Consider the following 286,295-nt stretch of genomic DNA (forward strand, 5'->3'; position numbering starts at 1 on the left):
AATATCCTGAGTTGCTGGGATTACAGGTGTCAGCCACCACACCTAGCTCTAAATTGTTGTATGCCACAGTAATAACAAAATTTGCTTGCTCAAAAGTAGATAGCTACAGTCTAAAATTTGCTTCTTCTTCAAGAAAAGTCATGGAAAAGATTCTGATAAGTACTCTTCAATACAGGTTTCTCATAACTTTAGAGATCATACCATTAGACTAGGCTTAAAAAAAAAAAAAAACAGCTGGACATAGTGGCTCACGCTAAGTTTTGTATTTTTTGTAGAGATGGGGTTTCATCATATTGGTCAGGCTAGTCTCGAACTCCTGACCTCAGGCGATCCGCCCGCCTCAGCCTCCCAAAGTGCTGGGATTACAGGCGTGAGCCACAGCATCTGGCCCAACCATCAATTTTTAAAATGTCACAAAAGGACAAGCCAGGTGCAGTTATGCCTGCCTGTTAATTCCAACTATTTGGGAGGCTGAGCCAGAATGCTTGCTTGAGCCCAGGAGTTCAGACCAACCTGGGTAACATAACAAAACTCAGTCTCTAAAGTGAAAACAATTTTTTTAAAAATTTAAATTATGAAAGGAAAAGTGTAAATATAAAATCCATCATTTTCTTTTCCTGTCTATCTTTTTTTTATCTTTATCAAGCTAGATATGCAGTTTCATACATCATTGTAATTATGGTATGCAATTGTGTATCTCTACTTTTTATTATTATTTTGTAAAACATCTCCATATTTCTGCATTCTGTCATTTTAATTGTATTCATAATGTTTCATCGATATACCTAGTTTTTCCTACGGTTTCATATTATTGATTATTTAGGTGATTTCTAGTTTTTAACTCTTAAACTTTTTGCTATCAGCATTTTTTTTTTTTTTTTTGAGACGGAGTCTCTCTCTGTCGCCAGGCTGGAGTGCAGTGGCGCGATCTCGGCTCACCGCAACCTCCACCTCCTGGGTTCAATCGATTTTCCTGCCTCAGCCTCCCGAGTAGCTGGGTCTACAGGCATGCACCAGCACGCCCAGCTATTTTTCTGTATTTTCAGTAGAGATGGGGGTTTCACCACGTTGGCCAGGATGGTCTTGATCTCTTGACCTTGTGATCCACCTGCCTTGGCCTCCCAAAGTGCTGGGATTTCAGGCATGAGCCACCGCATCCGGCCGCATCAGTGTGCATTTTTAACCATTCATCTGTCTCTTGGTTTGTGGCAGTCCCACTATGGCTTACCAAACAGCAGCTGCCTCGTGATCTTACTATCATTCATTTCCCACACATATCTCACCCTGCTGAGTTAATCTGCAGTAGGCATCCTTTCAGTACTTGTTATCTAACTATAATCTGCAACCTTAGTCTAGTCACCCTCTCTTACCAGCTGGGGTTTTACCAGGCACGCATGGAATTTAAACTATTTACAGAAGTTGAAGATTTCAGTAGCAAACCAATTCGCATAGTCTTATAAAAATTGTACATTCCACTGCTTTACAAAACAGAATGTACTAAATGCCATTGAATTGTACACTTTAAAATGGTTAATTTTATATTATGCAAATTTCACCTCGTGTAAAAAAACAATATACGAGATGTCTGGACATAAGGATTGTAATACGATGGTAAAAATGAGGGTAGCTGCAGGAGTCTAATCTCAATCTTTTATCTTTTCAACCTTTGTCGTTTGCCTAAAGAATTTATCTTGCAATTTTCTTTCTGCTGTCAAACATTTCCTAACTTATTCATGATCTCAGCTCACTGCAGCCTCCACCTCCCAGGTTCAAGTGGTTCTTGTGCCTCTCAGCCTCCTGAGTAGCTGGGATTACAGGAACGTGCCACCTTGTCCAGCTAGTATCAAAATATGTGTACATAAAAATAAAAATTGTCCAGACATCTTCTATATTGCTTTTTTACACTTGAGGTGAAATTTGCCTAATATAAAATTAACGATTTTAAAGTGTACAATTCAATGGCATTTAGTACATTCACAGAGTTGAACAACTATCACCTCTATCTAGTTTCAAAATACGTGCCTGTTCACCTCATTTTCATTCAATTCATTTTATACTCCCAAAAACCTTTATATCCATTAGATAGTCACTCTCTATTTGTCTTTTCCCTCAGTCATTGATAATCACCAATCTGCTTTCTGTCTCTATGGATTTATCTATTCTGGATATTTCATAGGAATGGAATTATATGTTATCTATTTTTTTTTAAGAGATGGGGTCTTGCCATGTTGCCCAGATTGGAATGCAGCAGCTATTCACAGGCATAATCATAGTTCACTATGATCTTGAACTTCTCGGATCAAGAGATCCTCCCACCTCAGCCTCCCGAGTAGCTGGGACTATCCAGGTACACACCACCACAGTGCTTTTCACATTCATCCACCTTGTAGCATGAATCAGTATTTCTTTTCTTTTTCACGTCTGAGTAATATTTGGTTGCATGGATATACCATATTTTGTTTATCAGTTCCCCTGATGATGGACATTTGGGTTGTTTCCACCTTTTGGTTATTATTGGTAATGCTGCTGTGAACATTCATGTAAAACATTTTTTTTTTTTTTGAGACGCAGTCTTGCTCTGTCGCCCAGGCTGGCGTGCAGTGGTGTGATCTCAGCTCACTGCAAGCTCCACCTCCCAGGTTCAAGCGATTCTCCCTGCCTCAGCCTCCCAAGTAGCTGGGATTAAAGGCACGGGCACCACTGAGCCAGGCTATTTTTTTTTTTTCCTCGAGACGGAGTCTTGCTCTGTCACCCAGGCTGGAGTGCAGTAGTGCGATCTCGGCTCACTGCAAGCTCTGCCTCCCCAGTTCACGCCATTCTCCTGCCTCAGCCTCCTGAGTAGCTGGGACTACAGGTGCCCGCCACGACACCCGGCTAATTTTTTGTATTTTTAGTAGAGATGGGGTTTCACCGTGTTAGCCAGGATGGTCTCGATCTCCTGACCTCGTGATCCACCCTCCTCGGCCTCCCAAAGTGCTGGGATTACAGGCGTGAGACACTACGCCCGGCCTTTGTATTTTTTTAGTAGAGATCGGGTTTCACCATGTTGGCCACGATGGTGTTGAACTCCTGATCTCAGGTGATCCACCTGCCTCGGCCTTCCAAAGTGCTGGGATTACAGGCATGAGCCACTGTGCCCAACCCACGTAAAACATTTTTGTTTGAACACCTGTTTTCAATTCTTTTGGGTATACACCTAGGAGTAAAATTGCTGGCTTATAAGTAATTCCATGTTTAACTTATTGAGGAACTACCAAACTGTTTTTCATGGAAGCTGCACCATTTTACATTTCTACCAGAAATGTATGAAGGTTCTAGTTTTTCCACATTCTTTTCAACATTTGTTTTCTATTTTTTTGATTATAGACATCCTGGTGAGTGTGAAGTGCTATCTCATTGTAGTTTTGATTTGCATTTCCTTAATGACTAATGATGTTGAGCATCACTTCATATGCTTATTAATATTCCATTAACATATGTTTCTTAGGAGAAATGTATATTCAAGTCCCTTGCCCATTTTTTTAGTTGGGTTGTTTTTCAGTTGTTGATTTATACAAGTTCTTTATTTATTCTGGATACTGCACTCTTACCAGATATACAATTTGCAAATATTTTCTCTCTTTTTATATTTTTTCCACTCGTGTCCTGAAAGTCATTTTTTCCTTCTGAAATACCTTGATAATAAATGCATTGCTGACTATGCCTTTGCCACTTAGTCCTTTCCTAGGGCCTTCAATAACGCTTATTTTCGAAGACACTTGATGTTTTTATTTTGTTGAGACAGAGTCTCCCTCTGTCGCCCAGGCTGGAGTGCAGTGGTGCGATCCTGGCTCACTGCAAACTTCGCCTCCTGGGTTCAAGCGATTCTCCTGCCTCAGCCTCCTGAGTAGCTGGGATTACAGGCGCCCACCACCACGCCCGGCTAATTTTATTTTATTTTATGCTTTTATTTTTAGTAGAGATGGGATTTCACTATATTGGCCAGGCTGGTCTTGAACTCCTGACCTCAAGTGATCTGCCTGCCTCTGGCTCCCAAAGTGCTGGGATTACAGATGTGAGCCACCACGCCTGGCCTCTTGATGTTTTTTTAAATTGAGTGTTAGGTACATGCATGCCCATTTTATTGACATTTTATTATATAAAGGTTATATTCCCTCTTATATCTGTATGTATAGGTATTTTTATATGAAATAAATTTTAAATGCTTGACAATAATGTCTCCTCTACGACTTCTATTTTCTGTTCTTGCATTCACTAACATACTTTTAGAATGAATGAGTGGTCTATATTCTATATACTTTTATAGAATGAGTGGTCTATATTTTCTGCTTCGTTTTATCCACAACTGATGCCTCTTCAATTTCTTGCAATACAACTTTTTTGTCCTGAAATAATGAAACATTTGGGTCTGTGCCCGACCCTTATCATTATTCTTTCTTCCTAGGTAATGTTACTCATGATTCATCCACCTACTTGCATTATACAGATGACGCCTAATCTGTGTCTCTGAACCTAAACCCTAACCCAAGTTTTATTATTTATTTATTTGAAACAGTTTCCCTCTTGTTGCCCAGGCTGGAGTGCAGTGGTACGATCTGGGCTCATTGCAACTTCAGCCTCTCGGGTTCAAGCGATTCTCCTGCCTCAGCCTCCCAAGTAGCTGGGATTACAGGTGCCCACCACCATGCCCAGCTAATTTTTCGTATTTTTAGTAGGGACTGGGTTTCACCATGTTGGCCAGGCTGGTCTCGAACTCCTGACCTCAGGTGATCCACCTGCCTCGGCCTCCCAACGTGTTGGGATTATAGGCGTGAGCCACTGCGCCCAGCCAACTCAAGTTTTAGAACTCTATATGCTGGATATTTTCAGTCGTTTACTTTACCAGATGTATTTCCCCTATTAATCGTTTTTTTCCTATCCACTTTTCTATTTCTTCAAACCATATCAGTTTCAGTCTCATATCTTTGTAGTAATCATTGGTTACTCTCTCTTCTGTCACTTCTGATCAGTTATCAAGTCTTTCGTCTTTTACTTTAAATATACTTCATTTCCACTCAATGGTCAATCATCCCATTTTAATCCACTATCGCAGAGTGCTGGAATTATTTCAATAGCTCCTCTCTGCCTGACCACTTCCTCTCCCTCCTTAGGTGATAATCTTTTTTTCTTGTTTGAGACGGAGTCTCGCTCTGTCGCCCAGGCTGGAGTGCAGTGGCGCGATCTCGGTTCACTGCAAGCTCCGCCTCCCGGGTTCACGCCATTCTCCTGCCTCAGCCTCCCGAGTAGCTGGGACTACAAGCGCCCGCCACCATGCCCAGCTAATTTTTTTGTATTTTTAGTAGAGACAGGGTTTCACCGTGTTAGCCAGGATGGTCTCCATCTCCTGACCTTGTGATCCACCCGCCTCGGCCTCCCAAAGTGCTGGGATTACAGGCGTGAGCCACCGCGCCCGGCCGGTGATAATCTTTTAAACAGAGGACTGTGATGAAACATGGTGCTAGGTGAGCAAGATAACTTAGGATATCTTTCTTTTGTGTTAGATGAAGTGAAGAAGGGAGGGTGTTGACCCTCCTGGATGAAGTGATGAAGCCCTGAACTGTGGCAATGATGCCGGAGAAGGATGTAAAAATCGTAAAGTCGACTGGTGACCAATTAGAGCTGGAAGGACTTACCCACGCTAACACCTCCCAAATATGGGAGTATTTTACTACCATAAATGAAATACATCAAGTGAATTTTTGCTAAGCGAGCAATACCCGCGCTTCGGTAAGAACTGTCACGCTTAGAGCGGGCCAACCAGCTTCCACCATCCAGATGGCGGATCCTAGATTGGCAGCCTGCGTCTCTCTAGCTACCGTCTCTATGGTTCGGGGAATCTCCAGGTCGGGGCTTGACCGGTCCGACTTTTGCGCGTGCGCGAGTCCTGGCGCGTGCCCGCCCTCAAGCAACTGTCCGACCCAGCGGGTGGGAGGGGTGGGTCTGGGAACGTTGCGGCGGCTGTCGCCGCGGCCCCAGCACCCAGAGCTGTTCTCTGGCCAAGCCTGCGCCTGTAGTCCTTCTTTGCCTCCTGGGGCGGCCGCCACCCACCCCCAGATGGTGGGTCCGGAGGATGCCGGAGCCTGCTCGGGAAGAAACCCCAAGTTGCTCCCGGTGCCTGCGCCGGACCCCGTGGGCCAGGACAGGAAGGTAATCCGGGCCACGGGCGGCTTTGGCGGAGGCGTCGGCGCTGTGGAGCCGCCGGAGGAGGCTGACGAGGAGGAGGAGGCTGACGAGGAGGAGGAGACGCCGCCTCGGCAGCTCCTTCAGCGTTACCTCGCGGCGGCCGGGGAGCAGCTGGAGCCGGGGCTCTGCTACTGTCCGCTCCCCGCTGGCCAGGCCGGCGCCCCGCCGCCCTCGGCAGCCCCACGATCGGACGCCTGCCTGCTGGGCTCGGGCTCCAAACACCGCGGCGCGGAGGTGGCTGATGGCCGCGCGCCGCGGCACGAAGGCATGACCAACGGCGACTCGGGTTTTCTGCCGGGCCGGGACTGTCGCGATCTGGAAGAGGCTCGCGGGCTGGCGCGCGCCGGCGGCCGGGAGTCGCGCCGCCGCCGCCCCTACGGCCGCCTTCGCCTGGAGGGGCCTGGCGACGAGGACGCGGACGGCGCGGGAAGCCCGTCCGATTGGGCCTCTCCGCTTGAGGACCCGCTGCGGAGCTGCTGCCTGGTGGCCGCGGACGCCCAGGAGCCCGAGGGCGCGGGCAGCGACTCGGGGGACAGCCCCGCCAGCAGCTGCAGCAGTAGCGAGGACTCAGAGCAGCGGGGAGTCGGCGCCGGGGGTCCCGAGGAGGGCGCGCCCCCTGCCACCTCGGCCGAGAGGACTAATGGGGGTGCGGAGCCGCGCCTGGGCTTTTCTGACATTCACTTCAACTCTCGCAACACGTTCCAGGTGAGCCGCGGTCAGAGCGCCCGCGATCACCTGCCCCCGGCGGGGCCGCCGGTGCCCTTGCCCGCCGCGGAGCAGGGTCCTGCGGGGGCTTCGGCCCGGGCTCGACGGAGTGGCGGCTTCGCGGACTTCTTCACCAGGTACAGCGCAGGCTGCATGGGACTCGGGGCGGGTCCGGGGCCGGGGCCGGAGCCGGGGTCTTGGTGGGAGTCGGAGCCGGAGCCGGAGCCGGAGCGGAGAGCTTGGTCGGCCGCTTCCGTGCCAGCCCCACACGCGTCAGGACTTAGCTTTGATTTGTCACTGGAGGAAGAGGAACTGGGTCGGCTTTGTGTTTCTATAGGAGAAGTTGTGAGCTCTGTGGACAGCGAGTCTTTCTGTTGCCTTGTCCGCGGGAGGCTGTACCTGCCATTCATACCTGGCTTCTGAGCAGTCAGGTTGGGCCAGCTGTCTAGTGCCACATATGCAGTTGCCTTTTCTGGAAAAGCAGATAACCATCTCCGTCTCCAATTTTTAAAAATTTTACTACAAACATTTAGGTTGTTGGGGGGGTGGTGAGGGGAGGCGGTATGTGTGTACGGGTGTGGTTGTGAAAGAGAGAAGGAAGTCATTTTGTAGAGCTGTTTATTTGCTGTGCTTGCATAGCGTCTAAATCCATTCAAGTGGTTTGGGAATTCTTGAAATTAGAAGTGGTTGTGCTTCATAGTGTTTAATCGTTTGTTTCAGTGGTCTTTATTAAAATGCAGTTTGGTGTTTAGAATTTTATCCCAACTTTTTAAGCCAAAGTAGGGCTTTTACTAAGGAAAGCCTTTTTTCTAATCTCCCAGATAAGCCTCTCCTTTTTTTCCCCAATAACTTTAGTTTTTTTAAAAAATGGTATTGTATTTGTGATTTGACAGGATATTCTTGAAATTAAATTATGGGCCGGGCGCGGTGGCTCACGCCTGTAATTCCAGCACTTTGGGAGGCTGAGGCGGGCGGACTATTTGAGGTCAGGGGTTCGAGACCAGCCTGGCCAATGTGGTGAAACCCGGTTTCTACTAAAAATACAAAAATTAGCCAGGCGTGGTGGCAGGTGCTTGTAATCCCAGCTACTCGGGATGCTGAGGCAGGAGAATCACTTGAACCTGGGAGGTAGAGGTTGCAGTGAACCTAGATCGTGCCATTGCACTCCAGCCTGGGGGACAAGAGCGAAACTCCGTCTTTCAAAAAAAAAAAAAAAGAAAAGAAAGAAATTAAATTATGGTGCTGGACTTCGCAGATTTCAGGATGGAGGTTTGTTGATTTAATAGGGATAAATAAGAGTAGTCAGAAAATACTTAATACACCTTACTGTAAGAGCAGTCCTGTAATCCCAGCACTTTGGGAGGCCGAGGTGGGTGGATCACCTGAGGTCAGAGTTCGAGACCAGCCTGGCCAACATGGTGAAACCCCGTCTCTACTAAAATATACAAAAATTAGCCGGGCATGTTGGCAGGCGACTTAATCCCAGCTACTTGGGAGGCAGAGGCAAGAGAATCGTTTGAACCCAGAAGGCGGAGGTTGCTGTGAGCTGAGATCGAGCCATTGCACTGAAACCTGGGGAATAAGAGCTAGACTTCTCTCAAAAAAAAAAAAAAAAAGGCAGTTTTCCTTGAGTTAGATTTTGACACGCCTTTTTCTTCTTCTTCTTCTTCTTTTTTCTTAAGTCCCCAGGCAAATAGGAAAATATTCCCAACTTGTAAAACTTTCCTTTACAGAGTTCTCCCTACTTTGTTTTTCTACCTTTTCGGGGATCTTGACTATAACCAGAAGTGAAAGAAGCAAATTCTTAGCTCAAGTTTTAGCAGGTTATACAATTAGCGTACATATTGTAGACATAAAGGCACAATTTTCTGATTATAATTGATATTTCTTATTCCTCTTTCTAGTTTATCCTTATTTTTTTGCTTGTATAAATTTACAAATATAAAGTTTCTTAAATCAAAAGTGGAAAATCCTAATTTTTTGTTACTCAGGACAATATATGTAGTAATGACATCTGTATTTGTAATATAGTTGCAAAAATATATTTAAAGCTTGTACTGGCAGTATTCTAAAAGATCTCAAGGTGAGTTAGGTTTATAAATTTGTGACACTGTGTGGCCTTTGGGTGTTTGTTGGTCATATCTATCTTGGTCATGTTTTGAGGTCAGATGTCAGGCAATTTTAGATCTGGGAGGGGCTTTGGAGATAACAAATTCAACTAGTATACTCTTGAGTTCTTGCTCTCTGCCATGCATTGTGAATAGAGATGATTTAGAAAACTGTCCCTTACCTGCAGGTGGGGTGCAGGCTAATGGGGATTAAGTTTGAAGACAGATGCATATATATACATTGCAATTTCTGAACATTTTTTTTTTTTTTTGAGATGGAGTTTCCCTCTTTTGCCCAGGCTGGAGTGAAGTGGTGCCATCTTGGCTCACTGCAACCTCTGCCCCCCTGGGTTCAAGTGATTCTCCTGCCTCAGCCTCCCAAGTAGCTGGGATTACAGGCACCCGCCACCACGCCTGGCTAATTTTTGTATTTTTGGTAGAGACCAGGTTTCACCATGTTGGCCAGGCTGGTCTTGAACTCCTGACCTCAGGTGATCCACCCGCCTCAGCCTCTCAAAGTGCTGGGATTACAGGTGTGAACCACTGCCCCAGCCAACAATGTTATTTATAGGAGGCTTTCATATTATTAACAGTAGGCAGGAATTTTATTTTTTCTTTCATTTCCCATGTGTTTTAAGTAGGCAGGAATTTTGATTTAATTTGTAAATTTTTTTTACTTATAGACTAATAGAACTTAATATAGCTAGATGACATTCATATGGCCACATTATTCATATGTGTCAGAGCACTGGATTTGAAGTCAGAAAACAGGTGCCCTAAAGTTAATTTCTCTAAGCCTCATTTTTCCTGATAGAGGTCTGAATGTCAAGACTCTAGGAGTCAGTGCTTCCTTTATATGACATTCTTGGGAAAGAAAGGGCAGAGTCAGAGAGGCACAGTTTTTCTTAAATGAATTCTGAACACCTTAAAGGCAGGAACTGTGACATTCATCTCTGAATCTATAATACCTAGCCACTGGTATGAAGAACACCATTCAGATTGGGTTGAATAGGTAGCTTTCATGGATTCCCTTTTACTGTGCTCTAGCTAGGTAGTGTAATTTTGAGCAGAATCTCCATCCTCAGTGAAAATAATCAGAAATTACCCCTGTCTCACAACACAACCCAAGAGATCCAACCCTACCCCTAAATGCATAGTTGCTATTCTCAACTCTGAAGCTCCAGGTGAGGGCTCTCTTTGGAAGTGGCTTGTTTGGGATGGAATCTTGTTCTTGGGTGCAACCCTTACTCCCACTTCATTTTTTTAGATGAGGAATCTCATTGTCTAAAGAAGGTAATTTAGTTAGCTAGTGGCATGCTGGGATTTGAAACCAGGATTCCTGATTTCCCAATCCATGTTTATGTTCAGTCTACAACCTTTGTTCACTTTATGGCTCTTTTCTCTCCCACCTATTTATCCTCCATGCTTTCCTTCTTCTTCCCTTCCCACTTCGTTCTTCTCTTTCCCTTAATTAGGCAAAAATCTATACGAGAAACCTTAAAAAAAAAACAGTTTTATGTTTACTTAAGTAAAGAGGGGGGAGCATTTTACACAATGTATCTATTACTACATAGTATTATGTTAAGACACATCATTTTGGTAGATATATAGGAAAAACAGGAATTCATTTAGAATATGACTGCTTTCATTTGGAGGGCCTTAGTGGTCATCTCCCACTTTCCTTCCCTTCCACATGAGGTGAGTTCTATTTCAGTCCCTACTGGGGGCTTGCTTCAGCTTCACATGGACACCTTTCTGTGTTTATGGTGACTTGGCTGTCAGAGCCCTAAAAGTAACATTCCCTCAGATCCTTGACCCTTTCCTGTCTATAAAAATTGAAATGCAGCTGGGCGCAGTGGCTCACGCCTGTAATCCCAACACTTTGGGAGGCTGAGGCGGGTGGATCACCTGAGGTCAAGAGTTCGAGACCAGCCTGGCCAATGTGGCGAAACCCTGTCTCTACTACAAATACAAAAAAATTAGCTGGGCGTGGTGGTGGGTGCCTGTAATCCCAGCTACTAAGGAGGCTGAGGTAGGAGAATTGCTAGAACCCTGGGGGGAGGTTGCAGTGAGCTGAGATCGTGGCACTGCACTCCAGCCTGGGTGACAGATTCCGTCTCAAAAAAAAAAAAAAGTTGAAATGCTAGATGGGTACCACTCAGCAGTAAGGAGGAGTGAAAGCTTTTTTGAAGTCTTTTGTGTTTCCAAGCTTGCCTTAATTCCCCAAAGATCCATTTGTTACTCTTTTTAAAAAATAGTTCTAAGCTGGGCATGGTAGCGTATGCCTGTAGTCCCAGCTACTCTGGAGGCTGAAACAGGAGGATTGCCTGAGTCCAAGAGTTCAAGGCTGCAGTGAGCCATGATTGAGTCACTGCACTCTAGCCTGGGTGACAGAGTGAGACCATGTCTCTTAAAAAAAGTTCTAAACCGTTTTTGTGGGTTCTTCAAGTAAATTCATGTCTTGTTTTCTAAGTAGAATGGTTTATTTTTTACATAGATAGACTCTTTCATAGTTTTCTGTTTGTTTGTTTTTAGGCCATTTAATAGTTTTGAAGCTTGTTAGGATTGCATTGGCATAGTTACTGTTTTTAAAAACATAGACACTTATCTGTGTTTCCTGGTAGTGCTGATTTTTTTTCCCAAGTCTTTATATGAATTTGGTGAATAAAGGGCATTGCTAAGGTAGGGAAGGAATAATTGGAGATTTTTTTCCCTTTATCTGAAAAGAAAATTGACTTTATAGATTTTGAAACATACAGATCCATGTGGCTTTCTCTGTAGTTGTTGACTTCTGAAACTTCCTAAATATTGTGGCAAAAGCTATTTTCACAGAGCTCTTTTTACAATGGTTGGGTTGAGTAGGAAAAACTAAAGGCTCTTTTAGTGATTTCTTTTTACATCTAGATAGTCTCCATTCTCCCTAATATGAAAACCAATGAAGTTTTTTTGTTTTTATTAAATATGACATGGAAAAATCTAAATTCCTATAGGTATAGTTTTTTCTTAATTTAAGGTTCTCAGAAACAACAAAGTCAGCCACGTCCTTTTTTCCACCTAGAATTTGTGCTAGTTGACAAAATCATAATTCATCCATCTGACTGAGCCATCATAAACATCTCTGTCCTATAAGTCTCCCTTACTTGTTCCATAGTGCCTCCACCAGTCAACTAAAATAAAAAACGACAGTTTCAAAGTGAGTTTCTCAAAAAAAATTCCTTTCTCAAATCACTAAAGAAAAGGCAAAATATGAAACTTCTGATGTTTTAAAAGATTTTAAAAGCTCCCCAAAGTGGGCAGCTTTTTAATACTCTGATATAATTATTTACAAGGAGAATGAAGGAAGAATCTATTGAATTCAAACCTGTTTTGTTCAGGATCAACTGTGCTACTATAATTAATGTTTAAAATTTTAGGAAAACTGAAAATAATACGTAATTAATTGCTCTAGAATAAACACAAAAGTCTATTAGGATTTTAGAATGTTGTGAAGCTACCATTATGTTAAATTGGGGAGCTAGCTCAAGAGCCTTTTATATCTTTTCCCTGTGTGTCACTCCTTCCCCTACCTCAGATCCCGTATTTTCTTTTAAAAACCCCCCAAAAAACAACACTCTAGGGACCTACACTAAAGCACCGGAAATCCAGCATTGGTTCAGGACTTCAACTTAGGAATTTGTGGCTTTCATTCAGCTGGCAGATTAGAGATGTGATAACCTGAATACAAATTAGGTAGAACGTATTCAGAAACTCTGATTTTTGTGGAAGTAAGATAATTTAAGCACTCAAACATATTACTTTGAAGTGCTAAATTAAATTAACTTTTTTTTTTTTTTTTTTTTGAGACAGGATCTCATTCTGTCATCCAGGCTTGGAATGCGGTGGCACGGCTCACTGCAGCCTCAGACTCCTGGGCTCAATTGATCCTTTCAGCTCAGCCTCCCAAGTAGCTGAGACTACAGGCATGCACCACTACGACCTGCTAATTTTGTTTTGTATTTTTTATAGAGACAGGGTTTTGCCATGTTTCTCAGATTGGTCTCAAACTCCTGGGCTCAAGTGATCTGCCCGCTTTGGCCTTTTAAAGTGCTAGGATTATAGGCATGAGCTACGCATCTGGCCAAATTAACATTTTTTACTACACACTTGTAAGCAAAGCAGACTATTATTATAATACTAACTTGGAGTTACTTGTTTGATAGAAATCTCTACATTATCCAAAATGGCCATAGAGATTAATTTTTAATTTTTAAAATCTTTTATTTTTAAATAGTTTTAGATTTGTAGAAAAGTTGCAAAGGTAATACCAAGAGTTTCCACACCCCTCCCCCAGTTCCCCTTTGGTTAACATCACCTTATATTTATGGTACATTTGTCACAACTAAGGAACTAACATTTGTACAATGTTATTAATTAAACTTCACATTTTATTCATTATAGAGATTTTGACTAAAAGGTTTTTATTTGGGGAGTGGTTGTGTTACTTTTAAGTGAAAGTTTTTACTTTTAAGTTTTTAGATCTTTTAAGTGGAAGGAACTTCTATGATCACCTTATTCATGCCTTAATACTCCATGGAAAGCCAATGATGCTGTTGACAGATAAATAATCTTTTATTTGCTAGATATGATCTAACAAGATGGTATTAATTTAATATTGGAAATGAGTTATGCATGGTAACTCATTGTTTAACCTAGAACAATGATATTCAAAGCTTTTCACTGCACACTATTTAGGGGCAGTATTTACAAGATTTAAAAACCAGTACCTGTTTGCCTCTGGGAAAAAATATGAAAGTGTATCTTAGTTCTACATAATTTCACAGTTTTCTAAAATTATTTTCATATGTGTTTTTTTTCTTTTCTTTTGTTTCAGAGATGAGGTCTCACCATGTTGCCCAGGCTGGTGTCGAACTCCTGAGCTCAGGTGATCTGCTCACCTCTGCCTCCCAAAGTGCTGGGATTGCAGGTGTGAGCCATCGTGCCCAGCCACAGTTTTTTTTTGGTTGTTGTTCTTGACATATTACTGTGACCTAGGAAGGGTAGGGTTTATTTTTATTTTACAGTTATTTGTCCAAAGTCAGATAGCTAATTAATGTAAGAATTACAACTAGACTGTAGATCTGTTCCTAGGGCTTGAAGCTAATACACTGATTTCTATGAATTATAAATTTAAGAGCAAAAACTTAGCTTTTGGTGTAGTGAAAATACAATGCCTGAGAGATAAGTAACTTGGTTTTTGTCCTAGGTAACAACTTCTGCCATTAAATAATTCTGTTACCTTGGACAAATCACTAAATTTCTGGACTTCGGTTTCCTTATCTATGAAATTGGGAGATTCAGAGTCCCTTCAGTTCTAATATCATGGTATTATAATACACAATTCTGTTGCACACACAGTAGTGGACCACAAATATTTACTGGTTAAATACTACAAATGTGAACTGAGTTAAAGAGAAAGCTGAAAAAAAACAGAATTTTTTTTTCCCTCTGTAAAATGAGAGGCATGCCAGAGATAGGACTATTCCTTTCAACTCTAAATTCCACCTTTAATGTTTCTTTTAGCAAAGGTCTAACTCTGCCTTAGGGTAATCATGATAGAAATATCAGTGATCTTTGTTTAGTTTTTCATGTGAAGATGGCACAGTGCATCAGCTCTTCTTTCTTTTCTGTAGCAAATTCTAGATCTATTTTTTCTTATTTCTTTGAGGTGGGGAGGAGTAGTGAGAGAGAGAATGGGGTAATAAGTACATTTTAGTTAATCAATTAACTGGAATTTAAGCCTTTAACTTCCAGACCATGAGTTATTTCATGAAGGTTGCCACTGTAGCACTTTGATGAACTAGTGCAGTTGTTTGTAGCTTTTGGTATATTCAAAATCACCTGAAAGCACCCAGATATAGTGGCTCATGCCTGCAATCCCAGCACGTTGGGAAGCTGAGGCAGGAGATTTGCTTGAGGCCAGGAGTTCCAGCCTGGGCAGCATAGCAAGACCCCATCTCATTTTATTTAAAAAAATTTAAAAATCACCTAAAAACACATTTAAAAAATTAGATTCTCTAATTCACAGCCTCCGCCTAGTCAGATTCAGGAGACCTATTATTTGGCTGGTGAATTTGCATTTTTAGAAAGTTGCGTGGTTGGGCCCAGTGGCTCATGCCTGCATTCGGAGCCCAAGGTGGGGGGACTGCTTCAGCCAAGGAGTTCAAGGCTGCCTAGGCAACATAGTGAGAGGCTGTCTCTTCAAAAAATAAAAAAACTAGCTGGGCATGGTTGTGTGCACCTGTAGCCACAGTTACTCGGGAGGCTGAAGTGGGAGGATCACTTGAGCCAGCGAGGTCGGGGCTGCAGTGAGCTATGGTCACACCACTGCCTTCCTGCCTGGATGGCAGAGTGAGACTGTCTCCAAAAAAAAAGAGAAAATTGCTCACAGTTGATTCAGATTGTCAACTAGGTTTTAGTGAATTGCTTAATCCTAGGTGGCATCTTCAAATTACAGGATGGTATGGTGCTTAAAAATGCTGGTTCTAAAGTTAGGCTGCTTGGGTTTGAATTAGCTTACTAGCTCTTTAATTCTGGACTTCTCTGGATCTTAGGCAACTCATCCATAAAATGGGGATAATAATAATGCCTAATTCATGGGATTGCCATGAGGGTTAAATAATATTTTACATTCTTTGTTTTAACTATGTGGCATATAGTGAAGATTCAAATGTTATTATTCAGACAGTAGCAAGACTACTATAACACCTTCCTCAGCTTCACCACTGAAATCCACTGATTTGAAGAAAGGAAGATACTGGATGAATTTTTGTGTCCTGTCTGGGGAAACGTTACACAATTTGTGCAGAAGAAGATTTTTAAACATAATTTATACATGGGATTGGATGGATGTTAAAATAGATTCTGATGTAGTGATATGACATTTCCCGAAGTCTTGAAGCTTTGACTAAAAAGCAAATCTGAGAAGGAACCGAAAGGAATGCTGAGAAAGATTAAAATATTTGTATCTTTTATTGTCTTAAGGAACTTTTATAGACAGGCAAAGCCAATTTTTTAGTTTAAGTCCATGAAATGTTTAACTTGGCTTACTCATGCATTTCATACTTAGTATGTTGTGGTAGGAAGGTTTTGGGAAAGAGTGGAAACATTTGGAGATTTTGAGACGATACATCTGTTATCCATCTCTAAATGTATGCAGAAAGGCAAAGTGTGTCCTTTTTGAGACAGCTTTTTTCTCCCTAGGAACTCTGTTAGCTACACTATGAGTTATCTTCAGATAGTTATGGCTGATAGTTGCTTGGACCCTACTACAGTGATTCTTAAATTTAGTGTTTAAAATTACTTGGAAGGGGGAGGGTTGTTAAGAATGCAGATTCCTTGAGACCCAAGTAGATCCTGGGTGGGGTCCACCAGGAATCCAACTTTTTAAAAAGACCCCCAGGTGATTCTGATGCAGGCGATTCCCCGACTATAACCACTGAAATACTGGGCTGGTTAATAGGCAGGTCTCCTCAGGTAGTGACTGAAAGTACAACACACCTTTATAGCTCACATTGCTTTACTGATTTAAAATTGGGTCATATTCAGGTACTATGTAATTGATGAGTATAAACAGAGGTGTATAATAGAGAACAGATTCAAAATACAAATCTTTAAGTACTTTGCTAGCCTTTACTTGGATGAGAAATTATTTCGGACAAATTCATTCTTGGCTTCCTTTTTATTAATGGGAAAAATCTTTTATTTTCATTTTATGCTGTTTAGATAGCCATGCTTGCCTGTCTTGTGAAAAGCTTTAACTTGTAAGATTTTCCTCAGGTCTACTCAGTTTGTTGGCATACCTTTACCTTTCTTATAGCCTATGAAAAAAGTGTTATTTTTCCTTCCTTCTGCTGCTATTTGTAATTCTTTTCCGTGCCTTTAAGAAGAAATCCTGCACACTGCACATGGTTTTCTCCCCTCCAACATTTGCTGCTTCAGCCTTTCTTATGCTTCTTATTTCTGTGGCCAAAATAAGAAAGAGAGGGAAACCCATGTGACTGTCTGGGTTTTCAGCATGCTCTTTCCTGCAATTAAGAGAAGTTTACCTTAGGAAATCAAGCTACAAGTCATGCTTCTTACTTAGAGCTAGTTTGAGAGTGAACTTGATAAGGTGTTTAACTCATCTTTGAATTTGGCTTTTCAGGTTTTTTTTTTTTAATTTGAATTTTATGTTAGATACTTTTTTTGTTAAAAAATATTTCCATCTGCTTGTCTCTAACCCCACATAGATTAAAACATTTTAAATTTGGAACTGAACATAATAATTTTGAAATCAAATTATGTGCTGTTTTCTCATATTTTCCCAAGTACTGTAATGTACAACTACCCATCATACGTTAGGCATTATTTAGAATTTCCAAATCTGGTTTTCATCTAGACTGTTCGTAGCCATCTTTTAGTCAAGTAGGGCAAATACTTCTTTTGTTGTTGTCTCAGGAAAAATTCATTCAAATACTATAATAGTTTACTTTTTTTTTAGAAAAACATAAAATGTTCACATTATTTGCTTTTGAAAAGCAGGAGAAGGAATATAAAATAAAGCTAAAGATAATACATTGTTTCCACGTTATTCTTGTTAAGGTGGTAAGAAGATGATAAAGAAGATTTGAGGGTTTGGAAGAAAGTATGGTAAAGATAATACATTGTTTCCACGTTATTCTTGTTAAGGTGGTAAGAAGATGATAAAGAAAATTTGAGAGTTTGGAAGGAAGTATAGTACGAGAAACTATTAGAGAATGAGTTTGAAGATATTCGTAGAGAGAGAAATTGCTGGAGAGAATAAATGTTAGGTAGAAGTTAGCCATGTAGTTAGTTCTTAGGCCTGTTGGTTTCAGAGTATTACCACAGATTATTTCCATATTTTTCTAATTTTTCTACTTGGCATACCTCAGTGCCTTTGTGGATGTTTCTAGCCACTTGTGTCTTTAAAGTATCTTGTATATCTCTCCTTAACTTCCCTAACGTCCCTGTCTCCCAGTGGCTTCTCAATAGGCCATACTGTGAAACTTTTTTTTTTTTTTTTTGAGACGGAGTCTCGCTCTGTCTCTCGGTCTGGAGTACAGTGGTGCGATCTCGGCTCTCTGCCACCTCCGCTTCCCAGGTTCCAGCGATTCTCCCATCTCAGCCTCTGGAGTAGCTGGGATTACAGGCGTGCACCTCACGCCCAGCTAATTTTTTGTATTTTTAGTAGAGATGGGGCTTCACCATGTTGGCCAGGGCGGTCTCGAACTCCTGACCTGAAGTGATCCGCCCACTGCGGCCTCCCAAAGTGCTGGGATTACAGGCAAACTGAACTATTTTTTAATAACAGGTTGTACATATAAAGTTTAATTTAGGCTCTAAAAGTTTAGGTTGTTAGTATGATAGTTTCAGGTACTAAAATGTACATTTATCAAAAGGTAAAATAAATGCAATATACAGTTGTACACACTGTATTCTTATTTGAGTTCCAGTGCTAAAAGGAAAGGAAAATTTTTCCTACAAGTACCAGGGTAAATCTAGCAAATGGAATTAAAGTCCCTCTTACCCACATGGAAAAAATTCATGGTTCATTACCAGGAAGATATAGTACATAGAAATTTAAGTTCTAAAGTAAGTTATTGAAGTTTTAAATAAGGAAAACATCCCAACTGAATAAGTAGTTTCTGTATTTTTGAAGAGTGATAACATTTAAGTTGCTTTTTTGTACTTACATAAGCCTTAACTCCCCCAACCCCTCATTGACTTTTTAACGTTATTGGTACTACCCAGAGTTATAGAGATTGGTAATCCTTGAATGTTATTTAGAAAACAAAGGACTTGTGGTTCAGAATTCTGTTTTGGTCACCAAAATTTTTGAGTTAAAGACTAATAAAACTAGCCAGGCCCGGTGGCTCATGCCTGCAATCCCAGCACTTTGGGAGGCCGAGGCAGGCGGATCACGAGGTCAGGAGATCGAGACCATCCTGGCTAACACGGTGAAACCCCGTCTCTAGTAAAAATACAAAAAAACTAGCTGGGCATGGTGGCGGGTGCCTGTAGTCCCAGCTACTCGGGAGGCTGAGGCAGGAGAATGGTGTGAACCCAGGAGGTGGAGCTTGCAGTGAGCTGAGATGGCACCACTGCACTCCAGCCTGGGCACTCCAGCCTGGGCGACAGAGCGAGACTGTCTCAAAAAAAAGACTAATAAAACTTTTGATAGGTAATTATCATATAAGGTAACTAGCACACTAATTGAACAAATAACTGGAGGATAATGCCCATCTTTGTAATATACTCCCAGAAGCACAGTAATACTGTCAAAAATACTAGAATAAGGATTTACTTTCAAAACTGGGTGTACAAATAACACAGCTGAGAACTATACTGCATGAAGGGAAAATTTTAGGAGATAACCACTATAAAATTTTCTTGAGTAAAATAATAACTAGCCACTTATTTTAATGAGTAGATAAGATTGTATTGCTCTTCCACAACACCACTGGAACATAAACTTTTGATTTAGTTGTCCATTTAATAGAAACATAACACTATGTAGGGAAAAAAAATACAATTACCTTGGTCAGGATCTGGGTTTCACCTGTGCTACTGGAAGAAAGGTTCTATCATGCATATCATCAGTTCAGGATGTACTTCTACGTCAGACATGAGCAAAATGTCAACAAAGCAAAGCACCAGCAACTACCATACAGCTAAGTGTGTGCTTTTTATTCTCAGAAGGTTTAGACATCTGATAGATGTTATTTAGTCTTGCTTGAATTCTTTTACTAATTTGGAGCTTGGTTTTCTCAACAGAGCCTATTGAGGGTATTAGTTGTTAGAAGGTTCTATGTTGAAGTACAGTGTAGTTCATTGTAATGTTCATAGTCCCAATTTCCCCCCTAGAGCCACAAAATACAATTCAATTCATTTACATGATTACCCTTCAGACATTTAAGATTGCTACAGAACCCTTTTTAGTTCTTATTAATTAGTTTGGAATTTTCTTACTATTTATTCATTCAGCAAATTATTGTGAGTCCTCTATGTATACTAGGCACATAGGATATTAGGTAAACAGAACATTTTATTTAAAAAGTTTCAGATAAGGGAGTCCTATAATATCAATGTTTACAATATTACCTGATAAGTGTTATAAAAGAGGATATGAGGATGCATCAGTACTGAGGAAGGGGTGATTAACTTTGAGACAGGAAGTTAGGAACTTTACAGTAGATGAAACATGAAAGCTTAGTATTTTACTAAAGAAGAGGGTTTGGGTTAGAATGAGTGTGATGACAGGACAAGTAAAAATAACATATATATAGAATTATATATAAAATAGCTCAGCACTTTTTGGGACTGCAGATTCTCATCTGGATGATTGCCTCTAGGGTGCATGAGGTATGTGTCAAAAACTGAGGCAAAAAGGTTGGGTCTAAATTATGGGGGAGCTAAATTTGTCTGACAGAACTAAGTAATTTGAACTGATTCAGTGAGAGGTGGCAGTACAGGGAACATTTGTGGGTTTTTTAAACAATGGAGACATACTTAGAACTACATTTCGGAACGGTGACTTGCATAGCGGTGTGGCAGATGATTTGCAACTTGAGAAACTGGAGCATGGAGATAGTTATGGTAGTTTATGGGTGTTTGTCAGTCTCCTTTTCACAATGTGATATACAGATAGTTGATGTAAATAACATTTTTTAAACCAGTAATATTGGATTAGAGAAAAAAAGTAAATAACTAGATAAATCTTTCAATCTCTGCAAGAAGGGGTGGTTAATAAGTTGAGTGAGACATACCAGTAGCCTTTTTGTGAAGCTTTAAGGAAAATAAACTTTGAACTGGATTTTTGTTTTTGAAGGAATTGAGATGATATGAAAATAGAGTCATGTGAAAAATTATGCTTACCATATTTTGTAAGGAATTTAATGAGGATGGGAAAAGAGCCAGAATAGCTATTTGGCTACATGTTTTGATGTTGCGGATCAGAAAGGAAACAACCTCAGGAAAAACCCTGGAGGTGTAAAATTGTTGCAAAATCAAGGTTTCACATCTAGTGTAAAAGTTCTGTACATTGCTTTATAAAAGTGGACTGGGACAGTATACTTATCAGCCATTTTTGAGGATTGAAAGAGATTAAAAAAAATTGAGACTTCCATAATTACCTCTATGTATATGTGTCTCTTCTTCTTTTTTTTTTTTTTTTGCTACGGAGTCTCGCTCTGTCGCCCAGGCTGGAGTGCAGTGGCGCAGTCTTGGCTCACTGCAAGCTCCACCTCCCGGGTTCACGCCATTCTCCTGCCTCACGCCTCCCGAGTAGCTGGACTACAGGCGCCCGCCACCACGGCTGCCTAATTATTTTTTTTTGAGTTTTTAGTAGAGGTGGGGTTTCACCGTGTTAGCCAGGATGGTCTTGATCTCCTGACCTCGTGATCCGCCCACCTCGGTCTCCCAAAGTGCGGAGATTACAGACGTGAGCCACCGCGCCCGGCCCATGTATGTCTCTTCTACTAAATGGCAAAGCCTCCAGAGACAGAGACCATGTTCTTGTTCATTTTTTTACCTCTGTGTAGAGATATAGATTAAATTGAAGGATAATAAAACCAGAAACTTGGGCCCTGCCACGCTTGAATTTGGTTATCTCCAAGTAAATCTAGCTCTATTAATTCTCACAAAGCCCAACAATCTTTAGTTACCCATGTGCTGGCAAAACAGTCCATGTTTAAAGGAGTAACTACCTAAACATATAGATTTTGGTAAAATACTTGTGGCAGCTGCGCAGCTTTTAAGAAAATCCAGATTACAGCATCTGTAACTGAAATGTTGTAATATAAAGAAAGTGCTGAATTTTGTTTTATAACTATTGCCTTAATGCTATTGCTAGTTTTGAAGAAAATACCTTCTTTAGGTTTTCTTATCAGCCTAACAGATTATTCTCAATTTCTGTAGAACTAGATATGTCTGTTTTTCGCCTTCAATCTTTTATACTTTGGTCTATTATTATTATTATTATTATTATTATATTATTTTTGAGACAGTCTCACTCTGTCACCCAGACTGGAATGCACTGGTGCAGTCTCGGCTCACTGCAACCTCTGCCTCCCGGGTTCAAGTGATTCTCCTGCCTCAGCCTCCCGAGTAGCTGGGATTACAGTCACATGCCACTGTGCCAGGCTAACTTTTGGTATTTCTAGTAGAGGTGAGGTTTCGCCATGTTGGTCAGGCTGGTCTTGAACGCCTGACCTCAAGTGATCCACCCGCATCAGCCTCCCAAAGTGCTGGGATTAGAGGCTGAGCCACTGTGCCCAGCCTTTTTTTTTTCTTTTTTTTTCGAGGCAGAGTCTCGCTCTGTTGCCCAGACTGGAGTGCAGTGGCGCGATCTCGGCTCACTGCAACATCCACCTCCTTGGTTCAAGTGATTCTCCTGCCTCAGCCTCCCGAGTAGCTGGGACTACAGGTGCACGCCACCACGCCCAGCTATTTTTTGTATTTTTAGTAGAGATGGGGTTTCACCATGTTGGCGAGAATAGTCTTGATCTCCTGACCTCGTGATCCACCGGCCTCGGCCTCCCGAAGTGCTGGGATTACAGGCGTGAGTCACCGCGCCTGGCCTCCCAGCCATTTTTTTGATAGCAAACACATACATCTTTTATTTATTCTTAAGGATTTGTACATTTACTATTAAATGTGTTACATATACGGGTTATTTAATGTATATTAAAGTATATTAAGTATATAGGTTATTTAGTATGATTCCATACTAAATAACATTTGTTTATCATCGTGAAGTTTTTAACATTAACCTGCATTTTAGATTCAATAAAACTTAAAAGGCCGGGTGCGGTGGCTTACGCCTGTAATCTTACCACTTTGGGAAGCCCAGGTGGGTGGATCATGAGGTCAGGAGTTCCAGACCAGCCTGGCCAACATGGTGAAACCCCGTCTCTACTAAAAATAGAAAAATTAGCTGGACGTGGTGGCGCCTGTAATCCCAGCTTCTCGGGAGACTGAGGCAGGAGAATTCCATGAATCCGGGAGGCAGAAGTTGCAGTGAGCCGAGATTGCGCCACTGCACTCTAGCCTGGGCGACAGAGCAAGACTCTGTCTCAGGGAAAAAAAAGACAAACTTAGAAGCAGCTCATATAGAATAAACAGCTTTTGATAGGAACAGTCATTTTTGTATTTTGTTTAAAAAGCCTTAACCAGTGTAATTTAGTTTTCTATTTAATACATTTAATACCAAACAGAGCCACAAAGAAAAAAGTGAATCTCCTCTAAGTAGTTTTTATTTTACCAAAATGTGTGGTTTAGATATGGCTTTTGGTTTGGGATACTTACTCCTACTGAAAGAAGCAAGCAGTTAATCTGTTGATGAATGCTGGCAACCATATTTTAAGAACTGATAACTAGAAGTTCAGTTTTATAAATCTGTTAAATTTTTTTATCGCAGTGGAATATATTGCTGTGGACCGAATGTTTGTGTCCCTCCAAAATTCATGTGCTGAAGGCCTAATCCCCAGTAATGATATTTGGAGGTGGTATCTTTGAGGTAATTAGGTTTAAATGAGTTCATCAGGGTGGGACTCTAATGATGGGATTAACACCCTTATAAGAAGAGGCCCTGGAGAGCTTGCTTCCCTTTTTCTGCCCTGCTGCTATATGAGCACACAGCAGAAAGGTAGCTGTCTGAAAACAGAAGAGACTCCTCACCAGACACCAAATTTGCTGGGACCTTGATCTTAGACTTCTCCATCTCCAGAACGTTGAGATACAAATGTCTGTTGTTCAAGCTACCAAGTCGATGATATTTTGTTATAGCAACGTGAGCTAAGACATGCATATGACATAAAATTTACCATTAGTGACATTCAGTACATTCACCATGTTGTACAGCTAGCACCACTATCTAATTCTAGAACATTTCATTACCCCAAAAAGAAGCTCTGTACTCACTAAGCAGTCACTTCCATCCTGCCTTGTCTCCAACCCAGCAATCTGTTTTTGGTCTCTGTGCATTTGCTCAGTCTGGATATTTCATATAAAGGGAGTCATATAGTTTGTCACCGTTTATGTCTGGCTTCTTTCACTTTGCATGTTTTTAAGGTTCATTTATATTGTAGCATGCCTCAGTACAGCATTACTTTTTATGGTTGCGTAATAGTCCATTGCTTGGATATACCGTTTTGTTCATCCATTTATCCACTGGTGGACATTTGGGTGGTTTCCGTCTTTTGGTTGTTATGGATAGTGCTGCTAGTATCATTTGTGTACAAGTTTTTGTTTGAACACTTTTTTCTTTCAAGTTTTATTTTTAATTGACGAATGTATATTTATGGGGCACAATGTGAAGTTTTGATACATGTATGCATTGTGGAATAATCAAATCAGTCTAATTAGCATATCATAAACTCAAACATGTATCATTGATTTGTCCTGAGAACATTAGAAAACCCTCTTTTAGCTGTTTTGAAATATATATTATTATTAACTATAGTCACTGTGCTATGCAGTAGAACACCAAAACTTATTCCTCCTATCTAACTGAAACCCATTTTGTACCCATTGACCAATATTTCCCCTTTTCCCTTTCACTCTCCTCCACCCACCTCCACCTGGTTCCCCCTGTGACCACCCCCTGGCCTCTGGTAACCACTATTCTACTCTCTACTGCTATTAGTCTGACTTTTTTAGATTCCAAATATAAGTGAGATCATGTGGTATTTGTCTGTCTGTGCATGGCTAATTTCACTTAACATAATGTTCTCTCTGTTCATCCATGTTGTCACAAATGACAGAATTTCCTAATTTAAAAATGCTGAATATATTCCATCGTGTACATATGCATTTTAAAATGCATTCATCCATTGATGGACACTTGGGTTGTTTCCATATCTTGACCATTGTGAATAATGCTGCATTTGAACATGAGAGTGTAGTTCCTTTTGGCATATTCCCTGAGCACTGGTTTTTAATTCTTTTGGATATTATGCCCATTAGTGAAATTGTTGGGTTATAGGATAATTCTGTGTTTAACTCATTGAGGAACTGCCAAACTGTTTTCTAAAAGCTGCAGCATTTTACATTCCCACTAGCAATGAATGAGGGTTCCAGTTTCTCTATGTTCTTGTTATTTTCTTTCAGAAAAAAAAATTACAGCCATCCTAATGGGTTTGTAATAGTATTTCTTTGTGATTTTGGTTTGCATTTTCTAACAACTAATGATGCTGAGCATTTATTCATGTTGTTGTTGCCCATTTGTATACCATCTTTGCAAAAATGTTTATTCAAATCCTTTGCCTAATATTAATTGGGCTGTGTGTGTTTTTGTTGTTAAATTATTTGAGTTCTTTACCTATTTTGGATTCTAGACCCTTATCAGATAAATGATTTGCAATTATTTTCTCCTATGGGTGTCATTAAACCTTCTTGGTAGTACCATTTGATGCACAAAAGTAGACAACGTTTTAAATTTTATGTATATACAGTTCTAAGTTTGTGTAACCAGTTTAGTTTGTATTTTAATAGGGGAAATAAGATGTGTATTTAGCTATCTGTAGCACAGGCAGGAAAGTATAGAATGTATTGAAGAGTACAGAGTTTAGCTGATATCTTAGGGTTCATGTAGTTTTTTTTTTTTTTTTTTTTTTTGAGTCAGAGTCTCGCTGTGTCACCAGGCTGGAATGCAGTGTCGCGATCTCAGCTAACTGCAACCTCCGCCTCCCGGGTTCAAGCAATTCTCGTGCCTCAGCCTCCCAAGTAGCTGAGACTACAGGTGTGTGCCACCACACCCAGCCAATTTTTGTATTTTTAGTAGAGACAGGGTTTCACCATGTTGGCCAGGATGGTCTCAATCTCCTGACCTCGTGATCTGCCTGCCTCAGCCTCCTAAAGTGCTGGAATTACAGGCGTGAGCCACCACGCCCGGCTGGGTTCATGTAGTTTTAAGGAACAGAAGCCTACTTAAGCTACCTTATTTATTTTTTCTTCTTTTTCTGGACTCCTATCAGGAAACAGTTTGTTTATTAATTTTTAAGAGATAGAGTCTTGCTCCATAGCCAGGCTGGAGTGCAGTGGCGTGACCATAGCTCACTGCAACCTCAAACTCCTGCGCTCAAGCAGTCTTCTTGCCTTAGCCTTTTGAGTAGTGGGGACTACAGGTACCGTGCTTGGCTATTTTCTTTGCTGTTTTTTTTAGAGATGGGTGTTTCAGTATGTTGTCCTGGCTGGTTTTGAACTCCTGGCCTCAAGCAATCCTCCTGTCTCAGCCTCCCAAGTTGTTGGGATTACAGGTGTGAGCCACCACACCTGGCTAAGCTACCTTAAATAAAGTAGAATTTATTGTTAGCATATAATAGGCATCTTGTGGGCATTTTGAAGATAAAAAATAAACTAGGCTGGGCACTGTGGCTCAAGCCTGTAGCCCCAGCTACACAGGAGTCTGAGGCAGGAGGATCATTTGAGCTCAGCAGTTTGATGCTGCAGTGAGCCATGATCACGCCAGTGCACTCTAGCCTGGGTGACAGAATGAGGCCCTGTCTTGAAAGAAAGAAAGAGAAGCAGAGAGAAAAAGATAAAGCAAAAAAAGAAAATAAGTAAAATAAGAAAATAAACTATACCTGGATCACAGAGTGCCAGGAACAGTGGTTTTTCTGCCTTCCAAGAGATGCTTGGTTTTTCAGCTCTTTTCTGCCTCCTGATTGTTCAATGCATGCTTTCTACCTACAAAGGCTCTGTGAAGCTGTACCAGCTCTACACGAATTATCAGTTCAAGCATTCACCATCTTTTTTTTTTTTTTTTTTTTTTGAGATGGAGTCTCACTCTTGTTGCCCAGGCTGGAGTGCAGTGGCACGATCTTGGCTCACTGCAACCTCCGCCTCCCAGGTTCAAGTGATTCTCCTGCCTCAGCCTCCTGAGTAGCTGGGATTACAGGTGCCCGCTACCACGCCCGGCTAATTTTTTTACTTTTAGTAGAGATGGGGTTTCGCCATGTTGGCCAGGCTGGTCTCGAACTCCTGACCTCAGGTGGTCTGCCTGCCTCAGCCTCCCAAAGTGCTGGGATTACAGGTGTGAGCCACTGTGCCTGGCCTCATTCACCATTTTTTAACTTTCTCAATCTCTAAGGCTTCTATTAAAAAACTTGGGGGGTCTGCTTGTCTTAGCCTGTGTATGAATTTTTCTCTGTTTTATCAGTGGTACAGTTAAATCAGCTCTGACTGAGGGCCCGGATCATAAACTACAAAAATAGCCACTCTGGGCTACTGTTTCAGAGAAGGAATGGCAGAGTGGGAGTAGGTTGTAGGCATGCCAAAACCACATACAGTCAGATGACCCTTTCTGTCTGTGGGTTCCACATCTATGGATTCAACCAACCTAGGATCATAAATGTCCAGAAAAAATATTTAGTCTGTACTGAACATGAACAGACTTTTTTCTTGTTATTCCCTAAAAAATATAACTATTTACATAGCATTTACATTGCATTAGGTATTATAATTAATCTAAGATGATTTAAAGTATACAAGAAGATGTGTATAGGTTATATGCAAATAGTGCACCAGTTTATATAAGGGACTTGAACATCTGAGAACTTTGGTATCTGAGGGAAGTCCTGGAATCAGTCCCCCACAGATACCAAAGGACAACTGTATATTTTTCCTAGTTGTAGAAAGAGAGTAGTAGGAAATAATATTGTAAAGATAATTTGTGTCCCCATTGTGGAGAGCTTTTAATGCTAGGGTAAATAATTAAAACTCTTCCATAAATAGTAGGGAGTTACTGAGGATTTGGGGACAAGGAAGTGAAATATTCTGTTATTTTCTGCTTATACTTGGTAGTGTTTTCTAGTTGTAATGGCTTATCTGTCATTTTCTTCCTCTCTCCTGTGTTTGTCTAAATTCTCCCCTCGTTCATTCAGTAAGCATATTTGAGCACCACCTATATTCCAACGAAAGAAGGAGCTAGAATAAGGCCTTTCTGTTGAAACCAGTGATGGAAACATAAATTGAAACACTGTGCTGTGATACTAGCTCAGGGAGCATGAGATGGAGTGTTTTAAATTCTTTGAAAATAAAGAATAGCCCTTCAGCAACAGAAAGAGACACAAAATGGAATAAGGATTTCATTACAGGCCCTGGGAGTACCTGGCATGTCTGAAGGCCACATGGAGATGGGTCAGTGCTGGGAAGGATAGAGGGGACCCATGGGCCAAAGCTTTTATTGGCATCCAGGGCATATCGAAGCAGATTTCCTGTGGGGGAATTCTAATTAATGGGTTTAAAGTAAACTGGTAAGAGTTCTAGAAGGTCACTGTGGCATGTCTGCACAATTCACGCAGGGTTTGGCAGTCAATGGGGCCAGGTAAGTAGGTTGTATTCAGCTGTCCCATAGGGAGGTGATCAACAGGAGGTCCACCTTGAGGAAATGGGAAAAGGTGTAGAACTGGAAACTGTCAAGGATGACTGAGCCCTGCTTCTAGTATGAGAAAGTTAAACTTATATTTAAAAACTGATGCCAAGGCAACATAAAATTATAGGGAATCACTGCATGGGGCAAGCAAGAATTACTCCTCTGGCACTACCTCTGGTTTGCAAGTCCATCTTCAAGTTCATTTCCGGGGTTAGTAGAGGGTGTGACTGTAAAGAGATAGCATGGGGAGTTTTTTGTTTGCTTTCTCTGTACTTCAGTGGATGCAAAATGAGGGAGTTTTTTTGGCGTGATGGAAGTGTTCTATACCTGAATTGGGAGTGTTCTATACTTCAATTGTGATAGTAGTTACACAAATCTATACATGTGATAAAACTTGTAGAACTATACACCAAAAGAAAAATGGTCAATTTTGTTCTATGTCAGTTTAAAAAAGAAAATATTCAGTGAGTGCAGGGCATTGTGAAGGTTACATGTATCATGTTCAATTAATTTCTCTGAAATTAGCTGACTTTCATTTGTTGTGTGAAGTCGCAGCACTGAAGTTACAATAATAAATTTGGAGCTCACACTGTAATGCAGTGGAGACATCATAGAACTCACGTTTTTTTTTGTTCTACAACTCAACCAACTAGTAAGAGCTCACATTTTAATGCAGAAGACAGCTAATTAAATTTGCAAAATTGCTTTGGCTATTTTATTTCCTTTGGCTTTCCATATTGATTTTAGAATCAACTTGTTTTTATTTACAGATAATTCTTGTTAATTAACTTAGGGAGCATTGACATCTTTATGATGTTGAATCTTTCAGTTCTTCAGCACAGTATATCTAGCCATTTATTTGGGTCATTTTTTATTTCCTTCATCAATGTTTTGACATTTTCAGCATACACATCCTGTAATATTTTGTTAAATTTATAATTAAATATTTAGTTTTTTGTGTTATTATAAATGATACTTCTTAAAAATTTCACTTTCTAACTATTCATTACTAATTCAGAGAAATATGATTGATTTTTGTGTGCTTGCCTTTTATCTTGTAATCCTGCTTAACTTACTAGGAACTTTTTTGTAGATTCTATGAGGTGACTGTAGACAGTCATGCTGTCTGCAAATAAGAGAACATTTTATTTTTTCCTTTCTACTCTTTGAGACTTTTAACTTAATTTTTCTTGTCTTATTGCATTGGCTAGGGCTTTCAGTATGATTTTGAAAGGGAATGGCAAAAGTGGACATCATTATCTGGTTTCCATTCTCAGGGGAAACATTTAATGTTTCACCATCATTAAGTATGATGTTAGCTGTAGGGTTTTTAAAATTATTTTTTATCTTTATGTTTTGGTAGATGCCTTTAATTAAGCTAATGAACTTCCCTTTTATTCATAGTTTTCTTTGGATTTTTTATTTTATTAGTATTGCCAAATGACTTTTCTGTGTCCATTGATGTAATTGTGTGGGTTTTTCTCATTTAGACTGTGAATAAAATTGGATTCATCAATGACTTTCAAGTGTTGAATGAGCCTTGTATTCCCAGGATAAACCCCACTTGGTCTTGTTGTTTTTCCTTTTACATATTGTCAGATTTTATTTTTATTTTTGTATATTTTTTTGAGACACAGTCTCACTTTGTCACCCAGGCTGGAGTGCAGTGGTAACGATCTCGGCTCACTGCAACCTCTGCCTCCCAGGTTCAAGCAATTCTCTGCCTCAGCCTCCCGAGTAGCTGGGATTACAGGCGCTCGCCACCACACCCGGCTAATTTTTTGTATTTTTAGTAGAGACAGAGTTTCACCATCTTGGCCAGGCTGACCTTGAACTCCTGACCTCTTGATCCACCCACTTCGGCCTTGCAAAGTGCTGGGATTACAGGTGTGAGCCACCACAGGTGGCCTGATTTTTTTTATTTAAATATTTTAACAGTGTTATTGAGACATAATTAAAATACCACACAACTTGCCCCTTTAAAGTGTACAATTTGATAGTTTTCAGCACATTCACAGAGTTGTGCAACTATCACCCTAATCAATTTTAGAACATTTCTGTCATCCCCAAAAGAAACCCTGTACCTATTATAAAGATGAAATACATATGAAGGTATTTTACTCTTACTGTAAACAAAAACACTGTTAGTTTCTGTTGTATTTATACAATAGGCATAAATGGAAAGGTATTTACACATATGGTTAGTTTCATTTATCATTCCTCATCAGTCATCTTGCCTGTCTTTCCCACCTTTCTCCTATGTTAAAAGGTATCTTACCTTCTGGTGACAAATATTTTGCCCATGTTCTGCTGATGTTTTTCCTTATTACCGCTTGTGTGCTTATCCTAAAAGTTCTTTTCTATATCCTTCCTCTTTTCTTCTGGTGGTTTCTAACTTCCCTTTGAATATCTTAGATACTACCATTGGTCCTAAAGCAACAGAGACTTTATTTATAAAACATGTCATGCATGATGTAATAAGTATGCAGCTCAAAAGCAAGACTTTTTATAATTACTTTTTTCTTTTATCATTAAATGTATTCTATTTTGTTCTCTCCTGCTGCAAAAGAAGAAAAAGATCTCAGCTGGGCATGGTGTCTCACATCTGTAATCCCAGCACTTTGGGAGGCCGAGGCAGGTGGATCACTTAAGGCCAGGAGTTTGAGACTAGCCTGGCCAACATGGCGAAACCCTGTCTCCAATAAAAATACAAAAATTAGCCGGGTGTGGTGGTGCATGCCTGTAATTCCAGCTACTTAGGAGGCTGAGGCAGGAGAATTGCTTGTACCTGGGAGGCGGAGGTTGCAGTGAGTCAAGATTGTGCCATTGCACTCCAGCCTGGGTGACAAAGTGAGACCCTGTCTCACAAAAAAAAAAAAAAAAAAAAAAAAGGAAAGAAAAGAAAGAAGACCTCTATCAGTAAGGCATTGCCTGTAATTTATTTACCATAAGAAATAAGACATAAGGTGACTTGCTAACATGAGTACACTTGGACTGTATTCTGGAAGGATAAGAAAATAAATTTGTATATTTGAATTGTTTAAAATGAAGGCATTTTGGCAATGTGTAGGATGGAAAAGATTAGGGATTAGTTGTGAAGCTCTTACATCTTGATTGTTGTATGGAGGACATGAACAATATGAATGTGATTAAAAAGAAAAGCAACTATGCAAGAGAGACCTGTTTCAAACACTTAGTAGTGTGACCTTGGCAAAGACTCTGTGGGGTCATCAGTCTGTCTTGGAAGTGGTAGGTTGGTGTATTGAATCCTAGGAGAATTTGATGAAAGCTGGCCAAGAGAAATGTTTGGAACTTCTTTTTTTTTTTTTTTTTTTTTTTAAGACAGGGTCTCACTGTGTTTCCCAGGCTGGAGTGCAGTGGCACAATCACAGCTTGCTGCATCCTCAACCTCCTGGGCTCAAGTGAGCCTCCCACCTCAACCTCTCGAGTAACTGGGACTATAGACGCATGCCACCATGCCTGGCTAATTTTTATACTTTTTGTGGAAATGGGGTTTTGCCATGTTAGACAGGGTAATCTCCAGTTCCTGAGGTCAAGTGATCCACCTGCTTCATTCAGCCTCCCAAAGTGCTGGAATTACAGGTGTAAGCCACCATGCCTGGCCTGTAAGTACATCATTTACTTAAAATTGTGCAGACAATATTTTTTTCTTACCTGACCTCATTACTGGATTGTGCACACAATTTGAGAATGCTTGTAGACAACCTGTGGCCCATTTGTGTAGGTTCATTGACTTTTTTTTGAGACAAAAATCTCACTGTTGCCCAGGCTGGAGTGCAGTGGTGCCATCAGGCTCACTACAGCCTTGACTTCGCAGGCTTACGTGATCCTCCCGCTTCAGCCTTCTGAGTAGCTGGGACTACAGATGCATGCCACCATGCCTGGCTGATTTTTTTTTGTAGAGACGGGGTTTCGCTATGTTGCCCAGACTGGTCTTGAACTCCTAGATGCAAGTGATCCTCCCGCCTTGGACTCTCAAAGTGCTGGCATTACAGACGTGAGTCATCATGCTCAGCAGGTTGATTGACTCTTAATAAAGAACTCTGACCTGGATAGTCTTTTTTTTTTTTAATTTAATTTTTAATTTTCTTTTTCTCTGAACACTCTCCAATGTTACGGATATTTTCTAAGGTCCCTAGAAGCTCTAAAATATTATTTATTACTTGAAAAATTGTAGCCTTTCAGCCTTGTAATTTCTCTTGTTTTGACAGAGTGGGTGATGTTGAATTTCCCTTTTTGATAGCTCTGATCTCAGAAAATATCTGGTTAGTTAAGTAATGTTTATTGAATAAAAATTCTCTACTTTTTTTTTAATTTTTAGGATTTGTAATAACAAAGACAAGATCCAAAAACAGCTTGAAAAAGAAAATTCTTGGAATTAAAAAAGCCTAAGTTATCTGGCAAAAAACCCTACTTTTTTTGCATATAGTCAGCTGAAAGTTTTTTCCAAGTGAAAAATGATTGAGGCTTGTAAAGAATGTTAGTAATCTTTGTGCCAGATCTTTAATCCAGAATACTCAAGGGTAACCAAAGTACTGAGTTTAGAGACAGTAGTTATACTTCTTTGAATTAATTATGTAGTCAGCTGTGGCATTCCATGGTCACTAGATAATGTTTTCTTTATGGCTTTTTATTCTTTGGGGAAATTAAAGTCCAGGAAGTTTTTATGTTTTCAGCCATCCAACTTCCCCTCTGTTATGATTTCTAATTTTTAAAACTGATTTTACTCTTTCAATTGATTCTATCCCCTCCACTTTTTTTTTTGAGACAGGTTCTTGCTCTGTCACTCAGGCTAGAGTGCAGTGGTACGATCTTGTGTTACTGCAGCCTTGACCTCCTGGGCTCAAGTGATCCTCCCGCTTCAGCCTGCCAAGTAGCTGGGGCTTCAGGTGCGTGCCACCACGCCTGCCTAATTTTTGCATTTTGTTTGTAGAGATGGGGTTTTGCCATGTTGCCCAGGCCGGTCTCGAACTCTTGGACGCAAGATACCCACCTGCCTTGGCCTCTCAAAGTGCTGGTATTACAGGTGTGAGTCACCGCACCCAGCCGAAAAGTATTCTATCCCCCCACCCCAATTTCTAAAAAAATAGATGGTGTCTTGCTATGTTGTCCAGTCTGGCCTCGAACTCCAGGGCTCAAGCAGTCCTCCTTCAGCCGCCTGAGTAGCCAAGACTACATGTGTGTGCCCAGTGTTGAATCCCCTTTTAATATACAAGTCTATTGAAATGATTATTAGAATTTATCCAATGAGTCTAAAAGGTTAAAATAGTCAAATTGATGTAAATGTTAAGCAAAATTAATTACTTTTTGGAGGGCTGGAGCTCACATTACTGTTGGCAGTAAGAAGATTCAGGATTAGGTAGTCACAATTTTCTATAGTGTCAAATTCCACAGTTTGAGAAACTATGGGATTTACATTCCTTTATCTCAGATACGTAAGTGGGTTTGCCAATTCTTAAAGATCCAAGCACTCTACATTCTGTTATTTAAAAAAGCATTAGTGGAGAATTTGCATGATATCAATAAATTTTGCCCCTTTTTAGTGAGCTTTAGCCTTTGATAAGGTATGGTAGGCAAATGGTCTGACTCTTAGGTCCTATGTAGCTTTTTTTGTGTGTGATAAAAGAAATGAAGAAATTTTAGGAGAATACAAGCACACAGATATGTGAAGCAAATGTTAACATGTATTAATAAGCTAGAGTCATTTACCCAACCTGTATTATAAAAGCCACTAAGGGAGAAGGCAGGGAAATGGTTGTATTAGTAGGCCTTTTCCCCTCTTTTCTCTTCTAATCCCCACATTAGCCTTTTCTTAGTGTGCCTCTTTTCTTTTTCAACTATATGTTTTCAACAATGAAGAAACCATTAGACTGCTATTTCTCAGTTGATGCTATTTCCTAACTGGGGCAACTTATTGCTCAACTCCTTTTTGCTAAAAAGATTGGACACAAATTAGTAGAGAGAATGGAAGATGGTGTGTTTGTGTCTGTGTGTGTATAGATGGGCGTGTACATGAACATGGTATTTATATAGTGTTGATTGGGGTGGAGGATGAATTTAAAGGGGGAAAGATGGATTAACACTACCATTCCCTGTTATGTGCTAACAAGATGTATCACAGAATGAAGAAAGAAAACAATTTGAAGGCTGGGTGTGGCGGCTCACTCCTGTAATCCCAGCACTTTGGGATGCCGAGGTGGTTGGATCTCTTGAGGTCAGGAGTTCGAGACCAGCCTGGCCAACATGGAGAAACCGTGTCTCTACTAAAAATACAAAAATTAGCTGAGTGTGGTGGCACGCACCTGTAATCCCAGCTACTTGGGAGACTAAGGCACGAGAATCGCTTGAACCCAGGAGGTGGAGTTTGCAGTGAGCCAAGATTGCACCATTGCACTCCAGCCTGGGTGATAGAGCAAGACTCTTAAAAAAAAAAAAAAAGAAAAGAAAGAAAATAATTTGAAAACACATAGTTGTTCTTAATATTTCTACCATACCTGAAGCAATAAGGTACTTTTCAATTTATAAATACTTGGGGTTTGGGAAGGCCTAATAGGTAACACCTTTAGCAACCCATTCAAGTTTGGGCTCAATAGAGAAAAGATAGGAAAACAAATGGTACTTCAAAATATGTCTTAATACAGATACATTGTGGATCAAAAGATGTGGGTTTGTTGTGTGACTACAGTTGGCCTCCTTAATATTTCACTTGTGTTAAATTTACTCAGCAAAACATTAACACAGCAGGTCTTTCCTGTGGGGATGGGGAGCAGAGAGGTACAGAGGTAACTTGGCCTCCTAACAGGAGAGCAGAACAGACTATCTTCAGCAGCAGTGTCTGCTGCCAAAATTTGGTCCCTCAGGTGGGGATGAATAAGGGGGCAGAGAGAAGCTAGGAATGTTCCTTTCTGCTTCCCCTCCCTTCAACACGAACAACATAGCACAAGAGTGACCCCTTCCCCAAAAGTGCCCTACAGATGTCATTCATATAGTCAGACACTACCTCTGGAATCCTGAAAGAATTGTTCTATCTTTTGTGTGGGTGTGCTTGAACACATCTGGTTTGTTTTGCTAAGAAGCCTTTAGTGTTGATTTATATTTAAGAAATTTTAATATTTTGGGGGGTGGGAGAAAGGGAAGAGAGAGAGAGTGAGTGTGTGTGTCTGTCTGTCGGTCTGTCTTTCATTTGAAAAGGTGATACGGAGGAATGTGGTCTCACATTTATCTCCATTGAGACATCAGCTTTTCAGGCTTACTAACAGTAGATCGCGAGACAAGGGATGGGGCGTCAAAAGATGACACATTTTTGGCCTATTTATGTACCTTTTCACTGGGTTTTCCCCCTTAAGATTTAATAAAGTAGTGATTATTTTCCTAGGCTGACCAGTGAAGCCTGTTAAATCTGTAATGTTTTAACACAATTCCATATACAATATTTGTAATGATATTTTAAAATTACTTTTCATTGCAGGTATATGCCATTTTGCTGTATTATGTTATAAATAGTGTTTGTGGCAGGGAATAACCTGAAAACCCAATCCAAAATTTCCTAGTGGCATAAGAAATTAATGTGGAACAATATCTGATGGCCTTTCTTAGCAACTGGATACCTGTGGGCTCATATTTCTTTTATGGAAATTTCTTGTAGTAACCAATGTTTCCTGGATGCATAAATTTAAGTTATTTGGCTTTGGCTTGTTTTTTTATGATTTAACAAGAATTTAAACTTCATTCTGAACTTATTGTATTGTCAGGACTATAATATATAATTAGAACCAGGCTTTTTTATTTTGGAGGTTTTTTTTTTTCCTTTTCATCTGTGCTGATCATAGCAAGATTCTACAAAAACCACATCCACTGAAAGACTTACTGTTATTTGATTTAAGAAGTTAGTATTTCTTGGAGTTAATTTTGGAAGTCCAAAATATCCTTATAAGTAGCTGGGTGTGGTAGCTCATGCCTGTAATCCCAGCACTTTGGGAGGCTGAGACGGGTGGATCACCTGAGGTCAGGAGTTCAAGACCAGCCTGGCCGACATGGTAAAACCCTGTCTTTACTAAAAATACAAAAACTAGCCATGGATGGTGGTGTGCACCCATAGTCCCAGCTACTTGGGAGGCTGAGGCAGGAGAACCGCTTGAACCCGGGAGGTGGAGGTTGCAGTGAGCCAATATTGTGCCACTCCAGCCTGGGCAAGAGAGCAAGACTTCGTCTCGGAAACCCTCCTGGGTTCAAGCGATTCTCCTGCCCCAGCCTCCCGAGGAGCTGGGATTACAGGTGCGTGCCACCACACCAGGCTAATTTTTGTATTTTTAGTAGAGACAGGATTTCGCCATGTTGGCCAGGCTGTTCTCGAACTCCTGACTGCAGGTGATCCACCCACCTCAGCCTTCCAAAGTGCTGGGATTACAGGCATGAGTCACTGCACCTGGCTAATGCAAGATAATTTTTAACAGTCCCTAATCAAAGATTTATGTATATTTAGCATTTTAGGTGTGATTTTAAAAAATTCTGTAACTTATAGAGATCTGATAGACAATATTAATATGTGTAGCCTCTAGTTTTTCATGTGAGAATATGTTTGGTAAGGATTACAATATCTAATTGTAGGTAAAGCTATAGAGACATAAATACCCCCAAGGCCCTTTATAGAATTCTGCACATGAAGAATTTTCTGATCTGTAGTTATTACTTTCCTTTGGTATAACTTCATCTTATATTTGTGGTTTTCTCCGTCTGCTGCTATGTCTGTTTTCTCAGCCAGGTCACATTATTTGAAGCTATGCTTCACTAAGTTAAAAAATATGCTTAAGCCCTTCTATTTTATGGTGTCTCTGCTTTAATAATTTATACATGTAACTCTGCATTTCTAATATAAAGAATGGAATGCTTTTTTTTTTCTCCTCATGAGAACTGCCTACCTGTTCTTGCAGTCTGGTCAGTGATTAGAGTTGATAATAGCTGTAAAAAAAACAATAAAATTTGTTCATTGTAAATTTTTTTCCCCAAGGGCTTATTGTTAGTATGGTTTCTGACCCAGTAACTACCTCAGTATGATTGAGACAGATTTGTATATAAATGTGAATTGACCCTAAGAAGGGTACTTGAAGTCTGAAATGTTTATCCATTTTGGTTCAAGTAAGTGTACCTAAGCTTTGTGGCAGAAGATGATGCCCAATGCAGTGTAGGCAGAGGATAAATTGATAGCTCCTCAGCTATGGATTAAAAATATGAAAATTGGCCAGGTACAGTGGCTCACGCCTGTAATCCCAGCACTTTGGGAGGCCGAGGCAGGTGGATCACTTGAGGTCAGGAGTTCGAGACCAGCCTGACCAACATGGTGAAACCCTGTCTCTACTAAAAATACAAAAATTAGCCAGGCGTGGTGGTGTGCGCCTGTAATCCCAGCTACTCAGGGGGCTGAGGCAGGAGAATTGCTTGAACCCGGGAGATGGAGGTTGCAGTGAGCCAAGACTGTGCTGCTGCACTCCAGCCTGGACGACACAGCAAGACTCCATTTAAAAAAAAAAAAAAAAGAAAAAGAAAATCTTTTAACCATTTTAGTTAGGGCTCTCCAGTTACTAGGGAGTCCTGACTGGGACATTAGGATTACATGATGTAATAAAAACTAGTATTTTGGGGCTGGATGCAATGGTTCACACCTGTAATCCCAGCCTTTGGGAGGCCGAGGCGGGAAGATTACTTGAGCTCAGGAGTTCGAGACCAGCCTGGGAAACATAGTGAGACCTCGTCTCTACAAAACATTTAAAATATTAGCTGGGTGTTGTGGTGTGTGCCTGTGGTCCCAGCTACTCAGGAGGCTGAGGCAAGAGGACTGTTTGAGCCTGAGAGGTCGAGCTCTTTTTATTTTGTCATTGATCCATTCTGAGAGTGGAACCCTTATGACCTAAATACCTCCCATTAGGCCCCACCTCCAAATACTGTTGCATTGAGGATTAAGTTTCCAACAGATGAATTTTGGGGAACACATTCAGATCATAGGACTGAACATTGTTTTTTCAAGTTTCATTCATGGTGATGAATTAGCTTTTGTTGCTTTTCACGGAGGAATAATATTACATTTGCAAATATACCACAATTAGAATTTTCTATTCTTCTGTCAGTGGATTTTTGGATTTTGAGTAGGTTTTTGCTCTTTTGAACAGTGTTGTCCTGAATGTTGTTATATATGTATTCCAAATGTACATGTCCAGGACTTTGCTTAGGATTCGTGGCTAGAAGTCTAATTGCTAGATGGTAGGGTATGCAGCTGTTCAACTTTATGAGCTAGAAACAACTGTATTTATATCATGTAAATATCAAAACAAATTTATATCATGTAAATTTCTAACAGTGTTCTTCCCCTTCTAAACTTGGTATTATCAGGTTTCTTAGGTTTTGCTAAGATTTTATATACAGTGGTCAATACATTACAAATGTTACTCTGTTTTTAGTTTGTGAGCTCCCTTATTACTAATGAGGCTAAATATTGTGTGATAGATCTCATTTGCCATTTGTTTTCCCTCTTTCTGCAATACCTTTTATCTATTTTTTATTAGATTATCTTTTATGAAAGTGGTTAGTGGAGTTCTTTGTATTTTCTGTGTGCTAATTTTTTGTCATTTATGTGTGTTGGAATTTATCCTCTAAATTTATGTCTTTTTACTTTGTTTATAGTGCTCTTTGAACAGAACTCATTACTTTTTATGCTGGTGATTTTATCAAGTTTTAAAAATTAATGCTTTTGGGACTGATTTTTAGATTTTTCCCTGTGAGATTAGAAGAAAAATTCTCCTGTGTTTCTTTCTAAAGCTTTCAAAAGTTTGCCTTTCGTGTATAACTGTTTGATACATTGGGAACTGACTGTGGTATGTGGTAGGAATCCAATTTATTTTCTTTCACATTGCTAGCCGGAGGTCCCGATACTATTTATTACACAATCTTTCCTCGTTGATCTGCAGTGCCACCTGTGTTTCCATTTATGCTTGGGTATGTTTCTGAGTTGTTTATTCTTTCTCCATTGATTAATTTCTTTATCCCTGGGTCAATACCATATGTTGTTAAAAACTGTAATGTTATGGTAAATTTGGATATCTGTTAGGGCAACTCAGCCTTGCCTTTTTTCTTCTTGAAAATATCTTATTTTGGGTCCTTTATTCCTTTTTTTTTTTTGAGATGGAGTCTCACTTTTTTGCTAGCTGGAGTGCAGTGATGCAATCTCAGCTCACTGCACCTCCGCCTCCTGGGTTCAGTTGATTCTCCTGCCTCAGCCTCCCAAGTAGCTGTGACTACAGGCGCGCGCCACCACGCCCAGCTAATTTTTGTATTTTTAGTAGAGATGGGGTTTCACCATGTTGGCCATGATGGTCTCGATCTCTTGACCTCATGATCCACCTGCCTCAGCCTCCCAAAGTGCTGGGATTACAGGTGTGAACCACTGTGCCCGCCCAGGTCCTTTATTCTTTAACATAAATTTTTGAGTTTCCTTCAAGTTCCTAAAAAATCTTGTTGGGTTTCTGATGGGAATTGGATGAAATTGATAGATAAGTTTGGGGAGAATTGATATTTTTATGATAGTGTTTTCCTTTCTATAAATGTGAACTATCTTTCTATTTAATGAGGTTTTCTTTAATGTGGTTCAATAATGTATCATTTCATTCTCTCTATAAATTTTTATAAAACTTTGGCTAGATTTCTTCTCACATACCTTGTATTTTCTTGCTATTATATCTCTTTAGATTTTAAAAAATTTCCAGCTGTCATTGATGATACAAAGTCAAAATTGCTTTTTTTAAAAAAAGAAAAAAATCTTTTTTTTTTTTAATGCTTTAATGCTTTTTAGCCTCCCGAGTAGCTGGGACTACAGGCGCGCACCACCACGCACAGCTAATTTTTGTATTTTTAGTAGAGACGGGATTTCACCATGTTGGCCAGGATGGTCTCTATCTCTTGACCTCGTGATCTACCTGCCTTGGCCTCCCAAAGTGCTGGGATTACAGGCATGAGCCATCATGCCCGGCCTCTCCTTCATTCTTGAAGGATAGTTTTGTTGGATATGGAATTTTTGGTGGACAATTTTTTTTTTTCCTTTCTGACCTTTAAATATGTAATCTTACTTCTGGCCTCCATGGTTTCTGAAGAGAAATAAGCTGTTAATCTTATTGAGGATCTCTGGTTTTGATGGTACCTCTCACTTATTGTTTTCAAAATTGTCTTTGAGTTTCAGCAGTTTGACTATAATGTATCTCAGTGTGAACCTCCTTGAGTTTATTCTGCTTAAAGTTGTTGAGTTTCTTGGATGTGTAGATTATGTCTTTCCTCAGATTTGGGAAGTTTTTGGTTATTTTCTTTTTTTTTTTGAGACAGAGTCTCGCTGTGTCACCCAGGCTGGAGTGCAGTGGTACAATCTTGGCTCACTGCGAGCTCCGCCTCCTGGGTTCACACCATTCTTCTGCCTCAGCCCTCCGGAGTAGCTGAGACTACAGGCGCCCGCCACCATGCCTGGCTAATTTTTTGTATTTTTAGTAGAGATGGGGTTTCACCATGTTAGCCAGGAAGGTCTCGATTTCCTGACTTTGTGATCCACTTGCCTTGGCCTCCCAAAGTGAGTTATTTCTTCACGTATTTTTTCTGCCTCTTTGTCTTTCCCTTCTCCTTGGTCTTTTATGGTACGTAGTTGGTACACTTAGTAATGTCTCACAGGCCCCTCAGGCTCTGTTCCTTTTTCTTCATTCTTTTTTCTTTCTACTACTGAGAGTGGACAGTTTCAATTTTCTTATCATCATATTTGCCAGCTCTTTCTTCTGCCTGCTCAAATTTGCTGTTGAGTACATCTGGTGAATTTTTTATTTTAGTTGTTTTTCAGCTCCAGAATTTGTTGTGTTGCTTATTATAATTTCTGCCTTTACTGGTATTCTCATTTTGTTCATACATTTTCCCCCTTTATCCTCCTTTATTACCTTTCGTTCTTTGTCCATGGGTTTTTTTCTTTTTCAATCTCCTGGAGCTTTTTTTTTTTTTTTTTTTTTTTTTTTATGAAATTGACTTAATGTCTTTGACTAGTAATTACTTTGGGCTTCCTCAGGGAAGATTTTTGTCAAATTCCTTTTTCTAGGGAATGGGCCATACTTTCCCGTTTCTTGGTATGTTTTGTAATTTTTTGTTGTTGACAACTGGATACTCTGAGTATTATAGTATGGTAACTATAAATCTGTTTCTCCCACTCCTCAGTGATTGCTGTTTTTTGCTTGTTGAGGGCTGAAGCCACCTGTTTGTGACTTTACAAGCTATTTTCACAAAGTATGTATTCCATATTGTGTATGGTCACAAGTTTTTGTTCTGTTGTCTCTGTGGCTAGCTGGTGACCTGACAAAGATTTTCTTAGATATCTGGCTCCAAAAAAGGAGATCAAAAAGGTTTTACCTTTTTTATTGTTCTAATAATACTTACAGTGAAAGCCACTGCTGTGGAGAGTAGTGAAACTGATGCATGTGCCTGCATCACTCCCTTAGGGCCAGACCAACCAAAATGTACAACCCTAAATTTTGAAGGACATGATCCCTACTGTCCCTCCTGGCACCGGTTAGCAACTCCAGGAACATGGGCTGCTATCCCCACTGCCACAAGAGGTGGTGGGTGTGGTGGTGGTGGTTGTGAGGAATAGGGGAAGGTAATTGGTTTATGCATGCTGCTTATTCATACTTATGAAAGATCGGTAGCCTCTTCCTTCATCAAGCACTCCCCTGGTTGTTAAAAGGGTTTGGTCAGTTCCTAGAGTTCTACTAAAGTACTTGATTCCAGTTACTCTTAGTTTTTTTTTTTAACTCTTACTTTTTTTGAGACAGAGTCTTGCTCTGTCTCCCAGGCTGGAGTACAGTGGTGCGATCTCAGCTCACTGCAACCTCCGCCTCCTGGGTTCAAGCAATTCACCTGTCTCAGCCTCCTGAGTAGCTGGGATTACAGGTTTGCGCCACCATGCCTGGCTAATTTTTGTATTTTTAGTGGAGACAGGGTTTCGCCATGTTGCCCAGGCTGGTCTCGAACTCCTGACCTCAGGTGATCCACCCGCCTCAGCCTCCCAAAGTGCTAGGATTACAGATGTGAGCCACCATGCCCCGCTCCAGTTACTCTTTCTAGCTCAACTTTTACTTTGGTGGGGAGACTGACCCCTAGATCTTTCTATTCTGTCATTTTGCATCCATGATGTCTTTTGAAGTTCAAATGTTTTAAATTTAGTTAAGCCCAGTTCATCAACTTTTTCTTTTGTAGATCATGTTTTTGTGTCATATCCAATAATTATTTTCTTAAACCATGGTGACAAAGATTTTTTCTTGTGTTTATTTGTGTGGGTAGATAGGAAACCTTTAGGGTGCAGGCAGGTCACGTAGGAATTGTAGAGGGAATATGACTTGATGAGAACTGTCTGGCCTGTGTGGGGCTTGCAGAGGAAATTGGCACACTGTTGCTGGCAGGAAGCCTTTGGTGGAGTCAATTTTTTTGTTGAGCAGGCTGCAGGAACGCCATCTCCAGGTTGAGGCTGCAGGTTCAGCAAGGCTGCAGGTTTGCTGAGGGGCTGCAGTCTGGGCATCGAGCTAAGCAGAATTTTACTGGATGTCCTCACACTTCTACCCGATCCACTCTGCAGCAGCTGGAAACCACAGGAGAGCCCCTTTCTCCTTCAGTGTCCCTTTGGTGCCCTCTACCCAGAAAGCTTAATAATTTCATGTTTGTTTTAAAGGAGAAATGATTAAAGGAATTTTTTCTGTTATCTTAGAGCATAAAGGTGAATTTGGAGTTAAGAGGTATTAGAAGAATCATCAACAGAAATAATAAAAAGATAAACAAATTGGAAGGAAAATGATAGCCATAAATAAGATGTAGACATTTGTTTAAATCAGCTACAAAGTGTTTTCTTGATAAGTGGTACACAACGTATCAAACATTGTTTAAATTAATAGACCATCCTTTGAGGCTTCAAATTTTTTTCTTAGAAGTATTCCTAGTCCTCAGCATATTCATTATTGAAAACGTTCACCTATTTAGTGATCTTATGAAGTAGAGAATTAAGTCACTGTACATGGTCTCTGAGGTGAAACCTCCAGAGTATCTTAAAGTAGAAATTACTCTAGTGTCATATGTTTATTTCTGTTATACACCTGAGGAAATAAGAGTGTTTATTTCCTTTTCCTTTCTTTTTTTTTTTGGAGGCAGGGTCTTGCTCTGTTGCCCAGGCTGCAGTATAGTGGCAGTATCATAGCTCACTGCATCCTTAACTCCTGGGCCCAAGTGATTGTCCCACCCTAGCCTCCCAAGTAGCAGGGACTACAAGGTGTGCACCACCATGCCTGGCTATTTTTTTTAATTTTTATTTTTTGTAGAAACAGGGTCTCACTACATTGCCCAGGCTGTTCTCAAACTCCTGGGCTCAAGTGATCCTTTTGCTTTGGCCTCCCAGTGTTGGGATTACAGGCATGAGCCACTATGCCTGGCCATTTCTTTTCTTTATTATTGATTAGCCTGCATTCTTTTGTAGGAGTCCCTTAACATTTTTCATTAAAAACTTATTTTCTATTATCACTAATCTGCACTTTTAAGATATATTGATACGGCATTTTGAGTATAGATAAATCTAATTATTTGGGACTTCAATTTGGAACTGTTTGTAATTAATCATATGTGTGAATTAAGAATTTTCTTACTGTTCACTTATAGCTTATGCAAAGGGTTTATATTGAGTTGAATTCATCAGTACCTTCCTAATTGGTTCATTGGGCCCTGGTCATGTTGTTTTGATGGGTACATATGTTGAGTATCATCCCTGCTTACATAAAAAAATAGGTACTTAATTTGGTTGGTTAGGGCATGGAGATAATAGGTAAAATCCTTAATACTTGTGCAGGGTGCACAATGACGCGGAGTGCAATGAGGCGGTCTCGGCTCACTGCAACCTCCGCCTCTAGGGTTCAAGCGATTCTCCTGCCTCAGCTTCCCGAGTAGCTGGAATTACAGGTGCCCACCACCACGCTTGGCTAATTTTTGTATTTTTAGTAGAGACAGGGTTTCACCATGTTGGTCGGGCTAGTCTTGAGCTGCTGACCTCGTGATCCGCCCGCCTCAACCTCCCAAAGTGCTGGGATTACAGGTGTGAGCCATCGCACCTGTCCTGGGTTTTGTTTTTTTTTTTCTAGATTTTTCAGTGAGAGATACTTTCTTCCTTGGTTATATATTGACTCTTTTGTAGTAAGCTTTCTTGTACATAGCTGGCCTAGGAAAGACAGGTTATGTATATATATTATAGCAATAGGGGATTAGTAGATATAATTTTATTATAAATAACAAATTATTACTGTAAATAATATTTATCCAAATATTGTATTACTTAATCCTTTAACTGTTATATAGATTCTTTTAAATGTTTTTGTTTTCAGAATTTTGGCTCTTATTGTTAAGTACATGTACAGTCAATTCTAGTATACTTTGTAGCTGATTTAGACAAATGTTTGCATCTTATTTATGGCTATCATTTTCCTTCCAATTTGTTTATCTTTTTATTATTTCTGTTGATGATTCTTCTAATACCTCTATATAAGCCAGATAGTCTGTATTTTACTTTAAGTTCTGGGACACAGGTGCAGAATGTGCAGGTTTGTTACACAGGTATACGTGTGCCATGGTGGTTTGCTGCCCCTATCAACCTGTTATCTAGGTTTTAATCCCTGCATGCATTAGGTATTAAGCTACATATTCTTAATTGAGCCTTATTATTCTAAGTAATAGTGGTATAAGTAGTAGAAATAGTTTTATTTAAAAGTATTTTTGTTTTTGCCTTGGGAACAAACTTATTATAAAATTACTGTTAAATAGCTCTCTGGTTACAAAAAACACAATTCATGTAACTTTTCTGTGTTTCAGAAACCTTTTTCCAAAAAGGACAAAGGAACTCAAATCAGTTGTCCATAGTGCTCCTGGTTGGAAATTATTTGGTAAAGTCCCTCCTAGAGAGAATCTTCAGAAAACATCCAAAATCATTCAGCAGGTAAGTACTGACATAGCCATGTAGTTTACCCTAGCTTTTCAAGCATTCTTCTTCTTCTTCTTCTTTTTTTTTTTTTTTTTAAACTAACCATATTCTATTTTTATTCTTATTTTTCTAGATACAGACTTTTGGGATTATAAGTATTTATAGGGACCTGCTAAATTTTCTAGAAAAACAGGTCATATATTTTCTGTTATCTTTTATAATTGTGAAAATTCTTCAAATAGAACGTAGACTTTTTTTTTTAACCAGTTATTCCTTGAATAGATTTTTTAAAAACTTAGCTAATCACTCTCACCACATACTGTTTGACTTCCAGTTGAAGTTGGTAGCATTTGTCAGTGGCACAGATGTTCTGAATATTGGTAGTTGTGAACTGATGAAATATTAAAAAGCAAAAACTGAGTAGATTATGAGGTTGAACTCCTTCCTTTGTCACTTTTCTGGTGTCCTCTCTAAACCAAGGACTTTGTAAATGAGAAGAGTTGGTACACAATCTGTTTCTAGTAATTTAGAAGCTATTTCTTCTGATATCTCTGTTAACATCTGTATTCTTGAGTTCTTAAGACTTTCTGATCTTATTTGACTTCTGAACTTTGGCTCTTCAGTACTAGATAAGTGAGAATGGAAAGCAGTGAGACTGGATCAATCTGCAGTGTTTTAAAGTTCAGAGAAGTTATTGCTCAGAAGAAGACATATAGTACATTTCCTATTTTTATCCTTCCCAATTGTAGTTTACCAAATTTAACACAGCTAGCATTTATAAAAACAATCACATGAAGGCAATAATCATCATTCAAATTGGAAAAGATATCTTCCTTTAAAGATTTAATAGTGTTCCTTTTATTGCTCAGAAGAAAAACTGGTTTTCCAAGTAATATGAGAAAATAATTTTAGATCTTTAAAAACATTATTGTAGTTAATTCTTTTTTTCTTCTTTTTGCATTTGAATAAAAGGTTTATTTTTTTCCTCAGGAAAAACAAAGTTAGGGACACACACTATGCTTTTAGAACCCATATTCTTTTGTAGTTGGTCCTAACCCTTCCTGGCACAGCTGTCAAAAGCACTAGCTGTTTAACCAGAACCAAGATGTTCACCCCCATAGAATGTACATGCACGGCACTAGAGGACTGCATGTTTGTCCCTGAGAGAAGCATAAGACAAACAGAAGTTGCTGAGATTGCCGTCTTTCTAAGCAGCCCCTCCCTTTCCCTTTTGAAGGATTTGCCTGAACTATGTAGCTAGTCAGTAGTTAGACCATGTGCCTCCTCCTCTCCCTGTAAACTAACTTAATTTCTTTTTTCAAGAGACTTGGTATTGCTATGTTGCCCAGGCTGTCTTCAAACTCCTGGGCTTAAATGATGATGCTCCTGCCTCAGCTTCCTGAGAAGCTGGGACTACAGGTATGTGCCACCACACCTGGCTTGTAGTTAATTTTCTTTACAAGTGATGAAAATAGTGAATAGTTTATCTATTGGTACTTAAAACTGTGTGCTGTGATCCCCAAGCCATGTGCTCAGACACTCTGGTGTGCTGCACTTAACACACTGGGGTACTGTGGGATATTTAAATTTTTTGAGGCAAACAGTGATATTCCACATCAGTTGGATATGGTGGAGACTGGTAATTAGAAGCAGTACACAGTTCCAACATTAAGTGCTACTACATACTTTTCTGTGGCATCATATCTTTGTGAATCTGTTTTTTCTGAGGTTGCTGTGATAAAAACCAGATACTGTAAAAAAGTCAGCGTGGGACTGGAAATGAGGGTTATGTCTAATCTGATTTTAAGGTTTGAGAAATTGTATACAATGCACAAAGCCACACATGCCCAAATTGGTAATTAATTGCGGTTATTTAAGAATGAGGCCGAGTATAGTGGCTCACGCCTGTAATCCCAGAACTTTGGAAGGCAGAAGCAGGCAAATCACTTGAGGTCAGGAGTTCAAGAGCAGCTTGGCCAACATGGTGAAACCCTGTCTCTACCAAAAATACAAAAAATTAGCCAGGCATGGTGGTGCATGCTTATAGTCCCAGCTACTTGGGGGATGAGACAGGAGAATCGCTTGAACCTGGAAGGTGGAGGTTGCAGTGAGCCAAGATCATGCCACTGCACTTCAGCCTGGGTGACAGAGCAAGACTCCATCTCAAGAAAAAAAAAAAAAAAGAATGAAAGAAAACATATTTCTTTTTTCAATTTATGTGTATTTTTTTTTTTTAGCAGTTACTAAGTGTTAGGAAATATATCCTTATTAAATTGTTTGGACATAGCTACTTATTAAACAGAATCATTAGGTATTTCTTTTGGCTTAAGAGTTACTGTGAAAAAAATCAGAGACACTAAAGGCATTGACCAAGAAAGGTTGGGAACCTCTGCTATTGTGACATCTTAAGTTTTAGCTCCTTTTTTTTTCTTTTGGTAAAGTCTGAAAGTAACGTCTCTCGTCTAGAATGTTTCAGAAGACCAAGTTCGCCCTCTAGAGGCAAAACGGTGGTCTTGCTACTGAAGGTTTATACAGGTATTTTTGATTTTTATGGTAGTTTAAATATGCATGCACATACATTTTTATATCTTTATATAAACTAATGTTCTATGATATTTTCTTACCATAAGTCTCTGAATAAATTACTGGTTGGATAATTATCTTTGCTGATACGCTGTATACCTTTAATCTGCTATTTTCATTTCGGAAAGCCAAGACCTCACATTCTCTTTTTTTTTTTTTTTTGAGACGGAGTCTTGCTCTGTCGCCCAGGCTGCAGTGCAGTGGCACGATCTCGGCTCACTGCAATCTCCGCCACCCGAGTTCACGCCGTTCTCCTGCCTCAGCCTCCCAAGTAGCTGGGACTACAGGCGCCCGCCGCCACGCCTGGCTAATTTTTTTGTATTTTTAGTAGAGACGGGGTTTCACCGTGTTAGCCAGGATGGTCTCAATCTCCTGACCTCGTGATCCGCCCGCCTCAGCCTCCCAAAGTGCTGGGATTACAGGCGTGAGCCACCGCGCCCGGCCCCTCACATTCCCTTTTTTATATATGTGGTATAAAAACTTGATGAGTGGGCCGGGAGCGGTGGCTCAAGCCTGTAATCCCAGCACTTTGGGAGGCTGTGGCGGGCAGATCACGAGGTCAGGAGATTGAGACCATCCTGACCAACATGGTGAAACCCCGTCTCTACTAAAAATATAAAAATTAGCTGGGCGTGGTAGCACGTGCCTGTAGTCCCAGCTACTTGGGAGGCTGAGGCAGGAGAGTCACTTGAACCCGGGAGGCGGAGGTTGCAGTGAGCCGACGTTGTGCCACTGCACTCCAGCCTGGCAAAAGAGCGAGAATACGTCTCAAAAAACAGCAACAACAGCAATAGAACTTCATGAGTGGTCAGGAAAAGAACAGCTCTTTTTCATTTGAGAAGAAGGGGTAGAGTTGAAATGTAGTTGCTGCCTCTGCCTCTGCGGCCCCTTCTCTGATCCTTTAACTGACGATTATTTCTCTGCGCCACTTATTTTAGTTTTCGAACTTTCCAGCTATGTCACAGCTATTAGTATATGTTTTAGTGCCCTTTTTGTGGTTATGTTTGTTCTCTGGGAGGCATTATGTATAGTCAAGTCATTTTTCTTCTGACCTTTTTCCATCTTCAAAATATGTATCAGCTGGGTGCGGTGGCTCACACCTTTAATTCTAGCACTTTGGGAGGCTGAGGCTGGTGTGTCACCTGAGGTCAGGAGTTCGAGACCCGTCTGGCCAACATGGTGAAACCTGGTCTCTACTAAAAATACAAAAATTAGCTAGGTGTGGTGGCAGGTGCCTATAATTCCAGCTGCTCGGAAGGCTGAGGCAGGAGAATCACTTGAGCCTGGGAGGCAGAGGTCGTAGTGAGCCAAGGTCGTGCCCTTGCACTCCAGCCTGGGTGACAAGATTAAAACTGTCTCAAAAAAAAAAAAAAGTATTACTTTTACCATGTGATGGAACATGTTTCTACCTCTTGCTTTCTACTATCTCTGCTTCAATGTGTGTCCTCTACTCCCTATTTGTCTAATTTTGCTGTCCTCTTCCCTGCAATTCTCATTTTTCAAAGTGGGCATGATTTTCTTTTTATAGTAATGGTAAATTTACAATTTTATGTCTCTGTTTTAACTTAGAAACATTTTTTCATAGCACTGATTTTTGAATTCTCTAGAAGATTATGAATATAAAACTGTATCTGAGTTCCTTTACCATGTATGCTTTCAGATAGATGTTATTACGTTTGGAATCAGAAACCGAAAGTGAATATAGTATCAGTAAAGCCATGAAGAATGTTAGGACACTTCTGTCATGTTTTGGGATAGGTTCTTAAGCTGTTAAGGCTTTAGGAAATGAAGAGGTAGCTGGTAATTTAGGTGTGAAAAACTGCTTGGAGAAATGATGCCTCACTTGCTTTTTGAATGGTAAAGCAGTAAGATTTATTAGGAGATTAGAGTAGTAGTATTTCATTGGCTAATAACTTTTTAAAGCAGGTCTTCAGAAAGAAGTTGTTGATTCTTTTAAAACATTTTTTGAAAAAAAATTTTTTTTTGGAATGTGGGGCTCACTATGTTGCCCAGGCTGGCCTCAAACTCCTGGGCTCAAGCAATCTTCCCGTCTTAGCCTCCTGAGTACAGGGCACTACAGGCGCACACCACTGTGTCCTGCAGAGTTGCCATATTTTTAAATATGTTATTAAACCAAACATTTCTTTAATGGAAAGACATCTGTAAGATTACACACTAAGTAAAGAAGAAAAGATTTAATTTACAAAGTTTTTGCTGGGTGCGGTGGCTCACATCTACAATCCCAGCACTTTGGGAGGCTGAGGCAGGTGGATCACTTGAGGTCAGGAGTTCCAGACTAGCCTGGCCAACCACATTTCTACTAAAAACACAAAAGAATTAATGGCCATAGTGGTGCTTACCTGTAATCTCATCTACTTGGGAGGCTGAGGCAGAAGAATCACTTGAACCTGGGAGGTAGAGGTTGCAGTGAGCCGAGGTCGTGCCACTGCACTCTAGCCTGAGCTGTTTCAAAAAAAAAAAAAAAAAAACCTTTTTTATGTATTATTAGTGACACAAATAACACATGATTATATTCTCTTTATAAAATATAAAACATAGAATGATATATCTCAGTTCACTTTCCTTTCACATTTTTAGGCCTTTTAAAATTCATTTTTTTGTGTGGAAAAAACACGTAATTATTTTTACATGTATATATTTTGCATATGTGGAATTATATGTTTTTTTCTATTTCAAGAATGAAATGTCACCATATTTAATTATATAGATGTGTATATATATACACACACACACATCTATATACAATTTAACTTTACATGTTTTGTACCTGTATCTTTTCAGAGATATTTGGGTTCATAAGTGAAAGAATCTGTTAAATATTTTAAAACTTTTTATTCCTGCAGTAACTTTTATTACAAGTCTAATCAATTTTAGTGCTTTCCATGTTAACAGTAAAGAAACATAAAAAACGTTTTAGGATTATAGCAAAATCAAACTGACTGAAGTTAACTTGATAATCAATTCCAAAATCACAAGAACATTCCTAGTATTACTTTTTGAGGATTATCACATGTGTTCTCTTGCAGATGTGAAATTCCGCTTGTGGCCTTTTGAACCAGTTGGTGAGCCGTGTTAAAAATTGAATCTGTTAATTATAAATAGTATTTCAGTTATATCGTAGTTCAGTTGACCTGAGTTTTTTGTTTTTTTTTCTAAATTAGTAGGTAAAGTTGGAATAGCTACATGGTTTGTCTTAGGAACTCGAAACTGCAAGTGAGAATGATTTCAAATGAACCATGTTATATGTAATTATGATACAATTGCATACTAGATTGAATATGCACTATTTATGCATATTTATGTCAAACTGATAATCTCTCAGTGAAACTTACCTTTTTTTGCTAGGCACTGCTTTTATATTGGCATCTTTAATGTGAAAACGAAATTGTAGTGCTTAGATGATCAAGTTTTTCATCAATACACATGCCATTTTCTGGTAAAGTTTAAGTTGAGTGGTTGAATCAGTTTCACATAAATTTTGACAGGCAAGGAAAAAAGTTGTAAGATACTGATTTCTTAATCAGAGAGTTTCAAATTGTCTAAAAGTAGAATAGATCACTTTCCTCAGTTAAGGCTTTGCTTTTGAAATTTTTTACTGCAGGAACAACATTATGGAAAGGACTAGCATACATGTGTTTTGTGAGCAGTAGTTAAATGTTAAATACATAACACTTAGAACATGTTGGGGCTTAATTTTCTGGTTTCTGATTTTATTGGTATGTGTAATAGAGTATTTGAAAAGTTTATTGGTTTTAATTATGCTTAAATATAGATATTCTTGCTGTAAAATTTGATTACTGCAAAAACAAAACAATTATTTCACTGATGTTAAATTGTAGGGGGACTGGACTGTGTTCAGAAGTTATTCTTTAAAAATTTTGTTTTTGAGACAGGATCTCACTCTGTTGCCCAGGCTAGAATGCAGTGGCACAATCATGGCTCACTGCAACCTTGACCTCCTGGGTTCAAACGATCCTCCCACCTTAGCCTCCCTGGTAGCTGAGACTACAGGTGCATGCCACCATGCCTGGCTAATTTTTTTATATTTTTAGTAGAGACAGGGTCTCACTGTGTTTCCCAGGCTGGTCTTGAACTCCTGGGCTTAAGTTATCCTCCTGCCTAGGCCTCCCAAAGTGTTGGGATTACAGGCATGTGCCACCATGCCTGGCCCGAAAAGTTTAAAAAATTGTTACACTCTTGCATGTTTTGTTTTCACCTTTATTTACCTCATCTGTTATCACCTTGAAAAGGTAGTGAATAACTACACTTCTAGTTGCGTGTGTGTTCTTTATTGATGGTTGATAAATTATTATGCATTTCTGTGTATAAATGGATTTCATAAAAAATAATTTGTGTGGTCTAAAGATTGGAGAGGTACTAGTAATATTTCTGGGCCTATGCTTCTGGGAGAAGGGAGAAGTATGATCCTCAAGAGAGAAGCCTAAATTATTAAAGAAAATTAAAAGAATAAAGATAAGTTTTCACAAATTAAACGGTAGAATTTGAGGGGACGTTTTTTCATTTTATCAGAAACAGAGACTTGGAAAGGGTTATGTTTGAAAATACTCTGAATATCTATATTTGATTACAGGAATACTGTTTTGCTTATCAACATTATATTAAAAGTTGTATTCATCCTGTCTTTATCTCAGACTTGTATATTATAGCAGGCTTCAGACTAAACAAACAAGATTGTGCTGGTAACTTTGCAAAAATGAAGTTTACTACGGTACTCTTATATGCCAGAAAGTGATGAAATGCTTTGCCCCGAGACTGCAATTGAGCTTGAAATATAGGATGGGTTTTTTGTCTCCTAATTCATAGATCTGGAATAAAATTTATAATCTATAAAGACATCATAATCAGCTAAACCCTGTCTATCCCAAGCATAATGGTTTCCTCAGCTCTTAGATCAAGTTGTGTAAGAGACTCTATCTTGGGCAGACATGGTCTTGAGATAGTAGAGGTGGGGAGTTTTTCTGCTTCTGAAACATTATTCTGGCTCTCTATAAATTGTTCACAGCATATAGAAATAGAAGGATTTACTCACTAATGTGGTTTAACACTAACCCCTTTAAGGGGAGTGTTCCTACTGTCCATTGAAACTCAAAGTCAAGTCAGTTAATGGATATATCAGGGTATATATCAGGCAATTTTGGCTCTCTCCTTGTCTTTGAAGGAGAAGCTTCTATGCTACTGTTCTTTCTTCTTGTCAGTCCCCATATTTTATTTATTTAGGCAGCTATTCAAAGATTCTTGCCACCCTCCCTTTGAATCCAGTCTGATCTTTTCACATATTTCCATCCTGGTACACTTCTTTGGTAAATCGCTTTCGCTACAAAACGCAAGGCATCAAAGTGTGGTAGAATACCATTCTGCTGCCAATTCAATGTGTGACCTGATATTAGCAAACTCTAGGCTTTTTCTATAGCAGAACTTGAAGGACAGAATTCTTGAATTGATCTTAGATTTCTTAAGATTTTCTGGCTTATTTCCATGAATTCTTTATTCAAAAAATACTATGTATAATGCAATAGGTATAATTTAGGTTCTTGGTGCATATATCTATATCTATATCTACATCCTAGCCTTTGAGTTATTTCAGTATAACTGCAGGGGACAAGGGGTAGAAGAGAATTTCATATGTAACTATAATATTGTGTTTTAAGTGCTTTAGTGGAGTTGTGACAGGGTATGAGAGTACAGTTGAAAGAGTGATTTATTTTTCTCAGAGATGACATGCAAATTGTGTTCCTAAGTGTATTAGTAGGAATTAAGCAGGCAGACAAGATGGGGAAAGCCATTCTAGATAGAGGAAATTGAAAAAGCAAACAGGAATGAATAGGATCTGTTTAGCTAATAGGACAGTATATCAAAGATACAGGGTAGATGGTGAAGGCTCATTAGCCACGAGGCTAGAGAATTGGGTTTTATCTAAAATACTTTTAAATGAGGTACTGAGATATCAAATTTATGTATTAGAAAAATAATTCTGGAGGGATTATAGGAGCTGAATTAGAAAACAGTAACGATCGAGCAATCCCGCTACTGGACATTTATCCATACAAAAGGAAATCAGTATATCAAGGAGACATATGCAACCCCATGTTTATTGCAGAACTATTCACAATAGCCAAGATATGGAATCAGCCTAGGTATCCCAACAACAGATGAATGGGTAAAGAAAATATGGTATATATACACAAGCATATACTATTCAGCCATAAAAAAGAATGAAATCTTGTCATTTGTGGCAACATGAGTGGAACTGGAGGACATTATGTTAAGTGAAATAAGCCAGAAATGGAAAGTTAAACACCACAAGTTCTCACTTACATGTAGGACCCAAAAAAGAAAGTTGATCTCATAGGAGTAAAAAATAGAACAGAGGATACTAAAGGCTGGAAAGGGTAGGAGGAAGGTGGTGGTGGGGAGTGCATGTTAGGGAGAGATTTGTTAAAGGATAAAAAATTATAGCTAGATAGAAGGAATAAGTTCTAGTGTTTCATACCACTGTTGAATGACCATAGTTACCAATAATATACAGTTTTAAATAGCAAGAAGGAGGATATTGAATATTCCCAACACAAAGAAATGATACATGTTTGAGATGATGGCTATGGTAATTACCCTGGTCTGATCACAATACATTATATGTATCAAAACATCACTATGTATCCCATAAGTATGTAAAATTATTATATGTAAATTAAACAAAAAATCTTAAAAAGGTTATAAAAAACAGTGGGTTTGAGGACAAGTTTATTAAGATTTTTTAAATAATAATCTATTCTGATTTGCAAACACATTGGATGATTAGAACTACCTAGAGAATGTGTTAAGAATACATTGGCTCCATACATTGAGTTCTTAATGTCAATTTTGTGTGTTTTTAATTCTTGTGTTCCTAGCTGGTTCTTTTTCAAATCTGCTGTATCACTTTTTACAGTTTACTGTTCCCTGCTGAAATTTCAAGCTTGGCCTTTATCTCCTTGAATATAGTAAGTAAAGCTGTTTCATATGTCTGGAAATTCCAGCATCTGGAACTCCTATAGGTCTGCTTATATCAAATATTATTTCTGCTAGTTTTTGCTAACAGGTGATATCTTATCTCTTTGTGTGCCCAGTTACCTTTGCTTGAGTACTGGATGTGAAAACATATAATATTTGAGACATCATGTATGGAAGACAGTTTGAAGGCTAACATGATGTCATCCTTCAGAGATTTGATGAATGTTTCTTGGGCATTATATGTGTAGCTTTTGGTCCATTCATGTGAGGCAAAACTCAAGTGCCAACTCTTTTGATCATTTTTTTAAATTATTAAGTTGTATAAGTTAGTTTGTGGTTGTTAAACCAACTTTGCATTCCAGGAATAAACTATGATCAGTCACAGTTATTATTCACCTTGCATATTTCTGGATTAGATCTGCATATATATATTTAAATATATGTATTTAAATGCATATATATTTAAATATATGTATTTAAATTCATATATATTTAAATATATGTATTTAAATGTAAAAACTATGGCAGTTGTAGGTTCATAGCAGATTTGAGGAGAAAGTACAGAGAGTTCCATATAACTCCTGTCCCCACATACACACAACCTCCTTCACTGTCAGCATCCTGCACCACAGTGGATCATTTTTTACAACCAATGAACTTACATTGACACACAGTCACTCAAAGTCCATAGTTTACAGTATCATTCATTCCCAGTGTTGTACATTTTATGGCTTTGGACAAATGTATAATGACGTGTATCTACCATTGTAGTATTACACAGCATAGTTTCACTACACTAAAAATTGTGCTGTGTGTATTCATTCTTCCCTCCTCCAATCCCCTGGAAACCACAGATCTTTTTCTTGTCTCCATAGTTTTGCCTTTTCCAGACTATTATGTAATTGGAACCAGACAGTACTTAGCTGTTTCAGGTTGGTTTCTTTCACTTAGTAATATACATTTATATTTCTTCCATGCCTTTCCATGGCTTGATAGCTCATTTCTTTTTAGTGCTGAATAATATTCTATTGTCTGGGAACACCACAGTTTATTTACCCATTCACCTACTGAAGGACGTCTTAGTTGCTTCCAAGTTTTGGCTGTTGTTAATAAGGCTTCTCTAGACTTCTGCGTGCAATTTTTTGTGTGGTTTTATGTTTTCAGTTCATTTTGGTAAATACCAAAGGAAGTGATTACTGGATCATAAGAATATGTTTAGTTTTGCAGGAAGGTAGCAAGATATCTTCCAAAGTGGTTGTACCATTGTGCATTTCCAGCAGCATTGAATGAGAGTTCCTCTTGTGCCACATTTTCTCCAGTATTTGGTGCTGTCAGTGTTTTGAATTTTGGCCATTCTCATAGCTGTGTGGTGGTGTCTCATTGTCTTAATTTGCAGTTCCCTAATGACATATGATGTTGAACATCTCTTCACATGCTTACTTGCCATCTGTATATCTTCTCTGATGATATACAGGTCTTTTGCTCATGTTAAAATCAGATTGTTCAATTTCTTATTGTTGAGTTTTAAGACTTCTTTGTATATTTTGGATAACAGTCCTTTGTCAGGCATGCCTTTGGCAAATACCTTCTTTCTATGGCTTGTCTTTTCACAGAGCAGAAGTTTTAAATTTCAGTGAACTCCAGCTGATCAATTATAGTAGTCTCCCCTTATCACAGTTTCACTTTCCACAGTTTTGGTTATCCATGGTCAGCTGCAGTCTGAAAATATTAAAATAAAAATAAAAAATAAAAATATTTTGTGTGCATGTATGTCTGTGTGTGTGCATATGTGAGTGTGTGAGAGAACACATTCATATAACTTTTATTATAGAATTTTGTTATAATTGCTCTATTTTATTATTGTTAATGTCTTACTGTGTCTAATTTATAAATTTATAAAGTTTATAAAACATTATCATATGTGTAGGAAAAAAGCACATAGAGGGTTCAGTATCAGGCATCCACTGGGGATCTTAGAACATATTTCCCAAGGATAAGGGGGGACTACTGTATTTTACTTTTTATTTTTTTGTAGATCATGCCTTTAGTGTTGATCTAAAAAGTCATCACCATACTCAAGGCCATCTAAATTTTCTGTGTTATCTTCTAGGAGTTATATAGTTTTGTACTTTACATTTAGGTCTGTAAACCATTTTGAGTTAATTTTTGTGATGGATGTAAGGTCTGTATGTAGATTGATTTTTTTTTCATGTCGATGTCCAGTTGTTCCAGTACCATTTGTTGAAAAGCCTATCTTTGCTCCATTGTATTGCCTTTGCTCCTTTGTCAAAGATCAGTTGACTATATTTATGTGGGCTTATTTCTGGGATCTCTGTTCTGTTCCATTGATCTATTTGTCTGTTCTTTCACCAATGCCACACTGTCTTGATTATTGTAGCCTTCTGGTAAGTCTTGAATTCGAGTAGTGTCAACCCTCTGACTTTGTCTTTCTTCAATATTGAATTGGCTATTCTGGGTCTTTTGTCTCTCCATGTAACTTTAGACTCAGTTTATCATTCCCAAAATAATTTGCTGAGATTTTGATTGGGATTGTGTTGAATCTATAGATCAAGTTGAGAAAAGCTGACATCTAAATGACATTGAGTCTTCTTTTCTTTTGAGACAGAGTTTTGCTCTTGTTGCCCAGGCTGGAGTGCAGTGGCGCCACCACAACCTCCACCTCCCAGGTTCGAGCGATTCTCCTGCCTCAGCCTCCTGAGTAGCTGGGATTATAGGCATGTGCCACCATGCCGGGCTAATTTTCTATTTTTAGTAGAGACAGGGTTTCTCCATGTTTGTCAGGCTGGTCTTGAACTCCTGACCTCAGGTTATCCACCCGCCTCGGCCTCCCAAAGTGCTGAGATTACAGGCGTGAGCCACTGCGCCCGGCGAGTCTTCTTAATCATAAACATGGAATATCTCTTCATTTGTTTTGTTCTTCTTTGTTATCTTTCATTAGAGTTTTGTACTTTTCCTCATACGGATCTTGCATATGTTTTGTTACACTTATACCTAAGTATTTCATTTTTATGGTAATGTGTTTTACATTTTAAATTTTACTTGTTCATTGCTGTTATATTGTAAGAAAGTGATTGACTTTTGTACATTAGCCTTCTGTCTTGTAAACTTGCTGTTATTGCTTATTAGTTCCAGAAGTTTTTCTGTTGATTTTTTTGGACTTTCTCCATAGACAATCATGTCATCTGTAAACAAAGACAATTTTATTTCTTCTTTCCCAATTAGTGTAACTTTTATTTCCTTTTTCTATTGCATTAACTAGGACTTCCAGAACAATGTTGAGAAGCAGTGGTGAGCGGGGATATCCTCGCCTTGTTCCTGACCTTAGAGAGACAGCTTCTAGTTTCTCACCATTAAGTATGATGTTAGCTATGGGTTTTTTGTAGATGTTCTTTATCAAGTTGAGGAAGTTCCCCTCTATTCCTAGTTTACTGAGAGGTTTTCTCATGAATGGTGTTGGATGTTGTCAAATGCTTTTCCAACATCTATTGATGTTTTATCATATGATTTTTGTTCTTTAGCCTCTTGATGCAATTGATTAAATTAATTGATTTTTTTTTTTTAAACATTGAGCCAGTTGTGCATACCTAGGATAAATCCCACTTGGTCATGGTATAGAATTCTTTTTATACATTGTTGGATTAGATTTGCTAATATTTTCTTGAGGAATTTTTGCATTTATGTTTATAAGAGATATTGGTCTGTACGTTTCTTTTTTAGTAATGCCTTTGTCTAGTTTTGGTATTAGAGTAATGCTGGCTTCAGATAATGAGTGAGGAAGTATTTCCTCTCCATCTGTCTTGTGGAAGAGATTATAGATAATTGATACAATTTCTTCCTTAAATGTTTGGTAGAATTCATCAGTGAACCCATCTGGGTCTGTGCTTTCTGTTTTGGAAGATTATTAATTATTGATTCAGTTTCTTCTTATGTTAGTTTGGGTATATTTCAAGGAATTGGTTCATTTCATTCAGGTTATCAAAATTATGGGCATAGAATTGTTCGTAATAAGCCAGGTGTGGTGGCTCAGGCCTGTAATCCCAGCACTTTGGGAGGCCAAGGCAGGTGGATCACTTGAGGTTGGGAGTTCGAGACCAGCCTGGCCGACGTGGTGAAATCCTGTCTGCACTAAAAATATTAGCTGTACTAAAAATATTAATTTTCAAAAAAATTAGCTGGACATGGTGGCATGCGCCTGTAGTCCCAACTCCTTGGGAGACTGAGGCAGGAGACTCGCTTGAACTCGGGAAGCAGAGGTTCCAGTGAGCCAGGATGGCACCTGGACAACAGAGCTTAAGACTCCATCTCAAAAAAGAAAAAAAAAAAGAATTGTTCATAATACTTATTCATTATCCTTTTTAATGTCCTTGGGCTCTGTAGTGATGTCTCTACTTTCATTTCTGATATTAGTAATTTGTGTCTTTTTTGTTTTCTCTTAGTTATCATGGCAAGAGGATTATAAATTTTATTGATCTTTTTAAAGAACTGTTAGCTTTTGGTTTTGTTGATTTTTCTCTACTGACTTCCTGTTTTCAATTTTATTGATTCCTGCTCTTTATTTTTTTCTGCTTACTTTGTAATTAATTTGCTTGAATTTTTCTTGTTTCTTAAGGTGGAAGCTTAGATGATTGATTTTAGATCTTTCTTCTTTTCTCATGTATTCATTCAAAGCAATACTTTTGCCTCTAATACTGTATTTGCTGCATCTCACAAATTTTCATAAGTTGTATTTTCATTTTCATATAGTTAAAAATATTTTAAAATTACCCTTAAGATTTCTTCTTTGACACATGTGTTATTTAGAAGTGTGTTGTTTAATCTCCAAGTATTTGGGGATTTTTCAGCTATCTATCTCTGTCAATTTCTAGTTTAATTTAATTGAGATCTGAGAGCAGACATTTTATGATTTCTGTTATTTTAAACTTGTTAAGGTGTAGTTTATGACCTAGAATGTAGTCTGTATTGGTGAATGTTCCATGTTAGCTTGAGAAGAATGTTTCCTCTGCTGTTGTTGGATGCGGTAGTCTACAGATGTCAATTACATCCAGTTGACTGATGGTACTGTTGTTAAGCTATGTCCTTACTGATTTTCTGACTGCTGGATCTGTCCATTTCTGATAGAGGCATTAAAGTTTTCCAGTGTAATAGTAGATTCATCTATTACTCCTTGTAGTTCTATCCGTTTTTGCCTCATGTATCTTGACCACTCTGTTTTTAGTTGCATATATGATAAGGATTTTTGTGTCTTCTTGGATTACTAACCCCTTTATTATGTAATGCCCCTCTTTATTCCTGATAACTTTCCTTGCTCCGAAGTCTGCTCTGTCTGAGATTACTATAGCTACTCTTGTTATCTTTGATTAGCATTGGCATGGTATATCTTTCTCCATCCCTTTTTAAAAAATCTATATGTGCCTTTATACTTAAAGTGGGGTTTTTAAAATTTTAACCTAATTTAATTTAATTTTACTTTAAGTTCCAGGATACATGTGCTGACCTTGCAGGTTTGTTACGTAGGTATGCATGTGCCATGGTTGTTTGCTGCACCTATCAACCTGTCATTTATGTTTTAAGCCCCACATGCATTAGGTATTTGTCCTAATGCTCTCCCTCCCCTTGTCTCCCCACCCCCTGACAGGCCCCTGTGTGTGTTGTTCTTCTCCCTGTATCCATGTGTTCTCATTGTTCAACTTAAAGTGGGTTTTTTTGTAGGCAACACATGGCTGGGTCTTCTTTTGTAATACACTTTGGCAGTCTCTGTTTCTTCATTTGTTTGTTTGTTTTGTTTTATTTTTGAGACAGAATCTTGCTCTGTTGCCTAGGCTGGAATGCAGTGGTGTAATCATAGCTCACTGCATCCTCAAACTCTTGGCCTCAAATGGTCCTCCTGCTATGGCCTCCAAAAGTGCTGGGATTACAGGCATGAGCCACCATGCTTGGCCTCTCTGTGTTTTAATTGGTGCATTTAGACCATTGATATTTAAAGTGATTATTGATACAGTTGGATTATTATCTCTCATTTCTGTTACTGTTTGTTAGTTGTTGCCTTTATAATTTGTTTCCAGTTTTGTCTTCCACATCTTTTCAGTCTTTAGTTTTAATTGAACATCTTATATGATTCCATTTTCTCCCATTTCTTAGCATATCAGTTATACTTCTTTTTTTAAAACTTTTTTTAGTGGTTGTCCTGGAGTTTGCAGTATGTATTTATAGCTAAGCCAACTCCACTTTCAGGCAACACTATACCTGAAAGTGGAGTTTCATGTGTAATGCAAATACCTTATAACAACAAAACATTCCTAATTCCTTCTGCCCATCCCTTTTATTACTGCCATTCGTTTTACTCACATATGAGCATATGCACACATGAGCATACATAATTGAACACATTATTGATGTTATTATTTTGAGTAAACTGTTGCTATGGTTTGATTGTTTATCCCCTCTAAAATTTATGGTGAAAGGCAATCCCCACTGTGGCAATATTGAGAGAGGGGGCCTTTAAGAGGTGATTAATTCTTTAAGAGGATTAATCTATTTTATAGGATTAATCCATTAATGGATTAATGGATTATTGGATTATCATAGGAATGGGCCTAGTGACTTTATAAGAAGAGGAAAGCAAGATCTGAGCTAGCATGCTTAGCCCCTCACCGCATGATGCTCTGCACCACCTCAGGATTCTATAGAGCGTCCCCATCAGCAAGAGGGCTCTCATTAGATGTAGCCCCTTGACCTTGTTCCTCTCATCCTCTGTAACTGTAAGAAATAAATTCTTTTGAATTTTAGGTATTCTGTTATAAGCAACAGAAAATAGACTAAGAAAACTTTTTTTCTGTTAGATCAATTAAGAATAAGAAAAATTCTTGACCAGCCTGACCAACATGGTGAAACTGTGTCTGGAATTGGTGGGTTCTTGGTCTCGCTGAGTTCAAGAATGAAGCCACGGACCCACGTGGTGAGTGTTACAGTTCTTAAAGATGGTGTGTCCGGAATTTGCTCCTTCTGATGTTTGGATGTGTCTGAGTTTCTTCCTTTTGGTGGGTTCGCGGTCTCGCTGGCTTCAGGGGTGAAGCTGTAGACCTTCATGGTGAGTGTTATAGCTCTTAAAGGTGGTGCGTCTGGAGTTGTTCGTTCCTTCCATCTGGAGTTGTTCGTACCTTCCATCTGGAGTTGTTCGTCCCTCCCCATGGGTTCATGGTCTTGCTGCCTTCAGGAGTGAAGCTGCAGACCTTTGCAGTGAGTGTTACAGCTCATAAAGGCAGCGCAGACCCAAAGAATGAGCAGCAGCAAGATTTATTGCGAAGAGTGAAAAAACAAAGCTTCCACAGCGTGGAAGGGGACCCAAGCGGGTTGGCGTTGTTGGCTCAGGTGGCCTGCTTTTATTTCTTTATCTGGCCCCACCCGCAGCCTACTGATTGGTCCATTTTACAGAGAGCTGATTGGTCCATTTTACAGAGAGCTGATTGGTCCATTTTACAGAGAGCTGATTGGTCCATTTTGACAGGGTGCTGATTGGTGCATTTACAAACCTTGAGCTAGACACAGAGTGCTGATTGGTGCATTTACAATCCTTTAGCTAGACACAAAAGTTCGCCAAGTCCCCACTAGATTAACTAGACACAGAGCAGTGATTGGTGCATTTACAAACCTTGAACTAGACACAAGGTGCTGATTGGTGCATTTACAAACCCTGAGCTAGACACAGGGTGCTGATTGGTGCATTTACAAACCTTTAGCTAGACATAAAAGTTCTCCAAGTCCCCACCCGACTCAAGAGCCCAGCTGGCTTCGCCTAGCGGATCCTGTGCTGGGGCTGCGGGTGGAGCTGCCCGCCAGTACCGCGCTGTGCGCCCGCATTCCTCAGCCCTTGGATGGTAGATGGGACCTTGCGCCATGGAGCAGGCGGCGGTGCCCGTCGGGGAGGCTCGGGCCGCGCAGGAGCCCACCAGGGGGGTTGGGGGGAGCTCGGGCATGGCAGACTGCAGGTCCTGAGCCCTGCCCCGTGGGGAGGTGGCTGAGGCCCAGCGAGAATTTGAGTGCGGCACGGGCAGGCTGGCAGTGCTGGGGGACCCGGCACACCCTCTGCAGCTGCTGGCCTGGGTGCTAAGCCCCTCACTGCCCGGGGCCAGTGGCACCGGCCAGCAGCTCCAAGTGTGGGGCTTGCCGAGCCCGCACCCACCCGGAACTTGCACTGGCCCGTGAGTGCCGCACGCAGCCACGGTTCCTGCCTGCACCTCTCACTCCACACCTCCTGGCAAGTAGAGGGAGCCAGCTCTGGCCTCAGCCTGCCCAGAGAGGGGCTCCCACAGTGCAGCAGTGGGCTGAAGGGCTTCTCAAGCGCAGCCAGAGCGGACACAGAGGCTGAGGAGGCACCGAGAGTGAGCAAGGGCTGCCAGCACGTTGTCATCTCTCAAGTCCCTGTCTCTACTAAAAATACAAAAATTAGCTGGGCATGGTGGCACATGCCTGTAATCCCAGCTACTTGGGATGCTGAGGCAGGAGAATCGCTTGAACCTGGGAGGCGGAAGTTGAGGTGAGCTGAGATCATGAGATCACGCCACTGCACTCCAGCGTGGGTGACAGAACAAGATTCCATCTCAAAAAAAAGAAAAAAGAAAAATATCTTCTTTCAGAAGAAATTCTTTTAACATTTTTTGCAAGGCAAGTCTCCTGGCAAACAAATGCCTTAATAATTGTCCCAGAAAGTTTTTTTCCTTCACTTTTGAAGGATAACTTTGTAGGGTACAGAATTCTAGGTTTGCAATTTTTTTTCTCTTGGCACTTTAAATATTTCACTCCACTCTTTACTTGCATTTCTGAGGATAAGTTCATATCTTTGCTCCTATAGGTAGCATGTTTTTACCTCTGCTGCCTTTGAAGATTTTTTGATTTTATTTTCTGAAATTTGAATATGATATGGCTAGAAGTAGTTTTTTTTTTTTTTAATGTTTATCCTATTTGATGTTCTCTGAGCTTCCTGGATCTTTGATTTGGTGTTGACATTAATTTGGGGGAAATTCTCAGTCCATATTGCTTTAGATATTTCTTCTTCCTTCTCTCTGTCTCTCTTTTCCTCCCCTCTCTCTTGTCCGTTATAGTTTTCCCAGTGTTCTTGGATATTCTGTACTTTTTTTCCCAGTCTTTTTTCTCTTTGCTTTTCAGTTTTGAAAGTTCTGTTGTCATATCCTCAAGTTCAGAGATTCTGTCTCAGCCATGTCCAATTTACTAATCAGCCCATCAAAGGAATTCTTTATTTCTGTTCCAGTTTTTTTAATCTTTAGTATTTCTTTTTGATTATTTCTTAAATTTTTCATCTCTTACATTATTCTTGCATGTTGTCTACTTTTTCCATTGAAGCCTTTAGTGCATAGTTCTCTTTAAAACGAATTCTGGTTTGATAATTCCAACATTCCTATCATATCTGACTCTGGTTCTAATGCTTGTTTAATCTCTTTAGACTGTGGTTTTTACCATTTAGTATGCCATATAAGTTTTGCTGAAAGGTAGATATAAATGTGGTGGGTAAAAGGAACTGGTAAATAGGACTTTAGTAAGGTAGTGGTAAGGTGTGGGAAAAGGGGAAGCATTCTATAGTCCTATGATTGGGTCTTAATCTTTTGGTGAACCTGTACCTCTGAATGGTACGCTTCATAGTGCTTCTCAGTTTTGTTTTTTTTCCCCCTTTGACAGGACAGAATGGACAGAGGGAGCTGGAGTTGTGTATTTCCCTTCCCCTAGTTAGGTTAGAGCAGGTTAGGCTCTGGTAAAAAAGTTTCTCCTGAGGGCAGACCTTGTTAAGAACAGAATGTAAAGGACTATTTCAAAATAATTACTTTTCCTCTCCTGCTGAAAGCACAAGGGGATTTCTTCCCCACAGTACTCAGTCTGAGGACCTGGTAGAGTTCCTGGAAATAAAACTCACGAAAGTGTATGCAACTGGGTCCTCCTGGAGTTTTGTTTAATTTTTAATTTTTTTTCCTTTTTTAAATAGCTGCCTACCCCCTGGAGTTCTAACACTCAGACTTGTCCACACTCAGCCTCTATCAGTTTGTCAATTACAGTTTATGTTTTCCTACTGCAGCACTGCCAGAGGTTTCAGCTTCTGGGTTTCTGCTCTGCTAAGTTGTGATTCTTCTTTATGTGTTTGTTTCTGCAGTTTTGGGGCAGTGGTTTGCTCTGTGGCTTCATGTCTTTGGTGAATCTAAGAATAATTATTAATTTTTCAGTTTGCTTAGGTTTTTACTTGTTAGGATGCAGTGGCAACTTCTTGAACTCCTGGCCTCAAAAGATCCTCCCACCTTGACCCCCACAAAATGTTGGGATTATAGGCGTGAGCCACCACACCTGTCCTGGAATGGCAATTTCTAAGCTGTGTACAGGCTGGAGTGGAAATCCAGAAGTCAGTTTGCTAATACTATGTTAGGGATTTTTGCTTCTATATTCATGAGGGATGTCAGTCTATAATTTTCTTTTAATGCTTTTGTCAGATTCTGGTATTGGGATAATACAATCATCATTTAGTAAGTTGAGGATTGTTTCTATTTTCTGAAATTATTTGTGTAGAATTGGTGTTATTTCTTCCTTGAATGTTTGACAGAATTTACCAGTGAAATAATTTAAGCCAAGGTTTCTCAACCTCAGCACTTTTGACATTTTAGGTCATGTAAATATTACATAGTACATATTTACATGACCTAAATGTAAATATTGTGAGGGGCTTTCCTGTGAAATACAGGATATTTAGTAGTACCCCTGGCCTCTAGGAATTCCAGTAGTAATCCCCTTTCACTTCTCATTGTGACAACTGAAATGTCTTAGACATTGTCAGATGTCCTTAAGGGGGCAAAGTCAACCCCAGTTGAGAATTACTGATCTAAGTGAAGTGTGGAAGTTTTTTGTTGTTGAGCATATTTTTAGTTATAAATTTAATGTTTTTCTTGACATCAGCCTGGGCTTTTCAAGTTTTCTGTTTCTTCTTGAGTCAGTTTTGGTAACATGTCTTTCAACAGAGTTTTATATGTCATCTATATTGTTGGATTTATTGCAATTAAATTATTCATATTTTCTTATCTTTTTAATGTCTGCTAGGTATGTGATAGAAATGTGGATAGTGATGATCTCTCTTGCATTCCTGATTTTGGCAATTTTTATCTTCTCTTTTTCATTCATCAGTTTTACTAGGAGTTTATCAATTTTATTATGTTTTAAAAGAAACACCTTTTGTTTCACTGATTTTCACTTCTTGTTTTTTGTGTGTTCTGTTCATTGATTTCTGTTCTTTATTATTTACTATCCACTTGCTTTGGATGTATTTTGCTTTTTTTCTAGTTTTCTAAGGTGGATCATTCATTTTAGACCTTTTATCTTTTTAATGTATTTTAAGCTACAAATTTTCCTCTAACTGTGCTTTAGCTGCATTCCATAAATTTCAGTGTTTTCATTTTCAATCAATGAAAGATACTTTTCCTTTTCTTTTGTTACTGCCTTTACTTATGATTATGTAGAGGTATGTTATTTTACTTTTAAAATATCTTGGGATTTTACGGATATGTTTTCATAAATGATTAATATGGATGGTCAGTGTCTCAGTCCATTTTCCGTTGCTTATAACAGAATATTGGAAACTGAGTGATTTATAAAGAAAGGGAATTTATTTCTTACAGTTACAGAGGATGAAAAGTCCAAGGTCGAGGGGCTTCATCTGGTAAGAGTCCTCTTACTGGTTGGAACTCTGCAGAGTCCCAGGGCAATGCAGGGCGTCATGTGGCAAGGGAGCTGAACATATGAGCTCAGGTCTCTTTTCCTTTTCTTATAAAGCTACCAGTCCCACTCTCATGATAATATGTTAATCCATGAACAGATTAATCCATTCATGAGGGCAGAGCCCTCCTGACCAAATTACCTCTTAAAGGCTCCCCCACCCCTGCCCAGTACTATCACACTGGGGATTAAATTTCAACACCAGTTTTGGAAGGGACAAATAGACAAATATTCAAACCATAACAGTCAGACAATATATGTTATGCAATTTTAGTTTTTTTCAATTTATTGAGACTTGTTTATGCCCCAAATATAGGGGCATTACTGAACGTTCCTTGTGTACTTTAGAGCAGTGTGTATTTTGCAGATGTTGAATGAAATATTCTGTAAATATCAGTTTAGGTCATGTTAGATGGTAGTGTTAAATTTTTTATATTTTTTAAATTTTCTGCTTTTTCTACCACTAACTGAGAGAAGAGTGATAAAATCTCCACCATAATGTACTTGGTTATTTCTCCTTTCATTTCTGTCAATTATTGTTTCCTGTTTTTTGAAGCTTTGTTTTGAAGTTGTCTTGGTGAATTGGTCCCTGTGTCATCAATGATATGTCCTTTTTGCTTTGGTAAGATTTCCTTTTATGAAGTTTTTATCTGACTTTATTAGCCACTAGAGCTTGTTTCCAGTTAATATTTTGCAGACATTTCTGTTTTCATCCTTTTATTCTTGTATCTACCTTTATATTTAAAGTGGGTTTCTTATAAATAGCATATAGTTGGGTCTTGCTTTTGTATACAATCTGATACCCTCTATTTTTTAAATGGCATGTCATTTACTGTCATTATTGATATGATCAGATTTAAATTTACCATCTTGCTATTTCTTTTCAAATTATTTCTTCTGGTCTTTCACTTTTTTTTTCTCCTGCCCTCTTTTGGGTTGAATGAGTATTTTTGTCACTGCACTTTATCACCACTATTAGCTTATTAGCTTTACCTTTGTTTTACTTTTTTGGTGGTTGCTGTTGACCAACAGTTTTCAAACATCTTAGTCTCATGATACCTTTGGATTCTTTTTTCTTTTTTTGAGACAAAGTCTGGCTCTATTGCCCAGGCTGGAGTGCAGTGGTGCAGTCTTGGCTCACTGCAACCTCTGCCTCCTGGGCTCAAGCCATCCTCCCACCTCAGCTTCCAGAGTAGCTAGGACTACAGGCACATACCACCATGTGTGGCTAATTTTAAAATTTTTTTTATAGAGACGGGGTCCCTTTGGATTCTTAATTAATAAAGACCTCAAAGGGTTTTTGTTTATGGGATTATCAGTTATTACTATACCCCCAGTTAAAACTGAAGTGTTCAAGTATTAATCATTTAAATATCACAAGAATAAAGCTATTATATGTTAACAAAAACAACATATTTGTGAAAAATGACTATTAAAAAACAAGTAGTGGGGAGAGTGGCATTGTTTTACATTTTTGCAGATCTCTTTAATGTATGGCATAAATGAAGGCTGGATTCTCATATCTACTCTTGCACTTAGTTTTTTGCTTTATATTGTTTTAGTAAATTTAAGTACATGAAGAAAATCTCACAGTTATGTATGTAGTAAAGAGAAGAACGTTTTAATAGTCTTTTCAGATAATTGTGGGCATTCTTCTCTGATGCCACTCCAAAATTCATCAAGTGGTTGTTTCTTAAAGGTAAGTTATAGTGTGGAATCTGAAACCATATAATTCTGTTATAGAAAAATGCATTGGTCTTTCTTGCACTTTGCATGGATATGTGTATTTATGCATGGTTTTATAATATCATGCATTGGTCATTTGGAAAGTACTGGTGCACCAGATACGTAGATCTTCCAAATGTTACAGCATTGCATTATAAAATATCAAAAAACGACAGTATTATCACCACTGATCTCACAAAAATCTAACTCTGGGAAGCTGTTAAATATATGGTGGCATAGGCCCGGGCGCAGTGGCCCACGCCTGTAATCCTAGCACTTTGGGAGGATGAGGCAGGTGGATCACGAGGTCAAGAGACTGAGCTCATCCTGGCTAACATGGTGAAAAGCCATCTCTACTAAAAATACAAAAATTAGCTGAGCATGGTGGCACGTGCCTGTAGTCTCAGCTACTCGGGAGGCTGAGGCAGGAGAATCGCTTGAACCTGGGAGGTGGAGGTTACAGTGAGCCAAGATCATGCCACTGCACTCCAGCCTGGGCGACAGAGCAAGACTCTTGCCTAAAAAAAAAAATATATATATATATATGTGTGTGTGTGTGTGTGTGTGTGTGTACATATATACGTATACGTATACATACATACATACATACGTATACATACATACATATGTATACATACATACGTATACGCATACATACATACATATACGCATACATACATATACGCATACATACACATATACGTATACGCATACATATATACGTACATGCATACATACATATATACACATACATGTATGTATATACATACATACGCATATATACATATATACGTATATATGCGTATATATGTATATACGCGTATGTATGTATATACATGTATGTGTATATATACACATATATATGAAGTTTTTATCTGACTTTATTAGCCACTAGAGCTTGTTTGCAGTTAATATTTTGCAGACATTTCTGTTTTCATCCTTTTATTCTTGTATCTGTCTTTATATTTAAAGTGGGTTTCTTATAAATAGCATATAGTTGGGTCTTAGTTTTGTAAGAACCTTACATGTAAGAACCTTACGACAGTGTACTGCTGTTTACCTCCTTTCTAACTTTTGTGCTGTAAACTCCTTATTTACATTTGCCAGTATATTTCTGTATTAAATGACCAAATATTCTCTAAAACTTTAAGAAATGAGAAAACTGTCTTTTTTATTTGTCCATATTTATTATTTTTGGTGTATTTTCTTTGTGTATATTCATGTTTTCATGTGATACATACTTTCTGCCTGAATAATTTCCTTGAAATTATATTGCTGTCTATTGACAACATATATATATGTATATATGTATATACATACACACATATATATAGTGGCATTTACAAGTTCACAGCATTTTAATTCTTACTGAAAGGCTGGATTTTATTATTAGCAACACTTACTTTCAATTGCTTTCCTTAAAATCACTGGCACACTTCATCCTTTTTTGTTTGTTTTAATAAGCTTTTTATTTTGGAATAACTTTAGATTTACAGAATAACTTTAGATTTTGGAATAACTTTATTATTGTGATACTGAAAAAACAATACAGAGAATTCATAAATACCTCTCATTCAGTTTCTTCTAATGTTAGCATCTATTACCCTGTACATTTGTCAAAACTCAGAAAATTGACTTTGGTAGATTACTATTAATTAAACTCCAGACTTCACTTGGATTTCACCAATTTTTCTATTAAAGTCCTATTTCTCTTTCAGTGTCTAATCCGGAATATCACATTATATTTTGCTATCACAATTCCTTAGTCTCTATGGCCTTTGACAGTTTGTCATCTTTCCTTTTTTTAATGAACTTGACACTTTTGAAGAGTACTGGTCTATTATTTTCTAGAATGGTCTTCAATTTAGGTTTCTCTCATGATTTCCTTATGACTTGAGTGGGTTTATGGTTTTCTGGGAGAAATATCATGGAGATAAAGGGCCCGCTTTGTCTAATTTTTAGAAAATGACTGCCACTGCAGTTTGCAGTCAGTTTTTCTTTTAAATAAAAATAGTGTTCTTGAAAAAGACATTTGTTCAGTTTAGAACTCAAATAATTGCACAAGTGCTTTTCCTTTGCACAAGTGTGTAGTCGAGTTTTTTTTTGTTTTTGTTTTTGTTTTTTAAGACAGAGTTTCGCTGTTGTTGCCCAGGCTGGAGTGCGGTGGCGCTATCTCAGCTCACTGCAACCTTTGCCTCCTGGGTTCAAGCGATTCTCCTGCCTCAGCCTCCCGAGTAGCTGGGATTACAGGCATGCACCACCACGCCCGGCTAATTTTTGTATTTTTAGTAGAGATGGAGTTTCTCCATTTGGTCAGGCTGGTCTCGAACTTCCGACCTCAGGTGAGCCGCCCGCCTTGGCCTCCCAAAGTGCTGGGATTACAGGCATGAGCCACTGTGCCCGGCCCTGTACTTTTCCTTTTGTCACGCAGAATGTTAAGATGTTTACTCATATATAAATATTTAATACAATTAATAATTTTTACTGTTTTGTCATAGACATACTTAAATGAATCTGGCCACTCCCCCTCTTTTTTTTAAACCTTCAATGCATGTCCTGAATAATACAGTCATCACAGTGCTATTGCTTTGATTTGTGATAGGGCACTGACAGTTTTTGTTTTTGAGACAGGGTCTCTATTGCCCAGGTTGGGGTGCAGCAGTGAGCTCATAGCTCCCCACTCTCATGCGCGTACAACCATACTTGGCTAATGTTTTTATTTTTTGTAGAGACAATGTCTCACTATATTGTCCAGGCTACCTACAGTTTTATTCAGCATTGCTGAGCACCATTAGTACAAATGTCAATGCAGTGACAAACTATTAACACTCTTAGGAATATAGCTCTGACTTTGCAGACCCCATGAAAGCATGTCCTGAACACTTAGGTCTTCTAATTACACATCGAGAAACTGCAACACTAGGGCTTTTATGATATTTAATTTATCATGGTCTACCTTCAAATAACTTTATAGCACTTGAGTATAATGGAAGAACCTTACAACAGTGTACTGCTGTTACCTCCTTTCTAACTTTTGTGCTGTAAACTGCTTATTTACATTTACCAGTATATTTCTGTATTAAATGACCAAATATTCTCTAACTTTAAGAAATGAGAAAACTGTCTTTTTGTCTATATTTATTATTTTTGGTGCTTTTTATCTCTTTGTGTATATTCATGTTTTCATGTGATACATACTTTCTGCCTGAATAATGTCCTTGAAATTATATTGCTGGTCTACTGACAACAAATTCTCTTAGCTATTGCTTGTCTGAAAATAATTTTATTTTGCTTTCACTTATGAAAGATATTTCCTCTGGTATAGGATTCTAAGTTAATAGATGTTCCCTCTCCATTTTTTTTTCCTTCAGCAGTTTAAAGATTTTTCTATTGTCTTTTGACTGGAATAATTTTAGGGGAAAAGTCTTGTAATTGTTTTCACATTCAGTCTTTTCAATATAAGTGCTTTTTTTCTGGCTGCTTTTAAAATATTCTTCTTACCATTATATTTTAGCAAATAATTATGATGTCTTTTGGTGTGGTTTTATCTGTATTCTGCTTAGAATTTATTGAACTTCTTGGGTCTGTGGGTGTAGTTTGACAACATTTCAGCCATTATTGTCTTAAATATTGTTCTCCCTCGTACCAACACTCCAATTACACATAATTTAGGCTGCTTCATAGTGTTCCCTAAAGCTCTGCTTATATTTCTTCAATTTTTTTCCCTTTCTTTGCTTAATTTTGGATAGTTTCTGTTGCTCTGTTCTCAAGTTGATTGATAACAGTGCTACAGTTGTTAATATGCAAGATCTGACGTGAATATTTTACTGGGTGACATTAATCACAGATTAAACATTGCAGAAGAAAGTAAGTTCATTGATAATTTCTTAGTTATGGGATAAATTAGCTCCAAAGAAAAAATTACGTTAGATGTGAACTAAAAAAGTTTATAAATAAGCCATAAAGGAGTCAAACTGATGCACAAGAAGCTTAACTTCTGGACAGAACAAAATCAAGTATTATTCAGCCCTCAGCCGTCTAAAATTCACAATGTCTTACATCCAACAAAGAGACCTTTTGGGTTTTTCCTGAATGTTTTGTGTATTCCCAGTGATGACTTTTTATTCTGGTGGTGATAATGTGAATAATTCTCACCCCTGGGTAAGCTCTGGGAAGTGTTTTGCTTGTAGCTCCTCAGGTTATTGTTCTTTTCCCAAAAGTTCTTCTTTGCCCAGCTTTGTAGGGTTTTATTGTACACGTGTAGATCAGTATTCAGCTGAAGACTCAAGAATACTGCTATGCTAGTTTCTGGAGTTTTTTCCTTTTTTTTTTTTTTTTTTTGAGATGGAGTCTCATTCTGTCACTCACGCTGGAGTGCAGTGGGGTGATCTCGGCTCACTGCAACCCTCTGCCTCCTGGGTTCAAGTGATTCTCCTGCCTCAACCTCCCAAGTACCTGGGACTACAAGCACATGCCACCATGCCCAGCTAATTTTTGTATTTTTCATAGAGACAGAGTTTCAGCATGCTGGCCAGGCTGGTCTCGAACTCCTGACCTTAAGTAATCCACCCACCTCAGCTTCCCAAAGTGATGGGATTACAGGTGTGAGCCACTGTGCAGGACCTGGAGTTCTTTCCTGATGGGGCACTTTCTTTTCTACTACTGTATCCCCAAAATTCTAGCCCTTTGGCCTGTCCAAACTAACAGCCAAGCTTCCTTTGGGGTCCCCCTTCCTGCCCTGATGTTCAGTATTGCCTCCAGGCATAACAGTTGAGTGATCCTCAGGCTCATCTTGTTTGTTCCCCCTTTGTCAGGGACTGCAGAGATTGTTTGCAGCAAGAAAGTTGGTGTGAGTTACCCAGTTCACCAAGTGGGAGTCTACTCTATGTCTCTGAAGAATTTTTGGTTTTTTTGCCAATTTGTATATACCTAACTTTTAGGAATGTAGATGAAAATCAGTACTTACTTAAATTTCTCATTACGTCTTCAAATCACGTGGAGGAGGGGAGAACTGAGAGAACAGTAGAGAAATGGAGTTGCTGATTGATGTTTATGCTGTGAACCTCTTGGTCAAACAGAATCCAAAGTTAACTGATTGTATGGAATATTCAGTTTTAAGAGCTCATAAATTTGCCTAAACCTGTTTGAGTTGGGTTTTCTGTTATATATAATCAAAAACATCTTAATAAATAGCATATAATCTTATGATGAATTTTGAAAGTACTAGTGTTAATATTTGATTATTATTATTATTTTTGAGAGAAGGTCTCACTCTGTCACCCAGGCTGGAGTGCAGTGGAATGATTATGACCCACTGCAGCCTCCACAACCTGGCTCAAGTGATCTCCCACCTCAGCCTCCCAAGTAGCTGAGGACTAGAGGCGCATGCCACCATACTTGGCTAATTTTGTATTTTTTGTAGAGACAGGATTTCACCATGTTGCCCAGGCTGGTCTTGAACTCCTAGGCACAAGTGATCTGCCAGCCTCGGCTTCCCAAAGTGCTGGGATTATAGGCGTGAACCTCTGTGCCCAGCCGTATTATTTCTAATACAATTTGTAATTCTTTTTTTTTTTTTTTTTTTTACTTTTTTTTTTAATCCAGGAGTGCTGCTATATAATTTGTAATTCTGATTGCATTAGGATGGCATGTTTAATTTATTCAGCAAATATTTAAGTTATTTTGATATGGAAATCTGTGCTATTTTCTGATAAAGATGAGCTCATACAATGTTTTAAAGCTTTTTTATTATTATTACTCTAGAAATTTACAGCACTTTTATGACAAGGATGTATGTGGAAAGTGCTAGAATACAACTTCTTATGTGAATGATGTTTGAGTGACGATTCTGTACAAAACTTATTCCTAGGTTGGGTGCAGTGGCTCATGCCTGCAGTCCCAGCACTTTGGGAGGCTGAGGTGGGTGGATCATCTGAGGTCAGGGGTTCGAGGCCAGCCTGGCCAGCATGGTGAAACCCTGTCTCTATGAAAAATACAAAAATTAGCCGGGCATGGTGGCACATGCCTGTAATCTCAGCTACTCAGGAGGCCAAGGCAGGAGAATGGCTTGAACCCTGGAGGTGGAGGTTGCAGAGAGCTGAGATTGTGCCACTGCACTCCAGCCTGGGCAATAGAGTGAGACTCTGTATCTCCAAAAAAAAAAAAAAAAAGCTCATTCCTCTCGTAGATACATAAATTATATTCTAGCTGCTTCATTTTGAGTTGCTTTATATATTAAATGTATACTTAGTTCACGTTTTATAAAGGACAGCTTTCATCAAACTTGGCTTTATCCAAACTTTCAGTGGTTTCCCATTTTGTTCATGATTAAGTCCAAATATTTTAGCCAGTGAAAGGCCCTGTAATTTAACCCACACCTTTCTAATCTTATTTCTCATCATTTTTCCTATTCAGTGAGATTAATGTGTTTCCCTGATCCATGCCTTTGTTTGCTCCTGCTGACTTGTTCTTTTAATTCTTTCTGCCTATCAGTACCCATCATTTTTGCTCCAGTTCCGATCCCACCTCTTAGTAAGATCTTTGTCCATCATCCACCATGGCCATGAGTGATCTCTCATAAGATATACTTTATTTTTTGTTGTTTACAAAGCCAATCAACACTGGTTTCATAAGGTGAACCAAAAGCCCTTCATTTCTAGTCTCACTCTCCGGAGGAGAACCTCTTAATACTTCCTTGATAATTTTATGCATATTTAAATATGTATTAGCTTATTTGGTTATTACTAACTTTGGCCACAATATTGGAGAACACAATTCTATAGGCTTAATTATATTTAACTTTGATTTTTCTTTTGGCAAGAATATTTCAAGAATGGTAGTGTATACTTCATATTGCATCATACAAGAAATATTCTGTCTGGGGGTCTCCTTTTGTGATATTTAAGTGGATTGGGGATTCAGGCATTGTCAGTCTGATCTACCCCGATGAGCCTTTCACTGAATGATTTTATGAATCTCATTCTTTTAAATTTTCATCAGCCAGGCACAGTGGCCCATACCCATAATCCTGACACTTTGGGAGACAGGGCGAGAGGATTGCTTGAGCCCAGGAGTTCAAGAACAGCCTTGGCAACCCTAAGGAGATCCCATCTCTACAAAAAAAAATTTTTTTATGTCATACATAGCTACTTTACTGCCTGTTAATATAGCAAGATAATAGATTGTTAAAAGGCAGGCTATGGAGCCAAACTGCCTGCTGGTAATGACCTTCAGCAAATGAGTATACATCTTTGTGCCTCAGTTTTTCTCCACTGGGAGGGCTCTAACAGTGCATGGTTACACAGTGTCAGTCAATGTTAGTTGTTATTAATATATTGGTTTGAAAGTTTGATTTTGCTGTCTATGTGCTTGGCCTTTGTTTGCATGGAAAATGTTTTATTGGATAATATTCATGGTATTCTGTTTGGCAGTGAAACCAGGTTACCTTGTAGGAAAATAAAACACCATTTAAATTATAACAAATTTATTATTTTTCTATAATTTTTAGTAAGAAAAACATGAGCAGAAAAGGGATTTATTACATTGGAGTTTGTAATGAAGAAAAGAAACATTGAGCATGATTATATATTCTAGATATTAGGAAAGAAAATTGGAAAAGACAAAAAGAAATGAGTGACATTATTGTTTTTGATTATGAACGGCTGTATGGTTCTTTGAGATGACAGTTAATAAACATAAGTGCACACAATCCTAAATAATTTGATAGAGGAGAAGTTTCTAAAAACCCAATGTGGTGATGCAAGGGAGCTCTCAGATAAGCAGAGCATAGATATAGTAGATGGAAGGGAAGATGCAGAACTAAAGATGAATATGAAACTTTATAAACAGTGGCTGGAACCACAAGGTAAGCTGAAGTTTGTAAGACCAAATAAGTTGTTTTTTAAAAGTAATATCTCAATTAAGGTTAAGCTTCAAGAAGATAATCAAGGCCGGGCACGGTGGCTCACGCCTGTAATCCTAGCACTTTGGGAGTTTCAGGTGGGCGGGTCACAAGTTCAGGAGTTTGAAACCAGCCTGACCAACATGGAGAAACCCTGTCTCTACTAAAAATACAAAAAAAAAAAAATAGCCAGCCGTGGTGGCTGATGCCTGTAATCCCAGCTACTCGGGAGGCTGAGGTGGGAGAATCGCTTGAACCCGGGAGGCGGAGGTTGCAGTGAGCCGAGACCATGCCACTGCACTCCAGCCTGGGCAACAAGAGCATAACTCCATCTCAAAAAAAAAAAAGAAGAAAAAGAAAAAAAAAAGATTATCAAATTTTTAAGAGGTATGGAACTATCAGGTCTCATTTTATGATTGCCCAATTGAGTAAGGAGAAATAGGCTTTGAGTTGGAAAAGATGTAACAATAGTATTAAAAGAATTACAGGCAATTGTAGTTAAGCAACTAAAAAGTGAAATATCTGACCACTTTAAGTGCATTTTATTTTCTTCATATAAATCAGTGTCTTCTATAGCCACCAGTGGACTTGCATAGTTCGTGAAATCATTGAGTAATATTTGAGAATGTAATGAAAAATATAACTAGTGCCTGGAGATGATCAGATGCTAGCTTGATTTTTTAGAAAGGAAAAAATGTGGGTACTGAAGCTTGCAAGCTGGTAAATTTGGTATTGATCTTTGGCAAATTTCTATAAATAAATTTCAGAAGTTTGGGAACATTTATGAAAGAATACTTGAATGGATAAATTTAAATGTGTTTACCATATATTAAATTAATTTATTTTAATTAGAATTATCAGGTTGGATGAATTAGAAGAATACTATAGTAAGTTTCTTAATTTTAGTGAAATGTTTGACAGTCTGTGGCTATATTTTTGAATAAGATGTGTTAGCAAACTGTTGTTTAAATTTAGAGTAAGTAGATCTATTTGTAATACTAGATTGAAATCCAAAACTATCATTTCATTAGAGGTTGAATGTCACCCTTGAGAGGGATCTTCAGAGCAATACAGTGGCATTATCTATATCTTGTCTCAACATTTTAATCACTGATCTAACTGAAAGTTTAGGAAGTAGGCTTATCTAGTTGTAGATTATTCAAAGATGGCCTGGATAGCTGATATCATAGAAGGCAATTAAGAATGTCTTCCTAAAACTTTAATTAATCTAGTGTACTTCTGTCTTTCCTTCTCTTACATTTTGATACTTTGTATGTAATATATATTTATAGTTTAGGTTGCTTCAGGAAAACAAAAAAAAAAACAACTTTTTTTATGTTTTGTTTTTAGTAGAGGTGAGGTGTTGACCCTTGCCCAGGCTGGTCTTGAATTCGTGAGCTCAAGTAATCCTGCCACCTCGGCCTCCCAAGTGCTGGAATTATAGGCATGAGCCACTGCTCCCAGCTCCCCTCCACCTCCAAAAAAAAAACTTTTATTTTTTGTCTGCTTGATATTTTTACCAAATTATTTTTTGAATTGTATGTATCCCTCATTATAGCATAATATTTTTAATGATACAGATTTAATAGTACAAACTATGTTGGAGCAGTTTCTGCATAAGGTATGTTTTAATTTACTCTAGGAATATGAAGCACGAACGGGGAGGACCTGTAAACCACCACCTCAGTCTTCAAGACGCAAGAATTTTGAATTTGAGCCGCTTTCTACCACTGCCTTGATTCTTGAGGATCGACCATCGTAAGTATTTTAGTGATAATCAGTGACATTGTTTATATTTTAAAGTTAAATTTAATTTTGTTCACTATTTTAAAAGATAGCGAGAAAGATATTGAGAAAGGATTTAATTTTTACAAAATTTAATCCCTGTTGTCTATCCTAAAACTATTTGGGGAGAATATATTTTTCTTGGGTTTTTGGTTTGTTTAGAGACAGGGTCTTGCTATGTTGCCCAGGCTGTTCTCAAACTCAAGTGATCCTCCTGCCTCAGTCTCCCCTTCCAGGATTGTAGGCATGCACTGCTGGCCCTAGTAGAGAGTATATTGTTGTTGTCTAAGACTTACGCATATTTTCTAGAGGTCTCTGTGAGTTAATATACGAAACATAATAAAGTATTGGCTCTTTATGTCTGTTTCTATTTCAACTCTCTGCTCCTCCATCTTAACATGATAGGGCAGTTATTCTTCCTTTCTTGACATTTAGTATGTATTTAAGATGTGCTTGTCTTTGCCTTTTGTACTATGTAACTACTTAGGTAACAAAAGTTTTATTAAGGAAGTAAGAGTACACTCCCAAGAGAGGAGTGAGCTGACCTGGCTGGGAGCCTACTATTATTATTAAGAATACATTTCTTATTTATTTATGTTTGTTTGTTTTGTTTTATTTATTTTTAATTTTTTATTTTTGAGACAGAGTTTTGCTCAGTCACCCAGGCTGGAGTGTAATGGTGCGATCTCAGCTCACTACAGCTTCCACTTCCTGGGTTCAAACCATTCTCTTGGCACAGCCTCCTGAGTAGCTGGGATTACAGACATGCACCAACATACCTGGCTAATTTTTTGTGTGCATTTTTAGTAGAGACAGGGTTTCGCCATGTTGGCCAGGCTGGTCTTGAATTCTTGACCTCAAGTGGTCCACCCATCTCAGCCTCCCAAAGTGCTGGGATTACAGGTGTTAGCCACCATGCCCAGCCTAAGAGTACATTCTTAATGCTCAGCAAAACATCTTAAATTGTTCTTTTCCTGCTGTACATCAGAACATTGTCTGATTTATTATTAAACAAAACACATCCTAAAGCAAGACCACTTGGTTCTTAGCTCTTTTTCTCCTCCTTGGGTTCTCTGGATCAATTCTTTTTTTTTACTAGGATTGTCTCTCTGTCCCTCTCTTTCTTTTTAATTTAATTTAATTTGTAGAGGCAGAGTCTTGCTCTGACATCCAGGCTGGAGTGCAGTGGCACAATCATAGCTTACTGCAGCCTCGAACTCCTGGCCTCAGACAATCCTGCCACTTCAGCCTCCTGAGTAGCCAGGACTACACGCGCACACCACCGCACCTGGCTAAAGAATTCTTTCTCTCTCTCTCTTTTTTTTTTTAAATGTAAAACTTCCTAGCCTTTCTTGCCATTTTCCTGATCTGGACCTTTTTCTACCCATTTTCCTGATGAGCATAATAAAATAGTCTGGAGCCAAATAGAAGAGCATAGAATATTTTTTGGACATTGCAAGAGAAAAAAAGCTGGACTTATTAAGTACATTATTCTTTTATTCTGGTTACATTCCCTCATACTAAAGAATTGTGGTCCCAATGCTCCTCTTTTAGGATTTGATGAATATGTTTATAATTGTCTTTTCATTGTTTAAAAAAAGCGTTTTAGAAACTTAGTTATGAGAACATGTGAAATTTTATTTCAGACTTGCTGCCAGGGATGAAAATGAACCAGGCCAATTCAAAGATTCCTTTCTTGGTGGAGACATTTATAGGAAAACAAGAGTGGTTAGATAAACAAGAAAAGAATAACTTGTTAAAGATCTTTAGACTTTGCAGCTGTCAGCTGAGTACGTAGATAAGTTCCCAGAAGAGCTTGCTTAAGCTTGATAGAATTTATCCGAAATGGATTATGCTTTTTACCGGGAATGTTAATTTCTTCCCAGAAAGCGTTTATGAAAATATCACTCAAAAAGTTCTATTCTAGACGGTGTTGGGGACAAATCTTTCTTTACACCATACTCTATTTCATATCATATCTGCCTCTTTAGGTTCTACCTCCATGCCTTTGCTCATGTTATTCCCCTCTCTTGGAAGGCTTTTATCTTATTTCTACTTCTTACTTACTCAATCCTTAAGGATTAGGCTTTATCTTTTCTATCAAGTCTTTGGTGATTTCTTCAGCCTTCCGTTGTATCTACTTCTCTTGTACCTTTCTTGTTACACACAAACAATTCCTTGAAATAATGTTCAATGGAATTGTCTTGAAATAACATGGTAGGTACAATAACATTATGAAAAGAACTCAGTGTACAAAAATATATAAACAGCTGAAAAAAGTACTTTTATTTTCACTCTTTTGAACTATCTATAGTTATATTAATTATAATATATGTTATAGCTTTTATTCTGTTTCTGTGTGTTTGCTCCTTTGTAGTATAGAGACTGAATTTGGTCTCTAGTGTTCCACCCAACACTGAGATGCTGTGGTTAATTAACAATTTTGTTCACCTTTTTAAATTTGAAGGGGCCTTTTTGGTGGGGGGACGTTATTTGTATGACTTACATTTATGTAACTAAAACAAACCAACAAAGTGTCTTCATGGTATTGGAGTATGAGGGTGTTTAATCACTTATTTCTTCTTCTACTTCAACCAATTGAAAAATAGATAATGGAGAACAGAAGAGAATGAAACCTTCAATTTTATTGAGTATAAAACCAGCTGAGGGGAAGAAAACTGTACATGGGAATACCTGGGTACAACCTGAGTACTAAAGTGGAACTTTGTACTTTATCTCCCTCAGAATACTCTTCTAGCAGACTTGGGCCAGCTAACATCTATCTAGTTATAGCCCAAGAAGCTAGAACAGAGGTCTGAGTAATCTTAGGTTTCTTCTGTTTATGGATGCAGGCAGATTCAAGAGGCCTGTTCTGCTTTTGTGTCTTATCTACTGGTAATGCCACTACTTCGACTATGAGGTGGCATCTGGAAGAAGATAGAAATTATTCTACAGCAGGGTTCCCCAAACCCCAGGCCCCAGATTGATTCTGGTTAGGAACTGGGCTGCACAGCAGGAGGTGAGCAGTGGGGTCTAGACCATGTGGGAGGTCTAGATGTGGGATGTGAGGTTGTGCAGAGAAGAGGTCTATTTAGATCTGCAAATTTCACCTTGTTAAATAGAAGACTAGATCTCCTAAACTGTGCCCAGCAAATCATTTGCCATGACTTGTAGAAAAGAAACAGAGGAGCTAGGCATGGTGGCTCACATCTATAATCCCAGGACTTTGGGAGGCTGAAGCAGGAGGATCGCTTGAGGCCAGGAGTTCAAGACCAGCCTGTGCAAAATAGTGAGACCCTGTCTCTACCAAAAATAAGCCAGGGTGTGGTGGCACATACCTGTAGTCCTAGCCTACTTGGGAGGATTTCTTGAGCCCAGGAGTTTGAGGTTACAGTGAGCTCTGATTGTGCCACTGCACTCCAGCCTGGGTGACAGAGTGAAACCCTGTCTCAGAAAAAATAAAATAAGATGACAGAGATTGCAAATGCAAAAGGGATTAAGCTTCACACCAGCAGCATTTCATCTTATGTGAAGAGAAGGATCAGGCCTATTTGGTGGAAGCCAGTAGGTGGTTAGAAATCTTAAAGGCGGGATTTGTAGTTAAACTGGAAATGTAGGCCAGGCGTGGTGGCTCAGTCCTGTAATCCCAGCACTTTGGGAGGCAGAGGCAGGGGCAGACCATGAGGTCAAAAGATTGAGACCATCCTGGCCAGCATGATGAAACCCCATCCCTACTAAAATATGAAAATTAGCTGGCCATGGTGGTGTGCACCTGTAGTCCCAGCTGCTATTTGGGGAGTCTCTTATGTGTAGCTGAATGTAATTGCTTAATCATATACCAATAAATCAATGATGGTGCTCTAAAGGTCAAGAGCCATCACAAACTCCAACCACATTTAAAATCCATGGAGTTTAGTCCTCACATCCAGATCCATTGAATCTTACAATTCCTAGTATTGCCTACACATACTAACTACCTTAAATCTTGCAAATCGATTCTGTCCAAAGCTGCTTTCTACCTATGTCATAGCACCTGCTCAGGAGGCTGAGGCAGGAGAATCGCTTGAACACGGAAGGTGGAGGTTGCAGTGAGCGGAGATTGTGCACTGCACTCCAGTCTGGTGACAAAGCGAGACTCTGTCTCAAAAAAAAAAAGTGGAAATGTGATTTCAATTAAGCTGTTTCTCCAATGATAAAATGAAAATTTCTAAAGGTAAATGAAATACAGCTATCAATCAATTTTCTGTATCTTAAGGGCTCAGAGTCCAGTCAGAAAAACAAATCAATGTAGTAATTTCAAACAGAGGAACTTTAATAGAGGAATTCATTGCAAGGTTGTTAAAAGGACTAGAAAAGCAAAAGAAGGGAATACAGGTTCAAAAGATTAATAATTCCAGAAAGGTGTGTATTGCTCTGGGATGTAGAAGCAAAAGAAAAAAATAATATTACCCAGAGTACAATATCACTCTTTACCTGAAAACTATATTTAGCTTCTATTTTTTCCTGTGGTCTTATCTTCTTTACAGTAAATAAAGTTTTTTTTAAGTATTAACATAATGAAAAGGGATATTGTAATTATTTTATATGGAACTATATGGAATCCATCATTGCTTTTATCTTCACAATTCTTTGTAATTCTAGGAAGTACTTTTTCTGAAATTTAGGAACAGTTAAATCCATTATTCTTTTGCAGAAATCCAGAGAGGCAAGCAGAATAGCTTGTAAAAGGAAATAAGAGAGACTTAAGGCTAGGATTTTGGAGTTAATAGTTGGTGCTATGACATAGGTAGAAAGCAGCTTTGGACAGAATCGATTTGCAAGATTTAAGGTAGTTAGTATGTGTAGGCAATACTAGGAATTATAAGATTCAATGGATCTGGATGTGAGGACTAAACTCCATGGATTTTAAATGTGGTTGGAGTTTGTGATGGCTCTTGACCTTTAGAGCACCATCATTGATTTATTGGTATATGATTAAGCAATTACATTCAGCTACACATAAGAGACTCCCCAAATAGTAGCCTAAATATGCAAGAATTTAAGTATGTAAGTAGCCCAAATTAAGTAGTTCAGTGCTAGTATGGTGGCTCCATGCATCAAAGACAAGGGTTGATATCTTTCACCATATTGAGAAAAAACTTCATTTTCATGGTGACCTTATGCTAACCGCAGAACGGGCTTGGGGACCCACTGGGCCCACAGTAAGAAAGACTTGAGCTAAAACTCCACTAATCGCCTGACCTCTACATACCTCTACTTTGACTCGGGACTATGGTAACATTTTGGGTCTCTTGCAATTAGTGTCAGATCAGAGCCGATATCCAGTAGTCCCTGAACGATCTGATTGTTTTCTTTTACCTAATGAATAGTTACCCTGGTAAAAGGCTGTAAGCCCCTTTGGGGAAGGCTGGGAGAAAGATTAATAGTATAAATTTTTGGTGGTGTACTGGAGTCCTCTCAAGGGGACCCATCATCTTCCTCATTCAAAGGATTCTGGGTCTGTAAACTGGCTCAAGTCTGGGGAGTGATTGAGGGGCCATTAGTCTTCATGATTCAGGGTAGACTTTTGTTCTCTTGACCTAGCACTTTTCTGCTTATATAGATCAAGTAAGAATGTAGTAGGCTTCTTTTTTTCACTTCTAAGAACACCATATCAACTAGCCAACACAATAGGTGTGTGCAAGTCATACTATTCTGATTGCGGCTTTGACTCTGCTGTTCATTATGGTAATTCTGCTCGCCTTGCTTTAATGATTGAGTGCTGCCACTTGGTCCCTGCCACCCCAGGATTCAATTATTCCCTTTGCATTTAGGTTTCCCAGTTCAGTGACTGCAGTTCAAGACCAGCCTGGGCAACACAGCAAAACCTTGTCTCTACAAAAAAAATATATATATATGTTTATATATATATATAAAATTAGCCAGGTGTGGTGGCACACTACTGTATTCCCAGCTACTTGGGAGGCTGAGGTGGGAGGATTGCTTGAGTCTGAGAGGCAGAGGTTGTAGTGAGCCATGATCACGCCACTGCACTCCAGCCTGGGCAACAGAGCCAGACCTTGTCTCAAAAAAAAAAAAAGACTTGAAAGTCAAAATTACTTCTTGATCCACAGGTTGCAGAATGAATGTTGTGATGGCAGGCATGAAAACAACATTCATCTTTTTGTACATCTCCATCAGAGCTCTTTGGTAACTAGGTGCATCGTTAATAAGCAGTGTTGCTTTGAAAGGAATCTTTTTTTTTTTTTTTTTTGTGAGCAGTGGGACTCATCAATAGTCTTAAAATATTCATTTAACCGTGCTGTAAACATGTCCTGTCATCCAGGCTTTATTGAGCACAGGTAGAGTAGATTTAGAATGATTCTTAAGGGCCCTAGGATTTTCAGAATGGTCCATGAGCATTGGCTTCAACTTAAAGTCACTAGTTACATTGGCCCCTAAGAAGAGAGTCAGCCTGTCCTTTGAAGCAGGCATTGACTTCTGTCTTGCTTAGAAAATACTAGATGGCATCTTTTTCCAGTAGAAGGCTGTTTTGTCTACATTGAAAATCTGTTGTTTAGAGTAGCCACCTTCATGAGTGATCTTAGTGTATCTTCTGGATAACTTGCTGCAGCTTCCCCATCAGCACTTGCTGCTTCATCTTTTACTTCTATGTGTATAAACAGCTTTTTTCCTTAAACTTCATTAACTAATCTCTGCTAGATTCCAGCTTTTCTTCTGTAACTTCTTCACTTCTCACCCTTCATAGAATTGAAGAGAGTTAGGGCCTTGCTATGGAGTGGACTTTGGCTTATGCAAATGTTATGGCTGGTTTGGTCTTTTATCTAGACCACTCACACTTTCTCAGCAATAAGGCTGTTTTGCTTTCTTATCATTTATGTGTTCATTGATTAGCACTTTTAATTTCCTTCAAGAACTTTACCATTACATTCTCCACTTGCCTAACTGGCTGAAGAGGCCAAGTTTTGGCCTATCTTGGCTTTTTTTTTTAAATTTCATTTTTATTCTGTGTGGGTACGTAGTAGATAAATATATTTATGGGATAAATGAGATACTTTGATACAGGCATGCAAGTGCATAATAATCACATCATCGTAAATGAGGTGTCCATCCCCTTGAGCATTTATTCTTTGTGTAATAAACAATCCAATTATAATCTTTTAGTTATTTTTATTTTCTCGTTTTTCTTTTTGTTTTCCAAATTTTATGTTAGGTTCCAGGGTACATCTGAAGGTTTATTACATAGGTAAACTCATGTCATGGGGGTTTGTTGTACAGATTATTTTATCACCCAGGAATTAAGCCCAGTATCCAATCGTTACCTTTTCTGCTCCTCTCCCTCCTCCCACCCTCCACCCTTAAAGTAGACCCCAGTGTCCGTTGTTCCTTCTTTGTGTTCAGAAGTTCTCATCATTTAGCTCTCACTTGTGAGTGAGAACATGTGGTATTTGGTTTTCTGTTCCTGCATTAGTTTGTGGAAGATAATAGCCTCTGGCTCCATCAATGGTTCCCGCTTTTGTTCCCGCAAAGGACATGATCTTGTTCTTTTTTATGGCTACAGGGTTATTTTTAAATGTACAATTACATTATTATTGACTATAGTCACCCTGTTGTACTATCAAATACTAGGTCTTATTCATTCTGGGTTTTTTTTTTTGAGACGGAGTTTTGCTCTTATTGCCCAGGCTGGGGTATAATGACGCGATCATGGCTTACTGCGATCTCTGCCTCCCAGGTTCAAGCAATTCTCCTGCCTCAGCCTCCCGAGTAGCTGGGATTATAGGCATGCACCACCATGTCTGGCTGATTTTGTATTTTTAGTAGAGATGGGATTTTTCCATGTTGGTCAGGCTGGTTGTGAACTCCCGACCTCAGGTGATCCGCCCGCCTCAGCCTCCCAAAGTGCTAGGATTACAGGCATGAGCCACGGTGCCTGGCCCATTCTTTCTATTTTTTAAAATCTATTAACCATCCCCACTTTCTCCCTGCCCCACTACTGTCCTTCCCAGCCTTAGGTAACCATGTTTCTACTCTCTATCTCTGTGATTTCAATTGTTTTACTTTTTAGCTCTACAAATAAGTGAGAACATGTGATATTTTTCTGTGCCTGGCTATTTACTTAACATCATGATTTCCATTTCCATCCATATTGTTGCAAATGACAGGCTCTCATTCCTTTTTGTGGATGAATAATACTCCATTGTCTATATGAACCACATATTCTTCTTCTTTTTTTTTTTTTTTTTTGAGTCAGAGTCTCACTGTGTCTTCCAGGCTGGAGTACAGTGGCACGATCTTGGCTCACTGCAGCCTCCACCTCCCTTGAACCACATTTTCTTTACCCACTCATCTGTTGATGGACACAGGTTGCTTCCAAATCTTGGCTACTGTGAATAGTGCAGCAATAAACATGGGAGTGCAGATATTTCTTTGATGTTCTGATTGCCTTTCTTTTGGGTATATACCTAGCAGTGGGATTGCTGGATCATATGGTAGCTCTATTTTTAGTTTTTTTAGGAACCTCCAAACTGTTCACCATAGTGGTTGTACTAATTTCCATTACCACCAACAGTGTACAACAGTTCCCTTTTCCCCATGTCCTCTTCAGCATTTGATATTGCCTGTCTGTTTGATAAAAGTCATTTTAACTAGGTTGAGATGATATTTCATTGTAATTTTGATTTGCATTTCTCTGATCAGTGATGTTGAGCACCTTTGAATATGGCTGTTTGCCATTTGTATGTCTTCTTTTGAGAAATGTCTATTCAAATATTTTACCTATTTTTAAATTGGATTATTAGCTTTATCCCTGTGGATATATAAGCTTGAGCTCCTTATATATTCTAGTTATTATATTAATCCCTTGTCAGACAGGTAGTTTGCACATATTTTCTCCCATTCTGTTTATTGGTTTTGTTTTTGTTTTTTTTTGTTTGTTTGTTTGTCTTGCTGTGCAAAACATTTTTAACTTGATGTGATCTCATTTGTTCATTTATGCTATGGTTGCCTGTGCTTGTGAGGTATTAATCAAGAAATCTTTGCCCAGTCCAGTGTCCTGGAGAGTTTCCCCAGTGTTTTCTTCTGGTAGTTTCATAGTTTGAGATCTTACAGTTAAGTCTTTAATGTATTTTGATTTGATTTTTGTACGTGGTGAGAGATAGGGGTCTAGTTTTATTCTTCTGCACATGATAATCCAAATTTCCCAGTATCATTTATTGAAGAGACTGTTTTTTCTCAAATGTGTATTCTTGGCACCTTTGTCAAAAATGACAGATTATCAGTAGATATATGGATTTGTTTCTGGGTTCTCTGTTCTGTTCCATTGGTTTATGTGTCTATTTTTATCCCAGTACCATGCTGTTTTGGTTACTGTAGCTCTGTAGTATAATTTGAAGTCAGATAATGTGATTTATCCAGTTTTGTTTTTTGTTTCTTTTGTTTTTTTTTTTTTTTGAGGTGGAGTTTCGCTCTTGTTGCTCAGGCTGGAATGCAGTGGCATGATCTCCGGCTCACCGCAACCTCCACCTCCTGGGTTCAAGCGATTCTCCTGCCTCAGCCTCCCAGCAGCTGGGATTACAGGCCACCACACCCAGCTAATTTTGTATTTTTAGTAGAGACGGGGTTTCTCCATGTTGGTCAGGGTGGTCTTGAACTCCCAGCCTCAGGTGATCCACCCACCTCAGCCTCCCAAAGTGCTGGGATTACAGGCGTGAGCCACCACGCCTGGCCAGTTTTGTTCTTTTTGCTCAAAATAGCTTTGGCTATTCTTGGACTTTTTTGGTTGCATATAAATTTTAGGATTGTTTTTTCTATTTCTGTGAAGAATATCATTGGTATTTTGATAGGGTTTGCATTGAATGTGTAGATTGCTTAGGGTATTATGGACATTTTAACAATGTTGATTCTTCCAATCCATGAACATGGAATATTTTTCCATTTTTTGGTGTCCTCTTCAATTTCTTTTATCAGTGTTTTTACAGTTGTTATTGTTTTAAGTAAAAGAAGACCTTTTACTTCTTTGGTTAATTCCTAGGTATTTAATTTTATTTGTGGCTATTATAAATGGGATTACTTTTTTATTTTTTAGATTGTTCAGTGTTGGCATGTAGAAATGTTACTGATTTTTGTCTGTTGATTTTTTATCCTGCAACTTTACTGAATTTGTTTATCATTTTTAATAGTTTTTTGGCAGAGTCTTTGGACTTTTGCAAATATAAGATTATCTCATCTGCAAGGATAATTTGATTTCTTCCTTTACAATTTGGATACCCTTTATTTCCTTCTCTTGTCTGATTGCTCTAGCTAGGACTTGCAGTACTATGTTGAATAACAGTGGTGAAAATCTGCAGCCTTGTTTTGTTCAGATTTTAGAAGAAACGCTTCAGTTTTTTCCCATTAAATATGATACTGCAAGTCTGTTGTATATGGCTTTTATTATTTTGAGGTATGTTCCTTCTGTCCCCAGTGTTTTAGGGCTTTTATTATGAAGGGATGTTGAGTTTTATCAAATGTTTTCTCAGTGTCAGTTGAAATTATATGGTTTTTGTCTTTCTGTTGAGGTGATGTATCACACTGATTGATTTGCATACATTGAAATATACTTACATTCCAGGGATAAGGCTCACTTGGTCATGATGAATTATCTTTTCAATGTATTGTTGAATTCAGTTTGCTAGTATTTTGTTGAGGATTTTTGCATCCATGTTTCTCAGGGATATTGGCCTGTAGTTTTCCTTTTTTTTTTTTTTTTTTAGTGTGTCTTTGTCTTGTTTGAGTATCAAGGTAATACTGGCCTCATACAATGAGTTCATAAGAATTCCCTCCTCTATTTTTTGCAGTAATTTGAGTAGGATTGTTGTCAGTTCAATTCTTCTTTAAATGTTTGGTAGAATTCAGCAGTGAAGTCATCAGGTCTTGGGCTTTTCTTTACTGGTAGACTTTTAATTACAACTCTGTAATTAAATGTTTTGTTCCATTGTGACTTGCTATTGGTCTGTTCAGGTTTTGTATTTCTTCATGGTTCAATCTTGGTAGGTTGTATGTGTCTAGGAATTTATCCATTTTCTCTAGATTTTCCAATTTATCGGCACACAGTTGCTCATAGCAACCACAAACGATCCTTTGAATTTGTGTGGTATCAGTTATAATGTCTCCTTTTTCATCTCTGATTTTACTTATTTGAGTCTTCTTTTTTTCTTAGTCTGGCTAAAGGTTTCTCAATTTTGTTTTTCTTTTCAAAAAAACCAACTTTTTGTTTTGTTGATCTTTTGTATTGTTTTCTTTCAATTTCATTTATTTGTGCTCTTTTTCTTTTTTCTTCTTCTTCTTCTTTTTTTTTTTTTTTTTTGTTATTGTTGAACATGGTCTCACTTTGTCACCCAGGCTGGAGTACATTGGCATGAATATGACTTACTGCAGCCTTGACCTCCTAGGCTTAGGCCATCTTCCCACCTCAGCCTCCTGAGTAGCTGGGACTAAAGGCACATGCCACCATGCCCAGCTAATTTTTGGGTTTCTTTTCTTTCACTAATTTTGGATTTGGTTTGCTCTAGCTTTTTTAGTTCCTTAAGATGCATTTTTAGGTTGCTTATTTGAAGTTTTTCTTCTTTTTTGATGTAGGCACCTATAGCTATAAATTTCCCTTTTAGTGTTGCTTTTGCTGTATCTCGTAGGTTTTGGTATGTTTTATTTCCATTAACATTTGTTTCAAAATATTTTTAAATTTCCTTCCTAATTCCTTCATTGACCCACTGGTCATTCAGGAGGATATTGTTTAATTTGCATGTGTTTGTATAGTTTACAAAATTCCTCTTGTTATTGATTTCTAGTTTTATTCCATTGTGATTGGAGAAGATGCTTGATATTATCTCATTTTTTTGAATGTTTTAAGACTTGGTTTGTTTTTAACTAAGGAAGCAACATGTGGTCTATCCTTGAAAATGATCCATGTGCTGAGGAGAAGAATGCATATTCAGCCATTGGATGAAGTATTTTGTTAATATTCTATTAGGTCTGTTTGTTCTATAGAGCAAATTAAGTCCAATGTTTCTTTGTTGATTTTCTATCTGGAAGATATGCTGAGTGCTGAGAGTGGTGTGTTGAAGTCTCTATTATCGTATTGAGGTGCATCTTTCTCTTTAGCTCTAATAATATTTGCTTTATATACATGGGTGCTCCAGTGTTGGGTGCATATAGATTTACAATTGTTATATCCTCTTGCTGAATTGACCCCTTTATCATTATATAATGACCTTCTTTGTCTCTTTTTACAGTTTTTGTCTTGAAGTCTATTATGTCTGACATAAATATAGCGACTCTTTCTCCTTTTTGGTGTCCATTGGCATGGAATATCTTTTTCTCTACCTTTCTTTTCAGTCTATATATGTCTTTATAGGTGAAGGGTGTTTCTTGGAGGCATCATATCATTGGGTCTTTTTTTTTTTTTTTTAAATCTATTCAGTTACTGTATCTTTTTTGATTGGAGAGTTTAGTCCATTTACATTCAGTGTTATTGGTAAGTAAGAACTTACTCTTGCCATTTTGTTATTTGTTTTCTGTTTGTTATGTGGTCTTCTCTTCTTTCGTTCCTTCCAGTCTTTCTTTTAGTGAAAGTGATTTTTTTTTTGGTGGTATGATTTAATTTCTTGCTTTTTATTTTGTGTTGTCATATTTTTTTTATTTGAGGTTACCATGTGGCTTGCAAATACTACCTTATAACCCATTATTTTAAACTGATGACAACATTGATTGCATAAGCAAACAAACTAGCAAAAAGAAAACTAATAAAAACTTTACACTTCAACCTCATCCTCCTGCTTTTTTGTTGTTTCACTTTTTTAAAAAAACTTTTTGTTGTTTCTTTTTTTTAACTTCTGTTGTTTCTCTTTTTTTTTTTTTTTTTTTTGAGACAAGGTCTTGCTCTGTCACCCCAGCTGGAGTGCAGTGGTACAGTCATCGCTGACTGTGGCCTCTATCTCCTGCGATCAGTTGATCCACCCACCTCAGACTCCCGAGTAGCTGGGACTACAGGTGCATGCCACCATACCCAGCTGGTTTTTTTTTTGTTTTTTTAGTAAGGATGAAGTCTTGCTGTGTTGCCCAGGCTGATCTTGAACTCTTGGGCATGAGCAATTCTGCCATGGCCTCCCAAAGTGCTGGGATTATAGATGGGAGCCACCATAATGGCTGACTTGTTGTTAGTCTTTATGTCTTATTTTACTGCCTATGTCTTGAAAAGCTGTTTCAGGTATTATTTTTTATTGGTTCATCTTTTAATCTTTCTACTTAAGAGTAGGCTGGGCACAGTGGCTTACGACTGTAATCCCAGCACTTTGGAAGGCTGAGGCAGGTGAATCACTTGAGGTCAGGAGTTCCAGGCTAGCCTGGCCAACATGGTGAAACCCTGTCCCTACTAAAACAATACAAAAATTAGCCGGGTATGGTGGCACGTGCCTGTAATCTCAGCTACTTGGGAGACTGAGGCAGGAGAATCGCTTCAACATGGGAGGCGGAGGCTGCAGTGAGCTGAGATTGCACCACTGGGTATTGCTGTTTGTTATTCAGGGCCCAAGGGGTCTTTTTTTTTTTTTTTTTTTTTTGAGATGCAGTCTTGCACTGTAGCCCAGGCTGGAGTGCAGTGGTGCGATCTTGGCTCACTGCAACCTCCGCCTCCTGGGTTCAAGCAATTCTCCTGCCTCAGCCTCCCGAGTAGCTGGGCTTACAGGCACATGCCACCACACCCGGCTAATTTTTTGTATTTTTGGTAGAGATGGGGTTTTACCATGTTGGCCAGGCTGGTCTTGAACTCCTGACCTCAAGTGATTTGCCCGCTTCCACCTTCCAAAGTGCTGGGATTACAGGTGTGAGCTACCGGTCCGGCCTCCAAGGGGTCTTTAGTCAGCATGTGATGAATCCTGCCAGGGCTGGATTCTTTCTTTCAAGGCAGCAGGTTCACTTCTATTCTAGGGTGTCTCTAGAAATGTCATCCAGGAGCTAGGACCTGAGATGGGGGCCTCACCACTGCCTGGTGCCCTATCCTACTGTGGCTGAGCTGGTATCTAAGATGCAATACAAAGTCCTCTTTACCCTTCTTTCTCCTCTCCTCAAGTGGAAGAAGAAAGGAGTTACTTTAGTTGCTGCAAGCTTCACTACCTGGGATTGAGAGGGGAGTGGCGTAAGCACTCCCCCAAATGTCCTGTCTGGTGTCTCACTGTGTCATCTACTGCCCCAGTCCACCGGCTCTAAGCCCAGCATAGCATCAGGACCTGCCTAAGAATTGCAGTCCTTGTGTCCTAGACTGTCTTTCAAGTTCACTTAGGATCCCAGAGCACTTTAACCTGTGATTGCGAGGCTTGCCGAAACTCAAGTTTCAGCTGCTGGGATGGGCGCTTCCCCTCTGGCTAGTGCTGTTCAAAATGCTCCCTCCATGGGCAGGTGCTGGCTGAGTTCAGCATGATTTTGCTTTCCATGTGCTAGGGCAGCATTAAGTTCAATGCAAAGTTCCTCAGTCACTGTGTTGTTCCTCCCCTGAGTGCATGGGTTCTGTCTCCTAGCCAAGAAGCCACTGCCAGGGGTTGGGGGAGGGGTGGTGTTGGCAATTTAAGACTGTCTTTCCTACCCTCTGCAATGCCTCTTTCAGCGATATGAAGTTAAAACTAGGTACTGTGATTGCTCACCTGATTTGTGGTTCTCATGAAGGTGCTTATTTGTGTGCAGATAGTTAAAATTTGGTGTTCCTGCAGGGTGGACAACTGGTGCAGGCTTCTATTCTGCCATCTTTCTTCACCCCCCTATCTTGGCTTTTGGCATGCCTTCCTCATTAAGCTTACTCATTTATTTCTGGCTTTTGATTTTAAATTGAGAGATATGGGACTCTTCTTTTCACTTAGATGTCATTGTAGAGTTATTAATTGGCCTAATTTCAATGTTGTATCCCAAGAAATAGGGATGCCTGAAGAGATAGAGAGAGATGGGAATGGTCAGTCTGTGGAGCAGTAAGACACACATGTTTGCCTTGGCACACAAATTTGCCATCTTATATTAGCACTGTGTGTGGTGTCCCAAAACAATGAGAATAGTAACAACAAAAATCACCTATCACAGATCACCATAACAGATACAATGATAATGAAATAGTTTGAAATATTGCAAGAATTGGCTGGGTGCGGTGGCTCACCCCTGTAATCCCAGAACTTTGGGAGGCCGGGGCAGGCAGATCACCTGAGGTCAGGAGTTTGAGACCAGCCTGACTAACATGGTGAAACTCCATCTCTACTAAAATTACCAAAAAATGTAGCCAGGCATGATGGCAGGCATCTGTAACCCCAGTTACTTAAGAGGCTGACGCAGGAGAATTGCTTGAAACCAACTGGGAGGTGGAGGTTACAATGAGCCAAGATTGCGCCTTTGCACTCCAGCCTAGGTGACAAGAGTGAAACTCTGTTTCAAAAGAAAAAAAAAAAGAAATATTGCAAGAATTACTGTAATGTGATACAGAGACACACAATGAGCACATTGTTAGAAAAATGGCACCCATAGACTTGCTTGACATTAGGGTTGCTACAAACCTTCAATATGTAAAAAATGCAATATTTGCAAAATGTAATAAAGCAAATCACAGTATAGTAAGGTATGCCTATAGTATATTTATAACAGCTATTTTATCATCCTTGTGTTATAATCCTATTATCTGTGACATTTTTATATTGTGACTGTTGATTAATTTTTCTTCTCATTATGCATTATATTTTTCTGCTTCACATCTCTGTTTTTATTGAATGTCAGACATTGTGGTTTACATAGGTGGATGCTGGACTTTTTTGTGTGTTCTTTTAGATACTTTTTGGCTTTAGTCTGGTTTGCAGTTTTTTGGAAATGGTTTGATCTTTTTGACCTAATCTTTGTTGGAGTGGTTCCAGAATAGCTTTTAGTTTAGGAGTAATTTGTCCTCACTACTGAGGCATTATTCTTCTAAGCACTCTACCTAGTACTCTTATCTATCAGGAGGCCTTTCCACTCTGGCTGGTCTTGTGTGAACTTTAAGAATGTCCTATTTTTTTTTTCTCTGGTGGTTCTTTCTCTGGCTGTAGTTAATCACACACATGCACAGATCAGTACTCAGCCAAAACCTTGAGAGGACTCTCTGCAGCTCCCTTCTTTTCTGGTTTTCTGGTTTGTAACTTTTAGCTGTCTTGGACTCTCCAACTCTAAACTTTCTCCTCACCTTAGGATTGATGGACCACTGAGACCTGGAAATGTCAGGTACTTGTAGGGTTACCTTGCTTATTTCTTTTCTCTTAAAGATCACTTTCTTGTGCTGCCCAGTGTCTGTTGTCTGGAAACTATAGTTTAATATATTTTGTCCATTTTCTAATGATTTAAGGGGAAAGGGTAAACCTGGTTTCTTTTATTCCATTATGGCCTGAAGCAGAGGTCTTAACTTTTATTCCTCCCTCCTACAACCTACCAGATCAACTGACTAATTTGAGAAGAGGAGGTAGAATTTATAATTTGAAAATTTGTCACATACCTTTTTCCACACTAGCCTGTTGAAAAGAAAAGACTGACTCCTAAAACTGGACACTATTATGATTATATTTGGATAAGTGATAATATACCAGTGTATTTCTTTTTGCATTTTTTATATCTAAATCACTGACTCTGTGAAGCCATTGATTTGATAAACCAAAATACGGTGTAGTAGTTACCCCTTATTGGCGGTTTTGCTTAAGGCAATTTCAGTTACCTGTACTCAGCTGTGGTTTGAAAACATTAAGTGGAAAATTCCAGAAATAACTTTTAATTTTTAAATTGCGTGCCATTCTGAGTAGCATGATGAAATCTCACTGTCCTGCTCCATCCTGCTAGGGACATGAGTTCAGTTTATCTGCACTATATACACTACCCATCTGGTAGTTCAGTTAGTAACCTTCTTGGTTGTCAGATCGACTGTTGGTGATACCACAGCGCCTGTGTTCAAAGAACCCTTATTTTATTAGTAATGCCCCCAAAGCTTAAGAGTAGTGGTGCTGACAATTCAGATATGCCAAAGAGAAGCTGTAAAGTTCCTCCTTTAAGCAAAAAGGTGAAAGTTCTCAAATTAATAAGAAAAAAAAATCATATGCTGAAGTTGCTAAGATCTGTGGTAAGAATCAGTTTCCTATCCATGAAATTGTGAAGAATGAAAAAGAAATTTATGCTAGTGTTACTGTTGCACCTTAAATTGCAAAAGTTACTACCATAGAGCACGGTGTTCAGTTATGATTGAAAAGACATTAAATTTATGGGTGGAAGATATGAACAAAAATGTGTTCCAATTGATGGCAACATATTGTGCTGGGTTAACTTAATCTCAATTAAATTAAACTTTATCATAGTTATGTATGTATAGGAAAAAACCTGGTATATATAGGGTTTGTTACTGTCTGAGGTTTCAGGCATCCACTGGAGGTCTTGGAACATAACTCCTAAGGATAAGGGGGGACTACTATGTATGCAAATGATGGATGATCCAGTTTTTTAGTTAAAATGTTGTCTTAAAACTCTAATTAGTGGAAAGCAGTTTGACAGTTTATTGTAAAGGTATATCCACACTTACTATATAACCCAAGACTTTTGTTTAACTAAGGGAAATGAAAGCAAATGTCTACACAAAAACTTGATGTTAATTTTTACAGTAGTTTTATTAATAATGGCCTCAATCTGGAAACAATCCAAGTGTCCACCCACATGGATAAATGGAATACTACTCAGCAATTAAAAGGAATACATTACTAATACAACAACATGAATGATTTTCAAAACTGTGCTGAGCAAAAGAAGCCAGACATTAGTCCTTCAATGTAAATTAAAACAAAAAAAGCCAGACACAAGAGTCTATAAAATTCTTGAAGAGGAAACAAATTAATCTGTAGTGATAGAAATCAAAGAAAGAATTTTGTGAGGGGTACCACAAGGAAACTTAGTGGAATGATGGGAATGTTCTATATCTTGATTGGTTAGTTAGCTGCACAGGTATATACATTTGTCAAGACTCATCAAACTATTCTTAAAATATGTTTATTCATTTTATTATATGAAAATTATATCTGAAAAAAGTTGACTAAAGAAAACTCTAGTAAGTGAGTTTAACAAATAACCTAAAAATATTGACTGAAATCTGAAATGGACTGGGCTCAGTGGCTCACACCTGTAATCCCAGCACTTTGGGAGGCTGAGTCAGGAGGATTGCTTCAACCCAGGAGTTTGAGACTAGCCTGAGCAACATAGTGAGACCCCATCTCTATTTTTTTAATCTGAAATGTTTAAATATATACCAACTTATATACACATGACATAGAACTACACACACACACACACACACACACCACATATTAACAACCTGGATTCTGATTCTGTTCTAAAATGCACAGTTCTTTTCAGCCTTTCACTTCCTTAATGTATGAAATGAGGTTAGTTTAGAAATTCTTTGCATCTGGGTGTAAAAACAAATAAGTTAGTAAGTTGAAAGTTAATCTTTTAAAAATTGTCTTGACTTAAGTAATTTTTTTTTCCAGAAATCTTCCTGCCAAATCTGTGGAAGAAGCTTTACGTCACCGACAAGAATACGATGAGATGGTGGCTGAGGCTAAAAAACGAGGTATAAAATTTAACTCCAAATGGTATAATTTTCTGATTTTAATAAGAAGATGGATGGTAAAATTCATCAAGTCTGTCTTCAAGATGATACTGAATTCTTTTTTTTATTTCTTTTTTCGTTTCTTTTTTGAGTCTTGCTCTGTTGCCCAGCCTGGTATGCAGTGATGCAGTCACAGCTCACTGTAGCCTGACCTTCCAGGCTCAAGCAGTCCTTTTACCTCTCAGCCTCCCAAGTAGCTGGGACCACAGGCACGTGCCACCATGCTTGGCTAGTTTTTTGTATTGTTTGTAGAGATGAGGTTTTACCATGTTGCCCATGCTTTTATTTTTCTCTACTATTTTTATAATTAAGTTTGTTCTAAAGGAGGAATAAAATGACATACCAGGATCATAGTTTTTCTGCATGTACTTTTACAGAATAGGAGGAATCTTGAAATTACAGTCATAAAACTTGGACTTCTACTATCTTAGTTTATAAATAAAGATAATAATTCATGAATCTATTAATGAATTTCACTTTTTACCATTTTTATATTTTATAATTAATTTCTAATTATTTTATAATTTAATAATTTTAACTTTCTATATGGCTGTGAGAATATGATTTGAAACTCAAAATTTTTTTGTGACTTACAGAGTCTCTCTAGAGGCCCAATTGTGTCATTTGGTTAGGTGCATAAAAGTATACTCTTGTGTGTATAAATTTACGTATTCATTCATTCTCTTTTCCAACCAAAAAAATAATATCAGGATAATTTAATGGTGTTTATTTCCTGACAGTTGTTATTTCAGGATAAACATACATTTTTAGAAGATATTACACAGCTGTATACATTTTTAGACTTAACATCTAACACCTTATTAACAACTGATATTTTTTCCTTTGACTTAAGTTAATGGACTGTTATAATAGTATACAGTTCTGCTTTATGGTGCTATTTTGGAATTGAAGTTACTTCTTTAATGTTAAGTAAACATAGGATATATAAGGCTAGTTATATTGTTCTAGAAGGTATTTAAACATTAGTTGAGTGTATTTTACTATACAGAATTCGAAATATTTCTGACATATCCAATTAAGTATTTATCTATTTATTACTTATTTTTATTTTTTTGAGACAGGGTCTTGCTCTGTCACCCAGGCTAGAGTGCAGTGATGCGAACTTGGCTCACTGCAGCCTCAATCTCCCAGGCTCAGGAGATCCTCTCACCTCAGCCTCCCAAGTAGCTGGGACCATAGGCGTGCACCACCACGCCCAGTTAATTTTTGTATTTTTTTGTGGAGACAGGTTTCGCCATATAGGCCAGGCTAGTCTTAAACTCCTGACCTCAAGTGATCCACCCACCTCGGCCTCCCAAAGTGCTGGGATTTCAGGTGTGAGCCACCACATCCAGCCTAAGTTTTTATTTTTTATTATGTATTTATTTATTTTAGAGACGGGGTCGCACTTGTTACCTAGGCCAGAGTGCAGTGGTACAATTATAGCTCACTGCAGCCTCGAATTCCTGGGCTCAAGCAATCCTCCTGCCTCAGCTTCCCTGGTAGCTGGGATTGCAGGTGCATGCCACCACACCCAGCTCTTTTTTTTTTTTTTGAGACAAAATCTCACTCTGTCACCCAGGCTGGAGTGCAGTGGCGCAATCTCGGCTCACTGTGACCTCCGCTGCCTGGGTTCAAGTGATTCTCCTACCTCAGCCTCCAGAGTGGCGGGGATTATAGGTGCCCGCCACCAGGCCCAGCTAATTTTTGTATTTTTAATGGAGACGGGGTTTTGCCATGTTGGCCAGGCTGGTCTCGAACTCTTGACCTCAAGTGATCCACCTGCCTTGGCCACCCAAAGTGCTGGAATTACAGGCGTGAGCCACCATGCCCAGCCCCAGCTCATTTTTTAGAAGTTATTTTGTAGAGATGATGTATCTCTATGTTGCCCAGGCTGGTCTCAAACTCCTGGCCTCAAGCAATTCTCCCACCTGGGCCTCCCAAGAGCGTTGAGATTATAGGCATGAACCACTGTGCCTGGCTCCAGTTAAGTTTTTATTAATTTTAAAATTTTTACTATATGATTACTATGTAAGATAACTATTGGTACTGGATGATCTTAAAAGCATGGTATGATAGGGATAATATTGAACTGAGGAATCAGAAGGCCACAGCTTTAACCTTGTTTGATACTACCTTGGTGTGATACTCTGAACAGGCCTGATGTTAGTTTTCTCATGCGTAACATGTGAGAGGCAGGTCAGCTTAATCAGGGCTTTGAAGCTTCTCTTTCATCATTTTTTTTTTGTTGTTGGTAAAGCAGTGGAACATTCTCCCAAGAAATCTTATATAGAATATGAATACATAAAACAAATAAAAGAAAGTAGAGATTGTCGGCCAGATGCGGTAGCTCACGCCTATAACCCCAGCACTTTGGGAGGCTAAGGCAGGCAGATCGTGAGGTCAGGTGTTTGAGACCAGCCTGGCCAGCATGGTGAATCTCTGTCTCTACTAAAAATACAAAAAATTAGCTGGGCATGGTGGTGTGACCCTGTAATGCCAGCTACTGGAGAGGCTGAGGCAGGAGAATTGCTTGATCCCGGGAGGTAGAGGTTGCAGTGAGCAGAGATCGCACCACTGCACTGCAGCCTGGGCAACAGAGCGAGACTCTGTTTCAAAAAAAGAAGAAAGAAAGTAGAGATTGTTTACTTGGCCTTCTGCTTGCCCCTCAAGATGGTCTGAGGCATATCTGAAAAAACAATTTGAAAACAGTTTGGCTAGCTGGTCTCTGACATCCTCACTGGTTCTAAAATTACATAAAGTTTTGATTTATGACTCACTTTCGTCTGTATTTGAGACATCTCTTCTTCTGAAATTGTCACCTTTGATTTTCAGAGAGATATTTTCTTCCTCTAACTTTTGCCTCAGAATCTAAGAGATGTACTGTTAATATATGTGTTTTGGGGGACATTTTAAAATTTCAAACTAGTAAAGTGAAACACCATATTAAAAAGAGTTAATATACTAATAATGCTACTGACAAAATCATTTTGGAATGTCATGTGAGTTATGTCAGAAAATTTATAAACCCTTGTAGGAAAAATGGGTATTGGTTAGTTGCCCACAGTTGTTTGTTTTTTATATAGTTAATTCATAAGAAATTTGACTTCATAGATTTAGTGTAAATAGAAATATGTGATAAAGTAATCTACTTAAATTATTTTTCTGACCTTTTATTCCACTTACTTTTATAGTAGAACAGGAGATGTTATTTTAAAATTATGTTAATAACTGGGCATGGTGGCACACATGTGTAGTCCAAGCTGTTCAGGAAGTTGAGATATGAGGATTTATTTAAGTCCAGGAGTTCAAGGCCACCTGAGCAACGTGGCGAGACCCATCTCTAAAAAAAGAGAAAACAAAGAATAGAAAATTATGTTAATCAAGTTCATTTACTTTCACTTTTTCCCTCCCTTTCTTTCCCTGTCCCTCCCTCCCTTATTTCCTTCCTTCCTCTTATGATAATATTCTTTTTGAGAAAGTCTATTTTGTAGAGTTTAGGTAAATGGAGAAAAGGATTTTGATCTAGCTTATTTGTATTGAAATAATTTTTACTCGTTTAAAACAGAAATTAAGGAAGCACATAAAAGAAAAAGAATCATGAAAGAACGATTTAAGCAGGAAGAAAATATTGCAAGTGCAATGGTAATTTGGATCAATGAAATACTGCCCAATTGGGAAGTAATGTAAGTAAGCAGACTTTTCCTAAATTCCCATTTGTCTCCGAAGATCTCATGTTTCTTTTTTTTTTTTTAATTTATTATTATTATACTTTAAGTTTTAGGGTACATGTGCACAATGTGCAGGTTAGTTACATATGTATACATGTGCCATGCTGGTGCGCTGAGATCTCATGTTTCTGATTCTGTATTTTTATTATTTCCAGCATATATTTTATGCTTTGGCTAAATTATACTATTAATTAATGCCTGAAAATTTCCATATTTGCATCTGTGCCTTTGCTTTTGTAAATCCCTCAGTGTCTACCACCTACTTCCCTTACTGACCATCCTCTGTGTCTGCTAAATCTTTTTTTTTTTTTTTTTTTTTTGAGACGGAGTCTCGCTCTGTCACCCAGGCTGGAGTGCAGTGGCGTGGTCTCCGCTCACTGCAAGCTCCGCCTCCCGGGTTCACACCATTCTCTGGCCTCAGCCTCCCGAGTAGCTGGGACTACAGGCGCCTGCCACCGCGCCTGGCTAATTTTTTTTTTTTTTGTATTTTTAGTGGAGATGGGGTTTCACCGTGGTGTCTGCTAAATCTTACCTATCCTTTGGGACCCAACTGAAATGCTAATTGATTTATGAAACTTTTAATGTCTTTGGTTACTGTGTTTTCTTTTTTTTTTTTTTTTTCTGAGACGGAGTCTCGCTCTGTTGCCCAGGCTAGAGTGCAGTGGCACAATCTCGGCTCACTGCAAGCTCCGCCTCCCGGGTTCATGCCATTCTCCCACCTCAGCCTCCCGAGTAGCTGGGACTACAGGCACTCGCCACCATGCCCTGCTAATTTTTTGTATTTTTAGTAGAGACGGGGTTTCACCATTCACAGGATGGTCTCGATCTCCTGACCTTGTGATCTGCCTGCCTCGGCCTCCCCAAGTGCTGAGATTACAGGCGTGAGCCACCGTGCCCGGCCTAGTTACTGTATTTTCTTAATGCTAACATACCATCAATTGTAAGACGCACTATTGATGTAATAGCAGTTATTTGGAAAGAGAATATTAAATATATAAATGTATTAGAAGATGCACTTATTGTTAAAATGATTTTTAAAGTGTTTATCTCATAATCAAGGAAATATGTATGATCTTTCCCTTATGTAAATGTCCCATCATCATACTTTGAGACTAATATACTTATCTTGCCTTTGCATTTATTTATTCATTTTTAAGTTATTTTGCCAGCATCTTTTTAATGATAAATAATAATTGTATATATTTATATGGTACAGGGTGATTTGTTTTTTTGTTTTTGTTTTTGTTTTGTTTTGAGACAGAGTCTCCCTCTGTCACCCAGGCTGGAGTGCAGTGGCGCGATCTCAGCTCACTGCAACCTCTACCTCCTGGATTCAGACGATTCTTATGCCTTAGTCTCCCTAGTAGCAGGGACTACAGGCATCTGCCACCATACCCGGCTAATTGTTTTGTATATTTAGTAGAAACAGGGCTTCACCATATTGGCCAGGCTAGTCTCAAACTCCTGGCCTCAAGTGATCAGCCTGCCTTGACTTCCCAAAGTGCTGGAATTATAGGTGTGAGCCACTGCACCCTACCGTGATGTGTTTTTTGAGGGTTTTTTTTTTTCAAGACGAGGTCTCACTCTGTTGCCCAGGCTGGGGTGTAGTGGCGAGATCAAGGCTCACCGCAACCCCGACCTCCCTGGGCTCAGGTGATCCTCCTGCCTCAGCCTCCTGAGTAGCTGGGACTACAGGTATGTGCTAACACGTCCAGCTAAGTTTTGTATTTTTTTATAGATATGGGGTCTCACTGTGTTGCCCAGGCTGGTCTCGAACTTTTGGGTTCAAGCAATCTGCCTGCCTTGGCCTCTCAAAGTGCTAGGATTACAGGTGTGAGCCACCTGCCTGGTGCAATGTGTTGTTTTGGTATATGTTTACATTATGGAATGATTAAATCAAGCTAATTAACACATCCATCAGCTCACGTATTTCTCAGTATTTTGTGGTAAAACATTTAAAATCTGCTCATTTAGCAATTTTGAAACATACAGTTCATTATTATTTATTATAGTCACCATTCTATGTAATAGGTCACTAACACTTATTTCTTCTAACGGAAGTTTGTACCCTTTGATCAACATCTCACCTTTCTCCATTCACTTTACTCCCCGCTCCCCGGCCATAACCACCATTCTACCCCCTACTTTTATGAGATTGACTTTTTTGGATTCCACATATAAGTGAGGTTATGTGTTGATTTTTCTGTGCCTGGTTTATTTCACGTGGCACAATATCCTACAGGTTCATCTGTGTTGTTGCAAATGACAGAATTTCTTTCTTATTGCCTTTTTACATAACATTTTAAAATATGCCTTATCTTCCCTCTCGACTGGAGGGTTGGGGATATCTTCTGCAATGCCTACTGTAGTTTGTACATTGGGAATTTGTTGAATATTGGCACAGTGTGACATATTATCTGAGGCACTTTACATAAGTAATTGCATTTGAGTCTTAGAACTTTTATAAGGTGTATGTATTTTTACTCCCATTTATCTTATAAGGAAACTCAAGGTCAGAGAGGTTAAGTGATTTGCCCAAGGTTATACATTTAATTAATGGTTAAACTAGATTGGATCTCAGATCTATCTGACTTTAAAGCCGACAGTTTTTTTTAGCAGACTTTACTGCTTCTCAAAAACTAGGGCCTTCCCACTGTAGATTCTTGGTTGTTTTGTTTTTGGTGCTGAATTGGTGATACATTTTTATGTCCCTTTTATCCTGTTTTTTAAATAATTGACTGCATATTTCTGATTCTCTCATTGACATTTATAAAACGCAGTTCCCTTTAGATTACTGTTGCCCCTTTGGGATCCTATACATCTTGTAGGCTGTTGTTGCCTGCAAGCATGAACGCAAAGAAAAGAATGCATTACATACTTAATTCTCTATAGTCCTAAAAATGATTTGATCACTTGGCCATAGACTAAAGATAATCCATCATGCAACTAGTATTTTTGGTATAAAAAGTAACTTTCTCCTTTTTTCTCCTCCTTTAATTCTAGGCGTAGTACAAGAAGAGTTCGAGAATTGTGGTGGCAGGGATTGCCCCCTAGTGTCCGTGGGAAAGTTTGGAGTCTAGCTGTAGGAAATGAACTAAATATCACTCCTGGTTTGTATTCTACGTTCAGTTATTCCCACATGTACAAATAGCCATCTACAGAGTTACATAGCAGATTAGTAGAGTGACCATTAAAATAAATGGCCTTTATCATATATAATGTCATTTTAAAAGCATGCTTCATCCCCCTGTTATGAAGCAGGTTATTAAACCTGTTATGATTTAATAAGTTATTACATTTTATATAAAGATTTATGGTTTTCCCTTTAGTTCACAACTATCAATAATCTTCTTGGCATTCAAATATCAAAAACTTCTGGGATTCTACTTGGCAGTGGATAATATGTATATACAAGAAAAAAGAAAATAGTCAATTATGAAAAGGCTTCACTTTTATACAGAAAACATAAATACTGGAGGAAGGCTAAAAGTTTCTTTTCCTCCTTCTTTACCTAAACCAGTCATTTTGGGATTTTTTTTTTAATTTGAAAAGTTTAGGCCGGGCGCAGTGGCTCATGCCTGTAATCCCAGCACTTTGGGAGGCCAAGGCAAGTGGATCACCTGAAGTCAGGAGTTCAAGACCAGCCCAGCCAACATAGCGAAACCCTGTCTCTAGTAAAAATACAAAAATTAGCTGGGCATGGTGACACATGCCTGTAATCCCAGCTACTTGGGAGGCTGAGGTGGAAGAATCACTTGAACCCAGGAGGCAGAGGCTGCAGTGAGCCGAGATCGCGCCTGTGCACTCCAGCCTGGGCAAAAGAGCGAGACTCTATCTCAAATGAATGAATGAATAAATGAATGAATGAATGAATGAATGAATAAATAAATAAATAAATAAAATAATTTTAAAGTTTATAACTTGATTAGCTGCATAAAGAAAAAACTTTAGCCGGGCATGGTGGCTCATGCGTGTAATCCCAGCACTTTGGGAGGCCAAGGCAGGTGGATTGCCTGAGCTCAGGATTTCGAGACCAGCCTGGGCAACACGGTGAAACCCCTTCTCTACTAAAATACGAAAAATTAGTCAGACGTGGCAGCGTGTGCTGGGAGGCTGAGGCAGGAGAATTGCTTGAACCCGGGAGGCAGAGGTTGCGGTGAGCTGAGATCAAGCCACTGCACTCCAGCCTGGGCTACAGAGCGAGACTCTGTCTCAAAAAAAGAAAAAAAAAACCTTTAAAGAACAGAAGAAGAAATAAGACTTTCAAAGAGTTATATTATTTTCTTAAGTTTCTTAAACTTTGGTGGATAGGAGCAAAATGTAGAGTAGTTTTTTTGTTTTTGTTTTTGAGATGGAGTCTCGCTCTGTTGCTGTGCTGGAGTGCAGTGGCGCAGTCTCGGCTCACTGTAACCTCCGCCTCCCGGGTTCAAGCGATCCTCCTGCCTCAGCCTCCTGAGTAGCTGGGACTACAGGTGTGTACCACCACGCCTGGCTAATTTTTTGTATTTTTAGTAGAGATGGGGTTTTGCCATGCTGGCCAGGCTGGTCTCAAACTCCTGGCCTCAAGTGATCCACTTGCCTCAGCCTCCCAAAGTGCTGGGATTACAGGTGTAAGCCACCGTGCCTGGCTTGCAGAGTAGTTTTGATGAGTTTTTAAAAAATTAAGCTGGACATGGTGGCTCATGCCTGTAGTCCTAGCTACTTGGGAGGTTTAGATGGGAGGATTGCTTGAGCCCAGGAGTTTAAGGTTACAGTGAGCTATGATTGTGCCGCAGCACTCCAAACAGGGCTACAGAGCACGACTCTGTCTCTAAATTAATAAATAAATAATTTGGCCAGGCGCGGTGGCTCACGCCTGTAATCCCAGCACTTTGGGAGGCCAACGCGGGTGGATCAACTGAGGTCGGGAATTTGAGACCAGTCTGACCAACATGGAGAAACCCCGTCTCTACTAAAAATACAAAATTAGCTGGGCGTGGTGGCGCATGTCTGTAATCCCAGCTACTCGGGAGGCTGAGGCAGGAGAATCGCTTGAACCCAGGAGGCGAAGGTTGCAGTGAGCCGAGATTGCGTCATTGCACTCCAGCCTGGGCAACAAGAGCGAAACTCCATCTCAAAAATAAAATAGAATAAATAAATAAATAAATTTTTAAAATTAGATAAAATTAGAATAATATCAAATAGAGGAAAGTAAAATAGTTTATAGGCCAGGCATGGTGGCTCATGTCTGTAATCCCAGCACTTCAGGAGGCTGAGGCGGATAGGTCTCTTGAGCCCAGGAGTTTGGGACCAGCCTGGGCAACATAGCGAGACCCCGTCTCTACAAAAAAAATCTCAAAATTAGCCAGGCAGCCCGCATGTGGTCACACCACTCGAGAGGGTGAGGTGGGAGGATCGCTTGAGCTCAGGAGGTGCAATGAGCTGTGATTGTGCCACTGCACTCCAGCCTGGGCGACAGAGTGAGACCCTGTCTCTAAATAAATAAATAGTTAATAATAAAATGTGCTAAATTGGTCTAAATGATAATGTTAATGCTAGACAATGGCACCACATAAAGACTTAAGGACTTTAATACTAGAAATAATATATTGTCACTGTTACTTCTAAAATTTTTCTTTTTATATTTATTGGAAAAAGTTAAAGTAATGAGAAGGTACAAGTGTCTGCTCTTCCACCTGAACTGCTATTCTTGATCCTACTGTAAACACTGTTAGCAATTTGGTGTATATTCTTTCTGGTCTTTTTTCTATGTACATAAAGTGTGCATCTACATATGATCAATTTTAAAGCTTTTCTTTTTTATTTTTTCACCCACAATTTATGCCATAAGGTTATTCTGTGGCTTTCTTTCTTCACACTATAATCTATCTTGAACATCTTCCATGTTAGTACATACAAGTCTGTCTCATATGTACTACAGCTACATTGTATTCCACAATTTGGCTGTACTATAATTTATTTAACTGTTTTCCTTGAGATAGCCAAATCAAAGACATATATTTTTTCCTGCCATTCTATAAAAAAGACATATATGTTAACATCCAAGTACTGTTTTTCATCCCTCAAAAGAGATTAAAATGAATGAGAATTACCCATACGAGGATGACTGAAAATCATTCATAAATATTTACCAAAGGTCTCAAACAAATAACCTTTGACTGTTTATTTCAGTTCTAAGAATTTACTCTGAGGAAATAGCCAGGATTGGATGCAAAAGCTTTTCTACAAAAATGTTCATTGCAGCAATCAGCATTATATATAATTGGACAGAATTATAACAAAAATTAAATGTTTACCCTTTGTCTGAAAAGCAATGCCAACTTTGGATATTATGATTATGTATGATTTTAAAATTTGATTTTCACAAGTCTCCTGTAATAAACATATTATTTTATTTATTTATTTATTTTTATGTATTTATTTTTGAGATGGAGTCTTGCTCTGTCGCTGAGGCTGGAGTGCAGTGGTGCTCTCTCAGCTCACTGCAGCCCCTGCCTCCTGGGTTCAAGCAGTTGTCCCTGCCTCAGCCTCCCAAGTAGCTGAGATTACAGGGGCCTGCCACCACACTGACTAATTTTTGTATTTTTAGTAGAGATGGGGTTTTGCCATGTTGGCCAGGCTGGTCTCGAACTCTTGACCTCCAGTGATAGGCCCACCTCGGCCTCCCAAAGTGCTGGGCTTACAGGCATGAGCCACTGTGCCCAGCCAACATGTTATTTTCAAAGAACTTAAAAACTTTTAGAATAGAATTTAAAGGAAGAATTAAGTTTTTATTTAACTTAGAAAAAGTTAGATTTTATATGACTTAACTGTTCTCTCCAAATATACACAGAGATTACTTTTGCTTTCTGAGTTTGGAACAGATTGAATGTTTTTAAATTATAGTCAGAACTTTCAGTTAGATTTTCTAAATAATAAGAATTTTTGAACATACTGTAATTGTTTAAAGTCTTAAGAATCAATTTTGCAAACAGGTAATGAGGTATTGATGGTTATATGAAGTTATGTTTGCAATTTTTATTGATAACTGGCTTTAGAATCTGATTTATCTTGATAACTTAGACATTAAAATATTGGTTAAATTGGTGTTAACGTTTTGTGATACTATAATCAAAAGGTTCGTTTTTAGCTTGAAATTTATAGTTTTGTAACATAACTGAGTCATTTATTTCCAACATAATTTTCGATTTTCTTCACTAAACATTTATGTATTCAAGAATGGAATGTGTGTTTATTCTCTCCTTTTTTATTAGTGCGGAAAAGATGCTAAAATTGGATTGAATTACATTTATTTTTGTTAATCTTGTTTACTTTTGAATGGCTTTAGTAATTTGACTTGTTTTAGTCATGAAATTTATAATCATTAGAGAATAGTAGCTAAGAGTAAGGGCTCTAAAGTCAGTCAAATATGGTTCAAATCTTGGTTCCACCATAATATATTAGGTTTGTGACCTTGGGCATATTACTTAACATCTAGAAATCTTAGTTTTTCTTCACCTGTAAAATAGGGGTAAGAATATGAAAGGAGTGTTCTAACAGTTATTTGTGATAATATAAAACAATAGTGAAAGTGCATTTTGCTGAGAGTATGGATAATATCATAATTGTCACAAAATCAGAAAGCAAAATATACACTGAAATCAAAGTATTCTCTGTTCAAGTCCAAAGTATCATCTTTAAGCCTGCTTCAAACTCTCCCTTTGCAGATTCAAAGCAAAGTAAGTGTGACATGAGGACCTAAGCATCAAAGTGAACTGAGATGCAGGTCTTCTTAACTGTGAATCTTACTGGAGAGATGTCCTTTGATGTTTTGAAATCATTACCACATTTTTATTATTAGATCAATTTTATGACTTATAAAACTGATGGGTTTGTCTGGTGAGCCCCCTTTTTTTTAGATAGTTTTAAAATTTGGGTATAATATTGAAGCTGACTGTCTTAGAACCAGTTTGAATTTTTTAAAAAAACTTACAATTTTATACCTAATAACCCCCAAATAATTATATGTATAAATTTTAACCTTATATTCATCTCTTCTATGAAATCACTGATGGAGCCAGGCATAAATAATAGGAATTTTGCCTGGTGTGGTGGCTTACGCCTGTAATCCTAGCACTTTGGGAGGCCGAGGCAGGTGGATCACATGAGGCCAGGAGTTCAAGACCAGCCTGGCCAACATGGTGAAACCATGACTCTACTGAAAATACAAAAAATTAACTGGATGTGTTGGTGCATGCCAGTAATCCCAGCTACTCAGAAGGCTGAGAATTGCTTGAACCCGGGAGGGGGAGGTTGCAATGAGCTGAGGTCACACCACTGCATTCCAGTCTGGGCAACAGAGAAAGACCCTGTCTCAAAAAATAAGAAGAAGAAGAATAGGAATTCTAAGTTTTTTTTTTTAATTTCTTCTTTCCAAACCATTAGTAATGATGAAAAGTAAATAGAAGGGAGAAAAGATTAGAATAGTAAGAGTCTGTTTGAAATATATCTACTCAGATATTTGATAATGATATGCTTCTTGGCAATATAAGAATACTCGTTATGGTATAGTCATTACTTTGGAAAATTATGCAGTTGTTTAAAAGAAACAAAAGCAAATCTATATCTACTAACGTGGAACAACCTCTAATATAACAAAGTAAGATACAGACCAGTGCATGAAACATGTTGCCACTTTAATTTTTTTAAAAAGGATTATATATTTATGTATATGCTTGTGCATGCATATTTTCATTCTTGGAAGAATTAGAGCTCTGATAACCACACTTGCATCTGAGGAAAGGAAATTTATTTTTCTCTCTACACTATTTTGTACTTTTTGAAATTTTTTTTTTTTTTAAACGGAGTCTCGCTTTGTTGCCCAGACTGGAGTGCAGTGGTGCGATCTCTGCTCACAGCAACCTCTGCCTCCCGGGCTCAAGTGATTCTCCTGCCTCAGCCTCCCAAGTATCTGGGATTACAGGCATGCACCACCATGCCCAGCTAAATTTTTTGTATTTTTAGTAGAGACAAGGTTTCACCATGTTGGCCAGACTGGTCTCAAACTCCTGACCTCAGGTGATCCACCCGCCTCGGCCTCCCAAAGTGCTGGGATTACAGGCATGAGCCACCATGCCCGGCCTACTTTTTGAAATTTTTTAAAACCATGTTCTTGTATTACCTTTAAAAATGAATAAAATTTTAAAAAGAATTAATTGAAGCAAAAAACTTATTTTGGACAATATATAAACTTTGGTGTTTGGGCAAGACGTATTTTTTCTATTCTTCTGTCCCTGAAATGTCCTATTTTTATGTAGTTTCAAATATCTGCAATAGTTAGTTACAAAATAAAGACCAAAAAAATTTGGGAATTGAGAAAACTTTTGAAATCTTTCCTGTCCTGAAGTTTTTATGAGACCCTGCATATGGGAGTGCCGTGACTAGGCACTTAAATTAAAAAGATAGGGGTAGAGATTTTGTTTGTTGGTGACACACACCAAGTCTGTGTGAAATATAAGTAGCTTTAGATAGCAATATCATAATGGAGAAACCAGTTTCAGTAGTGATAGAAAGCAAGATCGAGCATCTGTTGAAGTGCTATGAGGTGCCAGGAGCTTTACATATATTATTTAATCATCAGTAACCCTATGAGTAGGTGTTGTTTTTCTCTGGTTTACAGGTAAAGAAAGCTGAGTTCCAGGGTAGCTAAATAACTTTCTTGAAGTCCCTCAGATAGTAAATGGCAGAGCCAGAATTTGAATCTAGGTCTGATTGACTCCAAAAATCATTTTTTTCTGCTGTTCCACAATGATACTTCTTAGCAGAAGCATCTCTTTCTGCCTCATATGTACATTCTGTATGGATGATTACTCTGCAGTAATTTTATTTACTTTCTTTCTGAGTATATAATGAATAGTTTTGGTAGAATCAAGTACTTAGATTTGCCACTTTTTTGATGCTTGCTACATCAGAGAGACCTGACCTGTAATAGGTAAAGAGTAAAAATTAAAATTTGCAAATATATTTCTTTCCTATTATTCATACATTTTTGTTCTCCCCCCAACCCCCAGAACTTTATGAAATCTTCCTCTCAAGAGCAAAAGAACGGTGGAAAAGTTTCAGTGAAACAAGTTCAGAGAATGATACAGAAGGTGTGATTTCTTTTTTTAAATAAGAATTTTAGGATGAAAATTCAGATACTGAGCATGTATCAGAAGCTGTAGTAATCGCTTTACATATATCATCTTATTTAATCTTAACCCTTTCAGTAAACAAGGCTAGAAAAAAGACTTGATTTACAGAAAAGTTCATGTAAGTATCATCCTAAGACCTCTTAGCTATGTCAGCTATTTGTGGAGAACTAAAAGTATGTAAAAGGTAAAGAAGTTTATACTGGCAGACAGCAGCTATTTCATCATTTTTGACTCATTTTTATGAAGCATTGAAATTATGAGAATTAAAATTATAAGTATTCACTTCTGAAATATTTTTTCAATAATAAATGGTGAGGCTGGGCGGATGGCTCACACCTGTAATCCTGGCACTTTGGGGGGCCAAGGCAGGTGGATCACCTGAGGTCAGGAGTTTGAAACCAGCCTGGACAACATGGCGAAACCCCATCTCTACTAAAAAAACAAAAATTAGCCGGGCGTGGTGGCAGGTGCATGCAATCCCAGCTACTTGGGAGGCTGAGGCAGGGAGAATGTCTTGAACCTGGGAGGCAGAGGTTACAGTGAGCTGAGATCACGCCATTGCACTCCAGCCTGGGTAACAGACTTCATCTCCAAAGAAAAAGAATAAATGGTGAAAATTGCACTTTAGTAGAAATTAATTGAATGTAATGAAGAGTTCTAGTCAGAAGCAGTGTCTACATAAATTACTGTTTTCTTATTTCCTGGATATGTATAATTTGCATGTGTCATTTAACTTTTTGGTCATTGTCTTTTTAAATATTGCTTCTGCCCTTTCTTGCCTGTTTTCCTTCTGGACTCCAATTACATGTATAGTAGACCATTTAACAGTGTTTCACAAGCCTCTTATACTCTCTCTTTTTTTTTTCTTTTTTTGGTGGGGGATAGATATAATTTTATATAATTGAAAAAAATTTTAATTCATCATATAGGGATGGGGTCTCTCTATGTTTCCCTGGCTAGTCTCAAACTCCTGGCCTCAAGCAATCCTGCCTTGGCCTTCCAAAGTGCTGGGATTGCAGGCATGAACCACTGTGCCTGGCCAATTCTTTTTCTCTCTCTCTCTCTCTCTCTTTCTCTGCTTCAGTTTCATTGATTTTTATTGATCCGTCATCAAATTCACTAATCCTTTCTTCTGGTTTATCTAGTCTGCTATTAAATCTAAATCTGTGTAATGGGCTTTTAATTTCAGATGTGCTTTGTAATTGTAGAATGTTCACTTGGTTCTTTTTATACATTCTGTTTCTCTGTTGAAATTCATCTTCCCATCCCATGTTCCTTCCGCCATCTTTTCCTCTTATTTTCTTTTTAAAATTTATTATTATTTTTTTCTCTAGCGCATATCAGCCAGATATTTTCTTTAACATATTTATAACAGATAGTGTCATTGCCTGTTAATTCCAATACTGCATCATCTGCAGGTCTGCCTCTGTCGGCTGTTTTTCCCCTTGTTTCCCCTTTAAAGTGGTTGTAAGTCACATTTTCTGCTTCTTTGTATATCTTAAATGTTTAAATTGTATGCCAGACATTGTATATAAAAAGAATGTAGAAACCAAAGCTGAGGTTTCCCCTGCAGAGTAAGCTGCTCTTTCCTGTTAGGCAGTTCGATTAAGGGCTTATCACCTCAATTCAACCATTAATTGATCTAGGTTGGGGCAAGGTTGTAGGTTTAGATAGACTTAGTTTATCTTGAGTTTCAAATTTCTTGATGGGAAAAAGTGTTTTTTTTTTTTTTTTTTTGAGATGCTCACCCTGTCGCCCAGGCTGGAGTGCAGTGGCAAGATCTTGGCTCACTGCAATCTCTGCCTCCCAGGTTCAAGCAATTCTCCTGCCTCAGTCCCCTGAGTAGCTGGGATTACAGGTGCGCTCCACCATGCCCGGCTAATTTTTAGTAGAGACAGGGTTTCACCGTGTTGGTCAGGCTGGTCTCGAACTCCTGACCTCAGGTGATCCATCTTGGCCTCCCAAAGTGCTAGGATTACAGGCATGAGCCACCACACCCGGACCAAAGTGTTCTATTTTGACTACAGGTAATCTCCCTCCAATGATATGCCCTCTCAAGACCTTGTGACTTTGGATGATTTTATTCTGCATTTCTAGCCCAGCCTTCTGCATTCAGAAAAGTCCCATAGGGAAAACCAGATACACATTCAGGGCTCCTCCAGATTCTTGTCTATCACATCAATTTTATTTGGCCATGTGTAGCTCTTCTGGTTTCTCTTCCTCCAACTAGGGTGACTTTGTCTTCGGCGAGCTCGATCCTAAGCCCATACCTAGACCTGGCAGATACCCCTAGGAAGAAAAATGGACACTGGTGTCTACTCACCAAGGAAAGACTCTTACTTTTCTGGAATTTAAATCCTATTGATCTCTCTGTGTCCATAGCTCTCTGATGATTTTTTAAATGTGATATTTGTAAATTTTTTTCCTAGTTGTTACCATGGAAATGATGGTCTGCCCATATCTTCTGTAAAAACTGGAATTAGAAATCCTTTACCATATAACTTTCTGATAAATGTATAGCTATTTTCTTTGTACAAGAGAATAACAAGTTCTAACAAAAGCTATGTGACATTTCTTATAATTTCTTGATTATTCAGCTTTTAACTTAAATAACACATGCTGTGTGATCATTCTGTATTTATAAAATTGGACTTGTTAGAGCCAAGTGATCATTTAAATTGTATCTGCTTGGTAAATGCAGGTGTATCTGTTGCTGATCGAGAGGCCAGTCTGGAATTAATTAAGTTGGACATATCCCGTACATTTCCATCTCTCTACATCTTTCAGAAGGTGAGGGTTTCTAACCAGCTTGTAATTACTTAAAAAAAATCTATCAATATCCAAGGCAACAGATTCTTTAAATGAATAGCTATTACTTTAAAAAAGGCAAAACTATAGAAATTGGGGACCCTGTATAAAAAGTGTAAAACTAGTTATAAAATTATAAAGGAATTTCTATTATTTTATTCCACTGACCGAAATACATTATAGTTAGCATAGCATTTAATACCTTTTATGTAGTAGGCACTTGATGAATTTTATTACAGTGAATTTATTTTGCTTTTTATTTTGTAAGATATATGAATTCTTAATATTTTGGCCTAGTAAATTGTTAAAGTATAAAGAACTTTTCACAAAACTTAAAAATTTTCAGAATTATCATTAAAATAGGAAGAAATGGTTTTCTTTGTACATAGGCTATTATGAAGTTGCTTATACCTTATGAAAAGAGAAATGACTACATTATATATACTTTATCTTTGACTCATGTCTTTATTTTTATTTCTTTTTAAATTTGAGATCAGGTCTTGCTGTGTTGCCCAGGCTGGACTCAAACTCCTAGGCTCAAGCAATCCTCCTGCATCAGCCTCCTGCATAGCTGGGATTATGGGATTACAGGCATGTGCCACCACACCCAGCTGATTCAAGTCTTTATACATGGAATTCTTCTATCTTTAGATTGATAAAAATAAAATGAGATAAAAATTTTTACCATTAAGATTAAAATTATTAACACAGTTTAGTTTAGCTTGATGGTTTTTTTTCTGCTGATGGTGTATTACATAAAATGAAACAGTGTGTATTCATCATACCCTTATACCAAATCTAGAAGATTTTAAAACTGTTGACAAATTATATAGCTTGTATCCATCAAGTAAGTTTATTTGGCTTTTTGTTGTTGTTGTTATTTAGTAGTAAATATTTCTTTTTTTTTTTTTTTTTTTTTTGAGAGATTCTCACTCTGTTGCCCAGGCTGGAGTGCAGTGGCACAGTCCTGGCTCAGTGCAACCACTGCCTCCTGAGTTCAAGCGATTCTTGTGCCTCAGCCACCCGAGTAGCTGGAATTACAGGCGTATGACACCATGCCCAGCTAATTTTTGTATTTGTAGTAGAGATGGGGTTTCACCATGTTAGCCAAGCTGGTCTCAAACTCCTGGCCTCAAATGACCTGCCCATCTCGACCTCCTAAAGTGCTGGGATTATAGGCATGAGCCACCGCACCCATCTGCAGTATTAAATATTTATTATTCATAATTTGGAAAACATCTTGGCAGAGTACATTTATAATATTTTTTATTAAATATGCTAAAACTAGTCATTTAGGAAATGCTACAGTTTATTAACATGTTATATGAAAATTAACTTAGAGAAAATTATTTGTACAGTTTCAAATTTCATTTTTCTCTCCTAAGGGTGGTCCATATCATGATGTCTTGCATAGTATTTTAGGGGCATACACATGCTACAGGCCTGATGTTGGTTATGTAAGTATTTGTTTCCATCTGTTTTTTGAATATAAGCATTTTATCTACACTCTTTATCAAAATATCCTATGTTGTATTAGCTCCCAAATGTCTGTATTTCTATGTCTGTTTTTCTTAGGCTTATCAATTTACCCAGTGAAGAATCTTTCTATCTCTTGCCAAGAGCTTATATGTACTTGAGGCTGCCAGCTTTCTGGGGGAGCTGCGGGAGATTTCACCATGCAATTTATAAACTTTTATCTCATGCCCTGATATCAGTGTGATGCCTTGTCCCCCTCTTCCTAACCCTCTTTTCCATGACTGTGCCTCTAGAGAGTAAACCTCCTATGTTCTACCAGGTTAAGGGAAGGATAGGTACCTGTCCCTAAAGGATAGGGGAGGGGATTTGCTCCTTATACAGACTTTCACCCAATCCTATTTTTAGCTCTCTTTCTCCATTTCACAGGTACCTGACAACTTCAGCTTCTGAGCCTTCAGGGTTTTACAGCTGAATTGGCTTGCTGATTATTGGCTTCCTCCTCTGTAGATATTTTAGTTTTAACATTCTACACTTATTTAATTTACAATTTCTAAAATACTATTAACTATCTACTGTATAATTTTTCATTCTTGTAGTCCTTGTGGGTTAATATTTATTTTTTCTTTACTGTATTTTTAGTTGGATTTTGCAGGAGAACAAAGAAAGATGTGATGTTCAATTGCCATTTTTAACTAGAAGTTATAGAACTTTCATCTTCTCACCTTTGCCTTAAAATAGAAGAATGTTAGACCTCTCTATAGGGTGGCTGTCTGGTACAAGTTACTTTGTTCTGTTGCATGTTCATTTCTATGTTTGTTTACTCAACAAATATTTATTGTGCTCTTATGACTATATGTCAGGCATTGTTCTAGGCACTTGAAATACCTCAATGAACAAAATGATTTCTGTCCTTATGATGCTTACAGTTTAGAAGAAAGAAACAGACAATAAACAACAAACAAATAAGTAAATCATGTTATATTAAAAGATAAGTGCTGTAGAAAAGTGTGAGATGATAAAGGGGGAAAGTGCTAGATTTAGGGTGGGGCAGGTTGTAGTATTTGAAAAGATCGTAAGATAGTCCTTATAGAGAAAGTTAGATTTGAGCAAAGAGTCTTTAAACTCTCTTACTCAGGTATTCTGTGAATGAATTGTAAGAACACCTTGTATCCCCTTCACATGTTAAAGTTGAAGTTTAAAGTTTTTCATCGTAAGTTTACTTGTAAATAATTTAATTTTTTAGCACTGGTTAAATGTTGACATCTTATAGTTTTCTAAAAATGTCCCCAGGCATGCCGGGCGTGGTGGCTCACGCCTGTAATCCCAGCACTTTGGGAGGCCTAGGCGGGCAGATTCCATATTCAGGAGTTCGAGACCAGCCTGACCAACATGGTGAAACCTCGTCTCTACTGAAAATACAAAAATTAGCTGGGCATGGTGGCACGCGCCTGTTATCCCAGCTACTCAGGAGGCTGAGGCAGGAGAATCGCTTGAATCTGGGAGGCGGAGGTTGCAGTGAGCCAAGATCGTGCCACTGCACTCCAGCCTGGGCAACAAGAGCAAAACTCTGTCTCACAAAAAAAAAAAAAAGTGTCCCCAGGCTGGGCACAGTGTCTCATACCTGTAAATCCCAGCACTTTGGGAGGTTGAGGCAGGAAGATCGCTTGAGCCCAGGACTCCCAGACAGCAGTGAGCTAGGATTGGACCACTGCATTCCAGCCTGCACAACACAGCAAGACCCTGTCTCAAAAAAAAGTCTGTAGTGGAGTTTAAATACTGTAATAAATTTACATATATCATAGTCCATTTAAAGAAAAATATATTAACAAGCTCTTCATTAATATTTTACATTTTTGCTTTTTCTCTGAACTTGTATTTCTTTTTTTATTTTTATTTTTTTGAGACAGGGTCTCACTCTGTCACCCAGGCTAGAGTACAATGGCGTGATCATGACTTACTATAGCCTCGACTTCCTGGTCCCCTGGTCCCTGGTGATTCTTCCATCTCAGCCTCCCAGGTAGCTGGGACTGCAGGCACAAGCCACCATGCTTGGCTAATTTTCTGTATTTTGTGTTAAGACAGGGCACTGTTTCCCAGGCTTATCTTGAACTCCTGGCTCAAGTGACCCGCCTGCATTGGTCTCCCATAGTGCTGGGATTACAAGTGTGACCTACTGTGCCTGGCTGATATTATGATTTTTTTAAATATAACGTTGTATAATTAAAACAAAGTAATTAACCTGCCCAACATCTGAAATATCTGACATTTTTTGTAATGAGAGTAATTTGAGATTTACTCTCTGAGTGACTGTGAAATGTACAGAACTCAGTTATTAGTTGTATTTGCCATGTTGTGTAATAAATCTCAAAAAAAAAACAAAAAAAAAAAAACAGGCCAGGCATGGTGGCTCATGCCTGTAATCCCAGGCATGTAATCCCAGGCATGTAATCCCAGCATTTGGGAGGCCAAGGTGGGAAGATCGCTTGAGCCCAGGAGTTTTAAGACCAGCCTGAGCAACACAGTGAGACCTCATCTCTGCAAATAATAAAAAATTAGCCAGGTGTGGTGGTGTGCACCTGTAGTCCCAGCTACTCAAGAGGCTGAGGTGGAAAGATCGCTAGAGTTCAGGCTCTTGAAGCTGTAGTAAGCCGAAATGGTGCCTGGGCGATAGAGTGAGACCCTGTCTCAAAAAAATTAAAGTTACTCCTCCTTTCTAACTGGAGCTTTTTGTACTCTTTGATTATCGTCTTCCCCACCCCCAAGCCTCTGGTAACCACTATTCTACTCTTTGCTTCTATGAGTTCAGTGGTTTTAGATTACACATTTAAGTGAGAACATGCAATATTTGCTTTTCTGTTTTTTGCCTTATTTCACTTAGCATAATGTTCTCCAGTTCCATCCATGTTTTCCCAAACGACATAATTTCTTCCTTTGTTAAGGCTGAACAGTATTCTTTTGTATACATACACACACTCTCTCATCCCATTCATCTGTTGATGGACACTTATGTTGATTCCTTAACTTGGCTATTTTGAGTAGTGCTGTAATGAACATGGGAGTGCAGGTATCTTTTTGACATACCGATTTCAAGTCTTTTGGGTAATAGCCAGAAGTGAGATTGCTGGACCATATAGTAATTCTATTTTTAGTTTTTTTTGAAGAACTTCCATACAGTTTTCTATAATAGCTGTACTAATTTACATTCCTATAAACAGTGTGCAAGTTTTTTTTTTCTTTTTTTTTTTTTTTTTTGAGACGGAGTCTCACTCTGTCGCCCAGGCTGGAGTGCAGTGGCGGGATCTCGGCTCACTGCAAGCTCCGCCTCCCGGGTTCACGCCATTCTCCTGCCTCAGCCTCCCAAGTAGCTGGGACTACAGGCGCCCGCCACTACGCCCGGCTAATTTTTTGTATTTTTAGTAGAGACGGGGTTTCACCGTTTTAGCCGGGATGGTCTCGATCTCCTGACCTCGTGATCCGCCCGCCTCGGCCTCCCAAAGTGCTGGGATTACAGGCGTGAGCCACCGCGCCCGGCCGCAAGTTTTTTTTTCCAACAACCTCACCAACACTTATGTTTTGTCTTTTTGGTAATAGCCATATAAAGCAGTCCCCGCTTATCCTCAGGGGATATATTCCAAGACACCAAGTGGAATATATAGGTTTGGTTTTTTTGTTTTGTTTTGTTTTTGTTTTTGAGACGGGGTTTCGCTCTTGTTGCCCAGGCTGGAGTGCAATGGCATGATCTTGGCTCACTGCACCCTCCACCTTCTGGGTTCAAGCAATTCTCCTGCCTCAGCCTCCCAAGTAGCTGGGATTACAGGCGCCCGCCACCATGCCCAGCTGATTTTTTGTATTTTTAGTAGAGACGGGGTTTCACTGTGTTGACCAGGCTAGTCTCGAACTCCTGACCTCAGGCGATCCACCCGCCTCGGCCTCCCAAAGTGCTGGGATTACAGGCGTGAGCCACCCTGCCCGGCCTATGTAGGGTTTTGTACTTGTCCTGAAACTGCAGATAGTGCAGAATCCTATATATACTATGTTTTTTCTGTACATACATACCTATGATAAAATTTATTAATTAGGCACAATAAGACATAAACAGCAATAACTAATAATAAAGTAGAACAATTATAACACTATTCTAACAATTTAGGTGAAAGAAGCATTACTCAAACACAAGCTCTACAATACCACAACAGTTGATCTTATAACCGAGATGGCTACTAGGCAGGTGGGTAGCATATACATGGTTACACTGGATAGAGGGATGATTCCCCTCCTTGGCAGGAAGGAGCAGGACCACTCCAGATTTTACCACCCTATTTAGAACAGCATGCAATTTAAAACTTATGACTTGTTTGTTTCTGGAACTTGCCATTTAATATTTTCAGACCACTGTTGACCGTAGGAAACTGAAACTTCAGAAAGCAAAACTGGGGAAAGTGGAGGACTACTGTATTTTATTTCATTTCTCTCACAGAATTTTATTCTAATGTAACACTTTTCTGCCCAAAAGTCTTTTAGTAATCTCATTATACTTCTGCTACAAATATATAAATTAATTAAAAATTAGCTTTATTTCTGATATACATAATATTCTAAATATTAAACGTTTTTTCTAATTTGTGTTATTACAATTATTAGTATAACTGATCAAAACAAATCTATTAGAGAAACTACATAAATGAAAAAAACAAAACAAATTTATTTTTTTGGTTGGGCATATATAAATTTTCAATCAACTTTTTTTGTTTTTTTTAAAATTATACTAAGTTCTAGGGTACATGTGCACAACGTGCAGGTTTGTTACATATGTATACATGTGCCATGTTGGTGTGCTGCACCCATTAACTCGTCATTTACATTAGGTATATCTCCTAATGCTATCCCTCCCCCCTCCCCCCACCCCATGACAGGCCCCCGTGTGTGATGTTCCCCTTCCTGTGTCCAAGTGTTCTCATTGTTCAGTTCCCACCTATGAGTGAGAACATGCAGTGTTTGGTTTTTTGTTCTTGCGAACAGTTTGCTGAGAATGATGGTTTAATTATCTCAGTAACTCAATTAGATTCTCCTTTAGCTTTATTGAATACAGAAGACTGTTAACTACTTGAGATGCAAAAACATTTTGTTACCAATCATTAGAATTGTTCACTTTCTCAATTTCTATAAAGTATCCCAAAAGCCTTTATTGAGACTAGTCAAAATATCTATTACTGACATTTTAGGCTAAATTTTATTTTGTGTTTTGTGTTTTTTGTTTTGAGACAAGGTTTCACTATGTTGCCCAGGCTGATCTTGAACTCCTGGGCTCAAGTGATCCTTCCACCTCAGCCTCCCAAAGTGCTGGGTTTATGTATGAGCCACTGCACCCAGCCTACACTAGACTTTAAAAAAAGAAAAAAAATATATTAAAATTATATCTTCAGGCTGCGTGCGGTGGCTCATGCCTATAACCCTAGCACTTTGGGACACTGAGGCAGGCGGATCACTTGAGGCCAGGAGTTTGAGACCAGCCTTGCCAACATGCCAAAATCCTGTCTCTACTAAAAATACAAAAATTACATGGGTGTGGAGGCGCATGCCTGTAATCCCAGCTACTCAGGAGGCTGAGCCACGAGAATTGCTTGAATCCAGGAGGCAGAGGTTGCAGTGAGCTGAGGTTGTGCCACTGCACTCCAGCGTGGGTGACAGAGCGAGACTCTGTCTCAAAACAAACAAACAAAAATCCTCACTTAAAGGCACTTGTTTAACCTGGTATACTGAGAAAAATTGGGGAAAATTAAAATACTGTTACTTTTATTACACTTATGATAATGATTTTTTAGAATATGTTTTAAATATTTTTTTTTACCCTGGCTGCAGACTTATTAGGTCACTGTATATTTGCTGCTGAAATGAGCTCTGTTAGGTCACTGAATTTATGTAAAGTGACCACCATATAACTTAACTGGTGGTATCAAGGCTCACTGACAAACCAGTCAGTCAAATCACACTTACTTTATAAGTTAAAAATAGTGTAGACTATATTGGAATACCTATTTCATGTCATGATTTGACAAAATACGTTTTTAACTATGTTAATGAATAACATATGCTGAATCTATAAATAACTCACGAAAGTTTTATCTGTAGATTTTATTCTTGAGAAAATTTGGTAATCTTGGTTCACATTTCAGTTATACTTATTTAAAAGAACCACAGGCTGGGTGCGGTGGCTAATGCCTGTAATCCCAGCATTTTGGGAGGCCGAGGCAGGTGGATCACCTGAGGTCAGTAGTTCGAGACCAGCCTGGCCAACGTGGCGAAATCCCGTCTCTACTAAAAATACAAAAATTAGCCAGGTGTGGTGGCATAGGCCTGTAATTCGAGCTACTCGGGAGGCTGAGGCAAGGAGAATTGCTTGAACTCAGGAGACGGATGTTGTAGTGAGCCGAGATCCCGCCACTGCACTCCAGCCTGCGTGATGGAGCTCTGTACTGCAATTGCTGTTCTCTTTTTTCTCCTAGGACTCTCCCTCAAGGACTATGCATTCTTTTTTTTCTTTTCTTTTTCTTTTTTTTTGAAATAGAGTCTCGCTCTGTCACCCAGGCTGGAGTGCAGTGGCACAATCTCAGCTCACTGCAACCTCCGCCCTCTGGGTTCAAGCAGTTCTCCTGCCTCAGCCTCCTGAGTAACTGGGATTACAGGCACATGCCACCATGCCTGGCTAATTTTTGTATTTTTAGTAGAGAACCAGTCAGGGTCATGTGTGGTATTTAGTTGTTCTTTTTAGTTTCCTTTAAAACAGAACAGTTCCTCAGCCTTTTGTATGTGTCGTAACAATGTCACTTTTCAAAAGTTAAGTCTAGCTGTTTGCGGAACGACCCTCAACTTGAATTTGATTATTTTTTCATGATTAGATTCAGGTTAGACAGTTTTGTCAGCAATACTACATAAACAATGTATCTTTTTTAGTGCATCACACCATGAGTCAATAAATAATGCAAAATATTTAGAAGAATTGGACTCTGAAGAAATTATAGAAATAACTTTTTCTTATTTTCTTTTCATATATGCACAAGAGTGATATATAATAAATCTGAATGAGCTATAAATAGTTTTAAAAATATGCATAATATTCCGGGCTGGACACGGTGGCTCACGCCTGTAATCCCAGCACCTTAGGAGGTCAAGGCAGGCGGATCACCTGAAGTCAGGAGTTTGAGACCAGTCAGGCCAACATGGTAAAACCCCGTCACTATTAAAAATACAAAAATTAGCCAGGCGTGGTGGCAGGCACCTCTATTCCCAGCTGTTCGGGAGGTTGAGGCAGGAGAATCACTTTAACCTGGGAGGGGAAGGTTGCGGTGAGCCAATATCGTGCCACTGCACTCCAGCCTGGACGATAAGAGCTAAACTCTGTCTCCAAAAAAATTAATTAAGTAAATAAATATTCCAAGTGATAAGGTATTATGCCATTGCTTAATTGGCAGCATTTTTTCTTTTTTAGCAGTATGTAAAATAATGTTACTTAAACACCATCTTAGGTACAATTAAATGTAATTTTAATTCCTTCTATTTACTTTGCTACCATTCTATTACAGATGGTTAATAATTTGCCCCTTGTATTCATTCAGCAAATATTGTGGTACTAAGAATACAACTATGAACAAACAAACATGGTGTGGTCTCTGTGCTAGTTCCCTATGGATACTGTAACAAACTACCACAAACTTAGTGGCTTTAAACACCACAAATTAGGCGAGGCGCAGTGGCTCATGCCTGTAATCCCAGCACTTTGGGAGGCTGAGGTGGGAAGATTACTTGAGGTCAGGAGTTTGAGACCAGCCTGGGCAACATAGGAAAACTCTGTCTCTACAAAAACAAAATTTAAACAAACACACATACAACAACAACACAAAGTTACTGTTTGACAATTCTGGAGGTCAGAAGTCTGAAATAGACTTCACTGGGTTTAAGTCAAAGTATTGGCAGGGTTGTGCTTCCTCAGGAAGTTCTAGGGGAGAATACATTTCCTTGCTTTTTCCACCTTCTAGAGGCTGCCTACATTCCTTAGCTCATGGGCCTATAGCTCCATCTTCAAAGCCAGCAGTGTAGCATCTTCAAATCTCTCTCTGACTAACCTGCCTTCTTCTTTCACTTATAAGGAACCTCATGATGATTACTTCAGGCCCACCCAGATAATTCAGGATAAGCTCCCTATCTCAAGATCCTTGACTTAATCATATCTGTAGAGTCCCTTTTACCATGTCCAGCAACATATTCATAGCTTCTGGTTATTAATAAGGACTTGGACATCTTTGGTGGGCAATTATTATGCCTACTACAGTCCCTGTCTTCATGGAACTTAAGTTCTAGAAAATCAAATAGGCAATTACTGTAGAATCTGCAAAAAGTACTCAGAAGAAGACAGAGAAATAAGATGAGAACAAAGAAATAATTGGATTGCAGAAGCTAAGGGAATGCTGTTAAGAGAGATAGCACCCTCTGGGTTTTTCAATAAGTATCATTGGTCATACTGGCAAGAGAAATCTCAAAATAGTATGGTAATGGAGTGGGAATACATACTGAAGTGTGTTAAAGGTGAAAAGGGAGCTGAGAGCCGGGTGCAGTGGCTCACGCCTGTAATCCCAGCACTTTGGGAGGCCGAGGTGGGTGGATCACCTGAGGTCGGGAGTTCAAGACCAGCCTGACCAACATGGAGAAACCCCGTCTCTACTAAAAATACAAAATTAGCCGGGGTGGTGGCACATGCCTGTAATCCCAGCTACTCGGGAGGCTGAGGCAGGAGAATCGCTTGAATCCGGGAGGCGGAGGTTGCAGTGAGCTGAGATCACACCATTGCACTCCAGCCTGGGCTAAAAGGGTGAAACTCCATCTCAAAAAAATAAAAAAATAAAAGAAAAGGGAGCTGAGAAAATAGAGATAGTGATTGTAGGCATCCCTTTCAAAACACTTGGCTGGGAACAAGAGACAGAGTTATCATTGCAGGTGTTCTTTTTTTTTTGAGACCGAGTCTCGCTCTGTCACCCAGTCTGGAGTGCAGTGGCGCAATCTTGGCTTACTGCAAGCTCCGCCTCCCAGGTTCACGCCATTCTCCTGCCTCAGCCTCCTGAGTAGCTAGGACTACAGGCACCTGCCACCACGCCCGGTTAATTTTTTGTATTTTTAGTAGAGACAGGGTTTCACCATGTTAGCCAGGCTGGTCTTGAACTCCTGACCTCAGGTGATCCGCCCGCCTCGGCCTCCCAAAGTGTTGGGATTACAGGCGTGAGCCACTGCGCCTGGCCCATTGCAGTTATTCTTAATGGTCTCACTGTGTAAGTCCATTATACAAATCTCTTCTAGAAGTAAGTGATAACTTTTTTTTTTAATTAAACAAATGTATGGGCTGGACAGGCGTGGTGGTACACACCCATAGTCTCAGCTACTCAGGAGGCTGAGGCAGGAGGATAGCTGGAGCTGGGAGGCAGAGGTTGCAGTGAGATGATATGCCACTGCATTCCAGCCTAGGTGACTTGAGTGAGACCCTGCTTCAAAAAAAAGAAACCAAAAAAAAAAAAAAAACAAAAAAAAAACAGGAGAAGAAGTATATGATAGCTGCCAATAACTTACAAGCAAGAAGCAAACATCTATACAGCTTAGCCTTTTACTCAAGGTCTTTCACAACATAAACACATCCTACCTTCTCTAAATGCCTTTCCTTACTCCAGCTGAGCTGGTCCTATTGTTCCCATTTTTGTGTCTTAGTTCATGCTTCTTTTCCATTTTAGGTTTTTTCCTATTTCTGTCTCTTGCTTTTCCAGGACTCCAGGCTCAACCCCCACAACGTCTCCTTTCTTGGTATTTCAGCAGCACTTCTGATAGATCTCTTTTATTCTGAGTCCTTCATTTTTTACTCAGATGTGTTATAACAATGAAAATAATCACCTGATTTTTATTAAATTTTGTGATTCTGTACTCTATTTTGAAAGAATTCAGACTGAGAGGAAATGAAAACTAGGTAATACGCTGAGATAGCCTTTTGTAGCAGTAAAATCTGATACTTTTTTGTTTTTCAAAAATTCTCCCTAATGTTGAAAAACCACACCATATGAACAAGAAATTAGGGAGATTTCGTAATCATTAGGGGCTCTCTGTATTTACCTTTGCTGGGAAGGAAAAAAGAAATCTTGGTTAATTCTACTTTGTAATGTCACTGTAATTTTTCAGGAGTACAATAAAATAAACTATATAGATTTATTATTGTAAGTCCATTTTGACTAAATTTTTCTCCCTTTGAAGGTCCAAGGGATGTCCTTCATTGCAGCAGTACTCATTCTCAATTTGGAAGAGGCAGATGCCTTTATCGCATTTGCCAATCTCCTGAATAAGCCATGCCAGTTGGCCTTTTTTCGTGTGGATCACAGCATGGTATGAATGGATCATGTTTTCCATTGTTTCTGTAGTTTGAATGCCCTCTTAGAGTGAAAAACAATAATTAGAAGGCCAAAACAATCTAATCTAATATAAACTTATCATTATATTATAGTTTATTAATGAATGTTTGCTGAGAAGACTCAGAAAAAGATGAGATTCTTAATGAGCACGATTTCCTGTTAGTGTTTAAGCGTTTAATTTCTTTATTTCTAGACTATATACTTTCATAATTTTATTGATTTTTTAATCTTTAGATGTTGAAATATTTTGCAACATTTGAAGTATTCTTTGAAGAAAATCTTTCCAAATTATTTCTTCACTTCAAATCTTACAGTCTTACACCAGATATATACTTGATAGACTGGTAAGTCATAACATACGTAATATATAATAATGAAAAGGAAATAAAGTATAACTTTTTGTGTGTTTTAGGAACTAGAGTAAATCTCATGTGCAGGATTTTACATATAAAGAGCCTTCTTTTACAAATTTAGAAACTTCCAAATTTTTGTGGGGACGCATTTGATTAAGAGCATGGACTCGGCTGGGTGTGGTGGCTCATGTCTGTAATCCGAGCACTTTGGGAGGCCGAGGTGGGCGGATCACCTGAGGTCAGGAGTTCAAGACCAGCCTGTCCCACATGGCGAAACCCCGTCTCTACTAAATATACAAAAACTTAGTCTTGGCCAGGCACGGTGGCTCATGCCTGTAATCTTAGCACTTTGGTGGGTGGATCACGAGGTCAGGAGTTCGAAACCAGCCTGACTAACATGGTGAAACCCTGTCTCTACTAAAAGTACAAAAATTAGCCAGGTATAGTGGCATGCACCTGTAATCCCAGCTACTTGGGAGGCTGAGGCAGGAGAATCGCTTGAACCCAGGAGGCGGGAGGTTGCAGTGAGCCAAGATTGCGATACTGCACTCCAGCCTGGTGACAGATCGAGACTCCAGCTCAAAAAAAAAAAAAAAAAAAAGAACTTAGCTGGGTGTAGTCGCTGTAGGCTGCAGCAGGACAATTGTTGGAACCTGAGAGGCAGATGTTGCAGTGAACCGAGATCACACCCCAGCACTGCAGCCTGGACAACAGAGCGAAACTCTATCTCAAAAAAAAAAAAAAAAAAAAAAAAAGAGCATAGACTCTGGGTTGAAATCAGAATCTCTCAGTTTGTGTTTCAGTTTTTTGTCTATAAATTGGGAATAATATTATCTTTATCTTGAGTTGTAGCGAGGGTGTTTTACGTGGATTATCTCATTCAATGCCTAGCACATACTAAGCTCTCAGAGTTAGTTGCTATTTATTTTATTATTAACACACAAGGGCTTATGATAGTTATAATAGTGTTTCTTTACTAAGGGCTTCATATTGTTTCTTTTTATTTCAAGGTTTTATCAAGCTTTTTTTCCCCAAGATGACACCAATTTGAATTTTTTAATTTGATCTCCCTTCTTACATATTGTCTGAAATTTTTTTTAAAAATGTAATAAATGTAAATACGATATACTTTCTCCAAGTTTCACATATGAATAGCTCAGCTTTTTACTGTTCCACACACAATTTTATTTCCTAGATTTTCTCTAGCTTAAAAAAAAAGGCCAAGTGCAGTGGCTGACGCCTGTAGTCCCAGCACTTTGGGAGGCCAAGGCGGGAGGATTGCTGGAGGCCAGGAGTTTGAGACCAGCCTGGGCACCACAGCAAGACCCCATTTCTACAAAAAATAAAAATAAAAAAATTGGCCAGACATAGTCGTGCATTCCTGTAGTCCCAGCTACTCAGGAGGCTGAGGTGGGAGGATTGCTTGAGCACAGGAGTTTAAGGTTACAGTGAGCTATGATTGCACCACTGTCCTCCAGCCTGGGTGACAGAACGAGATCCTATTAAAAAAAAATTATGTATGTTGCCAAATCATGTATACTGCAGACAGGATCACCATTTTATTACTTGTGTTTAAAGTTCAAAGTTTTTTAGACTTTTTGTTTGTCATATTAAGACTAATGATATTAATGGTGTTCCTAATAGGCATACAGCTCTCCTACAACCTGTAATTCAGGCACCAACGTTCCTTCCATTTTTTACTTCCACCGTCTTTAACAAGGCATTTTCAGGGTTTTCACAGAAGGGGAGAGAACAAGGAGACTCACAAGGGGAGATTTTGGGAAGCTAAGCCTAGAGGTATTACGCATCTCCTCCTCTCACATTCCACTGGCCAGGACTCAGTCATGTGGCCACAACTAACTGCAAGTGAAGATGCAAAATGTGGTTTAGCTGTTTGCCCAGAAAGAAAAAGAAATGGTTTGGTAAACAGCCAGTTTCTACCACACATACTTTTTTTCTGTTTAATCAGAACAACCACATAAGATATGTACTGTAAACCAGGGCATGATGGCTCACGCCTGTAATCCCAGTACTTTGGGAGGCCGAGGCAGGCGGATCACGAGGTCAGGAGATCGAGACCATCCTGGCCAACATGGTGAAACCCGATTTCTACTAAAAATAGAAAAATTAGCCAGGCATGGTGGTGCATGCCTGTAGTCCCAGCTACTTGGGAGGCTGAGGTTGGAGAATCCCTTGAACCAGGGAGTTGGAGGTTGCAGTGAGTCGAGATCGCGCCACAGCACTCTAGACAGAGCGAGACTCCATTAAAAAAAAAAAAAAAAAGATATGTACTGTAATTTTTACCACATACTGATGGGGAACCTGAAATTTTGTTTTTTATTTTTTCGTTCATTAAAAAATTTTTTTTTTATTTTTTATTTTTTGAGACAGTCTAGTTCTGTTGCCCGGGTTGGAGTGCAGTGGCGCAATCACAGCTCCTCCCACCTGGAACTCCTGGGCTCAAGCATTCCTCCCACCTCAGCCTCCTGAGTAGTTGGGATTACAGGTATGCGTCACCATGCCTGGATAATTGATACTGAAATTTTGATAGGCTTGAGTACCATACCTAATATTTCACAGTTAATAAATGGCAGAATAGAAACTAAAACCTCAGCAGTCCAGTTCCAGAAACCATATTCTTTATAAAGTTAACTACAACATGACCAACACTGATTTTACTGAAGAGGAATATTTAGGGTTTTTTTAGTTGTAAGAGAGGTGGGATTTTAGAACTGGAAGTAATCCAAATTCATCATTTTAGAGCTGAAGAAATTGAGATGCAGAAGTAGAATGTCATAGTGAAGGTCGAATCATTGCTGTTCAAGTATTATACAATATAAATAAACATTTTTTAAAGAAAATATAATGGCTGGGCATGGTGGCTCATGCCTGTAATCCTAGCACTTTGGGAAGCCGAGGTGGGCAAATCACCTGAGCTCAGGAGTTCCAGACCAGCCTGGCCAACATGGTGAAACCCTGTTTCTACTAAAAATACGCCGGATGTGGTGGCCTGTGCCTGTAGTCCCAGCCACTCGGGAGGCTGAGGCACGAGAATTGCTTGAACCCAGGAGGCCAAGGTTGCAGTAAGTCAGGAGGCTGAGGCACGAGAATCGCTTGAACCCAGGAGGCCAAGGTTGCAGTGAGCCGGGATCACGCCACTGCACTCCAGCCTGGGCTACAGAGCAAGACTCCGTCTCAAAAAAAAAAAAAAAAAAAGCTAAACAAAAAAACCGTAATTGCAACAATGTAACAATGTATATTACATTTTCTAAAAGTTAATTTCTTAAGCTATGTGGTTTAATGGAATTAAGATTTCTTTTTCTTTTCACTCTTTTGAAGTTTTAAAATATTTTTTTTAGTTGACACATAATAATTGTACATATCCATGGGGTACATAGTGATGTTTCTGTACATATAATGTATAGTGATGAGATCAGGGTAATTAGCATATCCATCATCTCAAACATTTATCATTTCTTTGTGTTAGGAACATTCAGTATAGTTGTCCTATTTGAAACCATATGTTAACTATAGTTACCCTACAGTGCTATAGAACACTAGAACTTATTCCTCCTATGTGGCTGTAATTTTGTATATTTTAACAAATTTCAGCCTATCTCTTCCTTCTCTCCACCCTTCCCAGCCTCTAGTATCCTCTGTTCTACTTTTTACTTTTATGAGATCAGCTGGCCAGTGCGATGGCTCATGCTCATAATCCTAGCACTTTGGGAGGCTGCAGCAGGCTGACTGCTTGAGCTCAGAGTTTGAGACCAGCCTAGGCAAGATGGCGAAACCCCATCTCTACAAAAAATACAAAAATTAGCTGTATGGTACATGGTGGCATCACCTGTAGTCCCAGCTACTTGGGAGGCTGAGGTGGGAGGATGGCTTGAGCCTAGGAGGCTCAAGTGAGCTGATATTGTACCACTATATTCCAGCCTGAGCAACAGAACCAGACCCTGTCTCTGAGAAAAAAAAAAAAAAAGAAAGAAAAAGAGAGTGACTAGCATTTTTTAGCTTCTGCATATGAATGAGAACATGCAGTATTTCACTTAACATAATGTCCTCTGGTTCTATCCATGTTGCCACAAATGACAGGATTTCATTCTTTTTTGTGGCTTAGTAGCATTCCATTGTGTGTATGTACCACATTTTCTTTATCCATTCATCTGTTGTTGGATACTCAGGTTGATTCCATATCTTGGCTATTGTGAATAGTGCTGCAGTAAACATGGGAGTGTAGACCTATCTTAAACATACTGATTTCAATTCCTTTGGGTATATACCCAGTAGTGTCATTGCTGGATCATATGGTCGTTCTATTTGTAGTTTTCTGAGGAATCGCCATACTGTTCTCCATAGTGGCTGTACTTTACATTCACAACAACAGTGTATAAGAGTTCCCTTTTCTTTGCATCCTTGCCAGCATTTGTTATTTTTTGTCTTTTTGATAATAGCTATCCTAACTGGGGTAAGAGGATACCTCATTATGCTTTTGATTTGCATTTCCCTGATGCTTAATTATGTTGAGCATTTTAAAATATATCTGTTGGTCATTTGTGTGTCTTCTTTTGAGCAATGTCTGTTCAGATCATTTGCCCATTTTTTAGCTGGATTGATTGTGTGTGTGTGTGTGTGTGTGTGACGGAGTCATTCTCTGCACTCTGTTGCCCAGGCTGGAGTGCAGTGGCGTGATCTTGGCTCATTGCAACCTCCACCTTCACGGTTCAAGTGATTCTCGTGCCTCAGCCACTCGAGTAGCTGGGACTACAGGTGTGCACCAGACCTGGCTAATTTTTGTATTTTTAGTAGAGACGGGGTCTCACCATGTTGGCCAGGCTGGTCTGGAACTCCTGACCTCAAGTGATCCACCGTCTCAGCTTCCCAAAATGCTGGGATTACAGGCATGAGCCATGGTGCCTGGCGTTTGTTTTTTTTTTTTCTTTTGCTGTTGAGATATTTAAGTTCCTCATAGATTTTGCCTATTAATTTCCTGTCAGATGAATAGTTTGCAGATATTTTTTCCCATTCTGTGGGGTTTTTTTTTTTATGCTATTGATTGCTTTATTTGGTGTGCAGAAGCTTTTTAGTTTGATATAATCTAAAAATGGGAATTTGTTTATTTTTGGTTTTGGTGCCTATACTTCTGAGACCTTACTAATAACATTTTTTCCAAGACTAATGTCCTGAAGCATTTCCCCTATGTTTTCTTCTGATAGTTTTATAGTTTTGTGTCTTACATTTAGGTCTTTGATCCATCTTCAGTTGACTTTTGTATAGGGTGAGAAGTGGGGGTCTAGTTTTGTTTTGTTTAATTTTCATATGCATATCCAGTTTTTCCCCCAGCACCATTTATTGAAGAGACTGTCCTTTCCTGAATTAGTGTTCTTGGCATCTTTGTCAAAAATCAGTTGGCTATAGATAATGTGGATTAACTTCTGGGTTCTCTATTCTGTGCCATTTTTCTATGTATCTGTTTTTATGCCAGTACTATTCTGTTTGGGTTACTATGGCTTTGTAGTGTATTTTGAGATCTGGTAGTCTAATGCCTCCAGCTTTTTTTTTTCTTCTTTTCTCAAGATTACTTTTGTTGTTTGAAGTCTTTTGAGGTTTTATATAAATTTTAGGATGGTTTTTTTATTTCTGTGAAGAGTGTCATTGGTATTTTGATAGGGATTTTATGGAATCTATAGATTATATTGGGTAGTATTGTCATTTGAACAATATTAATTCTTCCAATCTATGAACATGGGATGTCTTTCCATTTGTTTGTATCCTCTTCAGTTTCTTTCATCAGTGTTTTCCTTGTAGAGGTCTTTCACCTCCTTGGTTAAATTTACTCCTAAGTTTACTCCTTATTATTTTTGTACCTATTATTAATGTATCCAGTTTTCTGATAGAAGAATGATGCCTTATTTAGGCACTAATGTCTTTTATCATGTTTTCTGTTGAAAATCTTTTGTTTTAACTTGGAGAGTTTGCCTTTGAAGCAATACCCAGTAGATTATAGAATGGTGGGTGAATTTTGCCAAAGAGATGGAGCAGTTGATCTTAAGACAGGTTGTTGTTAAGAATACACATGGGTGCAGAGGCTCATACCTGTAATCCCAGCACTTTGGGAGGCCGAGGCGGGTGGATCGTCTGAGGTCAGGAGTTCAAGACCAGCCTGGACAATATGGTGAAACCTTGTCTCTACTAAAAATACAAAAATTAGCCAGGTGTGGTGGCAGGCACCTGTAATCCCAGCTACTCGGGAGGCTGAGGCATGAGAATCTCTTGAACCCGGGAGGCAGAGGTTGCAGTGAGCCGAGATCCTGCCACTTCACTCTAACCTGGGAAATAGAGCAAGACTGTGTCTCCAAAAAAAAAAAAAAAGAATTCACATGATAATTTGAGGAGGGGGAAGAGTACAGATGACATATTTAAACTTTAATTCTTAACAATTCACAACCAGTGGGTTTCACGTAAATGGTATTAAGCTTTAATGTAGAAAAATAAATAATGGCATTGGTCAAATGTGTCTTCTCAGGTCTTCTTTGGTTCAGGATTTTTTTTTTTAATTTTTTTGAGACAGGCTCCCACTCTGTCACCCAGGCTGAGTGCAGTGGCGTGATCACAGCTCACTGCAGCCTCAAAATCCCAGGCTTAAGCAGTCTGCCCACCTCAGCCTCTCGAGTATCTGGGGCTACAGGCAAACCACTACACCCAACTAATTTTTGCTATTTTATAGAGATGGGGTCTCACTATGTTGCCCAGGCTGGCCTTGAACTCCTGGATGCAAGCGATCCTCCCACATTGGCCTCCCAAAGGCTGAGATTACAGGCATGAGCCACCAGACCCGACTGATTTAGGCTTTTTTAAAAATTAAGTTATTGGCTGGGCACAGTGGCTCATGCCTGTAATCCCAGCACTTTGGGAGTCCGAGGCAGGCAGATCACCTGAGGTTGGGAATTCGAGACCAGCCTGACCAACATGGAGAAACGCCGTCTCTACTAAAAATACAAAATTAGCCGGGCGTGGTGGTCCATACCTGTAGTCACAGCTACTCGGGAGGCTGAGGCAGGAGAATCGCTTGAACCCCGGAGGTGGAGGTTGCGGTGAGGTGAGATTTTGCCATTGCACTCCAGCCTGAGCAACAAGAGCAAAACTCCATTAAAAAAAAAATTATTTTTCAATGTATTCTCTTCCCGTCCCCCAAGAGCATTAGAGTTACTCAGGGAAGGACCCAAGAAAATGGGAGAAGGGTTTTTTAATATTATGGGACTGAGATCCAAGTTTAAATACTAATTCCATTAAGAAGGAAAAAAAAGTCCTCCATTGTCAGTCTTGAGAAGTGTGAGCATGGGGGATAGCAGGATCACAATTGATGTGGGGGACAGGAGAGAACTAATAAAGAGTAAGTACTGTATACTAGAACCTGAGCCTAGGCACTCCTCATTTTGAACAGGGAGTTTTATACTACCAAAAGTGGTTTTTGTCATATGATTAAATACGTGTTTGTAATTTAAGAGATAGGGATGGACTTTTGTTTCATGTCTCTGTTGAGTTTATTATATACAAATCCCAGAGACATTTTTGTGGGATAGGAATGAATAAGTGGCAGTGCAAAAGGATTTTTTTAAAAATTATTTTGGCGAGGAAGCTTTTAGTTCCCTTCCTCAAACCCCATCAGCACTACCTCAAATAAACACACAATCAGTGTAAACAATTGTATACTTTCTTTGCCAAGGCAACTTCAAGACAAGTCCTGTAATACTTACTCTCCCCACTTCCCCCAACCAGAATGGCTCCCAGAGAACCACTGGATAAAGAATTACGTGGTCAGACATTGTCAGAAAGGTTGGGAAAAACCATTTTGGTGATTCTATTGGAAGGTATACATGCTTCAAAAGAAGTAGTAAATAAAGCTGGGTGGAGGAAAAAGACAAAACAAAACAATGGATGTTTGTGCAAGGGGAAGAGAAAAGAGAGAAGTCAGACTTTGAGTTTATATTAGGTTACTAAAAGATGATATTTGAGTTCTTCATACAATAATAATAATTTTTATTTAGCATTTCTTACATGCCAAACGCTGATGTAAACACTTTTACGTTTATTAACTACTATAATTTTTAAAACAATCCTGAGAGGTAGGTAGTTTTCTTATAGTTTACTAATGAAGAAACTGAGGCACAGTAAAGACAACTATCCTGCTCAAGGTAACACAACTAATAAGTGGCAAATTCAGGATTCAAATTCAGGCATTCTGGTTTCATAGCTCATACCCTTAACTACCAGACTGTTCTACCACTCTAGTATATATTAGGCCTTTCCTCTACATAAGGTTGTAAATTCACATAATTTTGTTATTTATTATTTAATTTCCCACTACTCAAGTTTGAGGGAGGAAGCCTTTTTTTTTTTTTTTTTTTTTTCTGAGACAGAGTCTCACTCTATCACCAGGCTGGAGTGCAGTGGCACGATCTCAGCTCGCTGCAACCTCCGCCTCCTGGGTTCGAGCGATTCTCCTGCCTCAGCCTCCCATGTAGCTGGGACTGTAGGTGTGTGCCACCATGCCCAGCTAATTTTTGTATTTTTAGTAGAGACGGGGTTTCACCGTGTTGGCCAGGATGGGAAAGCCATATGTTATTTGCCTTCTTATCCCTAATTAAACACTGTTCTTTTTTTATAGAGATGCTTACTGAGTAAATGAGTCAATGAATGAAAAATTTCAGTGACCATTTTTCCCTCTAATTTTAGGATCTTCACACTATATAGCAAATCACTACCACTTGATCTGGCCTGTCGAGTCTGGGATGTATTTTGCAGAGATGGGGAAGAATTTTTATTTAGGACTGGATTAGGAATCCTCCGATTATATGAAGATATTCTCCTGCAGATGGACTTTATTCATATAGCACAGTTTCTAACTAAATTGCCAGAAGATATCACATCGGAAAAGCTGTTCAGTTGTATTGCAGCCATTCAGATGCAGAATAGCACCAAAAAATGGACTCAGGTAGAGTGACATTTTCTTATCTTTAATAGATGTGTTAAAGCAGTTGACTTATTGTAAAAAAGTTAGGTATTTCTTAAAAGTTAGTACTTAAAAATATGTCTTTTAAAAATAATTTTTGACTTCTAAGAAGCAAGAGTTTAAATCAAATTGCCCACTTTGCAGCTATCCAAACATAGGGCTTATTTTATTTTATTTTATTTTATTTTATTTTATTTTATTTTATTTTATGTTATTTTATGTTATGTTATTTTATGTTATTTTATGTTATTTTATGTTATGTTATTTTATGTTATTTTATTTTATTTTATTTTATGTTATTTTATTTTATGTTATTTTATTTTATGTTATTTTATTTTATGTTATTTTATTTTATGTTATTTTATTTTATGTTATTTTATTTTATATGTTATGTTATGTTATGTTATGTTATGTTATGTTATGTTATGTTATTTTATTGTCACCCAGGCTGGAGTGCAGTGGTGTGATCTCGGCTCACTGCAAGCTCCACCTCCTGGGTTCACACCATTCTCCTGCCTCAGCCTCCCAAGTAGCTGGGACTACAGGTGCCCGCCACCACGCCCGGCTAATTTTTTGTATTTTTAGTAGAGATGGGGTTTCACTGTGTTAGCCAGGATTGTCTCAATCTCCTGACCTTGTGATCCACTCGTCTTGGCCTCCCAAAGTGTTGGGATTACAGGCGTCAGTCACCGCGCCTGGCCTATTTTATTTTATTTTGAGACGGAGTCTCACTCTGTCGCCCAGGCTGGAGTGCAGTGGTGTGATCTTGGCTCACTACAACCACCGTCTCCCGGGTTCAAGCAATTCTTTTGCTGCAGTCTCCCGAGTAGCTGGGATTACAGGCACATGCCACCACGCCCAGCTAATTTTTTGTATTTTTAGTAGAGACGGGGTTTCACCATGTTAGCCAGGATGGTCTCGATCTCCTGACCTTGTGATCTGCCCGCCTCAGCCTCCCAAAGTGCTGTGATTACAGGCATGAGCCACTGCACTTGACTGGGCTTTATTTTATTTAAGTCCAGTATTATCAATTTAGTGAAGTACAACCCACAGTAGTCATTTATTTGCCAGAGTAGTTATTATTTTGGTATTTCAAATAGACAACAATTTTATTATATTAAATACCTACTGTGTACTAGGGTTTGTAGTTGAAAGAATATATAATGTATGGTCCTGGCTTTTAGATGCTTAGTCTTGTTAGGAAAGTAAAAGCATTGGCAATCTAAGTTAAGTGACATAAAAGGATAGCAGTATCACTCAATCCATGAATGATATAAACAATTGGCATTATTAAATTCACAGTCTTATTGGTTCAGAAAATGTTATGTTACCAAATAGTAATTTCAGAATAGTTGGCAATTGGTAAAAATTGGAATCTAATCATATTTCATGATTAGAAAAAAATAAAGGGGATTTGAGAATGACACACTTTCGGGGACAGTGTTAAGTATAATAAAGCTTTTTCATGTTTATGAACTATAGTTATTTAAATCTCTTTAATCTGGGTGGTAGTTTTTGAGGATTAATCTTTATTTTATATAATTTTCAGGTCTTTGCATCTGTAATGAAGGATATTAAAGAAGGAGACAAGAACAGTAGTCCTGCTTTGAAAAGCTAGTCTTCAAAATTGACAGACTAACTGACATAGAAAAAGTGGTTTTTGGATAAAGGTTTTTTGTTTCCTATGTAAAAGGCGTGGAAGAAAATGTTGGAGATACCTAAAAGAATCAAGAGGTGGAAAACTGCTGATTTTACATTTTATGGCTGAAGTAAATGAAATAAGTAACTTATTGACAGTATTAATAAACTATTATTTTGTAGGTAGAGTCATTTTTCAAAGGAAAAAGTTTAAGTGGTGAGTTTATATTCCACAATTTGGAGTAAACAAAATGCAATAAATTTTTAAAATAGCTTTGAAGATACTTCAAATTTTTACATCTTTTCTTTTGTAACAGTTACCACAAAGATATTCTGGAGGCTAGAGTAGGATTGTTAAATACTACTGTTAACCTCCAAAGTACTATAGTACAGACATTGTTTCCAGTTCTGACCTTTTGAAGATATTATAGACCAGTAATGAACAGATTTGGTTGTAAATTATTTAAGTCACTGAAGATGTCATTTATCTTCATTCACAAGTTGGGGCAAATTCGAGTTACCTAGGAACTGGAAATGTTGGTGGGAGATTGTTTATTGTTTGTTTAGATGTTTTTCCATAGTATGGTGTCCATTTGTTTTTTAAGGGAAATTTTTTGTCTTCCTTAAGGAATTCCTATCACTCAGAGAATTTTAGCCATTCTGGTTCTAGTCTAACAAATTATTCATCTAATAATTTGACATTAAGAAAACTATAAATAACTGGTAGAAGGAAAGTGCTTTGCACTTCAGTGGATTGAAGACTTGACTTTGAGAGTAAGTCCAAAAACATATATGATGTTTCTCAGTGATAAGAGTAAAAAGTAATGAATCCTGAGAGTTCTTAAACAGCATGCTACTTGGCAAGACTTCATATTTTTTAGTTACAATTCTTCCACTGTTTAACTCCAGTTTGAAATTTGAAATCTAATATGTAGCTAAATCTGTGACTTGTAAAACTCTATGCATAATTTTTCCTAATCAGTGGAAATAAGAATAAAAGAAAAAGGTAAAGTTAATTTTTTTTCTAAGTCTACATCCTATCTCTTGATTCAGTTGCCTGAAGAAGCTGGGTAAGGAGATTAGTCTTGTTATTGATTCTTTTATGTGTCAGTGCCATCTTAATCTCTTCACATGGTACACTAAATGCTGCCTATAACCCATCCTCATCTTCTTTACTCATCATTGCTTTCTTCAAGGAAGGTCTTGATACTGCCCTCGTCTACCTCACTATCCGCTAGTCTAGATAGTGACTCTTTGGAAAATTGGTAGCCTCTGAATGAGTTATCCAACTTCTGCTTCCTCACATTGGCCACTTTGCATAGGTTCGGGAACTTAGCAGGTTTTAAATCATCATGCCCATGGAGGTGAAATACTTTGAGGAATGGGAACATCTCTTCACTGTGTTTTTGGATCAGCCTTCTCTCAACCGCCAAGAAATGCATGATTTCCCTGCCAACTCTAGGAAGTAGTGCTGCATGATTGAATCATTATTTGATGAATTCTTTCATTGTAACATAGGGAGTCATTTTCAAAAAGGTAGATATGAACTTAAATTAAATTGACTTATGAATGCTTTGCCTGTGGGCCCAACAGTGTCATGACCCTCCAATTGAAACATAGCATGAATTATTTTTATGTCGAGTTCTTGAACTGCTAATCAGGTGTGTGTTTCCTTGAAGTCCAGAGCAGGATCCAGGTCAGATGAAGGAGGTGGTATGCCTGGCTTAACTGCTGAAAATAGAGCATTGAAACTCTTCACAATGTGCTGCATTGGGTTTCTGCTTGGCTTTCTCACTGAAAAGTAAATTGGGGAAAATGCTGCTTTTACTATTTTGCATTTTATAGCAACATTAACAGTCTTTTCCCAGTCAGGTGCTGTCCAGGGAACATGTTTCCCTTGGGAGGTCTGAACAGAGTGACCTGGCTTGATGTATTTCCTGAGCTCTAGTACCATATCATAGAATTAGTTAAATGTAGTCAACAGCAATGTCAGAACAATTGACATTGTCTTTCCAAGAGTGAATGCATTGGCTTTCGGAACTGCTACTAGAGACATACATGAGGCAGCGAACACATCTTTAGGTGGGGGCAAGGCTATATCTGATTGACAGAGATCTCTGATCTCTAATGACATATTGCTATTGTCCTATTATGTTTAAATTTGAACCTAAATCACTTGAGTGTTATGAGTGATGGCTATATAACATGCTGTTTGGTTAGATTTACAGTGTGTTTTTATGTTGCAGTTTAGTTTGAAACAACACTTAAGCACACTATTTCTGTTAGTGTATATAGTTTTCAAACTAACAAGCCTGCGATCCTTGTTAGTGTAGTGACTGCCTCTTTAGGAGTATGGGGCCCTAGGGTGTCCATATATTTTTACCCCATGGGTCATTCTAGTCTAAGGACTACTAGTAGAACCCTCAAAAGGTAATTGCTATTATAGGGACTTACTTATTGGAGACTGGTAATATAATAAAATATTGAAGGAGTGGCCATGGTCTTAGCAGGTTTTAGAATGACCTTTTAACTCCAGTAACTACTTCCTTGGTATTGGTATCCTTGATAGAGGGAATATAACATCTGGCAGTAATCTCATTCAGGTTATACTACCTGACTAAATTTAATCATACTTTCATGTATTTGTTTCCTCAGTTGGACCTAAGTTACTGTATTTGTTTTTCTTATTTTTTTATTATTGTACAGTTTCTTTACCTTTCAAGTATAAATGTGTATATAAAATGTAAATACAAAGAATTCACTAAAAACCACTCATAACAATTACTGTGTAAATAAAACTGGTAAGCAGAGTAATTACTTGAAATGAGTCTTCATTACTTTGGGGATATCTGTTTTATTTAACTGCATCTCAAGGAAACAAAGGAAATAATCTTTGTTTTTGTTTGCCAAATTTGTCTTCCAAGGAATGCACTAAGCCTTCAGTCTTTTTAGACTGACAGTACTGGCAGCTAAAATATTGTACTGTATCTTCTCTTGAGCCCAGTATGTAGGAAATATGTGATAATTCACATGGTCAGTATATGGCAGTTTTTGTTGTTGTTGTTACAGTATATTTTCAATTAAAAAAAAACTTTTCCTAAAATACTCAAAATAATGTGAAATTTAATATGGTGTTTCATTTGTTTGTCTACTCAATATATATATTTCTTACTTAATGTTCCTTTAGTCCAGGTCTACAATGCCTTATTTAAATGCTGTTAGAAAAAAAAATGCTGTTAGAAGACTCCAGTAACTCGCATAGTTTTGTATAGTCAGCTTTTGCTGATGTCTTTTGCATATGTGACCTTTGAGTATATTTGTTTGACTTTATAAAATTAGGTAGCATTTGCAAAATGACATTGACATTTTCAAAATCTCTGACTTCAAGATAATAGCGTTCCTTGCAGCTTAGGAACTAATGTTATTTTGACCTAGGCCAGTCAACTCTTTAGAGTCTACACTACTGAAGGGTATAATTCTAAAGCAGATAATCATGAAATAATTTATCTTACTTCATAATGTCATATGATTTATTTTTATTTTTAATTTTATGTTTTTGTTTGGGTAAGATAAAATTATTTTATATTCCAAGAGTGTGTTCAGACAGCAGGGACTAGTATAAAATAGAGTCAAAAAAGTGTAAGGTAGCATTGGACAGTAAGTTACATTAAAATTAAAATTTGTCATGACTAATTGATAGTGTCAGAAAACAGTCTTCTGAGAGGAAAAAAATGTTATTTTTGTATGGAATCGTATTATTTTGCTGTTTGACAAGCATTGTCTAAAATATGAATTCTCAACTCTAATAAAACCTCATTAACTAGAACATCACTGCTTTACAACATGTAAAAACTAAAATGAAATCCAGGATTTCAGGGAAACTAACCACTCCAGAGAAAGCCCTGCTCTTTAAAAATATTGTTTGCTTGGTAAGAGTGTAATTGCAAACATGGGAAATTTGAATTAATACACTTATATGTCTTAAGCCCTGATTATTGCCAAGCACTGCCTCTTAATATTTTGTTAGGCTACATAAAGTTTTAAGATTTGGGAAATTCCAAAATTGCCTTTCTTTCAAGATATTCTGCTGTTCATATTGATCATCCCTTGATCTCAATTAATGAGAATTTGCTTATGTGCATTTTATTTTGTAGATTCCATTTATTTTCCAGTAAACACCAGGAAGGAAATTTGACTAAAATTACATTATGAAAGTGTTTCATTTGAACATTTACGTAAACAATAATGACTTTATTAAATTTAAAGTAAAATGACTTTTGTATTATTGCAATGTATTTGAAAAATCATCTTTATAATAAATATGTAAATGATAAATGAATATAGACTTGAAGGAGTATATAAAATTGACAACAATGGGGTATATATGTTCTCATTTTTCATCCTCAGGCATAATGCTATACACAATGGTATAAAAGCAGAAAGTGAAGCTTCAAATTCTGGTCACAGCTGAGCACGGTGGCTCATGTCTGTGATCCTAGCACTTTGGGAGGCTGAGGCAGGAGCACCACTTGATCTGAGGAGCTCCAGATTAGCCTGGGTAACATAGTGAGACCATCTCTACAAAAAATTTAAAAATTAGCTGGGCATGGTAGCATGTGCCTGTAGTCTCAGCTACTTGGAAGGCTGAGGTAGGAGGATTGCCTGAGCCTGGGAGGTTGAGGCTACACTGATCACACCACTGGACTCCAGCCTGTGCAACAGAGTGAGACACTTTCTCAAAAACATTTTAAAAAAAATTGGGCTGGGCACGGTGGCTCACGCCTTTAATTCCAGCACTTTGGGAGGCCAAGGCAGGCGGATTACCTGAGGTCAGGAGTTCGGGACCAGCCTTACCAACATGGAGAAACCCCATTTCTACTAAAAATACAAAATTAGCCAGGCTTGGTGGGGTATTCCTGTAATCCCAGCTACTCGGCAGGCTGAGGCAAGAGAATGGCGTGAACCCGGGAGGTGGAGCTTGCAGTGACCCAAGATCGCCGGCTGCACTCCAGCCTGGGTGACAGAGCGAGACTCCGTCTTAAAAAAAAAAAAATGGGGTAAGTTAGGCAACAAAAAAGCCTCTTATGTGAGCCCTTGAAAAGCAAACACATCTTATGAAATTTTTAATTAGCTTACATGTTTCATTACCTTTTAACAGTGTAAATCAACTGGGCACGGTGGCTCGCACCTGCCATCCCAGCACCTTAGGAAGCTGAGGTGGGCGGATCACTTGAGGTCAGGAGTTGAGACCAGCCTGACCAACATAGTGAAACCCTGTCACTACTGAAAGTACAAAAATTAGCTGGGCATGGTGGTAGGTGCCTGTAATCCCAGCTACTTGGGAGGCTGAGGCAGGAGAATCGCTTGAACCCAAGAGGCGGAGGTTGCAGTGAGCCGAGATCACACCATTGCACTCCAGCCTGGGCGACAGAGCAAGACTCCGTCTCAAAAAAAAAAAAAAGTGTAAATTAATTTCTATCATTTTTTTACTCAAGATCCTCTAATGGCATTCCTCGTAATAAAAATCCACACTCTTTATCCTAGTCTCCATGGTCCTACTTGATCTGGTCACTGTGCATCTTTCCAATTTCAGCTGCAATTTATAAACATTCTGCCTGTAGACACAGTGGACTTACTGCCATTTTTCAATTTGTCAGCCTTCTATCTACCTGAGGTCTTTCTTCCCTCTGAAGTGTTTTTTGTCTAGGTCTTTGTATGGCTTATACTTTATACCGCTGCTTAAGGTCACTTCCTCAGAGGACTTTTCTCTCAACATGTATCCACTATTCTCATGACCTTACCCTGCTTCATATTTCTTTATAATTTCTATTATATATCACCAACTGACACTACTTTATAGTGCTGTCTATTGTTTCCACTACAGTGTAAACTCTGAGGTCAAAAACATTGTCTTATTTACTACTGAAGCGCTAGTACCCAAAATAGTGCATGGCACTAACCTATGGTAGATATGGATGACTGGATTGTTTTTATTTCGGTCCATTCCTCACTGCACTTACCTTTTCATTTAAATTTTTTTCTATTATAGATATTATGCAGTGACCAGAAACTCAAATAGTTTCTGGTTCACTCGGAAAGTTAAACATTTAAAGGTTGGGTAGAAGAGAACTAGTAAAAGTCAGGAATAGGAATATCAAGAGAATGTGGGGTCAGAAAAGACAACGGACAAGAGTGTTTCCATAAAGGAGTGATTAACAGTGTTATGTTGCAATGAGATTCAAATAAGAACTGAGAATGTCCATTAAACTGAGCAACATTGAAGTCATTAAACCTTAGTGGGCTACTTTGATGTATGCTGAATGTTGCAATGAGACAGAGGGTTGAAGAATCAGTGGGAGGCAAGGAATTAAACATTGCTAGTGTAGACAATTATAAAAGTAAGCTTTAAAGGGGAAGAGAGAACTGAAAATAGTTGGTAGGGAAATAGGAGGTTCCAGCTGGGTGCAGTGGCTTGCACCTGTAATCCCAGCTACTTGGAGCCTAAGGTGGGAGGATTCCTTGAGTTCAGGAATTAAAGGTTACAGTGAGCTATGATGGTACCACTGCACTCCAGCCTGGGTGACAGAGTGAGATTTTATCTTTTAAAAAGAGGGAATAATGATTTCTAATCTAAAATAATTTCTGAATAGGCAGCAGGGAGTTGGATCCAGAGCACAAGATGAGAGAGTGAGAAAGGTATTCAGGATGCAGATGGGTTTGTAAATTTGATGTTGGTAAGCTGAATGGGGAATTCTGTCTTGTAGCTATTGTTTCCTTTGTTAGGTAGGCCAGAAGTGGGGCCATCTACCGTAACAAGAGGGAGCCAGGGTTTTCTTTTGTTTTGACTTCTATGATTGGATGGATGGTTATGCACATTGATATGAAAAGGATTCTATAAGAGGAAGACATTTTGTGTGGGTAGGGAAAAATGACTTGTAACATCATACTTAGAAGAAAATCCCCAGTGCCTTATCTGGAGGGTCTGCCTCTGACTTTTTGTGCCATTCCCCCTTGCCAATTCGGCTTCAGTGATACTGGCCTTCTCTCTGATATTCAAACATGCCCAAGTGTATTCCTGCTTTACTCTCTGTACACGTGTAGTTTCTGCTTGGATTGCTCTTCCCCCAGGCTGGCTAGCTTCTTGGCATTTGGTTCTCTGCTTAAAGTGCCTATCACTTCGGCTGGGTGTGGTGGCTCTTGCCTGTAATCCCAGCACTTTGGGAGGCCGTGGCGGGTGGATCACCTGAGGTCGGGAGTTTGAGACCAGCCTCACCAACATGGAGAAACCCCGTTTCTACTAAAAATACAAAATTAGCCAGGCTTGGTGGCGTATGCTTGTAATCCCAGGTACTCGGGAGGCTGAGGCAGGAGAATTGCTTGAACCCGGGAGGCGGAGGTTGCGGTGAGCCAAGATTGCGCCATTGCACTCCAGCCTGGGCAACAAGAGTGAAACTTCATCCCACACACACACACACACACACACACACACACAAAAGTGCCTATCACTTCTTCAGACATCCAATTACCCAATCTAAAATAACTATCCTGTCACTCTCATGCCACCCTATTCTAATATTTTGCAATTTCCCCCTTTTCATCCCAACTCCTGGAATGTAAGTTCCATATCAACAGGGATGTAGTCTGTCTGGTTCATTGCTGTACAGCTCCTGTGATAGTTCCTGGTATCCAGGAGACATTTTAATTTAATTTTTAATTTTTGTGGGTACACAGTAGGTGTATATGTTTATGGGGTACATGAGATGTTTTGATACAGGCATACACTGTGAAATAAAAACATCATGGAAAATGGGGTATCCATCCCCTTAAGCATTTATCCTTTGAGTTATAAACCAATTATACTCCTTAAGTTATTTAAAAATGTACAATTATTATTGACTATAGTAACCCTGTTAGGCAATCAATAGTAGGTGTTATTCATTCTTTCTAACCAGGAGGCATTGAAAAAACAAAGAAAAAACAAAATAAATGTAGACCCTTAAATAAAAGTGAATGAACAAGAGTGTTCACAGCCACTTTGAAGGGAGGGTTTGCACAACGGCAAAGACGTGCCAGGAAATGCACCAATGCACTTTTATTACCAAGTGTGGGGCCAGATGTCAGTTGAGATGTGTGTTCTTTGAGAATCAGATGAAGTTTTCTTGAGCTCCATTTCGTGTATTTGGACAAATTCTCTCTCTTGCCTGTGGAGCAGAAGGTCCAAGGAACAAAGTTTCTAGAGAAAAACAATGAATGGAAGAAAGATTTGGGGAGGTGGGCCACAGTTGAATTTGTATTAGTCCATTTTCATGCTGCTGATAAAGACATACTCAAGACTGGGTAATTTATAAAGAAAAAGAGGCTAATGGACTTACAGTTCCACGTGGCTGGGAAGGCCTCACAATCATGGCAGAAGGCAGAAGATGAAAAGCATGTCTTACTTGGTGGCAGGCAAGAGAGAGAATGAGAGCCAAGCGAAAGGGGTTTCCCCTTATAGAACCATCTCATCTTGATCTCGTGAGACTTATTCACTACCACAAGAACAGTATGGGGGAAACTGCTGCCATAATTCAATTATCTCCCACCAGGTCCCTCCCACAACATGTGGGAATTATGGAAGCTGCAATTCAAGATGAGATTTGGGTGGGGGACACAGCTAAACCATATCAGAATTCAAAAGAAGGAACAAGGAAAGATTTTTCAGTACATTAGGGAAAAACCCCATAAAAAGTGTTTCAAAAGTCAAAGGGAAAGAAATTTTGGAGGATAGGTTGGTAAAGGTCAAAAAAAATTTTTTTTTTTTTTTTGAGATGGAGTCTTGCTCTGTCGCCAGGCTGGAGTGCAGTGGCATGATCTTCGCTCACTACAACCTCTGCCTTCCAGGTTCAAGTGATTCTCCTGCCTCAGCTACCCTAGTAGCTAAGATTACAGGTGTGTGCCACCACACCCAGCTAATTTTTGTATTTTTAGTAGAGATGGGCTTCATCATGTTGGCCAGGATGGTCTCGATCTCTTGACCTCATGATCCACCCACCTTGGCCTCCCAAAGTGCTGGGATTACAGACATGAGCCACTGCACCCGGCCCCAAAAACCTTAAGTAGAGTGAGGGTGGCGGGTGAAGTGGCTCACGCTCTGGCATGCCAGTAATTTCATACTCTGGGAGGTCAAGGTGGGAGGATCCCTTGAGCCCAGGAGTTCAAGACCAGCCTGAGTAACATAGCAAAACCCTGTCTCTACAGAAAATTTTAAAAAATTAGCTGGGTGTAGTGGTATGCACCTGTAGACTTAGCTGCTCAGGAGGCTGATGTGGGAGGATCACTTGAGCCCAGGAATTTGAGGTTGCAGTGAGCTATGATTGTGCCACTGCACTTTAGCCTGGGCAACAGAGCAAGACCCTGTCTCAAAACACAACAAAAAGCAAATCTTAAGTAGAATGAAACAGCTAAGTTTTCGATTAGGAGATAGGATTTAAGAGTAGCTATTAACAGAGGCTACATTTTATCTTGAAATAATATTGAATGAACTAGGAGTAAAAATGTTATCAAGCAAATGGGCTCACTGCCCGTTACACACTAAAGCCAAAAACTATGGCACCTGCCTTTGACGAAAGGCTTTATTGCAAGTGGTCAGCAAGGAGACAGGAGTGGGCTCAAGTCTGTCTCCCTGATTTAGGGTCTAGGGCAATTTTTTTTTTTTTTTTTTTTTTTGAGACGGAGTCTCGCTCTGTCGCCCAGGCTGGAGTGCAGTGGCGCGATCTCGGCTCACTGCAAGCTCCGCCTCCCGGGTTCACGCCATTCTCCTGCCTCAGCCTCCCGAGTAGCTGGGACTACAGGCGCGTGCCACCACACCCGGCTAATTTTTTGTATTTTTTAGTAGAGACAGGGTTTCACTACGTTAGCCAGGATGGTCTCAATCTGACCTCGTGATCCACCCACCTCGGCCTCCCAAAGTACTGGGATTACAGGCGTGAGCCACCGTGCCCGGCCAGGTCTAGGGCAAATTTTAAGGGATCAGAGAGCAAGGGAAAAGATTTAGGAATGTTGGCTTGGCAGGGTCTGATTGGAGGGCTTCAAATTGAACCATTTAACGTAAGGTACTGTTATAGAACTGAACTGTGGTCCACTTGCCTGGCTCAGGAAGACAAGACTTCCACACTGAGCTTTTGCAGCTGTAGGAATTGGGGCAGCTCATGCTTAAGACCCAAACTCCCTGATGGCTTGCAGGTAAGGATTTTTAAAGGCAGGGGTAAATTTCAGGAAAGCAGAAATTACAGGCAAAGTCATTGATTAATACATGGAGTCTATGTATTGTTTCGACCGCCATCTCAAAGGGTAGGTAGGTCAAAAGGTGGATTAAAAGGTAGGTCATAGATGGATTAAAAGGTTTTCTGATTTGCAGTTGGTTCAGGAGGTGAAGCTTTGTCTAAAAATTTGGGGAGCTGGGTGTGGTAGAGTGTGCCCGTAATCCCAAAATTTCTTTCCCTTTGACTTGGGAGGCTGAGTGGGAGGATGGCTTGAGCCCAGGAGTTTGAGACCAGCCTAGGCAATATAATGAGACTCCATCTCAATTTTTAAAAATTAAAAAATAAAAATTTGGGATCAGCAGAAAAGAATGCTAGCTCTGCTTGTGTGTGTGACCTCCTCCAGGCCCCTAGGAATAAATTTAGAACAAATGAGGCAGCAGAGTGCCAGCACATGTGTTTGGTGGCGCTTGGGGTTTCTAAAAAACAACTCAGAGACATGTGTTAAGATATTATCTCTAGTTTTTATAAAGGAACCAAACATCTCCTGAATCTAACTTCCTGGGCTGTTGTTTTAGGCTACCATTACCTTCTTCCTTATCAAGTTGCTTATTTACTTGTCAGGGCTAGCTAGGTTCCTGGAATTTCCCTTGAAGCAACTCAAGATTTCCCTTTATTCCCATGGTTTTTTTTTTTTTTTTTTTTTTTTTTTTTTTTGAGACAAAGTGTAGCTTTATCACCCAGGCTGGAGTGCAGTGTTACAATCTCGGCTCACTGCAGCCTTGACCACCTGGGATCAAGTGATTCTCCCACCTCAGCCTCCCAAGTACTAGGACCACAGGCATGTGCCACCACAGCCGGCTAATTTTGGAAATGTTTGTAGGGGCCAGGCACAATGTGTCACGCCTGCACTCTCAGCACTTCCGGAGGCCGAGTTGGGAGGATCCCTTGAACCTAGGAGTTCGAGACCAGTCTAGATAACATGGCGAAAAACCGTCTCTACCAAAAAACAAAAACACACAAAAACCCCAAACCAACAAAAATTAGCCTGGAATGGGCTAATGTCCGACACTAAAATGTCCGGGCGTGGTGGCACGCACCTGTAGTCTCAGCTACTTGCTAGGCTGAGGTGGGAGGATCAACTGAGCCCAGGAGGTGGAGATTGCAGTGAGCAGAGATCGTGCCATTGCACTCCTGCCTGGACGACAGAGTGAGACCCTATCTTAATAAAATAAAATATAGAGACTAGGTTTCGTTTCTATTTTTTATGAGACGGAGTCTCTCCCTGTTGCCCAGGCTGGAGTGCAATGGCGCGATCTCTGCTCACTGCAACCTCTGCCGCCCAGGTTCAGGCGATTCTCCTGCCTCAGCCTCCCGAGTAGCTGGGACTACAGGCGCCTGCCACCGTGCCCGGCTGTTTTGTATTTTTAGTAGAGACAGGGTTTCACCATCTTGGCCAGGCTGGTCTTGAACTCCTGACCTCGTGATCCACCCGCCTTGGGCTCCGAAAGTGCTGGGATTACAGGCGTGAGTCACCGCACCCGGCTTGTAAACTCTTAAATTTTGTATAGACACAATCATACAAGTTGTGGGAGTCAAAATGAAGGAAACGGGTGGTTACATGGTAGGTATATTTAATGCCATACATCTTAAGAAATTGGAGGTGGGAAAGGGAGCCCTGGAGAGGGAGACAAAGGAAATAGTTGAAAAGGAATGCAAACAAGAAAAGGAGGAATTGAAAGCTGAAGTGAAAACCAGGGACAAGAAAAGCTCCGCTCCTTCCTTCACTGCCCACTCGAATGAATGAATCCTGTTTGGTTTCCTGAATCTTCCTTCTGCTGGCCACTCCGCTTGGTCCATCACTTCTTTCAGCTTGCCCTTATCCTAAACAGCTTTCTTTAACCCAGTCATAATCTTAATTTCCTGTTCCTTCTCTCTCCCGTCCCACCCACAAAAAAGCCCTCCTCTTTGTCATTTTGGGGGATTTTTCACTTAAGATGTGAGCCGCGCGCTGCGGGTGCGGCGAGGCTGGCCCTATAAAAATGTTTCTGTTTCTGACATCCTCGTGCAGATACGCAGACGTCTCTACCTACAGGATCATGGGCTAGCGGGTGCTCAATCACAGCAGCCAGCGTTGGAAGGCGCCTTGCAAAGTATTAACAGCACTATCAAACTTTAATTGCGTAGTTCGGAACCAGATATGTGAGGAAACTGGGTTCTCCACGATCGGCCACCTCGCCCAATCTCACAGGATAGTTACAGGCTGAGTTCGGCAGCGGGACCCAGTTTCCTCCTGAGAGAGGTCCAGGTAAAGGTTTACGGTTGCCACAGGTCAGTCCTGACGAAAACCGCAAGCTGCGCCAAATCTCGCGCAGCGGGGCGGGAGGGCGGGTGGGGAATGTAAGGTATCGCGAGATGACAGGATTTTCCCGCGAAGGAGAAGCGCGCTTTTTTCCCTGGCGGGGGATTTGGCTAGAAGGCTGGGCCGGCAGCGGTTGTGAGGAGTTAGCTCGCGGCATTGCAGGCTCTGAGAGGAGGGGACCCGGTTCCCGGGTGAGTGTCCAGGCATGCCAGCGGAACGGCCCGCGGGCAGCGGCGGTGAGTGAGGAAAACCTTTTGGGCGCGGGTGGCAGCCTGCGGGGCTGAGGTGGGCAAGCATGGAGGCTGCGGCGGAGTTTCGGGGAGGGAGCCGACCCCGGGCAGGGACTGAGGAGGAAAGGAGGGTTGGGAAACTGCAACGGTGAGTGGAGGACACCCCGGAATCGCACGTATTAGCATGCCGGTGAAGATTTCACATAGGCAACTGCATTTTCCCGAGCATCCCGAGTTGTAAACTGTGGTCCAGGCGACTTGTAGACATTGTGAAGACTTACGGTGTCTTCTGAGAGGTGATGCTGGCGTCCCCTCGGTCTTCAGCTTTTGCTCCAGTGCATCTCGGGTGGGAGAAAGGCTGTTTCTTGTTGGAGTTGAGTAGTTGGTAATTTTTTTAAAACTGCAATTTGAAAGCTTTCTCCCCCGTCAGGCTCGGAGGCTCCAGCAATGGTTGAACAACTGGACACTGCTGTGATTACCCCGGCCATGCTAGAAGAGGAAGAACAGCTTGAAGCTGCTGGACTAGAGAGAGAGCGGAAGATGCTGGAAAAGGTAATTTAGGCATCAGGTTCGTCGTCGTGAAAGCCTGTGGTAACCTCGGCTTTAACCCGGAGGTGTGGTTTGTGTTCTTTGCTTTCCTATTTAGTGGGCTTTTTAATAACTGAAAGAAAACAGCTTTATTACTTGTCTTTTTTGTATGTTTACAGATATTGCCTTTGAGAATCCTTTCGCAAGTGCTTTGAATGGTGTGTTTCTATGAGATGTAGTCTTGGTAGTCCCATCACTTTTAAATGAGCATTTCAGATTGCTTGTTTAGCCATGAAAAGTCTTTCAAAGTCCATAGTGAGTTTTTTCGTTTGTCATCCTTATTTCCTTTAAAAATTACCTTAAATGTATGTCTCATGGCAAACAGGAATCGCTAAAACCTGCAGAAGTAATGTACTAGACTGAGGGCAGGAGAAGTTAGCATCAATCAAAGGCTGGGCTGGAATCCAAGTCTAATGATTTCCTTATACTGTAGTGCTGTTTTCCACCTAAGTGATCAACTTGCTGTTTGTTTTTCTTTTGGTTTCATGGCCTGTGTATTGCTACATAAGATTCTTTAGCTAAAAATGTGCCGTACTTTTTCAATGACAAGTTGCTGTAGTTTTCTTGTAGAGAGCATTTTGTAAGTTACTAAAAACAGTTTTTAACCTGAAAAATTCTTGTTTATTCTAAAGCCCCACCCTGCTGCTTGATTCATATGCAAGAAAAAGAATGATCGTTGACTCTTAAGTACTGCCTAGTACGTGGTTTTCTTGTGCTTTATTAATTTATTAAACTCTACCGATATTATGATATAGGTTATTTTTTGTTATTTTCATTTACAAATGAAGAAACTGAGGGAGAAGGGCACATAGTAAGTGTTGAAGTCAAATTTCAACTCAGGCTGCCTGCAGAATTTCTGTCCTTAATAATAGTGAATTAACTCATGATTATAAAACTACTTAAGTTGGAAAATAATGCATTCCAAAAACGAGTAATGAGGCCGTTGGTTCCCTGTTATGTCAACAATAATTTTTTTGTCAGCATTGTTAATACTTCTTGAACATTTATTAGGAGTCATGCATTGTTTTGAATGCTTTATATGTATTTACTCATTGAATCCTCAACTATTCTGTAAAGTAGATGTTCATTATTACTATTACTGCTATTAAACTTACTAGTTTAATTACTAGTATAAACAATTGCTATTATTGAACTACACAACCAAATAGGTTTTATTAGTCATCTTATTTTACAGATGAGGAAACTGAGGCACATAGAGGTTGTTTGGGTGCCACAGTTGGTAAATGGCAGAGCTAACATTCCAGTGTAGGCCATGTGGTTCTAGAATGCACATTTTTTAACTACCATGCTATAGTTCCACTCCAGTAATACTCCTTCCGTTATTACTGATGATCTCTGGTTGACTATAACCAGTTAAGGTAATATATTAACAAATTTTCTTTAAGTAACATCAATACTTTTTGCTTCAGGGTAGATGTGAATTAACAGAATTGAGAGGTCTGACCTGAACCACCTTTTCTCATTCTTTGAATTTTCATAGTACTTTATTACACAGAATTTACCATGACCAAATAAGTAATGATAAATACTTCATACTACTTTTTGATTCTTTCTCACTTTGTTTCTTGAGGGTGCATCACTTGCTGTTTTGTTTTTGTAGGCTTTGCACCTGGCACATAGTAGGCAATCAGTAAGTGCTTATTGAATAGCTAACGATGATAAAATGGTATTTTATAATATACAAGATTATATACATATACTAAATATACTTATTAGCTATATAACCAGATGAATTATAAAGTATAAATTCTGGGGCAAGTGCCCAGAATGGAATCAACTGAAGAAGTCTAAGAGGGATGTGATAATTTTGTCTTGAGTAATGTATCTTCAGTTTTATCTTGTTTCTTCATATACCCATTATGAGTGTTGGGTAGGGAAATAGCATTTAAAGAAAGATATGCCTGAGATATGACAACAGTACATTTTCAGAAGGTATTATTCATTCAAGGAAGAAACACTTCACATTTAAAAAAGATAAGTCAAATATGTAGTATTTTATATATTTGCTGAGGTCAAATGACCTGCTACTTTTAATGACATTTTTAAGCTTATGAACAAACATTTTGCAGTTAGTCCTAAATTTAATAATTATGCATCATAGAACCTAAAGAGTAATTTTTAATCCTTCCATTAAAAAAGTATATGGCTGTTTTCATGGCCTGGCATGGTGGCTCACGCTTGTAATCCCAGCACTTTGGGAGGCCGAGGCGGGTGGATCACCTGAGGTCAGGAGTTCGAGACCAGTTTGGCCAACATGGTGAAACCCCGTCTCTACTAAAAATATAAAAATTAGCCAGATGTGGTGGCGCATACCTGCAGTCCCAACTACTCAGGAGGCTGAGGCAGGAGAATTGCTTGAACCCAGGAGGCAGAGGTTGCAGTGAGCCGAGATGGCATCACTGCACTCCAGCCTGGGTGACAGAGCAAGATTCCGTCTCAAAAAAAAAAGTATGTAGCCGTTTTCAATCTTAATATAAGTGTGTAATTTGCTAAAACATTAGTGTTGTGGTTTCGTATTACATTGTCTTGTTATGTACAGATAAGGAAAGTTTTTGATTATTTTTTGCACTGGACCCTCATAAAAAGTGATTGCCTAGATGACACTAGAAAATTCTAAGAAAAGTTTTCAGAGTCTCTACCTACTTGAGATTAATAAACATGTCTTTGGAGGCCAAACAATTAACTATGCACAGGTAGAGATTCCTTTTCTTTTGGGAGAATACAGTCTGTATGGGCATGTATTTAGAAGTACTTAACAGAGGAAGAGCTAGCTTAAGTTCCTTAATGAGAAGCATTTGGCTTTAGGAAATCCTAAGGTTTGTGAGGAACCTAGAAAATGACTTTGACATTCATTGGCTACAGTTATTTTCTTTGACTTTTCACATGTATTTCCCTTTAAAAGAAGTCATTGTTAGTCTAGGAGATTTGAGTACTGATAGTGCCTGTGAAGTGGAGGAGGGGGAATAGTTGGAGTCAGGAGATTTCTTGGAGAGGTAAAAGGATCATGATATGTGTAGGCTAAAATAGAACTCCTCCCACCCCCCAATAAAAAATCTGGGATTGGTGTTGGGAGAGATAATGGGGTAGATAATGAGGAATTTCTGCCCTCGGTGTCCATTGGCATACTCTGTACTGTAGTTACCCAGAGTTGTTTCCTGCCAGGCACTCAGTGCTTTTAATAGATGGAGTTGCAATTTACCGTAATATAATCATGAAATTGATAAATAAAGAAAAAACAGTGATAGGAAGATTTGAAATACAGAAGACCAGGTTTAAGGATTAACCACTTACATGGTATTATTTTAATATTAATTGTATATTATTTTTTTCCATGATGGCATCTTAAAGCTTTAGTGATTTTTATTTTTATTTTTATTTTTTTGAGACAGAGTTTCACTCTTGTTGCCCAGGCTAGAGTGCAATGGCGCAGTCTCGGCTCACTGCAACCTCTGCCTCCGGGGTTCAAGCAATTCTCCTGCCTCAGCCTCCTGAGTAGTTGGGATTACAGGCATGTGCCGCCAAGCCTGGCTAATTTTGTATTTTTAGTAGAGATGGGGTTTCTCCATGTTGGTCAGGCTGGTCTCGAACTCCCAACCTCAGGTGATCCGCCCGTCTTGACCTCCTAAAGTGCTGGGATTACAGGCATTAGCCACCATGCCCAGCTGATTTTTTTTTTTAGGAAAAATTTTTCCAGGAGCACCAGGCAAGTATTTAGGTTTTTTTTGCTTGTTTGTTTGTTTTGAGACGGAGTCTCCCTCTGTCACCCAGGCTGGAGTGCAGTGGCGTGATCTTGGCTCACTGCGACCTTCACCTGCCGGGTTTAAGCGATTCTTCTGCCTCAGCCTCCCAAGTAGCTAGGACTACAGGCGCGTGCCACCACGCCCAGCTAATTTTTTTTGTATTTTTAGTAAAGACGGGGTTTCAACATATTGGCCGGCCTGGTCTCAAACTCCTGACATCGTGATCTGCCTTCCTCGACCTCCCAAAGTGCCAGGATTACAGGCGTGAGCCACCATGCCTGGCTGTATTTAGTTGTTTTAAAAATATGTGCTGGCCAGGCGCGGTGGCTCATGCCTGTAATCCCAGCACTTTGGGAGGCTGAGGCGGGGCAGATCGCTTGAGCCCAGGGGTTAAGACCAGCCTGGGTAACAGGGTGAAACCCCATCTCTACAAAAAATTAAAAAACTAGCCGGCATGGTGGCACGCGCCTATAGTCCTAGCTACTCAAGAGGGTGAGGCAGGAGGATTATCGCTTGAGCCTGGGAGGCGCAGGTTGCATTGAGCCGAGATCTCACCACTGCACTCCAGCCTGGGTGATAGAGCGAGACCCTGTCTCAGAAAAAAGAAAAAGTGCTAATTCTGTACAGGATTTAAGGTATCAACTATATCTAAGTTAAACCCACGTTATTTTAACTGAACTTAAATTTTAAAAGTTAAAAATTTAAGAATCCATATATTGTGTAAGTAATTTTCATCTCCCTGTTTTCATATTCACCTCAGTAGTTGCGTATTGTAACCACAGTAGTATACTGGTAATAGTAAAAGAAATTCTGTCCTAAAAGAACTGAAAATTGAGTTCAAGATATTAAGAATTATCTGTGTAGGTGGGATTATGGGTGATTTATATATTTTTTGACATTTAGTTTTTCTGTAATGAGTATGCATTACTTTTGTTAGGTCCATTCTTAGAATCTTACTGTAGTCACTGATTTTATAATAGAAATATATTTTGATGCCGGGTACGGTGGCTCACACCTATAATCCCAGCACTTTGGGAGGCTGAGGCAGGTGGACCACGAGGTCAGTTCAAGAGCAGCCTGGCCAAGATGGTGAAAGCCCGTCTCTACTAAAAATACAAAAATTAGCGGGGTGTGGTGGCAGGTGCCTCTAGTCCCAGCTATACTGGGGAGGCTGAGGCAGGTAATTGCTTGAACCCGGGAGGCGGAGGCAGAGGTGAGCCAGGATTGTGCCACTGCACTCCAGCCTGGGCAACAGAGTGAGACTCCATCTCAAAAAAGAAAAAGAAATATATTTTGAAAGAAAGCTATAGTGATGATGTAATAGCTAGGAAAATGTAAGGCAATATAAAATGATATCTTAGAGATATTGATAAGCTGGAGCAGCAAAACTACCCAAGTGCTAGGGCATTATTTAGAGTATAAAAATGAATTCATACCCCCATTTCTTTTCTTTTTTTTTTTTGAGATGGAGTCTCGCTCTGTTGCCCAGGCTGAAGTGCAGTGGCGCGATCTCGGCTCACTGCAAGCTCTGCCTTCCGGGTTCACGCCATTCTCCTGCCTCAGCCTCCCAAGTAGCTGGGACTACAGGCGCCTGCAACCACACGCGGCTAATTTTTTGTATTTTTAGTAGAGACAGGGTTTCACCGTGTTAGCCAGGACAGTCTCAATCTCCTGACCTCGGGATCCGCCCGCCTCAGCCTCCCAAAGTGCTGGGATTACAGGCGTGAGCCACCGCGCCCAGCCTCATATCCCCCATTTCAAACACGCTGTAAACAATGCTCAATTACTTTCCTCTTAAGTTGAAACCACCAATTACTGGGGAAAGGGGCAGTTAGATTTTATTGGTTGACTTTGTGTTTTTACTAATCCTTGTTGAAAAGTAGAGGAATTGGTTTAGTTGAGAAAACAAAATACTAAAAAATCTGCCACTAGACTTTTTAAGTCAAGAGTTTGTATAAAATGAAACATATCTACTATCTAATCTATAAAATTTAGAATCTTTTTAATTCTAAAGTTAACTTAAGTGTGATTTTTAGTGCTGTTGCTGAGGCCAGTGTTGCTTAAAGCAGGAACTTCTACAGTAATTGACAAAACTTGAGTTTTTCTGCTCTCATTTATCCATCCTTCAGACCCCTCAGATGTCATCTATTTCCTGAAATCTGACTTCTCCAGTTTTAGTAATTCTTACAATTTTTCAGGATTTAGATAGTACTGTACAGTTTACTGCTATGTATATGTCTTTAATACTTGTTGTTTTCAGATATTACACTAATGTCTCATCTGTAGTATAAATCAGACTTTCTGTCTTCTACCAGTTACATAATTTATATAATTGTTGCAGTACATGTTTGTTGATTTACTAGGCTGGATTCATGTTACAGAATTGGTAATCTTGGTTGGGCATGGTGGCACATGCCTGTAATCCCAGTACTTTGGGAGGACAAGGCAGACGAATCTCTTGAGTTTAGGAGTTGGAGACCTGCCTTAGCAATATGGTGAAACCCTGTCTTTACAAAAAAAAAAAATACAAAAAATTAACAGGGCATGGTGGCATCTGCCTAGAGTCCCAGCTACTTGGGAGGCTGAGGTGGGAGGGTGGTTTGAGCCCGGGATTTGGAGGCTGCAGTAAGCCACAATTGCACCAATTACAGCATGAGACCATGCCTTAAAAAACGGGGTGGGGGTGTTAATCTTGGCTAGATGTCTGTTTTGATTGTTAGGATGAATTGTGTTGGTAGTATTTTTCTAAAATGTTCTATCCAAATCAACTTGTTTATTAATCTCAAATAGGGAGAGACTCTGAAAACTTGTCTTAGAATTCTCTAGTGTCACCTAGGCAATCACTTTTTATGAGGGTCAAGTGCAAAATTAATCAAAAATTTTCCTTATCTGTACATAACAAGGTAATATAATAACACGGAACCACAACATCAATGTTTTAGCAAATTACACATACCTTTTTTTTTTTTTCCGGACGGAGTCTCACTCTGTCACCCAGGCTGGAGTGCAGTGGTGCCATCTCAGCTCACTGCAACCTCCGCTTCCCGGGTTTAAGCAATTCTCCTGCCTCAGCCTCCTGAGTAGCTGGGACTACAGGCATGCGCCACCACGTCCTGCTAATTTTTATAGTTTTAGTAGAGATGGGGTTTCACCATTTTGGCCAGGATGGTCTCAAACTCCTGACCTCAGGTGATCCACCCTCCTCGGCCTCCCAAAGTGCTGGGATTACAGGCGTGAGCCACCGTGCCTGGCCCCAATTTTTTTTTTTTTTTTTTTGGTACGGAGTTTTGCTCTTGTTTGGAGTGCAGTGGCATGATCTCGGCTCACTGCAGCCTCTGCCTCCCCCGGGTTCAAGCGATTCTCCTGCCTCAGCCTCCCAAGTAGCTGGGATTACAGGCATGCACCACCACGCCTGGCTAATTTTGTATTTTTAGTAGAGATGGGGTTTCTCCATGTTGGTCCGGCTGGTCTCGAACCCCCGACCTCAGGTGATCCGCCTGCTTTGGCCTCCCAAAGTGCTGGGATTACAGGTGTGAGTCACCGCACCCGGCCTTCAATTGTTTTTTAAATGGACCTTCCAACTCAGTAGTGCCAGAAACCATGTGTTCAATATTTGAAATTATAATATTTTGATATACGAATTGCATCTATCAGATTGCCTGTTAAACCCAAAAACTATTTTTTTTTTAACAGTTATTTGTTCCAGTTTTTGGTTTGAAAGTGTTTGGTTTAAAAAATGTTATTTTAGCCATTTTTATTAAACTTTATGCCAAAAAAATTAAGGTATGTCAGAAAGTGTTCATAATTATGGAAATTTTCTCTTTGGATAGGCTCGCATGTCTTGGGATAGAGAGTCGACAGAAATTCGGTACCGTAGACTTCAACATTTGCTTGAAAAAAGCAATATATACTCCAAATTTTTATTGACGAAAATGGAACAGCAACAATTAGAGGTATGTATATGTAACTGACTACAAGTGAAAGCTTAAAAAAATTTAAAAATAGCTTTATTGAAGTGTATATTATATACAGTAAAATGGACAGATTTTAAGTGTACGGTTTGCTGAGTTTTGACTAGTAAATATATAGATCTGTGTAACCACCAGCACAATCAAGATACAGTGCACTTCCATGAACTCCAAAAAATTGTCTTGTGCTGACAGTAATCCCCATGGCTGGTGTCCAGCAACTACTGATTTGCTTTCTGTCACTATAGACCAGTATTGTTTTTTCCTAGAAAATTGTATAAATGAAATCATGGTATTGTGCTAGTGAGTAAATAGTTGGTCTTCATCACCATTTCCTGGTATACAACTCTTGAAATCCTTGGAATCTTCAAAGTAATAGTGTTTTTTTTTTTGTTTTTTTTTTTTTAATGCTAATGATCAATGGCTAGCTGCCCTTAGGTAGCTTCAGGATGGGAGCCTAAGAAAGACAAAACCTGGATTAGAGGGTTGGGATTTAGCCTCACCCTCAACTTTGAGGAAAAGAGACTGAAAGTTAACTTGTTCACCAGTGGTCACGATTGAATCAATCACGTCTATGTTATGAGGTCTTCATTAAAAACCCAAAAGGGCTGGGTGTGGCTCACATCTGTAATCCCAGCACTTTGGGGAGCCTAGGTGGGTGGATTGCTTGAGCCCAGAAGTTTGAGACCAGGCTGGGTAATATGGCAAAACCCTATCTCTAATAGAAAAATTAGCTAGGTAAGGTGGCATGTGCCTCTAGTCCCAGCTACTTGGGAGGCTGAGGCAGGAGGTTGGCTTGAGCCAAGGAGATTGAGGCTGCAGTGAACTGTGATGGCACCACTGCATTCTAGCCTGGGTGACAGAGCAAGACCCTGTCTCAAAAATAAAACAGGCTGGGCGCAGTGGCTCACGCCTGTAATCCCAGCACTTTGGGAGGCCAAGGCAGACAGATCACTTGAGCCCAGGAGTTCGACACCAGCCTGAGTAACATAGTGAAAACCCGTCTCTACCAAAAATATAAAAATTAGCCGGTCATGGTGGTGTGTGCCTGTAAGCCCAGCTACTCAGAAGGCTGAGGCAGGAGGATCGCTTGAACCCAGGAGGCGGAGGTTGCAGTGAGCCGAGATTGCACCCCTGGACTCCAGCCTGGATGACAGAGTGAGACCCTGCCTCAAAAATAAATAAATAAAAAAAACCCCAAAAGGGGACAGGGTTTGGAGAACTTCTGGATAGCTGAACACATGGAGGTTCCTGGAGAGGATGGCGCATCCAGAAAAGGCATGGAAGCTCTGCGCTTCTTTCTCCATACCTTGTTCTATACATCTCTTTCTCTGGTGTTCCTCTGAATATGTTGTAATCTTTCTTTCTTTCTTTCTTTTTTTTGGAGACAGAGTCTTACTCTGTTGCCCAGGCTGGTGTGCAGTGCACCATCTCAGCTCACTGCAACCTCTGACTCCTGGGTTCAAGCAGCCCTCCCACCTCGGCCTCCCGAGTAGCTGGGACTACAGGAGCACACCATTATGTCTGTCTTATTTTTGTATTTTTTGTAGAGACAGTTTTGCCATGTTGCCGAGGCTTGTCTGGAACTCCTGGGCTCAAGTGATCTGCTTACCCTGGCCTCCCAAAGTGCTGGGATTACAGGGGTGAGCCACTGCGCCTGGACTGTCATATTCTTTATAATAAACCAATAAACTTTAATGTTTCTTTGAGTTCTGTAAGCTCCTCTAGCAAATTAGTCAAACCCAAAGAGGGGCTTGTGGGAACCCTGATTTATAGCTATTCAGTAAGAAGCACAGGTAAGGCGACTTGGGCCTTGCGATTGGCATCTGGAACTGGTAGTTAAAAGTCTTGGGGACTGAACCCTCAACCTATGGGGTATGGTGCTTTCACCCCGTAGATAGTGTCAGAATTGAATTACAATAGAGGACACCCAGCTGGTGTCACTGCAGAAATGCTTGTTTGGTGTATAGGGAAAACCCCCACACATTGGGTCACAGAAGTCTTTTGTGTTGATTGTTGAGTGTGTAGGGAGAAACTGAGTTTGTTTTTTTCTCAATATTCTTGCACATATGCACTCTTTGTCTTGTTACTTTTGCTCAGTGTATTTTTGAGATTCATTCATGTCATGTTTTTCTGTAGGTTATTTTTTTTATTCCTGAGAAGGATTCCATTAAGAAATGTCGTTATTGGGGTGTAATTGACATACACTAAACTGCACATATTTAAAATGTACAATTCCCTAAGTTTGATATATGGATATACTTGTGAAGACATAACAATCATGATAGTGGACATACCCACTGATTCCAAAAAATTCTTTCTGCTTATTTATAATTCTTCTCGCCCGTCCCTACCCCATGTTCTATCCACAGATAGCCAATTGATCTGTTTTCTGTTATTATAGGTTCATTTGCATTTTCTGTTGGTGATGGGTTCTTTTAGCTTTCATATGTCTGAATGTCTTCACTTACCTTCATTTTTGAAATACGTTTTTACTGGGTAAAGAATTTTTTTTCTTTAGTACTTTATTTCTTGGAGTACTTTAAAGATGTTTCACTGTCTCCTAGCTTATGTTGTTTCTGAAAAGTGAAAGTCCTGATAATGTCTATATGTCTGTAAGCAATTTGACTGCCTCCCTCAATCCCATTACCTTTCAGACCTGTCTCCAGATGTGTTTCCTGTCTTGGGCTTTTGCCCTTGCTATTTTATGCCTGGAACCTTCTTCCTCTAAATAACTGCATGGCTTAACTTCATCTTCAAGCCCTGACTTAAATGGTTTCTAGATGAGACCTGCCCTCACAATTTTAAGAAAGTTGCTAACACACCTGATTCTCTTTACCTTGTTCTGTTCTTCCCATTGCACTTTTCATCTGATATACATCATTTATTGTATTTATTGTTTGTCTTTCCACTAGACTGTTATGAAGATTTAAAAACTTGTGCAAATTGAGAGAATACAGTAAGTCCCGGTGTCCCCATCACCCACATTTAAAAATTATCAATTTAAATTTTGCTGTATTTGTCAAATCTCCTTTTTCCTTTGTTTGAAACCCTTTTATTACTTTTTTATGGTAAAGTAAAACAAATGGAAAAACAAATATTCAACTTAATGAGTTACACAGCATCTACCCCTTTCATCACCTCTTGGAAATGGTTTGAATTTTTGGTGTCTTTAAAAAATTTGTAAGAGTATGTCTAGAATAGCTTTTAGTCTAGGAATAAGTTGATCCCTTTTCTGAGCACTCTACTTGATGCCCTTTATATTAAGAGGACTTTCTACTTTGGCTGAGAGAATGTGAGGTATACCTTATTATGCCTGACCCCTTGGAACATGAGAGGTTCCACCTGCTTCTTTCTGGTGACTCTTCTCCTGGCCTTGGTTACCATGCACTTACCAGTACTCAGCCTGAGAGAGAGATAACAGCTGCCTTTGTGCAGCTTTGTCCTCTCTGGTACTTGACCCTGGGAATGCTACTGCTCTTAAGTTTTGGATTCTGTCTCCTCAACACAAAGAGACTGTTGGGCTCTGTTTGGATTTTTCTCCATTATTTGTACTTTAAAATTGTATCAGGCAGTAAGCTGGGCAGTCAGAAGATTAACCTTGTTTCCGTTTTGTCAGTGTTTACAGTCCGTTACTGCATGTTGTCTGAAAACCATTGTTTAATAAATTTTATCTGGATTTTAGTTGTTTAAGGCAGGAGGCTAAATCTGTCCCATTAGTCCATAAAGGCTTGAAGTACAAGTTCCTCCCTGGTTTTTAATTATGATAGACCTTAGTTTCTCATTGTAAACATAAGTTATTTGAGAATTGATATGCGTTTTTTTTTTAAATGTTGCACTTTCCACTTGTGACATAAGAAAAAATTGTCTTACAGGAACAGAAGAAGAAAGAAAAATTGGAGAGAAAAAAGGAGTCTTTAAAAGTTAAAAAGGTAATATAGCCAGCCGGAATATTTTTTATGTCATTTAAATATTGAAGAAATACTTTTGTATTCTTCTGACTTTTTTGATCATCTGTTTAATTTTAAGTTTCTTTAGTGATAAACCTAACTTTGTTACAAGCAATGCAGAAACATGTAAAATCTGTTCCTCACTATTTAAGAAATGGAGAAAGAGCCAAAGTATGGTCCACTTTAGTTTCTTATTCTATGGATTATTTTGGACGTTGGCAAAATTTGACTTTCTTAATTGGAAAGAATCTGCAAATTTAAACTTCAAGGCATTTTGTAAGTGGCCACCTTCTTTGAAACCTGTAATGAAGTTTTGCTAGTGAAAAGAGAAATAATTTATTGAATACATACTGTGGGTCAGGTGTGCTATCATGTCTTCTCTTACTCTATTTTTTTTTTCTTTTTTGAGACGGGGACTCGCTCTGTCACCCAGGCTGGAGTGCAGTGGCGCAATCTCGGCTCACTGCAAGCTCTGCCTCCCGGGTTCACGCCATTCTCCTGTCTCAGCCTCCCGAGTAGCTGGGACTACAGGCGCCCGCCACCATGCCTGGCTAATTTTTTGTATTTTCAGTAGAGACAGAGTTTTACTGTGTTAGCCACGATGGTCTCCATCTCCTGACCTTGTGATCTGCCCACCTCGGCCTCCCAAAGTGCTCAGATTACAGGCATGAGCCACCACGCCCAGCCTGTTTTCCCTTACTCTCACAACAGTTCTTTTTAGGTAGAGGTACTTTTTTCCCCCATTTTACATAAATAGGCTGATGCAAGGAGATAAAGAACAATCATATTCAAGGATTCTATATTTGTGAATTCGCCTACTCACTTACATTTATTTGTAACCCCAGAGTCAAGATTCCTGACACCGTCATGGTCATTTTTGGATATGCTTATGTTCAGAGCAGCAAAGAATTTTAGTCCTCCAATACATATGTTCCAAGCTCAGCTCAAACATGGGTTGCTGTTCTTTGTTTTCTGCTACCATATGTATGTCAAGCATATATCCTTTTCATGGTCTTTATTTAGCACCATAACTTTTGCGTTTTTTTGTGCTTTTTCATGGTGATTTTGCTGTTAAAATGGCCCCCAACTATTGTACCAAAGTGCTGTCTAGTGTTTCTAAGTACAAAAAGGCTGTGCCATATGGAGAAAGTATGTCTTGGGTAAGCTTCATTGAGGCATGAGGTACAGTGCTGTTGGCCCTGAGTTCGATATTTATTTATTTATTTTATTTTATTTTATTTTATTTTTTTGAGACAGAGTCTTGCTCTGTCGCCCAGGCTGGAGTGCAGTGGTGCAATCTTAGCTCACTGCTACCTCCACCTCCTGGGTTCAAGCAATTCTTCTGCCTCAGCCTCCCGAGTAGCTGGGACTACAGGTGCGCGCCACCATGCCTGGCTAATTTTTGTATTTTTAGTAGAGACAGGGTTTCACCATATTGGGTGGGCTGGTTTCGAATTCCTGACCTCATGATCCACCCGCCTCAGCCTCCCAAAGTGCTAGGATTACAGGCGAGAGCCACTGCACCCAGCTGGCCCTGAGTTCAATATTAATCAACATATATATTAAATAAGATATCTTTAAAAACAGAAACACAAATAAAACAGGGTTGTGTATCGTTTGGTTGAAAATGTCATAACCAGAGTCAGAGACCCAAGCTTGTATTTTTCCTAGGGGCAATAAGTCAATAGTCATAGTGATTTTATCGAACCACAAGTACTGCAGATAATGAGAGCTGACTCTAATTTGCTGAAAATTACGGATTTGAACCCAGGATTAGTTTAAGAGCTTCTACTTAGCTTCTGTGCTAAACTGCCTTTTATTTATTTATTTTTTTTTTGAGACGGAGTCTCGTTCTGTCACCCAGGCTGGGATGCAGTGGCGTGATTTCGGCTCACTGCAACCTCTGTCTCCTGGGTTGAAGCAATTCTCTGCCTCAGCCTCCCAAGTAGCTGGGATTACAAGCACCTGCCAGCACACCCGGCTAATTTTTGTATTTTTAGAAGAGACAGGGTTTCACCATCTTGGCCAGGCTGGTCTTGAACTCCTGATCTTGTGATCCACTTGCCTTGGCCACCCAAAGTGCTGAGATTAAGTCCAGTTATTTGATTCTTAGACTAGTTAATGGTGATGTTAAAATGCCTGATAAAGTATTTTGCAGACTGTTTTGCAACAAAACCCATTATTTAAAACTGGTAATACTGCTAGGTGTGGTGGCTCACGCCTATAATCCCAACACTTTGGGAGGCTGAGGCAGATGGATTCCTTGAGGCAAGGAGTTCGAGACCAGCCTGGTCAACATGATGAGACCCTGTCTCTGCTAAAAATACAAAAAATTAGCTGGGCGTGGTGGTGTGTGCCTGTAGTCCCAGCTGCTTGGGAGGTTGAGGCACGAGTATTACTTGAACCACGGTAGGCAGAGGTTGCAGTGGGCCAAGATTGCATCACCGCACTCTAGTCTGGGCCACAGAGGGAGACTCTGTTCCTAAATAAATAAATAAATAAATACATAAAACTGGTAATACTGAGTCACTGAGAGAGAGAGTATTAAAAAATAAAAATGGGCCAGGCACGGTGGCTCACGCCTGCAATCCCAGCACTTTGGGAGGCCAAGGTGGGCCGATCATCTGAGGTCAAGAGCTGGAGACCAACCTGGCCAACATGGTGAAACCCAGTCTCTACTAAAAATACAAAAATTAGCCAGGCATGATGGCGGGTACCTGTAATCCCAGCTACTCGGGAGGCTGACACAGGAGAATTGCTTGAACCTAGGAGGCCGAGGTTGCAGTGAGCTGAGATCATGCTACTGGACTCCAGCCTGGGTGACAGAGCAAGACTCTGTCTCAAAAAAAAAAACAAAAAAACAAAAAAAAAACCCTCTGATCCTTGACTCACTTGCTAATTTCAGAGACTTACCTAGGGCTTTTCAGATTTTTATTTTCATAGAGACAGAGCTTCACTATGTTGCCCAGGCTGGTCTCGAACCCCTTGGCTTAAGCTATCCCCCACACCCACACCCATACCTTGGCCTCTGAAAGTGCTGGGATTACAGGCATGAGCTAGCACAACTGGCCTTACCTAGGGGTTTTGAAGAACATGTTTTTATTTATATGACAATTTTACTGGCTTAGTCATTTATTCCCTGCTCTTTAACCTGTTAATTTAATATATCCTTCACTTTATTCCACCTAACTTTTTATACCAGGGTTTTGATTTTTTTCCCCTCTGCTTTTTTCATAAGGGCGTCAACTATTTTGAAACTTAAAAAATTTTTTTAGAGGTGATGTCTCAGTAGCCCAGGCTAGAGTCCAGTAGCACCATAGTAGCTCACTACAGCTTTGAACTCCTGGGGTCAAGCCATCTTCCCACCTCAGCCTCCTGAGTAGCTGAGACTACAGGTGCACACCACCATGCTCAGCTAATTTTCGCATTTTTTATAGAGGTGGGGATCTTGCTTTGTTGCCCAAGCTGGTCTTGTACTCCTGGCTTCAAGCAATCCTACTACCTAGTCCTCCTAAAGTGCTGGGATTATAGGTGTGAGCCACTGCACCTGGCCAGAAACTGTTTCTTAACATCTCATTTCTCTTACCTTCCTCACTAATAATTTTCCATTAGTATTCTCTTTTATTTCTGCTTTGGGTTATATTTAATGTATGAATTTCATTCACAATGAATATTCCTTCAATACCCTACCTATTGAAGGGTATTCCTTCAATACCCTACCCTACAAAAATACCTATTTTTGTATTTTTAGTAGAGACAGGGTTTCACCATGTTAGCCAGGATGGTCGTGATCTCCTGACCTCATGATCTGCCCGCCTCTGCCTCCCAAAGTGCTGGGATTACAGGCTTGAGCCACCGCGCCCGGCCAAGATGTACATGGTATTTCTAAATAAAAATGCCAACTATGGGCTGGGTGCAGTGGCTCAACGCCTGTAATCCCAGCACTTGGGGAGGCCTAGGCGGGCGGATCACCTGAGGTCAGAAATTCAAGACTAGCTGGCCAACGTGGTGAAACCCCATCTCTACTAAAAATACAAAAATTAGCCGGGCGTGGTGGCAGGTGCCTGTAATCCCCACTACTCTGGAGGCTGAAGCAGGGGAATCTCTTGAACCTGGCAGGCGGAGGTTGCAATGAGCCGAGATTGTACCAGTGCACACTATCCTGGGCGACAAGAGTGAAACTCCGTCTCCAAAAAACAAACAAACGAAATGCCAACTATGTTTAATTTTGAAATTTCTCTTCTAAATGGAAAAAAATGGACAGAAGTAGAGCCCTTGGGAAAAAGCAGAGATTATGAACAAGTTATAGTAGGGAAATACAGAAAAATATTACATGTAGGTAAGTATAATAGTGAAAAATTGTGGATGTGGCTCAATTGCAGGAAACATATTTTTTCTCAAGTTAATCAGTGCCTTTTAACGTATAATACTATGAAGGTCCTTAATAAAATCAATATTCTGAATCCTTGTTTTGTAGGGTAAAAATTCAATTGATGCAAGTGAAGAGAAGCCAGGTAAATATCCTTATTCTAGTTTTGAAGAATATGCGTTTATATTTCTATTTTAATTGCTATCAAAAATAAAATTTTTTTTTATAGTTATGAGGAAAAAAAGAGGAAGAGAAGATGAATCATACAATATTTCAGAGGTCATGTCAAAAGAGGTAAAAATAAAAGGGAGAGGGCACCTAACATTTGATGTTGAGTAAAATGTAGGTTTTAAACCACCTTAAATCTGTAAAGATTGAATATTCAATATCACATGAAATATGTTTTGAATTTAATATTATATATCATTTATAGGTGAAGCTGCCAAAATGTTTGAAGCTATCTACCAACCTACAGTAGACTTGAGACTAATCTGAAACTAATGTCATCTGACCTTCATAGACTTTTTTTTTTTTTTGAGATGGAGCTCTGTGGTCCATGCTGCCTTGCAGTGTCACTATATCTGCTCACTGCAACCTCCACCTCGCGGGTTCAAGCGATTCTCCTGTCTCAGCCTCCCAAGTAGCTGGGATAACAGGTGCCAACCACCACGCCTGGCCAATTTTTGTATTTTCAGTAGAGATGGGGTTTCACCATGTTGGCCAGGCTGGTCTTGAACTCCTGACTTAAGGTGATCCGCCCGCCTCGGTCTCCTAAAATGCCACATTACAGGCGTGAGCCATTGCGCCCATCCTCACTTAAGTGGCAAATAGGCTTACACCTTTAGGTTGTTCTGGTTTTCTTTTCTTTCTTTCGTTTCCTTCCTTTCTAGCTTCCTTCTTTTTTTTCTTCTTTTCTTTTTTTGAGGCAGGGTATCACTCTGTGACTCAAGCTGGAGTGCAGTGGCACAATCATGGCTCACTGCAGCCTCGACCTCATGGGCTCAAGTGATCCTCCTACCTCAGCCCCCTGAGTAGCTGGGACTACAGGTGTGTGACACCATGCACAGCTGGCTAATTTTTAAATTTTTTGTAGCAATGAGATGTCATATGTTGCCTAGGCTGCTCTTGAACTCCTGGGTTCAAATGATCTTTTTGCTTCAGCCTCCCAAACTGCTGAGAGTACAAGTGTGAGCCAGTGTGCCCAGCTTTTTGTTGGTTTTCTTTTCTTTTTTTTTTTTTTTTGATGAGACGGAGATTTACCCTTGCTGCCCAGGCTGGAATGCAATGGTGCGATCTAGGCTTACCGCATCCTCCGCTTCCCAGGTTCAAGCAATTCTCCTGCCTCAGCCTCCTGAGTAGCTGGGATTACAGGCATGTGCCACCACACCCGGCTAATTTTGTATTTTTAGTGGAGATGGGGTTTCAGTGTGTTGCCCAGGCTGATCTTGAACTCCTGACCTCAGGGGATCCACCCGCCTTGGCCTCCAAAAGTGCTGGGATTACAGGCGTGAGCCACTGCACCCGGCCTTTGCTGGTTTTCTTATTTGGGTTATTACAGATAACAGTAATAGCTTTGACTCTACCTATTATCTTGTGCTTGTTAAGTACCTAGTGGACTTGTATAGCATTTTGCAAGGAACTGTGGAAACAACAGGCATGGGCATAGAGCTTAAAATTACATATATGTTGCGGAGAGTTGGGGGGAAAGGGTAGGGTAGTAAAGACACTGTCTGACCAGAGCAGATAAGTATTTCAGGGAAAAAGATGGTACCAGCTCTTTGTTAAACGAGTCTGAGCCTGGCCTAGTCAGAAATTGTCACTATAATTTAACTTTTTGTAACCCCTAACCTTGTCTTAAGAACTTTATTCTTGTTTTTTGTTGAAGACTTTTACGAAACTGAAATCATATGCTCTTTTCTAAAACCAGCTTCTTTTTTTCATTTCTCACTTTTTACTTAAAAATATGAATGAATTAGAGCATCTTCAGTTCTGACAAACCAGTTCCTTAGCATGTTTTTAATGTGTCACATTCTTCCTTTTTTTTTCTTGGAGACAGTCTTGCTCTGTCCCTCAGGCTGGAGTGCAGTGGCGCGATCTCGGCTCACTGCTACAAGCTCCACCTCCCATATTCAAGCGATTCTTATGTCTCAGCTTCTGAGAAGCTGGGATTACAGGTACCTATTTGTATTTTTAGTAGAGACAGGGTTTTGCCATGTTGGCCAGGATGGTCTTGAACTACTGACCTCAGGTGATCCTCACGCCTTTATCTCCCAAAGTGCTGCGATTACAGGCATGAGGCACCACTCCTGGCCACATTCTTATATTTAAAAAAAAAAGCACAACTCTATTGTCTACTGTTGTTCTTTTACCTGAAGTTCAAACTCTAGCTCTTCAGAAGAAAAATTTACATAATAGTTTTCCTTTTCTCTAGGGATGCAATGATAGTTTTTCACTGAAAAATAATCGTCAGGGGGCCGGGAGCAGTGGCTCACGCCTGTAATCCCAGCATTTTGGGAGGCTGAGGCGGGTGGATCCCGTGAGGCCAGGAGTTCGAAACCTGTCTGGCCAACATGGTGAAACCCCGTCTCTACTAAAAATATAAAAATTAGCTGGGAATGGTGGCTTGCGCCTGTAGTCCTAGCTACTCAGGAGGCTGAGGCAGGAGAATCACGAACCTGGGAGGCAGAGGTTGCAGTGAGCTGAGATGATGCCACTGCACTCCAGCCTGGGCAGCAGAGCAAGACTCTGTCTCAAAAAAAACAAAGTTAGGGTCCACTGAAATTCATTATGGTATCTATTCAACTTGCAGTTTAAAACACTTTTAGGCTGGGCGTGGTGGCTCATACCTGTAAACCCCGGCGCTTTGGGAGGCCAAGGTGGGAGGATCACCTGATGTCAAGAGTTCGAGGCCAGCCTGACCAGCATGGAGAAACCCCATCTCTACTAAAAATACAAAATTAGCTGGGCTTGGTGGCACATGCCTGTAATTCCAGCTACTTGGGCAGGCTGAGGCAGGAGAATTGCTTGAACCCCGGAGGCGGAGGTTGCAGTGAGCTGAGATGGCACCATTGCACTCCAGCCTGGGCAACAAGAGTGAAATTCCATCTCAAAAAAGAAAAACCACTTTTAATATGCCATACTGAAGTTTAGCCAGTCATACAGCTGTTTATTTAATTTGTTAAATGGTTGTGGAATATCGGTTTTGGGCAAACTTTGTCATAGGTGGATGAAATCCATTAGTAAAGAAAGGTAAATGCTGTCTTCACCTTAGCCTGCATACAGAGAGAGATATAGGAGTAAGTAGTCAATGAAATTGAATTTTTTTTTTTTTGAGACAGTGTTTCTATTACCCTGGCTCGAATGCAGCTGGCACAATCTCAGCTCACTGCAGCCTCAACCTCCCAGACTCAAGTGATCCTCGTATCTCACACTCCCCAGTAGCAGGGACTACATGCCTGTGCCACCAGGCCTGGCTGATTTTTGTATTTTTTGTAGAGATGGGGTTTTGTCATGTTGTCTAGGCTGGCCTCGAATTTTTGGGCTCCTGCCTCGGCCTCCCAGAGTACTGGGATTACAGGTCTGAGCCACTGTGTCCGGTTGGGAATTGGATGTTTATACACCATATTAGAGGGGCTCTTCACTCTGGCATGCAGTTCCTGAACCTTTTCATCTATGAAAAGGAAATGATATCTGTGTTGTGACTTGAAGGATAAAAGTTAAATTATTTAAAGGTGGGATTAATAGGGAAAGAGTAAAGTACAGGTAAGATAGTGGGGGAGGTGTTTTAGGAAGAAATAATAGCATTGAACAAATATCCAGGGTCAAGAGAGACTGGCAGTTTCAAAAAACTTGAAGTAAATTATATTTGCCTCCAATTTGTATATAAGTGAAAAGAGTGATGAAGGAAGGATGAAGCTGTCGATGTAAGCATGGTCAGGAGTTTAAGGCTGCCATAAGTAAAGTAGGAAGCTATTGAAAGATTTTAAGCAAATTTCCATTTTGGTAAATCACTTGGCTAGTTTATTCAGAGATCTGTGGGCATAGTAGTTTTTCTTTCTTTCTTTTTCTTTTCTTTTTTTTTTTTTAAGACAGAGTTTCACTGTGTGGCCCAGGCTGGAGTGCAGTGGTGATCTCGGCTCACTGCAACCTCCGTCTCCCAGTTCAAGCAATTCTTTCACCTCAGCTCCCTGAGTAGTCCAGCGCCTGGGACTACAGGCACGTGCCACCACGCCTGGCTGTTTTTGTATTTTTTCATAGAGAGGTGGTTTCACCATCTTGGCCAGGCTGGTCTCAAACTCCTGACCCGAAGTGATCTGCTTGCCTCTGCCTTCCAAAGTGCTGGGATTACAGGTGTGAGCCACCATGCCTGGTCCCATACCAGTTATTCTTTCATTTACTGTTACTTCTTTCTTCTGTATATTTACTGAATTTCCTGCTCTCTTTTCCTCTTCGCCTAACTAAATTCTTTCCATTGTTTCATTCTCACCTTACTTGCTGAAGAATCTCTAAATCTGTGAATGCATTTGGAGGGGTATAACCCAATTGAGTGTTCTGCCACTGTGGACCCTGCTCCTCCAAGTTATCCCTTCTGTTTCTTCACCTTTTCCTTCCTCACTGGGTCTTTGCCTTTCAATTATAGATACATTGTGTTTTCCTGTCTGCAGAACAAAAATTTTTGATCCAGTCTTTCTAGATTGCCCTGTTTTTTATTCTTTATTTCCAAGGTTTTTTTTGAGACACAGTTTTGCTCTTGTTGCCCAGGCTGGAGTGCAATGGCGCCATCTCGGCTCATTGCAACCTCCGGCTCCCAGGTTCAAGCGATTCTCCTGCCTCAGCCTTCCGAGTAGCTAGGATTACAGGCATGTGCCACCACGCCTGGCAAATTTTGTATTTTTAGTAGAGACGGGGTTTCTCCATGTTGGTCAGGCTGGTCTCGAACTCCCGATCTCAGGTGATCCACCCACCTTGGCCCCCAAAGTGCTGAGATTACAGGCATGAGCCACTGCACCGGCCTATTTCCAAGCTTTTTAAGAGTAGGCTGGACTGGACATGATGCCTGACACCTGTTATCCCAGCACTTTGGGAGGCCAGGGTGAGAGGATCACTTAAGCCCAGGAGTTTAAGACTAGTTTGGGCAACATGGCGAAATCCTGTCTCTACAAAAAGAAATACAGAAATAGCCAGGTGTGGTGGTGCATGACTTTGGTCCCAGCTACACAGGAGGCTGAGGTGAGAGGATCACCTGAGCCTGGGGAGGTGAAGGCTGCAGTGAGGTGAGATTGCGCCACTGCACTGCAGCATGGGCAAGAGAATGAAACCCTGGTTTTTTTTTTTTTTTTTTTTTTGGAGAGAGAGTCTCGCTCTGTCGCCAGGCTGGAATGCAGTGCTGCGATCTTGACTCACTGCAACCTCCGCCTCCCGGGTTCAAGTGATTCTCCTGCCTCAGCATCCTGAGTAGCTGGGACTACAGGCACACGTCACCACGCCCAGCTAATTTTTGTATTTTTAGTAGAGATGGAGTTTCACCATTTTGGCCTGGATGGTCTAGATCTCTTGACCTTGTGATCCATCTGCCTTGGCCTCCCAAAGGGCTGGGATTACAGGCGTGAGCCACCGCGCCTGGCCCTTTTTTTTTTTTTTTTAAAGAGTAGCCTGTGCATATTTCCTTACACATTATGCAGTTGAGCAGTTTTACGCCTACCAGTTGAATTTATTGGTATCTTTGAAATTGATACCTAGCACAAAGCAAACAATTTATCTTTTCCTCTCTTCCGAATCTTGCTCTTTTGTTTTCTCTTTTTTTGGTGTTAATATCAGAACCAGTATCTACTGTGTCATCTAAAACAATTTAGGAGGTTATCTGAATTTCCTTATATATCTAGATTTTTATCGATTTCTGTGAGTCATTTCATTTGCTGCTACTCTGGTGTTTATGCCCTTACTGTGCCCTATTTATAGTAGTTTCTTAATTGATTTTTATAATCCTAGTCTAGCTCTCATTGTCAAGAGTACCAGATTGGTTTTTCTGAAACTCAAATATAATTACTCATAACCTCCATTACTTTTTATGGTTTCACAAGGAATTGCATTTTCTTGTAGAAAAATTTGAGAATAAACAAAATACAAGGAAATCACCTGAAAAGCTGTCACACAGATAATCACTAACATTTTGGTATATGTATGTTCTTTTTCTTTGTATTACGGAAAATCTCAAAAATTACAAATGTTTAGAGGATAGTAAATTGAATGTCCACCTTTATCACTTTTTTTTTTTTTGAGATAGAGTTTCACTCTTGTTGCCCAGGCTGGAGTGCAGTGGCATGATCTTGGCTCACAGCAACATCCGCCTCTCAGGTTCAAGCGATTCTCCTGCCTCATCCTCCCGAGTAGCTGGGATTACAGGCATGTGCCATCATGCTCGGCTAATTTTTAGTTTTATCAGAGATGGGGTTTCTCCATGTTGGTCAGGCTGGTCTTGAACTCCTGACCTCAGGTGACCCGCCCGCCTCGGCCTCCCAAAGTGCTGGGATTAGAGGCATAAGCCACCACGCCCAGCCAATCGCTTTTTAATTCTGGGATATTTTAACAAAAAGCTCAGCAAGACTTTTTTTTTTTCTTAAGGTGGAGTCTCGCACTGTCACCTGGGCTGGAGTGCAGTGGCATGATCTCGGCTCACTACAACCTTTGCCTCTTGGGTTCAAGTGAGTCTCCTGTCTCAGCCTCCCAAGTAGCTGGGATTACAAGTGCCCACCACCACGCCCAGCTAATTTTTTGTATTTTTAGTAGAGACAGGGTTTCACCATGTTGGCCAGGCTGGTCTCAAACTCCTGACCTTGTGATTTGCCTGACTTGGCCTCCCAAAGTGCTGGGATTACAGGCTTGAGCCACCATGCCCGGCCAAGACTATTTTTTAGAACCATAACCACAATACAGTTACCACACTTTTGAAAGTCGATGGGAATTCCTTAATATTTAAATTTCTCAATAGGCTAATTTTTATTTTTAGGGATGGGGGCTTGCTGTATTGACGAGACTGGAGTGCAGTGGCTATTCCTGAGTATTGTCATAGTGACTACACCTCAAACACCTGGGCTCACATGATCCTCCTGCCTCAGTGTCCCGAGTAGTAGTGCAGGGACTATAGGCACTTACCGCTGTGATCTGCTTAGCTCATACATTTTAAAAAAATAGTTGGTTCAAATCAGGATCCGAAAAAGTTACATAAATTGTGTTTGATTAATGCGTATCTTGGGTCTCTTTTAGATCTAGAGTGTCTCTCATCTTTTTTAAGAAACATTATTTGTTGAAGAAAATGAGTAATTCTGTATAATTCCCCACATTCTAGACTTTACTGATTGTATCCCCATGATTTCTCTGCCTCTTGTGTTTCCTGTTAACTATAGTAACTATAAGTTAAATACGGAAGTTTGTGATTAAGGTGTTTTTTTATTTTTTTTTTTATTTTTATTTTTTTTTGGGAGACAAGATCTTTCTCTGTTGCCCAGGGTGGAGTGCAGTGGTGCCATCTCGGCTCATTGAACCTCTGATTGCTGGGCTCAAGCAATCCTCCCACCTCATCCTCCTGAGTAGCTGGGACTACAGGCGTGTACCACCAAGCCCAGCCAACATTTATATTTTTTGTAGAGATGGGATCTCACCATGTTGCCCATGCTTGATTTTTAATAAGAATACTTCATTGGTGGTATTTATAGATTTTGATTTATTTCCAAATTGTTCTTTCAAAAGTTTCATTTTATCTAGTCATTTTACAGGACAGCTTTTATCAGTTCCTGGTATAAAATCCTTTTAGCCTCAGCCTTATAATATGAATATCTATACATACATAATACTTCATACACACACGATATACATATATTCCCATGTATATATATGTGTGTGTGTCAGCCACTTACATGTCCTGTTACTCTTCTATGAATCTTAAATTTGATATTGCTGTTTTGAATCTACTTCATCCCCTATGCCTTCTATATTCTCTCTGCTTGAAATCTACCCTCACTATCTTGAATGATGAAGCCTGGTGACAACTTTTTAGATAATTTTATGTAAGATAATTATTTGCTAAGTCATCCAGTGACATACTCGGGTATTGTTTGTCTCCCTACCAGCAGCATCTAGTAGGTACTTCAAAATCAGAGCACTTTATTCTGTATTTTTAATTTTTTCTGTCTTTGCCTCTTACCCAGGAATGCAAACTCAGATGTCTATCCACAGAGGCCTAAAGTGGGCTGTAACATGGTTTGGCAAACTTTTTCTGTAAATAGCCAGATAGTAAATATTTTTAGCTTTTGAGTAGTTTTGTGGGCAACTACTCAACCCTGTACTCTGCTGTTGTTGCTTGAAAGCAGCCATAGACAAACCGTAAACAAGTGAGGCTGACTTTGTTCCAATTTATCCCATTTCTTTGCTTTTAAAAAAATACCTGTGTATTCGCTTAGCTGGAGTTGGTCTACAGGCTGTAGTTTGCTGACCCCAGGACTAGAGGTTTGTTGCCATGTGTGAATTTGTACTTAATCTACTCAGATTAAAAGAAAGAAAAGCTGGAAAATCACTGTATTTGATGAAATATCCCATTGTATAAGTGTTCCCAAATTAGCCTAGAATGTTATGAAATATTATGAGCCAGTAATGTCTATAGGCTTATTTCTGCCTGAAGGCTACTAGTTTTATCTTGAGAATCTCATCCTCATTTCCTGGCAAAATGAGCACAGAATAAATGCTTGTTGAATAAATAAATAAATGAACTTCATACATTATTAATTTGTTTTTGTTTTCTCAAACTACTAGGAAATTTTGTCTGTGGCTAAAAAAAATAAAAAGGAGAATGAGGTAAGAAATTTATAATGTAAGATTAAGTTTAGAAGTCATATTTACTCCTCAGTTACTAGTCCTTTTTCTTTAATCAGCAGTATACGTTCTTCTCACTATTATCCTGTTTCTTTGCTTTAAAAAAAAATACCTATGTATTCACTTCTTCCATATCCAACATTCTTCTTTTTTATGTATCAACTTTAGTTAGTTGTTTTATTGCATGATTCTTGATGTATAAATGTTAATTTATGGGTCTAGCAATGTTGCTTTTAACTTGTGAATCTGGCAGTGATACAAGTGCTCGTAACCATGTGGATATAAACCGTGAATCATCTTATGGAAGCTGTGAGGGATGCCTTAATCTTGCTTCAGACCTTAAAGATTTTTTAAGTTTCTTAAAAGTTCTGTTTGAGAAGGCTTGATTTCCGAGCCACCTCTTCACTTAGCCCATTTCATGTAGAGAGGTTCCTTGTTATCTGACTTTTTATTGTTCAAGTACTTAAAATTACAAGGTTGCCTAGGGAAGCAAAATAATCATGACATGAAAATATTCATGAATGGATATGAACTTCAGGTAGTTAATTTACATATTAAAGATTTTTAGGCCTTTGGGAAATTAATGTTATGTTTATAAAATGAGAGATAATCTATTTGGTCATATAATTTTGTCCAAAATTTATATTGTAAAAGTGTCTTGGTTTTTATTCTTTGTTAAGTTATTAAGGACTGGTTTATGGGTGCAGTTTAGTTGGATTTTTAAAGATTTAGTTAGATAAACATTTAGTTGGATTTTTAAGATAAAGTCTAGATGTAATCTTCTGTAATTTACTATGGGATTTTGGCTTCATTTTATAACTTACAGTCAGTAAGAAATAGTTGTTAAGTATGGTATTTTAATGAATTTCGACACTTGCATACACTTGTGTAACCACCATCCAAATCAAGGTATAGAACATTTCCATTGTAAAGGGATCTCTTCTATGTCTTTCCACCCCCAAACCCAGAGGAGGCCACTTTTTACACCTTTTATAGGATGGCTTATTATTTCCTTTCCACTCAACATGTCTGTGATACTCATTTATGTTGTTGAGCATATTAGTAACCGGTTTCTTCTTATTGACTAGTATTCTGTTGAATGAATGTTACAATTTTCTCATCCATCCCCTTATTGATGGGCATTTGGGTTGTTTGCAGTTTGTGACTTTTATGAGTAAGGTTGCTATGATAATTTGCACACAAGTCCATGTGTAGACATGTTTTCATACTTTCTGCCTGTGTACCTGGGAATGGTATTGTTGTGTTACGTGGCAAATGTGTGTTCATAAGAAAGTACAGATTTTCCCCCCCAAAGTAAACACATCATTTTATTCTCTCGCCAGCAATGTTTGAAAACTCCAGCTTACATTATTGTCAGCATTTGATAGTCTTTTTAATTTCAGCCATTTTATTAGATGAGAAATGGTAACTTGTGTGGTTTTTAACTTGCATTTTCCTAATTACTACTGAAGTAGAGTATATTTTTATGTTCTTTGATAACTATGTTTTCTTTCTTTTTTTTTCTTTTTTGAGATGGAGTGTCACTCTGTCGCCCAGGCTGGAGTGCAATGGCACGATCTCGGCTCACTGTAAACTCTGCCTCCCAGGTTCAAGCGATTCTCCTGCCTCAGCCTCCCAAGTAGCTGGGACAACAGGCTCATGCCACCATGTTCAGCTAATTTTTGTATTTTTAGTAGAGACAGTGTGTCACCATTTTGGCCAGGATGGTTTTGATCACTTGACCTCATGATCTGCCTGCCTTGGCCTCCCAAAATGCTGGGATTACAGGCGTGAGCCACCATGCCCGGCCTGTATGTTTTCTTTTGTAAAGTATCTGTTAATATCTTTTGCCCGTCTTATTTATGCGTACTGTATTTTCTGTGTAACAGTTTAATAAATTATTGAGTATCACAATATTAGAAGTTTGGAAGAGAGATACAATTCTAATGATCTTTTCAAAAGTATGTGCCTGATTTTAATTTGTAAGGGTTATTCTCAGATTTTTATATTTTATTTTATTTTATTTTATTTTATTTTTTGAGATGGAGTCTTCTGTCACCCAGGCTGGAGTGCAGTGGCTGTGTTCATGGCTCACTGCAGCCTTGACTTCCTGGGTTTAAGTGATCCTCAGCCTCCCGAGTAGCTGGGATACAGGCAGTTGCGTGCAACCACACCCAGCTAATTTTTTGTATTTTTAGTAGACACAGGGTTTCGCCATGTTGTCCAGGGTTGTCTTGGATACCTGGACTCAGGTGATCCTCCTGCCTCAGCTTCCCAAAGTGCTGTGATTGTAGGATTAGCCACTGTGGCAGCCTGTTATTTTTTTTTTTAGTAGCTTTTCATTTGTAGAGGGATGGCGATGTCTCCAGTTTTTTAATCCAGGTGTGATCTTAGTCTTCTATACTTAATGATTATAGGACTCAGTAGATTTTGTTAGTTGCATTTTCTGATAAATGGTGGCATACAGCAGCATTTTGTATAACACATCTTATTAAACTTTTTTTCTCTACAGGATGAAAACTCCTCCTCTACTAATCTCTGTGTGGAAGATCTTCAGAAAAATAAAGATTCGAATAGTATAATTAAAGATAGATTGTCTGAAACGGTTAGGCAGAATACTAAATTCTTTTTTGACCCAGTCCGGAAGTGTAATGGTCAGCCAGTACCTTTTCAACAACCAAAGCACTTCACTGGAGGAGTGATGCGATGGTACCAAGTAGAAGGCATGGAATGGCTTAGGGTAATGAATTGGAATTTTTAATACAAGATACTGGTTTTATTTCTATAGTAGCCTAATGATTTGAGGTACCACAACTTGAGTCATTTCTATCATGTTTCACTATTATACATTTGTATGTGGATACTTGCTTTCTGATTTCTTTACCCTGAATTTTTAGAAGTAGAAATTACCTTGTTAATGGCTTCCAGCACTTTTATGGCTTTGATAAAGGACTTTCCAGTGTTGTTATAATTTATGGTGTGAATATATCAGCTTTAACATAATTCTCATCTTTGGGTGTGATTTTTTAAAGAGAAGAAATAAAATATTGTAATCCTGTAGTTGTTTATATCCAAGTTTAAATACAGTATCTATTATTTTGTCCAGATGCTTTGGGAAAATGGAATTAATGGCATTTTAGCAGATGAAATGGGATTGGGTAAGACAGTTCAGTGCATTGCTACTATTGCATTGATGATTCAGAGAGGAGTACCAGGACCTTTTCTTGTCTGTGGCCCTTTGTCTACACTTCCTAACTGGATGGCTGAATTCAAAAGATTTACACCAGATGTAAGACATGCTTCCTTATGTTAAAATTATAATTTTACATGTTTTCTTATGCTTTGTTGTAGTAGGAATTAAATTGTAGAACTCTTATAATTATATTGGTTTCTGTATAAATATTTTGTCTGATTTGACTTACTCAATCTGCACAATACCCTAATTTAAATTTATATAGTATAGGTTTTGGAAATCCCTGACATCTTTCCTAAAATATTCCTGAATGATTTTCAGTGCATTGGTAATTTGATTCGACTGAGACAGACTTAGGTAGAGATTTTATTAAAAATTCTGCTTGTTCTTCACTTGATCTTTGCCAAAAGGCTAAGAAGAGAGTTTTCTGTTTTTTCTGTACTTGTTACCTTCTGCAATTTTTTTTTTTTTTTTTTTTTTTGAAATGGAGTCTCTGTTACCCAGGCTGGAGGGCAGTGATGCAGTCTTGGTTCACTGCAATCTCTGCCTCCCATGATGAAGCAATTCTTGTGCCTGAGCCACCGGAGTAGCTGGGATTACAAGCATGTGCCACCATGCCCAGCTAATTTTATGTTTTTAGTAGAGACGATGTCTTGCCATGTTGGCCAGGCTGGTCTTGAACTCCTGGCCTGAAGAGATCTGCCCACTTTGGCCTCTCAAAGTACTGGGATTATAGACGTGAGCCACTGTACCTCCCGGGCCCAGCCCTTCTGCACATTTTTGCCTTATGAGAAATATATATATTCTAGACGTAGTATCACCATCTGTCTCATTTTATATATTTATATATATATTATTTATTTATTTATTTTGAAATGGAGTCTGTCTCTGTCACCATGCTGGAGTGTAGTAGCTGGGACTACAGGCGCACACCACAAGGCCAGGCTAATTTTTTGTATTTTGGTAGAGACAGGATTTCACCATGTTGGCCAAGATGGCCTCTATCTCCTGACCTTGTGATCCGCCCACCTTGGCCTCCCACAGTGGTGGGATTACAGGTGTGAGCCACTGCGCCCAGCCTATATGTGTTTTATGTATTTGTAGGTTTTTTGTTGGGGGGGGGGTTGTGTTTGTGTGTGTGTGTGTGTGTGTGTGTGTGTGTGTGTGTGTGTGTATGACAGAGTTTCACTGTTGTTGCCCAGGCTGGAGTGCAATGGCACGATCTCGGCTCAGTGCAACCTCCGCCTCCCGGGTTCAAGCGATTCTCCTGTCTCAGCCTCCCAGGTAGCTGGGATTACGGGCGTGCGCCACCACGCCTGGCTAATTTTGTATTTTTAGTAGTGACGGGGTTTCTCCATGTTGGTCAGGCTGGTCTGGAACTCCCGACCTCAGGTGGTCTGCCCGCCTCAGCTTCCCAAAGTGCTGGGGATTACAGGTATGAGCCATCCCACCTGGCCCGTCTATTTGTTTTTATGCCTTTTTTTTTGTCTTCAGACAGGATGTTGCTCTGTTGCTCAGGCTGGAGTGCAGTGGCGTCATTCTGGCTCACTGTGGCCTTCACCTCCCAGGCTCATGTGAGCCTGCTATCTCACACGCCTGAGTAGCTCATGTGAACCTCCCATCTCACTCCACTGGGTGAGTAGCTGGCACTACGGGTGCGTACCACCACACCAGCTAATTTTTGTATTTTTTGTAGAGATGGGATTTCTCCATGTTGCTCAGGTTGATCTCGAACTACTGGACTTTAGAGATCGGCTTGCCTTGGCTTCCCAAAGTGTTGAGATTATAGGTGTGAGCCATTGTGCTGGGCCTGACTTTGTTTTTTTGTTTGTTTTTTTTTCATTTTCTCCCATAATAGTTCAATGATTTGTTAGAATTGCTTGGCTTATTTTGCTATAGAAAAATAGAAATAAAATTTTTTAAAATTATATTTTTTCCCTCAGAATGATTTATATTTTCTAAATAGTCAATATTTACATTTTGTTCTTAAGTCTGATAAAAATCAATATAAAATTTTTCAGATCCCTACAATGTTATATCATGGAACCCAGGAGGAACGTCAAAAATTGGTAAGAAATATTTACAAACGGAAAGGGACTTTGCAGATTCATCCTGTGGTAATCACGTCATTTGAAATAGCCATGAGAGACCGAAATGCGTTACAGGTACAAATGATCTTCATTGGTTTCTTTGTAATACATAAAACATGCTTTTCTTCATTTATATCACTTTCTCACCATCTGGGAGCATTTGTCTAATTTTTTTTTGTTGTCGAAATAATAGATTATATTGTGCATATACCTGTAGAAGCTGGAAACTTTTATTAACAGAATGATTGGGATGAAGGCCATCATTTGTAACAATATAATTAAAGCTTATGGCAGTTTAACCTATGGCTTAGAATCATCCAGAAATAGACCTAATCTCGGAATGTATTACAGATATATTTGTGACAGGTACTTTGAATATATGGAATTTACTTATCGTATTTTAATCAAATAAGAGTATTTGAAGACAAGTTATTTTTAGAGTATCTTATTGGACTATTTGGTAGCATTTTCGTTTCTATTTTCTTGATGTTCTAGCTACTTATTTAAATAATTTCCAGTTAGCATAACAGAATTGAAAGATTGACCTTTTTTCTTTCATGCCTTCTGTTTTCATTTATTGGTGTTTTGAACTTCTTCCTCACTGCTCTACCTCATTCATTTATAATTCTTGACTGCTTTTTTTTTCCTTTCTCTGGCCATGTGAGAACCCTCTTAGTGCAGTCCCCTTAGGTTTATCTTGCTTGCTTGGAAATAGGAAAGTATTTAATGGTTTCAACATAAAATCAAAACACATAAGTCATAAATAGAATAATTATGACTTGCATAATTATGACCAGTATTGTCAGGTTTTATGTGTCTGCTGGTAAAACTTTGGAATATGATTTGCAGAAATCTCAGTTCAGGAGTTTAGCAAAGTTTATGAATGTGTACAGCATTAAAAAGTATTTAAACCAGGCCGGGCATGAAGGCTTATGCCAGTAATTCCAGCACTTGGGAGTCTGAGGTGGGCAGATCCCTTGAGGCCAGGAGTTCCAGACCAGCCTGGCCAACATGACGAAACCCTGTCTCCACTAAAAATACAAAAATTAGGCCGGACGCGGTGGCTCACGCCTGTAATCCCAGCACTTTGGGAGGCCGAGGCGGGTGGATCATGAGGTCAGGATATCGAGACCATCCTGGCTAACAAGGTGAAACCCCGTCTCTACTAAAAATTACAAAAAAATTAGCCGGGCGCGGTGGCGGGCGCCTGTAGTCCCAGCTACTCGGGAGGCTGAGGCAGGAGAATGGCGTGAACCCGGGAAGCGGAGCTTGCAGTGAGCCGAGATTGCGCCACTGCAGTCCGCAGTCCGGCCTGGGCCGACAGAGCGAGACTCCGTCTCAAAAAAAAAAAAAAAAAAAAAAAAAAATACAAAAATTAGCTGGGTGTGATGGTGCACATGTTTAATGGCACAAGGATTGCTTAAACCCAGGAGGTGGAGGTTGCAGTGAGCTGTGATTGCGCCACTGCACTCTAGCCTGTGCTACAGTGAGAGTCTGTCTCAAAAAGAAAAAAAAATTTAAACCAGTAGTCCCCAACCTTTTGGCACCAGGAACCGGTTTTGTGGAAGACAAGTTTTCCATGGACCATGGGTGGGGGATGGTTTCAGAATGATTCAAATGCATTATAATTATTGTGCACTTTATTTTTATTATTATAAAATTGTCATATATAATGAAATAATAGGGCTGGCCGTAGTGGCTCACCCCTGTAATCCCAGCACTTTGGGAAGCTTAGGCGGGCAGATCACTTGAGGTGAGGAGTTTGAGACCATCCTGGCCAAGATGGTGGCCAACATGGTGAAACCACATCTCTACAAAAATACAAAAATTACCTGGGCATAGTGGCCTAGCTCCTTGGGAGGCTGAGGCAGGATAATTGCTTGAACCCGGGAGGCGGATGTTGCAGTGAGCCGAGATCATGCCGCTTGGTTGGCTGGGCAACCAAGTGAGACTGTGTCTCAAAATAATAATAATTTTACAACTCAACATAACGTAGAATCAGTGGTAGCCCTGAGCTTGTTTTCCATCTAGGGATGATGGGAGACAGTGACAAATCATCCACCATTAGATTTTTATAAGGAGCGCACAACCCAGACAACCCAGATCCCTTGGATGTGCAGTTCACAATAGTGTTCATGCTCCTATGAGAATATAATGTCTCCTGATCTGACGGGAGGCAGAGCTCAGGCCATAATGTGAGCAGTGGGGAGTGGCTGTAAATACAGATGAAGCTTCCCTTTTCTGTAAATACAGACGAGGCTTCCCTCGCTCACAGCTGCTTACCTCCTGCTGTGTGGCCTGGTTCCTAACATGCCATGGACCCCTACAGGTCTGTGACCTGGGGGTTGGGGACCCCTGATTTAAAGCATTTCTTTACAGTAAAAGTAATATATACCAATTTTTTTTAAAGGGTAGTGTACAGGAAGATGTAAAAGCACCTGTAATTCTACCTGAGAACTACTACTTTTTTCTTTTTTTTTTTTTTTTTGAGGCAGAGTCTTGCTCTGTTGCCCAGGCTGGAGTTCAGTGGCGCGATCTTAGCTCACTGCAAGCTCCACCTCCCAGGTTCACACCATTCTCCTGCCTCAGCCTGCCGAGTAGTTGGGACTACAGGTGCCCACAACCATGCCCGGCTAATTTTTTTGTATTTCTAGTAGAGATGGGGTTTCTCTGTGTTAGCCAGGATGGTCTCGATCTCCTGCCCTCGTGATCCGCCCGCCTCAGCCTCCCAGAGAACTACTACTTTTATACTAAATAATTATAGCTAACATGTAGGTATAATTTACACATATGATCATACTATACATTCAATTTTTTTTTTTTTGGTCCGAGACAGGGTCTCACTTTGTCACCCAGGCTGGAGTCCTGTGGCACGATCTCAGCTCACTGTAGCCTGAATCTCCTGGGCTCAAGTGATTCTCCTACCTCTGTCTCCTGAGTAGCCGGGACTACAGGCGTCCGTCATCACACCTGACTGATTCTTGTATTTTTTTGTAGGAACAGGGTGTCTCAAGCCATCCAACTGTCTAGGCCTCCCAAAGTGCTGGGAGTACAGGTGTGAGCCACCACTTCCAGCCTGCATTCACTTTTGCAACTTGTGTTTTCTACTCAGTAGTATAACATGAAGACCCTTCCTGTAATGAAATAGTTAAGCTTCCTTGTCCATTTCCTTTGCCAGTGGCTAGAAACTTTTGACTTTTTCCATTTAAGTGAGCTTATATTATCATTTCAAGGATCTTAGCTTACTCTGGTAACGGAGTGTGAGGTTCCAGGGCTTTTGTTGCTGAGTGCGAGTGGAAGTGACTGAGTTCACTTGCTAATTTGGCTTTCAGATTCCTCATCATTTATTTCCTTGTTTTCTTTTCTCTCACATACCCATTATAAAAGTATATATATATATATATATATATATATATATATATATATATATATACACACACACACACACACACACATTTTTTTTTTTTTTTTTTTGAGACAGTCTCACTCTGTCACCCAGGCTGGAGTGCAGTGGCACGATCTCGGCTTACTGCAACCTGTCTCCCGGGCTCAAGCAATTCTCCTGCCTCGCCTCCTGAGTAGCTGGGATTACAGGCATGTGCCACTACGTCCAGCTAATTTTTGTATTTTTAGTAGAGACGGGGTTTCACCAAGTTGGCCAGGCTGGTCTCAAACTCCTGACCTCAGGTAATGCGTCTGCCTCGGCCTCCCAAAGTGCTGGGATTACAGGCCTGAGCCACTGCGCCCGGCCAAGGATATTTTATATTTTTATCTGGATTTTTAGATAGCTGTCTTACAGTGAGAGATAATTCAGGTTTTTTGGTTTAACATATTGCCAGGAAAATAAATCCTTTCTTGGTTATTTTAATAAAGAAGATACAGTACTATAAACTTTTTTCATTCTTTTGGGATGTATAAAGCAAAATGCAAAACGTTCTCTATACTCTTTCCTCAATTTGTCAGTCCCATTTTTTAAGGATAGTTATATTTTTCAGATTGTTATTTATATTTCCAGAAATACTTCATATTTCTGTATGTTAATATAAATTAGATTAATTATAAATTTTCCTGATTAAGATATATGAGAAATCACAGATATTAAAATGAGAAAGTTAAAACAATTTCCTTGATAACTTTATGAAAGTGAGTGGGTGACTTTCTGTGAAAATATAAATTGCTTAAATAAGGGAAAATTCTAGTGCTATTTGATGTTTCAGCACATATGGAACTAATAAAAGCTCAATTTTTAGTAGTCTAGTGTAACATTAATATCAAAACTTGGGAAAATATTAGAAAAGAAAGCTACAACTGCGTTGACTAAGGTGTGAATAGGGAAATCTTAAATTCAAAATAGGTGGAGTTCAAACTTTATTGCATATTTTAGTAGGTCTCTTCCAGGAACAGAAATATCTATCAGTTTTAGGAATCCTTGTAAGTGGATCAAATGAAAACATGATCATTTCAGTAGTTACTGAAATTACATTTGATAAAATTCAACATCCATCCCTCATAATAGAGGTTTTATTTTTAGAATTCTTGTTAGAAAAATTGTGAGATCATTGTTTAAAAATCTTTTTCCTCAATTCGTTTTCTAGCATTGCTATTGGAAATACTTAATAGTAGATGAAGGACACAGGATTAAGAATATGAAGTGCCGTCTAATCAGGGAGTTAAAACGATTCAATGCTGATAACAAACTTCTTTTGACTGGTACTCCCTTGCAAAACAATTTATCAGAACTTTGGTCATTGCTAAACTTTTTGTTGCCAGATGTATTTGATGACTTGAAAAGGTGGGTAAGCCAGTTATTTAATGATTTAACCTCAAAAATCTGTGCTGTTAGTTAAAATTACTTTCTTTTCAGTGACTGAATTAAAATGCCAAATATTTGGCAAGTTCTTTGTGGTGTATATTGTATGTTCTACTCCTGCCACAAATTATGTGAGAGCAGATTAAGAAAAGATTATTTAAAACTTACTTGCATTGATTAAAGGAAGACTGCTGAATGCAACTTTAAGATAATATTTTTATAATAAGGTTCTTTTATGTGTTACCTTTGTAAAACATTTTAAGATGGATTTTTCTTACTATATCCTCATTAAACAACCAGGGACAATAGAGTTGTTAAATTATTTCCTATCTCACATAAAAGAAAACCTAGGTGTAAAGTTGTTACAAGATAAGACTAGTTAGTTAGCACCAGAGCCAAAGTTAAAACCAAGGTCTCCCAATGTAAACACAGTGTTTTAATTCTGGAAACTGTTTGAATCTTAGCTTATATAATAAAATCAGACATAAAAGTAGTTTTCAGAAAGTAATTAGTAGCTTCAGAATGGAGGAGGAGGTAATGTTGACATAATTTAAAACTGATTACAACGGAAATATAACTTGGGCAAAAAATAATTTATACTTGTTTTGGCATCAGTGAAGGAAGTAAGCTAATTGGGTGTGGAAAAATAATTTTAAATTTTGGGAATTTATTTCAAATCTGGTTACCGAATGGTGGCTCAAGGCAGGCTACCTTATTGTGACTCTGGGCGCTTTTATTGAAAGACAAGAATTCCAGGTCCTGTGCAGACATACTGAGTTACAGTGTCAAGGTAGGAGTTGAGAATCTGAGTTTTTTGAACATGCTTCTGGTGATCCAAGTTTGGGAACTTCTAGTCTACTGCATAAATGTTACTAGCATTTTCCAGAATTGGGTATAATGTTACCTATTCTATATTATTAATCTGCATGCTCATACTTAATTGCTCATTGTAATATATATATTTTCAACATTGGGAAGGAATAAGCATGTATATTATTGTCAAGTTATGTATATGTTGAATTTTAAAATATTTATTGTAGTGGGCCATACTTAGACTGATGGAGAAAAATCATATGGCTTTGGTTTTCAGAGATAGTTCTCACTTTTGTAATGTAAAATTATAAATATATACCTTAATCTTATTTTTGATTTTTATACTACTGTACAATTGTTAATCTATTTATAAATCAGAAAAGTGTTCCCTTTAAGCTCACAGTTCTTGATGGTTCAAAAATGCAACCAATTTATCTTTGTTGTTGGAATGTGTTCTCTTCCATTATAAATTTTAAAAATTGCACCTAAGGATTTGATGCAACAATACCACGTTTCATTATCAGATTATTACTGTAAATGATAAATCATGTATCATGTTGACATAATTGAATTTATGTGATGGTTAACTTAAACATTTTTCTCTTCCAGCTTTGAGTCTTGGTTTGACATCACTAGTCTTTCTGAAACTGCTGAAGATATTATTGCTAAAGAAAGAGAACAGAATGTATTGCATATGCTGCACCAGGTTTTCCATGTTTTCTTATTCTGCTTAACCATAGGCTCGATAGAGTATAAAAGGAACTCTGGAGATCACCTGTCTAACCCTTTGTAGTAGAGATTTGAAAAATGAAGATCCTCCTACATTTAAATGACTCCTTTGTCCTTTCTTCTCCCAGAGGTCACATGGTTTTATGACAGAACTCAAGTGCTTACCTAAGTTTTGTCCTTTTCAGATAGTATACTCATTTTACCCCTAATGGTTACTGATAAGTTTGTCAAGCACAAAACAGAAGTATGTGGTTTTTATGGAATGCTTGCCAATAATACTTTTATAATTTACATCCTTGCATGGCTGCTGTCTAATCTATTTTTATTGCTTCCTGTAATTCCTACCCCATCCTACCTATCTTTAATTTAGAGAAACATTATCTTTCAAGGGTAATCTAGTCATATGGGCCTGAAAAGCTTCTCAGTTGTGGTTTAGCAATTTTATTCAAAGTCTTTATCGTTTTTTCTGATATTAAAGTTTATACATGTTCATGAGAAAAACGTGAAGCAGGAGAGAAGTGAAAAGTAAAAATATCACTTCCTCTTAAAATTGTATTTCCTAGCAGTGCATGTGGAATGATTATGTTGTGTTATATGACAATCCAAACTCTTTTCTGTCTTTGTGTAAACACGTGTGTTTTATCTATATTTTATGAAGAAAAGGACTTTAAAAATAAAATTGTTCCTTAAGATAGTCTTTTAAACAGTTATCAGAAAATTATTTTCCTTTTACTACATGTAGATTTAAATCAGTTTTTAATAGCTGCTTATTATCCCATTGTCTTGTTCTACTATAATTAATAATATCTATCTCTTCCTCTTTTCAAAATTTTCAACAATATAAACAAGGTTGTAGTATCTGTATTTAAAACTACACCTTTGCCCATTTCTGGCTATTTCCTTAGGAAAGAATTCCTAGAATGTATGTGTCAGAGTTTACAGATGAGGGCTTCTTTGAAGGCAAATTGCCCTCCAGAAAAGATTTATATGATATACGTCCATATGAAAATACTTATTTACTCAAGCTTCATACCAATTTTGAGGTTAGAAGTCCTTTTCAGTGTTGCAGAGATTAAAAAGGATGATTATTGCTGAATTGAGATGTTTATTGACTATTGGTAGTTCCTTGTGGCCATATTCCAACATGTGTTGGAATATTTATTTATTAATGGTTTATAATAACTATATGTTAAAAATAAGTTAATGTTGCAAATAATTTCTTTCCCCTCACTTTTTGGGATAAACTTTGTTTATGGTATCTTTGTGTGTGTTCATGTGCACAAGCGTGTGTGTTTATATTTAAAATTTTCTTTTTTTCCCACTGTGACTCTGGGCAATGACAGAAATTTCAATGCACCAATAGTTATAGAAGCTTTTAAATGTCCCAGTCTGAATTATTGGAGTAAATGACTTATTTAGGAAGAGATGTGTTTGGATATCACATCCTCATCAGTAGTGTATACATCCATATAGTGTAGCAAAGGATTAAGTTTCTGTTCTTAGGAAATTTAATTAGAGTCAAGACAATGAATATTTATAGAATTTGTCACTTACACGTTACCTCACAGTGTATACAGGTAGATAGATATTCCTTAGAAATGATCATCTGCCTTTTGATTGAACATTTGTAGTAATTGTCATAGTTGATAATTCCATAAGAGGGCTCACTGGAATTGTTTTACTATAGATAACTTCAGATTTCCATTAATATTAAGATATGATAATGAACTTTTATTATATCCAAATTCAACAGTTTTATCAAAAATAGGGGCAGTTTTGAATGTTCTAGCAATAAGAATATTCTCTGTAATACTGTGCTTAAATTTGAGTTTATATTACTTTTACGCTTTGTCCTAATTATGTTTTAATGCATTACTACAGGAAAAAGTTTTCATTCAAAATGAATTCAGATTAGGTGGAGATAGTTTTAAATCGCTAGTATATTTTCTTAACTATTTTCTATATGAAAGAATTCCTTTCCTTTTTTTATGCAATGTTTACATAAACCTTGCATAGTAAAAAAAATTTTTTTTACTTTCCGTTTAAAGTTCTCTAAGCTTGCTACTTTTCTATTTCCACCCCATATTGAAGGCCAAAAGCAGTATAACCTTTACAAATTAATTATTTAAAATTTTTTATTTTAAAATTATGCGTACACGGTAAGATATTTTTAAATGTTATAAACATTTAGAAATTAAAAAGTAAGAAGTAAAAATTTCTGTTTTCCTTCTGCACTTCCTTTCTTATCTCCAAAGTATAACTAATAGTTTTTTTGTTTTGTTTTTTTTTTTTGTTTGTTTTTGTTTTTTTTTTTGTTTTTTTGGTTTTTTTTTTTTGAGACAGAGTCTCACTCTGTTGCCCAGGCCTGGAGTGCAGTGAGCGTCTGCCTCCCAGGTTCAAGCGATTTTCCTGCCTTAGCCTCCTGAGCAGCTGGGATTACAGGCGTGTGCCACCACACCTGGCTAATTTTTTTGTATTTTTAGTGGAGACGAGGTTTCACCATGTTGGCCAGGCTGGTCTTAAACTCCTGACCTCAAGTGATCTGCCCGCCTTGGCCTCCCAAAGTGCTGGGATTACAGGTGTGAGCCACTGCACCTGGCCAACAGATTTTTTTTTTTTTTTTTAGAGACAATGTCCTACTATGACATCCAGGCAGGAGAGTAGTGGTGCCATCGTTGGTTATTGGGTTGTTATCTGCAGCCTCCAACTCATACTCCTGGGTTCAAGTGATCCTCCTGCCTCAGCCTTCTGAGTTGCTGGAACCAAAGGTGCATGCCACCAGGTCCAGCTAATTTTTGGTAGATGGGTCTTGTATAAGTCTTGTTTTTGTCTGCTTTGAAAGCTTGTATACTAGGAAAAACATATATAAATACCTTTTTTATACATGTGTTTCAGCGGTATAGTGTGCCTCTTCTTCCACATATTTGCCATTTCAGTTAACATCAAACTATAGCATTTGTCAGTGCATGTGGTAGAAAAATATCTGGTTATTTCATGTTTTCCTTACAGACATGGACATGTTTTTTTTAATTTTATTTATTTATTTTTATTTTTTTGAGACAGAATCTTGCTCTATTGCCCAGGCTGGAGTGCCGTGGTGCAATCTCGGCTCACTGCAAGCTGCACCTCCCGGGTTCACGCTATTCTCCTGCCTCAGCCTCCCGAGTAGCTGGGACTACAGGCGCCTGCCACTACGCCTGGCTAATTTTTTCTATTTTTTAGTAGAGACGGAGTTTCACTGTGTTAGCCGGGATGGTCTCGATCTCCTGACCTCGTGATCCGCCTGCCTTGGCCTCCCAAAGTGCTGGGATTACAGGCGTGAGCCACCGCGCCCGGCCGGACATGTTTTAACATGTTTATGAAACATTTACATATTTTTCCTGATTGCCTGTCGGCATATTTGTTTTTGGGTTGGTAGATACCAACACTGGTAATGTGTTTACTATCTTTGGTAATAGTCTGTCTATGATTAGCTCTATACCTGTTGGGTATTTAAGTCCAGAGTCCTGAAAATGAGCTTTATTATATATGATTACTATATGTAAACCATTGTCAGTATTTAATGGCAGGGGTATAAAGAGTATACAATTATTTGTTTATTATTATTAGTAGTAGTAGTAGTATTTTTTTTGAGTCAACGTCTCTGTCGCCCAGGCTAGGGTGCAGTGGCAAGATCTTGGCTCACTGCAACCTCTGTCTCCCAAGTTCAAGCCATTCTCCTGCCTCAGCCTTCCGAGTAGCTGGGATTCTGTAATCCCGCCACCACGCCTGACTAAATTTTTTTGTTTTTTTAGTAGAGACGGGATTTCACCATGTTGGCCAGGCTAGTCTCAAACTTCTGACCTCAGGTGATCTGCTCGCCTCGGCTTCCCAAACTGCTGGGATTACAGGTGTGAGCTACTGCGTCCGACCTAGAGTATACAATGATTTTAATCTAGTATTTGTGCTCTTTTAGTGACCCGAATATTTTAATGCATAATTATTGTCTGTTGCTTCTGTGTTCTCTTTATAAATGTGATAATCATTTGTAACCACCCCAGCTAATGAAAGAGAATAATTTTAAGCCTGAAACTTTAGAACTTATAGAAGGAAACTTGTATGTCTGCATCCCTAGGTCAGCTGGCTTTTTACTGAGTCTTAAAACCTCATTCTATTAAAAAATTTTTAATTTTTAAAAAAACTTTTAGTTTTTTGGGTACATAGTAGATGTATATATTTATGAGGTATATGTTTTGATATTGATACAGAAATGCAATGCATAATAATCATATCATGGAGAATGGGGTATCCATCCCTTCAAGCATTTGTTACCCTTTGTGTTACAAATGATCCAGTTATACACTTTTGTGTGTGTGTGTGTGTGGAGACAGAGTCTTGCTCTGTCACCCAGGCTGGAGTGCAGTGGCACAATCCTGGTTCACTGCAACCTCTGCCTTCCAGGTTCAAACAATTCTCCTGCCTCAGCCTCTTGAGTAGCTGGGATTACAGGTACCCGCCAGCACACCCAGCTAATTTTTGTATTTTTAGTGGAGATGGGGTTTCACCATGTTCACCAGGCTGGTCTCAAACTCTTGACCCAGGTGATTCACCCGTCTTGGCCTCCCAAAGTGCTGTGATTACAAGTGTGAGCCACCGCACCTGGCCTCTAGTTATACTCTTCTTTATATTTTAAAATGTAAAAGTTAAATTATTATTGACTGTAGTCACCCTGTTGTGCTACCAAATATTAGGTCTTATTATTTCTACTTTTTGTACTCATTATTTCAAATATTTTTAATTTTTATTCATTTTTATTATTTCCCCTTTTGTATGGTGCTGATAACATCTCATTCTAAAAGTTGTGGGCTATAACTGAAACTTCAACCCTAAGAAATACAAATGCTACCTTTATATTTTTACTTTTAAAATTATTTGAGATAGATTCTTACAGTTTTTAAAAGAAAATAAATTCTGAAATGCTGCGGACAACTGTGAGTTTATCATTTGGTCTGGTCTGGGAAAATCTCAAGATATTTTCACCTTTTGAGATTTGGCATTATTTATATAGGAAGTCAAAAGATAAGGTAAAGGAGTATATGGGGACAGTATTCCTTGAAAAACAAGAATGTTTAATACTCATATTTTTCTGTTCATGTTTTAATTTTAGATTTTAACACCTTTCTTATTGAGAAGACTGAAGTCTGATGTTGCTCTTGAAGTTCCTCCTAAACGAGAAGTAGTCGTTTATGCTCCACTTTCAAAGAAGCAGGAGATCTTTTATACAGCCATTGTGAACCGTACAATTGCAAACATGTTTGGATCCAGTGAGGTATAGTGGTTTTGAAATGTACTGTAAATGAAACTTGACATATAAAATTTCTCTTTTTTCCCTTTTTTTTTGAGAGAAGGTGTCGCTCTGTCACCCAGGCTGTGGTGCAGTGGCACAATCACTGCTCACTGCAGCCTTTACCTGCCTGGCTAAATTTTTTGTATTTTTTTGTAGAGACTGGCATTTCGCCATGTTTCCCAGGTTGGTCTCAGACTCCTGGGCTTAAGCAGTCCACCCACCTTGGCCTCCCAAAGTGCTGGGATTCCAGGTTTTAGCAATTGTGCCTGGCCTAAATTCCAGTTTTAAGGTCCCCTTGTTCATTTTTAGGACTTGGGTGAATTTCTAACTGGGGTATAAGGCATAAGGCTTAGTGGCAAAAGTTGTTTCCTAGTATCTGGAGTCCTGCTAAAATGTTAAGTGATAATCTTTGTATTAATTGCTTTACAGTCATCTGGAATACTTACTAAAAATTTAGGCCAGGCACGGTGGCTCATGCCTGTTATCCCAGCACTTTGAGAGGCCGAGGCGGGTGGATCACCTGAGGTCGGGAATTTGAGACCAGTCTGACCAACATGGAGAAAACCCTGTCTCTACTAAAAACACAAAATTAGCTAGGCGTGGTGGCGCATGCCTGTAATCCTAGCTACTCAGGAAGGCTGAGGCAGGAGAATCACTTGAACCCGGGAGACGGAGGTTGTGGTGAGCCAAGATTGTGCCTTTGCACTCCAGCCTGGGCAGCAAGAGCGAAACTCCGTCTCAAAAAAAATAAATAAAAAAAAAATGTATATTTCCGTACAGATTAACTCTAATCATGCTTTCTGGAGATGAACTTGGAAATGCATTTTTAACAAGCACACAGGTAGGTATTTGAGAATCCCTGTACTAAGGACTTGGCAACTAGACTAATCTCCAGATATACAGATTGAGCATCCAAAATCTGAGTTGCTCCAAAATTTGAAACTTTGAGTGCTGATATGAAACTGAAAGGAAATGCTTATTGGAGCATTTGTATTTTCCCGTTAGGGATGTTCTACCTGTACAGTTTCCTTACAGAAGGTTATTGATAACCAAAAAGATTAATAATCAATTTGATGATGATTATTCATCACCCACCATATTATAGGAGATAGAGGTGGGATGTTATTATCATGTAACTGAAGGAGACCCTTAAGTTTTGTTTAACTTTCCAGGTTTTTTATTGTACACTATAAACCTACGTATTTTCTTTTCAAAATATTTATTGTGATGCATTTTTAAACAATAGGACCACCAGACTCTTCTCCCCCCGACTTTTTTTTTTTTTTTTTTTTTTTTGAGACAGAGTCTCGCTGTGTTGCCCAGGCTGGAGTGTAGTGGCATGATCTTGGCTTACTGCAAGCTCCGCCTCCCGGGTTCATGCCATTCTCCTGCCTCAGCCTCCCGAGTAGCTGGGACTACAGTCGCCCGCCACCACGCTTGGCTAATTTTTTCTATTTTTGAGTAGAGACGGGGTTTCACCATGGTAGCCAGGATGGTCTCGATCTTCTGACCTTGTGATCTGCCCGCCTCGGCCTCCGAAAGTGCTGGGTTTACAGGCGTGAGCCACCGTACCCGGCCTCTTCTCCCTTTTTAATAATTAATTATAATTAAAGGAAGGGTCTAGCCGTTTACAAATTTACATTATTTGTCTGTTAATGAGCAATTTCATAATGAGCAGTTTCATGCAGTGTTACACCAGTCTGAAGAAATATCCTCTGTACTGCAAATTTCCGGAGCCATATTTCAACTTTAAGGTATTAAATCCTTTTGTGTAAGTTCAAAGTAGTTTTATACACCCTTCATTTTTACCTATTGAGATATGAAGGCCCTTCCTCTTACTTTCAGATATTGTTGTCCATGTTAAAATTAAACTAATTTCCCACAACATTTGTATTTGTCTATAGATTGTCATTTTGTACATAAAATATGCCTTATTTTGTTTACATTTAGAACCTAAGGACATAGCTTTATAAACTGAATTTCTTTTAATTCGTTCCCTTTTAGAAAGAAACAATTGAGTTAAGTCCTACTGGTCGACCAAAACGACGAACTAGAAAATCAATAAATTACAGCAAAATAGATGATTTCCCTAATGAATTGGAAAAACTGATCAGTCAAATACAGCCAGAGGTGGACCGAGAAAGGTTTGAATTCAAAAGTGAATTTAAGTATTCTTTAAACTGTGACCATTTTTTGCATTTCCCATATATGCATTATTTGTTTTGGTAGAGCTGTTGTGGAAGTGAATATCCCTGTAGAATCTGAAGTTAATCTGAAGCTGCAGAATATAATGATGCTACTTCGTAAATGTTGTAATCATCCATATTTGATTGAATATCCTATAGACCCTGTTACACAAGAATTTAAGGTGAATACTGTTTAATTCTAATTTACTGTTTTGATTTCCATTACTTTTATATTGGTGGAAAGTGTTACTTTTTTTGATTATAATTATTAAAAATAAGTATGGTGCTATTTGTCATGAAGATTGTAATCCTTCAGTAAGCTGAGACAGTCTTCTTTCCGAAATTTCAGAGAACCTTATCAGGGTTAGAAAAATGGTCACTTTCTATGAGCAACTAGTTTTTTAAATTTTTTTATTTTTTATAGAGACAGGGTCTTGCTATGTTTCTCAGGCTGGTCTCAAACTTCCTGGTTTCTCAGGCAATCCTGCCTCAGCTTCCCAGAGTGCTAGGATTACAGGCAAGAGCCACCACGCTTGGCCTCTATGCAACTTATATTTTTATTTACATATTTTATGTGAACAACTAAGAATTCTAAATTTAGTAATTGATTTGTACTCTGCATGTTTACTTGTTATATTTTAGAGAGAGTGGTCATCTTTTCACTATTTCTTTTATCATTAATATTTGGCTTATCAAAATCAGCCTGGTTGCTCATTGCTTAAAGATCAACAGGTAGCCATAGAATAAAACCAGTTTTGATTTGGAGGTTTTCAAATTAAGTAAATGAAGTTGCTTTCTTGGGTAGTTGATAGAATGATAGCATAATATCAATAGAAATAAATTCTTAGTAACCCTCAATCACAGTTGTTTCAAGGTAGTTTACAATAGGCTTTTCCACTCCTGGCAATATTGACATTTTGGGCCAGATAATTCTTTCTTAGGAGGTAATGTTCTGTGCACTTAGGACATTTAGCAGCATCCCTGTCTTCTACCCATTAGATGCCACTAGTATTCACTTCCCTCAGTTATGACAACTAAAAAGTTTGCTGCCGCTGCCAAATATACCCTGGGGATAGGTGGAGGGCAAAATTGTCCCCATTTGAGAGGCACTGCTTTACATCTTTATTAGAGTAAGAAGGAAGACAAAACTTTCCCACTCAAATGAAAGTAGCTCTCTCATGAGGGAATTTCACCAGAAGGTGAAAAAGTCTTTGTCCACAATATTTAGATTACTTATCAGCTCCTGTATTTTCTCTTAATTTCTGGTAAGAATTCTAGCAGTAGTTTACATATACATTTAGTTGGAAATAACTCACTTATAAAGAATAAGCCTGAGTATGTACCCATTAAGTTTGACATAATTGTTTTCTTTCACAATGACTTTGAGAGAGGAGTGTTGAGGTTAGATCAAAGTTATATTTGTACTTTGTTTTTGTGAAATTGCTGGTTTTACATTCTAGAGTATGTCTTTGAGTAATAACTATCTTCTGATTTTACAAAGATTGAATAACAGGTCAGTTTTTAAGTTTTTTAAGTGACTTGGCTTTGAAAATTGAACTTTCCAAATGGCTTTTGTTTTAACAAAGCAAATAACAGTTTTCTCTCTATTTTTTCTTCCTTTGCCCCTCCTTAAGATCGATGAAGAATTGGTAACAAATTCTGGGAAGTTCTTGATTTTGGATCGAATGCTGCCAGAACTAAAAAAAAGAGGTCACAAGGTGGTACTTTTGATTGGAATTTTGGATTGTTCAATTATTTTTTTATCAATCATTAGAAATATTAAGATATGTTTAATTTCAGGTGCTGCTTTTTTCACAAATGACAAGCATGTTGGACATTTTGATGGATTACTGCCATCTCAGAGATTTCAACTTCAGCAGGCTTGATGGGTCCATGTCTTACTCAGAGAGAGAAAAAAACGTAAGACTACTTATGTCATACATACCAAACTATTCTTTTATAATTCCTATCTTGATTTCTGAAGTAATATTCCAAATAGACCCACAAATTGATAAAAAGATAGAAATGACCAGAAACCCTGTGGTTTTATCAAAAACAAACATTTTGATTTAGTACTAAGAAGTCTTAATTTTTGATTCACAAATATATATATCTTCTGGCACAATCTTATTAATAATATCCTACTTAACCATCACTGTAAGAATATTGGGATAGCAGGAAATTTTTTGCCTTTTTGCCCTGTCCTCAACTTTCTATTATGAAAATATCAACTATATGGCAAAGTTGAAAAAAAAAAAGCAACTGTAAATCCGCCTACAATCTGCTGTTAACATTTGACTATACCTTTTTAAAAACACATTTCCTGTAATAGCAGCCTTGCTGTATCCATTCAGCATTTAATCCTGGTTTTTTGGTGCATTTAAAAATAAAATATAGATGATACTACCCTTTTCCGTAATGACTTCAGCATATTTTATCTTTTGGGGTAAAATTTACACATACTGAAGCAAATAATGTATACATTTGCTGAATCTTTCTGACAAATGCATATGTAAATTTATACCTAACCCCTATTAAGATATAGAATGTTACCATCAGCCCAGAAAGTTTCCTGTGCCCCCTTCTAGTCAATTCTCCCCTGCACCCACCCCATGTGTTTAGACAACTACAATTTTTTCATCATTTTTTGATATTAGCTTTTCTTATTTAAACATTGTTGTGATACATGGTTTTTAACAAAATTAAGATCTCTTTAATATAGGTGCTTGGACGATAAAGCTAACAGCACAGGTTTTGTTAACATAATTGTTTTATAGATCTGAATGATTTGTTTGGCCTCCTTTGTTTAAGTCTTTAATAGTTGTAATTGAAAACATTTTTCTCCTTCAGTCTTGTTGGTTAATTTATTTTAATCTGTTGTATTTACATCCTTTTTGCTTTTAGATGCACAGCTTCAACACGGATCCAGAGGTGTTTATCTTCTTAGTGAGTACACGAGCTGGTGGCCTGGGCATTAATCTGACTGCAGCAGATACAGTTATCATTTATGATAGTGATTGGGTAAGTTGGAAGTATAGCAAGGAATATGCTGATTATATTTCCATTTTGAATTTTTTTTTTTTTTTGAAATGGAGTCTCACTCTGTTGCCCAGGCTGGAGTGCAGTGGCACGATCTCGGCTCACTGCAACCTTCACCTCCTGGGTTCAAGTGATTCTCTTGCCTCAGCCCCCTGAGTAGCTGTGACTATAGGTGTACACCACAATGCCTGGCTAATTTTTGTGTTTTTAGTAGAGACGGGGTTTTGCCATGTTGGCCAGGCTCTCTTGAATCCTGACCTCAGGTGATCCGCCCACCTCGGCCTCCCAAAGTGCTGGCATTACAGGCTTGAGCCACCACACCCAGCCTCCATTCTGAATTTTTTTTTTTTTTTTTTTTTGAGAAGGAGTTTTGCTCTTGTTGCCCAGGCTGGGATTAAGTGCTGGGATTACCAGCATGAGCCACCGCGCCCGGCCATTCTGAATTTTTAATTTTTAATGGTACATGTTACAAATTTACTTATCTATTTTGAAAAGATACCCATTTTCAGCTAAGAGTTATTTCTTCATAAAGTTTTTTGCAAGTAAAAATTGAAAATTTTTTTTTACTTTTGTTTTTAGTGACAGGGTCTCACTATCACCCAGGCTTGAGTGCAGTGGCACCATCACGGCTCAGTAGCCTTGACCTTTTGGATTCAAGTGATCCTCCCACCTCATTCTCTCAAGTAGCTGGGTCTATGGGTGTGCTACCATGCCCACAAAAAATGTAAAAATTAGTGAGACCACGTCTCACTGTTTGCCCACGCTGGTCTTGTATCCTCATATGATCCTCCTGCCTTGGCTTCCCAAAATGCTGAGATTATAGGAGTGAGTCATCGTGCCCATCCTGAAATGTTTTCTTTAGGGTATTTAAACTTTTTTGTTAATATTGTCAAGGATCTGTGGAATGATAATTTTGTCTATGAAGCCACTCTGGAAGTTTAAATTAAGACACCACTATTTAAAAGTTCCTGGCTAGATCATTCATGTTGACTTTATCCACATGAGTTTATGTTAATTTTAACCTAATACCGTTAAATATTATTTTTCTTTTTAACTTTAAGAACCCCCAGTCGGATCTTCAGGCCCAGGATAGATGTCATAGAATTGGTCAGACAAAGCCAGTTGTTGTTTATCGCCTTGTTACAGCAAATACTATCGATCAGAAAATTGTGGAAAGAGCAGCTGCTAAAAGGAAACTGGAAAAGTTGATCATCCATAAAAGTAAATAACACTTATGTAGTGCTTTATTGTTTAAATTGTGCATTGTGTGTTGTGGATTTTGTTTTTATTTTGTTTATAAAATATTACAGCCTGGGCCGAGTTCTGTGTCTCACACCTGTAATCCTAGTACTTTGGGATGCCAAGGTGAGTGGATCACGAGGTCAGGAGTTCGAGACCAGGCTGGCCAAGATGGTGAAACCGCGTCTCTACTAACAATACAAAAATTAGCTGGGCTCGGTGGCGGGCGCCTGTAATCCCAGCTACTCAGGAAGCTGAGGCAGGAGAATCGCTTGAACCCGGGAGGAGGAGGTTGCAGTGAGCCGAGATCGTGCCACTGCACTCTAGCCTGGGTAACAGAACAAGACTCTGTCTCAAAAAAAAAAATATTAACAGCCTGATATGACAGGATTTAAATAAGCAGTGGGGAATTTGGGAGCCTAAACTAAGTTGGTCACCATAGACATAAAAGAAAGAATGTTAGCGAGTATGTAGATATGTAGATGAAGAGCAGATGGGCAGAGAAAAGGGGTCAAGGATAACTACATGTTCCTGATAAGAGATTGGCTTGCTAAAAGTTTTAAGATAAATATTTTGCAAGTTCCATGTATTAAAATATTAAGTGTATTTAAGTGTTATAAAAAATCTATTTATTTATTGAACCCACTGTTTCACAGAATATTTCACTGCAGAATGCCCTTTTTATAGTTTTGGACACTTTTTTTTCCTTTTTCATTTCCTTATCATAACCAGATGGGTCTCAACAATGCTTTTTAATCTAGAAAAAATTCTGAGGAGGTGGGGAACTGACATAGGTGAAAAAGTTTTGTTCCTGAGATTCCTTAGAGAAGTTATACTTCTATCCATTCACCATAAAATTTTCTTTGAATAAATGGCTTGATAGCTACCTGAAGAAATGTTGAAAATCATTTATGTAAATCATCAAGCCCTAGAGAAATGGGAACATGATAATGTTAATGTGAAAAGTAATGTTGGAAATCACTAATAATTTATTTTATACTCCTTTTCCACTTGTAAATACTTTCTCTGGGTTTTGAGGTAAGAGTGTATTAAGGTTTAGACAAAATTAATTTGGTGAAACATTTAGATTGTAATTGGAACTTGCATTGGGGAAAAAGCATAATTTTTTTTTAAGAGACCATTTAACTTTTTTACCCAGGTTGTTCTCGAACACCTGGACTCAAGTGATCCTCCTGCCTTAGCCTCTTCAAGTGTTGGGCTTATAGGTGTGAGCCACTGTGCTCAGCCCTATTTTCGATTTTTTAGTAGATTAATTTTGTAGAAAATTTTGAAGGGATTTTTTTAAATGCTGACATTTTTCAGTTGAGTTATTACATACATACAGCAAAATGCACAGATCTTAAATGTACAGGTTAATGAAGTTTGACCAGATTTATGTACTCCTATGTAACTATCATCGAGATCAAGGTAGCATTTTCATCATCCAAGAAATTTTCTTTGTTCACCCTTTCCAGTAATTCCTATGCTCCCCTTACCATCACTAGGAAGCATCCAGTATTCTGATTTTTGTCACACTGATGAGTCTTTTTTCTGTTTAGCTATTTTGTTGAATATATTTTTTCAACACAGAGTCATCTGTGTTGTTTTTAGTAGAATTTTTTTCTTTTAATTGGTGAATAGTTTGTTTTTTCCATTCTCCTGTTGGTCGACATTTAAATTATTTCTAGATTCTGGTTATTATGAATAAGTTGGTCCTGTACAAGTCTTTGTGGACATAATGCATTTTTTGGTCCTTGATCTTAGGGAGGGTGCGTGTTTAACTACTGGAAACTACCAGCCTTTTCCAAAGTGGACATATCATTTTCCAGTCCTACCAGCGAAGCCTGAGAGCTTCATTTGCTTTTATTTTTTATCAACACTTTTTTTTGCCGTCCTTCTTAATGCAAGCCATTGTGATTGGTTTGTAATATGTTGTATTGTAGTTTTAAAAGGAATTTTAATGTTTTTAATTTCTCATTTTTTTTAGATCATTTCAAAGGTGGTCAGTCTGGATTAAATCTGTCTAAGAATTTCTTAGATCCTAAGGAATTAATGGAATTATTAAAATCTAGAGATTATGAAAGGTGAGTTTTTAATTTTAGAAAGATTTAATTTGTAGCTTTGAATTATTCACATAGACTTGAATATTTTGTTTTCTATAGGGAAATAAAAGGATCAAGAGAGAAGGTCATTAGTGATAAAGATCTAGAGTTGTTGTTAGATCGAAGTGATCTTATTGGTAAGTATTATGCTTTTTTTTAATGGAAGCTTCGAAACATACACTTAATTAGCATAATGTAATGAACCCCTTGTGCAATTCATTCAGCCACATGTATCCAATCTTGTTTTATTGTCATTTTTCTTCTTAGAGTATTAAAATCAAATCTCAGACATGACATTTTGCCCATAAATGTCATTATCTTTAACTTCTTCCATAATTCAGATATTTTCTGTAAACTGGTAAATAACACTTGTAAATGAATATATTCAAGTTCCTGTCTTAGTTAAGAATACCAGTGCTTTGTTCTCATATTTTTCGTCATACCAGGAGGCACATCGTATCTGGATTTCTTATTTCCAGTGAGCTAAGATTAATCAAGATAATGTTATAAAGTGTCTTGTCAGCCTTCATCCTTTACTTAACACGATGATTTATTTTATTTTATTTTATTTTTTTGGAGACAGAGTCTTGCCCTGTCGCCCAGGCTGGAGTGCGCTGACACGATCTCAGCTCACTGCAACCTCAGCCTCCTGGGTTCAAGGGATTCTCCTGCCTCAGCCTCCCTAGTAGCTAGTATTACAGTCGCCTGCCACCACACCTGGCTAATTTTTGTATCTTTAGTAGAGACAGGGTTTCGCCATGTTGGCCAGGCTGGTCTTGAACTCCTGATTTCAGGTGTTGTGCCCACCCCAGCCTCCCAAAGCACTGGGATTACAGGCATGAGCCACTGCACCAAGCCTAACGTGGTGATTTTTAGTATCCCTTGAAAGTGGCTGATAAGAACCATTATTAACTTAATCATTGCAAAATGGTGATTTTTCTTGTTCTGTCATTCTTTTATTAGCTGGGTTATTTAAGAACTTTCCCTTACAGTTTCCCTGAGATAGAAGAGAGCCAGGATATATTGCTTCTTTTTTTTTTTTTTATCAGTTTTTAGAATACCACCTTATGATCTGATGCCTACAGTGATGACCATGAATTATTTTGAAAACAAAAATAATATTTTGTACTTCATAATTTCCTAATTATTTTACAACATATTACTGTCGTCTAGGCTATTGATTATTTGTCTGTTGCATCTGTATGGTGGAGATACTGTATAATCTTTTTTTCCCAACTGTATTCCGTGACATTTTGGTCTTTTGAAATTGGTGATGGCAGTAACATTCATATCACGGATACAGGCAGAAACTAGAAACCCCAGTCTTTGTTTTTAACAAAAAAGGGTCTTGCTTTGTATTCCTGGCTAGAATGCAGGAGTGCGACTATAGCTCATTGCAGCCTAAAAGTCCTGGGCTCAAGGGATCCTCCAGCCTCAGCCTTTGGAGTAAGCTGGGATTATAGGCATGAGCCATTGTGCCTCAGTTTTTGTTTTTTTTGAGACCCAATTGTTAAACATTTACCTGCGTGGCACTGGCTACAGTGTCATGATATCTTATTTTCAAATATGTTGTTCATTTTAAAATTCAATTCTGTGTCTTATTGAATCAAAATAAAATATATTGGTTGGAAGTTTTTTTTTTTTTTTTTTTAATCAGATGTATTTTCCAAACATTTTCTTCTACTCTGGCCTGTCTCTTCACTTACTTACTTAGTATCTTCTGAAGAGCAAAAGTTTTAAATTTTAATGAATTTCAATTTTAACAAATTTTTTTCTGTTCACTCATGATTTTTATGTCATCTGTAACTACTCTTTGCCTAATTCAAGGTGTTGATATTTTCTTTTAATAGTTTTATAGTTTTTGCTCTTACATTTAGATCTATGATCTATTTTCAATGAATTTTCATCTTTTTGCATGTCAATATTAATTTGTTAAAAAGATGATCCTTTTTCTATTGGATGGCCTTGTCATCCTTGATGCAAATAATTTGATCATAAATATAAGGATTTATTTCTGTATTCTCAATTCTGTCCCATTGATCTCTGTGGTATTCCTATGCCAGTATCGCACTGATTTAATTAAGGTAGCTTTATGGGAAGTGTACTTTCTCTAGTTTTGTTCTTTTTCAAAATTGTTTTAGATATTCTGGATTATTTGCATGTTTATTTGAGTTTTAACTTTGAAATAGTTTAGGGAGAAATATGAGACATACAGCATCATGGTCAAATCTAAACTATATTAAAAAACAACATTATGTGAGGCATGTAAGGACTGTTTAACATCTGATAATATAATTCATATCAATTAAATAATGGAGAACTAGATGATCACCTAATTAGATACCAAAAACCAACTTGCCATAATATCGTAATCATCTTCATAATTTTTTTTTATTTGAGACAAAGTCTCGTTCTGTCACCGAGGCTGGAGTTCAGTGGTGTGATCATGGCTCACTGCAGCTTTAACCTGCTGGGCTCAATCAATCCCCACACCTCAGCCTCCCAAGTTGCTGGGACTGCAGGTGTGATTACTATGTCCTGCTAATTTTGTTTTGTGTATTTTGTAGAGACAGGGGTTTGCCATGTTGCTCAAGCTGGTCTCACACTCCTGGGCTCAAGTGATCTGTCTGCCTCATCCTCCTAAAGTGCTGGCATTATCGAAACTGCTTTTATTTGCAAGTGGTCTGGTTTGATTATCTTCATAGGAAGTCCAAGGGAATCCAGAATCTTTTAAAATAGAATTTAAGAAGATTGCTTATTAATAATATGTGTAACAGCAATAATTGTTTAATAATGAAGGTTTTTACAACAGCTACAAAATTAACATGCCTACAATTAAAGTTTAACAATTTTTAACATGTTTATATAAGGACAGAATTATGAAACATTGAAGGACGTTAATAGAAAGACTGAGTAAACATGCAGATTTAGCTGTATTTGTGGATATGAATGGTTACTACAAAGTGTAAGTCAGTGGTCCCCAAAACTAACTTATATTCTTGAATTTTTCTTCTAATTAAAATCCCAGAATGATGGCTGGGTGTGGTGGCTCATGCCTATAATCCTATCACTTTGGGAGGCTGAGGCAGGTGGATTGCCTGAGCTCAGGAGTTAGAGACCAGCCTGGGCAACACGGTGAAACCCTGTCTCTACTAAAATAGAAAAAATTAGCGGGGCATGGAGGCATGTGCCTATAATCCCAGCTACTCAGAAGGCTGAGGCAGGAGAATTGCTAGAACCTGGCAGGTGGAGGTTGCAGTGAATGGAGATTGTGCCACTGCACTCCAGCCTGGGTGACAGAGCGAGACTCTGTCTCTTAAAAAAAAAAAAAAAAATCCCAGAATGACTTTTTGTAAAACAGACTGTTGTTAAAATTTATATGAGAGAGTAATAAAGGGCCAGAACCAAGACAGTTTTGAAGCACAAGATATTCTATACCAGGTATAAAGTCTTATTAAAAATTTAAAAGTCATAATAATCAAGATGGTAGAATTAGCACATGGTGTGATATATTGGCTAGAAGTACAATATGGTGAATCTAGAAAGACAACTTTCACGAAAAGCTAATAAATGTGAAATGGAACTTCAAACAACTGATAGGAAATTCCTATTAATCAATAGATGATCTGGGGAAATAGTAATTAATAGGGGAAAAATTAACTTAGATTCTCCTCTCCTCACACTGCACTTACAAACTTCAGATAAATTAACAATCCACGTGTTCAAAACCTAAATATTAAAGGTAGAATTTTAACCTAAAAAGACAAGAAAATATATTTATGATTTTAGAATTAGAATTCTTTATAATACAGAAATCACAAATTATATGATAGGTTTCATAGATTTTAATTACATTAATAGGAAAGACTACTATAAGACAGATGACACCATAAAGAGATAAGAGACAAACCACAAATAATATTTGCAACATATAACAGGAAGTGTTTAGGATATGCAAGTAAATAAAAGTTGATAATGAAAACGGATAATATAAGAGCAGGCTATTACCAAGAGAGAAAGAAATGTCTGATGAACAGACAAGGATGATTAGAAATCAGTAATACAAATGAAAATCAGATTTCATTTCACAGCTGTCATGTTGATAAAAATTTAGGAGACTACATATTGTCATTGATTCAAAATGTTTCTCAAGGTAAGCTTTTTGTGGTGTGTTTTCAGCTATTAAACGAATCGTGATTGGGCCTCTTTTTAAAACGTTTCTGACAACATGATTCAAATTGATATTATTTATTGCTCTTTGACTTGTTTATCTTACCTTAAATTCAGCAAAAGCGATTTTGACTAGCAAACTGATGCTTTAGATTGTATGCTCCCAAGAGTCTGATTCTAGTTGTTGTATTAAGAATAGTGTACCTTTTTGCTTTCACTGCTATTAAATCTTGGTGATTAAGGAAGAGAGTGCCCTGTATTACTGTGAGTTTTATAATTTTGGACAGATGACTCACTTCTCATAACATCATATTGGATGTTTCTTTTACGATTTCTTCTTCTTATACTTCTAAAATGTACCTGTTTTAATGTTTTTCCCTTAGATCAAATGAATGCTTCAGGACCAATTAAAGAGAAGATGGGGATATTCAAGATATTAGAAAATTCTGAAGATTCCAGTCCTGAATGTTTGTTTTAAAGTGGAGCTCAAGAATAGCTTTTAAAAGTTCTTATTTACATCTAGTGATTTCCCTGTATTGGGTTTGAAATACTGATTGTCCACTTCACCTTTTTTATTATATCAGTTGACATGTAACTAGTACCATGCGTACTTAAATAGATGGTAATTTTCTGAGCCTTACCAAGAACAAAGAAGTATCCATATTAAGTTTAGATTTTCAGTTAATTTTTGAGACTGAGTAGTATTCTTGGATACAGGCTGATGTGTACTTAACCACTTCCAGATTTATACAGTCTTCCTGTGGAAGTTTAGTAAATGTCTTTTTCCCTCCTTTCTTCTAGTAATGCAGTTCATGGGCTTTAGGTACTTCAGTTATGAAGTAGGCTTTTCATGGGGAGAGATTGGGATTATGCTCTCTGTTGTTTAAGAAACTGTTTGATTTTAGAGTCTATTTCTATGAGATAGTTTACCAAATAAATGTTCCTTATAAGATGATCTCATTAAATTATTTCTTCAGGAATAGCTTAGGTGCAATAATAGCAAAAGACTTGGCTGTCGGTAGGATTTGGTTATTTTGTTTTCTTGGTTTCATTCACTAGTACTATAGGAGTGTGTCATATAGAGATTTCAAGTGGACATTGTGTTAGCACAAGAGAAGTTTCTGAATGAAACTTTAGGGTCTTGAGAAACGACTAGAAATTGGAAATGGTAGTGTATCATGCAAAACAAGACAGACCCTGAAAATTTATAGTAGTGGGTTAACTAGAACCAAATATAAGAGAATAGGCCTTAGGAATATGTAAGTAATGCACAATCTGTAATAGAACAGCATAAAGGCCAAAAGAGGCACAATTTAGACCCTGTGTGAAAGGATATCAGACAATGAGGAAGAGAAATCCTGAATGTACCCTGGAGAGGGGACATACTCCATAAGCCATACATTTCTGTGTTAGTGTTTATTTCATGGAAAAATATTGCTGTTGCCATGTATATTCAAATGCAGATCAGATGATCTGTTAAGGATAATGGAACCGTCACTTAAGAAAAACTTAATTTTTTTTCCCTGTGTCCTATTGGCACAGGTCTTTTCTTTTAAATTTTTATTTTAATCGTTTTGAGGTACAGGTGGGTTTTGGTTACATGGATAAGTTCTTTGGTGGTGAAGAAAAACTTCAGATAGAACATTTGGTTAAATAAAAGACTATAGAGCAGGTTTATTTGTTTTTTAAGTCAAAATGTTAACCCATTACATAAGCATGCTGACCTAGGCTTGCTTGAAACTCGTGATCTTGTCCTTAGTGACCCAGTCTTTCCTGTTACATTGTCCTAAATGACTGGTTTCATAGTTTTACTCTGTCATTGCACGTCTCATATCTCCTCCCTCTCACTTTGCTCCCTATTGCCCTGAGAAAATAGACGCAGTCAGAAAAGAATCTTTAAAAGTTGTCACCGTTGCATCTGTAAACCTAGCATCTGTGCCCATCTGTCCCCATCTGCCCTTTATTATATACTGCGGATATATTGTTTGTCGTAGCTTGAGCCAATTGCAATGTCTCATTTCTTTTATAACAAAGCTCCTTGAAAAAGAGTTCTATTATAGCAAAACTCCTTGCCTGTATTCATTGTTTTTAGTTTGTTCTGTTTTTTCTGAACCCATTCCAATCAGATATTCATTTCCATTGGAGCTGGTATTTTTAAGGTCTCGTGACGTCAGTGACCTCATTTTACTTGATCTATTAGCAGCATTTCATACAGTTGTTGACTCTTCTCCATTAAAACATTTACTTTATTTGGCTTCTAGGAAACATATTTTCCTGCTTTTTCTTCCTATTTCTCTGACTCTTTTCTCAGTTTCCTTTGCTGTTTCCTTTTCTATCCTCTAAACATTGAAATATCCTAAGCCTAGTTTGGGATTCCCTTGATGGTCTTCATTTCTTTAATGGGAACTGTGCTGGTGACTCAAATTTATATCTCCAGCCAGAACCTTTCTCCTGAATTCCAGATTCACATATCCGACTGTTTACTAGGTGCTTGATAACTATATCTGTACTTTTCATCTTGTTTAATCCAAATTTACTTCTTTTGCATTTTCCTTAGTTCAATAAATGACAACTTTATTCTTCCAGTTATTTAAACCAAAAATCTTAGAGTCATTCTTCTCTTCCTTCCCTCATATTTCATGTCTGATTCTAAAGGAAATCTTGTTGCCTGTACTTTTTCTTTCTTTCCTTTTTTTCCCCTTTTTTTGAGTCTCGCACTGTCGCCCAGGCTGGAGTGCAGTAGTGCAATCTCAGCTGACTGCAATCTCTGTGTCCCGGGTTCAAGCGATTCTCCTACCTCAGCCTCCTGAGCAGCTGGGGTTACAGGTGCATGCCACCATGCCTGGCTAATTTTTATATTTTTAGTAGAGACTGGGTTTCACCATGTTGGTAAGGCTGGTCTCCAACTCCTGACCTTGTGATCTGCCCGCCTTGGCCTCCCAAAGTGCTGGGATTGCAGGCGTGAGCCACCACATCTGGCTTTTTTTTTTTTTTTTTTTATAAACAGTTTCACTTCGTCACCTGGGCTGAAGTACAGTGGTGTGATCTTGGCTCACTGCAACATCTGCCCCCCGGGTTTAAGTGATTCTCATTCCTTGGCCTCCCGAGTAGCTGGGACTAGAAGTGTGCGCCACCACACCTGGCTAATTTTCTTATTTTTAGTAGAAACGTGGTTTCACCATGTTGGCCAGGCTGGTCTCGAACTCCTCACCTCAACTGATCATCTGCCTCGGACTAAGTGCTGGGATTACAGGCCTGAGCCAATGCGCCCAGCCTACTTTCTATAAAAGTCGTCATGTCTCTGCCCCCACCCCCCGCCACCCCCCACATAGTCTGTTTCATTTGATTTTCCCCTTAGTTTAGTGTTTTATTTTGATGTTTCTTCAGATGCCTTGGGATCATTTACTGTTCCTCATATTTAAGAGCAAATGCTTAAAAATTCTTAGAAATACCTTCTTGAAAAGCCTGCATTCCTACCACCTCTCACCACTTCAACATGAAATAATGATCCCTTACATCTTTTTAGTGTAGTTATATAACTTTTGATTGGCTCAATAATTACTTTTATTATGGCTGTGTAAGTATTATTAAAGCTTTAGATAAGCCATGGAATATGCTGTGATTTTATTTTCATTCTTGTGCAGCTTTTTTTTTCTCCCTGAAGTTAATACTTAACTGTTTTTTACCTACCAGTAATTTATATCTAATCACTCTGGAAATATAAGCCCCTCAGTATATTAAAACAGATCTCATGATTCAGTAATAAACCTCCCCCTCCAAATATATCCCATCACCTCTACTCCCTGGAACATTCTTCTAGTTTGGACTGTAGAACTGATTCCATCTGGAACCTTCCTTTACCATACTCCTGGGTATTCCTGTTGGCTGTTTCATGTTTTGGAATTACTGTTTACTGTGTCTTGTGTCTCCCCCCCCCCCCCTTTTTTTTTCCTTTAAGACAGAGTTTCACTCTTGTTGCCCAGGCTGGAGTGCAATGGCTTGATCTCGGCTCACTGCAACCTCTGTCTCCCAGGTTTAAACTATTCTCCTGCCTCAGCCTCCTGAGTAGCTAGAATTACAAGCGCCCACCACCATGCCCAGCTAATTTTTGTATTTTTAGTAGGGACAGGGTTTCACCATGTTGGCCACGCTGGTCTCGAACTCCTGACCTCAGGTGATCCACCCTCCTCGGCCTCCCAAAGTGTTGGTACTACAGGTGTGAGCCACTGCGCCTGGCTGGATCTAACTTTTTTTCCTCCTTGGTTTACTCGCTCACTTTGATGGATTATGTTGTCTTGTGTTTTCCCAAGAAAAGAATTCAAGGGAAATGAATTTTTTGAGAACTCGCATATCTGGCTGTATTTTTGTTGGATTCTTATATTTGATGGATAGTTCTGGTTTGGGATTTTAGAGTAGGAATTATTATCTTCTCAGAATTTCGAAAGTTGTTGTGTTGTCTCAGAACTTCCAGTGTTGTGGGAGAGAAAATTAATGGTTCCTTTTTTTTTTTTTTTTTTTTGAGACAGGGTCTCATTCTGTCACCTAGGCATGAATACAGCTCACTGCAGCCTTGACCTCCCGGGCTCAAGTGATCCTCCTGCCTCAGCCACCAATTTAGTTTGGACCACAGCCATGCACCAAATGCCCTGCTAAATTTTTAATTTTTTGTGGAGACAGGGTCTCACCATGTTGCCCAGGCTGGTCCTGAACTCCTGGGCTCCAGCAATTCCCCCCGGCTTGGCCTCCCAAAGGGCTGGGATTACAGGTGTGAGCTCCTGCACCTGGCCCGAATGCTGCTTTGATTTCCAGTCTGTTGAAGGTGGGGGGAACCAGCCTTTTGTTAATGTGAGCTTCCAGTGTTTCTTTGTCTTTTGTATTCTAAATTAATAACACAGTGATGTGTCTTGGTATGGGTCTTTTTTTTTTTTCTTTTTTTTTTTCATTTTTAAAGAGACTCCTGCTATGTTGCACAGACTTGTGAATTCCTGGTTTCAAGTTATCTTTCCCCCTATGTCACTCAAGTAATGTGGACTACACTCATGTGACACCATGCCCATCTTTATGTTGTGTATCTTATTTTTGTTTTGTTTTACTCTTGAATCAGCTCAGTCTGAAAATCTGTCTTTTAATTCATGGGGATTTTTTAGAATGATTTCTTGGAGGGTTTTGTCTTTTGAATGTGTGGTCCCTTCTCTGCCTAGAATTTTTTTGTTTGAATGAGACATGGTCTTGCTGTTGTCCAGGTTGGAGAGCAGTGGTGCAACTATAGCTCACTACATTCTTGAATTTCTGGGCTCAAGCCATCTTCCCATCTCAGCTTTCAGAATATCTTGGCTACAGGCATGTGACACTATGCCCAGATAATTTAAAAAAAAAAAAAAAATTTCTTGAGACAGGGTCTTGCTATGTTGCCCAGGCTCGTCTTGAATTCCTGTTCTCAGAGGGTCCTCCTATGTTTGCTTCCCAAAGCATTGGTATTATATGTATGAGCCACCACCACTAGCACTTCTGCCTAGAACTCGTAACAAAATTTCTTTCCCCCATCTGCATAGTCTTGTTTCATTAAATGATTCTTCCCTTTTTAAAGTTTAGTCTGTCTTTTATTTTGATGCTTCTTCAAATGCCTTGGGATCATTTACTGTTCCTCAAATTTAAGAGCTAGAAGAAATCTCTCTAAGCTCCATGCATGAGGGTTCTCAACAGGTGGATTTTACTCCAGTGTGATTTCACTAGACCATTTATTTGAGGGTCACCCAATTGTCAGTATATGTATATGAGAGAGAATATGTACATATATATCTGAGAGAAATTCTCTAATCACTTGTCCTGTGTGAGTATATGTACTTTGCCAGTTTTCTTTTGGGGTGAGGAGGAGGGACAGTGTATTAGAGATTTTACTGTTCAAAATGTAGACTTCCTCAGTTTTCAGTAAAATACTCTACCCTGTCTATATGTGGATTCCCCTATTCCAGACTGATTCACCCTTTTCAGTGAGTTAGTCGTGACATTTCTTACACTGTGAGGGGGAGTGGTAATTACTTTACAGGGAGGTATGGGGCCATGGTGTTTGACTCTTCTTTCAACCACTTCTGGGTTTTTTAGTGAAAACCTCTATCTAACACTGATACTTTCATTTCTGTTGTCTATTGAGTCAGTTAACACTGATCCATTTATTTTTCAGTTCCCAAAATCTTGCTTTGCCATTGCTTCTATTTTATTGTCTGGGGGTGTTTAACACCTGTTTCATTTTTTACAGTCATTTAGTTTCCAGATTTTAGTAAGGGACAGAGGGGAATAGATGGACTCATTTCATGATGTAGAAACAAATACTCCCTGTCTTGTCTTACATGAAAAATTATTCTTAAACTAGGCCTTATCTTTGAGAACCTGATCAAAGTATAAAAAATACTTTTTGGCTTTATTTCTTTAGTGAGTCACTATTCCATATTTTGAAGGTGTTAAGAGGTATGGTAAAGGTGGTACTTGAACATTTCCAAGCAAACGTGTGATGAAATCTTTCATCAATGTCTTAGCAATGGTATATGATTTTTTTAGTCTTAGCAATTTTAGATAAGTTTTTTTTTTGTCTTGTTTTTTTGAGACGGAGTCTTGCTCTGTCGCCTAGGCTACAGTGTAGTGGCGTGATCTCGGCTCACTGCAGCCTCTGCCTCCGAGCGGGGTCCAGCGATTCTCCTGCATCAGCCTCCTGGGTAGTTGGGATTACAGGTGCATGCCACCACACCCAACTGATTTTTGTATTTTTAGTAGAGACAGGGTTTCACCATCTTGGCCTGACTGGTCCCGAACTGATCTCAGGTGATCTGCCCACCTCGGCCTCCCAAAGTGCTGGGATTACAAGCGTGAGCCACTGCGTGGCCTGAGGTAAGATTTTATAAGAAGCCTACAAAGCCCTAATTTTTACATTAAGAACATTAAGTGCTTCTGATAGTTTTAAGTTCCGTAGTCTTTATTTCAAAGAATTATTTCATTCTGAATTTCTATTTAAATTAGTCTAGAATATGTTTATAAATTTATTTACATTTGGTTGAAATGTATTCTTAAAACTTATTCCACAGTTTCCAGTTTGAGGATAAATGAGGTCTAAAGACAGTATGAACTTGTTAATAATTTTTCCTATTGTCCTTTTTAGAAATCTTACATATCCTTTAGCCTAATTATAGATTGGCCCTGCAAGCATGTCACTGTATCTTTTATGTCTTCCTGAGTCTTAGCACTTTAAATTCTTCTATATCCTTCACTGTCTTTCTTACAGCACCCTAAAAGAGTAGCATGTGAACTGTTGCTCTTCTCTAAGGTATTTTAGGACATTTTTAAAATAATATATGAGTGGTTGTCATGCTAAATACTGTCTACCACAACTCATACAATTAAAGTGGTCAAAGAAAGGTCTCTTTCATTTCTTTTTTCATTTTAAAAAGAAATGTTATTTGTAAAACAGTATAGTCATAACACAGATATGGCAGTTTTTTAGTTTTTTTTTTTCTTTTTCTTCACTGTGTCATCCAGGCAGTAGCGTGATTATAATTCACTGCAGCCTCCAACTCCTGGGCTTGAGGGATCCTCTCACTGAGCCTTCTGAGCAGCTGGGACTGCAAACGTGTGCCAGTACTCCTGGCTAATTTTTAAATTTTTTTGTAGAATTGAGGTGTTTTTTTAAATTTTTTTAAAGCCTTGTTTGCAAACTGTTGCAACTTCTGGCGGCTGCAACTTCTGGCCTCAAGCAATCTTCCTGTCTTGGCCTCCCAATAGCATAAGCTACCGCACCCAGCCCACAATTTTCTTTCAGTACAATATAAACATCTTGCAAGCGCTAGCTTGATTTACACTTTTTGTCTGTATCCACCTCTTTTTTTTTTTTTTTTTTTTTTTTTTTTTGAGATGGAGTTTCGCTCTTACTGCCCAGGCTGGAGTGCAGTGGTGCGATCTTGGCTCATTGCAACTTCCACCTCCCAGGTTCAAGCGATTCTCCTGCCTCCATCTTCCGAGTAGGTGGCATTACAGGCATGTGCCACCACGCCCGGCGAGTTTTGTATTTTTAGTAGAGATGAGGTTTCTCCATGTTGGTCAGGCTAGTCTCGAACTCCTGACCTCAGGTGATCCACCCACCTTGGCCTCCCAAAGTGCTGGGATTACAGGCATGAGCCACTGCGCCCAGTATATATCCACCACTTTACCATCCACATTAGCATTTCATTAGCTTCTCTTTGCCCTTTTAGTTAATAACCCCATCTCAGGGTGATTCACTTTCATAATCCGTATTACCATGGATTAATTCTGCATAGCAAAAACTATGATAGGTGTGTTAAGTAATGAAGTTTGGGGAATGTTAATAAGATGATTTCTCTTACTGTAGATGAAATACATCGTAAGAGAATCCCTCGTGAGACCAGATCAGTTACATGTATATCTTGCCTCTCTTAAGTCTCTACCATTTATTACTGTACTTGAGTTAGGATTTGGAAGTGCCACTGAACACTAAAATTATTCTGTCTGGGTATTTGAATGGTGTGAGACAAAAATCCATTTTAATGTTTTATCAAGTTGAGATGTCTCACATGAGTAGTTAGTGCTGAGAATCAGACACAGGCACATTTGGGAGCATGGCGTGGCAAGAAGCTTTGCTTTTTCCTGTTCCTATTGTACTCAAACTTGTTTCTACATTTTTCATTGATTTCTCTTCGTACTAGCACTAGGGCGCAAGAGAAGCCGTACTGGAATATTACACTACTCAGCACAAGACAGGTTTAATCTTTTTCTTGGGGGACAAGATTGGAAAATTGAGGTCTGAGCAGACCTGAAGAGAGGCATCCAGCAACTCTGAGATTAAATTCATCATTGATCAATTCGTTATTGTTTGGAATTGACGTTTAGCTGTGTTCCTCACTCAGATACGTGCATGATAGCTGCTTGCTAATTTGGTCTTAGCTCACATTTCACCTAGAATGTATGGTCTCCCTCTCCCCTGCAAAATATCCCACTGTTGCTAATCTGTCTGCCTCATAATTTCCATGAGATTGAGCATCTTGTTTGTTTTGTCACCACTATATAACAGCATGTTGGAAACAAAGCAGTAATAAAGCTAGAAAAACCAAGCGAATACACTGGATTAAAAAAAATACTGTTTCCTAGAATTAAAGAAATAAATGAGGCCGGGCGCAGTGGTGCCTGTAATCCCAGCAGTTTGGGAGGCTGAGGCTAGTGGATCATGTGGCCGAGATCGCGTCACTGCACTCCAGTCTAGCAACAGAGCGATACCTTGTTTCTTACTTAAAAAAAAAAAAAGACCTCATTTGTTAACTGTTAAACAGAAAACAAGAAATTCCCTATACCTGTATGCATTATAGAGCAAATAAGAGCATCAAAAACAATCTTAGAAATCTTTCAGAGAAAGGTCACCTACAAAGGAACATTGATCAGATAATAGATTTTTTTTTTTTTCTCAGATGGAGTTCTGCTCTTGTCGCCCAGACTGGAGTGCAATGGCACGATGTTGGCTCACTGCAATCTCCGCTTCCCAGGTTCAAGCAGTTCTCCAGCCTTAGCCTCCCAAGTAGCTGGGATTACAGGCTCCCACTACCATTCCCAGAATTTTTGTATTTTAATTAGTAGAGACGGGGTTTCGCCATGTTGGCCAGGCTAGCCTCGAACTCCTGAACTCAGGTGATCTGCCTGCCTCGGCCTCACAAAGTGCTGTGATTACAGGGTGTGAGCCACTGCACCTGGCCGATAACAGATGTTTTAATAGTAAGATAAAAAGTAAAATTTCCAGTGTGTCGAAGGAAGAAAATTACAGCCTAGAATTTTATCTTCATGTACATTATTTAAGTGTGAGGGAATAGTTTCAGTGACATTATGTCATTGAAGACCTTAGAAGATTTCCCTCGCTAAAGGAGATAAAGCGACTGGCACAACATGTATTTCTCTGAGTAATTAGAAGTGTTCTTTTCTGGCTGTACTGAAGGGACTTTCATGATTTCTTCGTTTTTGTACTCTTAGTTTTATAATATTGCATAGTAGCTAAGGCCTGGCTGTAGCAGTTATAAACTGTTCTGCAAGTGCGGGAAGTAATAGTTATTCCTATCTCAAGGATGTGGGGTTTAAATGGGTTAGTGCACAAAAGGACATTTATTAAATTTAGTCATAATCATCTCAAGGACATGGTAAGTGAAAGAGTGTACATAAAGTACTTAATGTAATGTTTGCTACTTAATGTTCAATAACTCAAAGAGACCACCACCACTACTACATTTTACTTTTATTAGTAATTAATAATAATTAATAATTAGTAATTCAGTGGTAATTAGTATACTACCAAAGAAAGTACTTGAGCAGAAGAGCCAAAATTCAAACCATAGAATCATTTTACTGTGCTTTTATTCTACCTCAAACACTAATCTCCAGGCCTTGGATAAAGGGATTATTTCTCTGAAGGGGAAAGTTATCCTCTTTTTGCCCAAGTCACACTTGTGTCATTTCTTATACTGTAAACATGTGGTTCCAATTCTGAGGTATTTTCCCGGTTTGTAGGACCCAAAAAGAAGTTAGGCTTGAGAAATTTTAAGTGAAGAGAACAATTCTAGTTCAGAGTGATTGGCTCTTCCTAAAAGCTGACATTTGACTGAAAATTTTGAGGGGAGGGAAAGAAACAATACCTTTTACGGCATGTAATAGGAAGAAGACCTGGATTTTAGTTGCTGCTCTGATGTCCCAACTTGGGTAAGGCAACATAACATAAATGTCAGTTTCTTCAGATTTGTGATGAAGCTGATAATCCATGCTCAGCTTCCTTTATGGGTCTCTTGCCTATCAAATAAGGTACAGTATGTGAAGATACATTGCAGATTATCTTATGCATTGCTTCAGGGGATGATTAAACCATCCTTTATTATAGCCAGAGTCTAGTCTAAGGGAAGAAGGTCATTCTCTATACCAGTGAAGGCTCCATCCAAACCAGTGTTTGGGGGCATAGTCATAATTGAAAAATGATTGTTTTCCTTATCTGTAAGACAGGTAAATGGTATTAATCCTCAGGTGGTTGTGAGGATTAAGTGATACATGTAAAAAAAAGAAAGCTTTGGATAGTACCTATTATAAGAAACTCAGTGTTGCTGCAATGTATGTATTATAATGGATTTGAAATTTGCCCTAACCAAGAGTCACAGACAGAAAAAAGGAAGTTAATGTATCTCTTGATCACTATCAAGATGTGGTATTGAACCTTCAAGATCCTTTTCAGGGAATATGTGAGATCAAAATTTTTATACTGGCACTATGATGTTATTTGCCTTTTCCTCATATTCACAAGTGAACAGTGGAGTTTTACAGAAGCTATATAATGTCATGACATCACTGATGGGTAATAGAATGTGTGCTTGTATATTCCGAAACTTTCAGTTCCAATTTCTTCGATCAATGTAATCCTCATAAGTAAAAGTTATTTGAGGACCTCAGACATTTTTAAAAATGTAAAGGGGGTGGGGTCAGGCTCAGTGGCTCATGCCTGTAATCCCAGCATTTTGGAAGGCCGAGGCGAACGGATCACTTGAGGCCAGGAGTTTGAAACTAGTCTGGTCAACATGGTGAAACCCCGTCTCCACTAAAACAAAAAGTTTTCTGGATGTGGTGGCACACATACCTGTAATCCCAGCTACTTTGGTGGCTGAGGCATGAGAATCACTTGAACCCAGAAGACAGGTTGCAGTGAGCCAAGATTGTGCCCCTGCATTCTAGCCTGGGTGACAGTGAGACTGTCTCAAAAAATAAAGGTGTACAGGGATTGTATATTTGACAACTTGGTATGTAGGATGTGCTACCTCTAATGTTCCATGCTGTTACTTAGTTTTCACTCACTACTATATTTTGGAGATTTGTTCATATTGCTCTGTGTACATTTAATTCTTCAGTGTGTATCCACCACATTTAACTTATTCACTTACAGAACTATGCAAGAATTTCTCTGGTAAATTTCACTAAGTACTTATGTACTTTTCAGAACGATTGTGAGTTTACACCCCTACCAGCAGGACTGAGTTGAGTACCCATTTCCTCACATCCTTGCCAGTACTTCATTTGCCTAATTTTTGCCATTCTCATAATGTGGCAATTGTTCAATTTTGCATTTCTTCCATTTTATTTTTTTGCATCTCTGCTTTTCTTTTGGTTAGCTTTGCCAGTTCTGCCTATTATATTAATCTCCCAGAATCAGCTTTTAGTTTTGTTAAATCTCTGACATGTTTCGTTGATTCCTGCTTTCATCTTAAACATTTCTTCGTTGTTAATTTGTGTTTGCTATAAAATAAGCAACATCTTAAATGCTTGATTTGCTTTCGATGTTTATTCTGTAATAAGATATTTAAAGATATAATTTTTTCCCTAAATGCTTTATTAGACTTTTCTCATAAGTTTTGACTGGTACTGTTTTCATTGTTATTTAATTTTGTGTTTTTTAACTTCTTTCATGATTTCCTTTTAACTGAAGGTTTTCTTAGATATTTAGTTTGCTGGTATATTCTTTTAAAATTGTATCATTGCTTTCTTTCTATATTGGATTATTGTCAGAGAACATGATTTGCATGATATTAACTTTTTGGAGTATATTGTTGCATCTTTGTGGCCTAGTACATAGTTAATTTAGTGAATGCTTCCAGTTGTACTTGAAAAGAATGTATATTTTCTGATTATTGAGGGTAAATTTCTCTATATATGTTTTCCTGTTTAATAAATATGTAGCTATGTGCTTATGTTTTGACTGCTCGGTTAATTATTTTTGAGAAATATATGTGTTAAAGACTCCATATTTCTGTACACAACTGATACCTGGTATTTGCTCATTTTAAGGTCTTTTTAGTAATGGGCGAAGTATAGAGAAAGTAGAGCTGGTTCATCCATCACTTGGGTCAAACCCTCCATCCTTAAACAGTTGCTCATGTGCAGGTGGACGCATCATTGAAGCTTTTCTTTCTTTGGGCACCAGAGTCAGGGATAGATTCAGGCCCCAAAAGACCCCACGGTACTTCCTGGGCCCTTGGGCTCTGTCCTGAACTTCTGTGTCCTGAAATCCTGCTTGAGTCTTGAGTTGTGGGACTCAAGTCTCAGAGGTCCCCTCCCCAGACAACCTCCTGTTCTGACGTCATAGGAGACCATCACCCCCTCCAGCCCTCAATAAGTGCATTTTAAGTGTACAATTACATGAATTTTGACAGTTTTTTATAAGTTACTTGTAATTTTACTTATATATAAAATGTCTATAAGCTACCTATAATTTATACTTACATATGTATATATGTTTGTATAATGACTGGTAAAACCTAGATACAGATCATTTCTGTTATCTCCAGTTGTTTCCTTGTGTTATAGCCTAGTCAATCCCTGCCCCACCTCCAGCTTCAGGAGCAGCCACTGATGGGATTCTTTTCCCCCAGTATAGATCAGTGATTCTCAGTTGGGTGATTTTGTCCTCCAGAGGACATTTGTCAAGATCAGGAGACATTTGGTTGTTAAAACTGTAGAGTGCTATTGTAATCCAGTGGGTAGATGCTGGAGATGCTAAACATAAAGCACAGGACAACCCCTTACAACAAAGAATGATGCAGTCCAACAGGATCGTTTGAGGTCACAGAAAGGTGTGAACAAAGGAGGTGGGAATCACGGAGGCCATCTTCAAGTCTGTTTGCCACATACCCCATTCTCTGTCTCCTTTCTTTCAGAGATTCTAACTTTAGATCTTTTGGATATATCCCACATGTTTCATTCACTACTTTAGTCTTCTCATTATTTTTTTTTCTCTGTGCTCAGTTTGAGATTTTTGACCTGTCTTGAGTTTTCTAGTCTCATATATAACGGAGTTATATAATCTTCCAGTTTGTTGGTAAAATCCATTCAGCGAGTTCTTAATTTCAGATGCTGCATTGTTGAGTTCCAGAATGCTTATTTAATTCCTTGTAATATTACCAGCTGAAATTGTTTATCTTTTAATTCCTTTCCCTCTTTTTTTAAACAACATATTAATCACGAGGGGTTGGTCTCTTCAATCCCATCAGGGTTATTGGGTTTGGGCTATGTTGAAATCTTGGTAAAACTTAGTTCACCTCTAGTTTATCTCTTTTTGTTTTTTTGAGACGGAGTCTCACTCTGTCGCCCAGGCTGGAGTGCAGTGGCGCGATCTTGGTTCACCGCAAGCTCCGCCTTCCGGGTTCATGCCATTCCGCGTCAGCCTCCCAAGTAGCTGGGACTACAGGCACCCGCCACCACGCCCGGCTAATGTTATGTATTTTTTAGTAGATGGGGGGTTTCACCGTGTTAGCCAGGATGGTCTTGATCTCCTGACCTTGTGATCCGCCTGCCTCGGCCTCCCAAAGTACTGGGATTACAGGCGTGAGCCACCGTGCCCGGCCTAGTTTATGTCTTCTATGAGCATGGTTCTCCTTGGCTTTTGATTTATAGTCTTGTGAGTCTCTGGCTCCTTATCCCTGAAGGACTAATTTAGTTTTGCCGTTTAGAGGTTTTGATCTAATTGGCTCTTGAGCCTCTGGTTCCCCTGCAGCTTCAAAATCTGGCAAGTGTCTTGAGGTGGAGGACTCTTAGTAGAATGTTGTTTTCTAAGTAATTTGAGATTATGGGAAATTTCACTCTTTTTAGAGGCCACCAGTCTACTCACCTTTTCATTTGTAGCCACAGAATTCAGCAAATGTCCTGTGGACAAAACTATATGTATTAGGGGTTTGTCAAAGTTTAAATGTGTCATGCCAGACTCAGAAGCAGCCAAAAACACTGCTGATCTTTTTTTCTCTTCTAGAGATCCTCTATGTGGACCAAGCCTGCCTGATCTACACACACACACACATATGCACACGCACACGTTCAAACTTATTCAAATCCTTTATATCATTTCTTATGTGAACTGCTTAATTTTGAGGGAGGTTTTAAAAATATTTTATCATGATTATGGATTTATAAAATTTTTATTTTGTCAGTTTTTTGCTTTTTGTATGTTGAAGTCATGCTGTCAGATGCTTTAAGGCACATAATTGTTATATAATTTAATTGACAAAACAATCTCTAGCCATAGTTCTCTCAGGCCTTGTTAATGTTATTCATTTTAATTTGCTTAATAGTAGTATTGTTATCCCATTTTCACTTTGTTAGTTTTTATCAGAAATATATTTTTTCATTTCTTAATTTTCAGTACTTTAGTTACATCTGTTATAAACAGCATTATTTTAGTTTTAACAAGAAGATTTATAGATTTCTCATGACTTATATTTTCAGTTTTGTGGCTCAGGTTTTCCTTTTGTTGGAGTTCTATGAGATTTTTTTCTTCATCTCCTCTATTCATTGCTATTATCAACTAAGATGATTTTGATTGGGAGAGCCTCAACTCAGGCTGGTTTAAAAAATAGGGAAATTTCAGCACTTACTCTAGGCAGGGATAATAAAATAAAAACAATAGGGTCGGTGGCTCATGCCTGTAATACCAGCACTTCGGGAGGCCGAGTCGGGTGGGTCACTTGAGGTCAGGAGTTCAAAACCAGCCTGGCCAACATGGTGAAACCCCATCCCTACTAAAAATACAAAAATTAGTCCAGGCACGGTGGCGGTAATCCCAGCACTTTGGGAGGCCGAAGTGGGTGGATCATCTGAGGTCAGGAGTTCAAGATCAACCTGGCCAACATGGTGAAATCCTGTCTCTACTAAAAATAAAAAAATTAACTGGGCGTGGTGGTGGGCACCTATAGTCCCAGCTATTTGGGAAGCTGAGGCAGGAGAATTGCTTGAACCTGGGAGGTGGAGGTTGCAGTGAGCCGAGGTTGCACCACTGCCCTCCAGCCTGGGTGACAGCGTGAGACTCTGTCTCAAAAAATAAAAAAATAAAAAATTAACTGGGCATGCTAGTGCATGCCTATATTCCCAGCTACTTGGGAGGCTAAGGCAGGAGAATCGCTTGAACCCAGGGGTCGGAAGTTGTAGTGAGCCGAGATCGCATCACTGCCCTCCAACCTGGGCGACAGAACAAGACTCTGTTTCAAAAAAATAAATAAATTAATTAAATAAAGGGATAATTTACTACTTCACATAATAGTGTTACAATAGCCATGTGGCTCAGATATGTTCCCTAGTGGTAAGAAATCTCTATGCCTCACCTTCTTTGGTGGTGTTCAACCCCCATATGTGGTTTTTTCCCCTTTTGCTTACCAACCCCCAGAACAATTCCTGTTGGCCCAAATATGTTACTGGTGGTGAATCCATACGGTTCTGCAGCAACCTCAATTCTTGCCTCTTGAGAAGAAATAATTTGAGGGGCATAAGGCAAAGGAGAGACAGGCAAATATTAGAGGAGGAGTGAAAGTTTATTACAAAGTTGTAGAGCAGGAAATGAAAGGAAGTAAAGTACACTTGGAAGAGGGCCAAGTGAACATCTTGGAGGTCAAGTGCACTATTTGACCTTGGCCTTAGGGTTTTATATGCTGGCCTACATCTGGCATCTAGGATCGCTTTTCTGGTGGAATGCCTCTGAAAGGTAATATACCAGTTAAACTCTGCCGTTTTGCCTGTTAATGTGCATGCTTGAGGTTACTCGCCCAACTCCTGAGATCTTATCAGGAAGCTGCTGATCACTAGTCTTAGGTGTTTCGTATATGTTGGGAGACTGCCTTTCCCTGGTGTTGGCTGTGACCAGTTATATTATGGAGACAGTTAACCACCTGATCATCACCTGATGGCCACCTGGGATGTGGGGGGAACCCTCTCCTGCCCCACTTATGCCTGTCTAGCTACCTACTGTAACAATAGAAAGCCTACATTTGGACATGCTTCAGAGCTGTTTGACTCTGGTTCAGTGATGTCATGCAGGTATTTCTAGCTCTCATCATGCTTTTCTTCAGTGGCAGCTTCATTCTCATACTGGTAGCAAGTGTTTCCAGGCATCACACCCAGAAACAACCACATCCAGAGGATGAAGAGAGACTACATTTTTGGTGCTCTCCTAGGAACAAGATAACTCCCTCAAAACTTGCCATGAGAGTTCCCATCATGAATCTTTGTGTCAAATTCCTGAGGCAATCTCTGGCAATATATGCAAAATTATGTTTTGCTGCTCCCTGGATGTAGGGGTTGGATCAGCTTCCACCAAGGTATTTAGCTGCCTGGGGAAATGGGTGGATAACTGAATTACATTGGTATTACTCTGTTAGGAAGGAAAAAGTAGGTAGGGGAGAATGTTGAATAAGCCGGGAATACTGTCCCCTACAAATGTTCAAGGATTTTCCTTTTATTTATTCGTTCTTCAAAACCTCAAGAAATTATTATTATTATTATTATTATTATTATTATTATTATTATTATTATTTTTGAGAGAGGGTCTCACTGTCTCCCGGGCTAGAGTTCAGTAGTGCAAACATAGCTCACTATAGTCTCAACCTCCTTGGCTCATGTGATCCTCCTGCCTCAGCCTCTGAAGTAGCTGAGACCACAGGTGTGTGCCACCACACCCAACCAATTTTTTTATTTTTAAATTTTCGTAGAGACAGGGTCTTGCCATGTTGCCCAGGCTAAGAAATTCTACTAGAGAGGTTAAGTAGTCTTCTTGGTTCCTTGCTGGAAAACAAAAATTCCATAAACAAAGTTTTGCTTTATGAAAGGGGAATGATTTTATAACGTAACTTGACATACTAGTAATTTAATATTTGTATTATGAATCTAGTCATTGTTTGGGATCAGGCCACATCACCCCAAAGTCTCTATGACTGCAGGAGACCATAATATACCACCCCAAAATATGCCTCTTTGATGAACTGATTATTTTGAACTGCTTATTTTAAGAAACTGCAGATGCAGGAGTAGTTCTGAAAAGGTGCCCATTTGTAAGATAAATTTACACAGGAAATCTCCACTTTTAAGTGCCAGGCAAGGTGTCAAAGCCCGGGCAGTGAAGACTGGTTGGCTCCCTGCTGGTAAAAGAATTTACCAACAATAGTATAGGTTTGAAAAGGAAAGTTTTATTAGAAAGAACACTGCAGCAGAGTGTACTGGGACACTTCAGCAAGAGAGGACTGAGTGTGCAGTTGTGGATTTTCCGTAGGGGTATTTATGGACCTTAAAGCAGGAGCTTAAGGATACTTTGGACCATATTAGTAATGTAGGTCATGATAAATGGTTACATGTGTAGACATTTTGGTGCCTTGATGTCAGCGAAGTTTGCACAATGGGTTTCAACATGCGTGCATTCTGGAGATGTATTGAAATTCTTGTTACTTACACATTTTTGGGAAAGAGGCCTGATACCAGATGTGGCTTTAGTCAGAGGTGTCCAATATATATATATTTTTATACTTTAAGTTCTGGGGTACATGTGCAGCATGTGCAGGTTTGTTACATAGGTATACATGTGCCATGGTGGTTTGCTGCACCCGTCAATCCGTCATCTACATTAGGTATTTCTCCTAATGCTATCCCTCCCACCAACAGGCCCCGGTGTGTGATGTTCCCCTCCCCGTGTCCATGTGTTCTCATTGTTCAACTCCCACTTACGAGTGAGAACATGCAGTGTTTGGTTTTCTATTGTGTTAATTTGCTGAAAATGATGGTTTCCAGCTTCATCCATGTCCCTGCGAGGGACATGAACTCTTCGTTTTTTATGGCTGCACAGTATTCCATGGTGTATATGTGCCACATTTTCTTAATCCAGTGTATCATTGATGAGCATTTGGGTTGGTTCCAAGTCTTTGCTATTGTGAACGGTGCCACAGTAAACATACGTGTGCATGTGTCTTTATAGTAGAATGATTTATAATCCTTTGGATATATACCCAGTAATGGGATTGCTGGGTCAAATGGTATTTCTAGTTCTAGATCCTTGAGGAATCGCCACATTGTCTTCCACAGTGGTTGAACTAAATTACGCTCCCACCAACAGTGTAAAAGCATTCCTATTTCTCCTCACCCTCTCCACCATCTGTTGTTTCCTGACTTTTTAATGATCACCATTCTAACTGGTATGAGGTGTTATCTCATTGTGGTTTTGATTTGCATTTCTCTAATGACCAGTGATGATGAGCTTTTTTTCATATGTTTGTTGGCTGCATAAATGGCTTCCTTTGAGAAGTGTCTGTTCTCATATCCTTTGCCCACTTTTTGATGGGGTTGTTTTTTTTTTTTTTTTTTTGTAAATTTGTTTAAGTTCCTTGTAGATTCTGGATATTAGCCCTTTGTCAGATGGATAGATTGCAAAAATTTTCTCCCATTCTGTAGGTTGCCTGTTCACTCTCATGGTGGTTTCTTTTGCTGTGCAGAAGCTCTTTAGTTTAATTAGATCCATTTGTCTATTTTGGCTTTTGTTGCCATTGCTTTTGGTATTCCAGACATGAAGTCCTTGCCCATGCCTATGTCCTGAATGGTATTGCCTAGGTTTTCTTCTAGGCTTTTTATGGTTTTAGGTCTTATGTTTAAATCTTTAATCCATCTTCAGTTAATTTTTGTATAAGGTATAAGGAAGGGAACCAGTCTCAGCTTTCTGCATATGGCTAGCCAGTTTTCCCAGCACCATTTATTAAATAGGGAATCCTTTCCCCATTGTTTGTTTTTGTCAGGTTTGTGAAAGATCAGATGGTTGTAGATGTGTGGTGTTATTTCTGAGGCCTCCGTTATGTTCCTTTGGTCTATGTATCTGTTTTGGTATAAGTACCATGCTGTTTTGGTTACTGAAGCCTTGTAGTGTAGTTTGAAGTCAGGTAGCGTGATGCCTCCAGCTTTGTTCATTTTGCTTAGGATTGTCTTGGCAATGTGGGCTCTTTTTTGGTTCCCTATGAACTTTAAAGTAGTTTTTTCCAATTCTGTGAAGAAAGTCAATGTTAGCTTGATGGGGATAGCACTGAATCTATAAATTACTTTAGACAGTGTGGCCATTTTCACAATATTGATTCTTCCTATCCATGAGCATGGAATGTATTTCCATTTATTTGTGTTCTCTCTTATTTCATTGAGCAGTGGTTTGTAGTTCTCCTTGAAGAGTTCCTTCACATCCCTTTTAAGTTGGATTCCTAGGTATTTTATTCTCTTTGTAGCAATTGTGAATGGGAGTTCACTCATGATTTGGCTCTCTGTTTGTCTGTTATTGGTGTATAAGAATGCTTGTGATTTTTGCACATTGGTTTTGTATCCTGAGACTTTGCTGAAGTTACTTATCAGCTTAAGGAGATTTTGGGCTGAGACGATGGGGTTTTCTAAATATACAATCATGTCATCTGCAAACAGAGACAATTTGACTTCTTCTTTTCCTAAACCAGGAAGAAGTCGAATCCCTGAATAGACCAATAACAAATTCTGAAATTGGGGCAGTAATTAATAGCCTACCAACAAAAAAATCCAGGACCTGACAGATTCACAGCCGAATTCTACCAGAGGTACAAAAAGGGGCTGGTACCATTCCTTCTGGAACTATTCCAAACAATAGAAAAAGAGGAAATTCTTCCTAACTCATTTTATGAGGCCAGCATCATCCTGATACCAAAACCTGACAGAGACAGAACAAATAGGAAAATTTCAGGCCAGTATCCCTGATGAACATTGATGCGAAAATCCCCAATAAAATACTGGCAAACTGAATTCAGCAGCACATCAAAAACTTATCCACCACGATCAAGTCGGCTTCTTCCCTGGGATGCAAGGCTGGTTGAAAATACGCAAATCAATAAACGTAGTCCATCCCATAAAGAGAACCAAAGACAAAAACCACATGATTATCTCAATAGATGCAGAAAAGGTCTTCAACAAAATTCAACAGTTCTTCATGCTAAAAACTCTCAATAAACTAGGCATTGATGGAACGTATCTCAAAATAATAAGCGCTGTTTATGACAAACCCACAGCTAATATCATACTGAATAGGCAAAAACTGGAAACATTCCCTTTGAAAACTGGCACAAGACAAGGAGGCCCTCTCTTACCACTCCTATTCAACATAGTATTGGAAGTTCTGGCCAGGGCAATCAGGCAAAAGAAAGAAATAACGGATATTAAATTAGCGTTGTCCAATATTTTGCCTGCCTTGGGCCACATTAGAAGAAGAATTGTGTTGGGCCACACAAAATACACTAACACTAATGATAGCTGATTAGCTTAAAAAAATCACAAAAAATCTCTTATAGTGTTTTAAGAAAGCTCATGAATTTGTGTTGGGCTGCATGCAAACCTGTCCCAGGCCACATGCAGCTTGTGAACTGTGGGCTGGACAAGCGTGTTTTAGATTGTGCACCCAAAATATCTGAGATGGGTCTCAACCAATTTAGAAAGTTTATTTGGCCAGCATTAAGGATGCACCTGTGATGCAGCCTCAGGAGGTCCTAATGACATGTGCCCAAAGTGTTTGGGTTACAGCTTGCTTTTATACATTTTATACATATATATATGTATCATCAATCAATATGTATAAGATGTACATTGGTTTGGTTGGGAAAGATGGGATGGGAAAGATGGGACAACTTGAAAGAGGGGAGGGCATGGGGGGGCTTCCAGGTCATAAGTAAATAACAGACAAAATGTTGCATTCTTTTGAGTCCTTGATCAGCCTTCCACAGAATACACAATTTAATATGGCTCAATGAATCTGTATTTTTACATAAACAGTAGGGCAGAGGAAGCAATCAGATATGCATTTGTCTCAGATAGCAGAGGGATGATTTTCTGTGCTGCACCTGTGAAGATAAGCTATCAGTTTGTTGTCAGTGAAATTCAACAGAACTCCTTTAGGGTAAAGATCTTGAGGCCCACAAGGAATTTCCTTGTGGGCAAATTGTGAGGGAGGTATGTAGCTCTTTTATCTTTTTAGCTATCTTATTTTGGAATAAAATGGGAGGCAGGTTTGTAGTTCCCTGCTTGACTTTTCCCTTGACTTGTGATTTTGGGGTCCTGAGATTTATTTTCCTTTCACAAGATAATAGGGAAGTGTAATTACTTCTTGAATTCCTCAGATAAGGGGCTTTGCCTCCAGATGGTCTGCTTGATGGCCGAGGTGATCTTTCCTCTCCTCAGTAAGGATATCTTCTTTGCACAAAGAAGAGAGGGATGACTAAATGGAGAAGGTGCCCTCAGATAACAAATCTTACCTTTGTGTAAGGTGCTTTTCCTGGCTCTCTCATCTTAACCAGGCTTTTTCCCCATGCTCTTTTTCTCTGTACTCTAAAAAATTACTTATTCCTTACATGTCTTTCTTGTATATATGAAAATATACATGTTAATAAACCTTTTCTCCTGTTAACCTATCTTTTGTTACAGGGAGTCCCAGTGAAGAACTATGAATGGTAGAGAAAATTATTTTTTCTTCCTTACATTATTATCACTTGTTGTAGATAACAAGGATATCCCTCAGTTAACTCATGACTGCAGATCATTATATTGGCCTTTTGTTTACCATATATTTACCCTACTTCCCCAATAAGAATCACAGAACCTTTTCTGGTCAACAGAGAAGTTTCTTCTTAAAGAATCTGGCCTCATCCAAGGAGAGACCTGGCCTTTGTCTTGGCTCCTAGGAGGTAATCTCTAAGCTATTGGAATTTCCTAAGTGATAGGAATGTCTTTGTTATTCTTGGTGGGCCCCTCAGACCACAAGGCTAGTTAGTGCTAATAAGGTGATTCATGGCCTGAGTGCTGTGGTTTATGCCCCTAATCCCAGCACTTTGGGAGGCTGAAGTGGGAGGATAGCTTGAGCCCACGAGTTGGAGACCAACTTGGCTGATGTGATGAGACCCCCATCTCTAAAAATAATAATAAAAAAAAATTAGCCAGGCATGGCAGCGTGTGCCTGTGATCCCAGCTACTTGGGAAGCTGAGGTGGGAGGATTGCTTGAGCCCAGGAGGTTGAGGCTGTAGTGAGTTATGATGGCACCACTGCACTCTAGCCTGGATGAAGGAGTGACACCCTATCTCAAAATAAAATAAGGTGTGTAATGGTGGGCCCCCATGATGTCAGACTGACCTCCTGGGAAGAAGGGAGAGCTGATGCCTACATTTAACCTGTGGCCAATGAATTAACCATTAAGCCTGAATAAAACCCCTGGACATAGACAGTAGGATGAGCTTTGCCTTGTACAGGTATTGTAGCCCACTGTGGCTGGGAGGAAGTAACACTGGCTATGGATCCATGGGTAGAGGTTAACGGAAAGCTCAGCATTTGCGATGTGGACAGGAGACAGGGAAATACTGGGTAGAAGAAGGGCGTTTCCCCAGCAAAGGCCCCATTCTCAAGCCTGGAGACCCATGGCCCTAACTGAGAACAGGCACTTCTGTTTTTGTGCCCCAAAAGTTGCCTTTTGGTTTGCCTTGCCCCTGTATCCTGTACCCAAATAAACCCCGAACCTCAGGCTCCAGAAGCAGATGAGGAGACAAAGAGACAAGGAGATAAGGAGGCAAATGGTAGAATGGCACAGCAGAGAAAGAAGAGAAGGAATGTCTGAACACAAAGAGGAGTTCGGCTGGGGGCAGTCTGAGAGATGTTCAGCTGCTGGATGACCAAACTCCAGGGGAAGATCATCTTCCCACTCCATCCCCACTTCCAGCTCCCCATCCATCCTGCTGAGAGCCACCTCCACCACTCATTAAAACCTCTGCATTCATCCTTCAAGCCCGTGTGTGACCCAATTCTTTCAGGACACTGGGCAAGAGCTCAGGATACAGAAAGCTGTCACACTAGCCCTCTGCTCTTGTGAAAAGGCAGAGGGCCCATTGAGCTGGTTAACACTTAAGCCATCTGAGGAAGGCAAGGTTAAAAGAGCATTGTGACACTGGGGCCGCAGGCACCCACCCCTAGAGACTACTATGGGGCTGGAGTCCACATCACTCACCCTAGGTACTCCACCTCCCTGTCTGCATGCTCCCCCACCTGTCAAGGATTTGAGCACCAAACAGGTGAGCCACACCCCTGTTGCACGTCCTGAGAGGGGGGTCAAGGAACTCTCCTATTTCATTTGGACCCCTCCACAACTCCACCCGATGCATCTCTTCCTTTGGCTGGTTACTGAGAATATACAAGCTTTCAGTACTATGAATCTTGCAAGCAAGTTATTGAATCTGAGGGTGATTTTGGGAAACTCAAAACTTATAGTTGGTGTCAGAAGGCTTGCAGTCTGGAGAATTGTGCCCTCACTTTTTAGTTAGTCTAACTCCAAGTATGCTGCTATATCATATAGTAGGAAGAACCTGTCTGTGGGTCTTATTTGTATCTTTGCCTGGAAGTTGATTGTCAAAGATTCAGTTGGAGATGGGGGAGGCTGACAAGAAGATACTCACAGGAAGGTTATCACACAACTATCTATGATAATAGGGCTTGTACCTGTAGTCTTTGACACTTAGAACAGTCTCCCTCTTAACAAGACATGCTATATTTTTTTCTGCTTGCCCAGCTTTTGTCATCATGAAGTTACACATATTTTCCACCTGTCCTCAAATTGGAATTATGGTCAGAGGACTTTGAAGGTGTATTTGAACCACAACAGTGATAGTAGAGCATCATGCATAAACAAATAAATTTAGTAGTCCAGTTATTTTATTTTATTTTATTGAGCCTGGGTTTTGCTCTGTTGCCCAGGCTGGAGTACAGTGGCATGATCATAGCCTACTGCAGTCTCAACCTCCTGGGCTCAAGTGATCCTTCCCAAGTAGCTGGGACCACAGGCATGTGCCACTATGCCCAACTAGATTTTTTTTTCTTTTTAAGACAAAGTCTTGCTCTGTCACCCAGGCTGGAGTGCAGTGGCACCATCTTGGCACACTGAAACCTCCACTTCCTGGGCAAGTGATCCTCCACCTCAGCCTCCCGAGTAGCTGGGACTATAGGTGTGTGCCACTACACCCAGCTATATTTTTTAAAGTATTTTTTGTAAAGAGGGGGTTTTTCCATGTTGCCCAAGTTGGTCTTAAATTCCTGGGCTTAAGTGATCTGCCTACCTTGGCCTCCCAAAGTGTTAAGATTACAGGAGTGAGCCCCCACACCTTGCCAAACTCTTATTTTTTAAAGAAATCTCTTTTCTCATATCTGATGTTTTGAAATTTAGGTTGGTTGTATTTTGTTGGCAATTTATTTCCATATACTTAGTCTTCTAGAAGTTTCTCAATTTTATGGTCTGTTATTATTCACCTCCTGGATTTTCGATGCTGCCATAGATTAATTTTTATATTTATTTTGTCATTTAAAAGAAGATATTGGGAGGGAGAAGAAGTAAACAAGGGCATTCAGTCAGCTATCTTGATCTCAAAAACATATTTATAAATCAGAATAAAAGTCATTTTTTGACTAAGAAGTTGGAACAAGAATAAAATAAGCAAAATGCCCTAGTAATTATGGAATGTACTAGTTAGCCACTGCCAGGTACAAAACCACCCTCAAAGCTCAGTGGCTTAAAATGCTTATTATTTCTGAGTTTGTGAGTTGGCTGTGGTCAGCTGGTCTAGGCAGGGCTTGAATGATTGGCTCAGCTGGCCTTGGTTAGACTCACATCTGTGGCCAGCTGGTATTCAGTTGATTTAGACTCAATGGGGTTGAGGAGACTGCTGAGAAGGTTTTCTCATCCTTCTGCCACTAAAGAGCTAGCTCAGACACGATCTTCTCATAACAAAGGCAGAGACGCAAAAGTAAGTGAAATTGAATAAGTACTTTTCAAGCCTCTACTTGCATCCCAGCTAATTTCCCATGGCTAAAGAAAGTCACAGGGGCAAGCCCAGAATCATGGTGGGAGGACACTGCAAAGTTACATGGCAAAGTTTATGGGTACAGAGAGAAGTGAGGTGTTTATGCAAACTTCCCTCCAGAATTGTGATTCTCAAATGCAAGGAAATATAAAACCAGTTGGAGATATTTGAAATGGTCTTTGGAAGCAATGTGCATTATTTTGTTAACCCAACCTATTCTTTAATGCTTAATTTAAATATCACCTTTTTCATTAATGTTTCATGATTCTCATAATGGTTAGTATTTTCATCCTTTTCAGATTTGTCACTGAGATATGAAGCAGCATTTTGAATCACATGCAGTTATAATCATCCAAAGGGCAGTAGTTTTGTTTTGTTCTGTTTTCCTCAGCATTTTGTGAGTTATGCTGTTTTTTTTTTGTTTTTGTTTGTTTTTTTTGTCAGAGGCAAGCTTGTAGACAACAAGAAAAACATACTATAGTGATAGTCTAATGATAATTGCTACCATGTATGCATAGTGTATTGAGCTACTCTGTGTACTGTTCAAAGCACATTACTTACGCTAAATCTTTTTAATACAAATTGTTATGAGGTCTTCTGTTAAGCAAAACTTCATGTGAGAGTTCAAGTTAAACAACCAATATGCTTTTCTGCTTCAAAAATTAATGTCTATTAAATAACAGCATAAGTCATTGAACTCTTTTCTAATAGCTGCTTTTATTTTTATGTTAAGGGAATGATATGTAAACCAGAAATAAATTCTAAGTCCCCCCAACCATCTGAATGGACTTCCTTTTCAGCCAGGGCACTCTTAAAACTTAACCTGAAAGACTGGTTCAGGCCATGACGGGAAGTGGGGGTAGGACATGCCTCATTATACCTGTCCAGCATTAACATCAGCACAGACTTTAAGTCTGATAAGAAACATTTTACAACCTATTCCCTTTACTACCTGAAGGCTTCCTTTGCAAATAAGAATTTTGGTCTCCACAATCCTTTATCTTAACCCAGACATTCCTTTCTATTGATCTCAGGTCTTCAGATAAACTCAACCAATTGTCAACCAGAACATTTTTAAATCTACCTATAAGCTGGAAGCTCTGCCCCACTGCCCCCACCACTTTGAGTTGTCCTGCCTTTCTGGACCAAACCAATGTATTTCTTGAAAGTATTTGATTAAAGTCCTATGTCTCCCTAAAATATATAAAACCAAGCTGCACCCTGAACACCTTGGGAACATGTTCTTAGGACATCCTGATGGCTGTCTCACGGGGGCATGTCCCTCATATTTGGCTCAGAATTAATCTCTTCAAATAATTTACAGAGTTTGACTCTTTTCATCACCAGATATGATAAAGATTGTGCCATCTTTTGCCAGATTTTCACTGTTATTAGTTACTGCTTGGTTTTTACTTTGTTCTCTGCAACTTTGTTTTTAGATCTTTTTGCTTTAAAAGAAAATTACCTTGGAGCAATTTTTAGCTGAATAACCTATTAACTGCCTGTTTAGGCCTCCAGCTAAGGCAGTATTCTCCACCAACTGCCCCCACCCCCGCCCCATGCCCAGCACTAATAATCTCATCATTACTGTGCCTGCAAGAATCTCACTTGGGCCTGGATGGGTTTGGACCAAGGCCCAGTTAAATGGCTTCACTGGTGAGCTTGGCTTCTGAGGTGTCCTTCAGACCTTTTGTTTTCCACTGAACAATGAAGGTAAAAATTTTGTTAGTGACTTCAGTCTCTCTCTGCAGCCAGTATAAAAATTTAACTCCAAACATTGAATTATAATGTTTCATTTGGGAACAACCCTTATTTTGGAATTAGCTAACTCAAATGATTTCCTGTTACTGATAGTAGTGGTTCAATTATATACAAACATTTTATTTATTCATTATAACCGTCTCATTTATTTATTTATTTTCTTCAACTTTTAAGTTCCAGGATACATGTACAGGATGTGCAGGTTTGTTACATAGGTAAATGTGTGCTATGGTGATTTGCTACACAGAGCAATCCATCACCTAGGTATTAAGCCCAGCATCCATTAGCTATTCTTCCTAATGCTCCCCTTGCCCCCAACAGGCCCCAGTGTGTGTTGTTATCCCCGTGTGTCTATGTGTTCTCATTGTTCAGCTCCCACTTATAAGTGAGAACATGAGGTGTTTGGTTTTCTGTTCCTGTGTTATTCTGCTGAAGATAACAGCTTCCAGCTTCATCCATGTTCCTGCAGAGGACATGACCTCATTTCTTTCTATGGCTGCATAGTATTCCATGATGTATAGGTACCACATTTTCTTTATCCGATCTATCATTGATGGGCATTTGGGTTGATTCCATGTCTTTGCTATTGTGAAATGTGCTGCAATGAGCATACATGCGTGTGTATCTTTATAGTAGAATGATTTATATTCCTCTGGGTATATACCCAGTAATGGGATTGCTGGGTCAAATATTATTTCTGCTTCTAGATCTTTGAGGAATCACCAGACTGTCTTCCACAATGGTTGAACTAATTTACACTCCCACCAACAGTGTAAAAGTGTTCTTTTTTCTCTGCAACCTCACCAGCATCTGTTGTTTTTTGACTTTTTAGTAACTGCCATTCTGACTGGTGTGAGGTGCTATCTCATTGTGGTTTTGATATGCATTTCTCTAATGATCGGTGATGCTGAGCTTTTTTTCATATGTTTGTTGGCCACATGAATGTCTTCTTTTGAGAAGTGTCTGTTCATGTCCTTTGCCCACTTTTTAATGGGGTTGTTTATTTTTTTCTTGTAAATTTGTTTAAATCTTTTGTAGACTCTGGATATTAGACTTATGTTAGATGGATAGATAGCAAAATTTTCTCCCATTCTGTAGGTTGTCTGTTCACTCTGATGATAGTTTCTTTTGCTGTGCAGAAGCTCCTTAATTTAGTTAGGTCCCATTTGTCAGTTTTTGTCTTTGTTGAAATTGCTTTTGGTATTTTCTTCATAAAGTATTTGCCTGTGCCAATGACCTAGATTTTCTTCTAGAATTTTTATAGTTTTGGGTTTTACATTTAAATCTTTAAGTGATCTTCAGTTAATTTTTGTGTAAAGTGTAAGAAAGGGGTCCAGTTTCAATTTTCTGCATATGATTAGCCAGTTGTCCCAGTACCATTTATTAGTGAATCCTGTCTCCATTGCTTGTTTTTGTCAGGTTCGTCGAAGATCAGATCATAACTATCTCATTTAATAGGCAACACTTTTCTTTCCCTCAAGTAAGTTGACATGAAATCATAGGAGGTCCTCTACTTGCAAGCTGGAGAACAATCTCAAAATTTAGTAATACTGTATCCTGAAAACAGTTATATGTGGCAATATACTAAATTACCACGAGGTGGCATAATTTCCTCATTAAAACTGACTTTCAGGGTTCTAAATTGGATTTCCTCTAGTCTTTTGACTTTACAGGGCAAGATTTCAATTTTATTTATTTTGTTACTCCTGTGGAAAAGAGAAAGAACAACAATTTACTAACTTCTGTACCTGTAACAGCAAGGGAAAATATTAAATTCTTCTATTACATATACATTTTAAATTTTATATATTTAAGGTGTACAACATAATGTTTTCATATACATGTTCATAGTGAAATGATTTCCGCCAAGCAAATTAACAGATTCATCTCACATGGTTACTTTTTTTTTGGACAAGGTCTAGCTCTGTCTCAGGCTGGAGTGCAGTGGCCTGATCATGGTTCATGGCAACTTCTTATCTCCTGGGCTCAAGTGATCCTCCCACCTCAGCCTACCAAGTAGTTAGAACTACAAGCATGTCTATGCTTGCTATTTTTTTAAAATTTATTTTTTGTACAGATGAGGGTCTCACTAGGTTGCCAGGCTGGTCTCGAACTCATGGACTCAAGCAATCCTCCTGCCTCAGCCTCCCAAAGTACTGGAATTAGAGGAGTGAACCACTACACCTAGCCAGTTACATTTGTTTGTATGTGGTAAAGTACCTAAAAGCTACTCTTTTTGCTAATTTCTGGTATACAATACAATATGTATTATTAACTGTATTCCTCATGCTGTGCTTTATATCTCTAGGGCTATTTATCTTACATAACTGAAATTCTGTACTTTTTGACCTCCATTTCTCCATCTCCCTCTCGCTCACCTTTGGCAGCCACCTTTCTACTATTTCTATGTATTCGAGTTTTTTTTTTTTAAGTTTCCATGTATAAGTGAAATCGTGCAGTATTTTCTATCTGTGTCTGATTTATTTCATTCACTATTCACTTAGCATAATGTCCTCTAGGTTTATCCATGTTGTGGCAAATGGCAGGATTTCCTTCTTTTTAAATAATTTGTTTTTATTATGTATTATTTTTAATTGTATTATTTTAGTATATTTTTATTTACAAATATATATTATGTTGATATTATAAACATAATATATAGTAAATATATATTTATGATATATATAATAGAATAATGTATATAAGAAAATATATAATATATAAATATATTTATTCATACATAAATATTTATATTTAGTATATTAGTATTATTATTTTTTATGAATTTCCTTCTTTGTTAAGGTTGAATAATATACATCCATATTGTGGCTATTGTGATTAATGCTGTGATGAGCATGGGTGCACTTTGGCTCTGTGTCCCCACCCAAATCTCATGTCAAATTGTAATCTCCAGTGTTGGAGGAGGGGCCTGGTGGGTGGTGATTAAATCATGGAGGCTGACTTCGCCCTTGCTGTTCTTATTTGGTGAGTGAGTTCTCATGAGATCTCATTGTCGTAAAAGTGTGGAGCACCTCCCCCATCTCTTTTTCTGTCTCCTGCTCCACAGTGTGAAGATGTGCTTGCTTCCCCTTCTGCTGTGATTGTGTTTCCTGAGGCCTCCCAGCCAAGCTTCCTGTACAGCCTGCGGAACTATGAGTTAACTTAACCTCTTTTCTTCATAAATTACCCAGTCTCAGGTAGTTCTTTTTTTTTTTTTTTTTTTTTTTGAGATAGAGTCTCACTGTGTCACCCAGGCTGGAATGCAGTGGTGCAATCTCGGCTCACTGCAACCTCTGACTACCAGGTTCAAGTGATTCTCCTGCCTCAGCCTCCCAAGTAGCTGGGACTACCAGTGCCCGCCACCATGCCTGGCTAATTTTTGTATTTTTAGTAGAGATGAGGTTTCACTATGTTGGCCCTGGTGGTCTTGAACTCCTGACCTTGTAATACGCCTGCCTCGGCCTCCCAAAGTGCTGGGATTACAGGCGTGAGCCACCACACCTGGCCTCAGGTAGTTCTTTATGGCAATGTGAGGACAGACTAACATAGAAAATTGATACCAGAGAAGTGGGGCATTGCTACAAAGATACCTGAAAATGTGGAAGCAGCTTCAGAAGTGGGTAATGAACAGAATTTGGAACAGTTTGGCAGGCTTAGAAGAAGGCAGGAAGATGAAGGAAAGTTTGGACCATTCTAGAGACTTGTTGAATGGTTGTGACCAAAATGCTGATAGTGATATGGAAAATGAAGTTCAGGCTGAGGAGGTCTCAGCTGGAGATGAGGAACTTATTAGGAGCTGGAGATAAGAAGATTCTAAGCAGGAAAGCATTCAAGAAGGGACCTGGCTGCTTCTAACAGCATACACTCATATGCATGCCCAAAGAGATTATCTGAAACTGGAATATATATATATGTGTGTGTATATATATGTGTGTGTGTGTGTGTATATGTGTGTGTCTGTGTGTGTGTATATATGACACACACATATACACACACACACACACACATATATATATACATATATATATTTTTTGAGATGGAGTCTCTCTCTGTCAACCAGGCTGGAGTGCAGTGGTGCCATCTTGGCTCACTGCAACCTCCACCTCCCTGGTTCAAACAATTCCCCTGCCTCAGCCTCCTGAGTAGCTGGGATTACAGGTGTAGGCCACCACTTCTGGCTTATTTTTTTTATAATTTTAGTAGAGACAGGGTTTCACCATGTTGGCCAGACTGTTCTCAAACTCCTGACCTTAGGCAATCTGCCCACCTTGGCCTCCCATTGTGCTGGGCTTATAGGTGTGAGCCACCACACCCAGACTGGAACTCATATTTAAAAAGGAAGCAGAGCATAGATGTTCGGAAAATTTGCAGCCTGATCATATGGTAGAAATTTCTGGGGAGGAATTCAAGCCTGTTGCAGAAACTTGCATAAGTAAAGAGGAGCCAAATGATAATAGCCAAGACAATGGGGAAAATGCCTCCAAGGCATTTCAGAGACCTTCACAGCAGCCCCTCCCATTACAGGCCTAGAGGTCTAGGAGGGAAAAATGATTTTGTAGACCAGGGCTTCACTGCTCTGTGCAGCTTTGGGACATCTCAGGACAGTGCCATGCATCTTGGTGACTCCAGCTCCAGCTGTGGCTAAAAGGGGCCAAAGTACAGCTCAGGCCATTGCTTCAGAGGGTGCAAGTCCCAAACCTTGGCAGCCTCCATGTGGTGTTAAGTCTGTGGGTTGGCTGAGGGCAAGAATTGAAGCTTGGGAGCCTCTGCCTGGATTTCAGAGGATGTATGGAAATGCCTGGATTTCCAGGCAGAAGTCTGCTGCAGGGGTGGAGTCTTCATGGGGAACCTCTACTAGGGAAGGGTGGAGGGGAAATGTGGGGTTGGAGCCTTCACAAAGAGTTTCCACTGGGGCTGCCTAGTGGAGCTGTGAGAAAAGGGCCTCTGTTCTCCAGACCCCAGAATGGTAGATCCACTGACAGCTTGCCCCATGCACCTGGAAAAGCTGCAGGCACTCAGTGCCAGCCATGAAAGCAGCCAAGGGGGCTGTACCATGCAAAGCTACAGAGGCAGAGCTGCCTAGGGCCTTGGGAGCCCACCCCCTGTGTCAGTGTGGCCTGGATGTGAGACATGGAGTCAAAGGAGATTATTTTGGAGCTTTAAGATTTAATGACTGCCCTGCTGGGTTTTGGACTTGCATGGGACCTGTAGCCCCTTTGTTTTGGCTGATTTCTCCCTTTTGGAATGGGAGCATTTATCCAGTGCCTGTATCCCCATTATGTCTTGGAAGTAACTAATTTGTTTTTGATTTTACAGGCTCATAGGTGGAAGGGACTTGCCTTGTCTCAGATGATGCTTTGGACTTGGACCTTTGAGTTAATGCTGGAATGAGTTAACATTTTGGGGGACTGTTGGGAAGGCATGATTGTGTTTTGAAATGTGAGAAGGACATGAGATTTGGGAGGGGCTAGAGGCAGAATGAAATTATTTGGCTCTGTGGCCCCACCCAAATCTCATGTTGAATTGTAATCTACAGTGTTGCAGGAGGGGTCTGGTGGGAGGTGATTGAATCTTGGGGGCAGCCTTACTGCATGCTGTTCTCATGATAGTGAGTGAGTTCTCATGAGATCTGGTTGTTGCAAAAGTGTGTAGCACTTCCTCCAGCTGTTGCTTTATCTCCTGCTCTACCATGTGAAAATGTGCCTGCTTCCCCTTCCACCATGATTGTAAGTTTTCTTATTTATTTATTTATTTATTATACTTTAAGTTCTAAGGTACATGTGCACAACATGCAGGTTTGTTACATAGGTATACATATGCCATGTTGGTTTGCTGCACCCATTAACTTGTCATTTACATTAAGGTATTTCTCCTAATGCTATCCTTCCCCCTGCTTTCCATGCCAAGACAGGCCCAAGGATGTGATGTTTCCCACCCTATGTCCAAGTGTTCTCATTGTTCAATTCCCACCTATGAGTGAGAACATGCAGTGTTTGGTTTTCTGTCCTTGTGATAGTTTGCTCAGAATGATAGTTTCCAGCTTCATCCATGTCCTTGCAAAGGACATGAACTCATCCTTTTTTATGGCTGCATAGTATTCTATGGTGTATATGTACCACATTATCTTAATCCAGTCTATCATTGATGGACATGTGGGTTGATTCCAAGTCTTTGCTATTGTGATTAGAGCTGCAATAAACATACGTGTGCATGTGTCTTTATAGAAGCAAGATTTATAATCCTTTGGGTATATACCCAGTAATGGGATTGCTGGGTCAAATGATATTTCTAGCTCTAGATCCTTGAGGAATCGCCACACTGTCTTCCACAATGATTGAACTAGTTTACAGTCCCACCAACAGTATAAAAGTGTTCCTATTTCTCCACATCCTCTCCAGCATCTGTTGTTTCCTGACTTTTTAATGATCGCCATTCTAACTGGTGTGAGATGGCATCTCATTGTGGTTTTGATTTGCATTTCTCTAATGACCAGTGATGATGAGCATTTTTTCATGTGTCTGTTGGCTGCATAAATGTCTTCTTTTGAGAAGTGTCTGTTCATATCCTTTGCCCACTTTTGATGAGGTTGTTTGATTTTTTCTTGTAAATTTGTTTAAGTTCTTCGTAGATTTTGGATATTAGCCCTTTGTCAGATAGGTAGATTGCAAACATTTTCTCCCATTTTGTAGGTTGCCTGTTCACTCTGATGGTAGTTTCTTTTGCTATGCAGAAGTCGTTTAGTTTAGTTAGATCCCATTTGTCAATTTTGGCTTTTGTTGCCATTGCTTTAGTTGTTTTAGTCATGAAGTCATTGCCCATGCCTGTATCCTGAATGGTATTGCCTAGGTCCTCTTCTAGGCTTTTACTGGTTTTAGGTCTAACATTTAAGTCTTTAATCCATCCTGAATTAATTTATGTATAAGGTATAAGGAAGGGATCCAATTTCAGCTTTCTCCATATGGCTAACCAGTTTTACCAGCACCATTTATTAAATAAGGAGTCCTTTCCCTATTTCTTGTTTTTATCAGGTTTGTCAAAGATCAGATGGTTGTAGATGTGTGGTGTTATTTTTGGCCTATGTTCTGTTCCGTTGGTCTATATATCTGTTTTGGTACCAGTACCATGATGTTTTGCTACCAGTACCATGATGTTTTGGTTACTGTAGCCTTGTAATATACTTTGAAGTCAGGTAGAATGATGCCTCCAGCTTTGTTCTTTTGGCTTAGGATTGTCTTGGCAATGTGGGCTCTTTTTTGGTTCCATATGAACTTTAAAATAGTTTTTTCCAATTCTGTGAAGAAAGTCATTGGTAGCTTGATGGGGATGACATTGAATCTATAAATTACCTTGGGCAGTATGGCCATTTTAATGATATTGATTCTTCCTATCCATGAGCATGGAATTTTCTTCCATTTGTTTGTGTCCTCTTTTATATCATTGAGCAGTGGTTTGTAGTTCTCCTTGAGGAGGTCCTTCACATCCCTTGTAAGTTGGATTCCTAGGTATTTTATTCTCTTTGAAGCAATTGTGAATGGGAGTTCACTCATGATTTGGCTCTCTATTGGTGTATAGGAATGCTTGTGATTTTTGCACATTGATTTTGTATCCTGAGACTTTGCTGAAGTTACTTATCAGCTTAAGGAGATTTTGGGCGGAGATGATGGGGTTTCCTAAATATTCAATCATGTCATCTGCAAACAGGGACAATTTGACTTCCTCTTTTCCTAATTGAATACCCTGTATTTATTTCTCTTGCCTGATTGCCCTGGCCAGAACTTCCAACACTATGTTGAATAGGGGTGGTGAGAGACAGCATCCCTGCCTTGTGCTGGTTTTCAAGGGGAATGCTTCCAGTTTTTGCACATTCAGTATGGTATTGGCTGTGGGTTTGTCATAAATAGCTCTTATTATTTTGAGATACATTCCATCAATACCTAGTTTATCGAGAGTTTTTAGCATGAAGAACTGTTGAATTTTGTCAAAGGCCTTTTCTGCATCTTTTGAGATAACTGTGGTTTTTGTCGATGGTTCTGTTTATGGGATGGATTATGTTTATTGATTTGCATATGTTGAACCAGCCTTGCATCCCAGGAATGATGCTGACTTGATCCTGGTTGATAAGCTTTTTGATGTGCTGCTGAATTCAGTTTGCCAGTATTTTATTGAGGATTTTTGCATCGATGTTCATCAGGGATATTGGTCTAAAATTCTCTTTTTTTGTTGTGTCTCTGCCAGACTTTGGTATCGGGATGATGCTGGCCTCATAAAATGAGTTAGGGAGGATTCCCTCTTTTTCTATTGATTGGAGTAGTTTCAGAAGGAATGGTGCCAGCTCCTCTTTGTACCTCTGATAGAATTCGGCTGTGAATCTGTCTGGTCCTGGACTTTTTTTGGTTGGTAGGCTATTAATTATTGCCTCAATTTCAGAGCCTAGTATTGGTCTATTCAGAGATTCAACTTCTTCCTGGTTTAGTCTTGGAAGGGTGTATGTGTCCAGGAATTTATCCATTTCTTCTAGATTTTCTAGTTTATTTGCAAAGAGCTGTCTATAGTATTCTGTGATAGTAGTTTGTATTTCCGTGGGATCAGTGGTTGGTAATATCCCCTTTATCATTTTTTATTGCGTCTATTTGATTCTTCTCTCTTTTCTTCCTTATTAGTCTTGCTAGTAGTCTATAAATTTTGTTGATCTTTTAAAAAAACCAGCTCCTTGGTTCATTGATTTTTTGAAGGGTTTTTTGTGTCTCTGTCTCCCTCAGTTCTGCTCTGATCTTAGTTATTTCTTGCCTTTTGCTAGCTTTTGAATGTGTTTGCTCTTGCTTCTCTAGTTCTTTTAATTGTGATATTAGGGTGTTGATTTTAGATCTTTCCTCCTTTCTCTTGTGGGCATTTAATGCTATAAATTTCTCTCTACACACTGCTTTAAGTGTGTTCCAGATTCTGGCATGTTGTGTGTTTGTTCTCATTGGTTTCAAAGAACGTCTTTATTTCTGCCTTTATTTCGTTTTTACTGAGTAGTCATTCAGGAGCAGGTTGTTCAGTTTCCATGTAGTTGTGCAGTTTTGAGTGAATTTCTTAATCCTGAGTTCTGATTTGATTACACTGTGGTCTGAGAGATAGTTTGTTTTGATTCCTATTCTTTTACATTTGCTGAGGAGTGCTTTACTTCCAACTATGTGGTCAATTTTGGAATAAGTGTGATGTGGTGCTGAGAGGAATGTATATTCTATTGATTTAGGGTGGAGAGTTCTGTAGATGTCTATTAGGTCTGCTTGGTGCAGAGCTGAGTTCAAGTCCTGGATATCCTTGTTAACCTTCTGTCTCATTGATCTAATATTGACTGTGGGGTGTTAAAGTCTCCCATTATTATTGTGTGGGAGACTAAGTCTCTTTGTAGGTCTGTAAGGACTTGCTTTATTAATCTGGGTGCTCCTGTATTGGGTGCATATATATTTGGGATAGTTAGCTCTTCTCGTTGCTTTGATCTTTTTAACATTATGTAATGCTCTTTTTTGCCTCTTTTAATCTTTGCTGGTTTAAAGTCTGTTTTTTCAGAGACCATGATTACAACCCTTTTTTTTTACTTTCCATTTGCTTGGTAAATATTCCTCCATCTCTTTATTTTGAGTCTATGTGTGTCTTTGCATGTGAGATGGGTCTCCTGCATGCAGCACACTGATGGGTCTTGACTCTTTATCCAGTTTGCCAGTTGTGTCTTTTAATTGGGACATTTAGCCCATTTACATTTTAGGTTAATATTTTTATGTGTGAATTTGATCCTGACATTATGATGTTAGCTGGTTATTTTGCCCGTTAGTCGATGCAGTTTCTTCATAGCGTCAATTGTCTTTGCAATTTGGCATGTTTTTGCAGTGGGTGGCACCGGTTGTTCCTTTCCATGTTTAGTGCTTCCTTCAGGAGCTCTTGTAGGGCAGGCCTGGTGGTGACAAAATCTTTCAGCTTTTCCATGTCTGTAAAGGATTTTATTTCTCCTTCACTTACGAAGCCTAGTTTGGCTGGGTATGAAATTCTGGGTTGAAAATTCTTTTCTTTAAGAATGTTGAATATTGGCCCCCACTTTCTTCTGGCTTGTAGGTTTTCTACAGAGAAATCTGCTGTTAGTCTGATGGGCTTCCCTTTGTGGGTAACCTGATCTTTCTCTCTGGCTGCCCGTAACATTTTTCCCTTCATTCAACCTTGATGAATCTGATGATTATGTGTCTTGGGGTTGCTGTTCTAGCAGATTATCTTTGTCATGGTCCTTGTATTTCCTGAATTTGAACGTTGGCCTGCCTTGCTAGGTTGGGGAAGTTCTCCTGGATAATATCCTGGAGAGCGTTTCCAACTTGGTTCCATTCTCCCATCACTTTCAGGTACACAAATCACATGTCAATTTGGTCTTTTCATATAGTCCCATATTTCTTGGAAGCTTTGTTCATTTCTTTTCACTCTTTTCCCTCTAATTTTGTCTTCTTGCTTTATTTCACTGAGTTAATCTTCAATCTCTGATATCCTTTCTTCTGCTTGATTGATTGAACTATTGATACTTGTGTATGCTTCACGAAGTTCTTGTGCTGTTTTTCAGCTCCATCAGGTCATTTATTTTCTTCTCTAAACTGGTTATTCTAGTTAGCAATTAGTCTAACCTTTTTTCAAGGTTCTTAGCTTCCTTGCATTGGGTTAGAACACGCTTCTTTAGCTTGGAGGAGTTTGTTATTACCTACCTTCTGAAGCCTACTTCCATCAATTCATTGAACTACTTCTCCATCCAGTTTTGTTCCCTTGCTGGTGAGGAGTTCTGATTCTTTGGAGGAGAAGAGGCATTCTGGTTTTTGGAATTTTCAGGTTTTTGCGCTGATTTCTCCCCATCTTTGTGGAATTATCTACCTTTGGTCTTTGAAGTCAGTGACCTTTGGATGGGGTCTCTGAGTGGACGTCCTTTTTATTGATGTTGATACTATTCCTTTTTTGTTAGTTTTCCTTCTAACAGTCAGGCCCGTCTGCTACAGGTCTGCAGGAGTTTGCTGGAGGTCTGCTCCCAACCCTGTTTGCCTGGGTATCTCTGGCAGAGGCTGCAGAACAGCAAAGATTGCTGCCTGTTTTTCCCTCTAGAAGCTTTGTCCCAGAGGGGCACCTGCCAGATGCCAGCCAGAGCTCTCCTGTATGAGATGTCTGTCAGTCCCTACTGGGAGGTGTCTTCCAGCCAGGATACACGGGGGTCAGTGACCCACTTGAAGAAGCAGGCTGTCCCTTCTCAGATCTTGAATGCTGTGCTGGGAGATCCACTGCTCTCTTCAGAGCTACCAGGTAGGTATGTTTAAGGCTGCTGAAGCTGTGCCCACCACCGCACCTTCCCCCGGGTGCTCTGTCTCAGAGAGGTGGTGGTTTTATCTATAAGTCCCTGGCTGGGGCTGCTGCCTTTTTTTCAGAGACGCCCTACCCAGAGAGGAGGGAATCTAGAGAGGCAGTTTGGTTGTAGCAGCCTTGCTGAGCTGCAGGGGGCTCCACCCAGTTCAAACTTCCTGGAGCTTTGTTTGCACTATGAGGGTAAAACCGCCTACTCAAGCCTCAGCAATGGCAGACACCCTTCACCCCACCAATCTCGAGTGTCCCAGGTTGAGCTTAGACTGCGGTGCTGGCATGAGAATTTCAAGGCAGTGGATCTTAGTTTGCTGTGCTCCGTGGGAGTGGGACCCGCTAAGACATACCACTTGGCTCCCTGGCTTCAGCCCCCTTTCCAGGGGAGTGAACAGTTCTGTATTGCTGGTGTTCCATGTGCCACTGGGGTATGAAAAAAAACTGAGGCCAGCTCGGTGTCTGCTCAAATGGCCACCCAATTTTGTGCTGGAAACCCAGGGCCCTGGTGTTGTAGGCACTGGAAGCAATCTCCTGGTCTGTGGGTTGCGAAAGCTGTGGGAAAAGTGTCTAGGCCAGAGTGCACGGTACAGTCCCTAATGGCTTCTCTTGGCTAGGAGAGGGAGTTCTCCCACCCCTTGTGCTTCCTGGGTAAAGCGACCCCCTACCCTGCTTCAGCTCACTGTCCTTGGGCTGCACTCACTGCCCAACCAGTCCCAATGAGATGAACCAGATACCTCATTTGGAAATGCAGAAATCACCTACTTTCTGCATCAATCTTGCTGGGAGCTGCAGACTGGAGCTGTTCCTATTCGGCTATCTTGCCAGAAAATCAGACTGACATTTTTCAACTGTCATTTCCTCTGCTGCAAAATAGAAATTGCAGAAATATGTGTCTGGATTTCCGTGGAGGTGTATGGTGAGAAAACAAACTGGATCAAGGTACTACTGAAATGCTTTTAAAACAGTAAAATAGAATATAATATAAAAGATGAATATTACCTTTGATTATCTTTCTAAGCTCTTACCTTAAATGCTAAGCTTAATATGTTTGAAATAAAGTATTATGTTTCATGCAGATTATATATTTTTTAGTGGCAGGGATATGTAAATATATGTTATGTATATGTAGTTATACATATATATACACATAACGTATATGTTATATATTTTAATCTATCTTTTCCTTGTGCTTGGCAAAGTGCCTGACACATAGTAGAAGATTATAAATGCTGCTGAATAAATTATTAGAGCTATCCTTTTTTAGCTCTATAAGGCTTTTCCTGTTTTGATTAATAATATTGCTTCCCTCAAAACTCTGTTTTGGAGAATGTTTAAAAGCTCTTCTGTGCCTCAGCAACCCTTAAGAGTTCATTGGCTGTTTCCTGATCAATAGGGTACAGGTAGAATATGACCCGTTGAGTGGCTGATTGGTTCTCACTGCTTATGTAAGTCACTGGCTGATTGTTTCTCCCACTGATATTTCGGTGTGCCACAAACGTGATATCTGAAAGATGTTTAAATACCTAAGAACTACATGTGATTTTCACGCTTTATAAGCATTAAAAAATTTAAAAGGTAAAATATTTAGAAGTTATGATTCCTGCTACATAAAAGCCTATACTTTGATGCTAGACAGAACACATACACACACGATAATGATAAGCAATGTGCTGTCATATTTAAATGAGTCATCACAGAAGATTGTGATTAGATTCAGCTGATTAGGTTAACAAATGTGATTAGAATCTGGAAAGGATTCATCAAAGAAATCACCTGAGGAAATGTTAACTTTGAATGAGAGACCGAGGGTCACAGACAATCCAGGGAATCCTGGGCCAGGGACACAGAAGAATAGTGCGGATAAAGAGGTTGGCTAGATCCACATGAATGGGCATGGAAGGTATGTCCAACATTGGGTGTAATTAACAGAGGCAACTGGTTGAATCTGAGTTCTGGATGACAGCTTTGAATCTGATAAAATAGCAGAGTAGCATGGGTATGAGTAGCAGTAAAGGCATGATAAAAATGTTTACATTCTGAGGTATTGGGGGTTGGAACTTCAACATGTGAATTTTGGAAGGCACAATTCAGCCCATAACAAACTTTATAGAAATAGAATAATTCAGTCTGTATGTCCTTGTGTCTGACTTTTTACATCAGCATTTTGTCTTTAGAATTTTTCTAAGTTGTTTCATGTATCTCAAGTTTATTAATTTTCATTCCTATACAGTATTTCATTGTATGAGCATATAAAAATTTCTTTATATTACTGTTGATACACATGTGGGTTATTTCTAGCTTTTGGCTGTTGGGAACAATGACGCTATAAAAATAATTATGCATTTACCCTGGTACACATGCACGTACACACATATACACATTTTTAATTTAAGTACAATCAAATTTGCCCTTCTTTCCCTTTATGGTTAATGCTTTTCATAGCTTATGTAAAAAAATTCTTCCCTTTCTTAAAATTATTAAGATTTTCTTCTATGTTATTAAAAACTTTATAATTTGGCCTTTTATATTTGGCCTATAATACATCTGAAGGTGATTTTTGTGTATGGTAGCACGTAGTAGTCCATTTCATTTTTTTTTTTTTTGAGATGGAGTATTACTCTGTCACCCAGGCTGGAGTGCAGTGGAGTGATCTCAGCTCACTGCAACCTCCACCTCCTGGGTTCAAGCAGTTCTCCTGCCTCAGCCTCCTGAGTAGCTGGGATTACAGGGGCCTGTCACCAAACCTGGGTAATTTTTGTCTTTTTAGTAGAGACAGGGTTTCATCATATAGGCCAGGCTGGTCTCAAACTCCTGACCTTGTGAACTGCCCGCCTCAGCCTCCCAAAGTGCTGAGATTACAGGTGTGAGCCACCACACCCAGCCCATTTCATTTTTTATAATGATACATATTTAATAATTTTCCCAGCACTATTCATTGAAGAGACTATGCTGCCATTTTCATAAATCAAGAATCCACATATTCTGTTCTGTCACTGTGTCTATCACCTATTACTTAGTTTTATAACAAGTCTTGATTTCTGGTAGAGTAAAACTTTCTTTCTTCTTTTCCTCTTCCTTTTTCTCCTCCTCCTCCTATTACTTGTCTTTGCATTTTCAAATACATTTTGGAGTCAGCTTGTCAAATATTACAAAAAGGAAAAAAGCCAGACATGGTGGCTCATGCCTGTACTTCCAGCACTTTGGGATGCCAAGGTGGGAGGATGGCTTGAGCCCAGGAGTTTTAGACCAGTCTGGGCAACATAGTGAGACCCCTGTCTCTACAGAAAAATTAAAAAATTAGCCAGGCATGATTGTGGGTTCCTGTAGTCCCAGCTACTTGGGAGAATGAGGTGGGAGGATCGCTTCAGTCCAGGAGGTCAAGGCTTCAATGAGCTGTGATGGCACTACTGCACTCCAGCCTGGGTGAAAGAGTGAGACCCTGTCTCAAAACCCAAATTAAAATAAAACAAAAAGGAAAAGAAAAAAAGCCTGTTAGGGTTTTGATTGAAGTTGCACCGAATCTACTGGTAAGTTTGGAGAGAATTAACAATCTATAATAAGAATTGAGAATTTATAGTATTGAGTCTTCCAATCAATGGACTTGGTATATCCCTTCGTTTATTCATTTTCTCAAATGCCTCTCAATAAAGTGTTATAGTTTTTTGGAGAATTTTTGCATGTAATGTCTTAGCTTAATGGGTACATAATTTTTTGACATTATAAATGACAGTTTAAAAATTTCATTTTTGGCCAGGCTCACGCCTGTAATCTCAACATTTTGAGAAGCTGAGGTAGGCAGATTGCTTAAGTCCAGGAGTTAGAGACCAGCCTGGGCAAAAACCTCATCTCTACAAAAATTAGCTGGGTGTGGTGGCATGTGCCTGCAGTCCCAGCTACTCAGGAGGCTGAGGGAGAAACACGGATTGATCCCAGGAAGTCAAGGCTGCAGTGAGCCATGATGGTGCCACTGTACTCAATCCTGGGCAACAGAGCAGACCCTGTCTCAAAAACAAAACAAAACAGGCCGGGTGTGGTGGCTCATGCCTGTAATCCTAGCACTTTGGGAGGCCAAGGCAGGTGGATCACGAGGTCAGGAGTTTGAGACCAGCCTGGCCAAGATGGTGAAACACCATCTCTACTAAAAATACAAAAATTAGCTGGTGGGTGCCTGTAATCCCAGCTACTCAGGAGGCTGAGGCAGGAGAATCGCTTGAGGCGGAGGTTGCAGTGAGCTAAGATCGCGCCATTGCATTCTAGTATGGGCGACAGAGCAAGATTCCATCTCAAAAACAAAACAAAACATTGTTTTCAACAAAAAAATTAAAAAAAACAAAAAATAAATTATAGAACTGGCCACTGAAAAAATAACAGCAAAAAATGAAAACATTTTTTTGCTTGCTGCTGCTGATATAAAAATACAACGTAGAAACATACTTTTGTTTTTAGTATAAAGGTTTAATGCTATTTAAAAAGGAAGATCCATGAAATTAACTTAAAGTTCTTAACCTATGGAAATGGCTGATGTAAATTATTTTACAACACCTCTTTGTAAATGTCACAATTGTTTGGTTATTGGCAAAAGAGTTTCAAGGTTCACTTCCCTCCCTTGAGCCAGGTAATTTTGCTTTGGGTTAAATTAAAATCAAAACTCTAAAAGTTGAGCAACTTTGTTTTTTGAATTGACTTAGCTCTAACTCACTATTATATCTTAAGGATGGCATGATTTGATAATGATGGACTTGTGTGAGGTTTTAATTTTTAATTTATCTTTCTATCATATGAGGTAATTTTCAGTGTTCTTGAGTCTGGTTATGGTATTAGGCAGATAGAACCCTGGAGTAACAAGGGTTGGAAATTGGCTAATTGACAATGCAGTTGCCTTAAACATCTCAAGTAGAGAACTTTTACATTAGTGAGATGTAACTGAATTTCAGAACTTAACAGAAAATTTTTTATTGTGAATTGCACTGAATGCTAAATGTCCACCTTTACAATAAACAAATATAGTAATGGTAACTCACACTGAAACAAAACATACTTCTGATAGCCATTATTTTTCTATTTGGGACAGTTTTAAAGTTTTTCTTTCGTCACAAAAACAAGAATATACTTATACAAAGGCTCAGAATAGGCCATCTTTTTAAACAAAAAGGCAATGATTCACAAAGACTATGAATAAAGCATGTAACTAGTTGATACAAATCTGATAGGATTTGTTAAAATTAGTCATATCTAATACATCTGGAGTGTACTTGTATAAAATGTCATGGGAAGAAAAGAAGACTTTATCAATGTCTAAAAAAGTGGGTTTGTTCATAGAAAATCTGACAAGTTATCATAAAAAGTGTTCCCTGAGATATAAGGAAATGCAACATTATCTTCTTGAACTCTTTTAGTTAATGACTTTCCACTTAATAAAATAGCAGAGGATCTGAGACTGAGAAAATATATTTGAGTAAAAACAGGTTGTGAAACTTAATACTATTTTTCCCCATCATCAGAAGGTTTTACTGAACTTAAAACCAACTTGCCCACTCAGTATGCCGTTCAGATGTGAAAGACAGTTCTCTCTACAGGAGTCTGTGCTGTCTCCAATCCTATGCATGCAGACGTCTAACACAGGCAAACAATTTTGTCTCCATTTTGTAGTAATGTAATGTTCCTATTAGCAAAAAGAGATAATCAGCCTCTGTAGCCTGAAGGGACTAGAGTCTTAAAATGGGGATTTCCTCCTAACATTTTTTATTTTGATGTTTGAAACTCTTGATGTAACATTTTAGAGCGGAATGTTCAGGACCTGCTGTGCCCAAAGGACTGATAAAGGAAAAATCTCTATTCTTTATGGTTTGATGCACAGATGAAAAACTTAACATACAATAACAGCAGCTGGTCATTAACAAATAACATCATAGTCTTTCAGCTCTTCTGTAAGCAGAGGACATCTTCAACTTTCCAGCTAGTTTTAACACTGCAACATTAATGATGCATATATCCAGAATCAGTTTAAAAAGACCATCAAATTCCTTTTCTCTTCATTAATTTTTTACTGTCTGTTGGTCTCAAGTTTATTTGAATGATTATCTTTCGGCATTCTCTGGAATTGCTTGTTGAGGTGTTATTTAATTTTTTTTGAGACAGAGTCTCCCTCTGTAGCCCAGGCTGGAGTGCAGTGGCGCTATCTGCAACCTCCGCCTCCCAAGTTCAAGCGATTCTCGTGCCTTGGCCTCCCGAGTACCTGGGACTACAGGCGCCCGCTACCACACCCGGCTAATTTTTGTATGTTTTTGGTAGAGATAGGGTTTTGCCATGTTGTTCAGGCTGGTCTCGAACTCTTTCCTCAGTGATCTGCCTGCCTCAGCCTCCCAAAGTGCTGGAATTAGAGGGGTGAGCCACCGCCTGGCCTCGTTGGGGTGTTCTTGATTGTCCCCATGTTTTATGGGCTGGTTGGGAGAGGGAGCTTGGGAAGGGTGTGCCGCGGTGGGGAGATTGTGAATCACTGGAATGCCTCCAGGGATGATCCCTCCCATGGCGGCAGGAAGTCCTCCTGGAGCCAGATCCACCGTGTTTGGCCGATATCTGCATGCACACCATTGAGCTCGAGATAAATTGCTTGCTGGTTTATTACTGACCAAGGAGCTCATGTGACAAAGAATTCCTTGTTCACAGTTTTCTTTCTTTTTTCTCTCTCTTTTTTTTTTTTTTTTTTTGTTTTAGTGGTGCAATCTCAGCTCACTGCAACCTCCGCCTACCAGATTCAAACGATTCTTGTGCCTCAGCCTCCGGAGTAGCTGGGATTACCAGAACACACCAACATGCCCAGCTAATTTTTGTATATTTTGTAAAGACGGGGTTTCACCATGTTGGCCAGCCTGGTCTGGAACTCCTGAGCTCAAGTAATCTACCCATTTTGGCCTCCCGAAGTGTTGGGATTACTGGGCTGTGCCATGACGCCCAACCCTTCACACAGTTTCTTAAGCTTTCTGGGATGTGAAGGCTTCGCAGATCTTGGTGGCAGCTGCCTTCCTTGTCTCTAGTGATGTTTGCTCACTATACCAGGCGGTGTGGGGAGTACAGATAGAATTTGGTGCATCTTTCAATGGACCAGGAACACAGCTGAAGGGCTCCTATTCATATACTTGGAGGGCTGCCTCTCCTTTCCTGCCCTCCTTGAGGGCCCTGAGCTAAGGCTTTCTTATCCAACAGGATGCCCCAGGCTACATTTGCAAGGAATGCCTCTTGCCTCATCTACTTTATAGTAAAGTCACCATCACCATCAAAGAGGTGGTGGTGATGTTCATTGAGATTACAGTGTAAGGAGACGCAGTGTCTCTGATACAACAAATCCTGCAGGGTGTAGGTCCTCTGCAGGCCCAGGAACCATTCTATCCCATCCTGCAAGTAGGGGTCATAAAATATGACACTCAATCCAAAGACCTTGGATAGAACAGCAACTGCCTGCCCCCTGCAATTGCAGCCGATGAGGCCCACCATCTCCCTAAGATGTAGGCTCCTCCCGAGTTGACCTCGCGGATCTGCTCCATACTCTGTACCCGCATCGCTTCCCGCAGCGTCTGGTACAGCCACCTGTTCTTCCGGTACAGATGGAAGTGGAATTGACTATCTGTTCCACTGCTATGGACAGGATGCTGCACACAGCGATCCTGAGCTTGCTGGCAGCCCTGATGTTCTCATAGTCGTAGCTGCTGCCTATCTGCACGGTCACTCTCAGGGCTTTTAACCTCTCCAAGTCCTCCCTGTTGAGGGTGGTGGTGTGGTGCCTCATGGTGCCTACCGCTTCGTTTAAACCTACTCTTGGATCTCCTGTGTGGACTGCGTGTCACAGAAGGCCACGGTGGCTAAGTTTTTCAGGATAGTCATCTCCACGGTGCAGTGGCCTCAGTCCAGCAGTGCCACTGGGGGCTGGGGGGTGCTGGGGTGCAAAGGGCCTGTTCACGGTCTGAAAGCGGATACCTTCACCCTTCACAAATTCTGTTCAATCACTGTCTCTTGACTTTGTGCTTATCCATAGGGCCATTATTTATTGAACTTTGCAACTCAGATTCAAAAGTTAAAGCAACCCTCTGAGAGCTTAGGGAAACTTGGCTGAAACTGCATGCCTGATGGCACAATGAACCCAATGTAAATCTGTCCACGAATGCTGTAGGTCACATGATGGGTGGTCCGTCTTTTTAAGTAAATACAGCTTCATTGGTTCAAAACCTGTTTCCTTGCAACTCTGCTACCATTGCATAATCAGCAGACCTCCTTGAGAGTCCACTAGAGGGGTCAGGAACACCATGACTCCAGGTCTTTAGCACCCCAAATCTGCGATCACTAGGAGTGGAGGCGGCTCATACACAGTCCTGCCAGGTACTTGCTGCTTCTCTAAGCCTTGGTCGCAGGCTAGGGGTCCACCCCAATATCTTGTGGTCTTGTGGCTTCTCCTCTGCCAGGCCCTGCAGACGTGTGGGGCGCCAGCGACCTCGCTGGTGTGAGGCCCTGCTGGGTCAGACCCCCACCTTGGCCCGAGCTGGCCCACCTAGCACCTACTTTCTTTTTTATTGAGATAAAATTTAGCACAGGAAAATGTACCTTTTAACTGTAAGTTGACAATTTACAATTGTATAAATTTATGGGGTACAAAGTGAAATTATAGTTTATTAACAATGTAGAATAATTAAATGAAGCTGGTTAACATACCCATCACCTCAAATCCTTAGCATTTTTAATGATAAACACTTGAAATGTACTCTCTTAGCAATTTTGAAATGTATGATACTCTATTATGAACTATTCACTATGCTGTGCAATAGAACTCAAAAAATGAAAAAAGATATTCCTCCCGTCTGAGATTTTGTATCCTTTGACTATTATCTCCCCATTCCTCCCATCCCCCAGCCTCTGTAACCACCATTCTACTGTCTCTACGAGTTCAATCATTTTAGATTCCACATATGAGTGAGTTCATTCAGTATTTATCTTTCTGTGCCTGACTTATTTCAGTTAGCATGATGTTCTCCAATTCTATCCATGTTGTCACAAATGACAGAATTCCCTTCTTTTTTAAAGTTTGAATAGTATCGCATTGCATTGTGTGTATATACCACACTAACAAAATCTAAGCCAGGCATGGTGGCCCAACCTGTAGTCCCAGCTACTTGGGAGGCTAAGACTGAAGGATTGCTTGAGCCAGGCAGGTCAATGCTGCAGTGAGCTATGATGGTGTCACTGCACTTCAGCCTGGGTAACAGAGCAAGACCCTGTCTCAAAAAAATCTATCTGTACATGGACACTTAGAATGAGTCCATAACTTGGCTATTGTGAATAGTGCTAGTAAAGAACACTGGGTGCAGTTGTCTCTTCGGCATATTGATTTCAGCTCTTTTGGAGAAATACCCAGAAGTGGATACCCAGACTGCTGGATCATATGGTAATTCTGTTTTTAGTTTTTTGAGGAAGCTCCATACTGTTTTCCGTAATGGCTATACTAATTTACATTCCTACTAACAGTGTACAGGGTTCCTTTCCTCTATATCCTCCCCAATACTTGTTATCTCTTATCTTTTTGATAAAAACTATTATGACAGGTGTGAAGTATCTCATTGTAATTTTAATTGTATTTCCGTAATGATTAAGTTTGTTACACAGGTAAATGTGTGCTGTGGTTATTTGCAGCACAGATCAACCCATCACCCTGTTGTTAAGTACCCACTAGCTATTCTTCCAGATGCTCTCCCTCCTCCTTGTGCCCCCTCCCAACAGGCCTCACTGTGTGTTGTTCCCCTGCAATGTGTTCATGTGTTCTCATTGTTCAGCTTCCATTTATAAGTGAGAAATGTGGTGTTTGGTTTTCTGTTCTTGCATTAGTTTGCTGAGGATAACGGCTTCCAGCTCCATCCATGTCCCTGCAAAGGACATGATCTCATTCCTTTTTATGGTTGCATAGTATTCCATGGTGTATTTGTGCCACATTTTCCTTATCCAGCCTATCATTGATGGGCATTTGGGTTGATTCCATATCTTTGCTATTGTGAATAGTGATGCAATGAACATACATGTGCATGTATTTTTATAATAGAATGATTTATGTTCCTTTGGGTAAATACTCAGTACTGGGATTGCTGGGTCAAATGGTATTTCTGGCACTAGGTCTTTGAGGAATCACCACACTGTCTTCCACAGTGGTTGAACTAACTTATACTTCCACCAACAGTATAAAAGCATTCCTTTTCTCCACAATCTTGCCAGCAATTGTTGTTTCTTGACTTTTTAATAATCACCATTCTGACTGGAGTGAGATGGTGTCTCATTGTGGTTTTGATTTGTGTTTCTCTAATAATCAGGAATGTTGGACTTTTTTTCATATATTTGTTGGCCTCATGAATGTCTTCATTTGAGAAGTGTCTGTTCATGTCTTTTGCCGACTTTTTAATGGGTTTTTTTTTTTCTTGTAATTTTGTTTGAGTTCCATGTAGGCTCTGGATATCAGACCTTTGTCAGATGGTGTGATGGTTAATCACAATCCAATCAAGTTGACACTCCCTATTCTGATACTCAGACACAATCCAATCTTGACCGTATTGAAGGATGCAAAATATTGATCCTAGGTATGTCTATGAGGGTGTTGCCAAAGGAGATTAACATTTGGGTCAGTGGGCTGGGAAAGGCAGACCCACCCTTAATCCGGGTGGGCACCATCTAATAAGCTCTCAGTGAGGCCAGAATGTAAAGCAGGAAAAAAAATGTGAAAAGGCTTAGCCTCCTAGCCTACATCTTTCTCCTGTGCTGGATGCCTCCTGCCCTCGAACATTGAACTCCATGTTTTTCAGCTTTGAGACTTGGACTGGCTTCCTTGCTCCTCAGTTTGCAGATGGCCTATTGTGGGACCTTGTGATCGTGTGTGTTAATACTACTTAATAAACTCCATTTATATATATATTAGTTCTGTCCCTCTAGAGAGCCCTGACTGATACAGATTTTGGTACCAGGAGTGGTTCTAGATGAACAGAATATTAAGCATGGAGTTCTTTCATTGGTTTTGGGGTTTGTGGAGTTGACTGCTAATATGATTTGACCCAAAAATGCTAACGACTCTACTTCTAATAGTATGGAGAACACCGATAGTCCTTGGTGTGAACTGTTTAGAGGGTTATGCAAAATAGATGCATTTGACAGTCCTGATTCACTGCTTGTGAGATGCAAGGAGTTTAGTGACTCTATACATAATACTTTTGACTACATGTGGAGAACCAAGGAAGATAATGAAGTTGGTTGGTTGCTCCTAAGTTCACTGGATAAAGTGATGAAACAAAATGATGAACTCAGGGATTCTAACTCCCAGCTTCAGAAGTGGATACTGAGCCTCAAATCTGCTAAGATTGCCCTGAGTGGGAATCTTATCTCCTGTAGAGAAAGAGCTGAAATTGTGGGAAAAAAGACACAAGCTCTTATACAAGTGGCTAACCTGCAATGAAAGGTGAATGAACAGCCTTGCCAGGGGTTTACTGTTAAAGTGAGGGCATTGATTGGAAAAGAATGGGACCCTGCAATTTGGAATGGGGATGTGTGGGAGGACCCTGATGAAGCTGGGGACACTAAGCTTGTAAACTCTGATAAGTCTTTTTTGCCAGAAGAAACAGCTTCTGTTCCCAGTAGTGGCAACATCCGCTCTGTGACCCATGCTGCCATCAGCCTTTCCTCCTTTGTCTGAGTAGATAAACCCTGTGCTGTCTGAGGCAAGATAATGTTGATTCTCCTCAGTAGCCACCCCCAACACTCCTGTTTGCTTCAAGACCTATAACTAGACTAAAGTTCTGGTGGGCCCCTAGAAGTCAGGTTCAGAGTGTGGCCCATGAGGAGGTGTGTTACAATAGAAAAGAACTGCTTGACTTTTCAAATTTATATAAGCAGAAATCTGGAGAACAGTCATGGGAATGGATATTAAGGGTGTAGGATAATGGTGAAAGAAACATAGAGTTGGATCAGGCTGAATTTATTGATTTGGGCCCACTAAATAGAGATTCTGATTTTAATGTTGCAGCTCAGGAAGTTAAAAAAGGTTTTAATAGTTTACTTGCTTGGTTAGCTGAAACATGGATTAAAAGATGGCCCATTGTGAGCAAGCTGGACATGCCTGATCTTCCTTGCTTTAATGTAAAGGAAGGGATCCACAGGCTTAGGGAGATTGGGATGGTGGAGTGGATTAGTTACTTTAGACATACTCATCCCAGCTGGGAGGGTGCAGAAAATATACCCTTGACCAGTGCTTTGTGAAATAGATTTGTGAGGGCAGCACCTGCCTCTTTGAAGAGCCCTGTAATTGCTATTCTCTGTATGTCATATCTAACAGTGAGAATCACAGTCACTCAACTACAAAAGTTAAATACAATGGGAATAATTGGATTCTGAGGTGGCAGGGGCTAAGTTGTGGCACTCGAGCATCAAAGGCAAGGTGGGTGTAGTTACTGTAATGGACAGCAGAAGCAAAACAGCAATCAGAATAATCTGACTCATGTAGCACTCTGGCACTGGCTAATTAATCATGGTTCCTAGATGTGAAATTGATAGGAAGCCTTCTCCATTCCTGCTTAATTTATATAAGCAGAAAACTTCCAGGTCAAATGGACAAAAGACTAATTTGAATTATGAAACAGAGAATCATGGCGCCTCAATCAACTTCCAGACTTGAGCCAGTTTACAGACCCAGAACCCCTTGAATGAAGGGAAGCCTGGGTCTTCTTGAGGAAGGGCCCCACTTCACTATCAACAATTTATGCTATTGATCTTTCTCCCATCCTTCCCCAAGGAGACCTCCAGCCTTTTACTAGAGTAACTGTCCACTGGGGAAAGGGAAATGATCAGACATTTCAGGGACTACTGGACACTGGCTCTGAGTCGACATTGATTCCAGGGGACCCAAAATATCATTGTGGTCCTCCAGTTAAAGTAGGGGCTTATGGAGGTCAGGTAATTAGTGGAGTTTTAGCTCAGGTCTGACTTACAGTGGTTCCCTGGACTCATCCCATGGTCATTTCCCCAGTGCCAGAATGCATAATTGGCATAGACATACTTAGCAGCCTGCAGAACCCCCACATAGGCTCCCTGACTGGTAGGTTGAGGGCTATTATGGTGGGAAAGGCCAAATGGAAGCCATTAGAGCTGCCTCTACCTAGAAAAATAGTAAATAAAAACCAACATCACTTCCCTAGAGGGATTGCAGAGATCAGTGCCACCACCAAGGACCTGAAAGACCCAGTGGTGGTGATTCCTACCACGTCCCCATTCAACTCTCCTATTTGGCCTGTGCAGAAGACAGATGGATCTTAAAGAATGACAGTGGATTATCTTAAGCTTAGCCAAGTGGTGACTCTAATTGCATCTCCTGTACCAGATGTGGTTTCATTGCTTGAGCAAATTAACACATCTCGTGGTACCTTGTATGCAGCCATTGACTTGGCAAATGCTCTTTTCTCCCTTCCTGTTCATAAGGCCCACCAGAAGCAATTTGCCTTCAGCTGGCAAAGCCAGCAATATACCTTTACTGTCCTATCTCAGGGGTGTATCAACTCTCTGGCTTTGTGCCATAGTCTTATTAGAAGAGATCTTGATAGCTTTTTGCTTCCACAGATATCACACTGGTCCATTACATTGATGACATTATGTTAATTGGATCCAATGAGTAAGAAGTAGCAAACACACTGGACTTATTGGTGAGACATTTGTGTGCCAGAGGATGGGAAATAAATCTGACTAAAATTCAGGGATCTACTGCCTCTGTAAAATTTCAAGGGGTCCAGTGGTGTGCGGCCTATTGAGATATTCCTTCTAAAGTGAAGGGTGAGTTGCTGCATTTAGCCCCTCCTACAACCAAGAAAGAGACACAACGCCTAGTGGGCCTATTTGGATTTTGGAGGCAACACATTCCTCATTTGGGTGTGTTACTCCAGCCCATTTATTGAGTGACCTGAAAGGCTGCCAGTTTTGAGTGGTGTCCAGAACAGGAGAAGGCTCTGTAACAGGTCTAGGCTGCTGTGCAAGCTGCTCTGCCACTTGGGCCATATGACCCAGTGGATCCAATGGTGCTTGAGGTGTCAGTGGCAGATAGGGATGCTGTTTGGAGCCTTTGGTAGGCTCCTATAGGTGAATAACAGCAGAGGCCTCTAGGATTTTGGAGCAAGGTCCTGCCATCTTCTGTAGACAATTACTCTCCTTTTGAGAGACAGCTCTTGGACTGTTACTCGGCTTTGGTGGAAACTGAACGTTTGACTATGGGTCATCAAGTCAACATGAATGTGACCTGAACTACCTATCATGAACTGGGTGCTTTCTGACCAATCTAGCCTTAAAGTGGGTCATGCACAGCAGCATTCCATCATCAAATAAAAGTGGTATATATGTGACCAGGCTCAAGAAGTTCCTGAAGGCACAAGTAAGTTACACGAGGAAGTAGCTCAAAGGCCCATGGGTCTCCACTCCTGCCACCCTGCCTTCTTTCCTCCAGCCTGCACTGATGGCCTCATGGGGAGTTCTCTATGATCAGTTGATAGAGGAAGAGAAGAGTAGGGCCTGGTTTACAGATGATTCTGCACGATATGCAGGCACCACCCAAAAGTGTACAGCTGCAGCACTATAGCCCCTTTCTAGGACATCCCTGAAGGACAATGGTGAAGGGAAATCTTCCCAGTGGGTAGAAGTTTGAGCAGTGCACCTGGTTGTGCACCTTACTTGGAAGGAAAAATGGCCAGATGTGCAATTATATACTGATTCACGGGCTGTAGCCAATGGTTTGGCTGGGTGGTCAGGGAGGAAGCATGATTGAAAAATTGGTGACAAAGAAGTTTGGGGAAGAGGTATGTGGATGTGCCTCTCTTAGTGGTGAAAAACTGTGAAGATATTTGTATTCCATGTGAGCGCTCACCAATGGGTGACATCAGCAGAGGAGGAGTTTAATAATCAATTAAATAGGGTGACCCGTTCTGTGGATACCACTCAGCCTCTTTCCCCAGCCACACCTGTCATCACCCCATGAGCCCATAAACAAAGTGGCCATGGTGGCAGGGATGGAGATTAGCTGAGTGCCCAATTTGCCAGCACCAGAGACCAACACTGAGCCCTTGATATGGCACCATTCCTCGGGGTGATCAGCCAGCTACCTGGTGACTGGTTGATTATATCAGACCTCTTCCATCATGAAAAGGGCAGAGGTTTGGCAAATCCATATCTGGAGTAAGAGCATCATGAAAAGGGCAGAGAATAGGCAAACTCATATCTATAGTAAGTGTCTATTTCTCACTGTTTTGTCAGAAACTAGGATTGCAACCCCTGCTTTTTTCTGTTTTCCATTTGCTTGGTAATTTTTCCTCCATCCCTTTATTTTGAGCTTATGTGTGTCTTTGCACATGAGATGGGTCTCTTGAAGACAGCATACCAATGGGGCTTGAATCTTTATCCAGCTTGTCATTCTGTGTCTTTTAATTGGGGCATTTAGCCTATTTACATTTAAGATTAATATTGTTATGTGTGAATTTGATCCTATCATCATGATGATAATTGGTTATTTTGCATACTTGTTTATGTGGTTGCTTCTTTGTGTCACTGGTCTGTGTACTTCAGCATGCTTTTGTAGTGGCTGGTAACAGTTTTTCTCTTTCATGTTTAGTGCTTCCTTCAGCAACTCTTGCAAAGCACAGCCTGATGGTGACTTATTTCATCAGCATTTGCTTGTCTGAAAAGGATCTTATTTCTCTTTCCCTTATGAAGCTTAGTTTGGCCATATATGAAATTCTGAGTTGGAAATTCTTTTCTTTAAGAATGTTGAATATTGTCCCCCAAAATCTTCTGGCTTATAAGGTTTCCACTTTCCTTTCTCTCTGGCTGCCCTTAACATTTTTTCTTTCATTGCCATCTTCAAGAACCTGACGATTATGTGTCTTGGGGTTGATCTTCTCATGGAGTATCTTATTGGGGTTCTCTGAATTTCCTGAATTTGAATGTTGGCCTGTCTTGCTAGGTTGGGGAAATTCTCCTGGACAATATCCTGCAGAGTGTTTTGCAACTTGGTTCCATTCTCCCTGTCTCTTTCAGGTACCCCAATCAGTCACAGGGTCAGTCATTTTACATAATCACATATTTCTCAGAGGTTTTGTTTATTCCTTTTCATTCCTTTTTCTGTTTTCTTTTCTGCCTGCCTTATTTCAGAATGATATTGTTCAAGCTCTGAGATTCTTTTCTTGGCTTGGTCTATTCGGCTATTCATACTTGGGATTGCAATGTGAAGTTCACATGTTGTGTTTTTCAATTCCATCAGGTCATTTATGTTCCTCTCTCAACTGGCTATTCTGGTTATCAGCTTCTGTAATGTTTTATCATGATTCTTAGCATCTTGGCATTTGATTAGAACATGCTCCCTTCGCTGAGTGAAATTCGTTATTACACACCTTCTGAAACCAATTTCTGTCAGTTCAGCCATCCCAGACTCAGCCCAGTTCTGTGCCCTTGCTGGGGAGGTGTTGTGGTCACTCGGAGGAAAAGAGGCACTCTGGCTTTTTTAGTTTTCAACATTTTTGCATTGATTCTTTTTCATTTTGTGGGCTTATCTACCTTCAGTCTTTGAGGTTGCTGACTTTTGAATGGGATTTTTGAGGGGTCTTTTCTATTGATGTTGTTGTTGCTTTCTGGTTTGTGTGTGTGTGTGTGTGTGTGTATTTATTTATTTATTAATTATTATTATTATACTTTAAGTTCTAGGGTACATGTGCACAATGTGCAGGTTTGTTACATGTGTATACATGTGCCATGTTGGTGTGCTGGACCCATTAACTCATCATTTACATCAGGTATATCTCCTAATGCTATCCTTCCCCCTCCCCCACCGCACCACAGGCCCCAGTGTGTGATGTTCCCCTTCCCTTGTTGAAGTGTTCTCACTGTTCAATTCCCACCTATGAGTGAGAACATGTGGTGTTTGGTTTTCTTCCCTTGTGATAGTTTGCTGACAATGATGGTTTCCACCTTCATCCATGTCCCTACAAAGGACATGAACTCATCCTCTTTTATGGCTGCATAGTATTCCATGGTGTATATGTGCCACATTTTCTTAATCCAGTGGACATTTGGGTTGGTTCCAAGTCTTTGCTATTGTGAATAGTGCCACAATAAACATATGTGTGCATGTGTCTTTATAGCAGCATGATTTATAATCCTTTGGGTATATACCCAGTAATGAGATGGCTGGGTCAAATGGTATTTCTAGTTCTAGATCCTTGAGGAATCACCACACTGTCTTCCACAATGGTTGAACTAGGTTGCCTGTTCACTCTGATGGTAGTTTCTTCTGCTGTGTGGAAGCTCTTTAGTTTAGTTAGATCCCATTTGTCAATTTTGGCTTTTGTTGCCATTGCTTTTGGTGTTTTAGACATGAAGTCGTTGCCCATGCCTATGTCCTGAATGGTATTGCCTAGGTTTTCTTCTAGGGTTTTTATGGTTTTATGTCTAACATTTAAGTCTTTAATCCATCTTGAATTAATTTTTGTATAAGGTGTAAGGAAGGGATCCAGTTTCAGCTTTCTACCTATGGCTAGCCAGTTTTCCCAACACCATTTATTAAATAGGGAATCCTTTCCCCATTTCTTATTTTTGTCAGGTTTGTCAAAGATCAGATGGTTGTAGATGTGTGGTATTATTTCTGAGGGCTCTGTTCTGTTCCATTGGTCTATATCTCTGTTTTGGTACCAGTACCACGCTGTTTTGGTTACTGTAGCCTTGTAGTATAGTTTGAAGTCAGGTAGCATGATACCTCCAGCTTTGTTCTTTTTTGTTTAGGATTGTCTTAGCAATGCAGGCTCTTTTATGGTTCCATATGAGCTTTAAAATAGTTTTTTCCAATTCTGTGAAGAAAGTCATTGGTAGCTTGATGGGGATGGTATTGAATCTATAAATTACCTTGGACAGTATGGTCATTTTCATGATATTGATTCTTCCTATCCATGAGCATGGCATATTCTTCCATTTGTTTGTGTCCTGTTTTATTTCGTTGAGCAGTGGTTTGTAGTTCTCCTTGAAGAGGTCCTTCACATCCCTTGTAAGTTGGATTCCTAGGTATTTTATTCTCTTTGAAGCAGTTGTGAATGGGAGTTCACTCATGATTTGGCTCTCTGTTTGTCTGTTATTGGTGTATAGGAATGCTTGTGATCTTTGCACATTGATTTTGTATCCTGAGACTTTGCTGAAGCTGCTCATCAGCTTAAAGAGATTTTGGGCTGAGACAATGGGGTTTTCTAAATATACAGTCATGTCATCTGCAAACAGGGACAATTTGACTTCCTCTTTTCCTAATTGAATTCCCTTTATTTCTTTCTCCTGCCTGATTGCCCTGTCCAGAACTTCCAACACTATGTTGAATAGGAGTGGTGAGAGAGGGCATCCCTGTCTTGTGCCAGTTTTCAAAGGGAATGCTTCCAGTTTGTGCCCATTCAGTATGATATTGGCTGTGGGTTTGTCATAAATAGCTCTTATTATTTTGAGATATGCCCCATCAATACCTAATTTATTGAGAGTTTTTAGCATGAAGGGCTGCTGGATTTTGTCAAAGGACTTTTCTACATCTATTGAAATAATCATGTGGTTTTTGTCTTTGGTTCTGTTTATATGCTGGATTATGTTTATTGATTTTCCTTTGTTGAACCAGCCTTGCATCCCAGGGATGAAGCCCACTTGATCATGGTGGATAAGCTTTTTTTATCCTTCTTTTTCTGTATTTTTACTTAATTATACTTTAAGTTCTAGGGTATATGTGCACAATGTGCAGGTTTGTTACATATGTATGCATAAGCGATGTTGGTGTGCTGCACCCATTAACTCGTCATTTACATTAGGTATATCTCCTAATGCTATCCCTCCCCCCTACCCCCACCCCACAACAGGCCCTGGTTGTGTGATGTTCCCCTTCTCATGTCGAAGTGTTCTCATTGTTCAATTCCCACCTACGAGTGAGAACATGTGGTGTTTGGTTTTCTGTCCTTGCGATAGTTTGCTGAGAATGATGGCTTCCAGCTTCATCCACGTCCCTACAAAGGACATGAACTCATCCCCTTTTATGGCTGCATAGTATTCTATGGTGTATATGTGCCACATCTTCTTAATCCAGTCTATCATTGATGGACATTTGGTTTGGTTCCAAGTCTTTGCTATTGTGAATAATGCCACAATAAACATACATGTGCATGTGTCTTTATGGCAGCATGATTTATAATCCTTTGGGTATATACCCAGTAATGGGATGGCTGGGTCAAATGGTATTTCTAGTTCTAGATCCCTGAGGAATCGCCACACAGTCTTCCACAATGGTTGAACTAGTTTACAGTCCCACCAACAGTGTAAAAGTGTTCCTATTTCTCACATTCTCTCCAGCACCTGTTGTTTCCTGACTTTTTAATGATTGCCATTCTAACTGGTGTGAGATGATATCTCATTGCGGCTTTGAGTTGCATTTCTCTGATGGCCAGTGATGATGAGCATTTTTTCATGTGTCTGTTGGCTGTATAAATGTCTTCTTTTGAGAAGTGTCTGTTTATATCCTTCACCCACTTTTCGATGGGGTTGTTTTTTTCTTGTAAATTTGTTTGAGTTATTTGCAGATTCTGTGTATTAGCCCTGTGTCAGATGAGTAGATTGCAAAACTTTTCTCCCATTCGGTAGGTTGCCTATTCACTCTGATGGTAGTTTCTTTTGCTTTGCAGAAGCTCTTTAGTTTAATTAGATCCCATTTGTCAATTTTGGCTTTTGTTGCCATTGCTTTTGGTGTTTGAGACATGAAGTCCTTGCACTTGCCTATGTCCTGAATGGTATTGCCTAGGTTTTCTTCTAGGGTTTTTATAGTTTTAGGTCTAACATTTAAGTCTTTAATCCATCTTGAATTAATTTTTGTATAAGGTGTAAGGAAGGGATCCAGTTTCAGCTTTCTACCAATGGGATAAGCTTTTTGATGTGCTGCTGGATTCGGTTTGCTGGTATCTTATTGAGGATTTTTGCATCGATGTTCATCAGGGATGATGGTCCAAAATTATCTTTTTTTGTTGTGTCTCTGCCAGGCTTTGGTATCAGGATGATGCAGGCCTCATAAAATGAGTTAGAGAGGATTCCCTCTTTTTTCTATAGATTGGAATAGTTTCAGAAGGAATGGTACCATTCCTCCTTATACCTCTGGTAGAATTTGGCTGTGAATCTTTCTGGTCCTGGACCTTTTTTCGTTGGTAAGCTATTAATTATTACCTCAATTTCAGAGCCTGTTATTCGTCTATTCAGGGATTCAACTTCTTCCCAGCTTAATCTTGGGAGGGTGTATGTGTCCAGGAATTTATCCATTTCTTCTAGATTTTCTAGTTTATTTGCATAGGGTGTTTACAGTATTCTGTGATGGTAGTTTGTTTTTCTGTGGGATCGGTGGTGATAACCCCTTTATCATTTTTTATTGCAACTATTTGATTTGTCTCTCTTTTCCTTTTTATTAGTCTTGCTAATGGTCTATCAATTTTGTTGATCTTTTCAAAAAACCAGCTCCTGGATTCATTGATTTTTTGAAGCATTTTTTGTGTCTCTATCTCCTTCAGTTCTGCTCTGATCTGAGTTATTTCTTGCCTTCTGCTAGCTTTTGAATGTGTTTGCTGTTGCTTCTCTAGTTCTTTTAATTGTGATGTTAGGGTGTCAATTTTAGATCTTTCCTGCTTTCTCTTGTGGGCATTTAGTGCTATAAATTTCCCTCTACACCCTGCTTTAAATGTGTCCTAGAGATTCTGGTATGTTGTGTCTTTGTTCTCATTGGTTTCAAAGAACATCTTTATTTCTGCCTTCATTTTATTATGTACCCAGTAGTCATTCAGAAGCAGGTTGTTCAGTTTCCTTGTTCTTGAGTGGTTTTGAGTGAGTTTCTTAATCCTGAGTTCTAGTTTGATTGCACTGTGGTCTGAGAGATAGTTTGTTATAATTTCTGTTCTTTTACATTTGCTGAGGAGTGCTTTACTTCCAATTATGTGGTCAATTTTGGAATAGGTGTGGTGTGGTGCTGAGAAGAATGTATATTCTGTTGATTTGTGTTGGAGAGTTCTGTGGATGTCTATTAGGTCGGCTTGGTGCAGAGCTGCATTCAATTCCTGGATATCCTTGTTAACTTTCTGTCTTGTTGATCTATCTAATGTTGACAGTGGGGTGTTAAAGTCTCCCATTATTATTGTGTGGGAGTCTAAGTCTCTTTTTAGGTCTCTAAGGACTTGCTTTATGAATCTGGGTGCTCCTGTATTGGGTGTATATATATTTAGGATAGTTAGCTCTTCTTGTTGAATTGATTCCTTTACCATTATGTAATGGCCTTCTTTGTCTCTTTTGATCTTTGTTGGTTTAAGGTCTGTTTTATCAGAGACTAGGATTGCAACCCCTGCTATTTTTTTGTTTTCCATTTGCTTGGTAGATCTTCCACCTTCCCTTTATTTTGAGCCTATGTGTGTCTCTGCACATGAGATGGGTCTCCTGAATACAGCACACTGATGGGTCTTGACCCTTTATCCAATTTGCCAGTCTGTGTCTTTTAATTGGAGCATTTAGCCCATTTACATATAAGGTTAATATTGTGTGTGAATTTGATCCTGTCATTATGATGTTAGCTGGTTATTTTGCTCATTAGTTGATGCAGTTTCTTCCTAGCATCAATGGTCTTTACAACTTAGCATGTGTTTGCAGTGGCTGGTACCAGTTTTTCCTTTCCATGTTTAGTGCTTCCTTCAGGAACTCTTGTAGGGCAGGCCTGGTGGTGACAAAATCTCTCAGCATTTGATTGTCTGTAAAGGATTTTATTTCTCCTTCACTTATGAAGCTTAGTTTGGCTGGATATGAAATTCTGGGTTGAAAATTCTTTTCTTTAAGAATGTTGAATATCGACCTCGACTCTCCTCTGGCTTGTAGAGTTTCTGCCGAGAGATCTGCTCTTAGTCTGATGGGCTTCCCTTTGTGGGTAACCCGACCTTTTCTCTGGCTGTCCTTAACATTTTTTCCTTCATTTCAACTTTGGTGAATCTGACAATTATGTGTCTTGGAGTTGCTCTTCTCGAGGAGTATCTTTGTGGCATTCTCTGTATTTCCTGAATTTGAATATTGGCCTGCCTTGCTAGGTTGGGGAAGTTCTCCTGGATAATATCCTGCAGAGTGTTTTCCAACTTGGTTCCATTCTCCCCATCACTTTCAGGTACACCAATCAGATGTAGATTTGGTCTTTTCACATAGTCCCATATTTCTTGGAGGCTTTGTTCATTTCTTTTTACTCTTTTTTCTCTAAACTTGTCTTCTCGCTTCATTTCATTCGTTTGATCTTCAATCACTGATACCCTTTCTTCCAGTTGATTGAATTGGCTATTGAAGCTCCTACTTGTGTCACATAGTTCTTGTGCCATGGTTTTCAGATCCATCAGGTCATTTAAGAACTTCTCTCCACTGGTTATTCTAGTTAGCCATTCATCTAATCGTTTTTCAAGGTTTTTAGCTTCTTTGCAGTGGGTTCAAAGGGACATCCTCCTTTAGCTCAGAGAATTTTGATTGTCTGAAGCCTTCATCTCTCCACTTGTCAAAATCATTCTCCTTCCAGCTTTGTTCTATTGCTGGCAAGGAGCTGCATTCCTTTGGAGGAGAAGAGGTGCTCTGGTTTTTAGAATTTTTCAGCTTTTCTGCTCTGGTTTCTCCCCATCTTTGTGGTTTTATCTACTTTTGGTCTTTGATAATGGTGACGTTCAGATGGGGTTTTAGTGTGGATGTCCTTTCTGTTTGTTAGTTTTCCTTCTAACAGTCAGGACCCTCAGCTGCAGGTCTGTTGGAGTTTGCTGGAGGTCCACTCCCGACCCTGTTTGCCTTGGTATCAGCAGTGGAGGCTGCAGAACAGCGAATATTGCAGAACAGCAAATGTTGCTGCCTGATCGTTCCTCTGGAAGCTTCATCTCAGAGTGGCACCTGGTCGTGTGAGGTGTCAGTCTGCCCCTACTGGGATGTGCCTCCCAGTTAGGCTACTCGGGGGTCAGGGACCCACTTGAGGAGGCAGTCTGTCAGTTCTCAGATCTCAAATTCCGTGCTGGGAGAACCACTACTCTCTTCGAATCTGTCAGACAGGGACATTTAGGTCTGCAGAAGTTTCTGCTGCCTTTTGTTCAGCTGTCTTGCCCCCAGAGGTGTAGTCTACAGAGGCAGGCAGGCCTCCTTGAGCTGCAGTGGGCTCCACCCAGTTTGAGCTTCCTGGCCTCTTTGTTTACCTACTCAAGCCTCAGCAATGGTTTGCACCCCTCCCCCAGGCTTGCTGCTGCCTTGCAGTTCAATCTCAGACTGCTGTGCTAGCAATGAGCAAGGCTCCATAAGTGTGGGACCCTCTGAGCCAGGCGCGGGATATTATCTCCTGGTGTGCTGTTTGCTAAGACCATTGGAAAAGTGCAGTATTAGGGTGGGAATGACCCAATTTTCCAGGTGCTGTCTGTCACAGCTTCCCTTGGCTAGGAAAGGGAATTCCCTGACCCGTTGTGCTTCCCAGGTGAGGTGATGCCTCACCCTTGTTTGGCTCTTGCTCGGTGGGCTGCACCCACTGTCCTGCACCCACTGTCTGACAAGCCCCAGTGAGATGAACCTGGTACCTCAGTTGGAAATCCAGAAATCACCCGTCTTCCGTGTCACTCACACTGGGAGCTGTAGACTGGAGCTGTTGCTATTCAGCCATGTTGGAACCCACCTACTGTGTGTGTTTTAACTGTTAGGCCACTCTTCTGTGGGACTGCTGCAATTTCCTAGGTAGTGGTCCACTCCAGACCCTAGTCACCTTGGACCCTCCTGCACCTGGAGGTATCACTGGTAAAGCCTGTGAAACAGCAAAGATGACAGCCTGTTCCTTCCTCTGGGAGCTCTGTCCCTGGGGCACCAACCTGTTGCTGGCCAGAATGCTCCTGTAGGAGGTTTCTGGAGATCCCTTTTGGGAGGTCTCACACAGACATGAGAAACAGACTTGGGGATCCACTTAAAGAAACAGTCTGACTGCCCCTTGGCAGAGCAAGTGTGCTGTGCTGACCTCCAGTCTCTCCAGAGCCAGCAGTCTGGAAAGACTAAGTCTGCTGAATTGCAGAGAGAGCAGCTGCCCCTCCCCCTGGGGACTCTGTTTCAGGGAGACATCAGAGTTGTCTTTGTATAACCCTGGCTGGAGTTGCTGAAATTCCTGCAGGGAGGCCCCACCCAGTGAAGAAGGATGGATCGAGGTCCCACTTAAAGAAGCAGAGTGCCCGCTATCAGGTACAGCAGCTGTGCTGCATTGTGGGGAATTTCTCCCAGCCCCCCCATACTGGCAGGCTAGAGTGGCCAACTCCAACCACAGATATGGCAGCCACCTCTCCCCACTCCCATAAACTCAGTCCATGTCAGGCCATCTCCAGCCCGTTGCCACTGGCTGGCTGGAATTTCAAGCCAGTGGGCCTTGATTTGTGAGATGCCATGGGAGTGGGGCCCACAGAATGATGGCACTTGGCTCCCTGGATTCAGCTCCTTCCTAGGGGCATGCATGAGATCTCCTGCCTTGTCAGAATTCCTGGGGCTGGAATATGCAAAACTTCTGGGGTTCTCTGCATGCTGAATGAATGAATGGCTACTCTGCTGAGATGCCACACAGCTCTGTGCTTTGAACCCAAGGTCCTGGTGATGTGGGCTCATGAGGGGATCTCCTGCTCTGTTGGGTCTCAAAGATCCCTAGGAAAAGAATGGTTTCCTGGGCAAGGTTGCACAGTCACTCGCTGCCTCCCTTGGCTGGGAGTGGGGGTTCCCCTGGCTCCATGCCACTCCTGGGTGGGCTGTCACCCCATCCTGCTTTCCTCACTTTTCATGGGTCTAGCCATCTGCCTAGTGAGTCCTTGTGAGAAACTGGATGCCTCAGGTTTGTTTGTTTGTTTGTTTGTTTCTTTCTTTCTTTCTTTCTTTCTTTCTTTCTTTCTTTTTCTTTCTTTCTTTCTTTTTTATTTCTTTCTTTCTTTCTTTTCGAGACAGAGTCTTGTTCTGTTGCATAGGCTGGAGTGCACTGGCATCATCACAGTTCGCTGCAGCCATGAACTCCGGGGCTTAAGTGATCCTTCTACCTCAGCCCCCTGAGTAGCTGAGACTATAGGTGCACCCCACTATACCTGGCTAATTTTTATATTGTTTTTGTAGAGATGGGATTTTGCTATGTTGCCCAGGCTGGTCTCAAACTCTTTTATGTTTTCTTCTAGTAGTTTTAGAGTTTCTGGTCTTTTTTAAGTATTTAATCCATGTTGAAATGATTTTTGTTTATAGTGTGAGATAAGGGTCCAATTTTATTTTTCTGCATGTGAAAATCCAGTTTTCCCAACACCATTTATTGAAGATACTCTCCTTTTCCTGAAAATGTACTTATCTTGTGTACAATTTGATCAGTTTCAAAAAGCGTCTGCACTCATGTAACAACCACCCAAATCAAGATAGAAGACATTACCATTCATTACCTCTGAAAGTTCTATTGTGTTCCCTCTAGTCAATTGCTGTCCCCAGTTGTCCTAAAGGAATACTTGTCTGATTTATATTACCATAAATTAAAATTTTTATTTCTTGAAATTTACGTGAAATAATATAGTATGTATCCTAGGCATATGACCTTTTTTGCTAAGCAGTATATTTTTGAAATTAATCTGTGCTGTTGATGACGTTTTCTTGTGCATATTGGCCATTCATATATCCTCTTTTGTGAAGCATCTGTTTCTTTTGTCCATTTTTAAATTGGATGGTTTGTCTCTTCACTATTGATTTACTAAAATTCTTGGCTGAGTGTGGTGGCTCACACCTGTAATCCCAGCACTTTGGGAGGCCAAGGCAGGAGGATCACAAGGTCAGGAGTTCAATACCAGCCTGGCCAATATGGTGAAGCCCCATCTCTACTAAAATACAAAAAAATTAGCTGGACGTGGTGGCATGCACCTGTAGTCCCATCTACTTGGGACGCTGAGGCAGGGGAATTGCTTGAACCTAAGATGTGGAGGTTGTAGTGAGCCAAGAACGTGCCTGTGTACTCCAGCCTGGCAACAGAGCAAGACTCCATCTCAAAAAAAAAAAAAAAAAGATTCTTTGTATGTATTCTGGATATAAGTCCTTTGTTGGGTATATGTCTTGTGAATATTTTCTCCCAGCCTATGACTTATATTTTCATTTTTTAAATAGGATCTTTCTAGGCAATAAACTTTTAAAGACATTTTTGCCTCAAGATTATGAAGATATATTATTAGTTTTCTTCTAGGAAATGTATAAATTTAACATTCATGTCTAAACCTAATATTAATTTTGGTATTTGGTGTGAGGTAGGCATTAAGGTTAATTATTTTCCATAAATTTATACATTTGTGGTATTACCTTTTTTTAGAGAACTGACATATATTCTATCAGTCAGGATTCTACCTGAGAAAAAGAACCAAGAACCAGTAGAAGATTATACATATCTCCTACTGAGAGATAGAGAGTGAGTGGCAGGCCAGGAGGGGAAAGAGAGAAAGAGACTGAGAGAGAGAGAGAGCTAGAGAGTGTGAGAGAGAGAGAGAGAGTGATTATTTCAAGAAGTTGGCTTACATTATTGTGCAACCTGGCTAGGTAAGTCCAAAATTTGTAGGGCAGGCTCACAGGCTGGAAACTTTTGGGCAGGAGCTGACACCACAGTCCACAGTAGAATTTCTTCCTCAGGCAAACCTCAGTTTTGTTCTTAAGGCCTTTCAACGAATTGGATAAAGTCGAAACACATTATCAAGGAAATACGTCTTTACTTAAGGTCAACTGATTATAGACATTTATTCTATCTACAAAATACCTTCACAGCAACATCTAGATTAGTGTTTGATTACATAACTCGGTACTATAGCCTAGCCAAATTGACCCATAAATCTCAGTTTTATTGCAGTTCACTCCTTATCAACTTGTCACCTATACACATCTTAAATCATACCTAATCTCTAAATAATAACAACAACCAAGTCATACTTCCACCTAACATGACATAGCTATCCTGTGTACAACTGTAAACATGCTAATTCTTCACCCAGAGAACGATACAAGTATTTGAATGATGTTCGCTCTTCTTTAATATTCTGTAACTTAAATACTGTGATACAAAGTGAACTATTATAAAAATGTCTTATGTTAGATGATAAAGGAATAAGAGAGAGAAGGAAATAAAAACAGTAATACTTGTATATATAAAGTTTTTGGTAAAATAAGGAAAAAACACTCATAATTATAGTCCTCAGTTTTGCAAATTGTTATATGGTCATAGCTGGTATTTTTGACTACCTCCTTCGACTATCCATCTCATATTTGCCTTCAGCAAGCACCTCAAATGACAGTGTTTCTTTGCCTAGTGGAGTGACCCAAACCTGTATTCCTAAACAGTCTGAGCCATAGGGAGTCTTGCCTGAATTGGTCTTTTGTAGTTTTTCATTGACTTTCATCATGGTAGTACTAAGAGACACTCCAAAAGAACCCTCTGTATTCCATACATGTTTTTCCTACCTTCATTGTGTAGTAGCAGCTCAATTTCTCTTTGGTAATCAGGATCAGCCACCTCAGCCAGTGTAGTATCTTCCTTTTTTGCCTGTTGATTCAGAAGCATGTAGAGCTCAAAGTGACTGAGTGGGAATTTTAACTCATAGTTTAATGGAATTATTGTTGTGTCTCCTGGTGGGAACAATTTTGTCTAAAACTAAGGTCTCTAGACTAGCAGAGCATAAGTTTATAAAAACAGGAATAAAAAATTTTGCTAGTGGATCACTAGTGGGAATAGTGAGTGATGCCATTCTCATTTTCATACCTTGATTTCTGGACCCATTAATCCTGGCTAGGGAAGAAACAGCTCTGTATGTTGAATGCTGATTTAGAGCACATACATCCTCCTGGAGGACACTGCTCCAGTCATGCAAGATATTGTCACCAACTTGGCACTATAGGTTTCTTCCAAAGGCCATTCCAGCATTCTATCATGCCAACTGTTTCAAGATGATGGGGAACATGGTAAGACCAATGAATTCTATAAGCATGGACCCATCATTGCACTTCATTTGTAGTGAAGTGAGTTCCTTGATCAGAAGTAATGCTTTGTGGATTACCATGATGGGTGGATAAGACACTCTATTCTGTAAGTTTACAGATGGTGCTTTGGCAGATGCATTGTATCCAGAGTAAGTGTTTGTTATCGTAAGAACAAAATGCTGCTCTTTCCATGATGAATGTGGTTCAGTATAATCAACCTGCTACTAGATGTCTGGCTGATCACCCTGAGGAATGGTGCCATGCTGAGGCTCAGTGTTGGTCTCTGTTGGCAAGTTGAACACTCAGCAGTGGCTGTAGCCATGTTGGCCTTGGTTAGTGGAAGTCCATGTTGCTGAGCCCGTGCATAACCTCTGTCCCTGCCACTGTAGCTACTTTCTTCATGAGCCAATTAAGCAATAACAGGAGTAGCTGAGGAGAGGCTAACTAGTATTCACAAAAAGGGTTGTTGTATCCACCTGATGATTAAAATCCTTCCCTGCCAAGGTCACCTTGTAGTGAGCACTGACATGGGGGCACAAATATCTTCTTACTCTTTTTCCATTCAGAGAGTTCTTTCCAGATACTTCAGCCCCAGCTCTCCTAGTTACTAATTTTCTAGACATTTTTCTTCCAAACCCTTGTCTACCCAGTAAAACCACCGGCCACAACTCATGAAATGGTATAGACTTGTACCTCTGGCCTTCCAAGCAAAATGAACAAGTAGGTACACTGCTTGAAGTTCTACCTACCTGGAGCATGTTGCCTCATCACTGACCTTCAGGGATGTTCCAGAAAGGTGTTGTAGTGCTTCAGCTGTCCACTTTCAGGTGACGCCTGCATGCCATGCTGAACTACCTGTAAACCAGCCCCAAGTTTTCTCTTCCTTAGTCACCTGATCATAGGAAACTCTCTGTGAGGCCATAGTAAGCTGGAAGAGAGAAGGTAATGTATCCAGAGTGGGGACAATGGGCATTTGGGCCACTTCTTCATGTAGGTCCAGGCAATGTAATATCATCAATGTAATGACCAGTGTGATGCCTTAGAGAAGGGAAAGGTGATCGAAGTACCTATGGATTAAATTATGACACAAGTTTGGAAAATTGATAGACTCCTGAAGTAGGAGAGTGAAAGGGCTGGTACTGGCTTTCCCAGCTTAAAGCAAACTGATTCTGGTGGTATTTACTAACATGTATCAAAAAAAGTATTTGCCAGGTCAATAGCTGCATACCAGTTATCAGAGGATGTCTTAATTTTGCTCAAACAATGAAATAATATCTGGAACAATGGCTTTAGATGGAGTTGCCACCTGGTTAAGATTGTGATAATTCACTGTCATTCTCCAGATCCATTTGTTTTCTTCATAGGCCAAATAGGTGAGTTGAGTGAGGATGTGGTGGGAATCACCATCACTGCATCTTTCAATTCCTGATGGTGAAAATAATCACTGCAATCCTTCCAGGAATGTGGTATTGCTTTTAGTTTCCATTTTCCTAGGTAGAGGAAGTTCTAGGGACTTCTACTTGGTCTTTCCTACCATAATAGCTGCCACTATATAGCTTGGGGAAGCAATTTGGGAATCCTACCAGTTGCTGAGTACATTTATTTACATTATGCATTCTGGAACAGGGGAAATAAACACAAGATGATTTTGAAACCCTACTGGGCTCACTGGGAGACAGACCTGAGCTAAACCTCCATTGATCACCTGACTTCCATAAGACTTTACTCTGACTGGTGGATCAAAGTGGTATTTGGGGTCACTCAGAATTACTGTCAATTTAGATCCAGTTACAGTAACTTCATTCACTGTGGTAAAACATCAGACTTTGGGAAAGTCTGGAAGAAAGATTCACAGTATACATTTTTTGGAATTTAGCAGGGCAATTCTTTAAGGGGAACTGGATGCCTCTTCAACGGGTTCTAGGTCTGCAAACTGTCTCAAATCCGGGAATAGATTGAGGGGTCATGACTCAATGTTTGGGTGATTCAAGTTAGACTTCTGTTCACTCACTCTAGAACTCTCCTAATGTCTATACAGACCAGCTGAGAATTTGGTAGACCGGTCATCCATTCCTCTTGTAGGGACACTGTGACCAGTGCCATAAGTAGATAAGAGTCAGATTATTCTGATTATTGCTTTAACTCCACTGTCCATTATGATAACTACGAACGTTTCGTCTTTGGTGGCTAAGTGCTACAATTTGGCCCTTGTTAACCTGGGATTCAATTATCCTCATTGCATTGAAGGATTCTGGTTCAGTTCGCATTGTAATTTCTGACTTATAGAGAAGAAAAACCACAGAGTTCTTCAAGGATGCTGGGGATCGCTTTACAAATTTATTTCTCATAGCTGTGCTGAATGGTGATCCACTGGACCCCACTAGGGATGTGTGAGCAGTTCTGATAAGATAAATTCACTCTGACATTTGAGTCTAAGTCTTTGAATCCCTTCCTCTACAGTGTACCAAGCAGTTCTGGCACATTAACTTTGTTTAGTTTAGGCCATTTTTTATTCTGTGTTTCAGCCAAGCAACCACCAACCAAACAAACTGTTAGGCTTTTTCTAGCCCATCAAGCTACAACATTGAATTTGGAATTTCTGCTTAGTGAACTCATGTCAATAAACTGGCCTGATCTAACTTTGTATTCCATTCACCATTATCCCACACTCTTAGTTTCCACTCTTACACATATTCCCCAGATTACTATCTGCATGAATTGGAAATATCATGCAATCATTTTGGTGTTTAGGCTACCCCTTCATGGGTTACCCTTCCAGGCCTGCTGGGGCTTGAGTCTAATTGTAGGTCTAGAAGCAAAGAAGGTTGGTTGGGGCCCTCCAGTGCCATACAAGGCCTCAAGGGAGGCCATTACAGGTTCTTCAGGCAAAACAATAATAACCTCCACAGACAGGGCTGAAGGGCTGCTTCTACTGGCAAAGGAGACACAACAGATTTTAAGGTTCAGTCTCCCCAGCTGCATTGAGATCTGCTCTGTGTGCTCCTATTCCAATGTTCACAATTCCATTCCTTCCAAGTCCAAGCCCTCACTTTAGCAGAAGACACCCTGAAATGTTCGGAATTCAATTTGTGTTGTAATTTTGCCACTTACAGGATGAAAGTCTGGGTTTGATTTTCAGCAATCTTAGCCTTGTAGCTACAGGAGATAAGGATTTCTTTCTCTTTTTTTTTTGAGATGGAGTCTCACTTCTGTTGCCCAGGCTGGAGGGCAGTGGTGCGATCACAACCCGCTGCAGCCTCAACCTCCTGGGCTCAAGTGATCCTCTCACCTGAGCCTCCTGAGTAGCTGGTACTGTAGCACACTCCACCACAACTGGCTAATATATATATATATATATTTTGTAGAGATGGGGTTTTGCCTTGTTGCTTAGGCTAGTCTCAAACTCCTGGGCTCAAGCGATACACCCTACTTGGCCTTCCAAATTGCTGGAATTACAGCCATGAGCTACTGCACCCTGCCTTAAGCATTTCTTTCAAGGCAGACATAGACACTTTCGGGTCATTTATGTGGAGCTTATGTGGAAATTGAAGCCCTGAGTTGAGAATTTGAAGCCCTGAGATCATCCTTTTCTATCCCCACTTTCTCCAGAGCAGTTAGGAGCAGCCAGCCAGTCATTATATTCATTATTTTTACTAACATGTCCTAAGGTATCAAATATGTGGCACTCAGACCTTGCCCTTTATAAATATTTAATTATGAGATTCCAATGGCAGTATCTTGCATATTTCTATTGCCACATTATGCCATGACCAATGATTTCATTATCACTGGAAATAAAGTCATTAGTGCCTTTAAATCTAATCAGATAAGAGAACCAATTTCAGACAGACCAGAACTAATTTAGAAAACTCATCCTTAAGATTCTGTTCCTTTAGAACCACTCTACATACTAAAATCTGTGTTATTGAGGTTTCTTCAGAGAAACAGAACCAATACGAAACACACACACACACACACACACACACACACACACACACACACGGATTGGCTTACTGTTTGTATGGGCTGACAAGTCCAAAATCTATAGGGCAACCATGGAGGCTGGAAACTCTTCGGCAAAAACACGATGCTGTAGTTCCTAGGTGGAATTCCTTCTACTTCTGTAGAAAGGAGCAACACAACTAGAGGTATAAGGAGTCCTAAGTTCCCACTTATATGGCATTAGTCAATAAAATGGGTCTAAAATTTTGGGGGATTTCTAACAATATCTTTGTGGAGCTGTAAAGTGAAAATATGAGTTTGACAATAATATCTCATTGTATTTCTCAAGTTAAGGTGGCAGGTTTTGCTCTTAAAGGCCTTTCAATTAATAGAATGAGCCTTGTCCACATGATCAAGGATAATCTCCTTTGCTGAAAATCGAGTGACTATAGATGTTAACTATATCTACAAAATACCTCTACAGCAATACCACATTACTGCTAGATTGAATAACCTGGGTACTACAGCCTAAACAAGTTGATGCATCAAGCTAACCATCACAAATGAGAATAATTTAAATAATATTGATTTACTATTACTATCCTAAAAATTATATTACATTCAGGTTATTTCAAAATTGCTGCAAGAGTAGATTTTTAAATATTCACACCATACAAAAATAAGTAGGTGAGGTGACGGATATGTTAATTAGCTTGATTTAATCATTCCACAATATACATATATGTCAAATACATATATAAAAATATTGCATTGCACCCCATAAATATATGCAATTATTATTTGTCATTTAAATACTTTTATGAGTGGTTTTACTTTCTTCACTTTGCATTTTTTAAAAAAAATTAAGAAATTTTTTTAATTAAAAAAAGTGCAAAGTGAGGAAAGTCCCCTTGTCCCTTTTGTTATGTGTGAATACAGAGAGAAGGAGCCATGTATGAACCAGAAAGTGAACCCTCACCAGACACGGAATTTGCCAGCACTCCATTTTTGAAAAATGCAAAGTGAACAAAGTAAAACCACTCATATAAGAAAGTATTTTACACTAAAAATAAATATATAGATTATAGAAATACTTATGAAGAAAAAACCATAGACTGTCCCACGGGCCGGGCAGCTGCTCATCTCATAGGGGACCCATTTGAGCATAAACTTCCACAGAAAAACTACAGGAAAACTAAGAAACAAAAACCTGTCTAGTGCAGCTACATATGATTCTGGTGACTGTTGGCCTTATTACTAGTAGTCTGGGTGCTTTCATTGGTTTATAAATGGAGCCCTATTATAAGGGTCTATTATGGAGCTCTTCAAATAAGACATTGTTACCTTTTTCTTTTCTTCTTCTTTTTTTTTTTTTTGAGACAAGATCTTGCTTTGTCACCCAGGCTGGAGCGCAGTGGCATGATCATAGCTCACTGCAGTCTCGACCTCCCAGGCTCAAGCGATCCTTCCATCTCAGCCTCCTGAGTAGTTGGGTCCACATGTGCATGCCACCATACCCAGAAAATTTTTGTATTTTTAGTAGAGACAGGGTTTCACTATGTTGCCCAAGCCGGTCTCTAACTCCTGGGCTCAAGCGATCCGCCTGCTTTGGCCCCCCAAAGTGCTGGGATTGCAGGTGTGAGCCACTACACCTGGCCATAGGCCATTGTTTCAACCAAGCATGGTAAATATGAAGACCCATATTCACTCAAATGTGTATGCCCTTAGAAGGGACACCATGATCCCACATCCCAGATGACATCACCTTGGCCCAGGAGTTCACTGCTGGAGATTACATCACCTCAGATGACATCACTCAAGTCCAAGACCTAATCATTGGAGATGACTTCACCCTTTTATCAGGGATGATTTCATCCTAGATACTAAAACCTCTGCCCCAGCAACACCCATGGATTATCTTTCTCAAGGCACAAATTGAACACAGGACATTTATCGCTTTTCTTTCTCTGGTATTAGAGGTCCTATTATGTTTCTGAGCTTGTTGACTGTTTAGCCTATGATCCTGGTATTCTCCTTGCTGTCTGCCAAAATGTACATCCTTAACACTCCTATGCCTAAAGGAAAATCAGGTAGAGGTTTAGAGGTTTGCTATTGACTGAAAGTTTGTGTCCCTCCAAAATTCATATGTTGAAACCTAATCCCCAGTGTGATGGTATTTGAAGGTGGGGCCTCTTGGAGGTGAATGGGATAATGCCCTGATAAAAGAGGCTCCAGAGAGCTCCTTTGTCCCTCCTGTTATGTGTGAACACAGCAAGAAGTAGCCAACTATGAATCAGAAAATGGCCCCACAGCAGATGCTGAATCTGCCAGCACCCTGATCTTGGATTTCCCTGCCTCAAGTGCTGTGAGAAATAAATTTCCATTGTTTATAACTCATCTGGTCTAAGGCATTTTTGTTATAGTAGCCCAAATGGACTAAGACAGGGTTAATACTATCTGCCATTCTAAAAATTAGAGGAGATTATGGCTTTCCCCAGGGAGCACCTGCCTCATCTCAGTTAACCCCTTGGTCCCTGGAGAGAGAACCATGCACTCCTCCATGCCTTCTCCCATTAGCACTTCTCCAGCTTTCACCATGGCCTTCTGCCCTGCATCTCTAACTATAACCCCCTTTTCCCCTTAGTTACACACGACAACCACATCACTTTACATATACTTTACTGACTTACTGGTTCATACTCTCCAACAATATAACTGCTGGACCTGCCACCTAAACTTGAGAAATACAATGAGATATTATTGTCAAACTCATATTTTCACTTTACAGCTCCACAAAGATGTTGTTAGAAACCCCCCAAAATTTTAGACCCATTTTATTGACTAATGCCATATAAGTGGGAACTTAGGACTCCTTATACCTCTAGTTGTATTGCTCCTTTCTACTGTCATAACACAATATTTTCTGTGCTGTTGAGGGCAACATATGCCCTACTTTTTAAAAGTCCCCACTATTATCACCTTAAAGTTCCCTTAATGTGATGTCAAACCATCAGAGGACAAATCATTCTAATTGTGCTTTTAATTTTTTATGTTTTACAAAGTTTTAACATCGGGTCCTCACTGATCAGGGAGAGATTGCTTCTCCCTCTTGGGGTTAACTAATTCCTAGAGATAGTAAATGACTTTCCTGTGAGCATGCCATGCAGACCAAGCAATCCTGAGTCCATACTCTCACCCATCTTCTCTATCCAGCTCTTACACTCCAAGACACAATATTCCTGTCCTAATCATCCCAGGGCAGCTAGGGTCAGTTCCTACACCCCAGAGCCTGCTGAGATAATTCAAACTAGCCAGTCCTAAACTTACTCAGCTTACCTACTTGGTCTTGCCCGTTCCTTCCCACAGAAACTGCAACAAAGGCTTTTGCTCCTGCTTCTCCTATGCCCCTCTTCTGGCTCCTGACCAACATGGGTGCTTCCCATGTGGCCTGCATCATGTGGGGAATCTTGTTTGTAGGGAATGGTGAGTAAAAAGCTCTTCCTTCATGACAAGAATTTCTGTGTCTGTGTGTCCTACCATACCTGATTAAAACCAATCTCAGGCACATTTTATTGCAAGTAGTTTTTAAGAACAAATGGGTTAAGTTTTCTACATGTAAGTTCAAGCCTTTGTGAAGAGGGAAAATTTTACTTTTTCCTTTCCAATATTCTGATTTGTTTTCTCTTTTCTTTGTCATGTTGCACTTACTAAGTCCTCCACCTAATGTAGAGTACAAGTGATGAGAGCTTACCTTGTTCTTAAAACTGTTGGGAAATTTTTCTATCCTTCACCATTAAAGATAAAGCTAGTTCAGACTCTTTATAGATAAACTTTATTACATACAGGAAATCCCCTTCTATTTTAATTTTGCTGAGAGTTTTTTTCCCCCATAATGAAATGGTGATGAATTTTTTCAAATGATTTTCTTGAGTATATTGAGGTGAATTTATGCTTAAATTTATCATTTAGTTAACAAAGGTGGACTTCAAATATGGATTTTAAAAACTTAACATGCCTTTCTGTTGATAAATACCATTGGTTATGTTGTCTTGTTCTTGTCACATATTGCTGGATCAATATATGTACCTTTTGTTAACAATTTGTATAAACATGCTCTTGAGACATACTGGTATGTTATTTCATATGATGCCTTTGCCATGTTTGGTGTCAGGGTGGGAATGGTGTTCTACAACAAATCAGGAAGTGTTCTTTCTTCCTCCTCTTCTGAGAGAGTTGTAAGGCTGGTGTTTTTACTTCCTTCAATTTGATAGAATTTGTGAGGAAACTCATCTAAAGTTGAAGTTGACTTTGTGTGGTCAATTTTGATTATAAAATCAATTTCTTTAACCAACATTGCTTTCAGATTTCCTATTTTATCCTGTGTCATTTGTGTGGAGTTTAATACTTAATGCATCTTGTGGCCTGTCCTCAATTGAAAAGCTGTACATGTAGAGAACTCACTTCTTGTAGTTTCTGCTTCTCAGGTAATCCCCTCTAAGATCTGCTTGATTTGAGTGGCTTTTGAATGCATTCTATGAACTATTTTCTGATGAATAAGTTGTTCAGATTTAATAATTGTTATCTGTGAGAAAGTGAGGCTGGACTAGTGACTGCACCATTATTAGAAAGTGAAACTCTTATACTGTTATCAGTGAACAGAAATGAGAGGGCCCCTCTTGCCTACAACACCCTTTTTGCTCAACAGCCCCAAAGAGTCTGCCCTTAAATGAGTCACTGGGAATTAGGCTGGGCAGCTCCGCCGCTAATTCCAAAGACTATTTATATTGGAAGCTTCCCAAGCCCTCTGATAGGCATTGATATGATTTGGATATTTGTCCCACCCAAATCTCATGTTGAAATGTAATCCCTAATATTGGGGATGGGGCCTGGTGGGAGATGTTTGGGTAATGGGGGTAGATCCCTTATGGCTTCAGGCTTGGTGTTGTCTTTGTGATAGTGAGTGAGTTTGTGTGAGGTCTGGTTGTTTTACAATGTGTGGCAAGCCCCCCAACTCCCACTCTCCCTTCTGTTCTCATTTTCACCCTGTGAGATGCCAGATCCTCCTTTTGCCCTCTGCCATGATTGAAAGCTTCCTGAGACCTCCCCAGAAGCCAAGCAGATGCTGGCGCCATGCTTCCTGGACAGCCTGAAGAGCTGTGAGCCAATTAAACCTCTTTTCTTTATAAATTACCCAGTCTCATGCATTTCTTTCTTTCCTTTCTTTTTTTTTTTTTTTTTTGAGACAGGTTCTTACTTTGTCACCCAGGCTGCAGTAAAGTGGTGCCATCTTGGCTCACTGCAACCTCTGCTTCCAGGGTCCAAGTGATTCTCATGCCTCAGACTCCCAAGGAGCTGGAATTACAGGCACGTGCCACCATGCCTGGCTAATTTTTTGTATTTTAGTAGATATGGGGTCTCGCCAAGTTGCCCAGGCTGGTCTTGAACTGTTGGACTCAAGCAATCCACCTGCCTTGGCCTCCCAAAGTGCTGAGATTACAGATGTGAGCCACCTCACGCAGCCTCAGGTATTTCTTTATAGCAATGCAAGAACTGCCTACTTCTATGTTGCATCCACATACAGGTAGGAAACCTGAGACTCTGTGGTGGTCAAACAGTCTGCAGTTTCTACAGTCTCATTACAAACTTTGATCTGGCTGACACCAAGGATCTGTGACACAGTTCTGCTGAGAAGTCTGACAGCTGCTTTGCTGAAAATGTTTGTGGCTCTGGACCAGGCTCAGAATCAGTACAACCTCATCTGTCATTTGTAGTGTAAGAAGGGTCTGAGCCTCAGACCCAGGACTTGTTGCCTGAATTCCTCAGCTGTGCTTTTTTCTCCCACACCTTTCCACATGCCAACCCTGGGGATCTGCTTAACTCTGTTTTTGCCCCCTGTGGCTGCTGAGCAGAACTACCTCTGTACTTTGTCCTCAAGCAGCAAAGTCCCACACCCAAGCTTTTGTGGAAGATGCCAATGATAACATTAGCAGGTGAAGCCCAAAGACAGCATTTTGGCAAGGAGGTGATATTGGGATAGGATAATTTTTCTTATGAAGTGTTTGAGGGCCCCAGTGGCCATCAGGTCTCCTGATGAGTTGGAATAGAGGCAAAGAGTCACAAATCTAAGTCTTCCTCCCTCTTTAGTGAGAATCCACAGTAGGTGCTTGTAATCCCAGCTGAGGCAGGAGGATTGCTTGAACCCAGGAGGCAGAGGTTGCAATGAGCCAAGATCTCACCACTGCATTCCAGCCTGGGTGACAGAGTGAGACTCTGTCTCAAAAAAAAAAAAAAAAAAAAAAAAAAAAAAAAAAAGGAAAAGATGAGCCTGGAATATCTTGCTGTGCCAGGAAGTAAGGAATTGCTTAAGGATTGAGGGGGACATGACAAAAGGACACAGAATCCAGTCATTAGAAGATAATTTGAGCACCAAAGTAAATAATGTTATAATGGATTATAACCCATTGAACACAACTGAATTCGTGATTCCGTAATGATATAAATAAATACATGAATACATTAAAAACTTGATGAGGAATATATAGTTATGTAGTATCAAGAATCTGCCCACAAAGTATTTCTTTTTTTTTTGAGATGAAGTCTCGCTCTTGTCACCCAGGCTGGAGTGCAATGGTGCGATCTTGGCTCAAAAATCAAAGTAAACATCAACCATCATGGAACAGATTGAAATTATTTGTCACCAGATATGATGCAATGAGAAGTCAAAGCATCATCTGTGATATTCCTGCCAAATCTGCATAGTCAGGATCTGATTATGAAGAAACATCAGATAATCCCAAATTGAGAGAAATTTTTAAAACTCCAAACCTATGCTTTTCAAAAGTGACAAGGTCAAGGAGGTTGAGGAAAGACTGAGGAACTGTGTCAGGCTGTGGTTGACTAAGGAGACATGACAACTAGTTGCAAAATGTGATTCAGGATTCTAAACTGGATTCTGAAATGAATACAATGAATATCATTGGGACTTATTGAGGAAACACTAATGGAAATGAGGATTAGATGGCCCTAATGCATCAATGTTAATTTCCTGAATTTTAAAGTTATATTTTGGTTATATAGTCAAATTGCCTTGCTTATAAGAGCTATATACTAAAATATTTCAGGTTTAGAACTTCAGGTCCAAAATTACTCTCAAATGTTCAAAATAGAGAAAATTCTCTGTTTGTACCTCCAACTTTTTATTACATTTATAGTTATTAAAATTATATAAATATAAAATACATATGCATTTGTGTATATATGTGTATATATAGATATGCATATATATAGATATGCATATATGTAGATAAGTGATACACATAAAACCAATAATGGACTCATATCTAATCTATGCAAGCCCTTCACAAAAGATTTGATATTGCCAAAGGACATTTGAAAAAGCACCCGGCATCATGAACCTTCACTGAAATGCAAATTAAAACTACAATAAGATATTATTACACACACATCAAAATGGTTAAAATGAAAAAAGACAATATGCTAAGGGTTGGCAAGAAAGAGAAGCAGCTGGCACTCTCAGTACAATTGTAAATTTATTAAACCATTTGGATAATTCTTTGGCAGTCATTAATAAAACTGAACACATGCACATGCAGCAATTATGCTCATAGTTATAGCAACAGAAATCCTTATATTGGGATAACAATGTATTAGAGTAATAACAGCATTATTCACAATAGCCACAAACTAGAATCAACTCAAAAGTCCTTAACAATACAATGAAAAGATAAATTTTGGAATTGTTATAAAATAAAACACTCTAAACTAACTTACGTACTGCTATTTGTGACAACATGAATGAATCTCACAAACACAAAATTAAGTGAAAATACTAGATACTTAAAAATACATAATGTGATTCCATTTATATTACATTTGTATGCCTCACAAACAGGCAAAACTAACCTATGGCATAATACTGGAGTTATCTAGTCGGGGAGGAAGGTAGGAGGAGACATAAAGGGACTTCTGGGGTCCTGGCAAAATTATTTTTCTTGACCTGTGTGTTGATTACACAGATATGTTCAATTCATGATAATTCATTGAGCTATATACATTTAGGATGTTTCCAACATTCTCTTTGTATACTACACTCCAGTGAAAAGGTTTATTTAAAACGAAGCAGTTTGCATTCACAATTTCACCCAAGCTGAGGTTTGCATTACTCTCTCACTGTGGAGGGCTTCAGCCAGGTGCCCTCCTGACCATCCATTTGGGCAATGATAGGAAATCTCTGCAATGTGAGAATCACTGAACTGGGAATTAAAACCTGGATTCTTAAAAAATAAAGATTATGTACTAATGCACTAGCGACCGTTCACCTCACTTATTCACCAATTCCTTATTTCTAATAATAAAGTAGGGATTAGGCTGGTGGATCTCTGAGATCTCTTGTCTCTAATTATCTATGTTTCTTTCATTCTTTGAAAGGACCAGGCAGAAGTCTCAACAGAAAGGAGGAACAGAGACCCATTTTTCAAGAAATAAAGTGATTGTTTTAAAGAAAGGCATTGAGATCATTTTATCTAAAAGAAGGTAGTGCACTTCTTTTAGAGTTCAGAGCTATGTGAGCCAAGCAGTAAAATAACTATTTTTCTTTGTCTCAGATAAATTATTCACCAAAACCTCGACTGACTCAAATTCTAAAGGTTACAAAACCACACCCTAATTGTAATCAACCTATGTTGCAACTGTTGAGTTGGTTAATGTGTATTTGAAAGTCACTGATTATCCTGAGTAGTGAAATATTGCCTCATAGTACATGGTAAGTAAATGTTGGTGACTCTAGTTGAACTGAATTTCTTGCTTGGAGGGAATGATGTCAGAGTTAGGAGATAGGTTTCCAGCCTCAGCCCTATCATTTTCAGCCTCTGTGTCCTTGAACAAAATACTGAATCTCCAAGGCCCAGCTTCCTTACCTCTAAAGTGGAAATAATTTTACCACAGGCAAGGGTAATTGAGAGAATCAAAAGAGTTATGATGGGTATAAAAATTCTCTGTGAATTGTCAGAATCCCTGTAAACATGTTTGATAAAACATTGTCCATATGGGATTTGACAAAACTTAATTTTTCCTTACTGCAGTTAGAAATAACTGCACTAATCCAGTATTATTTCCAATAGCCAGGATGTAGAAACAATCTAAGTGTTCATTCACAAATAAATGGATGAAGAAATTGTGTTTTATATTTATATACACAATGAAATATTTTTTAAACTTTAAAAGGAGATACTGCCATTTGCAATGACATGGAATGAACCTGAAGGATATTATGCTAAGTGATATGAGCTAGATACAGAGGAAAAAAGATTGCATGATTTCACTTATATGAAGAATCTTTAAAAAGTCAAATACATAGAAACAGAGAGTAGAATGGTGGTTACCAAAAGTGGGAGCCAGAGGAAATGGAAAAAAGTGTGTCAAAGAGCCAAATTTGTGGTTAGATAGGATGAATAAGTCTAAAGATCTAATAAACAGCAAGAGGACTATAGTTAATATACTATACTGAAAATTTGCTAAAAGAGTAGATTTTAGGTGCTTATACCACAAAAAAGAAGTTAATTATAGAATTGATTAATATGTAAATTTGTTTAACCATAGTAATGATTCCACTGTTTATATGTCTACCAATGTTGTATACCTTAAATATATACAATGGAAATAAACAAATAACTGTACTAGTCATTTAGAATACCACAATGACATCTTTACAGAATATGCCTTTGTACAAGCATTGCCATTAGTGATCTAGAAATGTATGTATCATTTTAGTGATATATAGAGCCTCATGAGCGCTAAATGTCATCTCCAGTTCAGGTCTGCACAACTGTGTTTGTTCTGTGCCATGGGTCTGTTTAATGATTTCCCTACCTCCCATTCACCACTGAAGCACATGCCTGTTGTTCTGCCTATAATTCCCCTTCCTTGCTGTGCAATATTTCATTCCATTATTTCTGACACAGACCAAAAAAGCAATAGAAACAGCAGTGTCTGGAGGCAAGTGGGAGCTGGAGAAGCCATAGTTTCTGAGATCTTACCCACTTAATTCTCTGAGATTGGCTCTTTCCTCAGTTATACTGAGTAGGTTTCAGCTCTTCAGTGACAGAGAGGGGAGAAACCCTAGCTTTTATTTCTTCTCTTGAGAATGTACAACCCTGTTATTTTGTGAACAGTGTGGTGTAGATTCAGAGTGAGAAATGTTTTTAGGATTTATTTTATTTTGCTAAAACTGTTCTCAAGGCAGCTCTGGTGTAAGTGAGAATATACCACAGCGGGCGTCAGAAGATCTCAGTTCAAATCCCAGCCTGCCATTTATGAGCTGTGGGACACTGGACAGGTCATCTGTTCTCCTAGAGTCTCCCTTTCCCCATTTGGAAAATATGAAATAATATTCTCAGCCGTCCAGTGTTTTTCACGGGGTTTAATGGAAAAAGGTGTGTATGTTTACTTAGTTAATTGATAACCGGTTTAGCCATTTAAGATGAATGAGTTTGTTAGCTGCTTTATGTTTAGGCAGCTGTAATGTTAGTACTACATTAAAATATTTCAAAAGGATCTCATTTTCAAGGAAAATGATCTAGTGTTTGAGAAAGCATTATAGTGTTGCAGTCTTGCAGATCCTTAGCTCAGCTAGGTCCGAGTTGTCTTATGCAGGAAGAATTAGGCACACAGACACTGGAGAGTGAGTGGAGTAGAATTTATTAAGTGAAAGGAAAACTCTCAGCAAAGAGAGAGGCCCTGAAAGCAGGTTGCAGATTGCCACTTCACAGTTGAATACCAGGACTTTTATAGAAAAGCTGATGAGGCTGGGATACTTA

General features: G+C 39.4%; 2 protein-coding genes and 1 pseudogene across 20 annotated transcripts, besides 13 other annotated features; 2 read left to right on the plus strand and 1 right to left on the minus strand.

Annotated features, from left to right (window-relative positions):
- Positions 5,769-5,928: an enhancer, noted in NCBI's record as "active region_3789". NCBI's record gives its function as "activates an Ori minimal core promoter by ATAC-STARR-seq in GM12878 lymphoblastoid cells {active_cell/tissue: GM12878}" and the evidence as "EXISTENCE:reporter gene assay evidence [ECO:0000049][PMID:35858748]".
- On the plus strand, positions 6,021-139,812 carry TBC1D12 (TBC1 domain family member 12). 9 transcript variants are annotated; one of them, NM_015188.2, is made up of 13 exons: positions 6,021-7,064; positions 45,376-45,499; positions 78,148-78,263; positions 96,845-96,927; positions 100,535-100,652; positions 103,701-103,807; positions 110,747-110,827; positions 113,571-113,659; positions 115,063-115,134; positions 125,435-125,563; positions 125,824-125,933; positions 134,682-134,940; positions 136,508-139,812. In NM_015188.2, exons 1-13 carry the CDS (start codon positions 6,094-6,096, stop codon positions 136,574-136,576), a joined length of 2,328 nt encoding a protein of 775 aa, NP_056003.1. In that variant the 5' UTR covers positions 6,021-6,093; the 3' UTR covers positions 136,577-139,812. The 9 variants fall into 9 exon arrangements, 8 of the variants coding, with proteins under 8 accessions (NP_056003.1, XP_011537860.1, XP_006717795.2 ...); XM_011539558.4 differs by having other exon boundaries at positions 6,021-6,927; XM_017015998.3 differs by lacking the exons at positions 6,021-7,064; positions 45,376-45,499 and adding exons at positions 51,135-51,150; positions 55,038-55,089.
- Positions 6,259-6,748: a silencer, noted in NCBI's record as "silent region_2634". NCBI's record gives its function as "represses an Ori minimal core promoter by ATAC-STARR-seq in GM12878 lymphoblastoid cells {active_cell/tissue: GM12878}" and the evidence as "EXISTENCE:reporter gene assay evidence [ECO:0000049][PMID:35858748]".
- Positions 6,819-7,148: a silencer, noted in NCBI's record as "silent region_2635". NCBI's record gives its function as "represses an Ori minimal core promoter by ATAC-STARR-seq in GM12878 lymphoblastoid cells {active_cell/tissue: GM12878}" and the evidence as "EXISTENCE:reporter gene assay evidence [ECO:0000049][PMID:35858748]".
- Positions 7,229-7,528: an enhancer, noted in NCBI's record as "active region_3790". NCBI's record gives its function as "activates an Ori minimal core promoter by ATAC-STARR-seq in GM12878 lymphoblastoid cells {active_cell/tissue: GM12878}" and the evidence as "EXISTENCE:reporter gene assay evidence [ECO:0000049][PMID:35858748]".
- Positions 148,324-148,948: an enhancer, noted in NCBI's record as "NANOG-H3K27ac-H3K4me1 hESC enhancer chr10:96304601-96305225 (GRCh37/hg19 assembly coordinates)". NCBI's record gives its function as "activates a minimal SCP1, AML or CMV promoter by ChIP-STARR-seq in naive H9 embryonic stem cells {active_cell/tissue: H9 hESC(naive)}" and the evidence as "EXISTENCE:reporter gene assay evidence [ECO:0000049][PMID:30033119]".
- Positions 148,362-148,411: an enhancer, noted in NCBI's record as "active region_3791". NCBI's record gives its function as "activates an Ori minimal core promoter by ATAC-STARR-seq in GM12878 lymphoblastoid cells {active_cell/tissue: GM12878}" and the evidence as "EXISTENCE:reporter gene assay evidence [ECO:0000049][PMID:35858748]".
- Positions 148,949-149,573: an enhancer, noted in NCBI's record as "NANOG-H3K27ac-H3K4me1 hESC enhancer chr10:96305226-96305850 (GRCh37/hg19 assembly coordinates)". NCBI's record gives its function as "activates a minimal SCP1, AML or CMV promoter by ChIP-STARR-seq in naive and primed H9 embryonic stem cells {active_cell/tissue: H9 hESC(naive and primed)}" and the evidence as "EXISTENCE:reporter gene assay evidence [ECO:0000049][PMID:30033119]".
- Positions 149,122-149,201: a silencer, noted in NCBI's record as "silent region_2636". NCBI's record gives its function as "represses an Ori minimal core promoter by ATAC-STARR-seq in GM12878 lymphoblastoid cells {active_cell/tissue: GM12878}" and the evidence as "EXISTENCE:reporter gene assay evidence [ECO:0000049][PMID:35858748]".
- Positions 149,268-217,385, plus strand: HELLS (helicase, lymphoid specific). Of its 11 annotated transcripts, none has more exons than NM_001289071.2 (23): positions 149,268-149,432; positions 149,857-149,978; positions 157,606-157,728; positions 160,659-160,702; positions 161,619-161,675; positions 166,171-166,207; positions 166,292-166,356; positions 174,868-174,909; positions 177,440-177,667; positions 178,034-178,216; positions 180,142-180,285; positions 184,806-185,002; positions 186,443-186,539; positions 191,709-191,870; positions 193,893-194,032; positions 194,118-194,256; positions 195,709-195,792; positions 195,875-195,994; positions 196,979-197,095; positions 198,175-198,334; positions 200,340-200,436; positions 200,515-200,591; positions 205,008-205,579. In NM_001289071.2, the coding sequence occupies exons 7-23, from the start codon at positions 166,294-166,296 to the stop codon at positions 205,100-205,102; spliced, it is 2,145 nt and encodes a 714-aa protein (NP_001276000.1). In that variant the 5' UTR covers positions 149,268-149,432; positions 149,857-149,978; positions 157,606-157,728; positions 160,659-160,702; positions 161,619-161,675; positions 166,171-166,207; positions 166,292-166,293; the 3' UTR covers positions 205,103-205,579. The 11 variants fall into 11 exon arrangements, 10 of the variants coding, with proteins under 10 accessions (NP_001276000.1, NP_001275996.1, NP_001276003.1 ...); NM_001289067.2 differs by lacking the exon at positions 160,659-160,702 and adding an exon at positions 187,468-187,605; NM_001289074.2 differs by lacking the exon at positions 160,659-160,702 and adding an exon at positions 180,562-180,576 and having other exon boundaries at positions 180,142-180,189.
- Positions 149,574-150,197: an enhancer, noted in NCBI's record as "NANOG-H3K27ac-H3K4me1 hESC enhancer chr10:96305851-96306474 (GRCh37/hg19 assembly coordinates)". NCBI's record gives its function as "activates a minimal SCP1, AML or CMV promoter by ChIP-STARR-seq in primed H9 embryonic stem cells {active_cell/tissue: H9 hESC(primed)}" and the evidence as "EXISTENCE:reporter gene assay evidence [ECO:0000049][PMID:30033119]".
- Positions 178,858-179,359: an enhancer, noted in NCBI's record as "H3K27ac hESC enhancer chr10:96335135-96335636 (GRCh37/hg19 assembly coordinates)". NCBI's record gives its function as "activates a minimal SCP1, AML or CMV promoter by ChIP-STARR-seq in primed H9 embryonic stem cells {active_cell/tissue: H9 hESC(primed)}" and the evidence as "EXISTENCE:reporter gene assay evidence [ECO:0000049][PMID:30033119]".
- Positions 179,360-179,859: an enhancer, noted in NCBI's record as "H3K27ac hESC enhancer chr10:96335637-96336136 (GRCh37/hg19 assembly coordinates)". NCBI's record gives its function as "activates a minimal SCP1, AML or CMV promoter by ChIP-STARR-seq in primed H9 embryonic stem cells {active_cell/tissue: H9 hESC(primed)}" and the evidence as "EXISTENCE:reporter gene assay evidence [ECO:0000049][PMID:30033119]".
- Positions 186,721-186,921: a silencer, noted in NCBI's record as "peak1052 fragment used in MPRA reporter construct". NCBI's record gives its function as "represses an SCP1 promoter by STARR-seq MPRAs in K562 erythroleukemia cells {active_cell/tissue: K562}" and the evidence as "EXISTENCE:reporter gene assay evidence [ECO:0000049][PMID:32103011]".
- Positions 229,851-230,352: an enhancer, noted in NCBI's record as "NANOG hESC enhancer chr10:96386128-96386629 (GRCh37/hg19 assembly coordinates)". NCBI's record gives its function as "activates a minimal SCP1, AML or CMV promoter by ChIP-STARR-seq in naive H9 embryonic stem cells {active_cell/tissue: H9 hESC(naive)}" and the evidence as "EXISTENCE:reporter gene assay evidence [ECO:0000049][PMID:30033119]".
- CTBP2P2 (CTBP2 pseudogene 2) lies at positions 250,400-251,662 on the minus strand (annotated as a pseudogene).

This window comes from Homo sapiens, chromosome 10, assembly GCF_000001405.40.
Source record: "Homo sapiens chromosome 10, GRCh38.p14 Primary Assembly".
NCBI classification, from domain to species: Eukaryota; Metazoa; Chordata; class Mammalia; order Primates; family Hominidae; genus Homo; species Homo sapiens.

Bases quoted from the DNA above. Each gene is read 5' to 3' on its own strand.
- TBC1D12 (NM_015188.2), top strand. From the start codon at position 6,094: ATGGTGGGTCCGGAGGATGCCGGAGCCTGCTCGGGAAGAAACCCCAAG. The intron at 96,928-100,534 runs GTATAAAATTTA...CGTTTAAAACAG, and splicing joins GGCTGAGGCTAAAAAACGAG to AAATTAAGGAAGCACATAAA. The intron at 113,660-115,062 runs GTGAGGGTTTCT...TTCTCTCCTAAG, and splicing joins CTCTCTACATCTTTCAGAAG to GGTGGTCCATATCATGATGT.
- HELLS (NM_001289067.2), top strand. From the start codon at position 149,402: ATGCCAGCGGAACGGCCCGCGGGCAGCGGCG. The intron at 178,217-180,141 runs GTAAGACATGCT...AAAATTTTTCAG, and splicing joins TCAAAAGATTTACACCAGAT to ATCCCTACAATGTTATATCA. The intron at 187,606-191,708 runs GTTAGAAGTCCT...TTTTAATTTTAG, and splicing joins AGCTTCATACCAATTTTGAG to ATTTTAACACCTTTCTTATT.